Source organism: Cupressus sempervirens, chromosome 10 (genome assembly GCF_028749045.1).
Source record: "Cupressus sempervirens isolate cs-2001-9-10 chromosome 10, ASM2874904v1, whole genome shotgun sequence".
NCBI lineage: Eukaryota > Viridiplantae > Streptophyta > Pinopsida > Cupressales > Cupressaceae > Cupressus > Cupressus sempervirens.
The window spans coordinates 395,272,727-395,561,084 of NC_143127.1; the positions used below are offsets into that span (position 1 = coordinate 395,272,727).

General features: G+C 35.6%; 2 protein-coding genes across 2 annotated transcripts; one reads left to right on the forward strand and one right to left on the reverse strand.

Annotated features, from left to right (window-relative positions):
• Positions 1 to 31,839: 31,839 nt before the first annotated feature.
• On the reverse strand, positions 31,840 to 149,218 carry SAR3 (SUPPRESSOR OF AUXIN RESISTANCE 3). The gene is made up of 6 exons (XM_089803035.1): positions 148,931 to 149,218; positions 145,386 to 148,182; positions 145,013 to 145,136; positions 70,173 to 70,318; positions 32,637 to 32,734; positions 31,840 to 32,502 (listed from the first exon to the last, which is right to left on the reverse strand). Exons 2-6 carry the CDS (start codon positions 148,074 to 148,076, stop codon positions 32,304 to 32,306), a joined length of 3,258 nt encoding a protein of 1,085 aa, XP_089659161.1. The 5' UTR covers positions 148,077 to 148,182; positions 148,931 to 149,218; the 3' UTR covers positions 31,840 to 32,303.
• Positions 72,557 to 74,183, forward strand: LOC149534340 (uncharacterized). The gene is made up of 2 exons (XM_089804084.1): positions 72,557 to 73,943; positions 74,055 to 74,183. The coding sequence occupies exon 1, from the start codon at positions 72,595 to 72,597 to the stop codon at positions 73,534 to 73,536; it is 942 nt and encodes a 313-aa protein (XP_089660210.1). The 5' UTR covers positions 72,557 to 72,594; the 3' UTR covers positions 73,537 to 73,943; positions 74,055 to 74,183.
• Positions 149,219 to 288,358: the final 139,140 nt, after the last annotated feature.

The window sequence follows — 288,358 nt, forward strand, 5'->3', positions numbered from 1 at the left end:
TGACTAAGGTTAAATGTAGACCTTGTACTAGTACAATAGGAAACAACACATAGTAGTGGTGCAGTAAAGAAACACAACATATAATCACATGATATTGTATTTTGATTAAAACATTTAAGTAATCATTTCTAGCAACATGTACCTATATGCATTTAAATCTTTTTTAAATATCTAACGAAATATAAGGCACACCATCTAGGAATCAATGACAAACTTGCTAATATATTAATCCAATATTTTGAATGTAAACATCATATATATTTAATTAATGAAGCACTGTCATGAATCTACTACAAAAAGGTAAATTAAAACATGATATAACATCATAGTATTACATCTATTACAACCTATATTTTTAGTTAGATCAAATAGTATATAACATCAAGTATACTTACCTCATTGCACTTGCATTCCATGGTTTGAGGTTCTATTACCTCCAACAAATGATAGGGTTAGAAAGGCACTACAATCCATCAATGAAGAATATGTGGGAGTGGCTTTATTCAAAAAATGAGAAAAAAAAAACATGTGAAATGGAAAACACATATAATATCCCTTGTGAGCATGGTCCAAGTGGTTCAAAAAGTTATGTCTTCCCATAAAATGCACTACTGTTCTTCTTGGTTGTGTGCCAAATATCAATCCAATCAATTGGAAAACTATTGAGAGAATTTTTTTGGTTAGATGGGATGGGTACAAAAAATACATTGTGTAAAATAAGATATGTGTTGTGGGCATAGGACCATACAAGGTTTGGGTCTTAGGGACCTTAGAGCTCATGGCTTTGCTCTTGAGACTAAGTGGATATTTAATTTCAACCAAGGTGATGAGCCTTGGAAGGTATTGGCGAGAAATATTTCTATAAATTTTTTATTAAGAAAACTAAGGTGTCACATAATGTTCGATTTCTTGAAATTTGTTTTGGTGATTTTGAGGTAAAAAAAATTGGCTCTGCAGTGTTTTTCTTCACTCTATAGTGCATGGTGTTAGGTGAGAGATATGTTTTGTTCCAAAGGTGTTGTTGATGGTCCTCCTACATTCTTTATTATTGGAATATCTATTTGGTGGGGAATTACTCTTAATAATAAACCTTTAGCTCTTACTCATAGTTGTTCTACTAAAATTTGGAAAGAAAGGGGAGTTTCATACATTAGGGATATTTTGGTTTAAAATCACTTAGGGTCTTGGGAGTTACTTAGATACAAGCATAACATATATCAAATTCTCAAAAAAATACTTACTCTTTGATTGTTAATATTTTTGGGCCCTTTTTCCTAGCACAATTCTCAATAACAATAAATTCCTTTCATAGGTTAAATCTTCTTATGGTGCTAATCTTATGAATGTTTATTTTAACAAAATTTACAATGTGTTGAAGGAAGATGATAGTATTTTTAAATGGATCAATAATTATTAGGGCCTTATACGATCAATTCCTAAATGGTACTTTATTTTTAACTTGATATGGAACTCACCTGTTGAACCTAAAAATTATTGGAAATTTGGCTAAGTTAGCTTGTATAAGGTTTTCATTTATGGAAACATATATTCAGCCTTAAGTGATTATATTATGAAGATGAAGTTTTGGTAAGAAGACTTAGAAATTTATCTTAGTACCATGAAGTTTATCTATTAGTATAGACACAATTTTGATTGGTGAGCTTCATAGAGAAATTATTGGCACATGTGTAGTCAATAGATGATAGAATGGACATCACACTGCATGCAAGTAAATGTGTGAGTCATTTGGATGAGTAAAGACAGAGTTCTTATGGATTTACTAGTTGCAATGTTGAATAGATAGAACAAGACATAGTTAAAGGAATTATGTTAAGTACTAAGTTTTCTGGATTCGATTATGTGTGTTTATTTCATCAACGTTTCGGATCACACTACATGATCCATCATCAGGATAAGAAAGTGTAGGATAAGATATCTTGCACTTTCTTATCCTGATGATGGAACATGTAGTGTGATCCGAAATGTTGATGAAATAAACACACACAATCGAATCCAAAAAACTTAGTACTTTACAAATGGATTGTGGAAATCTGTTACTGTTAAAGGAATTATGTTGTTTACCAAAATAATTACTTGACTAATTAGGGATGACATTCTAGATGTTAACCCTAATTGATTTAAAGGTATTTTTGCATTTTGGGACAAGTGTGAAGGTATGAAGATTGACATTATAGAGAAATATGGTACAAAGAATAGTTTTGGAGATGTGAAGTTATGTGTGGTTAGGGTGATAACTATGTTATCATTTGTGATGCAAATTTTTTGATCAAAGTAGTAAGAGGTAGAATATGCAAAGATTGTGTAAAGAGCTATAAAGATCATATTCTAGATATTGAAGATATCATCATTAAGAGAGATTTTTGTATCTATTCCTTTTGTATACAGAATATCATTGTATATTGCATGTTTGGGCAATGGGCTTAATTTGCATAAATTTTATAATTATAATAACAACTCATAACAAGGCCTAGTCCTCTTGTTGGGTGATGCGACGCGCTCCCCTGCCCACAGGTGGTTAATTATGTGGTGTTCCATGTTCACTAACATTCATGGTTTTTGGTGCAACGGCAAATGGGTCCTAACAAGTGGTATCAGAGCAAGGTTGTCTTTCAGTTATCCTCTGCAAGAAAGTCTCACGGTTAAGTGGGAGTCTCACAGTTGAGTGGGAGCGATGGCAGATGAGGGTAAGTTGAGGGTTGACAGGTTTAATGGGCAGAACTTCCAGTTATGGAAGATGCAAATGGAAGACTATTTATATCAAAAGGATTTATGGAAGCCGTTGGAAGGAAAAGCCAAGAATCAGGGAACTATGTCAGAGGCTAAATGGGATCTTTTGGATAGAAAGGCACTCGAAAGCATTCGGTTATGCTTGGCACCATCGGTGGCATTTAATATTACAAAAGCAAAGATGACAGAAGATTTGATGAAAACCCTAGCGACACTGTATGAAAAGCCCTCCGCTTCAAATAAGGTATTTCTCATGAAGCATTTATTTAATATGAAAAAGGCAGAAGGTGGATCTTTTGCAGATCATTTAAATGAGTTTAATACTATTACTAGTCAATTATCTTCTGTGGGTATCAATTTTGATGAAGAAATTAGGGCTCTCTTGATTTTGTGTTCTTTGCCTAAAAGCTAGAATGGCTTGGTAATGGTGGTGAGTAATTCTGTTCCTGGATCTAGTACCCTAAAATATGATGATGTGATCAGTGTTATTTTAAGTGAGGAAACTCGTAGAAAATCCTCAGGTGGATCTACATCAGGAAGTGCTTTAAATGCACAAAGCAGGGGCAGAACGACTGAAAGAGGAAGTAACTCTGGAAATCGTGGGAAATCAAGAGGAAAGTCAAAGGGGAGGAGGTCTCAATCGAGAGGACCAAATGATTGCTAGTACTGTGGGAAACCAGGGCACAAAAAGAAAGATTGCTGGAATCGAAAGAAAAATGAAGGAGATAAATCAGATGGAAACAAGGAGGCAAATGTGGTAAGTAACAAATCCGAAGAGGATTCTTTGCTTCTGTCTTTAGAGAGTGTTGATGATTCATGGGTTTTAGATTCTGGTGCTTCATTTCATGCTACACCTCATAGAGGTTATTTCATTGATTATGTCCAAGGGGATTTTGGGCTTGTTTATTTGGGGGATAATGAACCCTGTCAGATTGTTGGAAAGGGAAAAATTAAGATTAAGTTGCAGAATGGGAATCATTGGCTACTACATGAGGTAAGACATGTTCCAAAACTAAGTAGAAATTTAATTTCAGCAGGGCAACTCGGTGATGAGGGTTGTGTAGTTACTTTTAATGATAAAAATTGGAAGGTTTCAAAAGGTTCTCTTGTAGTAGCAAAAGGTGTGAAAGTAGGCACCTTATATCTTTGTACAGGTCATATTGTTCCTTCTACTTTGATTGTTTTAGTGAAAAATGAATATTCAGAAACAATTACTGCAGTTGAGCAGGGAGAACAAATAGTTGTTGTAGATTCTAATACAGCGCTGTGGCACAATAGACTTGGGCACATGAGTGAGAAAGGTATGAAAGTACTTCATTCAAGGAAAGTTTTACCAGGTCTAAAATGTGTGAATATGGATTTCTGTGAAAGTTGTGTGTATGGAAAACAAAAGAGAGTGAGTTTTGTAAAGACAGGGAAGGAAAACAAAAAGGAGAAATTAGAGCTTGTGCATACAGATGTATGGGGACCGGCTCAGGTATCTTCCCTTGGTGGCTCTCATTATTATGTTACATTTATTGATGATGCAACTAGAAAAGTATGTGTTTATTTCCTTAGACAGAAATCTGATGTATTTCAAACTTTTAAGAAATGGAAATGCTTGGTAGAAAATGAGACTGGTAAGAAATTAAAATGTCTCAGATCTAATAATGGTGGTGAGTATTGCAGTCATGAATTTGAAAATTATTGCTCCACTAATGGTATTCATAGACAGAAAACTGTTCCAAGGACTCCACAGGAAAATGGAGTGGTTGAACGCATGAACAGGACTATAATGGAGTGCGCAAGGAGCATGAGGTTGCATGCTGGGTTGCCCTTACACATGTGGGCGGAGGTTGTCAATACTGTAGTATATTTGATTAATAGAGGTCCCTCTACTCCTTTGGGTTGTGGTATTCCAGAGGAAGCATGGACTGGTAAGAAGGTGAGTTATTCTTTTCTCAAGACCTTCGGTTGTGAAGCTTTTGCTCATATAGACTCTGAAAATAGAACCAAGCTAGAAGCTAAATCAAAGAAATGTGTATTTGTTGGATATGGCATTAATGAATTTGGTTATAGGCTTTGGGATTTTGAAAATCTTAAAATTATTAGAAGTCGGGATGTCATATTCAATGAGAAAGTGTTGTACAAAGATCTGTTGCAGCAACATGAGAAGAAAGAAGATGATTATGTAGTGCTGGATGATACTCCAAAAGCTGATGTTCCAGCCATTCCTCATGATGTGCAACAACCGCAACAACAAATACCACACACACCAGTGAATGTTAGACGGTCAACAAGGCAAATTAGACCTACACAAAGGTTTTCTCCCTCTTTGTATTCTATTTTACTTACTGATGCTGGTGAACCTGAAAGTTATGATGAAGCTGTGCAGGTGGATACTAAGATTCAGTGGGAGTCTGCAATGAAAGATGAAATGGACTCTTTGCTGAAAAATAAGACATGGGATTTGTGCAAGTTGCCTGCAGGTAAAAAGGCTTTACAGAATAAATGGGTTTACAGGTTGAAAGAAGAGGATGGAGGTAAGAAAAGATTTAAGGCCAGGTTAGTTGTAAAAGGATTTGCACAGAAAAAGGGAATTGATTTGGATGAGATATTTTCTCCTATTGTTAAAATGACTTCTATTCGTATTGTTTTAAGTCTTGTGGCTACTGAAGATTTACATTTAGAGCAGATGGATGTTAAAATAGCCTTTCTTCATGGTGATTTGGATGAAGAAATATATATGGCTCAGCCACAGGGTTTTGAGGTCAAAGGTAAGGAGAACTTAGTGTGCAAATTAAAGAAAAGTTTATATGGCTTGAAGCAAGCACCTCGGCAATGGTATCTGAAATTTGACAGTTTTAAGCATGAGCATGGATATAATAGGTGTCATTCAGATTACTGTGTTTATTTTAAGAGGTTGGATGATGATAGCTACATTATTTTTTGTTTATATGTTGATGATATGCTTGTAGTTGGGTCTAACATGGATCATATTAAGGGGCTAAAATGCCAATTAGCACATGCATTTGCTATGAAGGATTTGGGGGCAGCAAAACAAATCCTTGGTATGAAGATTTGCAGAGATAGGAAGAACAAAACATTGACGCTATCTCAAGCTGATTATGTTGAGAAGGTGTTGCAACGTTTCTCCATGGAGAATGCTAAAGCTGTCAGCACACCTTTACCTGGTCATTTGAAATTGACTAAGGAGATGTGTTCCAAGACACAAGAAGAGGAGGATAAGATGTCCAAGGTACCCTATGCTTCAGTTGTAGGAAGTTTGATGTATGCTATGGTATTCCCTAGGCCAGATATTGCACATGCAGTGGGAGTCGTTAGCAGGTATATGAGTCATCCAGGATTTGAGCATTGGAATGCTGTCAAGTGGATTCTCAGATATTTGAGAGGAACATCCAATAAGTGTTTACACTTTGGGGGCTCTACTACTAATTTACAGGGCTATGTTGACTCAGATTTGGCTGGGGATATTGATACCAGGAGGAGTACTACAGGTTATGTCTTTACTGTTGGTGGGGCAGCCGTGAGCTGGGTTTCTAGGTTACAGAAGATTAATGCTCTCTCCACTACAAAGGCAAAGTATGTTGCTGCTACAGAGGCAGCCAAAGAGATGATATGGCTTCAGTTCTTCTTGGAAGAATTGGGACATCCTCAGAAGGATAATTATTTGTTCACAGATAGTCAGAGTGCCATTCATCTTGCTAAGAATTCAGCTCTGCATTCTAAGACCAAACACATACAGTTGCGGTACCATTTCATTCGGTCAGTTTTGGAGGATGGACAGTTAAAGCTGGAGAAGATACATACCAATGACAATCCAGTAGATATGTTGACAAAGGTTGTAACAAGGGAGAAGTTGAACTCCTCTTCAGCTTCGGTTGGTCTTTTAGACTGAACATGAATAAAAGAACAGTAGAGTCCAGGATGGTTTGATCCAGTGGGAGCCCCATGTGGTAGTGGTATTGCTACAGGATCAGTCTCCAAGTGGGAGATTTTTGTTTAGTGTGGAGCCTGATCAGTCCCCAAGTGGGAGATTGTTAGATTGTGGTGACATATTATGGCCGACATATGGCCGACATGTTATAACCCTAAAGCGGTTTAATACTTGTATAAAAAGGGGCTTAGGGTTGGGTATTTGATATATGTTGTGATACGAAATTGGTTCTTGCGACGATATTGAGCTGTAAGGGATTACAGATTGTAATTAGGTTGTAATCACTGGATTGTAATAAGATCGGACTTGTTGTTTGGTGGACGTAGCCCAGGGATTGGGTGAACCACGTTAAATCTTGGTGCCTTGTGTTCATTTTTGTGTGTTCTATTATTTTCTGTTATTGGTTATATTTGCATGTAGTTTTTTTATTTCTGTCTGTGGTTTATCCTAACACCTCTAACAAGGACCAAGACACTATATGGATGTAATAGACTCCTAACAAGGACAGTATCTTTCACAAGATACTTTTGATTAGTGGGTCATTTTGTGGGTACCATACCCACTGGGGTTTTCCATTGGCTAGGGTTTCCCTGGTAAACAAATAATGGTGTTATGTGTTACATTTTTTTATGGTTGTATTTACTATTTAGCTAAATCATTGTAATTGTTAATGCAAATTATGAGATTATTAATGATATCCATAGTTGGGCAAAAGTTTGTGAAATACTGATTCACCCTACCCCACCCTCTCAGTATTTCCTATTTATAACAATTGGTATCAGAGCATAGTTACTTAGAGAAGGCCTAATAGCTTGAGTAAGATCTCTATGGATATGCTTCAATTACCAAAGAACCTAGATGAAGCTCTTGAGCAACTTGATGTACTCACGAAAGAAAGAGATATTATGAAGGACTAGTATAAAAATGTGATGGACTACATTGAGAAGCTAAAAGATGAGATAGAATCTATCAGATCCAAGAAAGAGTGTAAAGATCATAACAAGGATAGAAATGAAGTTTCAAGGCTTAAGAAAGAGAATGAGATCCTAAAACATGAGCTAGAGATTACAAATCTAAAATTGAGCTTGAAGGATGATAACAAAGAAATTGAATTAGATTTGAGGTTTGAGAATGCAAATTGGAGATCAAAACTTACAAATTTGACATCTAAACTTGAATCTTTGAAGTTCCAATATACAAAACTTGAGAAGTACAATGTGATTGTAAAAGGAGAGCTTATACAATCTAAGTAGCATCTTGAAAAGATGTATTCAAGTAGTGAAAATCTTGATGAACATATTTTGGCATAAACACCTTCTTATGATAAGACCGGTCTTGGATACTTTGGAGGACAGTGATCTAAGAGAACTAAAGTCACTAAGGAATTATATCTTGTGATCCAACAACCTAAATCATAGCAAGAGGACCTGAACAAGGTTGTTTCAAATTAATTTGAAGATGTAGTTGAACTACCTAAAGAAGTAAGGAAGAAATTTAGTGGAAGATGATATGCATGCAATGAAGTTAGTCACAGAAAGAAGGATTGTAATAATAACCCTAATTTTTGTTATTGTTATAATTATTATGCTTTTGGACATAAAGATAGTGAGTGTATAAAACCTAGATTTAATACTATGCATCAAGGTACTAACCTTATAGCTAGTATACCTATTGGGAGAACCAATGTTGTAAGAAATGGTATCATGTATTATAAGTGCAAAAACTTTGAACGTATTGCTAGAGATTTCGGATTATAGATAAATTAGTCATAACCTAGATATGGAAACCTTGTGATAACATGTCATATTAGCAACAATATAGGACATACAAAAATATTTTATAGGATGAACAATGTAAAAATGCCAAATAACATGAGGAACAACATGAGAAGCCCAAATTTCATAAGGAATGTAAACAATATCAGAAGGAATGAGAATAGCAACAACAATCAGAAAGAAAATGTGAAGGAACATGTAGAAAATTTGAATGAAACATTTGTTAAGGCTAAGACTTCAACAAGTTCACAATATTGTGTAGAAATGAAGTCAAGTGAATCACCTGAAAGCAAGATGAATTCGGTAATTATTGCTAACCAACCCTTATCTATTTGAGCAACTTATTTCATAACAAATAAAGGGCAATTAATATCAAAAAATTATTTGAACTTTTAGAGAAATAATTAAGGTGTGCACAATTAATAGGAGGTAGATATTGATGTAAGGAACCTATAGTTAAGTGTGAATGAGATTTTGAGTTCATATGTTAGTGTGTGAAGAGAAAGAAGTTTCCTAGTTATAGAAATGGCCCTTTGATGCCTGCATACTTGCACAATCAATACAAAAGTTAATTTGAAATGATTTAAGGGATGAAATCAGATTTATGTGTACCATTTTAGCGTGCAAGAAGTTAAGGAGCAACCGAAATGAGAATTTGAGAGAAAATTGAAGTAAGTTGAAGTGAATTTGAAAGTGAAGTCAGCAAGCCCTAATTTTGCAATATCAAAGGTATTTACGATATTGAGAAGTTAATTTGTGAAGAAGTATTAAGTATTTTATCAGTTAAAATGGAAGTCCAATGATGATTCACAATTTTGAGGACAACCCTAGACCTAAGATCAAGTTAAACCCTATTCCACCATTAGAGAATGACCCTGCAACTTCTTTTTCACAAACCCCAGATGGAGTAATGTACTTGGAGGATATTGGTAGTTACACACGAAGCAAATTTGAAATAGTAGCAGAAGGAAATATTTCTAATGAGTTTGATAAATTTATAATCAAGATATGTCATTCAAGTATGGTTATGAAAACCTAGGTCAAAATAATTTTGTGAAGTATATGCTTTACTATGAATTCAACAAAGAAGATTGGACAAAGATAACTCTTAGCACGATTCATGATGGGAAATTTGGATGGAAAACAATGTAGTTGAGATTTCAGCGAATCTAATTCACGAAGTCAATGGTTTGAAAAATGAAGGATATATTCCTCTAAATGAGAAAAATGTTAAGAAAATTGTAATTGAAAACACACAATCAACCTCTAATGGCAGAAGTGTAGTCTTAAGAAAAATCAACCAAAATGATGCGAGGTTTTTAAGCAATATTATGGCAACCAAGTTATGTTCAAGTTCTAGAGAGGATGGTATAGAAACAAGATTTCTACATGCTACATACAAGATGTGTGTTGAAAGAACCAAAGTCATTTTGTGTGAGATTTTGACAATTCAGTTGGTAGAGAACTTAGAGAGAATCAAGAAAGTGAGGAATGGATAGTTTAGGTTTCAATATTAGATTATGCACATGTTTTTCCACCCATTGAGAAGATTTCCTTTCATGCCCCTTTCTAATTTGACCAACAATGATAAGTGCACTATGGAAAAGATCACAGACCTACATAGAAGACATCCAATTGACAAAATTAAAAGCAATGCAGAAGTTGTTATGAAGACATTTCACATTGAAATGAAGTAAAGATTTAGAATTCCACCCACGGTCATAAGTATAAGGAAGAAATATGTTTCATGCTTGATATAGATTTAACCTACATTTTAAGGTAGTCAAATCTAGAATGTTATATGTTGATCCACTTGGTTATGAGACATCTAAAGAGGAAATTGAAGGATATGTTCAAGCTATATTTAAGTCACAATTAGACATTGAGTTTGATATATTTGGAGCTTATGAGGAGAAATGCAATTGACTTATCAAGCTAAGTTTGAGAAGTCTCCTAAAAGGAAAGAAGAGAGTACAATAAAAAAGATCATGAAAGACACTAACATGACCCCACAAGAGTTTTTAGTAGTAAAATACACTATATCTGGAATGAAGAAGATTGGACTGGAAAACATCTTATTTGTGCCACCATTAGCAGTAGCAGGCCCCACACCACTAGGGTCAACAGCATCACCTATGGGAGTCGCAGTTGCAGAACCATCAGCAAACACATCTTCCACCCCATATGCAGGAATTGCACCAGTACAATCACAATTTGTTCCACCTCCATCAATTCAGCCTTGCAGAGAAGAAGAAGAACAAGAAGAAGATGTCAGTATTATGAAAGTTCAATCTATTGAAAATTAATAGAGTAACTGAGAGGGAATGGGTGAATCAATTACCACAAAAACAATTCCATGTCCTTAGATGTCAAATCAAACTTTTCACTAATAATGCAATTCTTTACCCAACTCGGTTAAAACTAAGTTCTTATTGTAACTTGATTAAAAAAGTAGTCTTATGAATTTTAATCTTTTCTAACCTTTAGTAACTTAGTTTCCAAAACATAAAGCATACATAAAATAGCATGAATACAGATGACACCAAGATTTAATGTGGAAACCCAAAAGGGAAAACCACCATGTAACTAGTTACAATATTTTTACTCTTCTGAAGTGAGCCCTGTTAGGAGCCAACCCTTTATAAGGTTACAATACATACTGTTAAGTATTACTTTAGAGTATTTAGTTCACCCTGTCAAGATTGACTTGGTTAGAGGTCTTCACTTCAATCTTGAAATGTCACCTTGTTAGAGGATTTACAATCTAACTGTTAAGTCAACTCTGTTAGGAGATTTCTTCACTGCTACAATGGTTAAAGGTAACAATAAATTGACCCAATTTATGAAGTAATTTCTTTTGAAGATTCAAATTTCTATTTGGCTTGACCTATGGATCCTTGATGATCATAATATTCTTTGTTGCTTATCTTCCACACTTGTCTGCTCTTCCTTTTTCTTCAATCACATATCCATCTTGTTTCACTTACATGCTTCATTACACTTCTTGACCTTTCTTATATATCACAAGCTTTGCCAAGTTGTCTTGAATACCTTTTCAAATAATCATTAAACATCCAACTAGTCTACCTTAATTAGTCAATTAATTAAGAAGTATAATATGTTGATACTCAATTAATACTGGGATTAACCACTCGATTAACACTATGATTCCTTTGATTCCTGACCACTTGGTTAACACTATGATTCCTTTGATGCCTGACCACTCGATTAACATTGTGATTCCTTGTGTGCTCGACCACTCGATTAATATTGGCATGCATGGTTAATACTAACATTGCTCGCTTAATATTGATATTTGCTAGGTTTATACTAGATTTTTGTAACATCAATGACAAAATACAATTTGAAGAATTGTTTCCAACAATCTCCCTCTTTGGCATTGATGGAAACACAACATGTCAACATACAATGATAAAAGTATGAGAAATTGGATAATATCCTTTGTTTGATTATGATTCTCATCCATACCAACTCCCTCTTTAATTCTTCCTAGATTTGTCTCAGCAGCTTCAAATGAATTCTACCTCTTACATTTGTCATCACTTTGCCTTGTACGTTTGTCATTATTCCCCCTCTTTGTTGTATAATCCCATTAACTGTATACTTTCCCTCTTGAGATACTAAACTCTCCCTCTTTGACATGAAATGCCAAAGGAGACATACTTGAATTTACTATGTAACCTTTGTAATTCTTGAAGTCTTTCTTTCCTTTGAACCTGTTATTTCTTATCTCATTTTGTCTTCTTTGTTTGGATATCTTGCAACAATATGACCAACCTCTTCACATGAGAAACAAATCAATGAAACTTTTCCTTTAAATTTACCTTTCCCTTTTGGTAATATTTTTGCAAGTAGGAGTTCAATGACTAAGTTCATCATCAGTATCATCTTATTCTTCACTATCAACCTATTCGTCTTTTTAGTTTCCTCATTTTCTACCAACTATTAGTTTGGATTTCGATGCAAATTCAATGTTGCTAGGATTAGGAGCATAGTTATCAAAGTTGTCCAATTCGAAAGCAGTCAATCTTCCACAAGTGCATCCAAGGTTATGTCATTTTTTGGATTGCATCTCATCTCTTGAATTTTTGAAACTCTAATTGCATAAATAGGAAGAAGAGTTCTTACTACCTTTCTCACCATTGTTTCATTAGTTATTTTTCCTCTTGCTTCTTTGATTGCACTCACACTTATTTTGATTCTTTTAGTGTATTAGACAATGTTTTCACCTTCTTTCATTTTCATTTGATATAACTTGCCTCTTAAACTTTCTACCTTGGTTCTTTGCACATTTTTATCACCTACGTAGTCTTTCTTCCATTTTTCTCACATTTCAAATGTAGCTCACATTTCAAATGTAGTTGGACAATGTTTAACTTCATCAAATTCAGAATAGTTGAGAGAGGAAGCTATATCAATCATCATTATATTGTGATATTTTGCCTCATTCATCTGTTCCAAGGTCATAGGTTTAAATGGTGGTACATATCTATTTTCCAAGTAGAATAGACCAGTATCTCCAATACTTGATAGGTGTAGCTTCATCAATTCCTACCATGCTGAAATTTTGTTAAGCTTGGGAGTCTCCCTTTTGTATGACATCTTGATCTTTAACTTAGGTCCTTGAAACCTTTCCTGCAAGCACCAAATGCTATGATACCAATTGTTGGAAATGAATAGAGTAACTAAGAGGGGAGGGCTAAATCAATTACCACAAAAATAATTGCATGACCCTAGATGTCAAATCTAACTTTTCACTAATAATGCAATTCTTTACCTAGCTTGGTTAAAACTAAGTCCTTGTTGTAACTTAGTGAACAAAGCAATCTTATGAATATTAATATGGTTTAACCTTTAGTAACTTAGTTGTAGAAATATAAAGCATAAAGAAAATGATATGAACACATATGACACTAAGATCTATCATGGAAACCCAATTTGGGAAAACCACCATGCAACTAGTTACAATATTTTCACTCTTCTGAAGTGAGCCATGTTAGGAGCCAACCCTGTTAAATGTTACAATATATACTATTAAGTATGAACGTGTTAGAGGATTTAGTTCACCCTATTAGGACTGGCCTAGTTAGAAGTCTTCAAACACTTCAATCTTGAAATATCACCTTGTTAGAGGATTTACAATCCGGTTGTGAAGACAACTCTATTAGGAGATTTCTTCACTACTACAATGGTTAGAAGGTAATAGTAATTTGGCTTGATTTATGAAGCAAATTATTTTGCAGATTCATATCTCTGTTTGGCTTGACCTTTGGATCCTTAATGATCATAATATTCTTGTTTTCTTATCTTCCACACTCACTCGCTCTTCCTTTTTCATTAATCACATATCCATCTTATTTTACTTGCATGCTTCATTACAATTCTTGACCTTTGTTATATATCATAAGCTTTGCAAAGCCAACTTGAATACCTTTTCAAATAATCATTAAGCATCCAACTAATTTTTCTTAATTAGTCAATTAATTAACAAGCGCAATTTGATGATACACAATTAGTACAGGGATTAGCCACTCGGTTATTACTGGGATTAACCACTCAGTTAATATTGTGATTCCTTTGATGCCTGACCACTCAGTTAACACTATGATTCCTTTAATGCTCAACCACTCGACTAATACTATAATTCCTTTTATGCCTGACCACTCAGTTAACACTATCATGCTCGGTTAATACTAACATTGTTCAGTTAATACTGATATTTGCTAGGTTAAAACTAACATTTGTGTAACATCAATGACAACATACAATTTGAAGAATTGTTTCCAACATAGTCATCCACATCTAAAGGCACAAGGAGATATGTGAAGTTAGTAGAAGTAAACTAAGAGCCAGTAGAGGCTCCCAAATCCAAAAGGATGAAGGAAATGGCCATTGGACCTAGCAAAAGATAGAAAGTACTAGTTTCATATGAAGACAAGAAAAAAATGAGAGGACAAGTTGTCACTCATGAGGCCACTTAGAAAAGGCAAGACAAAAAAAAGATAGAAAAACTTGAAGGAAGAAAGAAATGGAAACCTAATATTAAAAAGTTAAATTATGTGATTATTAATAATGGGAATTTTACACAAACAAAAATTATTATTTGTATGAAAACTTTGAGAAATTTCAGTTAGAAAATTCACTTATAAATCATATGATCTTGTCTAATAAGTTCTTAGACATTCAAGGACATATACCTAAAGATCTGTATGACAGACTAGTAAACCGAAAGAAGAGGGTAGCAGAAGAAGATAACACAATAAGAGAAAGATTGATCAGAAAGCTTTGTGAAGTAGGAAATAAAGAGCACCTTCAAAGAATAATGAAGAGTATTCAATCATTGCTAAGGAACAAGAAAAGAGATATTCTGATAATGGAAGGTAATTATGAAGAAGTGAATAAGGAGACAGAGAAAGTTGTTGTTAAATTCATTACAGAGCTTAAGGACACTAAAGTACAAAAGACTTCAAAAGGAAAAAATAATGTCTTCTACTAAGCCTAGAAAAGGAGAAGAAACCATAGTGATAGGGGGAGCAATCCCTACTCAAACCATAGCATTTATACCAATGGAGAAAAAGGATGAAGCAGTTCCTACACCAGTAACAACGAAAACAAAAAACATGGAGATGAAAGAGGCAGAAGGCAACAACAATGACATCATCAGAGTAACCTCATATTAGAATTAGCACAGATACCACAAACATTGATAGTACAAATATAACTATTGATACAATAGAAGGTCTTTGTAAGGATTATGGCCTTAGTGTTGACAAGTTGGTAGGGTACGCTAGTTTTGAAAATGAAGAGGAAGATGAAGAAGAATGGAAGGATGAGGAAGGAGAAAAGAAAGATGAAGTAAACGAAAAGAAGAAAGAAGAGGAAGAAGAAAATAAGGAGAACAAGGAAGACCAGATAGTAGCAATTGAAGAAAAGCATAGCAAGGAACAAAAAGACAATCAGAACTTGCAGCTACAAGTAGTCACATCTATTAAGGATATAAGCAAAGAATCATCCAATTCTTCAAAATCACCATGGGAGACCTTGATTACCGGTATGATGAGCTCTACAGCACAAACACTTGCATAAAATTCTTGAAATGGAAATTCTTAGTAAAATATCATCTTTGGCCACTAGTAGGATGGTAAAGAAAGGAAAAGGGATTAAAAGCACCTTGGAAATCCTTTAGAAGATGACAGGGAAGATGGAGGGTTTCATGAGTATCCATATCAATGAGGAAAATCCACAAAAGAAAGAAGTAAGAGTCTTAGAAGAATTTGATAGTCACTTCAAGACTATGGTAGAAGTAGCTATAGTCAAGGCCCAAGCAAAGCATGATGCAAACATGTTCAGAAAGATATGCCTAAACATGAAGGATGACTTAGCTAACTTAGACATATGTACTAAGGAATCAAGGAGATGTATTCATGAAGGCAAAGATATTTATGAGAAATGTGCACTAGCACATGAACACATGAGTACTTTCACATTTCAGATCAAGGCAAAAGAGGATGAGTTGAGAAATGTGATCGGTGAAATCAACAATGTAGATGCTCAAGTGATTCACTTAAAGAAAAGATCAGTAAGATTCCAAATGAAAGAAGAATTTTGGAGAGTAGCAGAGACCAGCTATTGTAGAGGTTATCTTTATTGAGAGAACATCTCTCTTTGAAGATTGAATAATCCAGAGACATCTTGAAGATTGTTTGAAAGAAAAGACATCATACGAACACTTCAGCTATCCATACTTTCAAGCCACTAAATTAGCATCCTATGGATTGTGTGTGCTTCTTACAATGTCAGATTTAGTAAAACAAGCATGGAATGGTGGACTAACCAACTTGAAGAATAACGTTTTTGAATATATTGCATTGTTAAATAATTCATCAGCATGAAGGAGAGCCAGGTAGACCTAAAATTCTGATTTGTATATAGTTTTTGACTCACTTTTTTCATTGATGTCAAAGGGGGAGTATATTATGGAAAATTGTATATGTAATTTGTTAAGAGAGATATAAGATAGATTATAATCAAAGGGGGACTACTATGTTTACTATAATTAGGAGATATAAGGATGTAAGATGGTATAAATAGAAAATGATTCACATTTTGAAATTTTGTAAAAGACAATGTGAAGATTCACAAATTTTGAGAATTTGATTTTTGTGACTTCGTCAAATGTCCCATATGTTGCCATCAATGCCAACGGAGGAAGTTATTCGAAATTTGGATAGGGTAGATGGTATGAGGTTTTCATTTATGGAAACATATATTCAACATGAAGTGAGCATATTATGAAGATCAAGTTTTGGTAAGAAGACGTAGAAAATTGTTGAAGTATCATGAAGCTAATCTGTCAGCATGGACACTATTTTGATTGGCAAGCTTCACAGAGACATTATTGGCACGTGTGCAGTCAATAAATTATAGAATGGACATGACACTACATGCAAGTAAGTGTGTAAGTCATTTTGATTAGTACGGACAGAGTTATTAGGGATTTACCAATTGCAATAATGAATAGGACAGAGTTAAGGAATTGGATATTTTAAATTAAGGAATTATTTTTTTTACGAACATAATTACTTAAATAATTAGGGATGACATCCTAGATGTTAACCCTAAGTGAGAAAAGGGTAGTTTTTCATTTTAAGGCACATGTTGAAGGTATGAAGGCTGATAGTACAAAAAAATATGGTATAAAGAATATAGTTTGGAAATGCAAAGTTATGTGTGGTTGGTGTGATAACTATGCTATCATTTTGTGATGTGAATTGTGTAAGAAGAGTAGTAAGAGGTAGTATATGTAAAGATTGTACAGAGAGCCATAAAGATCATAGCAGATATTGAAGATATCATCATTGAGAAAGAGGTTTTTGTATCTATTCCTTTTTTATACAGAATATCATTGTATATTGTATGTTTGGGCAATGGGATCATCTTCCAGACATTTTGTAATTATAATAACAACTCCTAACAGTGTTGAGGCTTTTAACAAGGACCAAGACAGTATATAAATATAATAGACTCCTACCAAGGTCAATATCTTTCAGAAGATACCTTTGATTAGTGGATCATTTTGTGGGTACTGTCCCCATCAAGGTTTTCCCTTGGCCATGGTTTCCCTAGTTAACAAATAGTGGTGTTGTGTTGTATTTGTTTATGGTTGTATTTATTATTCAGCTTAATCAGTTTAATTTGTTATGCAAGTAATAAGATTGTTAATGATATCCATAGTTCGGCAAAAGTTTGTGATAGTTTAGTGTTTGTCATGGTTGAATCTTGATTGTATATTAAAATTTACTAGTACAGGTGCTCGTGAAAGTGCAACATGTTCATTTGGAGCATATGATTTTCATTTGGGAAAACATTGAATAGATGGGCCATTTGCTTGGGAGCTTCATGATAGTGAAGTGTTGCATTAAGAGCTTAGCATGGATTGATCAATTAGAGGTGATCATGGGCACTTGAGGCTTTGTTGAGGCTTAAAATTCTCTTGTTAGAGATTCTTGAGATTTCAACAAGAAGTCTAAGGAGCCTACGCCTTGGTTGGGCATGAAGACATATTAGGTAACATGTTCTCAGTTAAAGCAAAAAGAGGTTTTGAAGTTGTTGGTTCCCAAAACCACAGATTGGAAATCCAAGATCTTGCCACTTCTCTAATAGGATTCTATAACCGATTATGGCCAACGAAAGAGAATCACCTTGATTTCCTTGCACTTTAGACTCTGCTACACCCAGGCAAGTAGACCTTCACCTCAAATGTTGACTGCTTGGCTCAAGGCTTTTCTATAACAAATTTAAGCTTTGGTGAGTTCTTCGGTTGGCAAAGTCCTCAAACTCGATCAAAATGAAACTAAATGTTGAGCGTTTGAATTGAATGTTTTGTATAAGGTTTTTAACAATGAATTTGAGGTTTGTAAAAATGAAGTTATAGATTTTCCAACTTCAAATATAAATCCAATACTTCAATGAAAAGACGAGCGCTTTACCTTATTCGGGCAATAGAGACAACTACAATGAAGATTATAACATACAACTTTATCATGTTATATTCACATAAACTATAAACAGTTTAGTAATCAAGATGTGGCAGATCAAATATATATACAAATTTGAAAACAATTATATATTTCACAATATATGTGATGGTCAAGTTTAAAATGTTATAGATGACCTCGTCCACTTATCTAACATAAATTGCTTACAAAATTATTTTTTAATGATTAGAAAGGACCAATCAACTACAATTTAATTCTCCATGCCATTTAAATAATCAAAAAGAAACAAGCTTTTATAAATCATTGAAATATAATATTAGAATATATTACAAAGTCATAATCGAGACAAGCTAATCTCCAAACAAAATGTACTAAAGACGAAACAAAGTCAAATTATTATTTTTTCCAAATTCATAAAAACGTAATTTTTTTTCCAAATTTTTTGTTGTTTTTTACTACAAACTATGCACATCATGAAGATCAAATGCTAAAATTTTCGAAAAAAAAAAATCATGATGTTTTTATATTTTTAAAATTGGTCAACTGTACAATTTGTAGGGAGGATAGCCACACAAATAAATATATACTATAGAATGTTTTTATTCAAATGTCGTCTTGTTATTATATTTGCAAATGACATATTTTTCCTCTTTTTATCTCAAACAAATAGAAAGGATGCAACTCTTCAATTATGAATGGATGTGCCTTCTATTTTAAAATAATATTTGATCTTTAGTTAATCGCACCTCTAATTATAATTGCATCTTCTTTCAGTGAACTTCCAATGGTGTGAATATACTTCCAGTTCTGACATGGATTGTCAAAGTTGTATATCTACTGCACCCCTGGACACATGTCGCGATGTGTGAATGTGTTAAAACCGCATCTTTCAAACATATTCCTCCTTCCTTTGAAGTCTGCCTAAATATAATCGCACTCGAACATTTTCTGAAGATTCATTATTATTATTTCATTTGATTGTCATGTTGTTTCCTTTATTGTTGATGCCATACACGACAAAATAATTTTGTTTTGTCTCTACATTCCATTGATGTAAGTAGCTTGTCTACAGTTTCTGCAACTTCATTCATATCGGGATTCTTATACTTTCCATTTATTATTGATTACGGGTACTCCTCAAGCCTCTACAGTCGACAATTGTTTGGGGCTTTATCACCTTCTCGAAACAATTCAAAAGAAGCACCTACATCCTCCTTTGTTGTCGTTTTGTGATTTATCTGCAACTTCAAACATCATTTGGTTCGATTTTGATTTTGACGGCTCTTCATACAATAGCATCTTCTTTTTCAGTGGGCTTTGTCTTCCAGGAAGACATGGACCAAACTCCTGTCATTGTGGACCATCATTTTTCATATGCTATATCACTCAAATGAGTTCGTTTGCAGATGCGGATGAGTTTTGGAAGGAAGAACCTGGTATTCATGAAGTCATTGATCAAAAATTTGCAAAGCTACAACCACGGGTCCCACTTGTAATTTATGCCTGCAATCTTGCCCAACTTCTCAAACACAGTTTGCTCCCACTTTGGGCATGTATCCCATCTCATTAATCCAACTGGTAGCATGAAGCCCACAACCTATTTCTTGTTTGGAAATGAATATGATGTCTTTGTCTCAAAACACATCACAGACTACTCACAATCTTGACACTTCTACAACAATGCAAAGGATATAATATATTCATGGAGAAGTTTCTTTTGTACAACACAGATGATGATTTATAAATATCCAACTCTCATATTCACACAATGGTCCACTATGCATTGTTCAGCTACATTGTCCCATTCTAAAGCATTGTTTCTCAATATGCCCCTAACCAACAACCTGTACCAATGTAAGTGGAATGTATGTGAAAAATTTAACTATTGCAATCACTGATTATTAATCTCCTATCATAGATGATTATTAAACTACTGAAAATAAATTCCCAACTAATATCGAAAAATAACACAACTGCAACTTCACTTATAAAATACGGAAAAAAATGTGCAACACAATGAACATAATATTTTTGAACAAATTGTCCCTGGAAAAACCCCTAAGGGAAAACCAGTTCTATAGATGAGAAATTATATTAAACTTCAACAAATCAAGAGATACAAAATTCCTTGCCTCTTACTGGCAAAATTCCGACAACCTCCTAATTTATCCCGCTGATATTCCCCAGTGCGATTCCCACGCTAACACTACGCCCTTGCTAACACTGCAAGACTATTTGCTAATACTGCAAATTTACAAACTCATTTGGTAGCACTGCAAATGTTTCTTCAAACTTCATGTTCTCCAAATGCCCCCATGACCTCCTTTTATACTACTCATGTTGGTAAACCAATGGCCGAGATTGATTTACAATCGACGGTTGAGATTAAAACAACTTAACAACCCTAACCAAGTCGGTTTCTAGTTGTTTCCAAAAGTGGTCAATTAATTAACAAATATTTGTTTCTAATCTAACCAATTAGTTAGCAAAACAATTACTTGCTAAATAATAGCAAATGGACGAACAGCTGTCCAAAGCTAACAAAACTATCACTCCCTCTTAGCGAGCAAGTTGTTCTGCAGGACACCTAACTTATCTCTGAAGAAGATAAATTTTGCCTTCCCCAATGTCTTAGTCAGAATGTCTGCTACCTGCTCCTCTGTAGGTATGTACTGTAGCTGAACAACTCCCCTTTGTACACAATCTCTGATGAAGTGATATCTGATATCTATATGTTTAGACCTATCATGAAACACTGGATTCTCAGACAACTTATGCAACTCTGATTATCACAATGTATCACAGTAGTCTCAACCTTCTAACCAAACAAAGCTACTAACAACTTCTGAAGCCATATAGCTTCACATGTCGTCATGCTAGCTGCTATGTATTCTACTTCTGTTGAACTCAGAGCCATAGGCATTTGCTTCCTGTTGAACCAAGAAACAACTCCTGATCCCAAGCTGAAACAACACCCTAAAGTGCTCCTTTTGTCTGTTGTATTTCCTGCCCAATCTGCATCAGTATAGCCTATCAACCTGATACCTTCACCTCGAACATATTTGATCCCATACTTGACTGTACCATGCAAGTAACGTAGCACATGCTTAGCCGCTATCCAATGCATTCTCTTTGGTTCAACCATGAACTGACTAAGAGAGTTAACTGCAAATGCTATATCTGGCCTAGTGTTGACCAAATACATAAGCGAACCAATCAACTGTCTATATAAAGTGGGATCTACATCCTTCTCCTTAGATGTATCTACCTTCCTCCAATTCGTAATCATGTGTGTAGACATGGCTTTGCAATCGTCCATCCTGAATTTCTTCAAGATTTCAATGCAATATTTCCCTTGACCAAGGAAAATCTCCCCATCTGTCTACTACACTTCCATGCCTAGAAAGTAGTGCATAAGTCCTAAATTCTTCATCTCAAACTCTTCTGCAAGGTTCCTCTTGCAATCCACTATGAGCCCTAGTGAACCTGTAAGAAACAGGTCATCCACATAAAGAACAAGAATGAGAATCTCACCCCCAACCACCAAGTAGTAGAGGTTAGCATCTGCTTCACTCTTCACAAAGCCCATTTTCTGCAAGTATGTATCAATGCGCTCATACCACGCTCTAAGAGCCCGCTTGAGTCCGTACAATGCTTTCTTCAATCTGCACACGTGGGTCTCTTTGTTGTGTGCTACAAAGCCTTCTGGTTGTTCTATGAATACCTCCTCCTTCAACTCACCATTAAGGAAAGTTGTCTTCACATCCATTTGATGGATTTGCCATCCCATCTGTGTTGCAAGTGAGATTACAGCTCGTATAGAAGTATACCTGGCAACTGGAGCAAATGTCTCCTCATAGTCTATTCCCTCTTTCTAAGAGAACCCCTTTGCCACAAACCTCGCCTTGTATTTTTCGATGCTACCATCTGCACCGTGCTTTATCTTATAGATCCAGCGTGATCCAACTACAGCCCTATCTGTTGGTCTAGGTACTACCTCCCACACATCATTCTGCATTATTGAAGAATATTCCTCAACCATAGCATCTCGCCATACCTGATGTTCTGCAACTTCTTGATAGCTAGAAGGCTCACTATCTACCAACTAACTAACTAATGCCACATAGTCATTGAACATGGCTGGTTGTCTTCGTTGTCTAGTACTCTTCCTAGGAGCTCCCACAAACTCATGAGTATCCCTTTGTGTATTTGAAACCTCATGGTTCCCGCTGCCAACTATAGAGGATGAAATGTCAACCTCTAAGTCTTCTAGATGCATTTCCTGTTGCACCTGTTGCTCCATACTCTATGAATCTTCACTAACTGAGTCTACACTCGTACTGGTAACTGTACTTGAGCTTTGTTGCCCTTAACTTGGTCTTGGAGCTTCTGTTGGCTGCTCAATCTGATCATCTACTGGCAAATCTCTCGATCTCCTAAATGCCTTGTCCTCCATGAACTTGACATCACGTCTGACAATTATTCTTTTAGTCCCCAAAATGAAAATCCTATATGCCTTTGAGGTCTCAATGTACCCAACAAAGTACCCCTTCTCTGCAGTCTGATCTAACATTGTACGTGTATCTCCAGGAATATGACAATATGCCAAACTCCCAAATATCCTAAAGTGACTAACATCTGGCTTCTTCCCTATGAAAGCCTCCTCTGGTGTCATCTTCCCTAGCACCTTGTGTGAAACTCTATTCTGGATGTAGACTGCTATATAACACACCTCTGCCCATAAGTAACGGGGCATGTCCTGGTCATGTAGCATAGCTCTTGCTGCCTCCGTTATAGAATGGTTCTTCCTCTCAGTGACTCCATTCTGTTGTGGATTGTATGGAATAGTCTATTCTCTCTTGATTCCTTCTCTGGTACAGAACTCCTGGAAGACATTTCCTTTGTACTCGCCTCTATTGTCTGACCGAAGAACCTTTATCTTCTTTCTTGTCAAATTCTCCACAAGAGCATTGAACTCTTGGAATCCACTGAAAACCTCATCCTTAGTCTTCAAGAAGTATATCCAGGTCTTTCTAGAGAAATCATCAATAAAAGTAACATAGTACTCATATCCTCTGAGAGATTTCGTCGACATCCACAAACATATGAATGTACTAGATCAAGAACACCCTTAGATCTGGTGTCACTCCTTGGAAAAGATGCTTTCGCAAACTTCCCCAACACACATCCCTTACATACATCTTCATGCTCTGTGCTCACCTCTGGAACACCTGTCACCGTCTCACGAAGCAATCTAAGTGCTCCATGATGAATATGGCCCATCCTCCTATGCCATAGCTCTCCAAGATCTCTAGGATTACTATTGCTCATGAGTGCCTTAGGAGTATCAAACTGCAATCTATAAAGGCGACCACTCCTAACTCTAATAGTTATGGATGATTTCCAATCCTTGTGCTTAATCAACACATTTGTCCCTCTAAAGAGTACATTATACCCCCTATCCTGAAGAACAAATACAGAAATCAAATTCATACCTAAGCCTGGCACATATAACACATCATGAAGTGGAATTATCTTTCCATTCTCCCTCTGAAACTAAATAGTCCCTTTCCCAACAAGGTTGAGTTTGGACAAGTTTCCCATAGAAATCTAGATGTTGGTGTCCTCCTCCTTGTAACTGGAGAAGTACTCTATAACTCCTGTCATATGAAATGATGCCCCACTATCTATATACCAAACACACTGTGAGGTTGAGCTAACCATACAAGCTATGAGTGCAAACTCATCTTCCATTCTACTGGAGAGTTCTTCCGCACTTGTTGAAGTTGCCACCTGCTTCTTACCCTTCTTCTTCTTTGGGCAATCACTGACATAGTGGCCAAACTCGTGACATCCAAAGCACTTGACCTTAGAAAGGTCCTTCTTCTTTTTGTTTTGTGAATTTAATCCTTGCTAGATCCCTTCTTTGCTTTCCCTTTACCCGCTAGGGCAACGTTCTCTTGTTCCACCTCATTTTTCTGACTCTTGTTGGCCCCATTGACAAGACTTAGTCTAAACTCCTCTTAAGTGAAATCAGTCCATAGTCGATCCCAACTCGATAAAGTATCTCGTCCACTAACAACTTGAACAAAGACACTCCATTGTTTAGTAAACCCATTTAGGGCTATTCTCACTAGCTCGTCATCACTAGGGCTATCTCCGACAGCAGCTAACTCGTCCTTGACAAGTCTGAGCCTGGTGAGGTAACTCGTGACGTCTTCTCCCTGATTCATTCAAGTATTCTTTAGCTTCTCTCTGAGAATCAACTTCCTGTTGGTGGTAGCATTTTGGTATAGATTCAGAATGACATCCCACATCTTCTTCGTCGTATCTAGCTTTGCGATATGTGGAACAATATGATCCTTGACACCATCAAGGATAATCCTCCTCGCTTTGGTATCATCCTTCCTATATGCTGCAAGCTATGTTGCATCCGTTGGTACAGGTACAACACTGGTAGCATAATCCTTAATACCATTCTCTTCCAACAATAAAGAAATTCTGGCCTTCCAAACACCAAAATTTGAGGCACCATCCAATCTATCCTGATCTCTCAAACCAGTTGAAGCCATCTCAAGGGTTTAAAGCAATAATAAATATAAAGAGATCAAAATTTCTTTCCTAGGGCAAAACTCTTCTACCCTTAACAATGCTCTGATACCATGTGAAAAATTTAACTATTGCAATCACTGATTATTAATCTCCTATCATAAACGATTATTAAACTGCTGAAAATAAATTCTCAGCTAATATCGAAAAATAACACAACTGCAACTTCACTTATAAAATACGGAAAGAAATGTGCAACACAATGAACACAATATTTTCGAACAAATTGTCCCTGGATAAACCCCTAAGAGAAAACCAATTCTACAAATGAGAAATTATATTAAACTTCAACAAATCAAGAGATACAAAATTCCTTGCCTCTTACTAGTAGAATTCCGACAACCTCCTAATTTATCTCGTTGATATTCCCCACTGCTACTCCCACGCTAACACTACGCCCTTGCTAACACTGCAAGACTGTTTGCTAACACTACAAACTTACAAACTCATTTGCTAGCACTGCAAATGTTTCTCCAAATTTCATGTTCTCCAAATGCCCCCCTGACCTCCTTTTATACTACTCCTGTTGGTAAACCAACGGCCGAGATTGATTTACAATCGACGATTGAGATTAAAACAACTTAACAACCCTAACCAAGTCGATTTCTAGTTGTTTCCAAAAGTGGTCAATTAATTAACAAATATTTGTTTCTAATCTAACCAATTAGTTAGCAAAACAATTACTTGCTAAATAATAGCAAATGGACGAACAGTTGTCCAAAGCTAACAAAACTAACAACGTACGGCTCACAAAAATGCTTTAAACAAAAACCACACAACCATAAGTACAGAAAAATCTCCAGTTGTGAAATAGGTTGTACGTCCAACACAATGAGCATAAGATGGTACAACTCCTGTGCAATTCACCTGAACAATCCAATAAATAGATGAAAAGTCCAAGCTTCTTGAAACAATACCAGTTGCAGAAAGAACAGAATGTTGTTCCTCTGTATATTTGTAGAGTACCAATAATATTTGAGTTTGTTTCATGCACCCATGAAGGCATCTTATTTGAACACCACAATATAACTTCTTAAAAGCTTCCTGAACAAACTTCACCTGCTTGCAATTGAATGGAATGTCATAATCTTTGAATTTGAGATGGCTCTTAATGAAACTCCATAGCATAGCAAGTTTTTGTGGGAGAGGAACAATAATTGGAGTTTGTTGTAGGTGTGTTGGAGTAGCTACTGTAGACTCAGCATGGACAGCTATATGCTCAAGACCTTTTAACTTGCACTGATTGTGTCTAAGTTACAGAAAATAGCAAAGTTCGAAATTTCTTCTTGGAAGTTGTGATAGGATTGCATTCAATGATTTTGAGACTCCCATATCAAAATGTGATATGCCTCATCAAGTACCAGCACCTGGAGTTGTGAATAGTTAAAGAGGGGAGTCTCATCCACATGTTGAAGCAACCATCTTGGTGTGTAGGCCAATATGTTGAGGGCATTCACCCTTTCCTTTTCTATGTCTACATCCTTACTTTCTCAATCTCAAAAAGGCTAGTCACTATCTTATGTTCAACCTTCATGCATAAAGGCAGGTGCTTATGGAATAGTTACAATACCATGTCCTAAAGTGAACGAATATTTGAAGTTTGTATAACATGTGTGTTTAAGATATAGAGCTATGCTCCAAATCCTTATCATGAAATGGTTACAATAGGGAGTGTGTACATTGAGGCCCTAGTTTCCAACAATTAAGGCTCCATCAGAAGGGACCCCAAAACCCTTTACAACTTCATGACAAGAATATTTTCAATTAGGCATAAGCAATCAAAACAACTGTAAAGAGAGATGCAGCAACCTAATCGAATGACCAAAAAAGAACCCCACAAGATAGGACTGGAAGGGACTGGCAAATAAAAAGAAGGAAAGGGAGAAGGACCAATCTGCCCCGAGGGAAAGAAAACCCTTAAACAACTTAAAACAAGGAAAATGCTAGGATTTCGATTCACCTCCCTTCTACTGGGAGCATAAGTTCATGTCGAAATGAGGAGAGAACTTACGGTGTTTTCCAGTAATTGTGTTCCTCAACCAATGATATTGCCTCCTACAATTCTAGAATAAGCAAATCTGTCGCAATAATTCCGGCAATCTGGATAGAACCAGCAACAAGTCCTTCAAATTGGACAAAACTAGTAGTAGCAGATCCAACAACAAAGGTATCAACAGCAATAGAACCAGCACTGGTAAAAAACCCAACACAACCTACAGAATCAAAACCAGCGCCAATGCCAACAACACCACCAACATCCTTACTAGTCACTTAGCTACCCACTGCAACTCTAGTAGCATCAATCAAATCACCAAGAGTAGAAGAACCAAAAGGATTGAACCTACACCAGGCACAACTTGCAGGAGTAGAACAAACACCAGCCACAACATATCCAACAATTTGGATACAACCAGTAACAACAAATACATCAGCCAGGACAGAACCAACAGCAAACAGATCCAACAATAGAGGTATCAACAACAATAGAACCAGCACTGGTAGAAAATCCAACACAGCCTGCAGAATCAAAACAAACGCCAATGCCAACAGCAACAGCAACATCCTTACTAGCCACTTCACTACCCATTGCAACTCTAGTAGCATCAATCAAATCAGCAGGAGTTGAAGAACCAAATGGCTTGAACCAACACCAACCACAACTTGTAGGAGCAAAACCAACACCAGCCACAACAGATCCAACAATCTAGATAGAACCAGCAACAACAAATCCACCAAATTGGACAAAACCAGCAGCAAATCCAACAACAGAGGTATCGACAGCAATAGAACCAACACTAGTAGAAAACCCAACACAACTTGCAGGATCGAAACCAGTGCCAATACCAACAGAAGCAGCAGCATCCTTACCACCACTTTGCTACCCACTACAACTCTAGTAGCATCAATCAAATCAACATGAGTTGAAGAACCAAAAGGCTTGTACCAACACCAGCCACAACTTGCAAGAGCATAACCAACACCAGCCACAATAGATCCAACAATCTGGATAGAACCAGCAACAACAAATCCATTAGACTAGACAAAACCAACAGCAACAAATCCAACAACAGAGGTTATCAACAGCAATAGAACTAGCACTGTTAGAAAACCCCACACAACCTGCAAGGTTGAAACCAGCACCAATTGCCAACAACAACAGCAGCATCCTTACCAACCACTTCGCTACCCACTGCAACTTTAGTACCATCAATCAAATCAATAGGAGTTGAAGAACCAAAAGGCTTGACAGAGTCCTATGCACCAGTCTGGGTAACAATCTTCTCAACAATAGTGTAATGTTCAGAAGAAGCTCCCTTCCACCAAGAAGAGGGCTTTTTATCCTTACAGAGAACCAAAAGGCTTGACAGAGTCCTATGCAACAGTTCGAGTGAAAATCTTATTACCAACAGTGTAATGTTCAGAAGAAGCTCCCTTCCACCAAGAAGAGGGTTTTTTATCCTTAACCCTTTGAATACCGCATTGAGCCACCAAGTGCCTAGTGTTATAACATCTTCTGAATATGAAGGGAATCCCTTCATAATTCAATGTATGAATCAAACTACCATAAGGAAGCTCCAATTTGAGCTTCTCAGGTAATCCCTTAGAAATGTCCACCTCCACCGGAATTCTCGCATTAGTAGAATGCATAACATTTGATGACTCTTCATCAACCATCAAGAAGTCATCAAGAGCATTTCCCACAACTTCCAAGAGGGAATCAACCCAAAGATGAAGGGGGAAATAAGGAAGCCTCACCCAAATTGGGAACTTAGCAAAATATTTCTAAGGCAGGTGAAAAATTAGGGTGCCACGGTTTCACCATCAACAGATGATGTTGAATCGGTCAAGTGAAGGAAGAACCACAAAGGATCTTCTTTCTATCCTCAACATTATAAAACTTAACAATAAAAAAACCCCTTCGCCATGGGATATATGTGAACAGTACCTGTTAAACTAGGATCCCACTATGAAGAAATCCGCACATGCAAATTAAGAAGACTCAGTCATTAGCCTTGAAATTGGCTAATTACAATATGATCAAACAACATGGATGAAGCACCCCTCGATGTCCTTCACCACATCCCCCACCAATGGGATCCGAATAGGGTTAAGAACAAGTATGGGATACTTCGCCTTAAGACCCAACCCACCATGAGGAAGAGAACCCTAAGACCCTGCCGCAACCTTGGCAACATACGACAAAGATCCAACAGATGCATTAGCACCAGCATTCGCACCAACACCAACACCTGCACCCACGCCAGCACCAGTACCAGCAACTGTAGCATCGCCACCGCCAGCACCAACCCAGCCGCACCATTAACATCAACAACACTAGCCAAAGGAAGAACCCTAGCTCCTGCATTTGCAACATCACCCAAACCAAATGCTCCAATGCCAGCAGCAGCCCCAGCAGAAGCCCTCACACCAAAACTTGTGCTAGGCCCCAAACCATCAGCACAAAAGCCAACAACAAAACCAACAGACCTCTCGCCAGCATCCATGTCAACGCCAGGACCAATGCCAACACCAGCACCATCTCCAGCAACAGCTGCCATAACTATGTGGATTGTGACAATAATTGAATTTGTTGTCAAAGCGGAAATTGTTAGATTGTGACAATAATATAGCAATAAAACTACAAAACAATAAAAGAAATCATATCTTTTCAAAAGAAAAAAAATAACTATCATATAAGAAGAAATCGTTAATCCTTTAATGGAATAAAGAAAGTTTTTCTTATTTTCAGTGGTTATGATCCAAAAGATGTTTAACATATCTTTGTTCCCTTGAAGGTAAGAGAGGGTTGAAAATTGTAGATTGGAAGAACAATTGTAACTTGTAGATTGCAGGAACAATGGTCAATTGTAGATTGCAATAAAATTGAGAAGAGCTGACAATTGTAAACTGCAAGAACAATTGTAAATGATAGATTGCAATAGCAATTGAAAAGATTTATAAACTGAAAATTACAAGTGTGCATAAACTGTAGATTGTAAGAGCAAGTATGATAGTGGCCACTGTGAAGAGTAATTATTTTTCTTGACCAGCAAGCATACCGATACCCCACCCCGTAAAGGTTTCCCAAATATTTTGTCAAAATTGTATCACATAAATCAACATATTATGTGTTATTGTGTTATTTCATTGTATTCCGTGTTATTTATCTGCAATTAACTTGCACTGCAATATTTTCTAATCTGAATTTATGTTTCTGTGTCCACGACACAGGACAAGATACAGCACATGAATTATATCTTATTTACTGAGAAAGATACAGCATATGAATAATATTTTGGGGGAGCAGAATAAAACAAATTACTTTATACCTGCTTGTTACACTTTCAAAAACATCAAATTGCAGTTGCTACTGCCTCTTATAGACTTTGTTAACATACAAAATTATATGGCTTCCACCCTACCCGAGTTTAGATTCAAACCAAGTTGATGGGAGCTGCTACAAAGATGCAGAAGCATCAGATTGCTAAAATTAAACAAATAAAGTGTGTTCTCTTTTCCAACTTCCACCTATTTGTAAGTTTCAAGCCACATGTTAAAAATCAGCTACAATGGGGTCAATGTGCTATCTTCTTTAGATTTTTTTGTCCGTACACCATACTTAGATAGTTACAAAGGATAATGGTGATATCATTTATCCTGTTCACTTTTGTCCTAAAAAAAAAAATCATTGTTTGTTATAGGTTTCTTATTACACTGGAATGCATTGTTTGCATGCTCAACATAGTTGAAAATTAGTTGCAAGTTAGTATATTTTAGTTTATCAAACGAATTTCCTAGCACATATTACGTGCATGGTTTTATTACCCATTTCTAATACCATCACTAATATCGTTGAAAATAATTAAGTAAAATCAACAATAAAGTTTTCACACAGGACCAATTTTGTGTTAATATTTTTAAACCTGGAGTCCAATCTTATTTTCTTTGGGAAAAAACTAATGCTCATAGTAAATGAATATGCATATTCAATAACCTACAACGACATTGGAAGCAGGATAATAACATGAAGTATGAAACATGGAAATTAGAACTTTGAAATTATATTAACATACATCATACTTCTGTTCATAAATATCATGAAAAATATTTTATGATATTATCAAATTTATATGTACGTTACTCTTAATAAGATTTTCAACACTGTATTGCAATTACTGATCCTATTTATAACAACAATTCTTTACATCAAAAATATATAGCCAAAAAGCACTTATGCAATTATGAGGATAAGATAGATGTTGCTAAACAAAATAAAACTCTATTAGATATTCAGAAAAATCCAATATAGTTTAATCCTTTTGAGCCCGTGTTAAAAAACAGAGCCCAGAGCATATACAGCATCTCTATAGGTCAATATACAAGAAAGATTCCAGTTATCCTTCGTCTTAGGCAAACACTAAATACCATTGAACCCTTGAGCCCTACTCAACACATACCCAAACATAATCCATTGAACTCACAATTGAATGCAACTTGTAACACTCTCTAGATACTTCAAAATCACTGACGTTGAAATAAATGTTTAAACTCTAAGATTTTCAGTCCAGAGTGTTTATTGTATATAATATCTAGATTCAGATTTGTAAAATTATGTTGCATTAACGTTTTGAACCACACTCTGTGATCCATCATCAGGATGATAGAGAGCAACTGTAGGAGAAAAAGTCACACTCCATTTTAGTGTGCTTTAATAGTATTATCATTTATGCCATCTATGTAAGAAGAAAACTTAGAAAAGAACTAACATGTTCTCTGAATTGAATTTGAAGTTTTGCTCCAACATGATCTGAGAAAGGAGAATTTGAATCTTCAGTGTTCACTCAATTTGTTGCTCACACATAAGTTATCATGTAATAAATTATTGTCTAACCTATTCTGGTCGAGACGGGATTTTCCCCACAGCACCTTGCCAGAATCAAATTTGTTATAGAAATGAATATTATTTTTCAATCAGAGCAGAGCAACAAATATAAAAAAATAATCATGAAATCTTGAATTTCCAAACCCATCCTGAGGTGTGCAAAGTTGAGTAGAATATGTATTAAGTTTTGCCCCTTCATAACCATACTGTACAAAATGAGTTCATCAAATATCTTGTAAAATGAAGGGTTATAGAAGTGGAACAAATAAGGAGTTTAAAAAGCTTTCCTCCACACTTCTAATGGCATTACAGTTACTAACCAATGAAAACCTTTATGATGACACTTCTGAAAGCCATGAAGTGAAAACTGAAACAGCATCTTGGAGACGGCAGAGGCGAAGGTCCTCTGGTACTGGAGCATCAATTATTGTGTCAAAACAACTTATTTGCAAGGACTGAGCCTGTGTGTTGCCTCTATTCTCTGACATAAGTAATATGGCTACCTCATCTGCCATTTTTGAGAATGCAACCCTGCAACACCAGATATGAAAACAGTATTGTTGTTGCATAAGATATTAGAAAAGACTACTAAAAAAGGAAATCAGAAGATTTGAAGTCACAAGCAAATGCTTCTTATGAGAACCAAGTACAAAACTAGAATTTACCTCCCATTTAATGGAAATTTGTTTCGCCACAAGCACAATGACTCCTTCAAACGAATATGTAAGTCCCGGCATGAAATATTTTTCTTTTCTAGAGAGGCCTGCAACATAAAATTCACTTATATAAAAGAAATACTAAAAACAGTCACGTGCATCAAAAGTAAACCATTCGACCTTGTCAGAATATTTGCATGGCAGCAACTCCGAAGATGTCATGAGCTTATTATAGTACTCATGTTATTCTAGTAGCATATGAGAGAATGGTTTTAAAACATCTTTGCAAATCTATTATTTATAGGCAAGATGTAATACTAATCATTAATGTAAAGACAGAATCAGATTTTGTTTTAAGCAACTATTATGCCACCCTTTAAAGATTGGATGCAAAATATTTGAACTCAACACAATAATTAGTTGGGATTGAATGGTGCACACTCCGATAAAATGACTATCTGCAACAAATGCAACTTGAATGAAATGATAACAAATACAGCATCTGATAAAAAATAAAGAATGTCAGTCACAGTTCATAGGCGCAATTAGAAATGCATCTGTCATTGATAAAAAGTTTGGAAGGAACCCACAGATAGAGAAAGGAAAAGTAGACTACAAAAACATTTATGGAAGAACGAGAAACAAGAATAAAAGAGAGAATCTAGACAATCTTTAACTTGTGGACTACATGACCTGGGGATGATAAAGCTTAGGTTGTAAAAGCTTTTGCTACTCTGTGGTAGCTTGTTTTATATGGCAGTGAATTGATATTGTATGGTACAGTATGTTGTGCAAGGTATTGATTTCCCATTTGCTGAATATATGCAAATAACACCGCCCAGCGGAGATCATATGGAAATCATTCTGCACCTTGTGATGTTTGTATTAATTCTTCTTAAACCAAAATATAACAGTGTTTCACAGTAGAGAGGGAAACCTTGAGCTGAATCACTACTTAATACCTTTTAGCCTAATCATGTAACTCTGCTTAGGCACTAATTAATACCTTATGTCTAAACATGATCAGTGATACAGCAATGGAAAACCCAACTAAACAGTCCAAAAACATCAACTTTGTCAACATTTGGACAACTTATGCCAAAACCTTGAACCTTTTTCACAACCTCTGACTAGTGTTTTGGAAAGCACTGTTTGAAATGTAAGTTCAGCCAACCCCTATTCAAAACTGAAAATAATCCCTTATCCTCCAAAGAACTTCTTCACTATAAGACTATACAATGGAACCACCTTTTAGAGTAAAATGTAGATTAGTTAACAAATAAATAGAAAAAATGTGCAATTATAGAAAGAGAATGGAAGGAAAACAATGGAAAATGATGAACTAAACCCTGAAAATCTGAAAATCAAAATGCGTTTCACCTTTAATGTAGACTACGACATAAGTACCCTGAGTCTTACTCTAGTACATCTCGATTTCAATTTATAGAATATCTAGAGAATCTAAAATGCATTTGAGTGTGCCTAGAACAATGGTAGTCCCAAAATCATAACAATACAAGGAACTCTAGGGAATTCTAAGACAGACAAATGCCATATATATCGCAAGTACAATGTTGTCCAATGGAGATAATCGTTAGGTTATTGATTCTGCAACCAAGTGAGTTATTAAGGTATGTGTATAGACCATAGTAACGAGAATCGCCCCATAAATCGAGTGAATCACCGGTTTGGCGATTTGATTTGGGCTTCCCGATATTGTTTGAATCGTTGAACCAGTTTGGCAATTTCATCGCCATGAATTGTCGATCCGGCGATTCATCCAAAAAATTGTCTGCATGAATCACAAAAAATCGGCCCACGCGGCTTTATAAAAATTCAAGTCAATTTTTTTTAAAAACACATTTTTTTAATGTTTCTTTTTTGGATTACCTCTTTCTTTTAACAATAAAGGGCCTTCTAGTTGTTTAGCATGAGTAGAAGAGAGGAAAAGTGAGAGAAAAGAAGAGAAGAAAAACCATAGGTTTACAACCAGCAAGAAGGAAGAGCACCAAGAGATCAAAAATCCATTTGGGAAAGCCATAAGATTGCATTGGGAGCATTAAGGAGTTAATAGCAACACTCAACTCATTTGTAAGAGGTAAGTGTTGATTTTTTTTTATATGTTAGTGTCTTATTTAATTTTTGTTAAAAAAAATTTTGTTTTCATTTGCAAATCTTGAATTTTTTTAGTTTTACTAAATTTCAAAGTAGGCTTTATTGTTTTGTTTATTAGTTTGAAACTTTGAGGTTTTACTTGAATTTTCTTATTGCAGCAGCTTTAACTTTCATTTTCCACAATGGGTAAAAAAAATAATTGTTGGAAATATACCGAAGACTTTCTTGGAAGAACAAAATTTCAAACAAAATGTATATTTTGTAAAGATATAAATTCTGGTGGCATTTATAGATTCAAATATCACATTGCTGCCATACATAGACATGATATTACAAGTTGTCCTCAATAGACTGCTGAGGCAAAACACACTTGTTTAGTGGCATTAGAAAAATATGAACTAGAGAAATTAAATAAGAAAAGGCAACTTGAAGGGTTAAGGGCTATGGGCTCCCATACTCCTGCAGCCGCATCCACATCCACATCCATAGGTTGTGTTAGAGAGGGTTCTTCCAAGCCTCCTTTTTGTCCTAGTGCTAGTGCCCGTGCTAGTGCTGATGCTAGTGCCCGTGCTAGTCATTCTTATATTGAGATTGAGTCCAGCTTATTGCAGCGTAGAGTGCAGAAGAATAGATTGGATAGTTACTTTGTGCTCCGCACTACTCCTAGCTCACAACCCACGCTTGAGAGCATGGGTTTGAACAAGGAGATTCATGATGCTGCCAGAAAAGAAATTTGCAAAGTTTGGTACTTTTGCAACATTCCATTTATTACAGCCAAGTAAATTTTTATTTTTTATTTTTTTCTTTAAGTTTAAAGTTAAATTTTAATTATATCTACTTGTTTAATCATAGATTCACTTTACATAATGATTTGTCATCTAAATTTCTAATCATAATCTATTTGTGATAGGGCTCCTTATTGACAAAACATGATAGATGTAGTTGTCATTTGTGGTCCGGGGTTTAAAGCCCCAACTAAGGCTGAGTTCAGTGGATACTTCTTAAGCTGAAATGGTTGCCCCATCATGACTGATGGTTGGATGGATAGGAGGAATAGAACATTCCTCAATTTTCTTGTTTCCTGTAGAGGTGATTGATCATTCTGCTTTCCTATATACATTGTAAATTGTGAATCGTGATTGAATAATTTAAATTTTGATTTGTTGATTGCTAATTTGTCGATGATCCATGATAATTCATTGTTTTGTAGGATATACCATGTTCCTCAAATCTATTGATGCTTTCGCTCATATCAAAAACACCACATACTTATGTGAGGTTATTGAGGAAGTCATAGCAGAGGTGAGGGAAGAAAATGTGGTGTAGGTGGTGACGAATAATGCAGCAAGTTATGTTGTTCCAGGTAAACTTTTAACTTTTCAAGTTTTGAAAATAAATTTATTAGAACTTTTCTAATTCTAAGTTTCCTAACATGTTTAAACTTCTAATTAATTTAAAAATTGTTGTAGGTAAACTTTTAATGGAGGGGCACCCCACCATATCTTGGTCTCCTTGTGTGGCACATTGCCTTGACCTCATGTTGGAGGAAATTGGCAAGGTTGAGTGGATCAAATCATGTGTAGAAAGGGCCAAAAATATATGCAAGTTTATTTACAATTATGCGTTTGTCCTGAGCACAATGAGGGACTACACAGGAGGCAGGGAGTTAACTCGTCCATGTTAAATCTGTAACTTGTTAAGCATACTGATCTGATAATAGATCGATTAGCTCTGATATAACATTATAAGTAAAGAACTAACTCTTTGCATTGTTCCCTTTATAAGATCAGCGTCTATCCTTAGGATTTTGGTTTAATACTAATCTAACAACATTGTTTATGTTTGTGATTAATATTTAATTATTCTTAGAAAGTCGCCAACTTCTAGAGGTTAGGCAAATGACTTTGGAAGAAACATGTCCTTTCTAAGGACATGTCCCTTGATTCCTATACTTATAGAGGGTAAGGATGAAGTCTAAGAGCACACAAGAACAAAGACAAGTCTACTCCCTAGTCATTACTACCCACATTCGAATTGCAGAAGTAAAAGACAGAATTCTGAATTACATTTCTAATTCAATTGAAAGCAATACTTTGAAGTTATTCTCAGCAAATCAAAGGAAAGAATGAGATTGAATCTAGTCTATATTCAATCATAGGAATTGAAGAAACTTTACAGTCCAGGCATCACGAGGTTTGCATCGAATTTCATAACACTACAATCCTTGTTGACATCAAGCAGAATTGAGGAGCATGTTTGTTGGGCAGGAGTAGATTACATCTTCCTATCTTACGACCACTGCAGGGGTAGATGTGGCGAATTGCTTCTTTGATGAGGATGGTTTTTGGGAACCTGCTAAAGAAATCCTTGAGGTAAATTTCTTACAATTTAACATTTAGTATTTGTTATTTAATTGTTTAATGATTTAGTTTTAGTTTTAGTTTTGTATTTAAGTTTTGACTCAAATGTTTTTTTTACATTATATGCAGGTCATTGAGCACTTCGTATCTCTCCTACGAACTGCTGATGGGGAGAAGCCCTCTATGGGCTACATATATGATGGCATGAATAGGGCCAAAGAGGCCATTAGAGCCTAGTATGCAAGAGTGCAGGAGTGCAGGAGAAGTATGCCCCTATTGAGATGGCAGAATCAGCTCCACTGCCACATCCATACAGCAGCTTTTTATCTAAATCCAGCATTTTGCTTTCGTTTTGACTTCAAGGCGGATGAGGAGGTTCTCACTGGACTATATACAATATTCCAAAGGTTGAGTAGTGATGAGGATAGCGCAATTGCAACCATTGAGCTAGACAAATTCAAAATAAGGGTCAATTTTCTCTAGCGAGATGGCCAGAGATGCTCGGACAACAATACAGTCCGGTAAAAATAATATATTCTTCAATCTTAAGTTTATGGCTTATAAGTTGTGGATTGTAAATTCTGATTTTGTAATTTTAAAGTTGTAAATGAGACTAATTATTTTTGTTTTCCCTTATTTCAAATAGATAGTATCAAATATCTGGGCCCACAATCCCAAAACTTCAGAAAATTGCCATCTATATTCTAAGTTAGTCAAGCAGCGCTTCTAGATGTGAGCACAATTGGTCCATGTTTGAGCATATCCACTCGAACGGGAGAAATAGGTTGTCCATGCAAAGGTTGAATGATCTTGTCTTTGTTCATTAGAACATCCATCTTAGGAATAGACAGATTTTGGGCGCTGACTCCTCTCCACTCATTCTGGACAAGATTGATCCATACTCAAAGCGGCTCACTGAGGCTGTGGATTCGATCTTCACTGAGGCAAACCATGAGTGGGTTGACCAGGTAGATAGAGAGGCCAAGGTTGTGGCCATGGCAAAGGAGGTGGCTAGAGCACGTTTAGGCACTGGCAGACACACACGTGTACACACAGACACAGGCCCTAGTGATGTTGTTCGTGAGCCCATCTTACATGCGGGGGCTATGGCTCAACAGTCCTCTACGACCTACCTTAGACGCCTTTGTAGAAGGCAGACAAGATACTCAAAAGCTGAGGCTGAGTATACGACCGAGCTTGAGGATGATGATAAGGTTTGAGCCAGAGCCTTGTTTTTTCATGTTGTTTACAGATACTAATAGACATATGTTTCATGGATCTTCATCTTACATGCATTCATGATTTAATGTCTTATGGATCTTCATTTTAAAAACATTCTATGATTTGACTCATTATGATCCTATGATTTCTATTTACTTCAGCTACAATTTACATTTTACGTGTAACGTATGTGATGGATTTATCATTTATATTCCTTGTTTATGTATGTTAGCTTCTATTTGATGATGTTATAGCGTGTTTAAGTTATATTCAATAAAAGGTGCATGAAATAAGTTTCAAATTGTTAAAATCTCTAAATTTCAAGGGTTTTTTAATTTGTCAATTCATAGCCAATTTGTGTTTCAATTCAGCCTTGCCGATTCCTATTCTCATTACTTTGGTATAGACCAAACTTGTAATTATTTTCAAGGTGATAACTTGTATATGTTCAATGAGGCCAGCCCATGAATAAATGGATAGGCATTGTGAATGTCCATTACATATTCTAGGTATGTTTACTTCATTGCTTGTTCAGTTCAAATCAATTTATGCTCTCTTAGTATGTATATTTGTAATGTACCCTGCTAGGTTAGTCCTATTATAACCAGAATTATCCCGTATTTAGTATTCTTATGGCCTTAAACTGAATGGATAAATTTGCATTGAATCAAATGTATGTTATTCCATTATTCAAACAAAGCAAAGTTATACATTCATCAAACATATTAAGAAATCATACTACTAATGATTCTTAATGTTCATACTACCTTTATTACAATCCCAGTTCAAGAAGAAGAAGATTAGGACGTAACCAAATTGTTTAGATAGCAATCACAATAGGTTCCCTTAAGGTTTTACAGATCCATGCTCTTCTCCTGTCTTCGGAAAATGCCCTCAAAGTTTTAAAGATGCACTCATCCCTACCCTAGCTTGGGAATCAACCTACTGACTGGATTCAGACAGGCCTCTCCTTGGAAACACTTCAGTCCCTTCCTCTTCGGGTACTAAATAGTAATGAATTTGAACATGGACATATATGATTAACTCTATTATTACTAATGAGTATGTATATTATAAATGTAGATATCAGAGATATGTTAGAGAACATTAAGATATATACATTATATATAGATAATAATGATTTCATGCTTAAAACTTGTAATATGTAATTGACTATATAAAGACTTGAATATATATAGTTCTGATCATTATTATATATATACTGATTAATTAACATGAACTGATACTATGCATATCTCGTATGACTTTAACCATATATTGGCCCTTAGCCCTATTAGCTGTGAACATATATAGAGAATAATATTCAATCTGTTCTAGCTGTTTTTGAATAAAGCAGTAGCCAAATAAGGGGGCTGGCCTTTTTACAAATAGAAGGCCCATCGAGAGCACAAAGATAGCACAAAGTCAGCACGAAAACATAACTTAAAGAATAAGGCACTAACGCCTTTCCCAAACAGAGCGGGCCAAAACTCACACCGCAAGAGAGGGTGCGCGAGAACTCTTCCTATGCATTAGGACATCTGTCAAAACACAAAGAAGGGCCAAACTCACACCTTAATAGGAGGGCAAGAGTTCCTTCTACTCCTTCAAACAACCATCCAGGCAATACAGCCTTTAGGTTCCCCATCAAAGGAGACACCGCTAGGGCAGCTGACAGGATAGCGGGCAGAGCACTGAAGAAGCTGAGCATCATCAACAGATCCATAGTGCAAGGCTTTAGTAGGAGCTGAAGTGCCCTCCTAGCTTGAGGGAAAAGCTCTAGCAAAGTTGGGGCCTACAACAAGGGATACAATAGGAGGAAGACTCGGAACAGTAGCAGAGGCTTGTCCACGATCAACAACAGAGGCCTAGACATGATCAGCAACAGGTGCCTCAACAAGATTTTCCACAGGGCTAACATCATCAGCAGTCGAGGAGGCTTCAGAGGACTCCAAGAGGGAATCATCAACTCAAACAGTCAAATGGTCATAACTAACAGCCTTCCACCAAGAAGTGGTACCTTTGCGGTGAAGAAGAGCACAACCAAAGCCATATGACCAATAGCGAAGTAATGCCAACGACGGAAGGAGAGGCCCTCATAATCCAGAATCGATTCCCACAGCCACTTCCCAACTATGAGCACCACGTCACCTAGGAGTGGCTGGGACATATTCAAGTCAACCAAAATATGGGCAAAAGCAAAGTAACGAGAATCGGCCGAATCAAATTGCGAATCTGCCATGAAGCGGAATCAAATCGGCAAATTTTAAAAACCCTTGAAATTTAGAGATTTTAACAATTTAAAACATATTTCATGCACCCTTTATTGAATATAACTTTAACACACTATAACATCATCAAATAAAAGCTAACATACATAAACATGGAGCATAAATGATAAATCCATCACATACCTAACTACATTACATGTAAAATGTAAATTGTAGCTGAAGCAAATAGAAATAATAGGATCATAATGAGTCAAATCATAGAATGTATGTAAAATGAAGATCCCTAAGACATCAAATCATAAATGTATGTAAGATGAAGATCCATGAAATGTATGACTATCAGTATCTGTAAACAAAAAAAAACATTAAAAAAAGATGTGTTTTTATTAAAATTTCACTTGACTTTTTACCTACCTGCACAGCCGATTTTTTGCGATTCACAAAGGTGATTTTGGCATTTTTTTTCCATGAAATCGCTGATCTAGTTCACCAGTTCAAAAAATTTTGGGAACCATGTAATAATCCAAACCCGGAAAGCAACAGCATGAACTAATCAAACATTAATATATGGTGAGGAGTGGTGACTATGATTCTATCCCAGCATTTTAACTCTTCCATAATATGGCAAAGACAACAATATGATAATGTGAATACTCAAAAAGAAATTCAAAAATTACAGTATACTCCAAAGTGCATTCAACCAAATATTCGATTCCTTTGAGTTTTCATTCCATAATGGCTTGTGATAACAAATATTCGGAACTGTCATACACATTCATGGTATGAACAATAGTCTTGACGTTTTATATAAACAAAATGCAAAGTAAAATAGCAATGGCACCTGATGCAGCCGTGAATGGGATGACTATTTACACAACCATGGCTTGGATAGCGTTCCTATTTGCCAACAATGATCAGTCAAGACTCCTGACGACTTGTGGCTAAGACCACCAATGCTCCTGTGGCTGCTACTGTTGCCAATCAAACCCGCAACACCTGGAATGCACCCGTAGTATTTCAGAGTTTTCCCACGCGATAGACTAGCATCTTTACCTCTCTCTACGGTGAGGATATGGAATGCCTAACACCTACAACCTCCATGCTATTGACCGGAACTGCCGTATCTGATGCCTGCATTGACAGTTTAACCTTCCTGCTATGTCGTTATTTGTAGTGACTTCTACCCCACGCCCTGCAGATTGGTCTTGTGGCCTCTAGATAATATTAGAAAACTTCCCCCTGTGTATGCTCCTTAGACCACTTACTTTTGGGTGCAGATCCACAGCCATGATGAATCATCATACAAAGTCCACGCTTGGTTATGAATATAGTCTCCAATGAGATGTTGGGGCTACGTCCAACTTCTCAAACTGCCTCAAGGGGTTTCGTCCTCGAGAGCAACCAGACACATTTAAGCAACCAATGTCATTTTGGGTAATATTATTTTTCATGGTGCAAATCCCAATAAGGCCTATTGCTTTTATAACCCCAATAAGAGGGAGAACACAAACAACTAGGCAATGTGGGATAAAAACCATTTTTGTCATTTAGTCACTTGAGTTACTTTTGTTATAAAATGACTAAGTCATAAAGAAACTTTATAAAACCACTTTATAAAATAAAGTAACTTAACTATAGAGAAGCCCCTCAAACTTTAATATTTCCCCAAACAAAACCAAATAAATTCCTCTGATTGGCTGGCATCCTCTAGATTAATGTCGTTAGCCTATCCGAATGTAAAGATAGACCAACAAGGTGCCAAAAAGGTCTAGCGCGGAGAAGGGGACATTACAAACCATGAACCAAATCGTCAAATCAGCGATTCAAGCGATTTCATGGCAATTCTTGTTACTATAGGCAAAACTAGTATGGCCCAAGGTTGTCGTAGCTTCATCTTCCTTCAAGAACTGCCCAAGGGAGTTCCCAACAGTCTCATAGCAAGACACCTCCCAAATATGAAGTGGGAGATTAGGAAGGTGAACCCATATTGAATGCACATTAAGTGGTTCAATAAGAGGGTTGAAAGAAACTGTCCAAGGTTTGGCAAAAAGGGAATGACTCCCTCAAACCCACATCTTGCTCAGGATTAGATCTCAATCTTCAAGAGAGGAGATAGAAACAATAAAGAAGCCCTTAGCACAAGGGTCAAGCTCAAACTCACCAAAGACGAGGGGTTTCCAACAATTACCCAACAGTGTAGATCCGGGAGGGATGATTAAAGACCTACAAATCTACCCACCAGCCTATGCTACTGGTAGAAGTTAACATTCTCCACCACTTCAAGGCCACAAGCCACCACAGGTAAGGCCTTGCACAAGAAATGGGACGAACTTTCTCAGTTGGAGAGATAGTAAAAGTAGTCTTAGCAACATGAGCATAACTCTTGTTACCAGTGGCAGCAAATTTTGGGAGGGGAGGCCTCCTTTCACTGCTTTAGGCCCAAGGCCACCAGCACCAGCCACAATAAGGGGGGCAAAAGGAATACTCCCAACACTCACCGAAACCCCCAAAATATTCAAGTCAGCAACAGATGATACACCAGTAGCAGCAAACTCAACTGGATGAGCACCCTAAGAACCCATTGAAGGAACAATAGCAAATTCCCCTAAAGCAGGGGCCAAAGGGGTTGTCAACACAGAAACCCTCATCGGGCCATTTGCAACAGCCAAACACGCATCCAAATATTCCTCTTGTGTGGTCGGAGAACAAACTGTAGACAATGCAGGAGAGGAGCCCGCAAGCAGCAATGCAAACCCCAACAATAAGCTTAGTGCCACGAACACCAACCACTGTCAGCAAGCAGGGGGAAACCCTAGCCACGGGGAAAACAATAAAGGAAGACATCATTTCCAATTTCCTGCAAATTTGTTCTAGGTTTTAGACTTGTCAGATGGTGAATACAGGCTATTAATTTGTCAATATGCTTGCATTTCCCACTATGTAATGTCCCCTATTAGTCTTAGATTTTGTCATTACCAATTTAACACAAGTTTAATATTTTTGTCATAAGATAAAGGGAAAAAAATATAATGATTCAGTCTTACACATTCAAAGTGTCATGAGCCATGATTAGCATAAGAACACACATATAGATCATTTTTGTAATAAAGTTTTTACGTAGTTCTTGATATGAATTAATATAATTATTATTACATAAATTACTTAAATAAATAATATTATATCACTATGTTAATAATCAACAATAATGATATATGATTAGGTAATTAATAAGAATTTAGTAATACCATAAAAATAAATAATGCTATATTACAATAATTTATAATGTATTAATAATAAGTGATTATATTAATAAAAATATATAACATTAATGAATAATATTAATATTATTAATCAAATGAATAATATTCTGTAACAAATCAAATATAACCTTACAACAATCACCTGAAATAGCACCGAGTCTAAATGGCAATATCAAGTGACTATAGACAGCAACTAATATGCTCTACATATAATGATAATAATGTATTTCCCTGCCAACTCCCTAGGATGGACTTGGGCAAGACATGCCACTCCATGTAAGCACAAGATAGTCACTGACAGAAATATAAGGCCTTGATCTGAAAATGCTTTCTCCACCTCAGTGGCTATGATGACTTGACACCTTCAACTAAAGGCATGCGGCGATAAGCATGTGGTTCCCCTCCACTCATGCACAACATATAAATACAAAAGAAAATAAAGGGTATTCAGGGGGTAGATCATCAAAAGTATATAGGAGTCAAAGATAGAAGTGGATCAAAAGAGTTGCAAGATAGCATTGAAAAAAGAAATCAAAAAGTCGAAACACGGTTAGCAAAGTAATTAATAATTGATAGACAGAGAAACAATAAACAATATCAAAGGATGAATATTACCATGTTGATTTATGATAGGATCATCAGCAGCAGCAGTGAATTACATTAGCAAAGGAAGACGTAAGACTCAGGTTGTCAGTCTTCAATCAATACCATCAAAATCTACATCTATGTTGAGCAGAAAGCATTCTCAGCTATAAGAATAGATCTCAGGATATAACATCTACCAAATTATACAAGTCTTCTCCAGGTATGAATATTAGCAAGTCGATTTATGATAGAATCATCATCGGCAGTAGTGAATTACATTAGCAGAGGAAGACTCAAAGGAAGACGTAAGACTCAGGTTGTCAGTATATATATATATATATATATATATATATATATATATATATCAGAAAGCATTCTCAGCTATAAGAATAGATCTCAAGATAGTACAACTGCAAATTTATTATTAGATCTCAAGAGACTATTATTTAATGGTTAACACTAATTAATGGATACATTAGGATAAGAATGCTCAAGACTTATTATCATTTTATTTAAGGAGGGTAGTCAAGGATGCCTTCAAGGAGAAGCTAGTGTAAATTCCAACCAATCGGTTATTCCCAATGTAGGGTGGTGATCTGTAAAGTTTGAGGGAAAGCCTATTGAGAATTGGTGTCTAAGCAACCTAATTACATCCAAAGCGTCCTTAAACCAAAATAATAGTAACGTTAGCACAAACTTAGTAATCATGGTTGATAAGATCTCTATTATGTTAATAAACGTGTATAAAGTTTACTTACTCGCATTTATTAAAATGCAGCCTATTCAAAATTGGAAGAATCTATGATTAACTGGTTTACCAGGGCACGTTACACAAAGTAAAGGGGATTATTCATTCATCTTATTAGATTAAGTTATCTATAGATATTATTAACAATCCATACTGACCTTATTACTACTTCAACTCAATGAAGGAAGGATTAGGCATGCAACCAAGGTGCCTAGAAACCAATTACAATAGGCTACCTCAAAGTTTACAGGTCCACACCTGTATCCTGTCTTGGACGCTCAAGGCTTCTCGGACGCTCACCCCTACCCGATCTTGGGAGTAATAATATTGATTGGATTTAGAAAGGCGCCTCCTTGAAACAGTTAGCCCCTTTCATGATACCCTTTTATATCTTCATTTCCTTGACGCAACCATTCTTTAAGAGATACTTCTTCTTAATCGAATCTCTTGGAGAATAGCCAATCTTCAATAATTAAAAATCTGGAGATTAATTAGCATGTTTGCTAATTCTCTCTCTTTAATCATTTATTCTGTTATTTAATTATATATAGGCAAATTCCATTTCTAAAGGATAACATCACAGTCCTTCCCTCCCCAAAATTGCTTGTCCTCAAGCAATTACAAGTCTTTCTTTTAATAATTTGATAGTAACATTTAGTGACTTTAGTTTTTCTCATTTTCAAGAGGGATGAACTTAGAACATATTGTAAAACCAAGTTCTCGAATTCAGCTCTCTAGCTATTCTATTATACTCAATAAACCGGAGTTGAACCACACATGGGATATGCGCTTGAAAATACCATACGAATGAAAACACAAAGCATATACATTAATGCATGAAGACAAAAAGTACACATAATAAACATTGTTAGGTTCATTCCTACTAATCAGAAAACAAAGAATGCTAAATGTGTCTTTCATAATCAACCATGATTTAGCTTGCTAGGAAAACCTCGATAAGGCGCCTATAAACTGCTCAGCCCAACTAAGCTCAAGTGTGCACAGTGTCCCATTACAACAACTAGCCTCTTGGCCCACAAAAGGCAGGAACGTCCCACTATGACAACTGCATCCCTTGGGTTGGCCTACTTAGCTTAGAGGAACAAGTAAATTGTCATTCCCAACTTGTTTCCTCCATTTGATCCAATTGATTATGAACGTAGTCTATTCATAATATAATTTGTTTCTAATAATATATGCATATATTTAGATTCAATTCCATTCAGTACAATGTTTATGTGTTTGTCATTTACCCTGCAGAATGGTAGGATCATGCTCTGATACCATTTGTAATGTCTCCCATTAGGCTTAGGCTTAGTATCAAACAATTTGACCCAAGTTTATTAATTTTGTCATAAGATAAATGGATAAAGATATAATGATTCAGTCTAATACATTCAAAGTTAAATAGGATTATTCATTGATCTTATTAGATTAAGTTATATATATATATATCCATACTAACCTTATTACTACTTCAGCTCAATGAAGGATTAAGCATGTAACCAAGGTGCCTAGTGACCAATTACAATAGGCTCCCTCAAAGTTCATAGGTTCAAGCCAATATCCTATCTTAGGATTTGCCCTCAAGGCTTCTACGAAGTTGACCCCTACCCAGTCTTAGTAATAATATTATTGATTGGATCTAGACAAGCCCCTCTTTCGAACAGATTAGCCACTTTCTTCTGAGGCAAAAATAGTAATAATATTGAATATAGTTTTAAGCATATTTACAAATATATATATATATAGATCCCATGTGTTATGCTTCTTAGACTTGTTGTCAGACAATGCAGATTTATTGATCTGTCAATACACTTATATTTTCCTCTATATAGCGTTTTCTTCCATGATATTATGTTCTCCTCAAAACAATTCCTATGTCCCTTTTATATCTTCATTTCCTTGAAATAGCTCTCCCAAAAGACACAACCATTCATTACAACTATTTAGTTGCAAATAATGGAAGGAATGAATTTAACAATGTCAACTAGATGGGATAAATTCATTAACAAGACACTTTCACACAAAGCCATCAATACAAGAGAAAGAGGGTCTTCCAAACATAACTCTCAATATAACTCAAGTTAGATTAGCAAAACCCAAATAGGATGAAGGGATGCCAATACTAAACCCAAATGATAGTAAGAAAATATGCAAGCAAGTCCTCTTTCATGTAATGTTAATCAACCTTAAATGTGCAATGTGAATGTAAATTAAATCAATTGATTAAATGAGAAGAGTAAAATAAATCTAGTAACTATAGGTGTGCATTTCAATCCAAATCAAATATGTAAACAGGTCTATGCTAAGAGATAAAAGGAAGGGTGGAAAATTGATCTTGAAATATGTGAAAAAATATATCTTTTTGCTTTGAAAAATGTGGATCTAAAACTATGGCCAAGAATCAAACTATGGATCTGTGATCAGAACAAAAAACCTAAAAATCTTAAATCTCCAAGAATAGGTCGATTTGGGTGACATCTACTGGTAGGTTTATGAGATGAACATGTTCCTGAGGCATTGTAACAAAGTCGACCCAGATTTTTCCAAAAGCTTGCAATTGATACTTTCCAAATCTAAAACCACAATTTCAATACCCTACTCCTACACACAAGAAAAATTGTTTTGGTTAGGGGTAAAGGGCTTGCCTTGGTCAAGCCCCCGTTTAGGAATTAACCTTGAACGAAATGAAATGTAAAGCATGTAAGGAAGCAAGACAAATGTAAATATTCACCTTGCTTGATTGAAACCCTTGTCAATAAAGAATTTTGTAATGCTTGAATGTTGTTGATGTTGAATCTTCAATGAAGGATGTAGGAAACCTCCACAAATACAATGGATCTCACCAATACCAAATAATGGAGCCATGGATGTAAATGTGCACAATGATAGAGGAAGAACATGAATGTTACAATGTAGATCTCCTCCCTTAATGGCCAACGAAACGATAGATCTTGAAGAGGAAATGCTCACAAATGATCCTAGAAAGCTTTGCAAACACTTTGAATGCTTGATGAATGTTTGAAAACTCCTTGAAATCTGCTAGCTTGAGTGCCCTTGTGCATGCAATAGATGTCTTGTGGTTGCTAATGGATGGGAAAATTAGGGGCCTAGGCTTCCTTTTAAACTAGTTATTGGACGCAAAAACATAGCAAGGTGATGGGATCAACCAGTTTTCCAATTTTAATCTCCGAGACAAAATTGGCCCCGAGACCAAAAATGCCTGGGGTACTAGTCGACCCAGTCGACCTATACCTGTACAAGTCAACCAAATCGACCTATACTAGAGTTATCTCGAGGAACAACCCCGAGGTCTCAGGAACTGCACAAATGAAACCAAAAAAAAAGAGCTAAGCACAAGAAAGAGCTCATTAAGCACAAATGCATCCATGGTCTATAAAATCACTAAAGGGCGAGAGCTAAAAGGTCTTAAATGATGGGTGCTTGCATTTTAAGACAGTACAAAGACATACTTCTTCCTAATCGCATCTCTTGGAGAATAACCAATCCTTAATAATCAAAACTATGGAGATTAATTAGCATGTTTGCTAATTTTGTCTTTTATTATTTTTTCTATTATTTAATTATATATTATCAAATTCCATTTCTGAAGGGAGGCATAACAATATCCGCACAATAGCACACTACAAACCACGAGGGTGTGAGGGCCTATGTTCCACCCTCACCCCCTCATGAATATCACTTCATGCATGGTAATTATGATCATAGTTCAACCACAAGGAGTTAAGTTTTACCATCACCCTTCTCACAAAAGTGTTAAGGGTCACTTTTTGCACTTAATGAGATTTTCCAGTTGTCAGCCGACTGGATTGTCGTCAGTGTTTCCGTAGCCGACTCGTCGGTGTTTCTATAGCCGACTCGTCGGTGTTTCTGTATTCTGTAGTCAAAGGGTAAATAGTTTGTAGCGGACATAATGTTTGTGGCCGACGGACTCCTTCGGGAAGGTTCGGCAGATAGCATTTATATCCCGTCTGGGATCATTGTAAATCATCATCTATAATTAATCATTCATCTTATGAAGCATAATGTAATGTTCTGGCATATGCGAATAATAATAAAAAAAGTTCTGTTGTTTGTGTTCCATTGTTTGTATGCGTTCATTTATTTTACCCGTACAGTAAACATTTGGTGTCGTTGCCCTATGAACCTGGAAGGTGGAAGGAATGAAGATTAATGCCAAATCAGCGTAACAAGGATCGAAATAAGGCCAAGGGAAAAGATGGAATCCGTACTGCACTGGCACAGCAGGCAGAGCGCCGAAGGAGATTCCAGACAATTGCCGACGGAAACAGAAGCGCAGAAGAATTGTTGGAGACTCGATAGCGAGTGGAGTTGGTGGAAGAATCACGGGAATTCTTGAATTTGTGTTCGCCGAGGGAAGAGAATTCAAACGGAAGAGCATTGACTCACACGGCTCGGAGTGCCGAAGGAGCACGAGCGTGGAGTGACCTCTTCGTCTGGGATACACTTCTGCGGGACACAAATTCAGAAGATCCTTTTTCTTCACCAAGGTTCGCAGTTGTTGAGTCCGCCAATGTGGGAGAGCAGTCCGCCGGTGTGGGAAAGCAGACCGTCGATGTGGGAGTGCAGTCCGCCGGTGTGGGAGTGCAGTTCGCCGGTGTGGGAGAACAGTCTGCCGGTGTGGGAGTGTAGGCCGTCGGTGAGGGAGACCAATCCGCCGGTGCGGGAGTGCAGATCACCGGTGCGGGAGTGCAAAGCCACAGTGTGGGAGTGAACAGCGCCAGTGTTGCAGGACTGAGCAACGCCTGTTTACAAAAACCAATTGTGATGGCGAGACCAAAAGAGAAACTGTCGAAGTTCAATGGCGATGGTACGGTCGATCCCATTCGACATTGCAAAACATGTGAAACGATCTAGAAGGCAAATGGGATAACTGATGAAGACGACTAGATGAGGCAATTTTCAGCCACCCTACGGGGCATAGCAATTGATTGGTTTACTGATACAGATCCACAAAAGCTAAACAGTTGGGATAACATTAAAAAGGAGTTTCTGGCATAATTTAAACTATTGCGGGATGATAATGAAATTGTAGCAGAGATCTTCAATACTAAGCAGGGGAAGAACGAAACCGTTCGCGTTTACGCAAGGAAATTAAAAGATTTGATAAATAAAATGGAAAGTAAGCCAGCAAACGGACTTCAGAAAGATGGTTCGTGGAAGGCCTATGCTCGAAGTTGTGGAGGAAAATGAAAATTGTGCCACCATCGTCATATACGGAAGCTTATAACAGGGCATTGGACCTCGAAAGTGAGCTGAAAACAAAGAAGAAAACGAAGACTAGCTCATCTGATTCGGATGACGACAAGCCTGCCGGAGATGATAGCAGCGACGATGAAAGCAACAATAAGAAGGTTCGTGCCCTACAGAAAGACATGATCCGCGTGATGAAGGAGTTTAAAAACACGCAGAAGGAGCCAAAAGGATAGTAAAGGATCGTGTCCAAAGAACCAATTCTGTGACATTTGTCAGATCATGGGCCATTCGACAAAACAGTGCCCCTTTAACATGAAGACAAGAGGATATCCGCAGGTGCTTCTCACACAAGAGGCTTCCCCGTCAAGCAGTAGCGAAAATACGAATAGCGCAGGTGCCACATCTGGAGGGTACAGGAATAATAACAGAGGGCAAAATAACAACAATGCGAACAATAACTATAATAATGGGAGCCGAAGTCGAACCCAGTATGATGCAAACGGACGACCGATCGTTCAATGCCGAGCATGTAATTTGTGGGGTCATTTTGCGCAGGATTGTACAGCGGCAAACACACCGAAATTATTATGCAGATGGTGCGGACCCGACGTCCATGAAGATGCCAAGTGCACAAAGTCTGGAGTAAACTTGATCACTGTCGGCACGGATGAAGAGGAGGTTCTGGCAATTACACGAAGGCAAGTGAAGGTGTACCCGGACCTAGTGGAAGAAAAAAGAAAATTGAGGGAAGCACAAGCGGAAATTGGAAAGGCATCGTCGGCAAGGACATCTCAGTTGAAGGACATCACCGGCACCTTGGCAAGGAGCTTTGCAGAACAAAACATTGTACGACAAATCTTACAAACAGAGATACCGGTCAAGATAAGTGACTTTCTCACAATGCCCCAGTTACGGACGACCAGTCTGAATCATACACCGTTTTCAAAAGCAACGGAGGACACAGGAAGGGACAGTAGGGAAGTGACGAAAACAGACCCAATGCTGCTAGCAGTCACATCCGGACGGCATCCGGCGGTCGTTGAGATGGGGATTTTGGGAAATGTTCTGACAGGCACAATTGTCAACGGAGGGTCCGGCGTGAATGTGTTGCCGGAGGATACTTGGAAGAAGTTGGGAAACTCGACGCTATGGCCACCTACATTTCAGTTGCTCACTGCAGACCAGCACGGGATCAAACCGTTGGGAACCTTAAGGGTGCAACCGCTAACTATTGGAACACAGCCATTTTTATTGGATTTCGTAGTCATTCCATTGAAAAGAAAAGGATATGATGCTATTCTGGGACGGACTTGGTTGGTGCAAGCAAAAGTAAAACATGATTGGAAACAAAATACCCTATCAATGGAGTGCGGAGGCAAAAGATTCATAATTGACCTGCACACACAAATGGTAGGTGAGGAGGCAGCAACGTTAGACTCAGAAGGTGAAGGCGACAATAACGACGAAAGAAATAACGATGAAGGAAAGAGGAGAATGGAACCGGATGAAGTATTGACACTAGGAGGATTGAATGACGACGACCTGGACTCGGTGAATGGCCTTTACCATTGGCAAATAGAAGACTACGAACTCTTTTCGAGTTGTAATATGCTAAGGGTCGACGAAGGTGAGAAAAAAGAGAAAAATGAGTGTCCGAAGGAATACAGAGAAGCAGATGACACAAAGGAGGTTACGGTTAGAGAAGAGGACATACAATACAAACCCAGAAAAAAGAAAAATTCCACCGTCCGGTACACGGTGAACGAACCGCACAGGAAGAAAAGAATGCATCACACTATAAAATTACTTGAAGGGTACCGACAGCAAGGAAATAAGTTAGATGCGCGACGACCGCAGGCACAGTGGGCGACAGAGGTGACACAGAATAGACATAAGGTGTGGCATGACAAACTCAACAGGTTTCAGTTAGGGCAGTTGGTACTCAAGTATGACAGGCGAAATGAAATCAAGCCGGGGAAGTTCAAAGTTAGATGGGTCAGACCATACCAGATCCGAGAAGTCGGCGACAATGGAGCAATTAAATTGTCAACCTTGGACGGGAAAGAGATCCCTCAGGCAATCAACGGGTCCAAATTGAAAACATACCGCGCCAGAAGATTTCATCACCGTCGCTGTCGCCGTCGAAGAAATCGTTGCAAAATGATCCGACGCTGTCGCTGAAGAAGTCGTCGCCGAATGCTCTGAGGGCTCCTTCGTTGTCGTCGTTGCAGAATGGTGACACCTGGAGGCAAAATTGAGGTACCTCTATATTTTTATTTTTGAAAAATAATTAATTAATTAATTTTTTTTAAAAAAAGAAAAAGGTGGAAGCGAGCGGAGGTGTGCCCGCGAGCACACCCACGGACTGTTGCTCCGCGGACACCTGTCCCATGGGCAACTTTCCGCAAGAGGTCCATTGGTGTCTTTCTCCTACGAACTGTTGCTCCACAGACACCTGTCCCACGGGAAACTTTCCGCGGGTGTTTCTCCCATGAGCAATTTTCCACGAGGTGCCCCATGGACACCCTTTCCCGCGGGTGGCTCTAGCCCCCGGGCATCATTTTCTACAGAGAACCTTCACTTTTCTGCTGAGTTTTTGTTCTTCCGCGGACTCTATTTTCTTTGCGTTGCTCCCTCCACGAACTATGTCTTCTCAGCGTGGCTTCCTCCGCAATCGTCTCTATTCTTTCCTGTCATTTCTGTAGGTTTAATCCTCTTCGCGGGTATCTCTTCTCCGTGGCGTAATAACTTCTCCCAAGGCGGTGACAGCATCTTCCGCGGGCAGCTCGTGGACTTTTTGGCGGATTCTTTTGTTCCGCGGATGTAGTATTATGCAGAATTTTTTTCCTTGTGTCCCCCGCGGCCTTCTCTTCGCGGGCGCTATTTTCTTCTTCCATTCCACGGCTAGCTTTCTCTCCCCCGCGGGTGATGTTATGCGGATTTTTATTGAGCTCGCACTTCATTCTTTCAGCCGTGCCTTCCTTCAGTTCCTCTTCCGTAGAGGTGTTTGTGAGTTCGGCACTTTCAGCTGAAGGAGTATTTTTCTTGCACACAATTGGAGTCATCGTTGTAAATTCAACATCATGAGATCACGGAGGAGTTAATATCATTTTAATTGTTGAAAGGGAACCGTCGGGAAAAAAGCAAGCAACGGAGAAATATATATTGGGGCATATTCTCTACGGGAAGGCAAAAGCAATAAAGCAGTCAGGTAGGAGCCAACCACAAAAAAAAAAAAAACATGACGACAGATTGAAACTGTTCATAATGAGTAGCAGATGATGCCAAAGGGAAGGGGAAGCATCAGTGGTTGCCAAAAAGAGTGTGGAATCGGCAGAAAATGGCAGAAACAGTGTATTCCATGCAGTTTTGTGTGGGTTTTGGAGTGTTAATTTGGTCTTGGCGGCAAGGGGCGCTGCCCCTCGACCCCGCCCTGACCTAGGGCGCTATCCCAGGACCCCGCCGGGGGCGTTGCTCCCTGGACCCCCAATCGTTGCGGATATCATTCGTGGGAGTCTGACCAAGTTGAGAAGACTTGAAGCTGTTGCAGGCATGGAGTGTCTGTGAACCAGAGGCACTAGGAGTAGGTGTTGGCCGAGAGGCTGTCTTGGTGGATGCATAGAGAGCTCGAGAGGAGTGGGTCATCCAGAAGGCAGTACAGTGACACATAGCTCAGTAGACCCAGTGTTGGAAGCAAAGAAAGCAGCACGGGTGGCTATCAAAGTCAGCTTGAGGAGACAGTATTGTGTTAGCAGAGGCTACAAATGTAACGGGATGAATGTGGAAGTGATGTGACAGAAGCAGATTTTTCTTGTTGTAGTCACTCTGTTAATGTATTTTGTTTGTTAATTTGTCTCAGATATTTTGTTAGTCGTCAAGAGACGACTTTTCTTTTTGGGGGGATGGTGTCAGCCGACTGGATTGTCGTTGGTGTTTCCATAGCCGACGGAGTGATTGTCGTCAGTGTTTCTGTAGCCGACTTGTCGGTGTTTCTGTATTCTATAGCCGACGGGTAAATAGTTTGTAGCGGACATAATGTTTGTGGCCAACGGACTCCTTCCGGAAGGTTCAGCGGATAGTATTTATATCCCGTCTGGGATCATTGTAAATCATCATCTATCATTAATCATTCATCTTATGAAGCATAATGTAATGTTCTGGCATATGTGAATAATAATAAAAGAAGTTCTGCTGCTTGTGTTCCATTGTCTGTATGCGTTCATTTATTTTACCCGTATGGTAAACACCAGTTTTGGTCACAAACTTGAAATACAAAGGTTTAGCCACTAGAGTTGACCATGTTAACTCAGCGGATCTAGCGAGTTGCTTGGCAGGTCATTATGCAACACAAGAAGAGGAAAGGTGGTAAAAGAAAATCCTAGTGGAGAAACTTTTAGCAAAACAATTGGGTGATGAGATTGCTCAATGTGGTGAAGTGGGCTTTGAGCATTGAGATCGAAATAATAAAGCATTGCTTTTAATGCAATAAGGAACAAGTAGTGACCACAACACTTAGATAAGATTTTGAACCCTCTTTATAGGTATACCCAACAATAGCACACTTGGGGCAACACCTACACCATGAGAGTGGCAACTCAAAGCTTCCACCTTTACTCTCAAGAACCTAACTTTGGTTGAATGGTGACAAATATAATTGGGTCAAAAAAATACTTAGGGTAGTTAATTACTTCCACAATCCACGAGTACTTACAAGTCAGTTAAGGGAAGTGAGTCACACAATAACTCACAAGTCCAATTGCACAACATAGCAACTAGAAATAAGATGGTCCACTTCAAAAAAAGTCATAATACTTTTCACATCAACTTTTTTGAGCATATATCGTCAAGGTTCATGTAGTCTCAAATTCTTTAATTGGGGCTTAGGAATGGGGGCTTCACCCCTTGACCCTACAAAGGGCTCTATGCAATGGCCCCTTTTTGAAAAAAGATTTAATACAAATGATAATAGAGTTAAAATATTAAAGAATAATAAAAAATTCAATTTAAATTAAAAATATAAAATAACAAAATTAAAAACTAGCATTATTAAATTTAGTTAAGTTAATGGGTCAAAAGGTATGAATTGAAAATTTGTAATCCCCTAAAGATGAGACGTAAAAAGGGAGTCGTGAACTTCATTTAAAAGGGTGAGAGAATAAGGTAGAGAAAAGGGAAAGTGTGAATCAAGGAAGAATTAACCGAAGAGAAAAAAGAAATGAGAAATTAAGTGGATACTTCAAAGGACAAAAGTTATTAAGGGTTATGACTCTTTGAAAAGTAGGTAATTATGAAGGTTTGCAATTCTTTTAAAGCGCATAGATGATGAAGGTGTATGAAGATTGTTGGGATTGTTGTAGGAGATTGCATTCTATGTTTTAGCATTAATGTTTTGTCATTGATGTCAACATATTTATTTTCCTAATAGTGTTGACAATTTATTCTATGGAGATATTGGATCATTATGATTTATGTATTATCAATCAAATGGTGTGCAGTTCCAAATGGGTTCATGAATATTTGTATATGATCATTGATGGATCAGAGTTGTTGATGTTGTGATTTGAGTGAGGTACAGTGAGTAAACCAATTCTTGGTTATTAGCCTTTTCTAATTATTCTAATGATGAAAGTGTTGTCGTATTTGGATTGTTGTGCATCGGCTATGTAATATTTGATGTTATTACCTTGGTGGTATGCTTAGGACTTGGATGTGTCCTCAGCTGAAGTAATTCATGACTTTGACACAGGCAAGTTAATTTTCTTTTATGACAGAGATGCCTAGTGATGTTGTGACAAACAGTGCAGATTTGCTCGTGAATTTGAAATCAGAGATGTTGTTGTTGTGGTATTTTATTATGTTTATTATTGTTTCTTAATGGCGTCCTACTACTGTTGTTGGATCCCAACGTTTTTATTTGATCGGATCCTGAAGTGTTCATAAAGTGTGTTGATGCTTTCTTGGCCAACATGGTCAACAGGCGTGTTGCATTGGATTGTAATTGTGATTTACGGATCATGGTGTGTTGCAGATTATTTGTTTATGTCCTAGCTATGTCCTAATCAACATATCTTGGATAGCATAGATTATTGTAACATATTATTCTGGTAACGGTCTAAATCTTGGTCGATTTAGCTCTTTATGTTGATAAATTATAAAAAAGGGATGAAATCATTTTGTATTTGGAAGCGATGGATGATGTGATGAGTGTATGAGATGCGAAGGTGTGCGAGAATGTTATATTTGTGATTGAACGTAGAGGTATGAGTGGAATATGTTGAGACAATAAGTTGATGTACTTGACTAGAGTTGTATTGGCATATCAGAGATTCTATCACTCACTTCATAGTTTAGTAGATTGTTGTCCATTCCAGGGTTGTTGCCCTTGTAATTTCGGGGTTGTTGCCCTCTTTTGTATCTTTGAGCAGTGAGCTCTTGAACCTGAATGCATGTGCATTCCCATTGTACTTTTAATGGGGTTTATGTGCTAGTCCAATATCTAGTGGGTTTGATCCCCATTGTAGTTTTTCCCCTACCAAGGTTTCCACACTAGAAAATGTGGTGTTATGTGTTATGGTGTTGTTGCTTTCTTTGCCTTAGTGCTTCTGTTTCAGATCTAAGATGTTTTGGTGGTCAATGGTTTTAAGGATCAAGTTTTACTGTACAACTGATTCACCCCCTCCCCCCACAAGTTGTGAGTGTTGCCTCGGTTTTCCTAACAAAAGGGTTATAATTGTGAGAAGGTGTGACTCCCAACATTGGAAGATATATAAAGGGAAGAACATTTTATTTGAGGAGGCGATCCAAGGGAGAGCAATTTGGGGAATAATATGTTATTCGCAAACGCAACAACTAAAAGTGGTGACTCAATTCTAATGAAAGGTGATGACCTTTTCACCAATAAGTGTAAAGGGGATTCCATTCCAAACAAAAACGAGCAGCGACAATAAATGAGAATTATTCAAGCAAACTCAACAGAAGAATTCTATTTGATCAAGGAGGCTGATCTAAGCGATCAACCTGATATGAGAAATTAAACTTCAGATATTTATACAACTTGTCTTATTCCAGTAAGAGTTACATCTCTAAACATATTTTAGCTCCTGTTTCATTTTGGACAATGCTAAGGTAATTCCAGAACAGGGCATTACAGTGGTATCAAAGCAACGTTACTGCCATCCTGAAAGGCATTAAAAGTAGTATTTATGGGGTATATTTTAAGAAGTTATTGGAAACCATTTTGTCATGGATTCAATTAATTATCAGTACAATTAAAAAGCGGATCTAAGCAGACCTTCTGAGTCAACTTTTTAAGATTTAATAGTCAAATTATTTCAGACTTTCTGAGCAATTTAACAGACCTCATGAGTATTAAACAACAAAGCTTATAAGTAGATCCTAAAGCTGTTTATTGCAGACATTTTCAAGATCTATTGGAAGCAGAGTAACGAGAATCGCGCTAAAATCGCGTGAATCGCCGATTCAGCGATCAGATTCATGCACCCCGATTTTTTTGGAGTCGGAAATCGTGATCGGCGATTTCATCGGGTGAATCGCCTGAATCGCATGTATCGGCGATTCACTCAAAAAATCGCCTGAATCGCCATTAGAAATCGCCAAAAATCGGCTGGCAACAGCATGCATGTTTAGTTGGAAATAATAAAAAAATCGCTTATGTTTTTTGCTTTCTTTTTTACCTTTCCTCTTTGTTATAACCCTAAAGGGCCTTCTAATTGTTAAGCATGACTAGAAGAGAGAAGAGAAAAGAACCATAGGTTATAAAAAAAAAAAAAAAAAAAAACGACAACAAATAAAAAATGTTTAGAATGCATAACGGATGATGCCCAAGGGAAGGGAAAGACATAATCAGGTAGTAAAACATCAGCGGTTCCCAGAAAGAGTGTGGGATCAGAAGAAAATCACAAAAACACTGTGTTCCATATAGTTTTGTGTGGGTTTCAGAGTGCAAATTTGGTTTTGGCGACGGGGGCGCTGCCCCTCGACCCCGCCCTGTATCGCGACAGGGAGCGCGCCCGGGGCGCTGCCCCAGGACCCCGCGAGGGCGCTGCCCCTCGACCCCGCTGGGGGCGTTGCCCCCTAGACCCCCAGTCGCTGCGGTTATCAGTCGTGGGAAGTCTCACCAGTTGATGAGACCTGAAGCTGTTGCAAGCATGGAGTGTCTGTGGTGGAGAGAACAATAGAGCAAGCCTTTCGAGAGGGGTGATATGCTTTGAAGCACTTGGAGTAGGTGTTGGATGTGAAGCTGTCTTATAAAAACTCTTTACCCCATGTGGTAAACACAAACTTCCATGTTTATATATGTTAAGTTTCAACTTCTATTTGATGATGTTATAGTGTGTTTAAGTTATATTCAATAAAGGGTGCATGAAATAAGGCTTAAATTGTTAAAATCTCTACATTTAAAGGGTTTTTTCAAATTTGCCGATTCATCGCCGATTCACCGGCGATTCACCCCCGATTCACGATTCGATTCGGCCGTGCCGATTCCGATACGATTCCGATTCTCGTTACTTTGATTGGAAGACATACCCAAACTTGTGGACAAATTCAAGCAGATTTTTTCAGACCCTCTTGAGGAGAAATTGTACAGGAACATTAAGCAGATTTCGAAGGTAAAAACTTGCAGATCTTAAGCATGAGTAGTTTACAGAACTTGAGTAGATTTAAGAAGTAATTCTTTAGGCAATTTGATAAGGAGTTTTTAAATTAATCAAAGGAGATCAATTTATTTCTTTGGACGAAACATCAACTATTAGAGTAAAGACAATTACACTCTAAAATGTAATGTCCCTTCTCCGCACTAGGCCTACTAGCACCTTGTTGGTCTATCTTTCCATCCGGATAGGCTAATGGCATTAATCTTGAGGATGCCAGCCAGTCATGGGATTCTATTTGGTTTCATTGGGGAGATATTTAAGTTGTGGAACTTTCTATAGTTAAGTCAATTTATTTTATATAGTTGATTTATAAAGTTACTTTATGACTTAAAGTCATTTTATAACAAAAGTAACTTAAGTGACTAAAAGATGAAAATGGCTTTTATCCCACATTGCCTAGTTGTTTGTATTTCCCCTCATATCGAGGTTATAAAAGCAAGGAGCTTCACTGGGACTGGCACCATGAAAATATGATATTGTTCAAAATACAAAAGGTTGCTTTAATGTGACTGGTTGTTCTTGAGGACGAAACCCCTCAAGATATTAGAGAAGTTGGATGTAGCCCCAGCATCTTGTTGAAGTTTTCATCCATAACTCAACGTGAAGTTTGAGTAGTGATATTTGCAGCTGTTGAAAGTTATTCATCAGTCGGTGGCATATTGAGCTTATACAGGTAGTGGTAACTTAGAACATCTATGGGAAGCTGCAGGGCAACTTAGCAGGATCGAGCTTATACAGTGAGTGATTACTCTGAATATTAGTGAGAAGCCGCAAGGTAACTCATCAAGACTAAGTGGAGGATGTGATGGTACCTGTACAGCAGAGAAGACTGCATCGAGCATGTCGCTATACTGCTACAATAGTTGGGTTAAAGTGTGGAGGTTGGCAGAACAAGTACCTCACATTACCACCGCAAGGAAGTGAAGCTGAGGCACGTCGTCCTTCACATGGGAAGGCTTGGATGGTCTGCAAGAGGCATTCTAGAAAGGCAGACCCGAGTTGCGCTAGCTACTACCGCAAAGGCAGTTAGTAGTCCCCATTCACAGGCCGGTAGGAGCACGAGTTAGCCGGATAGGATTCACGTGTAGAGGTAGGCCAATTTTGGCAACACAAATGTATATTTGTATGGGTCATACCTTGTTCATGTAAAACGTTGTGCATATGATATCAGAACTGCATTAGTCATTATCAAATATTGTTGCTAGTTATACATTGTGTTATACAACTCGAGAAACTGACTATAGAGATTTAATGCGTTTGTTAGCACATTACAATCTTTAGTTCTCCTTTGTGTAAACACATTACTATATTGTTGTTCTGTTGTATTGTGGGGAAGTTCAAAGGTAAAAAGGCAAATCTGAGCGTCATCATTTCCACTAATAAATTAAGTTAGATCAATATTTGTTATTTGTTGTACGGGTTTGGATCATTATAGTGGTATCAGAGCCACAAGACTTGCCAACTTGTGGGTAAATTATTGAACTTGCAGGCTAGTTAAAACAGGAAAAATGTCAGATAGGCATGAATAGGAAACCTTATAATTTTAGTCATATCCAACCTAAACAGGCAAGATCCTCAGACTAGATTGATATTGAGTACAGTTATACAGTTGATGAGGAGCTAACCCTTGGGACAAGCAAAAAAGGTTGAACAGGTTGAACAGGTACAAATCATTCAAATGGCACACAATGGGAATGAACAGGGACGAGAAGTGAGGGAAACTTTGTGGGCTATTAGAGATGGACAGAATAATATCGCTACTGCACTTTAGTAGCTTACAGGTGCTATGCAGCAATTAGCTCCAACTCGCAAGAGAGCAGTGAGTCATCAGAGTGGGGGTGGTACTGTGGTAGGATCACCCCGAGTTGCTAGGGCCCCCACACAGAACACTGATTGGCCACTGATGCCCTTTTTTGCTAAGAATAATGTCGAGGAAGAGGTAGCACAACTCGAGGCACCAGGCTTACTTCTGGATAATGTAATGGCTATGTACGATGAATGGGATCTGTTCCCTGATCAGATTAAACAGAATATGACCTTTATTCAATACATGAATCAAAAAAGGGAGTCAGAAAGGACACAACAGGACAGGAGGCCTAGGGCACCGAATAGAGACTTGAAGCATACCATGAACAAGTTATCTCTCTCCCAATTTTGATGGCAGCAACAAGACGTCTGCTAGGGCTTGTATCCACAAGTTAGACACGATCCTAAATCTCAAACCCATGTCGGAAACAGAAGCCATTAGATTTGCCACGATGCATTTAGAAGGAGCAGCATACGATTGGTGGCACCATGGACTCATCACCCAGGATCATGGTCTCGTTACATCTTACGCGACTTTCAGCTCTAAGTTGATCATTCATTTTGACAAGGACATTGAGGTCTACTATAGAGATTTGGTGCAGTTGCGATAGGGTGGATCTTTAGATGACTTCATTGATGAGTTTCAGTAGATCTTGGTTATGGTTTCGGATATGACGCACCAGCACAAGGTAATGCTATTCATAGAAGGTTTATAGGACATATTTAGAGGTTTGGTTAAGGTTCTTAAACCAAGCAGTTTGGATGATGCTATTAAGATCACTCATGCTCTGAATTCACCTGCTTCGATACTACAACCTCCTAAGAAACCTTATAAGGGATCTACTTCATTCCAAAAGAACAAGAATCAGCATAAGACTTCCCCTCCCAGATTGGACTTTGAGATGCGGAATGAACTTAGGAGGAAGAAGCTATGCTTTACTTGTAGGGAGCCATGGACACCGGATCACAAATGCCTTGGCAAAGGTAAAATACATTATGTCGAGGTTCTCTCGAAAGAGGAGGATAATAAAAAGGGGGCAGCGATGTTAACGGCAACGAGGAGGAAGACAGCGAGGTGCAGCCTCCTAAAAAAAGGAAGGATTCCACTCCAGGACAGTCTCCTATCATAGCTTCCCTTTCTAGCAATCTCACAGGTCACCCCTTTCGCTTGTAGGGTGCAATTAGAGGGCAGCGTATTGTATGCCTTTTGGATACAGGTGCATCCCATAATTTCATAAGCACACACCAAGTATCAAAGAGAAGGTTACAGGTTGATGATATACCCGAGTTCAAAGTTAGGGTAGCAAAAGGTGATAGATTAAGTGCATAGGAAAAGTGCCAAGGCTCTCGATTCACTTTGATGACTATCTCTTAGAGGCAGATTTTTATGTAGTTGACTTGGATGGGTTAGACGCCATGTTGGGTAGGTAGTGGTTACAGACAGTCGATAGGCACACAATTGATCATGATAAGATGTAGCTAGAATTCTTACAGGATGGCCGATAGGTGATTCTCAAGGCCATGCCAAAGGGTGAACCCATATTGATTTCAGCTCACAAGATGGAGGTATTATGAGGGACGATGACATGGAGTGGGCAGCGCATTGTTTCATTTCCTCTAAGGCTTCATTAGATTCAGGACAGCAACTTCATGTTGACATTCAACCAATGCTTGATAAGCACAAGAGGGTTTTTGAAGACATACCACCGAGTAATCCCCCAGATAGAGGGTTTGAGCATATCATTGAGTTAGAGGAGGGCGCCAAACCCATCATTACCACTCATTATCGTCACCCCAGGCACTATAAAGAGGAAATAGAAAGGATGATTAAGGAACTCTTAGACATGGGACACATCAGACCCAATTCCAGTCCTTTTGCTTCTTCGGTAGTTTTGGTGAAGAAGGATGGTACTCTTCGCATGTGTATTGATTACAAGAGGACCATTAAGAATAGGTACCCTATTCCTCACATTGATGAGTTATTAGACGAACTACATGGGGCGGTCTACTTTTCGAAGATAGATCTTAGATCTAGATACCATCAAATACGGGTTCGTGAGGAGGATGTGCATAAGACAGTTTTCCAATGCAACTATGGACATTATGAATTCTTAGTTATGCTATTTGGGCTCACTAATGCACCTGCCACATTTCAATCATGTATAAAACATATTTTTAGAAAACAGTTGCACAAGAGCGTGTTGGTATTCTTTGATGATATCCTGGTTTTCAATAGAACTTGGGAGGAGAATTTGCAGCACCTAGATGAGGTACTTAGCATTATGGAGGAGCATTCATTGTTTGCAAAGAAATGGAAGTGTGAGTTCGGATTGACTGAGATTCTTTACCTTGGCGCATGTAATTTTTGGGGAAGGTATCTTAGTTGATCACATAGTTGGCATAATCGCCGAAAAATCAGCGAGTTTCTACTAATCACCAAGTTTTTGGGACTGGCGAGCTTTTCCCAGACTTAATCGCAACTCCGCTAGAGAAAAAATTGCCGAGTTTTTGTGAAAAATCACTAATTAATCGCCGAGTTTTTGCAAAAAATTGGTGAGTTTTTCAGAAAAACTCCTTTTTTTTTTAAATATATTAATTTTTTTTTGTTGTTTTTTTGTTTTTTTGTTTCTTTTTGTGAAAAACAAAAGGCAAAAAGCTTATATTTATTATGTAAAATAGAGAATTACAGTATGCTAGTAGAGCTAGGAAGAGCAAGATGTGATTGTAATGATGTTTTTATTTCTAGTTTGACACAAACTATTTACTATTCTGCTTCCTACCATCAACATTCCGCATGAGAATGCGATTTCGTACCCACTATGCATTTATATATATCTAAACTCTTGCTTTTTTCTTTTGTGTTCTCTTTAATTAACTCATTAGATGCATCTTCTCATTGAAATTTGCAAAAAAAAAAATTTGAATTAAATTTTAGCATTTTTTTTAGGTTCCCGAGTTTTTTTTAAAAATGGCCGAGTTTTTCCAAATTAAACTTTGTGGGGCTTGGCGAGTTTTCCAACTATGGTTGATCCCACGAAGATACAGATGACAGTAGACTGGCCAACCCTACTAACGTCTCAGAAGTAAGGAGCTTTACGGTTTTTGTTGGATATTACCAAAGATTTGTGACGGGGTTTTCTAAAATTGCTCATCCAATTACCTCCCTCCAAAGGAAAGAGAAACAGTTTATTTGGTCAAAGAAGTGTGGAGCAGCATTCCAATGCCTTGAACAAAAATTGTGTAGTGCCCCAATTCTTGCAGTGCCTGATCCAAAAGGAAACTTTGTAGTATGTACATATGCATTCTTAGAAGGCATAGGGGCAGTTCTCGTGCAAGAAGGAAGAGTGATTGCTTATGAGTCTAGGAAATTGAAAGATCATGAACTCAACTACCCCACCCATGACTTAGAGCTAGCAACAGTTGTACATGCCTTGGTTAGATGGAGACATTTTCTCCTTGGACATTAGTATGAATTACATACAGATCACAAGAGCCTGCAATACATTTTCACTCAACCAAACCTCAACAAAAGGCAGCAAAGGTGGATGGAATTCCTACGTGAATATGACTTCAATGTAAAGTACATCCAAGGAAAAGAAAATGTTGTAGCAGATGCCCTTAGTAGGCGAAGGCATGAAGTCTCCTCCCTTCACCTCAATATTGATTTACACAACCAGATATTGCAAGGACTACCCTCTCAAAGGTGGTATCAAGAAGTCAAGATAGCAATAGATTCTGAAACAGATCTAGAAGGAAGGTCCATTGGTTATCACTTGGAAAAAGATGGGCTTTTGAGACACTAGGGAAGAATTTACGTACTTGAGAGGCTTGGCGGGTTCATCCTATCAAAAACACAAAATGCACCTACTAAGCACACCCAAGAGTTAAGAAGACGCACGCAAATTTGCGATGGTTGTACTTCTAGGTAGGCCTCAAAAGAGATATAGTTGATTTTGTAGCCATATGCCTAGAATGCCAAAGGGTGAAGGCAGAACATCAATACCCGACAGGTCTCTTATAGCCCCACTTTATACCCAAATGGAAATGGAATGTTATCTCTATGGACTTACCTTTGACACCTTGAAGACACGATGATATCATTGTAGTAGTAGATAAACTCTCAAAGGTAGCACATTTTGTTCCCATTCAGTCGTCTTATAAAACTAGCACAATTGCCAGGGTTTTCAGTAAGGATGTGATTCAACTTCATGGCATACCTAAAAAGATTATTTTTGATAGAAATCTTGCATTCACCTCTGAGCTCTGGACATCACTACAAAAGGTTCCAGGTACTCAACTAAACTTCAATTCAGCCTATCAACCAGAGACAGATGGACAAACATAAAGAGTAAATCAGGGCTTCAAGGATATGCTTCGGATGTATGTGATGGATCGACAGAGTCATTGAAAGAATTACCTATATCTAGTGGAGTTTTCTTACAACAATGGATATCATAGCTCCATTGGCATGACACCATTTGAGGCCTTGTATGCGCGACCATGCCACACTCCCTTGAGTTGGGATCACCTCGAGGACAGAGTGAGTTTGGGGCCAGAGATGCTTCAGGATAGGGAAAGGCAGGTACAAACGATCGAGGAACATTTGGTGACAGCACAGGACAAGCAAAAGAAATATGCAAATCCCCACGGGACCGATAAGCAATTTGCAGTAGGCAGCAAAGTCTTCCTAAGAGTGAGGCCACAAAAGAGTCCAATCAAATATGGAAAGGGATCTAATGTTAGCACCATGGTTTGTTGGACCATTTGAGATCTTAGAGGGGATTCGACCTGTTGCCTAACGGCTTGCCTTGCCACCTAGCCTCGCTCATATACATGATGTTTTTCATATATTTGTGCTTAGAGAGTAAATTCCTAATATTTCTCATGTTTTGGATTGGCATTCCTTACAGGTCGCGGATGGGCAGTTGGCTTTGGAGCCAGTGCGCATACTCCAGCAGAGAACCCTACACCTCAAGGGTCGTAATGTGGAGCAGGCCACGGTCTATTGGGACCCCAATGATGAGACCTCAACCACCTTGGAGGATTCGGAGAGATAAAAGGCATCCTATCCATATTTATTTGCAAGCTTTCAGGAGAAAGCCTTAGTCCTAGGGGAGGAGGATGTAGTACCACCCTAGCGACTTGACTTGAGAATTATTTTGTACCAGATTTATATTTTCATGTTAGTGATAGTAGATGTGATGTTACTTTACATGAGATTATTAGAGATACATTTCTTTTATACATATATATATATATACACACACACACGCATATACTTTACATGTTTTAATGAGGATTTTTGGTTTGGTTGAATCCTAGCCCCGCTGACCCACTTGATGCTTATAGTATTGTATGATATATCTTGAGATTGTATAGATATGCATGTGCATTGATTGGTGATGCAGGTGTGTGTAGGAAAGGTACTAAGCCTCTATAACATAAATGATTCGAAGATGGAACCATGATCCATTTAGGCACAATGAGCATAGCAAGTCCTCATAGGAGAGTCAATAACCCAAATGGGAATCATGGGATGTTCATATTTTGTTGGCTTGATGATTAATTTTATCTTGATTGAATGTCAATTGTGCCTTTAAATATATATGTTTCCTTGAGTATATATGGGTGCACACATATATGCCCAAGTAAATATATATGCAACTCTGTTGTGAATTATGGCTGTTTTAAATGTGAATTATTGCATAAATAGATTGCAAAACTGATCAATGAAATAAATTAAAAACAAATAAAGAAGTAAAAGTATGATAAGGGATTTGAACATTGAACCTACCACTATCACAAGTTCACCTCAACTGACTCACCTACACGACTCTTCAAACATTTATACCTTGAGCTTGAAACATAACAAGAAACTAGATTAAACTAATGTGATAAAAGGCCCAAGGATTCAACCCTTGACCCTGAAGGAGATGACAAGAACTTAACCATTACGCTATTAGGCACCTTTGGGAATAAAACTCAAGATCATCTTGACAACTTTCAACTAATGAGAATATTGAACATTTTTCAAAAACACATAATAAAGTTGATTTAATTAATAGGAACCCTAGCCAAGGGCACCATTGCAACCAGCACAACCAATGCAATCATTTCAACACACTATAAATTAGGAGACTCCCAGCAATTTAATATAAGGAAGAAGGAGGACAAAACTATAGTCAAAAACATTATTATAAGATATTTACATTTTACACCTGCAACTGGAGAGCCTGGGAGAATCAGGAGGAAAGAAGAAAGGATTAGACTTGCTGGAAAATTGAAAGATTCAGGAAACTTGAGGATCCTATCAGTAAACAACCCCACTTACAACTCAGAAAACAAGTAGGCCAATCGTTTCTCCCATGTTAATAGATGTATAGTAATCTTTGCAATAGGAATGGAATTGTTTATTATGTGTGTTGAATCTGCTTGTAATCTCTGCATTTTTATCCTAGTGATTGTGCAAGTCTCTGGGGAATTGTTAGTTTTGTTTTATGTATATTTTCTTTGATCATGGGGGGAGAGGCTTTCAGTCTGAAATAGTTTGCTAGGAATAGAATTCCCTGAATGAAGAGTACATTGGGGTCCTGGTTTGGGGTTTCAACCCAGATGAACCCTCACATGCTCAAAAATTCTAGAATTCCATCCATAGCATTCTTCTTTATATTTTTTTGTGAATTCTGGAACAAATGCACAGTTATACTGAACCAATACGCAGCACTGCATAAATTCCTATTATTTGCTGTGTGCTAGCCTGTTTAAACACGTGTCGATCTGTTGAATAAATGAGCTGAAAAACAAACATATTGCTCTGCAAAGCATATGCACAGTTAAACATAACATAAGTGCCGCCAATACATATGCGAGCCACTGCTAAATTTATGCAATGTTCTGCAAAATAAATTCGCCGTTATAATACTTGCACAGCTATACTAAACATATGTGCCTTTCTACTTAATAGATGTGCAGTTTCTGTAAAAGCGCGGCTTCAGTAATCATATTTACAATTTTATGAATTCTGGTTAGTTTCCTGAATGTTTTCTAAAACATTTATTCATGGATGTTGTTAAGTATGCCTTGCACTTTTTGTGTTTGGATTTTAGGGACACTGTATTTGAAAATGCAACCTGTCTCAGGTCAATAAGGCATGTTATGATCTGCTTGAGTAGGATAGAATACCCAAGGTGAGTGGTGATCCCAACACCTTAGGAAGGTACGATGACACTCACCTAGATGTTGTCACAACCCTCACTCTTGCCCTAATGCCTTGGTTCCTTATGGTTAGTTTATTTTTTCTGTTGAATCCCTTGGGATAAGCCCTAGATTGTGTTCTGCCTTGTTGGATCATGGTTTGTCTCCTAGCATGGGGGGTGGTTCCTTAGGTTCCACATGGTAGGGTGGCAAAACACATGGTAGGGCGGCAAAACTAGAGGCTTGTTCAAGGTCTGGCATTGAAAGTTCTCTTTGAAGATGCTCGGTAGATATTTATGAAGGCATTTTGAAGATGTTCTTGATCATATTGTAAATGATGTGAACTGTAATTTGATATTTTGTATTATGGGTTCATCTGGATGTAATTTAAAGAAAGCAATGTTGAGGGATGGGTAGATAGAAAAGAGAAATAAATAATGAGATTGTTTTATCTTCTCTCTCTTGGAAGTTCAATTTGGTGAATTTCATTGTGAGGATCCCCTAAAAGATATGGTTTAAAATATGTGATTAGTTAGTTATGCAATAAAAATCATGTTTTCCTTTGCAATTATGATCTTTGCTAATTTTGGAATCGTGTTATTGTTTTGAGCACTTACACAATATAGACTACGTATTTATAAATGATTGGACACAATGGTTTTAATTGTTTAATGGTTTAGGGAACCTGTTTTAAAATATATATATATATATAATGCACTTCTTAGGTAATTTAGACATAGTCCTGCCAGGAAATAGTTGATCAATAATCATTCCTCTTCTCTATGTGATACGTTTTAATAGATCCCAATGCCTCAAAAAGAATACTTTTGCTTTCTTCCCCTTTAAGAAGCCAATCACTGGCAAGCTACTAAAATACTCAAACATGCCAGAGTCACTCGACTCGGAATGTACCAAGACTCAGAGAGTCCTGGAGAATCCAATAACTCTGTCTAGATCAGCCAAAACCCACTGGTGAAACACTGAGTGTTCGACAAATTCAACATGATTCTACTTGACAAACCTTGAGTTCCATATTGCCTTGAGATACGTTGTGCTGAACCCCACAAGGCATGAAAAGATTCCACAAACCTTACTGATAAACTAAGTGCTGCTGCTCTGAGCTGTGATCTTCTGACTGGAATAGCATTCTGCAATCTACTCCATAACTTCTGAAATTTGGATATATTGTTTATGAGCTATCATAAACAATGTGTCTCTGCTGCAAGCAAATGTTGTTGTGCAGTGAAATGTGATAAGCTACAATGGGATGCTCCTGCAACAAGATAACAGACATACAAAACCACATGTCAAGTGATGTAATGTCCTATGTTAATCCTTTTAGAGCCACCTCAAACCTGCATAGAAATTTGCACTTCAATTTCTGTCACAGATAACATCTTGTGCCGTAGGCCCTACATTATATGTTTAGTGAACCTATATTCTATGTTAATTCTTGTAGGGCTACCTCAGACCTAACTACAAATTTGTACTTCAATTTCTGCCACAGATAGCATCTTATGTTTAGTGAAGCGCACTAAAAAAGGATGACTCGCGTTTTGGCAATGATATGCATTAGTTTGTTCCACTTATTTCACCACAAGCACGTGAAGCTTTTTTGTTGCAGTGATGTATTTCTACTAGCTCTATGTTCTCGACGTATTATGGTACATTTATAGTTCATTCAGATTATATTTAGGTACTCGAAGAAATGCTTTAAAGTTCTTAAATAGTCAGTCACCCATTTGGATGTGCTTTTCAGTGGCATTGACTGCATTAGAATAAAGTTATTTTATTTTATTTTTAATTTGAACCTCAATTTGCAACAATTTAAAAGTTACAATTAATAATACAAGCCATTGAATTATAAATAGCAAACTAATATTTCAATTTTTATAGAGAAGGAAATCTATATCCCTTTCTCACTTGTCTACAGATTTTAAATGAAAAAAAAGGTACTTTGAGAAATCCTTGCTATCAACAAAGACTGAAAGCAATATCATATGATCAGTCCCACACAAGATAAGTCTTTAGATAAAAATTATTGGACAAGATACTTAGCAACAACAGAATAAAATATCAGATTGCATGTAAACATATATCTCAACCTACCAGTTCCTCTGTCAAATGGTTCTCTTGGAAGGATTGTCTTAAGGTATAAAAGTCCATGTAAATGCCTGCACCTAAATCCCAATCAGCAATCTCTGACTTGTTCCCTTCCATAAAACTTGCAATCTTCCAGATCTCTGAATGTTGAGCTGCATTGAAGAGCAAGTGTTAGTAAAATATAAACAAGGTAAACACAAAAGACCCTCTTGCATGAACTAAAAGAGCAGAACTGCAACAGCCATAGGCAAACCAAGCTTCGTGAAGCCCAATGTCTTTTATTAAAGAAAAAAGAAAAGACATTCTAAACCTTCTAGCATCCTAGAACTTATTTCTCATCATCCACTGGGATTTACTGCCAATTCAAGCTAATACTGTTAGAAACTTAGAGTAATCGTGGTTGTATTTATAACTGCTTTACTTGCTTATTGCATCTGAACTCTAGAAACTAACAAAACTTGGGAGATCCATCTTTAAAGCTTTAAAAACTTTCCAAACATCTCAAGGCACTTGGCTTGGTTTTCACCTGCTAGACCAATCAAAAAGGGCATTTTTTCCCATGTATGCTAATACATTTCACAAACCAGACAAGGATGGTTTACGTAAAAAAAGGTTACTGATAAAGAAATTTCACAGTGGTATGAATTTATAAATTGGATTCCCAAACTTGTCAAACCTGATCACTTTTCACTATCAGTCAACAAAAAGAATTTTATGCATTAGTAAAAAATTGAGTGTCCTACGATGCTATCTATTAATGTAGCTTTTGTGCTCGCATTTTGCTTTTTGCTTGTAAGGTATACAGGTGTGAGGTGCAAGCCAATCTCTGTTCATTGTCCTACGCTAAAATCAGAAACCTGTAACTGGTAAGGCAGACACCTGTCCCTGATTTATCTATTTGAAAAAGCAAAGAAAATGGAGCAGGGGATGAAGGAATTCCCACCATCAAGTACAAGGTGAGAAACCTCCAAATAGTATATACTCTCAAGATGTACCTTAAATCAAACTTGATTATGATCACAGTATTGAGCAATATACGTGCCTTACTCTGGTGCTCAACCTGTGTTCTTACACTGATGCCATTTCAAAATTTCCATTTATCTTCTTCTATGTTCCTTTGTATATCACAACCTATTTACACACTACAACAGAAACATATTCTTAAAAGTATCTTCCCACCAATTTGTCTCGATGCCTCATCAAATATGCAACCACAAAAACTGAAAAACAATAAAATGTAAAACTTCAGTGAGGCATTTATAAGAGTGGTTCTTCAGCTGATAGTGTGGGGTAAAATCAAATGACAGACATGGTCAAAGACAATAGAAATGTTAATCAGCACAAAACCCAAGGCTATCAGATATGAAGAAACCAAAAAGTGGCACCTTGAACAACCAAGTGCGGTAAGTACAATGATACATACAGTTAACCACCAAAGTAAGATATTAAGCCTAACATTATCATTATAATTAAGTTGTGATTAGAAATTTACAGCTTTTGCTTGTTACCCATTTAAACTGCCAACCAGCAATTCCTAATAACAATACATGTGTTTGATTTCTGGTGACAATTCCAATCATACAAGAAGATAAAAAATTGCATATTTTGTATATGAAATTTCAATAGAAAGACCATTTATTTATTTATTTATAGAAGAATACGTAATTTGCATATCAATATTTACTTCAAAAAGGAATAAAACTATGTTACCGGATTCGCCTGGAAAAGGCCGGATCCAGGCTCGGGTCCGATTCGGATCCGGATCCACGTATGGATCCGTGAGGATCCGGGCAGGATTACGAATCCTGCCCAGATCCACGCGCGGATCCGCGTGAATCCGCGGCAATGACAGGAGGAACATGCAAAAACGTGGGCCCATTATCATTTTTTAATGTTTTTTTTTTTGCCCTAAAGGCCCTAAACCCTAAAAACGACCCTCTAAATCACAATGCAAGTTCATTTGCTCTCTATTTTGCTCTCTCATTTTGCTCTCTCATACTTGCTAGTTTGAAGTCAAGTGCTTGGATTCGAAGGAGATCGGTTGTGGAGCTTCAAATACCTTGCAAGAAGTGTTTAAGGTATGCATTTCAACCATATTCTTGAATTCTTTCAGAGATTATTGATTTATTTTTAGTTTTCCAAATTTTCAAGTTTTTGTGCAAGTGTGAAGCATGGTTTTCTTTCACTTTTTCTAGATTGCAAGAATAGAACAATGAGTAGTCAAGGCTCAGTGGGTGGGGGTGGGGCTGCATCACCAAGCTTCAAAATTGATAAGGGGTCTCCTTTATGGAGACACACAACAAGAGTTGCACAATGTCCTGGGGGTGGGGCATACATATGGAAATGTAATTTTTGCAACATACAACATAGAAGCTCCTATTCCCGAGTAAAACTACATTTTTTGGGCCCTGCGGGTGAAGGAATTCACATGTGTCAAGGTAGTGATAAGAAGGGATTACCAGCTGCACAAATAGCAGCATTAGCAAAAGAGCAAGATGATGCTGATAGAGCAATTGCAAAAGCAAAACGTGGTGCTTCCCAAAAAACAAATATACCAACACCATCATCTGATCAAACAAACACAAGAACACATCCTTTTTTGCCTATGCCAACTACAAATGATGAAGATGAAGACCCATCTCCACTCACCCGCAAGAGAGGCCCACTAGATAGGGCATTCCAAATTGAAAAGAGAGACATTGCTGATCACAAAATTGGACGTTGTTTAATTGCAAATGGTGTTTCATTTAATTTTGCTAGATCACCTTATTTTAGGGAGACGGTGGAAGCAATAAATGATGCACCCCATGGTTACAAACCGCCTGGTTATGAGAAGTTGCGCACTACCATATTACATGATGAGAGGAAAAATGTAGAGGCTCAACTTCAACCAATAAGAGATTTTTGGGTTCAATCGGGTGTGTCTATTATTTCGGATGGTTGGAAAGATTGTAGAAACCGTCCATTGATCAATGTTATTGCTGTATGCCCTAAGGGGGCAATGTTCTTGAAGGCAGTTGATTGTGAAGGGCAAGTGAAAGATGCAGAATTTATTTCACGCATTCTCATTGATGCCATAGAGTCAGTGGGTCCTGATAATGTTGTTCAAGTGGTCACGGACAATGCAAAAGTTTGCAGGGCTGCAGGGATAATTGTAGAGTCTAGATATGATCATATCTTTTGGACACCATGCACCGTCCACTCTCTCAATTTAGTGATGAAAGCAATTGGCACCGAAATAGATTGGGTGAAAAGGATATATGAGGAAGCTGAAGAGATTCAAATGTTTGTGACAAATCACCACATGTCACAAGCAATTTTTAGGAGTTTCTCGGACTTGGAGTCATTGAAGGTAAATTTTTATATTTAATATATAATTGAATATTATTGGATTCCACAATTATTAATTTTTGTTGTTGTTTACATTAACATGTTTTAATTTTTAAATGTTTTACTAACTTGAGTTTAACATGTTCTTAGGTTGCTGAAACCCGCTTTGCCTCTCACACAATCGTCTTGAGACGACTTGTGAAGGTAAAAGAAGCATTGAAGCATATGGTCATTAGCCCCCAATGGGGCATTTGGAAGAATTCCAATACAGCAAGGGCTTTAAATGTGAGAAGAATGATACTAGATGAGGATTGGTGGGGTCTTGTGAGTTATGTGTTGGAAATCACCGATCCAATAATGGCAATGCTTCGCTTCGCAGATAGTGATGAGCCATGCCTTGGGGATATTTATGATTCCATGGATAGTATGCTGGAAAAAATTAAAATGGTAAGTTTTACGCTCTTTTACAACAATTTTTTATTTGAGAGATATCTAGATTCTAAAGTTTAAATTGACATATTCACTAATTATAATTATTATTCATATTTCATATCTTAGGTCATACAGAGGAGGGAGAATGATCCTGAGGACACCCTTTACAAGAAGGTGGAAAAAATTGTTCATCATCGATGGAACAAGATGACCACACCTTTGCACCTCCTTGCATATGCTCTATCCCCGAGGTACTGGAGTTCCTATCAAATGTTTGTGCTTATTTTATCCAATGTTTGTGCTATTGATATTTGATAGTGTTCAATTGTCTTTTGTTATCCCCAGGTACTATTGTGCAGATGTACTTCGCCTTCCAAGTAGAGTGCCACCATTTAGAGATGCAGAGGTTGCAAATGGGTATAAGAGGGCACTAGCTAAGATATTCCAAGATCCAGAGATTGGGGCAATTGTGAGGAGTGAATTTGCTGCTTTCAACTCAGGTGAGGATTTCGACCCTATTGCCATAGCAGACCAAAGCAGGATGGGTGCCATCAAATGGTGGTACCTTCATGGGCAAGCCTTCATGTACCTCCAACCTCTTGCCATAAAGGTCCTATCCCAAGTAAGTTTGTAAAATTAAGCTTAAGGTTAACATTCTCAATTCCTTGAATTTATTATTTAATTTATTTATCTTGATTGTTGTATTGATAATTTTAAATTTCTCTTTAGGTTGCCAGCTCTTCTGTCACTGAGCGGAATTGGAGTACTTACTCCTTTATCCACTCAATCAAACGCAACCGGTTGGCTCCAAAAAAATCAGAAGACCTTGTGTTCATTCACAACAATTTGCGCTTGTTTTCACGGAAGGATCCTAAGTACAAGAAGGGGCCCGAAAAGCTTTGGGATGTAGCACCCGAGACTCCTGATTTAGATATGACCATCCGAGATCTTGCTAGATCCACTTTGATTGATGTGGATGATGAGGAGGAGGATTATGAGTTAACAATCCCCTCTACTACTAGTGGTTTGGGTTCCTCTACTGATACAGATGCAGCACTTACAGCTCACGAGTACCCCTCTGATGCGGATTTTCTTGAAAATCCATTTGATGATTAAATTAAAAACTTTAGTGTTGACTCTTGACTCTTTTATGAGTAAATCATGTTATAAACTTTAAGTTTAATGATCTATATTTTGAATGTTACAAGCTTTCACTTTCAGTAATTCAATGTGAATGTGTTGATTTTCTTTATAATCGTGAAAATAGATTAATTATCAATGTCATTGATCAAGTATACTAGATTCATACTATGAAATGATTTAGTTTTAGAATTATGTATATTTCTCTTATTTTTTAGTATATATATATGCACGAATCCTCCACGAATCATAATTGGGAAAAAAAAAAATCCTGAATCCACGGATCCGATTCACGTGCCCGAATCGGATTCATGTCACGAATCAGCAACTAAGGAATAAAATGAATAAAGCATATGCCCAATCTGCAAAATAGTCTAGGTACCTGAAAAAAGACTGTCTCACTCCGCTTACCCACGTAATTTAATTTATATGTAATATAGTGACATTTACTTACGTATGTGATTTTAATTGGATCCTTATAACAGCATGATCATCCATACACATCTCCAGGTAGGCTTTGATTGAATAAACCAATGAGTTTTTTTTTGGTGTTCACCTACAGTGTAAGAAAATACCCAAGGACTTCTTGTATATAAGCATGAGCCTATGACAAACTTATTGTAACAAGAAGATTGTTGTACGCAAAAAAAGGGTGCAATCCAGCTACACCTGAGAGCCTATTTGGAGAATGTGACTGAGTTTTTATTGTGATAATTTTCCTAGAATTTTCATTCTAAAATTATTTTCCCAAACATTCAGTACACAGAGAAGTGTAAACAGAATTATATTGATTTTATAGTGATGAAACGTCATTATCTTGTAAGGTTATTCAGTTATCATCTTTTTTCCATTCCAACATAATGTCATTAAACAAGATATGAAAGGGGTAAAAGAAATATGGTGTAGGATTATAGTAACAATCTGACAAAAGTATTCAATAACATCTTCTACCTCTTTTATTCTTATACACCAAAATCAAGACACGTATCCTAGGGTCCTTTGCTGGCACTAGAGACACAGAAGTGCTTTAAGCAACATAGGTGGTTGATGTGCTCTTCCTTAATCACCAACTTCTAAGCTTCTTCATAGATAAATATGTTGTCCTATGTCTCTTACTCCCTTTACCAATTTTATTCTTACTCAATCCCCCATTAACTCCTCCAAAACCCTTATCTCTTTCCCTTTCATCTAATCCTCCCTAAAATTACGTTTCTTGAAAGTTGTGGCAGCAAGAATAAATTTGAAGCAACACGTGGCATTTGTAACAGGTTCAATTGCTTCGACAGAGAGCGCAACAAAGATGATGTCAGTGACAGATTGTAGCATATACAAGCATGGGGTTAATGACAAATTCATAAACACCAATAGTGTTCAAAAAGATAATATTAATAGCAATAGAGACAATGTTAACGGCATTTTCAGAGATTTTGAAAGGTACACTATAGAGAAAAAAAATTAATCAGTACAGTACGCATGGGTATGATGACAGACACAAAAATAAAGTCAGTCCTCAATCTTGGAAAATCCTCCTCATTATCTGAGAACACTTGCTGCATATAACAGTGATCACTATGTTTTTGTGAGCTTGCATCATTCTCATAGCCATCCTCAGGTAAGTCATAGTCATCTGCTCCACCAAAAGAATGAACTGGTAAAGTGTTTACTGATTGATCAGGATCATATTCACCATAAGCTACCTCTTGATCCTGCAAGCTTTGAGCTATAGCATATTGCAATGGTGAGTGGCGTGCATTACACACATCACAGCATAGACTATCCTCTACCATGTGATTACTTTTACTGAGTGGGTCAGGTGTATCTCTATTTGAATTTTGTTTTAGGACTTCTGGCTTTCCATCTTTCAAATTTGTGTATGGCATGTCATGCAACCTAGTTCTGTGATTTCTTTGAAACTGAGGTCTAACCCCCCTGTTGACTTTCATTGACAGATCTTTCAAGATGCTCATAACTTTGTCATACTTATCATCCTCTTTCTTTTGCTTTGGTGCTTTGGGATCATGTAACCTAACATCATCTATTTTTCCAATCCTACCTGTGGTATTTCTGTTGTTTTCACTTGTGATTGCTATTTTGCATTCTTTGTATGAAGTAGTTGACCTTTGAGACCTGATTACATAGTTTTTCTATCATATGCATCCATATAGAATCCCCTACAAAATGAATCCATAGGACTCATATTTTTAGGGATCCTGTTTCAAAACTATGAAATCATTTATTGAACTCGGCAACTGATTCATTGTACCCTTTCTTCACACTTGTGAATTCATGTGATGCAGATGTAGAGTCATTATGATCACCAAATTCTTCTAAAAAATGTTCCACAAAATCTGCCATCCAGCAATTGAGGTGTCTGGAGTCCTCTGTACCATTCACTTGCATCATCAATCAAGGACTACAAAAATTTCCATGTACACATATTCATGTCTTACTTCATGATGATCCATTGTATCCTCAAAATTCTTGACATGAGCTTTGCCTGTTTCAGCACCACTGCCACTGAATTTTGGAACAGCACTCCACTCAGATTTCTTTTGGGCAACCTATTATTCCAGTGAGGTCCGATTGTTTATATCTTTCATTGTTGATCGGTCCTCTAATGAATGCATTCTGGGTACCTTGATTGATGTGATTATATTGCTTTTTGTCTTGGCCATCAATTTGCTGATTGAACGAGCCTTGTTGATTGTGATACCCTATATTGTTTTGTTCTGCTCTCTGACGATATCCCTGCTGGGAATTATTTTGATTCTTATTTCCTCTAGTGTCTCTGTTATTTTGCTCATATAAAAGATTACTATGATTTCTATTGAAATTCTGACTACCCTCCTTTCTGTGAGGCAGATTATACTTTGGAGGTCTCCTTGAGTCCTCTACATGTATTTCCTTATTCTGCCAGATCCTTGTGAGTTGTGACCTATTTGAACATCTTTCCCACCATCTTCCTTTCTTGTTAGATCTACTCGTGGAAATGCATTTGCGACAACCTCCAAAGTTGTTTCTACTATCTGGTTGTTTTTCTCTGAATTGGCCTTTTTTGATGATTCTATAAGATAATTTATGTGATCCTACATTTGCCTAGTATATTCATCTTGTTCATCCAATTCAGGCTCATTAGCGTGAGCTACTCCTAGATTTGATGGAGATCTACATTTTCTATTTTCACCCCAGGGATTCCTTTCATCTTCATACATGTGAGTTCTGTTAGCATAAGTGAAGTTCATATCATCATCACGTGTCCTGTTTGAATTTGGTCCACTTATCATAGGGATACCACCATCATCAAAAACAAATCAAGAAGTGTCTATTTCCCTATCAGGGAATCTCCTGGATCCACCACTGAGTTGTTTTTAAGGATGATGTCCTTCTTTAGTTTGTTTATTTCTTTCCTTAGATTGTAATTCCGTGTGGCTAGTAGGTGTTCCTTGTGATAGTGACCTTCTACCCCACATACAAGGTTGAGCCTTAGAAAACTTAAGAACTAAGTGTCGAGTCTTTTCTTGTTCTTTCACAAGCTACTTCTTCATTCATATGATTATAATTTTACTATTATTAGAGTCACCACCTCATTTTAGAGGAATATATTTTCTCTTCTGGTCTGCTGGGTTCTTACCTCCAGCAGAGTATACTTATGTCACCAAAGATTTTGAGTGTGTTTGTAGAAAATTTCCCCAGCAAAGTCGCCAATTTTTTGTGCGACTTAGATGGGGTAAACTAAACTATCCATATTCAGCAAATTAACATCAAAGGTTCTCGGTCAAATTTATCAATATTTTTAATATGCAATTGCCAAATAGAGTCACCAATCTATTGGTTCCCAAATCAACAAATTGAGAAATTCTAGGACAATGCCAAGTTCCCTCTACAAGCTTCTCACTTGATTTGGCCAACTAAAAGGATCCATCAAATATGATTGAGCTCCTCTACACTCTGCAAAACCTAGGCAGGGAGGTCTATTCTTCAAATATTTCTCCCAATAGAATTTTTTTATAGCAGATTAAGTTTTACTTATATCTAATATTTACGTAATCTATAAATATGGCATCAATGTCTTAAAATTAGATTCAATTGTGTATCTCTTCATAACTTTCACTTACTATCTCTATTTAACTGATTGTACTTACTTCAAACTATTTGATTGCTTTTGTATACTATTTAATTTGCTTCTTCTACTTCTACTGAAATTTGATGTATAGATAAATGTATATCAGACCAGTGCCTTATTGTTGAAGTTGATGAACGATCAACCCCACAACTCCCAAGAATCACCTGCATGCAAACACCTTTCACAGAAGAGAGAAGCAAAAGGCTATAGAGGCTGAAATTGCTAGATCCATAGATGAGACATTCTTGATGAGCAAAAAGAGAGAGTGTTATAATTAAAAGTGAATTGTCTCAATGAATGTTTACAATGAGAGATCGTCCTTATAAAGGAGATTGAAACCCTAAAAAGGTCCAACTTAGGTTGCATCAAAATAATTAATAAAAGAATTAATTATTACATGCCTAAAGTTTGCCAATAGTGGCATGTTGTGATGGTTAAGTTGTTGTGTTGTTATCCTTGCCATCAAGGTTCAAATCTCATGGGGATGAGGTCCCTCATTTGTGGCCTCACTGATTCATAGCTCCAGGTCAAAGCATTTACCCCTCTTTTAAAAAAAAATTACATGCCTAAAGTTTAACTTAAGAAACTAGAGTTAATTAGAAAATATCTAATTACTCTAACACCCCCTCCCCTCTTAAGATAAACTTAGGGAGTAGCTAAAAACTTAGAAACTACTATTGAAAGTAGAATTGGGTCCTAGCAAACAAGGCCCAATGAGGTACCCAAGCACAACCAAATCTCTTAAAAGTAGAGAAATAGAGAAAACCACATGGGAAAAACCCTACTCCAAAAAGAGATGGAAATAATGCTAAAAGAAATTGGTGAAGGACTGAAGAAGCCTCCAAACTAGGGAATGTCCCAAAAAATAGGAACAAAAGATGATCATGAAGAACATCATTAAAGCATGTAGAAGCTGCAAAGCTCTGTCAAAAGTAACTGCTGATTTGAAAAACCTCCACTAAAATAGACCCTGACCAGGTAGAGAAGATTGTAATCTTCATCAAATCAGGCGACACACAGAGGCAAACAACTGAACTCGAAGATACAGATGGCATGAAACACCAAATCTTGAATAGTTGATCAATCGAACCAAGGAAGCATGAGAAACAACAAAAAACCCCCCCAATGCAGACAAGGGTGGGGTGACAAGCAATTGGAGAAGTGGGCCAAAAGAACTACAAGTCAAGGAACCACAATCAAGATGCACACATGTGTGTGCTACGGTGACCAATCTCAAACACGTCATGTGGCTAATGTCACGGAAGGGACACTCATTGGACAAAGGATGATGGCAAATAAAGGCAAAACATCAACCCCCCATGGCACTTTAATCATCAATAGTGCATGTACAATAAGACACACGATATGGTGAATCCTACGAATACAATAATATGCACGAGTGTCCTCATATGACACTGCTCAAATCAGAAGGCAAAACAACTAAAACGAACATATAGATACAATATGGCACTTTATCACAGTGCGTTTGAAGAATGCATACAAATGATATCTAAATAGACTAGAAGAGACATAAGACTAATAGAATAGATAGTACAAATCATGACGAATCATCTAAAGCAAGAAAATCGATCCTCGGACCTAAAACAACCAAGATATCCACCAGAATGCAAAAATGCAAAAGACTAAATAGAATGTGCCTAGAGCAGAATTTGGGAAAACAACCAGCATCACTGAAAAGATCTCGGAAAGACCTTTCCAACAATATAAAGAATTCCCAAATTAGAGATCGAATGCTCAAGATATCTCCAAGAGTGCAAAACTATACCCCTAGCTTTGACAGTAGAAAAAGTCATCAAAAAGGCATCAAATCTGAAAACTAACTGTACCACTGTGACGGCCTCGGAACCAACTTTCCAACGATATCTTGTTTGCGGAAAACAAAGTCTGTATGCCCAGGATATGAGCAAAAAAGAGAAGATAGGTCCAAATAAAGAACAAGAAGGTGACAGGAACGTTGATCCAATGCTGATGTGGCGCTGATGTCAGCAAGTCACGAGCCAAAATTTGACGGGCAAATGACCGTCGAGGCAAAAAAAGCCAAAAAAATACCCCTGCTAGAGAAAAAGTCCAACCGCCAGAAACAAAAGCTGGATCAAAGGGTCGGTGCCGGATAAAATCCGGTGACTAAAAATAAATCTCACATGTAAATAAAACACCATGCAAAACTTAAAATAAACACAACTTTCAAAAAAGGCTGAACCGCCAACGAGAGAAAAAATGCTTGTTGGAAAAGCATAATGGTCGATGCCAGATGAAAAATCTGGTGGCTAAAATTGCACAGTCGTTGTCCACCAATAATCAACATGTTGTCCACCAATCAAAATGTTGTCTGTTCACCAATCACAATTGGCAGTGATCAACATAGGACCACCAAATGTGTCAAGAAGGCCGACTGATACATGGAAACACTCCAACAAAACACCAAAAATCACGCCTTGGATTCATGCATATGCCAAGAAACAAGGTTGGCACGCAAATGCCATAATCAAAGGACTCAAGAGTGTACTTGCTGATGTGGGCTACTGACTGAACATAGGACCCAAGATCAACGCACTCTCACGCCTATCATTGAATATAGAGCTCAAGGAAGACGTGGGATCTGCCAACGGAAAGAAGACCAAGAAGTTTGCATATCAACCCATCAAACTACCATGCACATCAGAAACTGCCAAATCAGCACAACCCACACACAAAAAAAACTTTCCCCCCACCTTTGAACGCAACGTGGTATCAAATTTCATGTGAGTTGTGGCTCACGGCACATGCTCCCTCGGCACTGATTGCCAACCCAAGACGGGGCCTAAAATCATGGAAAAACAAACTACCAAAGTAATAGTCACCATCAATCGGACCACTAACCACAACCCAATTGAATCTCAGACACATGGGATTGCGGTTGATGTCGGTTCTAGTTTCAAAGAACCAATGTCAGATACATCAAAAGCCACAGATGGTCTCTAAAAACTGCCTAGCATGCCAAAAGCAATCCCTTTTTGGGTTTGAATCATGCCAGAAACAATCCCAGTGAGTCCAAATCGCAGACCATCACGATGAAGGGCAAAACAGCCAAAAAAATGCAAAAAATGCAAAACACCAAAGGTAATAAATGGCGCTATCAGCAGGTACAAGAAGGGGTGTCCAAGAAAAACTCCAAGAGGAAATGTGCTCCAAAAATAACTCTCCACCACAGCAAATCCCCGCCGTGATGCCCTTCAAGTGCGGATTTGAATATCCGGTCAAGTGAGTGTCGAACCCAAACAATGTGCGAAAACTCATGCACTATCTACTGAATGTGTGCCACAAAATCAGGTACAAAAGACTGTAGGCCCACGTGCAAATTTAAAGCCAAAGCGGCCAGCTTGGAGATGGAGGACCCAAGTAATTCAGTCAATCAAGGTGCGACTTCAAAAATACCCTGCACAAGATGAAGACTCCAATTGCAGGCGCCACATGGTGCACAAACCTCCAATTCACATGTAACAAATTCACCAAATAGGCTCGAAATGACCCATCAAATTGCAGGCTAAGCTTGGGTGCTGAAATTGGCATTGTTTCCAAAGTGGGGCATGGTCTCCAACGCAAGGTCTGACCTGCTCCAAAGTACACTCATGCATCCTACAAAAAAGAACTGCCTTCTCCGCTAAGAGCCCATTATCAAAAGTTACAAAAATAACTTGTGATACATGATAAAGTCGCCTCCTCTTAATTTTTTGATAAAAAATAAAAAAATACATTGTATTGATTTGCATGTACAGGTCAAACAGCCTCAGTACATAAAACATTTCCCTCAAATTTCAACAAAGTCCAAACTGTACGTATTTTATCTGGATATGGGAGTTTTCGAGCGCTCTAAGCTCAATGGTGATGTCCATTTGGGCTCAAAGTGCTCCAAAAAATAGGTCCCCCTCAAATCCAATACAAAATCCTCTGAAAGCCACAGATATGAAAACCGATACCAAATCTCTCAAGAACAGAATAGGGGCATGAAGATTTGGAGCTCTGAAACCATGTTGAAGTTGATGAACGATCAACCCCATAGCTCCCAAGAATCACCTGCATACAAATACCTATCACAGAAGAGAGAAGCAAAAGGCTATGGAGGCTGAAATTGCCAGATCCATAGATGAGACATTCTTGATGAACAAAAAGAGAGATTGCTATAATCAAAAGTGAATTGTCTCAATGAATGTTTACAATGAGAGATCGTCCTTATAAAGGAGATCAAACCCTAAAAAGGTCTAACCTAGGTTGCATCAAAATAATTAATAAAAGAATTAATTATTAGATGCCTAAAGTTTAGCTTAAGCAAGTAGAATTTATTAGGAAATATCTAATTAACACTTATTTCATCTAGGCAATAGATTCATCCACTAGGAAATCGTTTGTATAACTCTAAAAGACAATTTTTAAACCCTCCCTTAGATGGATTTGTCAACTAGCCAACCTCCAAAGCTATATAACTGTATGATACTCTTCGAAGTTAGTTTAATTGAAATTAACTTTCCTATGAAAGCCTGGTTAGACAAGACACAACAGGCAAAACGAATCTGAAATGCATCATGATGCTCCAACAATGCAATATCACACAATCTATTCATACGGTAACCAAGAGTAATAATTATCAACCACAAACAATCATAAAAGAGAACTGATTTACGAAAAAAAGACTCCACAGCACATTGCAAATACAAAAAATAGAATCCACAACACATTTGCAAATAAAGAAACTAGCTTTTTTATTGCTTAAGAATATAAAGTCTTACAACTAATTCTAGTATTGGCGTTGATATCTTTTACAAAATGATCTCTGATATATAGGACACACAAGTCTCATGGTGAAAAGGTACATTCTTTAACATGAACGGTTACAAACTTAACAACTAATAATATTAAGAGTAAACATTATTTATAAACTTTAATTAACTATTCCTAGAAAAAAACAAGTTCAATTTCCCAATATGCTCCACATATTCTTGATCCCAGTATGTTTAGCATTCAGATGCTTCATCACATACTTGTGTTTGTATATGAATCTATAATCTTTGTTATGAGGCGCTAAGTTGTCACCTTCCTTCATCTTCTTGAATACCCTTGTCATATTCTTCAAAAATTCATCTTTCCATTACTCTAGTGATAGAACCTCTCCATCAAACATAAGGGATGAGAATATATATATGTCCCTTTTCCTTCCAACCTGTTTGTATCATTCCTTAACTCCTTCAGAAACTCTTTATGTTTCTTGAGCAAATCCTTTCCCTTGGCAAGACTGACCGATTCAAGAACATCTTGTGATTCCAACCTTTTAGCTAGTTGTTGCAACCTATCATGATCTTCAAGGGCATTCAAAGTCCCTTTGTATGTGTTCCAAAATAATGGAGTATGAACCATCATTGTATCAAAGCAATGCTTGACCAAATCAATTGCCAGTCTATGAATCTATGACTCACCAATTTCTATCACATCCTTAAATTACTTTTCCAGTTTCTCCATTTTGTATTTTCAATATATAGTGTCATGCAGGGCCAAGGCTAACCTTTGTTATTGCTCATAATCCACCAATGTCTCCCTACCTCGATGATTTGGGTTGATTTCTCCCTTTGAGCGGCTATCTCTTTCCATTTTTGCTTCTCTTCCTCGGATGTTTCCTATAAGGGTTTGTAATTGTTCCTTTGTCTAACAGGCAATCCCACTTATTCAGTTGGGCTACATTTAAGTTCAACACGGCAGTTTCCCAAAGATTGGTCTTGCCAACCTATTGTATTATCAAATGACCAAAGGCCTCCTCTTTATTGACAAGAATGGGTCTCCTATCCCTTCGGTGAATAGCTTCTTTTGACTTGGATCATAGTAGGTTGGTGTATGTACTGTCAATATCAAATAGGCAACATTATCTTTTCAAGGTCCACTAACTTTGCAAAGCCATCAAAAATTATAGCAGCCTTCATGTCCCACCTCTGGTATATAATCATTCTTGCTTCTTGTAGTAGATGCCTCCCTCTCTATGGGGTTATTTCCTTCATTCCAATAGGGGTTATTTCCTTCATTCCAATATCAATTTCAGTTTGAAGTTCTTGAAGTAAATATTCCTCATTTGAAGTGTCACCAAACCTTTCTTTTATTAGCTTCCCTTTATATTGGTATAGGAAGGTTTTGAATTCTAAAGTATCAATAAATTCTTGGTCAAATATTAAATTCTCAAATTCATCCAACCTTTCATCTACAATCTCATGTGTGGAAGCCTACAACATCATCTCATCAAAGAATCCTTCGTCTATCTCCAAAGGTGAAATATCATCATCTCATAAATTTGTAGTTAATGTAGGAGAGGGATGGGCTAGAGCCTAGAGGGGTCACTACCTTGTTGTCCTTTGGCCTCCCTTCTGCCACATATTGAGTAGCTCCATCAAAAATTCCTTCACTGTGCTCTAGCATCTTCTCTGCTCTGGCTACAAGATCCTAAATACCTTCTAATACTCGCAAGTTGATTCTATTTCTGAAAACTTTCCATTGGTAAGCTTCAAAAACTCTATCATACATATTTTTCTTTTTTATTCATGCATCCCTCTCTAAATTTCTGATCAGATCACCAACAAGCATTGGAATATGCTCATATCCTTTCAACTTTTATGACGCCTTAGCCCATTGAATGTAACCTTCAGGATCAAAGTTGGTTCCGGAGTTGTCAAGTGACATATTGTAGTAATTGAGCTTTGCACTAAGTCATAACTCTCTGTACTCTTCACCATGAACTCTCTGAATGCTAAACATCCAGGCATGAGAAACTACTTATTGTATGATCTCAAATGCATTGTGCTGGAAGCAAATAACTGTCTAATGGTATTCATATAGGCAACCTATTGGGAACTATTTTGGGTAGAACATAACATCTCTCAAACCCAAAAACCCTTATTTGAGTCTAATTCCTAAAACAGTACCAGTCTCCCCAATTATGAACAACAAGACATTGTTCATCAAAATCTTTTGGTCTAAGAAAATTCATTTTTGCAAGTGAACGTGAGAAATCATGTGAGTGTCCTAGTAAGCTATATAGTGGCTTCACAAAATAATCCTCAAAACAAACATAATGACAATTTGTATATTTTTGGTCCCAAATAGACAACCATAACTAAACCAGTTTGTGAATACCCCTTTTGTCATATACATTTCCTGGTAATTCATCGACCCATAGCACAATGTCTTGACCAACATAAAGCAGTATGCGCATAAGAAACAAGACGTGCTTCAAGTAAAACTGGCTAGGGTAACCCTTTATTTGCTCAAGGCTATGATTCATTTGGTTAGCAAGATATGAAGCACAATCAAATTCACGAGGGTCTTTAGATTGCAAATCAATAACTAGTACCATAGCCACTATATCCATCAGTGGGGAAGCGTCAATTCCTAACACTTGCCATGTTGCATAGTATGTGTATTTGATATGTGGACAAAAAGATTTACATCATATGGAGGCTTATCTTTGTCTCTGAGCACGTCTAGGACTTCTTCCTTTCTTTGTATGTGAAAAGTGCCTCCACCTATTGTATGTGATCTCCAAAGCAAAATACTCTTCTTTCAGTTTATGTATATCTATGTGACCCTCATAGCCCCATTCTAAATCAAATGCTCAATATATTCTTTTCTTATTGACAAAAGAGGTCTCCTTGTGTAATTGTAAATGGTCCTAGTGTTTGGGTCATATTTATTAACCAAAGTCGTTATAAGTTGCACATTTAGAAACGCATTTGAGACAACCAGCCTTCCCAAATTTAACTGCCATGAATTACTAACAGGTTCTGGTTTATCCTTCATTTCATAATGAAACATGAATAAATCATAACCTTGTAATTCAATCCAGGTATCTCCCAAGTGCTCAAAGTTATCCTCCAAGCCCTCATCATTATCCTCCAAACCCTCATCACCTTCTTTCACCATTTCAGATTTCAAATCAAAAGCAGGAAATTGGTCTTATAGATCTTGACTTAATGGTCTACCCTCTTTCTTTTGTCATTTCCGTTTTGATTCTTCCCCAACATCCATCTTGGGAGTGCCCTTTTGTTGTCTAGCTCTAGGTTTTTTGGAAGAAGAAGATTCCATGACAGACAGAGGAATGCAACAAACAAGGAATGAAAAAACCTACTTGCTTTTTGCAAATCACTTGCTAAATGTCAATTTTAGATCTTCTCAATCTACATTGAACTACGTCTTTGATCTCCAATGCAAATGAATTTATATTTGCAGGATTCTGACATTAAACTGGTTTCTGCAATGAACATGAATGCAAATACTTTCAAATTCCCATGTTGATGTGACCTCATTGAACAGTAGTCTGCAGCAATTAATTGTTTTCCCAGTCTTCAACCAAATGCTTCTGAGTCATTGTCAATACTTTTTAATCGATGAGTCAGCAAAGAGATTTCCTCGAAAATAAGAAAAAAAAAGTTTTCGATGGAAATAGATGGTTTCGAAAAATTGTTTTGACATGTCATCGAAGTTCACATTTCATCAAAATTCATTTTGGTAAAACCATATTATACTTCCTTGATAGAATATTTCCTAGTTGTACCTGAGCTTTATTCCTCACATTTGATCTAATTTCGAGGAAACAATAAGCACCTAAGCTACAGATTTGAGGACAGTTGTAGGTACAAGAACCCAATACATGGGTACGCAAAATGTCTTTACGGATTTGTGTATGCTTGGGTACGTGTGTCTATTTATAATATATAAATCCATGTTACCAAGTTCAGACCCTACTGCCCGGATTAGGGTTTGGGTCTATGTGGGTCCAGATTCGCTGCGGGTCCAAGCAGGCTTCGGATTTTGGATTGTGGGTTTGCCCGAGTCCACACTAGAGCGAAACTGGAATAACCCACGCCAAACCCAAGAGGATCCAAGACAGTAGGGTCCAAAATGTGAAATAGAACAACTTTAAAGAGTGTTTCTTTAATATTTTTTTTATGTAACCCTAAAAGGAACCTAATAAAAAACATTTCACTCATCTAATCTCTCATGCTCAGGAAGAGGATGATATAGCAGCATCTAGGACTAGTGTAACCGGTTTGGGTTTCAATAATGAGGCTCTAGATATGGTTATAGTTGGGGATGAAGCCATTGATCCCTCATTTTTGGATGACCCATTTGAGCCTTGAAGTGCATTTGATACTATGATCATTGATAAACTACTAAACACTTTTCATTTATCATTATGCTTCAAACTTAATTATTTGATAAACTAGTCTATTTTTGCAATTTAGTAATTCAATGTATGATTTTCTTTACAATCATGATAATAGATTAATGAGAAATTTAATATTTATCTTTGACATTTGTCATTGATCAATGATCAAGCAACATATATTCATACTATAAAATGACTTAGTTTTGCACTTATGCACGTTTCTCTTTTTTATTTTGTATATATAATGCACATATATAATATATACACTCACAAAACCAAATGGGAATTTTTTTGGCCCGAACTCAAACTTGAACCCGAATTCGTCCCCGAACCTGAATTGGCAACTTAGATATAAATATATATTGATTATATATATAAAAAATAAGATAAACATACAATATTCTAAAACTAAATCATTTCATAGTATGATACTTGATTATTGATCAATGCCAAATGTCAATTGATAGTGGAGAAATATTCGAATATGCGAATATGTAACCAACAGGGACCCTGTCTAAACCCAACAGGTACCTATAAAAGTACTCGTACCCAGTACAGAGTCGTAATCAATAGACACCCTATTTGAACCCAATAGGTACCTATAGAAGTACTTGTTGTTAAGTAACATGGATCTTTTCTGCAAATGTAATAATATGACCATTGTGATTGATATGTTCCAAATGCAGATTTGGATCTCATATAAATATGAGAGGAGACATGTCTCCAAGGTTTAATCATCATTTAATTAATATATATATTTCATAATAATGATTAGTATATATATATATATATATATATATATATATATATATATATATATATATATATATATATATATATATATATATATATATATATATATATATATATATATAATTTATAATATAATATATACATTACATACTATGATATATATACTAATATTATTATTACATGAATATGTATATATAGAAAATGATAATTTACCAATAGCAACAATGAATCTCGGATCAAATTTATCCGACTTAAGCTACAACTTTAACACTCCCTCTTAGCTAGGGAGGATTTGTAGAACACCTTGTGCTCTCAAGTATATGAAGAGATATCGACTCAGTATGATATTCCTAGAATGGCATATATAAGGATATCAACATAAATCCATCAACACACACACACACATATATATTATATATATTACATATAGAATTTGCTTCAATTCACTATGAGGCCAAATTTCTCAACACTCCCTCTTTAGCAAGGAGAGAATTTCAGCAATTATAATACAACATTTGACTACCACCTTAAGTGTGGTCTATGATAGATTTAAGTTATGTTGTCCGGCAAGATCCGGCCCAAAGAACCATAACAAATTGATTTTCATGGTGTCCAACAAAATTCGGCACGAAGAACCATGATGAGTTTATTATCAAGGTGTCCGGCAAAATCTGACTTGAAGAACCATGATAAGTTGGTTATCAAGGTGTCCAGCAAAATTCAGCCCAAAGAACCATGATAACACTTGCTCCAACACATTTTGGTGTTAGTAGATAGGTCAACTATTGATAAGGTTGTCACCTTATAATGGTTACCTTTTGGTTGATAGGTTCATTATCATGACTTCCAACACTCTGAACAACAACTTAATCAAGTCTGTCATGATAACAGATCTACCATTTATAAGATCATCACCTTACAATGGTTACCTTTTGCTTATATAGATCAATGAAAGATCGTCACCTTTCATTACATATCATATGTGAAATAGTAACCACCATCAACCTAGTCAGAGGGTGGTGCAAGGGCTTAAACCTGAATTCTTTCTCGTAGAGAAGAATGCGAAGGAATTTCACTTAGAACTTTCTCCTCAAAGAGAAAATATCATTTACAAAGGATTGCACCTCAAAATTCTCCCTCTTAACATTGATCCTGGGAAGTCAGGTCCTCTGGTTACTTCCTCAGAAGCTCTCTTCGCCCAAGGATGCCTTTCAAGCTCCCTCTAAATCTAATATCAATCTTTCAACTTTCTAGTAATAAGTCATTACTTCCTCATGATATACATAGGAGTAGGCCCATTAAAATCATGCAGTTACACCATGTATTTTTAGACTCCCTCTGAGTATTAATCTTCTAAGCTCCTTCATTGCTTTAGAAGAAGTGTCATACTCCCTCTTAATGTAGAAAAATCTCATAATCTCGATCATCAAAGATCTTTGATTCAAGAGCCTCATGTTATCCATCTTGATCATCAGAGTCTTTGGAGCTACTATCATTAGATTGAGTCTGCACAATATTAGGTAGTGTTATGTAAAGTACCAACCTTCTTTTCTTGTAAGAATATCCTCAAACATAAAGGAAAAATCAAGGCAAATAACCCTTGTAGTATGTATAGAATTACAATTAAGAGAGAGACTACAAGGAGTAGATAAATATAAACGATAAGAATACTTATCTACACATGAAGATTCAGAAATTGTCTTTTTAGTTATTTGAGAATGGAACATCTCACTTCTAAATAAGGTTCAAGTGGGAATGGAACATTGACTATTATTCCCCCCACAATGTAATATTTTCACTCATTCTTATATTGTTGTAAAAAATTTGTATCAATTATGACAACTTCTTTCTAAGTTCCACCTTGCTCTTTTCACCCATTGAAAGTCCAAACATTCATTTAGCTTAACAATAGAAGTGAACATGTCCTTCCATTTTCTCAAACTTGTCCACAATACGCTAATATCTTGATAGAGTATGATTGTGCCACATGTATGAATCTACAACTCATACATCGAGTTTCATTCATCAAAGAGAGACTCGTAGATGGTTCAAATTAATTCTTAAAAACTTTATTAACATCTCACAACAACTCAAATTTCCTTTGTTCATGCAAAGGTATTTGTTTGATCTTTTTATTAAACCTATATTACGCACATCTTGCAATCTGTGTATTCCAAATTTATATCATTAGTGAATCTATCACAACGTGGTTTACTCCCTCTGAATTAATATGATCAATGTCACCAAAGGTTGACTGGATGATATCCTCTATATGCTTCCTCTCTTTCAACGTTGCTTGAAATGTCAGTCTCCCTCTTTTCCCACAAGAACATTCTCGGAGGAAAAGATCAAGGCACATAGCTCTTATAAAAATAAGAGAGAGAGACTACAATAATAAATAGCTTGCATAATAATATAAGATCATTTCAATAACATAGATAAATATATACGTTCAATATTTAATCTGTCTCCTATTTATTATTTTCTTATTTATAAATATGTCTTTGATGCTTTTTCAATATACAAATACTCATTAATTAAAGATATATTCATAATGAGTTAGGTAAGTACTTACCTTAATGTTACCTGATATATTTTCTATAGTAAGGGTAAACATCTCGTTGTGGTTCTCCTTACCCTGTAGTGTAGGAAAACCTTTCAACCTACTTCTTGCCTTTATCTTGAAAAGAATGTCTCTCTTTATAAGAGACATACCCTTTAATATGATTTTTGCTTTAATAAACAAATTCAATTTCCTTATTGTTAGTACTAAGTTATACTATTATTTAGATTGAAGTTATCTCATTCCAATCAAGTATGAAGGTTGACTCAACCAGCTGGCTCACGAAGACTCTTCCTCTATCTTATGCTTGTCATAGCATCCCATTTTCAAACTTGTGCTCTCATTTGTAATTACAAACACTTAAAATCCTTCATTTGTTTGAAAGCTAAAACTTTATTGCTGCACAAGTGGGTAGATCAAGTCCTCTCAAGTATATGACTACGTCATGCCATCTTATTTTGATAGTGAATATAGTATAACTAAGAATTTCTATTAAGATTCAATCAATCTCTTTGAACTTTTGTAATCATGTTGGTCACAACTATCTTCAATCTCAACATCATTCAATGAAGTGTTTCTAGTTTATATTGATTGTGAAGTCATGCATGCCATCTTGGCGAACTCAAGATCAATCATCAAGTTAGGTAGTTGTTAATTATGCTTATAAACCTTGGAAGAAGAACATTTTCAGCATGATGAATTAACCAACATCAGTACCATTGATACCCTATCATTAAGTTTTTTACTAAAAGATATAAATGATCTTCTAGTGGATGCATATACTTCTCCGAGTGCTATTTGATCCTTATATTGGTACTAAGGGTAGATTCTAAGGGTAGATTATAATCTCTTCCTCCATTATGTATTCTCTTATGTTTAGTACTTGAGAATGATAGGTTATATTCTGCAAATGTAACATAAGCAATATGATTGACTATAAGAGAAGAAGCTCACTGACATTTAATGCCACTGCCTGTAATTTCTTTATTAATATAAGATTGAAAGATGTCTCTTCAGAGATGCTTATCTTAGTCCTTCTAAGTTCTCAAATCACTGCTCTTTTCAGTTAACACTCCTATATATATTGTGGTATCCTCAGGCTGACAAATATAGATCATTCACAAAGTAATAAACTCTAATAATTTAATTCATAACTTAATCACCATTAGCATGTTGATGTCCCCCTTTGGGACTGACAAATTTGAATCTCCATATTAATGTTCACTCTATCATATATAAAAATGCTGACTATATGTTGAGTGTTGATATGTTCATCCCTTGCCATTTTTCCTTCATTGTTCTGCGCTAAAGAAGACCTTAATTATAGATTACTAACTCCAGGTATTACAATAATTGCATTTGAAGTGCATCTATTGCCTCTGATGAAATATCAGTTGCTCAAATATTAAATTACTTCCATTGAAATATTTAATTCGGTTTTCATAACTCCTTTGTCCAGATGATATATTCTGCCATTTTATAGATATATAATGTCAAGAGGAAAGCATACATCCAGTATTATTTCCACACGCAGCCTGTATACTATCCACGCCCAAAGAGTTTCTTGATAAAATAGGACTCCTCATCAGATGTTGCAATGATAGATATTTCCAACCAGTCTGCACTAGTATTTATGGCACCATTCATGCATTAAGAATATTCAATAATATTGTAGACACCATATCTAGATCACCTATCATGGTACGAAGTTCCAACTTACAATAGACATTGGGCATTCATTTATTGCAGCTTGACTCTCAAAGAACGTTCCAGATCCATCGAGGAATACGATCATTCATTGTACTGCGTGTTGAGAATGCGGTCTAGGATTACATACGATCAGAGGTTCACATTTGCTTCGTTGAGGCCATCCCACGCACATGGCTAACATCTTTAATGCAGTCTTTTACTATAAAAAAGAAAAATTATTTCTCCATAGCTAATAACAAGTTGTCTTCGTGTGTGAGCATGCTTTGTTGCTGCTTGTATTGGAGTTTGGATTTCCTTCTTGATATGAATATTTCTTACATTTGCAGTCTTGCTCTAATATCATGTTAAGTAACATGGATCTTTTCTGCAAATGTAATAATATGACCATAGTGATTGATATGTTCCAAATGCAGATTTGGATCTCATATAAATATGAGGAGACACGTCTCATGAAGAGACATGTCTCCAAGGTTTATACATCATTTAATTAATATATATTTCATAATAATAATTAGTATAATATATATATATATATGAACTATCCCCGATAGATATTTACCCGATTTCTTCTTCAATATAATATTCAGAACTAAAACATATGAAAATGCATTACAAACCAACAGTATAAAATCAGTAAATTCTAATAAAAGTCCTTAAAGCATGTTATTGCATTATACAACAACAATACAATAACCGATATTCAAAGTTCAATCTTAAACACAGCTTTACAATCAAATTAGCACACTAAGAAAAGAACCTGTAAGCACACGCGAGACACCTAAGTGACATCTCCACAGACAATGGGTTTGCGTCCACTGCCTATTGGCACGAGGGGCTACGTCCTCACACTGGCTGAAAGTTAAAGTTTTCTAAATAACTCTCATAAGAGAGAAACTAAAATCTGAATCATAAACCAAGCATCCCTAACTGAATGAGCCTCTCTCCTTTTAATCCACAAAGTTGTGACTCTTTGGCTCCCCTCCTAGCTTTTCGTCTTATCCCTCCTTGTCACCTTTAACCCACCTTATAATATTAAATTGCCCCTTTTTCACGCTCTCATTGACAATTTTAATATCATATGAATACGTCTTTAAATTTTCTAATGTCCGAAAAGAGGACATTACAAATCTCCGCTCCAAATTGCTTGTCCTCAAGCAATCAGTATCAGGATCCCATATGAATCTGCAAGAAGCTCTGTAGCCCAATCTACAAACTAATCCTACCACACTGCGAAGCAAGGTATCAAACTGCAACCCATCCATCAACCAGATCCCTGGATCCCATGTTAGTCTATGAAATATCGTTGCATTTATAGGCTATACAACTCTGATTATCATTGCATCCAGTCTCCAACAAAGTAGAACTACAACAAAATCCTCAACAAGCCATAGAAACATACGGTTCAACCCCTGGATCCCAAACCCTCTTGTCATGACCAGCTGATATGATGAGGTAGAAATGTATCAAGGAGCTATGTATAACCCAATAGATGGTGACGACTTGACCTAAATAGATGATGTAAGAAACAAGTTGCTTAGAAGCTGAAAACAACGCCAAGGACACATCAAATATCATACTGTCATTGTCATTTCGGAGAACCCCCGAGTACATAGGTGTTATGAATAAGAATGAAGCTGAAAAACCATTCCTTGTGATTGAAACATAACTCTCATATTAATTCTCCACCAAGATCTATTCAATGGCTGACGTATGAAATCCATCCAACTCCTATATGGGTTGAAATTGGGAACCATATTTGAACTAATCAAAGGGTGAGCAAACGTAGTTAATTCACTATACCAAACCTGTGACCAAGATTCACCGCTAGGAATTGTTTCTGGATCCAATATTCTTAAGTCAAGATCATCATCTTCATGACAATCGAAAAGAGTTCCCTAGTTTATCTCAAAAAGGGGATTATAAGAAGCCCAATCAGCATCTACTTCAAACAAAGGGTTGTCTACAAGTTGAATGTGATCTGAAGTGTTGGTACTTGGTCATTTAGGGCAACTATCCAAGTCATACGTTTGTTGAATGCTATCAAGTTCATCAATTACTTCTTGGAAAAACTCTTGCCTCTCTTTACCTTTGTGTTCTCAAAAATAATTTGTGATCCTAATCTGATTTTCTACTTCCAGAAGAGAAAACTGAGCATCATCCAATGCCTCACAAGCATACTTAAGCTCCCTATTGAGCTCCTCCTTAATCTCATTCCTTTCTTTATTCAACTAATCAACATAAATTCCAACAACTTTAAGAGTATAATCCCTATCAAAAAGCAAACATAAGTAATCTGATTTCATAAATTCAAGGGCTGTTTTGAGCATCTGCAAAGCAACAACAGGCCAATCTCCTTCCGCTTCCCTTTGATTCTTCCTATAGAGATCCTCAATCATCTTGTGAGTACTATCATAACGTACAAAAGATGCCACAACCATATCTTCACTAACCTTCAGCTGGTTCTTTAAGGTATGCATTTCATTGTTGTCATGTTGAAGCAGTTCATCGTCTTGCAATGTCATCTTGGATTGTTCTTCTAAATTTATGTCATGGGCATAAGAAACATATGGTTCGTCACACCTCTCAAAAGCATAGGCCTCCTTTCCACCATTCTTTTCATTTGTATGCAAAGGCAAAAGTGTTGTCATGTTATCATTTGTATATAAAGGTTCATCATGCAAAGACTCTAATCTGCTATTACCTTGTGTACAACCGACCTCATCAACCTGTTTGTCAAAGCTAACCTCCAAATCGCTAACATAGAAACTTGCACCCTGTGTAACATCTACATGATCACAAGAAGGCTACAAATCAATGGTGGTTGACTGCTCTTTTTTTTCAAGACCTCTATTAGATGATTTTGGTCTGCTAGAAATTCATCATACACATTTTTGCACTGGTCTTTTGCAAGGAGATCCCGAACCACTTCAAAATACTTCATTTTTGCCATATCAGTCTTATTTTGCTGCTCTGGATGAAAATCCATGTAATCACTGAACGATAAGTCATTCTAAACTCGGGTAGGAAGTTTTTTGTACTCTCTATAAATGTCGAGTATTTTTGCTCTTATATCGGATTCTAAATTTTGGGCTAACTGCTCTTGTAGCTTCATAGTACCTTTCCTAATTTTATCCAAGCCCTATATTTTCCCAAATTATCAAGATGGATGCTCTTTCAAAAAGTAGAAAACCAACGTGTAGAGATCTTTAACGTTGCTATAGCATTTTTTTTTTAGAATGTTTTATCAAAGGAATGTCCTGAGTGTTTGAGCTAGGTTACTCTGATTAAAAGTGAATGCAATTCTCTAATACTCTACAACTCCTAGCTCTTAGAAAACGTGACCCAGATGTAAGCACCTATTCTGTGATAGAAATCTAGCCAAGACAGTGACCACTAAAAGAGTCCCTTAACAAATTCCATTACCACTAGAGACTCTGTAGCTCTTGTAAAATCTATCAAATCATTGGCATACTCAAAGAATGTTTCCAATTCAATGTTCAAATCTCTTTACAAGTCGTTAATTTCATTTGGAATTCTGCCAAGGTAGCCACATCCTTGTGATGATTTGCAACGATTAATGGATAACTCTATTAATCTTCTTCGCACTTGTATAGCCTTTCAAATAAAGGTTGAGACATGCCAAGAAATGGTTTGGAAATCTGTTCACATCACAAGTTATATTCACGACAATAATCAAGCAATCTGAGTTTTACCCAACAGAATTTAAATGAGAGCACTGTGATATTTGAATGAATCTCAATTTAATTCTGAGAAAGATGCAGGCCAAGAGCAGTTACAAAACTGAACAATTTGTTTTGTATAGAATCCATGAATGGAATTATTGGCATGAAATAAGAAGATGAACAACTTGTTTAAGTCACTGCACCTGGTAGCTAATCGACATCATACAAGGATAAAATTGAGCTCAAGTAGTTCAGATTGGCATAGAAGATGATCCCTATTACTACCAAACTTCAAAGCTGAAGTCCTTGTAAGTTTTTCTGCTAAAGTCCTTGTAAGTTTTTTTGCTTATATATTTCTTTGCAATTTACTATGTATGTAATACGCCTTTGTCTTTTATAACGTCGAATGATACACAAGGAAATCCTCTCGACTGCAGTAGGTGCACACCTCCAAAAGTCTACTCCTTGCAATCATAACTGTCGCGTATGCTCCCAATAAGTTTTGCAAGCTATCATATTTGATTTGAATGAAAAATATTGAACAATCCTTCTTCTAAATTGGTGCCTACTACAGCAACAGAGTCATACATATATGTGGTCTGTTCCAACATGCGATGAATCCTCAACTCATATGTAACTAAGCCTTAAAATTGTCCAAATATGTTGTTCTGATTCTTAGCATTCAATAGCAATAAATAAGTTGTGGCCAATCTCTTTTATTCTCCAACGGCTACATATTATGAAATACAACTCGGTAACACCTTGCTTCAATATTGTTGCCCATGCACAAAATAACTCCTGTCCTTTTCACTTCTATCATGAGAAAGAAACTTTTGTTCCCCTTTGTAACTGTCGAACAAAACTCCTAACAGTATCCAGCGTAGTCAATGACTTAGGCCAAACACCCGTCTATTTGGTTCGAATTGATAAATGAACCTGGTGAATAACATTTTTTGCCAAGAACGAAGACATCACCTTGAATGCATATCCACTTCCGTTCCAAGAATAACAATGATTTCAAAGGATACGTTACTATTGTGGGTGTGGTAGCTTTGCCAGAATTTGCAGATGGTTGTCGAGTTGCTCCAATAGTGATCATGAGACTGTTTCCCCAACGTAATCAGACTTCACACGAAATGGCAGAAATTGTTATTTTTTGTCTCTCAATGGTTGGAAGATAATTCGATGCACAACACAGTCGATTCAATAGGCTAGTCCTAATTTTGCTTAAAACGCAGCTGGAAGATGAGTTCACTACCAAATATCTAGCTAACACTACTCGTGACTAATACAATCAACAGAGGCTTTCGTTTCTTCATTGGGTTTATTGCTCCCAAGGTGCTACAACTCCGGTAGGCATTTCCATTCACGACAATTTGCAGCAATCTAGCACTCATAATCACTACTAATCAGTTGGGAATTTGGAACAGATACCACAAAGTCCTTATCTATATGCAGCACCCATAATTTTCGGTGGTTCAAAGCCATCTTAGGCCAACTCAAAATAAGACTCCCAACATCCCCTTACTTTACCACACCTGTTGATGTCTAGCATCTGGATTGAACAACATCCTTGAGCTAATATTGAAATACCGCCATCACTAATATCGGTATACCCCTGCAACTCAAGCTTCTCCAATTTTCCACAACACCTAGAAAGTGTTTGACGAGATCGATCTGTTATAAGTTTGCAACCATTAAAACATAAGGTTACCAAATGTGGGCACCCTTCATCAAGCATCGGTATTCCCTTATCAAATATCTTTTTGCATTGTGAAGCATCCAATGAATGCAACTTAGTTTAGACCTGTCCCAAGCGCTGGAAGCTTAGTATCAGTAATACCTATAATAAGAGTGTCCGCAGTGCCTAATATTTCGACAACTCTACAACTTGCCTCCCGTAAAATGCTTGTATATCGACTATAATCCTTTGCATTCTATTCAAAGCCTGCAATGAATATATTATTCAAGTCATCTATGGTTGCACAGATGAAAATGTTAGAGTCACAAATGTTCTCCGCACAAAAGCACTTAATCAACCTTGATGCGTGTGGCAAACAAACACGACATACTACCAGGGGATTCTTTCAAACACAATTTAGTCAAATGAAACTAGAAGTTGAGTTCTCCAATGCCTAACTATGTCCTTCGATAGCCCAATTTTAGAACCCACACATTAAGCCAACGTTAAGTTCATATACAAGGGCTCCTGACAAAACTAGTGTGTCCATTCCTTCACTTTGCAGACCATTTACAAAATCTCCATTTGCACCATTCGTAATAGTTTTCTAGTATTCTAAGTAGGTGGACACCAACCAATTATGCCCAGAATTCAATCTCATAAACTCCAAATATTTCCTCTCAAATTCAAATGTTCCTAATAAATATAAAATTTGTCTCTGTTATCACTTCACAAACTAGCGTTGATGTCAGTTTTATAACACTACATAACATATAGCAATCGAATACTTGATATAGAATACCAAACACTCAACCCTCTCTTGAAAAGTAAATACTCATGAAGAACATGAGAAAAATCCAAGGTTCCTTACACTTGTGGATACTAACTTAGTTATATTAATGTGATTTGTTGGTCAATCACATAGGCAGACTTATGTTGTTCTTTTCAAGGATGTCGAACTTTTGTTGTGATGGTGATGAAATCTAGCTTTGCAACGTATACTGACTTTGACTTTCTCAATTTACTTTTCCAATTTATCTCACTTCCAATTTAGTTCTTCGAAACTCCAACTACTAAACTACTTGTTGCTTTACTTCTACTCCTATGAATGGAAAGATTAGCAGATGAACGAGGATCAAATCTGATGAAAACTTGCTAGCGGCGCTACCTCCATAGATGCAATGATTCAAGGGGAAAAAGACTAGATTACCACGCAAGGCTTCCTAACAAGCTGCTAGGATGCTAGTGGCCTAGTTTATGGATCCCTATCAAACATCCACTAATATCACCATACAACTATCCATCTATTCCTACTCCTACTATTACATCCCAATTTTTGACCTAATTTAAAATATAACCGTTGAGGTTCACATGAAGTTAGTTGACAATTAAATTTGTTATAACCCTATGAAATGGTAAGATGGTTAGTCGTTATAATTTCATGTGAAGATAACATGCTAGTTGATCATTTATCACGAATTCATGAAATTGAAAAGGCAGCTAGCCGTTATGATTATTTATAACTTGTTATGATAATATGATTTAATTGCGGAGAATTTCCTTACAGGAAACATGTCAAAGGGGTGGAAGCATTGTCAGAAGAGAATTAAGCACAGGAGCATCACCATCACTGGGCAAATGGGTTGAGGACCTAGCGACTTGAACATCAAGATACAATCAACAAAACTGCATGAGCTATTTAAATAAACAATTTGAGAGACATAAAATAATTGAGTTAAAATATAAAATGTACCTCAAAGGATTTTACACGATCTTTCACCATATTATTATAAAATATATGTATATATGTTCATATAAATATAAAAATGAAATTGTGCCATTATATTATAATAATTTAATAAAGTGATGTCACCCCATTAATATATTTACATGTACTTATATAAATATAAAATTATAATAATATTCAAAATAATAATAACATTTGAATTATAATAATATTCAAATTATAACCTTCCAACTCTTTTTCCATCTTTTATTCTTTTCCTTGTTTGCAACTAATTAAACACTTGGCATATTAAATTGACAAGTAATCTTTTATGTTACGAAAGCCAAGAAGTCTTGACTTGTCTTTGATATGGAAGCCGTAAGAGAGTCGGAGATAACATTCATACACCCGACTTCCTTTTATTTGCACGACTTCCTTGTTCATTCTGGCTACCATTTAAACAAGATACGTTGCATAAACATCCGAATTTCTATATATTCCATTGGAAATCTCTGCAATTTGTAACAGATTTTTTCTTGATACAAGTCTGTCGTACATTGTTTATCCTTGCTGAAGCCGTATATGGAAGATGGACATCTTTTAATCACGCCCGACTGCCTTGTTGGGAGAAGATACATTCAATATAAGTATTGACGTTTTGTGCATGCTGCCGCACATATTCTTTCTTCTGAAAGTGAAGCTGCCATTATACTCTGAGAGATCGATTAAAGAAGGGCAGATATCTAGTATCCAGCAAAACCCAGGCAATTTCAGATAATATACCAAGCCATGTGAATGATCAGTCTTTCCATGCTACTAAATTTATTTCCTTCAAAATTATTCAATTTCCATAACAATAGATTGGAAGCTATATTCGATCTTGACTAATCATAGGAAAATGGTTCATAGTAAAGTACCAAGTCATGGAATCATTAAGCATTAAACTAATGGAAGCTAAAATACAGAGTGTTTTTGTAAGTTTTTAATCACAGAAATGTAAAATGCTAGAAGCAATCCATTTGCCAATTAATTTTTAAGTCGGTTGAAACATATTTATGCAAGTGTCTTTCTTTAAAAGAAGATTGTGAAATGATGGATGAATGCAATATTCTTGAATCAATAAGAGCCGGATGCTATGAAAATCTAAACACCTGGGATTCGCCGGCAATGTAGCCATGAAATGGTGAAGAGGTGTAAAAAGGCAAAATGCTCATAAACTTCTAAAAACACCTAGGATTCACCAGCACTATAGCCATGCAATGGTGAAGAGGTGGAATAAATCTGCAAGAAAGCAAAAGAGAAATCAGACATGAATAACATGAAATAGTATCAGTTATGACTTAACAATGCTTATCATTTTTAAAAGGAAACATTTAATAGCTCATGCATGATCCTTTTTATTGTATTCTCCTATTGTCCAATTGAGTGGTATGTTTAAATATCAGGATGCTCAGTGCATGACAAGATGTTTCCTGTCTATTCCCGGTAGGGAGTCTTTCTCGATAGAGATTGTGTAGGGATAATTTATGGTCTGAGGTTGGATGGTTAAGCCCCTGACAATGCTTCACCTCTCCCCAAGTTGTCGAACATACAACAGACAAAGATAAGCTATGCAATCAATTGTTGTCGGAAACAATTATTTTTACTTTTATGAAATATATGCAAGAAGGTAAGATTAATTGAGTTATATCATCATTGCAGTTATTTTACACTAAGTTGCGAGAGATAGATTATCTGATGGATATTTCAGTCTTTCATTTATATGAATATTGAATATGAGCATATCTTCTAATCTTATGTTATTGCCACAGTTAAGCAATCGAAAGGATAGGAATGATACAGTGGTATCTGGAGCCCTAAATGATACAGTGGTATCTGAAGCCCTAATTGATTACAGTGGTATCTGAAGCCCTAATAGATCCAATGGTAATCGAAGCCCTAATTGACACAGTGGTTTGTGATGCCCTAATTGATATAGTGGTATTTAATGGTAATCGTCATTTGATTTTGTTATAGCGGTATTGAATGGTAGTCATCATTTGATATTGTTATAATAGTATTTGTGGACTAACATCCCTAGGTGGTTGCAGAAGCATCCCTAGTTTGATTTCGATCTCGAATTCCATGGTATGTAGATTTTAATTTCTATGTTAAATTCATTTATGGTGTTTCAATTCTTAGTTAAGAAATTTTGTTTAATTGATTTTAACTGTATATCTCATTCATATTAATGAAACTAATTTAATTGTATTCCTATAAAAATGAAGTAATAATTGTATTTCTTTAAGTATGTTAGCTGTTAATTATGACCCAGAAAAACTGGTTGTTACACCTACTTAACAACTTTCTTGAAATAAAACCTACTTTAACAACTTCAATGGAATTTAACTGTAACTATTGGAAGTAGAAACCATGTACACCAAGTGTTCTTAATCACCTTGCAAGACACAACAATGATAAGAGAAGCAATTTTGGTATTATATAAGAAACAATTTTCTTCAACCATTGGAAGTAGAAACCATGCAATAACACCAAGTGTTCTTAATCACCATGCAAGACACAACAATGATAAAATAAGCAAATTTTGGTATTCTATAAGCAACAATTTTCTTCAACCATTCGAAGTAGAAACCATGCAATAACACCAAGTGTTTTTAATCACCATGCAAGACACAACAATGATAAGAGAAGCAATTTTGGTATTATATATGCAACAATTTTCTTCAATCCTTTACAAATGAGGGCAAATAGCCTTTATAGGGGCCATAATTACAACCAACAGTAGAGATTAAGAGGCAAAATCAATGATCCAGATCAAATCCCAAAAACCCTAACTAGGGTTGCCACCCCATCGGCTAATGAGAAGATGCCACCTCATCAATGGACCAATGAAAAAAAGGAAAAATGGCAACCAATGAGAAGGCACCAAAATGGTAGCCAATCAAAACCAGACACTATTCCTACCCAAGAAGGAAGGAGAATTTGCCACTTGTGCTTACATCAAATGATCCTCTAATATAATTCTACCATTTTCTTTCATTTTCTTAGCCAAGGCAATGAACTTGGCTAGCCTATGGTTGACTTCCTTCATGGGAGGGCAAGGCACGTGCTTCATCTTGAGCTCAACTGAATTCATTATGTTGCTCGTTGTTTGCAGTGTCTTCTCATGATCCTTCTCATATTCTTTTGCATATCCTATAAAGGCATTGAGGGAGGCAAGGGTGCCCAAATGCTTCTTCCTAATGGCAACCCTCCCCAACTCATCCAAACTATGTCTCATTGGTGTTCTCCTCTTTGATATCTTCAAAATCAAGTGCAACCCCAACATCACCCAACATGGTTGAAATGGAAGTGTCAACGCCTAGGCTGTGTTGTGCAATCTCATTCCGTATCTCTTCAAGTATCCTCAATCTAATGGTCAAGGCGACATACCAAGACTCTACTGTACTCCTTCCTCCTCCATCCACCAACTTGGTTCTCTCTAAATATCTCTCTGGTAGTCCAATAACTACCCATAGCCTGAGAATGGCTAAGTCCTTAACTAGAAGGAAATCCTTCCACTCCCCTTCAAATGTTCTAAATTTGTCTCAAATAGCCACCAATGACCTGAATTTTGAGATAAAGGAAGGCAAGAAATTTTGCCCATCTTGAATTATACCACTGATCCAATCTTTGATTTCGTGCAGTTGAGCCAATATCTTTTCTATGTTGCTCTTGTTGTCTTGCAAAAGGGCCGCCCGATGCAACTGTTGGATAGGCTAGCAATCTCTCCAATACTTGTTTTCGGCCTCCAACTTTACAATCCTCTCGTTTGCTTTCCTTAACCTTTCTCTAATTGAAACCATGCCTTTCTGGATCTCCTCACACTCCATGTCATCGATGATTCTTCCCAAGTCATGCTCTACTATCTCATACTCCTGGGCTACAATCTCACCCACTGCCTTGCTAACCTTTGGTGTAGCAATCTAAACTTTTTGGTGACCCTCATCGTCGCTCTGGATTACCTTTGCCACCGTTTCTGCAATTTGTTTTTGTTTTGCACTATCTTCCCTTTCCACTAACCCTTGAATATCTTCAATTGTTCGAACAGTTACCACCTTGCCTCTTGGCATAAGCATTTTCCTTAACAATAGTGGTGCAGTGCCTCTTCCCAAATCTGGATTCGGTTCGACTAGTAAAGCATCACCATCAGCCTTAGGCGCCTGGCTTACTTCCTCAATATCAATTGGCCTATCCTCTTGTTCACTAGTGACTGTCATATCATCTCCATGTTGGTTCTCTGAAAGAGGAGAGTATTTGGTACTGTCACTGTAACCACTTGATTCCAAATCAAAGATCACCTCTACCGAGACCCTTTGTCCACTTCTATTAACCTCTTGGCTCCTAGCCTCAATTATGCTCTCCCTTGACAGTGTTGCATTCTGTCTCTTTATTGGAGGCTCCTGATGTTCTTTACTTTTCTCAACCTCCAAGTTTCTCTTCTTGCTCTTAACTACTCTTTGTTGCTGGCTACTGCCCCCACCTTCTGGTCCAACTAACTCCGCTGTACCTTCTTCCTTCGATTTCATCTTCTCATAAGTAAGGCATACCTTCCAACTTTGTAATTGCCTTAACTTCTCATTGTATCATGACTCAGTGTGTAGATCAATTGTCCTTGTAACTGCCTCTAAGGAAGGATCTTGATGAGCATCCCAATCCACTGGACCCAATTCTGTTCCATCCACTGTATCATAATCTTCCCTTAGCACATTTTCATCATCTTCCAATTGATCAGGAATATCAAAGCCTCTCCATCTGATTGCCCTCATCATGCCCACTGACAATCTTGAGAAAGCTAGCTTCCTCACATTAAAGTCATCTTATGCATTGGCCCAAAAATCTTCTATAGTAAGAATATGTTTGAATGTGTTCTCCTGAGATGCCTTGATAAGACCATTAGGATCGAATCCCTATCTTGCTCTATACCATCCTAGATGATACCGTTCTAACTCCTCCGCAGCTGCAACGGCAACAGGATTGGGGCAAGTATCATTACCTATTCCAAATGAGAAGGTAATCCCTGTCTCATCTTTAAGTTTCATCATCTTGTCATAATGCTCAAGTTCCTTGGCCAACTCCATCAAAACTATTATGTCGAGTGGGTACCTTGGAAGTCTCTTAGGACAAACTGTACTTCCTACCACTCTAATGTATGTGAATTGTGAAAATTGGATGAACTAACTCCCATACTTCTTAACTTTTGCTTCCGCTTCTGATGAGAACCTCCTAGCAGGTGTCCCTTGTAATATCATTACCGTCTTCATGGCAAAGGCGTCATAAAACATCTTATAATCTTTGGTGTTTTGTAAATGAAGCTGGAGATAACACTAATTCAAAAAACATTGCCCCTGCCCATTGCCAATCACTCCTAAGGCCTTGAGTCCAGGATGTTCATATAGTCTCACAATCAAATAGAAAAGATAGGACCCCGTGTAGAATTGCTTTTGAATTTGTATTGTCCTTAGTTGCAACTCTAAATTTTCACTTATAATTCTAGCCCAATCAAATTTTCTCTTTCCATTTTCAATTTCATCAATAAAATAGTACATCAAGTTCTCAAATTGCATACCTTGAGCCACACCCATGATTCGGCTGAAAAGCACAATAAGGTCATCATACGCTAATTTGAAATCTGACCTAGTGAGCTTTGACGACTTGTTAACTCCCTTCTTGCCTTCATGTAACCAATTTTGCTTTAGATGAATGAAGTAGGCATCTTGATTATCCTGAAAGAACTTGGTTGTTTGATCCATCATTACCACTGTCATGCCCTTATGCTGAGGAATATTGAATACTTCTTCGACCACTTGTCTGCTGATGTTAACCAACACTCTCTTCCTTTCATCAAAAACGATAGACTTGGTCACAATATCAAACTGGGATGCACACTCCATTACCAATTCCGGCAAGGTAGGAGGTAAAGTCGCCGCATGTACAATTCCGCTCTTGTAGATCTTTTTCGCCGTGGGGGATTGTCCTTCAATCTATCCTTCAACTGTACCATGTTCACCGTGCCGATATTGGTGTCACTTATTCGCTTCACTTTCGAGGTGGTCTTAGGCATCATGTCTTCCTTGTCTTTTTTGGTATTCATTCCCTTCGGGTTCTTGCTTATACTAACATCCACCATCCTAAACACTTATTTCTACCTCTTCGTTCTAAATGATATGGACTACACTTATAAATCTCCCCACTTTTTTCTATCAATGGAATCTAGCTTATTTTTGCCTCTCTAAATCCTATCTCTACACTTATAATCACCTCTCCAGCCTAAGGGTGGGACTACCACTTATTTCTACCTCTTCGTTACTTTAGGATGGACTACACTTATATCTCCCAACTTCAATTCTAGGGTGGTCTAACTTATTTTTGCCTCTCCAAATGTCCTATCATGAAATCTACACTTATATCTCTCAACTTCAGCCTATCAATGGAGATGATGAAGTGGTGGATGGATAGTGTAAGAAAAAGATAAGGGAAACGAACCAAGCAAGAACAAGGAATAAAATCCACCTTTAAAACCAATCTTCACCTCTAAAGATGAACAAAAATCTTAACTTAAATTTGCCTTCTAACAACAATCGGGCCTCTTCAAATTCATATCTGATCTTAGAAATTTCAATCCTCTAAAATGTGCTGCCCTAGCAAATGGATTACTTGCAATTATTTGCTCCTTTCACCAAATTTCAACCTCCTTGCCAAAATCACCCAACTAGAAGGAAAATCGCTGCCCTAAGGCAGAAAAGTCTGCTCCAAATAAGAATTTTGCCTATCTAAATTTGCCCACACTTGCAAGAATCAGACCTCAAAACACCTTGTCTCTCCACCAAACAAAATCACCACAGCTGAAGAAAAAAATCGCCACCGTAGGAGGAAAATCAGACCTCAAAAATCATCCAATCTTCACCCACAAATTTGGCTTAGGGTAGAAATCACCCAGCCTCTAGGAAGAAATTCGCTGCCCAAAAATGGAAATCTTCAAGCCAAAATCGCTGCCAAAGGAGAAATTTGCCCAGCTAGAAGATATCGCCCAACACCAAGCAAGTGGAGTGGAAATGGAATGAGGAAATAAGAGGGGGGAAGCCCCTTCTTATATCCTCCTGTTGACCTCCACAGTGGGTCGACTTGCTTGGAGGGAAACAAAAACTTAAGTTAAACCCCCCAAAATGGCCCAGTTTTAGATAAAACATTAAAATAACTAAGCCCCATAGCGAAATTGACACTTTTAATTGTCAATTTGACCCAGAATTGCAAAATAGAAATAAAGCAAGTCTAAGAGAAGTCAAAATTTTAATTTAACAACATTTTGGCAATTCAAATATCATTAAAATCGAATCTAGCAAGCCAAAAATCAATTTTCAATTCCAAATTACCAATTTCTTTTAACATTTCTAAAATCCTCTAGGCAAAATTTCAACCAAGTTAATGAGATTTTGCAATTTAATCCAATTTCAATTTTGCAATACAATTTCAATTTGTTAACAAAATAAATTTTTTTCCTGGCAATCGAAATTCAGACTCTAAATTCAGTTTCACTATCAAAAATTTCAAGATTTTCCAAAACGACTAAATCTAAAATTCATTTTTGAGATTGTTCAAGCTTGTTCAATTAAATAAAATTTTCAAAATCCGTCTTAAGTCCAAAATTTGCAATTTTATCCTGTCAAATATCATTTTAGCCATCAAAAAAAGTTTGTTGTTGAAACCTGTTAGGCCTAAGGACGAAATTACATGTTCCGAAAAATCTAATTTCGCACCATCTAAAAACAAACCAAATCCCTTCTTGGTCTGAAGGCGTCCATGGTGTAAAATTGTCAATTATGAACAACTCCAAATTTTGCTAAGGCAACCAAAAAATTCCCTACACCCGCGAAAATTGCCAAGGCTTGCCCGAAAAAGGGGGTCCCCAAAAAATTTTGGGGTGATGGTGTGAAAACCTCACAAGAAGTGGCAAGCTGACTAGCTCTGATACCACTGAACTATTCCCAATAGATATTTACACGGTTTCTTCTTCAATATAATATTTAGAACTCAAACATATGAAAATGCGTTACGAACCAATAGTATAAAACCGGTAAATTCTCATAAAAGTCCTTAAAGCATGTTATTGCATTATACAACAACAATACAATAACCAGTATTCAAAGTCCAATCTTAAACACTATTTTATAGTCAGATTGGCACACTAAGAAAAGAGATTGCAAGCACATGCGAGACACCTAACGTGACGTCTCCACGGACAATGGGTTTGCGTCCACTACCTGTTGGCACGAGGGGCTACATCCTCACACTGGCTAAAAGCTAAAGCTTTCTTAATAACTCTCGCAAGAGAGAAACTGAAATCTGAATCATAAACCAAGCATCCCTGACTAAATGAGCCTCTCCTTTTAATCCACAAAGTTGTGACTCTTCGGCTCCCCTCTTGGCTTTTCGTCTTATCCCTCCTTGTCACCTTTAACGCACCTTATAATATTAAATTGCCCCTTTTTCACGCTCTCGTAGACAATTTTAATATCATATGAATGTCTTTAAATTTTCTAATGTCCCAAAAGGGGGCATTACAGTATATGTATAATGTATTATATATTATATACTATAATATAATATATATATATATATATATATATTATAGTAATATATATACTAATATATTATTATTACAAGATTACGTATATATAGAAAATAATGATTTACCAATAACAACAATGAATCTCAGATCGAATTTATCCGATTGAAGCTACAACTTTAACACTCATACCCACTACAGATCCTGTGGGTACAAGCCCGATAACTAAGATAAGAACCATTCATCGATATAAATTCTTTTCGATGAGACCTTTTACCTTGATGAAGCATTCCTTTGTCTTATCAATACCTATTCTCATCGATGCAAGGTTTAGTGGGGTCAATGATACGTCAGATGCCACCTGTTTGATTCTGACCTTTGGTGGGACCCTTAATATAGTTGTGACTTTTCGATGAGACTTTCTTACCGTGCATCCTTCCTTATGGTTTGTCAATACTCAAATCTCATCAATAAACATTTTTTATGGAAATTAAATCAATTTACATTGATATTTACTCATCAATGAAACTATCCCCTTCCTTATGTCTATAATATGCTTTATTGACACTCTTCTTTGTTTGGTGTCTCTTTTTTATAAGATGTGAGCACAATCTCCTGGACATAAACCTACCAAACTTCTCCAAACACATTTCCCTTTCCAATTGAACAGTGAACACACTTCATCAATATTCCCTCTTTTTGATGATTCTTCACTTTTTGGTGATGCTATTGTTCGATTTTCAAATTTCGTTGAAATCTTTCTTTGACTTATATGGGGTTCGCTTAAAACGGACTCATTAATGATGAAAACTCTTATTCTATGTAACTTTTCACGATTAGTTCAATGTTTTTATTTAATTGAAAGCTTATTTTGGTGAGCCAATTAATCACTTTCATCGATATTGCTAAGTGCCTTTTCTTTAGTTAAAAAAGAGGGTTTCTTTCTGTATTTCCTTACAAGGTGATTTTGTGTACCTTGCAACTTGATATTTGGAATATGAACTCATTAGAATAAATATGCTTCACAACATTCACATTCTAATATAGGCGAACCACTCAAGCGGAGGTAGGCATTTTATTAAAGCTATTGTTATGATGCAACTTTTATAAGAATACTTTTGTAGCTTCAACTTGGTGATGACTAACAAGGTTCACTAGGGAGGGTCTCATAATTCTTATACTTGATTAGAATCGTATCAACATTTTGAGGTTTCAACACCTCCTAGGACTCCTAATCCTGAAAGACCTTTGTTTTCTGTCCCCTAGACGTAGGCACTTTGAGACGAGGTTTAAAATAACCATATCAATCAAACTCAATTAAAGCTGAAGATGAAAATAAGGTAAAGAGATGGTCAATTGAAGATGAAGTAATGAATGGTCCAATTTGAGATCAATGATGGTGTTCAAGAAAATCCTCTGGGCAGCAGGATTTCTGCCCTCAAGAATGTGCAATTCAACAATTTGATTGGGGATCGAATTCGGTCCTACGGTAGAGCAGATCCACCAATGGAAATGTGATGAAAGTTCAGAGGCAAAAGAGGTGTGAAAAGATGGAGTTTGAAATGAGAAAATTCCTTAGGAGGTGGCGGATTCTGCCACTTTCCACAATTCATAATCCTTTCTTAGCTTCGATTTCCGTCTTAGACTCATGATAATTGAAACACAAACAAACTTCCCCCTTCAACTTGCACAATGAAGATAACAGTGAAAATAAAGACGAGAGGAGGTGATGATTGAGTTTGAAGGAAAGATTGAAAGGAAAAATCTTTTCGAGGTGGCAAATTCCACCACCCTCTAAAGATTATTAGTTCTCTAGACTCTTTGATTTCTGCCGTAAATCTATGACAATGCATATATAGACCAAGTAACCCCAGATTTGCATTAACAATGAAAGTGAAAGGATGGAGAATCTTGTAATTGAATTAAACTTATATCAGACTGTATGTAGAAGCAAGATCCGCTGAGAATATAAACTTCAAATCTTTAATCTCAATCTGCAGTGATGAATCTGATCAGATATAATGTCAATCTCTGATGATGAATCTCGGCCTATATGAATGCACAGAACTTCGACCTGCTATTGCAAATATAACTTGAATAACAACTTGTGAGAATAAGTGACAATGTTGAATATCGATCTGTTGTAGGTAATGAACATATATTGATTTCGATGTCAATACCAAAACAAATGATGCACATATATATTGTCTTTAATAGATGCCTCTCAAGATCGGTAATGATCTTTCCATTCAAGAGTCACGATTTGTTTCGAGAATTAGTTAGTATTGACTAACTAATTCGATCTCATACAAGATCTGATTAGTTAGTTAATACTAACTAATTGTGACTGCTTTATATATATATATTCAAAGTGATCGATCTGCGATACATAAGTGTATCGAATTTCATCTTAGATGTGTTTGGTTGGTATCTGATTATATATATTATAATCTGCAGTCTCAAGAGATCTGCTTGACGCTAAACATTAACACTCCCCCTTAGCTAGTGACGATAAGTAAGATGAATTTTTTAGATATCACCTTACTCGTGACATCAAGGAGTATATTTAGAATATCACATCTCATGACATTCATATACCCTAGTTATGATATATGTACTGACATCACGTCACATGATGTTTATCATAACTCACCATGGCATCTCACCATGATTATGTCATAAAGAACATGATGATGTATAAAGGTATCACATTTCATGATATCCATCAAAATGTTCTAGAGATACTACTATCATGATCTACATAAAGATATCATGTCGCATAATATCCATCATGATAGGAAACATTGTAAAGTCGTCAACTCACAATGTTTAATTATTAATACAAGTGTACATTATCAAAAAGATCGTCACCTTAATGTAATGTACACAGGAAGAGTGCCCATAAGTCATAGAGTCACACATATGACAAAAAGAGTTTACACATTAAACATCTTTAGTATATAATTTTACAAATGAAATAAATTTAGAGACTGAATCTCAATTACATTTCAATCATACCAAGTTTCTTCTTGAAGTGTTCCACTTTAACTCTGGAAAGAGGCCTAGTGAGAATGTTTGCAGTTTGATCACTACTATCAATATACTCTAACTGAATTGCTTGCCTCTCTACCATATCTTTGACATGGTGAAAAGGAATTTAAATATGCTTGGATCGATCATGGAACATTGGATTTTCTGACAGCTTGATAAAACTTCTTAAGCCATATAGCTTCTCTGGTTCCCATAGTTGCTGCAATATATTCTACTATAATAGAGCTTTGTGCAACGGAGGATTGTTTTCTGCTTGTCCAAGAGATCATAGTGGTTCCTAAACTGAAACAATACCCAAATGTGCTCTTCCGATCTGCCACACTGCCAGCCCAATATGAATCTGTGAATCCATGTAAATCAAGATCAATCTTCTTGTATTTAAGGCTATATCCAATAGTATTTTGTAGGTATCTCAAAATATGTTTAGCAGCAACAAGATGAATTTCAAGAGGCTCGCACATGAACTGACTTAAGGCATTCACAACATAGCATATATCAGGTCTAGTGTTAACCAAATACATGAGTGACCCAATAATTTGTCTATAAGTGTAGGATCTAGAAATCTGGATTTTGATGTAGATTTTTTTAATTTGTGCAAGTTTGTCTCCATGAGAATGGACATTGGTCTATAGTTTAACATTCCAAATCTCTTAAGTATATCAATAGTGTATTTTTCCTGATTTAGAAAAATACCATCAGGTTTTTACCATACTTCCAATCCTAGAAAGTAGTGTAGAATACCCAAATTTTTCATTTCAAATTCTAAAGTTAAATCTCTTGTGCATTGAGCAATAAGATGAACTTCTCCTGTGAGTAATAGGTCATCAACATAAAGAATTAAAATTAGCATATCACCATTAACATATTTAAGATAGAGATTTGGATCAGCAACATTCTTGGAGAATTTTAATCTCATGAAGTATTTGTCAATTCTTTCATACCAGGGTCGGGGAGCTTGTTTAAGTCCATATAGAGTCTTCTTTAAACTGCATACATGAGATTCTGTATTGTGAACTATAAATCCTTCAGGGTGTTCAAGATAGACGACAACTTCTATTGTTCCATTTAGAAATGTAGTCTTAACATCCATCTAATGAACCTTCCGACCTTTCATTGCTGCAATGGCTAACACAGCTCGAACAGAGGTATATCGAGCTACAGGTGCAAAAGTTTCCTTGTAGTCAATGCCTTCCTTCTGAGAGAATCCCTGGGCAACAAAACGTGCTTTGTACTTTTCTATGCTACCATCTACAGCATATTTAATTTTGAACAACCATTTGAAAGAAACAACTGATTTTCCCTTTGGTCCAGGAAATATATCCCAAACATCATTCTTTAGAATGGAGTGATATTCTTCTGTCATAGCATCTTTCCAGACTACTTGTTTGAGGACTTCATCAACATTGACTAGTTCAGAGTCGAGAATTTCACTCATTAATGCATTATATGTTAGTTTGTGAGGTCTTTTCCTTTCTCTGAATGTACCATCAAGCCCTACAAAGTTTTTAGCTTCCTTAACAATTTTCCTACCCCAAAGTGGTTGTTTTCTTTTGTTGGAATTTTGATTTTCATCAAGATACTTGCTCTGAATCTCAAATTCAAGTGGATTTTCATATAAGGTGTCTTCAGGACGTTCTGCCTGAATTTCAGGAGTAGAACACATATTCTTGTTTATGATAGAATTTTGATTTTCTAACTCATCATAATTCTTTGCCCTTTTAAAGGCAATATCTTCCTCAAATATTACATCTCAACTAAGTTCTATTTGCCTTTGTCCAAGAATGAATATTCTATATCCCTTTGAAGTTTCACTATATCCCACAAAGATTCCTTTTCTTTTGGAGGGTTCTGGTTTTGTTCTCTTCTCTTTGGGTACATGAATGTACATTGGGCAGCCAAAGATCCTTAAAAGGCTTATGTCAGGTTTTTGTCCGGTAAATGTCTCCTCAGGTGTTTTGTTATCAAGATGAGAATGAGGACATCTATTTTGAATATAAAAAATTGCTCTAGATGCTTCTACCCAGAAGGAGGAATCTAGATTTTGATCAAACATCATGGATTTTGCTGCCTCCACAATAGTTCTAGTTTTCCTTTCAGCTACCCCATTTTGTTGAGGATTGTAGGGTACAATGAACTCCCTCTTAATCCCTGAACTAGCACAATATTCTTGAACAATTCTGAAGTGTATTATGTCTCACTGTTAGTTCTCAAGGTCTTGATTTTCTTTCCAAAGAAATTTTTAGTTAGAGCTTTTAACTATTTGAATCTATTTAGGATTTCCTCAAAGTCTTTACATTTTAGGAAATATATATATATATAAATATTACTTTGAAAATCATCTATGTAGATTACATAGTATAGAGCCCTCCCTTGGAGGGTGTTGACCTAGGTCCACAAAGGTCAGAGTGGATTAGTTCCAATATATTTTTGGTTTTGCTTGAACTGGTGTGAAATGATCCTTAGGAGTTTTTCCCTAGAGCATATCCTTTGCATGTTCCACAATGTGAGGAGTTTATTTTGGGTAGTCCGGTTACCAATTTATCCATTGAGTTTAAGGCTCGAAAAGTGTATATGCCCTAATCTTTTGTGCCAGATTTCATTTGTCAAGAGATTCAAGAATGAGAGCTTGTTTAGGTTCGATACGCAGTTTATAAAGATAACCTTGCCTTATTACTATAGGTTTGGCTTTCTTAAATGTGTTGGATTTGTGCCAAGCCAAAACTCTCTCATTCATGAATGTGATTCTATATCCATTATCTTCAAGAGCCGATATAGATATTAAGTTTCTTTTGATTTCAGGTACATATAGTACATCTTTTAGTTGAATTTTCATGCCTAATTCTAGTTTGATGGTACAGGTCCCTACATCTTTTACAGGATGTACAGAATCATCTCCGATGGTCACTTCTTCATCAATTTCTTCTACCATAGTTTCCATATTTTTTCGGAATCCCATAATATGTCTCAATGATCCGCTATTAATTACCCAAGTCCTTGATTTGTTAGATACTTAATTTAGTATTGCTGAATAAAATAAGAACTTCTCGGATTCTTCTTGTGAGTTTATATTTCCAATGTGGGCATAAGATGCTTGTTTCTTTGTTCTTTCAGGACAGTTTACAGCATAGTGCCCATATTGGTCACATCTAAAACATTCGACTTGTGAAGTATCTTTTCTATATTTTCCTTTCCCATGAAAATTCTTCTTTCTTCTGAACTTCTTCTTCTTTCCTTTCTTCTTCGTATTTGTCATAAGAACTTGTATGTCTTCATCTAAGGATTTTTGTTTGATTCCTTTTGGTAACAGCTTGGCTTCTTCTTGTAGACAGTCAGATCTTAGTCGGTCTAGTTTTGGTAGTTTTGATCTTGCACTAATGCCTTGTTTGAATGGTTCCCATGAACTTGGGAAGCCACTTAGTGCTGTTAGGGATAATTCCTTACTGTCTATTTCATACCCAGCGTTAGACAATTGATCCCTTAATTCTATAATTCTCATAAAGTAGGCATTTACGGATTCACCTTTGTTCATGCTTATGTGATTCAGTTGTGTTTTTAGTGCAAAATTTCTTTCGGTATTGCTTATCTCAAATGTGTTTTCTAAGGATTTGAGCATGAGGTATGCAGTTGTTTGTTTTGCTAGAATAGGCACAATGTGATTCCTTACAGAATCCACTATTAATTTTATAGCTTTTTTATTGTTTTCAATCCATTGTGATTTTTTTGGCTCATTCTTAGGCTCAATACTTTTTATTTTAACAAATGAGTCGCCTTTGTTTTCATCTAATACCATCATGATTCGTAGCTTCCATGCTGTGAAGTTATTGGCTCCTTCAAGACGATCCTCGAGTCTTATTGCACTAGTCATTTTGAAGGATGAATTTTATAAGTTAAAGGTATGCAATCTGAATTCTCAAGTTTAACTTTGGGTTTATTCTAACCGTAGCTCTAATACCATGTAATTGAATTAAACTTATATCAGACTGTATGTAGAAGCACGATCTGCTGAGAATATAAAATTTGAATCTTTAATCTCGATCTGCAGTGATGAATCTGATCACAGATAATGTCAATCTCTGATGATGAATCTTGGCCTGTATGGACACACAGAACTTTGACCTACTATTGCAAATATAACTTGAATAACAACTTGTGAGAATAAGTGACAATGTTGGATATCAATCTGCTGTAGGTAATGAACATATATTGATTTCGATGTCAATACCACAACAAATGATCCACATATATATTGTCTTCAATAGATGCCTCTCAAGATCGGTCATGATCTTTCCATTCGAGAGTCACAATTTGTTTAGAGAATTAGTTAGTATTGACTAACTAATTTGATCTCATACAAGATCTGATTAGTTAGTTAATACTAACTAAGTCTTATATATATATATATATATATACAATACATAAAGTGCATCGAATTTCATCTTAGATGTGTTTGGTTGGTATATGATTATATATATTATTATCTGCAGTCTCAAGAGATCTGCCTGACGCTAAACATTAACAAATAGAAAGGTTAAAACTGAATTTGAGGAAGTCAAACAGAGGATTCACAATCCTTGAACACCCTTGAATTCTGCCTTATCTACATCAAGATGGAAACTTACAAGATGAAGATCTAAGGCATGAGGTGACATGATTAACTAATTAATTGTGATTGCTTTATGTATATATATATATATATATATTCAAAGTGATCGATCTGCAATACATAAAGTGCATCAAATTTCATCTTAGATGTGTTTGGTTGGTATATGATTATATATATTATAATCTGCAGTCTCAGGAGATCTGCTCGACGCTAAACATTAACAAATAAAAAGGTTAAAACTGAATTTGAGGAAGTGAAACAGAGGATTCACAATCCTTGAACACCCTTGAATTCTGCCTTATCTACATCAAGATGGAAACTTACAAGATGAAGATCTAAGGCATGAGGTGACATGATTAACATGAGGATTGAGAGAAATTTGGATCAAGTAATTGAGGAAAATCCAAGGAATCATTATTCTGTAAGACATGAATTACGCCTTGAATTATGGCTGCTAGAAATTTGTCCTTAATTTTTAAGTTGCATGATAAGGATATGGGATGAAATGGAATCACAAAATGTTGAGAAAAGGAAAAATATGAAACCAATCAAGCTAGGGATGAGTGAGAGGGATAAAAAATTAGTCTGAATAATCAAATCCTTAAAAGATGGTGGATTTCACCATCCTCCAAGGATACTTTGTCCTCTAACATGCCTAAACTCCACTTAGAGCTAAAGGCATTGAATTTAGAACAATCAAAATCAAAAATCAAAACACATATCAAGCCTCCAAGTACGCATAGAAAGAAAAGAAATGAAGGGTGAGGGGCTCGTAAAAATGAGGATGAAAAGGAAGATAAATTAAATGAAGAAAGGAAAATCCTTGAAGGGTGGTGGATTCTGCCACCCTCCAAGGAATTATTATCCTCCACCATGCTTGAAATCTGCCTGGAGATGAAGATGAACAATGGGAGAAAAATGAGGGTGCAAGTTGATAAATGAGAATCAGAAACATGTCTTTGATCCACCAAACTAAGTTGACGTACATTAAGGAAAGGGACGTTAAATGAAAAGTTTTAATTGTCCTAAAAGAGAGTGAACCCCCCGAGTTTAGGATTAGAACGCTGAGAGTAAGGAAGTCCATAATATGTAGTGCCCTTCACATAACAAAGCACACACTTTAGTGTCATCCAATGAGCAGCCTTGGGAGCTGTTGAAAAGCGCGAGATGTAGCTGACTGCAAAGCTAATATCAGGTCTAGTAGTAGAAAGGTAAATGAGGCTGCCTACTAATTGCCTATATGTAGTATCATCAACTGGAGTAGAATCAGAATTGGCTGATAACTTCAGACCTTTCTCCATGGGTGTAGAAGCAGGATTGCAATCCTACATACAGAATTTATCTAATAGAGCCCAAGCATATTTGGACTAAGAAATGAATATACCAGTAGACTATTGCCAAACCTCAGCACTTAGGCAATAATGCAAGAGCCCAAGGTTAGTCATATCAAAAAACTGGCATAAACCCTATTTGATTCCTTGAATCAAAGATGCCAAACTTCCAGCAATAATCAAATCATCCACATAAATGACCAAAAGGATAATGTCATCGTCGGTAGTTTTGATGTAGAAACTTGAGTCTAAAGAACTTTAGAAGCCTTCATCACTAAAGTACTTATCAATTTTCATGTACCATGCCCTAGGGGCCTGCTTCAAACCATAGAGAGATTTCACCAGTCTAATAACCTGGTGTTCTTTCTAGCAACTTTGAAACCAAGAGATTGCATCATGTAGACCTCTTCTTGTAGGTCACCATTCAGGAAAGCACTCTTGACATCCATCTGATGGACCTTCTAGCCAAACTGTGATGTCATGGCTAGGACTAATCTGATTGTGCTCATCTTTGCAGTAGGACCAAAGGTATCCTCACAATCAATGCCTCGATGAAGAGAAAATCCATTTGCAACTCTAGGATGTAACATCCTATTTTCTTGGGTCTAAATTAACAACTAACATATTAGAGAAAATACAATTATTACTTCAATGTCATAGGAAGATAGTTAAATTAGTTTCGTTCATATGAAAGAGATTGACGGTTAAAATCAGTTAAACAAAATTTCTTAACTAAGAACTTAAAACACCATCAATGAATTACTATAGAAATTAAAATCCACATACCATGGAATTCGAAATCAAAAATCATTGTAGGGATGCTTTTGCAATCACTCAGATTAGTCCACAAATACCACTATAACAAAATCATATATTGACAATCATTCAATACCGCTATATCAAAAAGAAATGACGATTACTATTTATTACCACTATATAAAATTAGGGCATCACAAACCATTGTATCAATTAGGGAAGCGATTACCATTGGATCATTTAGGGCTTTAGATACCACTGTATCACTTAGGGCTTCAATTACCACAAGATTCAATTAGGGCTTCAAATAACACTGTATCATTTAGGGCTCCAGATACCATTGTATCATTCCTTTTCTTTCGATTTCTTTACTGTGGCAATAACTCAAGATTAGAAGCTATGCTCATATTCGATATTCATATGAATGAAAAAAAATCCATAAATCTGTCTCTCGCATCTAGGTGTAAAATAACTATAACGATGAAATAACTCAATTAATCTTACCTTCTTGCATATACATCATAAAAGTAACAATACCTGTTTCTGACAACAATTGAATGTATAACTTATCTTTGTCTGTTGTACGTCCGACAACTTGGGGAGAGGTGAAGCATTGTTAGTGGCTTTACCACCCAACCTCGGACCTTAACTTTTTCCCCACACAATCTCTAAGGAGAAAGGCCCTCCCTACCCGGAATTGGACTTGGATCATCTGTCATCTATTGAGCATCCTGGTATCTAACCACATCACTAGACTCGACAGCAAGAGTTACATTTAATAGGATCATGCATGTGCTATTAAATGATATTATTCTAAATTTAATGTATCATATCTGACTTTTATTTTCTAAGTCATTGCAGACCCCATCTCACCTCTTCACCCTTTCCATCGCTATACAGTCGATGAATCTTAGGTGTTCGAATCTCAGAGCAATCAGCTTTGTCTATTGATTTCCAACAAATTCATGAATAACATATATGTTCTAGCTTATCACAATTTATGATTTGAAAAGGATATTCTTAAGGATTGCAAAATTTATTGTTTAAATAATTAACTTAACCATATCTAATTTCTCTTCTGAATTCTTGTCGGTGAATTCCTCGGTGTCTGTAAGATTATGAGCATTCTAATATTATTTACACCTCTTCACCTTTATATGGCATCTTGCCGGTGAATTCCTCGGTGTTTGTGAGATTATGAGCATTCTGATATTATTTACACCTCTTTACCTTGCTATGGCATCTTACCGATGAGTTCCTCGGTGTTTATAAGTATTCTGATTATGTTTGGAAAAATTATGATAGCACGGGCATTGATGTCGATTCACACAACCAATCAGGGTTTCTACAGCTACCTTTTGAATTCATATATGATGTAAATCACAAGGATACTCGATGAAAATCTTCAATGATCTTTATTTAATGCAGGGGACCAATAGCAAAGTATTATAATTTGATCTCAATCTATCAATGCATAGACAGCTATGGACGGATATTCAATTCACTTTAGAAAAAAGTTTGAAAACATATTTTGTTCTATTCACAGTCCTATCATTATGTACCGACTGCAATCAGACATTATACTAAGTGAAAAATCAAACTATGAATTACAAATGCTTTTACTGTATTTCATTCAACCTTGGAATGAAAAACCGACTATAGTCGGGTTTAAAACTTAGAAAAGAAAAAGGTAAAGTATGACATGCGATTGTTTAAAATTCGTGACCTGTGATTAAGATGTGGCTCCTCTTGTCTTGGTCAAAACTCCTGCTGGCTACTAGCTCATCCACTAATTGATACTAGATCTCAAACTTTAGTCGTCGGTAAAATAAAGAGGAAATAAGGAAATCGGGATTGAGAAAACAAAAACTAGGGAATATTCGACTGAGAACGTCTAAGCTTGGCTTAATATGAAATGGATCAGATACTAGAAAAGTGAGGAAAGAATGATCTGCCTTAGTCGGTTCATGGCTTCATTAAAAGGTTAGTCATGACTCCTCAGCTTCCATCGGTTTCTCAAGATGTCCATTCGAATTTCTAAAACATAAATTCGATTTAACATGCCAAATGTTAATCGATTAAAAGCAAGAATATTAAAATGAAAAGAATAGAGTTGGAAGATTATAATTCGAATATTATTATAATTCAAATCTTATTATATTTGAAAATTATTATAATTTTATATTATATATGTACATGTAAATATCAATGGGGTGACATCACTTTGTTAAATTATTATAATATAATGGTGCCATCTAATTTTTATATCTATATGTACGTTTATAGATATATCTATTATAATAATAAGGTGAAAGATCATATTAAATCCTTAGAGATACGTTTTATATTTTAACTCAATTATTTTATGTTTCTCAATTTATTTATTTAAATAGTTCATGCAAGTCCCATAGATGTATCCTATTTCAAGTCACTAAATTCTCAACCCATTTGCCCAGTGATGGTGATGCTCCCATGCCTAATTCTTTTCTGACAATACTTCCAACCCTTCGACATGTTTCCTGCAAGGAAATTCTTCGTAATTAAATTATATTATCATAATAAATTATTTAATTATAAATAATCATAACGGTTAACCATCTTCTCAATTCCATGAATTTGTGATAAATGATCAACTAACTTGTTATCCTCACTTAAAATTATAATGACTAACCATCTTACCATTTCACAAGATTATAAAAAATTAAACTGTCAACTGACTTCATGTGAACCTCAACGGCTATATTTTAAATCGGGTCAAAAATTGGAATGTAACATAGGAGCTTTGTACTTATCCAAAGTACCATCAGACTTGTTTTTTATTTTGTAAACCCATTTGCAACCAATGGATTTCTTCCCTAGTGGAAGATCATAAAGGACCCAAGTGTTATTCTTCAAAAGGCTACAGTGTTCAAATGTCATGGCTTATTCCCAATCTGGAATTCCTTTAGCCTCGAAATATGTTTGAGGTTCAAACATACTGTGAATGAATGTTGGCCATGAGAGCAAATTTAATTGACTCTACATGTTTGTTGTTTTTCCGAGTAGTTCTCCCATCAATGAGCTCATCATCTCAAAGATTAGCAAGTGTCTTAGCCCAGCACTTAGGCTACAGAGGAGAATGACCAACAATCGTATCAGGTAATGCTCTATGATCAAGTTCCTCATCAAAGAATCAAGATCAAACTCAGGTGAAGCATCTGCATATCCTGTAGAAGAAGCCGAAGGTGTCTATACAGGAATCACTGGTACAACTAGAGCTGCAGGAGCCCTCCAATCAGGTGAACCTAATGGAAGTCGAACTCTGAAATCAAGAGCCTTCATAGGTTGGTCTGTTGGATCAAGAACAGAAGAAACAAGCATGATTGGTCATCGTTGCTCATCAAAGACTACATCATGATTGTACAAGAGACAAGATGTCTCAAAGTCGATCAAGCGGTAAGCTTTGTGAAAACTACTATATCAAGCAAGTATGAGTTTCTAACTCTTGGCAACCAAATCGGTGCGTGACACATCAAGGATCCAAACAAAAGCAAGAATGCCAAAAACCTTCAGGTGACTAATTCTGGGCTTATAACCTGATCAAGCCTCTTCTGGAGTCTTACCTTTGACTGCCATTGTGGGTGACCGTTTCAAAAGATAAACTGCAATATTAACTACTTCTCCCCAAAACTTCTTCAAAACATGTTTGTGCTTGAGCATGGATCGAGCCATCTCAATGATTGTTTTGATCCAACGTTCAACTACATTGTTTTGTTGTGGTGTGTGGGGTGCAATTAACTAGGGCTTGATGCCATGAGTATCACAGAAGCTAGAGAATTCATTAGAACAAAATTCCCCCAATTGTTCGACCTAAGAGCAATAATAAATTTCCCAGACTCTTTAAACTAAAGGTTTAAACTTTTGAAATATAGTAAATGCTTCTAATTTTATTTTTTTTAAATATACGAACATTTTTCTACTAAAATCATCAACAAACAACAAAAAATACCTAGACCCAAGAACAGGAGTGGCCATAGGGCTGCAGATATCGACATGAACAAGCTGAAGTACTTGAGAAGCTGGCCATGAATCACCACTGGTGAAAGGTGTGTGATGTTGCTTACCAACCTGGCATGCATCAGAAACTCTAAGCTGCTGAGTCTAAATCTCTGACAATCTAACAACAAGCTCTTCCCGAGCAAGCTGAGAGAGATAGTGCACATTTAAGTGCCCATATTGTTGATACCAAAGAGTACTAACAGAAGACTGTTGAGCAGCTATAGCTAAGTCCCAAGAATCACCTAAATCAGTAAGTCTGAAAAAACCATGATACTCAAGACCCACTACAACAATAGACTAAGTTGCCATATCAATGATGGTGAACTGAAGGTCACATCCAACTGTGGAGAGTGTTGCAACAACTAACTAATTGAGAGTAGATTTAGTTTCATCCCTGGAACATTGTACACATCGAATTAATGTACCAAGCAGACGACTTCACATGATTTGTAGGTCTTTTAACCATGAAGGCGTAAAAGGCAAATTCTATCTGCTCAATGTGCTCTGCATTGTTCGCTTTGGGCTACGAATTAGATTGCTTAGATTGGGCATCTAAGCATTTCTGACATTCAACCTTCATATGACCATACTTGTGGCAACAGTTGCATTGAATGTTCTTTTTCCTGGAGCCTTCTAAAGTTCGAGCAGAGGACTTCTACCAAGAAGACTTCTGTGAATGAGACTTGTCTTTATCTTTCTGAAAGGATTTAGCAGCAAAAGCTTGCTTTGTGGAGGGGGAGCTAGAACTGCTACCGAATTATTGTTTCCACTGATTTTGTTGAAGCAACAGTGTGCAAATTTCTATGAGCTTCAAATCAACACCAGTAGAACTAATGTTGAGAGTCTCGAAAAATGCTCGTAGGAGTTGGGTAGCTTTTGAGGGTTATGAACACAATGTCCTCTTCCTCCATCTTGCGTCCAATGGCAAGAAACGGATCAAAAAATTTCCAGAATCCTATTCAGGGGATCCTGGAGCGAGGTACACTCGTCCATGACAATAAAAAACAGAGTGTTCTTGAGAAAGAAGGCTCTACTTTTGTCTGAAGTCTCATGAAGTGTCTTGAGATGCTCCCATATCTCAGCAGTTGTCTTGCCAAATGGAATCTGAGGGAGTTGATCAGTTGTGGATAATTTGGGAAGCATCATCGCCTCCCGATTATGTTGATCATATGTAATCTAATCAGGACCAGCTTGAGTAGGTCAAGTTGTAGTACCCAAAACCACCTGATAGCTATCCCGATATTTGAAGATGATTAGCATCCACTGTTTCCACATGCCATAATTGTGACCATTGAACTTTTGATTTCCCTCGAGGAAAATATTAGTCAGAAGTGCCATCGCACATTTTTTAGTGAAAAGGCGTGAAAATATGTGAAGGCAAGTACTTCAAGGCAAAAAAGTGGAAGACCCAGAAAAAATGAAGAGGTACCCAAAAGAGAGCTCGTAAAACCCAGAAAGAATATGATATCAAATTCTGGATCTGTTGGCTCGAAAATTGAGGCACATGGAAAAATAGACAACCCAATAGAGCTCTCAAAAAACCCACCAAAAATCAAAAAGAAAAATTTGGATTCGGTACAAAAGTTAGGGTTTTGACAAAAAAAGACCCTAGCTACAAAAAAAAACCCCAAAATAATGGCGGATTTACAAAAAAAATGTTGATTTTGGGCGCCAATATGGTGTTGAGGGTTTAAGAAACCGTAGACATCACCTAAGGAGCTTAAATTGCCACAACAAAAATTGGAAATCCTGTCCAAAACCACGAGCATAAACTAGGGGCAGCAACTAGCAGAAAACACGAGAAAAACGTCAATACAGATGCAATTTGTAGTCAAAAGACACGAGAAACGCTTGCAAAAACCAACGAATTTGAAACCCCACAAAGGCAAAAAAATGGCAATTTCGAAAAAACGCGATTTGTAACACAAAAACCTAGCACACAAGGGTAGATTGGATGATAATTATTTTCAAGAAAAATTGGCACTGATAATTTCAAAACGAAATGATTGATTTTTATTCGAAAAAAATTACAAGTATTTGCTCTGGTACCATAGTACAATACTTGTTTGATATTAACAGTGATCAATAGATCATTTTATACACATGAATAAACGATGTTTCCTTAGGAAACGATCGTAAAGAATAGAAACATTATATTCCAACTAACAATTAACTAACAACTAACTAAATATTAGAAACATTTTAATATTTACAATAGATTACAAATAGATAACCATTAAATAATAATAGATAATAATAGAAGCTATCTATTATCATAATATTCAAAACCTACACACTTTCTCATATTATGATATTAAAGACTGTGACTTATAAAAACATGATTCATCATAAGAATAAATGTAACTTTACCATTCCATCAAGATCAATTAAATAATTGAGTACAAATTTTGAATAGAAAGAAGTATCTTATAGTGGATTTTAAAGTTAGTATAAAAACTCAACAGTCAGAGATGGGGACATTACAGTGGTATCAGAGCATGATGTTGCCATCCTGTAGGGTATACAACGTGACGAGGAGTTATCGAGATTTCCTATTACAACATGACACAGTTTTAAAGTTTTCTTGAGACTAAAGACATGACAGTAATGGACAAGTCCAAGATAGTGATACCTTTCATGGAATTGAAAAAGGAATGGAGTTGTAAAGATTCACCGTAGCCATGTCAACAAATTCAGTAACATATAGATGTATAGACTTTTTTAACTTATTTTCCTTATTATATAGACATTTAAGATATAAAAAAATAAGGAAAAGAGTGGCAATTTAGGGAGAACCACCAAGGGTACCCTATTGTTAGCACCTTCCGAAGAGTACAATTAAGGGAGAATAGCTAGGGCACCCTATTATAGTAGCATGTTAGGAAGAACCGCTGCAAGGGCACCCCACTACTCTATGATTAAGGGAGAACTGCTAGGGTACCCTATTGCAAGACGAGACCCAAGCTACAATAAAGGGAGAATCGTTAGGGGCACCCCATTTTAGCAATAGTTAAGGGAGAATTGTGGTAAGGGCACCCTATTATGTTGAAAGTGAGGGAGAACTGCTAAGGACACCCTATTGCAGAAGTAGTTGAAGAACTGTTGAGGACACCTATCATAATAATAGTCAAGGGAGAACCGCTAGTAAGGCACCCTACTATATTGTGATTATGGGAGAATCACTAAGGCACCTCACTACAAAGTAGAGATTATATTTTCAGAGACCTTAGAATGAGATAATGTCTCTTCTAAGGATTATAGAGATAGATGCGTCCTAAAGGGGTATCCACAAGGACCAAGGAAGAGATAAAGTCTCTCCTATGGAAGAGATGTAAATGTCCTAAATTAGCATCCATAAAGTCTGCAAAGAGATAGAGACTCTCTCATAGATTATAAGGATTGCCCATCTAGGGTCATTGTGGAACAAGGCGATGCATAGCAAGGAGCATGAAAGTGCTACAATATATCAAGATAAGTTCCTTCTTTAAAGTCATTCATAGCAATTTAATTTGAATCTTGTGATCTTTACCTTTATATTTATAACCATCTGATCCAAAAAATTTAAATACTTGTTGCAGAAGCAAAATGTGGCACATCCATTAAGGAGAAAATGTGGAATTGCTTGAGGACAAGCAATTTTGGAAAGGGCGGATTATAATGTCCCCACTCTGAGAATAAAGTTTTATAGTAATTAATAAATTAATATAATAAAATAATAATAAATATAGATTGTTATTATAATTTATGATAATATTAATATAATAATATAATAATGAAGAAAATAATAAAATATAATAATATCAAGTTATAAATAAATGAAATAATATCATTAGTAAATAATAAAATAATATTGATAAATGAATACAATTTTATATTAATCAAATAGAATATGAATAGATAAGATAATAAAGATGATAAATAAGAACAAAAACTAATAAATAAATTTAATGAAATATACTGTAATATAGTATTATATAATATTATAACTAATATTTATTCCTTAAGCCGACTGAAGCCAAAGGATATGACTTTTGAATTGATCATCATTATATATATAAAATATCATGATCGGTCAATCAGTCCCAGCATTGAGAAACTTTAGCGACAACAAGAAATTCAGAATTTAGAGTTCATTATGCAAAGACTACAATAGACACTCAATGCTCACTGATTCATACAAAACAAAATAGAAGGGAAGTACGCTGGAAGCAATCGCATAGAGGAGTTGCATCAGCATCCAACATAACAAAAGATAGAAAGAGTAAAGGAAATGATAAAACAAGATTAATCAAATATATTTACATGAATCTCCTCTGGCCATAATTGGGGGCAATTAGAATGAAGGAGAATTTGAATACAATAGTGCTAACAGTTGTCATCAACCGGGAAGGAATACAAATCAGTTTGGTAAGCGGAAGGCAATGACTTGGCTTATAAGAAGACGTACAATTAATATTCTAAGTGTTGGTTTTTCGGATCGGTTGCAAACGTACTAAAAATGCCTTATTAGGGATGTGCATTCCAAATGCAAAATCCTCTTAGATATATATATAGAGAGGATAGGTCATGAATAGACATGTCCCTTCAAGGGACATCTCTATTCATTAATCAGATAATTAATAATAATAACAAATTTAATCTCATACATATATATATATAATATTAGTTTTTTTCATATAACAATGGCCTCATATCTCAATATAAAGAACACATATATATATATAAATTATATCTAATATATAATTATATATAGGTCTATCCAACTAAAGCTATCAAACATCAACACTCCCTCTTAGCATAGAAGGATAAACACATAAGAATAAATATTACTTCAACATAATATTACAAATAACAATTATAAGGATATCTCAAAAGATTTCCACCATTTGATATCGCATTCAATATCATGAGTATTGGTCTTCCAGAATATCAACATATGATATTCACCAAGTACCCAAATAAGGTTTGATATCACATTTGATATTAAGAATATTGGCCTCCCAGAATATCAATGATATTCACCAAGTACTCAAAAGGTTTTGATATCATATCTGATATCAAGAGTATTGGCCTCCCAGAATATCAATGATATTCACCAAGTACTTATAAGGTTTTGATATCACATCTAATATCAAGAGTATTGGCCTTCCAGAATATCAATGATATTCACCAAGTGCTCTTTGAATAATGGCCTTCCAAAATGTTGATATGCAAGACATTCACCATATACTCAATTTGTTTGATCTCATAATACAAGTTATTGTAAAATTGTCACCTTACATTAACTTCTGCAAATACAAGTGACATCATTTGGAAGTCGTCACTTCTTCATGTTGTACACAAGGGATAGGCCCATTAAAATCACATAGCCACGAGGTATATTCATGAATCACAGTCCTCTTGATTGCTACAATTTATTGATCACTGGAGAAGCCGTCTCAACATGGTTTACTCCCTCTAAATCAATAAGACCAAGATCACCGAAGGTTAACTGAATCACATCCTCTATCGGCTCCCTCTCTTTCAAGGTTGCCTCTAATGAAATGTCAAGCTCCCTCTGAATCTCATTCTCCCTCTTCCTGCGATAACATTCTCAGAGGAAAAGATCATCATTTCTATGACTGGAAGTTCATTTTGTTCTTCCATTCCTCCCATTCTATTTGCTCAATATATAATTCCCTTCATTGTTTGCATGTGTGCTTACATATTGTTCCAAATCTGTCACCATCCTCCTCTCTGATTTGACCTAATTTCACACCATGTTTGCAATCTTCCATTTTTCAAATACTTGTTTACATTTGTAGTTTGGGTCTAATACCATGTTAGTTTTTTGGATCTGCTGCAAATGTATTAAGCACTACCTTATTAGGTATGTGTGTTCCAAATGCAACATCTTCTTAGATTTATATATAGAGAGAATAGGCCATGAATAGACATGTCCCTTTAAGGGACATGTCTATTCATTAATCAGATAATTAATAATAATAACAAATTTAATCTCATATATATATATATATATATCAATGACCTCATATCTCAATATAAAGAACACACACACACCAACACGCACATATAAATTATATCTCATATATAATATATATAGATTTATCCAACTAAAGCTATCAAACATCTACACTAAGAATAGTGGCAATATCATTCGACGAATATGCAATGGAGAGAGAAAATGTGTAAGCCAAAGAAATACACATTTGTATCAAGTGATTGTGGAACTTGTGCGGACAAACTACAAAATGTACAGAATTGGGTGGATAAGGAGGAGTGTGAGTCCATATATGATGACTCAAGGATCTGCAATGAAGACTAGCAGATAGTAGATATTATATTGCAAAGAATTAGACTGATCCATGCAGATTTCTGTGAAATCTTTATGAGGAGCTTTAATCAGACAAGTATATCAGATTTATATTAGTTGTACAACACCAATCTTATGTTGAGGTTGGAAATGAAGGAACTAGGCAAGTAATAGCTGTTTGAATATAGTTACCTAGCAGCTAATTAATCATAGGGTAAAGATGAGATACACCCATTCAATCTATAGACCAATATATGTGATATCAATTTTATTTTGAGGGGAATACACAGTATAACTCACGTCTGCAGATGAGGAATTAAAAGACAGAATGGAATTTTAAAATTGATTTAAAATAAGTAAAACAACAAAATATATAGAGTGCTTTACGTCTATAAGAAGTTCATAGCCATGGAAGACAACTATGCAAAAATTCATGTTGAGATAAAGGAAAATGTCTTGCAATTATAAGGAGGAACCCAATAGATATAGCAAAGATCTATGTCAATGTAATTGAGAGAAAACCATATAGAGATAAAGCATAGGATTGGATACTTATTACCAGTCAAAGCAATAAGTGTTCGACACTTAGATCCATATGTTCAAGACCTACACACTTTCTCATATTATGATATTAAAGACCATTACTTATAAAAACGTGATTCATCATAAGAATAAACGTAACTATACCATTCCATCAAGATCAATTAAATAATTGAGTACAAAATTTGAATAAAAAGAAGTATCTTACAGTGGATTTTATAGTGAGTAGTATAAAAACTCAACAGTCAGAGATGGGGATAACAGACCACTCCAATATGAAACTGACAATGACAACCTGCTATCATTGCCATATATGATCAAACTGAGCCAAGTCAACACTAACAAGATGCCGATTGTGAAGCTCCTTAAGAGAGAGAGAGCTCAAAGACGGCAACAAGTAAGAATAATTTCTCTCACAACTACTAAATAGTAAATACATTAACACTTTGGAGTATTACATGGTTTCTTCAATTCCTCATTTAGGATTTTATTTCATGTTAAGTAGAAACAGAAGTAGATGAATGGAAGTTATTGTTAAATGGTGATTAATGGTGAAGCTAGTGTCCAAACCTTTTGGCACTTGTCAACCGAAAGTAATAGTGCAAGGTTAATCTAGACCTAAATTGCAAGTGTTTCACTTCTATTGGAGATGTTCATTTATATTGCACCTTCATAGGGTATTTGAATGAATATTGACAAAGTGAAAATTATTCATTAGAAGCTAGCACCCTCCTATGCCTAGTTGATACAGAAAAGCAAGCATTGGGTAGAGGCTCACCTCATCATCATCATTGTCTTACATCTTCAGAGTTAAATAGAATTCTTAAACCCTTATCCTTGTAGTTTATTTGGTTGAAGTGATTAAGAAGTTGAAGTAGTTAATACTGATTGAATGAACGGTGTAAGTCCCTTTGTGATAAATAAAATATCACATCATAAAACTAAGTGAAAATCCACAGTAAGAAGGAACCTTGAGGTTGTGTCATTTGATCCCACAATACATCTACATTGTATAGCATATGAGCATCCTTATTTAAACGAGAGTTGAAGAATTGGTATTTCATCTTGGGATATTAAGTATTTGATTCTGCATATTGTAGTGGAACAAAACTCACATAAACAAGTCCCTGTTGTGTGAACTGTAGAAATAGATCACGTTATCACCATAAAGTAACCATCCATGTATAGAAAGCATCCAAAATATGTGAGAATGAATGCCCCAGTGCCGAGAAATTCACACAAGCGGCCATCTTGTCTTACTACCATAACTCAGACCAGCAACCAACATGATAACAAATGTGTCATCCAACCAGTGTAAATCCAAGGAAAATACCCATACCCTGTCTCTATCCAAAAGATATACCTTGCAATGCTCCCATACTACTATATCACAAAAGTAGTCACTGCCAACTTAGGGAGTGCTATAAGATTCCAACTAGGGCAGCCACTAATCCATAAGGAGTCATAGAAAACAAAGTCACCAACCAACGAAGACAGTGCTGTCCTATCAAGGGACATAGGTGATACAGCCAAAGATGCTTTATGAATATCTCCTACACCCATCATAGACAACCCTTGAGTGGCCGGCCCACCAGGATTGGTGCCAATAAAATCACTATTATCATCAAAAAAGTGATCAGCAACTAAAATTTCTGAATTGGCCATTCTTTGCTTGGCATCATGTAACAAGTGGTGGTTGTCACAGAAATGTTGAAGACAGAGTTTGGCTTAATGGGTCAATAACTTGGCTTGTCTTGCCTTTTCTAACCAATCCTCATTAAGTTTTTGAGACTGCTCTATCTCAGCTGCTTCAAAGTATTTATAATCAGTCCTAAAATGAGATGCATCATATACTTTACCATGCTTGATGCTTACATCTTGTGTCCCAATAACAGTAAAGTCTATATTACTCACTTACATATGATTAGAGGTAGCAATGTCATGAAAATTAAGGATTTATTACAGCTGTTAGAAATCAGAATATTAGGACTGATTTCTTCACCTTTATCCCTGTCTTCCAAAGCTGCAAGGTCAAGACAAGATATCATACTCTTAGCTTCCCCGCTCTTAATTTCATTTGTTAGTGCCTTAAGCACGATATGTTTATCGGTATTCATGTGAGTAAACTCCAACTCCATCTTGTTGCAATCTTGGACATACCTCCCAAGAGACTTCAGCCATTGCACACCAAGTATCACATCCGTACCTCCACTGATACTAACAACAAAATGATCATTTGTGAAAGAATAAATATCTGATGCAATAGATAATTGTGATATCCACTTGTGCAGCCCATTTTGTAAGCATCTGCTAGCATGACAAGGAATCCATCAAATTTCTCCGCTTCCAGCCCCATAACAACAACAAAAGTTTCAGTGATGAAATTATGACTACTGCCACCATCTACCATGCATAACACCCATTGTTCCTTGACAATTCCTTCCAACACAAAGGGCTAATATGTGGGAACATCAAAAAATAGTAGCAATGGTACCACATGCAACATCAAGTGTCTCAGCAACCTCATCATTATTGCTCTCAAAAACTGTATCCTGCATACTATACATATAGAACTTGAAATGACAATTATGAAATGATGTTTCAATATAACATACCGAATTGATTCTTGAAATACTTTAACATACAAATTTACAACACTAACAAAAACCATTGAACATTCAAAGTAGTAACATAGTACAGAATAACACATCCAAAACTATAGTAACATTCAAAAATCAAAATTCAAATAGAAATTCAAATCATCAGCAAATAGGATTTTCATTTATATTAGTTCTATGAAAGATTCAAATATCAGAAAGATGATTATAATGAGTAGCACGATATGAAAACCAACATCTGGGACTCAAGGGGGCATCTCGGAGTCCCCAACAACCCAACTCGTGCAGCAGGGGTGTGGCTGAGGAACAACGGAGCTCAAGTGTCGGCGGGATTACTTGGGTACTCCAAGTACACATCTCGGGGGCATCTTTCCAAGTACTCCAAGGTATTGAGTAAGGTGCATGTCCCCAAATTTCATAGTTTTTATAATCTTAACTTAGGAAATACTTAACAATTCATTTATAAAATGCTAATCTGGACTCGTATGTGAAATTTCACCAAAGTCACTTAATCACTAATGATGCCTGAGTCTGCAAACAAACAAATCGTTCCCCCTCAAAAATACGGATCCTCCCTAAAAAGTAGGAAACATTTCCAATCAACTGAAACTGCTCAAAAGGGATCCTGTTCTTCTATGTGGTTAAAGAGACAAATAAGAAACCTCACTAAAAAAAAGATCCCTCCCTGAAATTCAGGAAATGGTCTCAAAACATCTTGATCCCTAGCCACCCTAGAACCAACTCCTAGTCATTCTCTGGAAAATAGGGATCCCTCCTAAAAAGTAAGAACTACCATCTAAGTATCTAAAACGGCTCATAGTATTACAATAATAGATAGTTTCTATTTATATTTAATGGTTATCTATTGTAATCTATTGTAAATATTAGAATCTTTCTAATATTTAGTTAGCTTTTAGTTAGTTGTTAGTTATTTGTTAGCTAGAACAGAATGTTTCTATTCTTGACAATTGTTTCCTAAGGTAACATCGTTTATTCATTTGTATATATCAATCTATTGATCTCTGTTAATATCAAGCAAATATTTTACAATTACTTCCCATAATATAGTATCAAAGCAAATACTTAAAAAAAATTGAATAATAATTAATAATTTCGTTTAAAAATTATCAGTGCCATTTTTTTCAAAAATAATTTTCAGTTAAGACTTCCTGATCAATTCCCGCGAGTTAGGGCTGAAAATCGAGTGGCTTTTTCGAAAAATTGCATGTGTACTTTCCTCCTGAAAGATCATGTCTCTATTGGGGAGTCAATGATAGGGCTTTACCAGTCTCTAACCAGCATCTGTTTTGACGCAATTTGTGGCTCCATTTCCAGTGATTTTTCCAGTCTTTTTTTATTAACACCACACCTAGTTTTTTACTTGTGGTTTTGGATGGGATTTGCAGACATTCATGGCTATTTTGGGGAATCTTTGGACTTGTTTCATGGTCATTTTCTGCTCGTTTTGCAGCATCTAGGGTTTCCTCAAAACCTCTGTATCTAATTCGCTACCAAATCTGCCATTTTTCTCAGATTTTCCTTCTTTCTAGAGCTGCCTAGTTTTTTTCGAAACCCTAAAGTTTTGTACCAAATCCAAATAAATTATAAATTCTTGGTGGGTTTTTTGAGAGCTCAACCAAGTTGTCATTTGTTAAATTATGGGTGCCTCGATTTTTGTGTCTCTATTTTTAGCTAGTGGTTCCAAAATCCAACAACATATTCCTTCTGAGTTTTTTGAGCTCTCTTCTAGGTACTTCATTTTTTTGGGTCTCCCGATGTTTTGCCTTGAAGAACGTGCCTTCACAAATTTTCGCGCTTTTTTAATTGAAAAACGTACTATGGCATCTCTGACAAGTATTTTGCTCAAGGGAAATTAGAAGTTCAATGGTCACAATTATGGCACGTGGAAGCAATGGATGCTAACCAATCTTTGAATATCGGAATATTGATCAGATTGTTCTAGGTGTTACACAGCGTCTAACTACAGCTAGTATTGATCAGGATACATATGATCAAAATAATTGAGAGGTGTTGATGCTTCTCAAATTATCCATAGCTAATGATTAGCTCCCCAGATTCCATTCAGCAAGACAGTTGTTGAAATATGGGAGCATCTCAAGAAACTTCATGACACTTCAAAGTTCAAACAAAAGCAGGGCCTTCTTTCTCAAGAACACTTTGTTTTCCATTGTCGTGGATGAGTGGAAATTGCTCCAGGAACACCTAAATAGGATTCAGGAAACCGGTGATTAGTTACTGCCATTGGGCACAAGATGAAAGAAGAGGAGATTGTGGTAATAACCCTCAAAAGTTTACCCAAGTTCTACAAGAATTTTGTCGAGACTCTCAACATTACTTCTACTGGTGTTGATCTGAAGTTCACAGGTCTCTACAAACTTCTGCTTCAACAAGATCAGTGAAAATAGCAATTCGGTAGCAGTTCCAGCTCCACCTTCACAGAGCAAGCCTTTGTTGCTAAATCCAAAAGGATAAGGTCAAGTCTCATTCACAGAAGTCCTCTTAGCAAAAGTCCTCTGCTCCAGCATTAGAAGGCTTCAAGAAAAAGAACATTAAGTGCAACTACTGCCACATGTATGATCACATGAAAGTTGAATGTCATAAACACTTAGCTGCCCTATCTAAGCAATTTGGTTTGTAGCCAAAAGCAAACAGTGCAGAGCACACTAAGCAGACTGAATTTGCCTTTTATGGGTCCATGGCTAAAAGACCCACAAATCATGTGAAGTTGTCTGCCCAGTACACTGATTCAAGTGCCTCTCGTCATTTCATCCACCACAGAGACTGGTTCATTGACTACCAGCCTTTTTCAGATTCAATTTTTTTGGTGGAGGGGAAGAGTACACTATTGTTGGCAAAAGCAACATTCAAATCCAGTGTGTTCGGAGGAATCTCATTTTCCTCGATGTATACTACATAGGATGGAACTAAATCTACTCTCAGTCAATCAGTTGTTGCGACACTCTCCACAATTGGATGTCACCTTCAGTTCACATCAATGCACCATAACTGATAGGGAGACTCGGTCTATTGTTGCAGTTGGCTTTGGGGATCATGGTTTTTTCAGATTTGTTGATTCTGGTGATTCTCGGGACTTAGCTACGGGTGCTCGGCAATCCTATGTCATTTCACTTTGACATCAACGATATGGCACTTAAATGTGCATTATCTCTCTCAACTTCCTCGGGAAGAGCTTGTCCTCAAATTGCCAGAGATTCAAACTCAGCAGCTTGGAGTTTGTGATGCATGCCAAGCTGCGAAACAACATCGCACAACTTTCAAAAGTGACGATTCATGGCGAGCTTCTCAGGTACTTCAGCATGTTCATGCCAATATTTGCAGTTCTATGGCCACTCCTATTCTTGGGTCCATGTATTTTCTGTTGTTTGTTGATGATTTCAATAGAAAAATGTAGGTCTATTTTCTTAAAAAGAAATCAGAAGTGTTTCCTGTATTTCAGAAGTTCAAACCTCTAGTTTAAAAAGAGTCTAGGAAATCTATTATTGCTCTTAGGTTAGATAATGGAGGAAAATTTTGTTCTGGTGAATTCTCTAGCTTTTGTTATATTCATGGCATGAAGCGCCAGTTAACCACACCCCACACACCACAGCAAAACAATGTAGTTGAACATCGAAACAAAATAATCACTAAGATGGCTAGATCCATGCTCGGCCATATGTTCTGAAGAAGTTTGGGGCCGAAGCAGCTAACACTGTCATTCACCTTTTGAAACGGTCACCCACTATGGCGGTCAAAGGTAGGACTCTGAAAGAGGCCTGATCAGGTCGCAACCCCAAAATTAGTCACAAAAGGTTTTTGGCTCTCTTGCTCATGTTTGGATTCCTAATGCGTCACACACCAAGTTGGATGCCAAGAGTTAAAAACTCATGCTTACTGGATACAGTAGTCTTCACAAAGCCTACCGCTTGATCGATGATGAGACATCTTGTCTCCTTACAGTCATGGTGTAGTCTTTGATGAGCAACGAGGATCATTCATGCATGTTTCTGTCGTTCCTAATCCAGGAGATCAGCCTACGAAGGCTCATGATTAAGGAGTTCGGCTTCCATTAAGTCCATTGAATGGGAGGGCTCTAGCAACTCCAACAACTCCAGTTATACCAGTGATTCTTATATAGACACCTCCATCTTCTCCTACAAGATCACCTAGATATGCAGATGCTTCACTAGATTTTGATCCACATTCTTCTGATAAGGAACCTGATCATAGAGCATCTCCTCATGCTAATGTTGGTCATTTTCCACTCCAAACTAAGTGATTGGCTAAGACACTCATTGATCTTCAAGATGATGAGCTCATTGACAAGATAATTGCTCAGATAAAGAGCAAACCTACAGAGACAGTTAGTTTTGCTCTCACAACCAACATTCACAGTGTCTTTGAACCTCAAACATACTTAGAGGCTAGAGGAATTGTAGAGTGGGAATAGGCCATGAAATCCAAACACCAAAGCCTACTGAAGAAACACACCTAGGTCCTTTCTGATCTTCCACCGAGAAAGAAACCCATTGGCTACAAATGGTTCTACAAAATCAAATAGAAATATGATGGTACTTTGGATAAGTACAAAGCTCAGTTAGTTGTGAAGGGTTTTATCAATGTCAAGGCATTGATTATGAGGAGACATTTGCTCCTACAGCAAAGATGAGCACAATCAAATTAGTTCTAGCGATGGCAGCACAATTTGACTAGAAGGTCCATCAGATTGACGCCAAGAGTGCTTTCTTGAATGGTGACCTATAAGAAGTCTATATGACGCAGCCTCTTGGTTTCGAGTTTGTTGGTAAAGAACACCAAGTTCCTAGACTAGGGAAAGCTCTCTATGGTTTGAAGTAGGCCTCTAGGGCACGGTACATGAAAATTTATAAGTACCTCAATGATCAAGGCTTCTAGAGGGGTTCTTCAAACTCAAAATTGTACACCAAGACTACTGACGTGACATCATCCTTTTGGTCATTTATGTGGATGATTTGATCATGACTAGCAATTCGGCATCTTTGATTTAGGGAATCGAACGGAATTTATGTCAGTCTTTTGATATGACTGATATCATGCTCATGCATTATTGCCTAGGTGTTGAGGTTTGGTAACAGTCTTCTAGCATATTCATTTCTCAATCCAAATATGTCAAGGCTCTATTAGACAAGTTTCATATGCAGGATTGCAAACCGGCATCTACACCCATGGAGAAAAGTCTCGAGTTATTAGCCAAGTTTAATTCTCTTCAATTTGATGACACTACACACAGGCAACCAATAGGCAGCCTCATCTACCTCTCTGCTACTAGACCTGATATCAACTACATCTCACACTTAACGACAACTCCCAAGGCTGCTCATTGGATGGCAGCAAAGTGTGTGCTTCGTTATGTGAAGGGCGCTACAGATTATGGAATTCTTTACTCTTGGAGTTCTAATTCTAAACTTAGGGGGTTCGCCAATTCAAATTGGACAGGTTTTGTTGATGATAAAAAGTCAACTTTTGGATATGTGTTCAATTTGGGATCCGGTGTCGTCACATGGACCACTAAAAAGCAGTAGGCAATTTCTCTCTCCTCTACAGATGTTGAATACAGAGGGACAATTAAGGCAGGTTGTGAAGTTGTTTGGCTTTGTTGGATGCTTGGGGATATCCAGATGTCACCAACAAGATCGACAACTTTGTTTGTTGATAATGAAGGCACTATCAAGTTAGCACAGAATCTAGTCTTCCATGAACAAACCAAGCATGTGGATGTTCATTGTCACTACATATGACAGCTAGTTGAAGACGAGGCAATAGATTTGCAGTATGTTCCTACAACGTATCAGACTGCAGACATTCTCACCATGTCTCTTGGTCTAGAGAAGTTTGTCAAATTCAAAGGACAGCTTGGCGTAGTGGATAGATTAACCATTAAGGGAGGGTATTACAATATTAGATAGCTTTTGTTTATATTTAATGGTTATCTGTTGTAATCTATTGTAAATATTAGAATCTTTCTGATATTTAGTTAGTTTTTAATTATTTGTTAGCTAGAATAGAATGTTTCTATTCTTGACAATCGTTTCCTAAGGAAACATCTTTTATTCATTTGTATATATTGATCTATTGATCTCTATTAATATCAAGCAAGTATTTTACCATTTACTTCACGTAATACATAGAGCCCCCTACAAAGCTCCATGACCCTCTAACTGAATCCCCTACCCATATTATTGATCTACAAGAACTCAAGTGATATGTCAAACTCTGCTCATCTGCCTATCGCCTAGAAAGTGGACATTACAAAACAATCCCTGTTTTCTATACTAGAGTTTTGAAATTTTCCATAAAACAATTTCTTCTCAGTGATATGGTTTATTTTAGCTGTGCTCTAGTATTTGGATATAGTATTCCGAGCTGATTGCATATATTATTTCTTTATACATCATGCCTCTAATGTATTTCTCTTTTCTATTAAAAGTAAGGGTTGTCCTATTTCATTGGAGATCCTATTTTCTTGGACAAACCTTTAATCTTGGCAGGCTACATTATGTCAATAGACTTCAGAAGAAGGGTTCCATTACATTAAAGTCTAACTGTTAAAACAGCAGACCAGTTGATCCATATTTCTAAGACATTAAAAAGTTAGCTCTGTTGGGCTACCCTTTTAGTTTTTACTGAGGGATGCTTCATTCTATTGGAGATGTCACAGACTCTTTGTAGCGTGGAGTCCCTTTTGAAGTCATGTATTCTGTTTGCACTTCAAGTTCCCATGAAAGAAGTCCCATGCATAATTGAGTTTGAACATTCTATGCAATGTTTTGAGTTTATTGTAGTTGTATCTAAATTTTCAGCAAATCTGAAAGAGTTACCTACTTTATTATTGTATTAGACTGGACGCTATTTATTATCAAAATTAGGTCCTAGAGTACCATTCAGCTTATTAGAGCAACATGAAAGGAGTACTGGTTTTGCAAAATGCACTTGGGCTTCACAACCAGCCTTAGCCAGGTAGCTCACATATGCACAGCTGCACTATTACAGCTAACTGACACAGTTTCCATCCAGCTCACAATCATGGCAATCACCCTGCTTTACCAGTAGAAGGTGATCTGTTGGACCAAAAAAGTCATTTTTTATCGCTTAAGGATTTTGAAATGTGATTCAAAGTAAAGATAAAGTTTACAAATTACAACTAAGGTTTACAAATTAAGACTAAATTACTTATTTGTTGTGATCTATTTGGAATTGTGATTTTGATTCAAAATATTTCACAAAAAAACTTCTCCTCCAACCTTATTAATTTGTTGCAACTTTGAGTGGAGCATAAAATGGAGGTTTGATCTCTAAAGACCCTGGATGGATGTTTCTATGTACCTGGTAGATGTTTAACGAAAGCATAGATAACACTGGATCCTTTCAGTCCTCATGAACCCAACCCAATAATTAAAATATTTGGATCCATGAACCAAAACAAGGATCCATACCAAAAAACATCTACTTACCAATATAACAATAATATTTTACCTAAAGTCGGTGGTAATGTATGTATTTTTTAAAGAATTGTTGTTTAAAAAAGTTGCAAAACTATTTTCAAGTTTTTGACAAGTCCCAAAAACTAGGGTCAGCCAAGTAATTGCCAACTCTGAATTTTCAAACTATGATTATATGCTATGTCACTGGGTTCAGTGAATTTGATCCATTAATATTGAATTCCAGCGAAACATTTTAAAAGCCCAAAAAAATAATCAGTTCACCTTAAAATTTGTATGGTAAAATGGTTGAGACTTTAAGCGTTTTTTAATTTCACTGGACTCTCCTTTTCCCCAATGGTGACATTTGTGTAGCTATCGAAGTCATCAAACAGGTAGGGTGGGAAGCACTACGCACTAGTTGAACTCCTAAGGGCATGTCCAAGGCACTTCCTCCATGGCCACCATCAAAACCTGAGACAACACATCTCATACCAAAATAGCACCCAACCCCTACTATAGGGCATTTGTTCAACCTCACCATTTATCGGGCCCCTCCCGCAAGAGCTGAACAGATCAAGGCACCTTCTTCCCATTCTCTCCTATACGATCAGCGGCGCAGGTCTCAATTCCAACTCTTCCAAACTAAAAGTACATTAAAAATGAATCAACAATTTTTAAATTTTTAGAATATTAAAACTCAACTTCTCTAAGTATTTTATTGAGATTATTAATTATTAATATAATAAATTGAATATATTAAGACTTATAGTATTTAAATAAATTGCTATTATTAATTGTTACATCCCAAAATTTTGATATTTTAAAATTATCTTAAAGCCGTTGTAATGGTTAGTTAAAAACTCTCAGACGTCATGATTTTGAAATGGATGTTATGGTTAACCGTTTTGATTCATGTGAAAATGACTTGTTACTTGTTTATTGTTATTTCAACTAAAAATGAATCTTTATATTTTAAGATAAACGTTAGTGGTGAGTAGCCGTTGTCAATTATTGTGTTTTCTTGATATTTTGATTTAAAATGGAGGAACATGTTATTATTGTGGAAATATGCATTTTTTATTGCAGAAGCAGACGAAGGGGGTAAAGTGTTGCTAAACGGGATTTAAGGAATGGGGTACCAATTTAGTCCATTGTCAGACCATCAAGTATGGGTTCTAACTATCTTGGTGAAGGATTTAACGGCTAGGCAAAAGAGTATACCTTGGACAGTCATGAGCTACTAGGTCGGTTCTTAAAACAAGAGAAACATTAAACATTTAATAACATAAGAGAAAATATTACCTTCCTTTTATTTTTGAGACCATGGAGTGGTCAACAAATGTAACTATATATATATATATATATATATATATATATATATATATATATATATATAATGACACCATGTTTTTTTGCTAACATCTATAATTTGCACCTACATGTGTGTGTGTGTGTATATATATATATATATATATACGCGTGTGTGCACGATCAATATAATGATAAAAGGAATTGTACATGCTCTCAAAATTACACACGCATATGTGTGTGTGTACGTACAATTATAGGTAAAATCAAATAGCATGATGACAATATATATATTTTATATAAACCATGAGAAATTAAAATCTTTATGTCTTAATTTTGGCTACATATCGATGAGCGGTTGCCACCTTCATATCGGCATTATTCCTTTTAAATTTTAAAAGATATGAGAAGTTTCTTGTGGCCGATGTTTGGCCTTAATCAAGACTTCCTTCTTGTAAACAATGAAGTTGCGGGAGGCATTATTTTTACATTCCTCATGGCTAAAGACAAGCGGATGGTAAATCAATTCTTTCTCATACGATTGCTCTGAGCAAAAGTTCTTTCATTTCTATAACTCTTTTCGGAGACAAGTATTATTCCTGGTTCATATCACGATACCACAACTACAGTATTAGTCACGCATTGCCAGTAGCATAAGAGGCATTCCCATGTTGAAGTTGTGTTGTCAGACCACAACAACATATTCTAAATCTTCATTTCAGGTCATGAAATCATTTCACAAGTCTTATTTCATATTACATATGCTATGTCTTTTACGATGCATTTCTTTTTAGATGATTTCCACTACGGAATGAATGAATACTATGGTAATGTGTATCCATGATCATGGATAAGCATCTTAACCGTAACCAAGGCTCAAGAGTATATAGAATTCTGAAAAATATCAGAATTGTTTCCCATTATATTATAGTTCTCTTATCCATGCATATCGGGTGCTGGTATAGACCCGCACAATCAGGCCGAAGTGACACCATTATGATTGTTGAGCAAACACTTGTAAAATGCATAATCATAAACGTTTTGCATAGAGATGGTTCCTTCATATTTCACAAGGTATATATCTGACTTATACAGTGGTATTATCCATACACCAGTTGAGATAAGAATCAGATTAGTATGAATAAATTCTGATTGATAAATGAGTACATAGATACCAAAGAATCTCCCAAGAAGCACCCAAGACCAGTAGAGTCAAGCATAAATGGGTGAAGAGGAGAGGTATCCTTGCAAGAACAAATTGAGAATCAGTAACTAAAGTACATGAACATTTAAAACTGCTTAGTCCAAGTCAGCTCATGGTTGTCCAAAGTATATTCAGTTGTCAAGTTGAGTGGTGGTGATCGGGTTGTTCATTTGCCCATCTAAATCCTTCGCCACGGTAGATTAGAGGCATGCTTGGCGCAATTGATCACTAGAGGTCAAAGTGCTAGCAAACAAAGGGGAGGTTAATGGAGGAATTCCTCAACCTTGTTTGTTGCTTAGCCGACTCTCTAACACCAGAATGCTCAGATGGTAGGACTATGGTGCCCAAAGCCTAAACCTTGGGTAGGGAGGGCCTTTGTCGTAAGAGATTGTGTGGGGATATGTTAAGGTCCGTGGTTGGGAGGTTAGGCCTAAGCCAATGCTTCTCCTCTTCACCAGATGTAGAGGCTTGCACAACTAGTTGAGAATTGTTTTGATACATGTATGATTCTTAACCTTTTGCTCGTACATACTTTACATGTTACTTTTGAAATGCTTGATCGAATATATATGGTTTAAGATTAAGTTACTATCAAGTGTAATTATAGAAGTTACTTAAGGAAGTTATATTAGTTTCTTTCATATGAAATTGAAATAGTCATTACTATAATTTTGTTTACTTATTCCTATACAATGAATTCAGTTGATAGTTTTCTTTCTAAATCAAGTAACAGATATAAGTAACTTATGTCATCCTGTTATGAAAGCCAGTTATAATCTCTGAATATGTTCTCTATTTTCTGCCTAGAAAATGGTATGTTACATTAATAGTAGGTGTTGAGCTTGATTGTAACATCATTGTTGAAATTGATATATAATATAATTTTGTATGTCTCAGCGATGTAGGTCCTGATTCCAACCCTTCCAAACTAAGAGTATATTAAAAATGAATCAACAATTTTTTAATTTTTAGAACATTAAAACTTAATTTCTCAAAGTATTTTATTGAGATTATTAATTATTAATATAATAAATTGAATATATTTAGACTTGTAGTATTTAAATAAATTGCTATTATTAATAATATAGTATTGAGTTTGATTGTAACATCATTGTTAAGATTGATATACGATATAATTTTGTATGTTCACATAAAATTAATAATAGTTCTTATTATATTGTGATCATTGTGTTAATTATTTTTAATTATTTAATACTTAAAAATATGTAATTTAGATAATGAATTATTAATCTACTAGATTGAATATGTTTACTATTTATAATATTTAAATTTAAAAAAATTAACATATTTATATTTCATATTTTAAAGCTCATATAAAGCAAACTTGATACTGATTTGCTTTCAAAAAAAAATTCTCAAGTCAAATTTCATCTTAATTTCATTGTTGTTGAACACAAACACGAACTTGTACCTTGGGACATAGGTTATAAACGAAGTGTTAGAAGTAGTGGTTGTCATTGCACAATCACTCTATGAATGCTCAATCCAACCACTAGACTTATAGAAGGCTCAAGAGGTTACTAAACAATGGCGTGAATCCTTGTGAGGGACGTTGGCAAACTGCCAACAACCCCCCTTTGAGCATTATGACCGCAGCCTACATAGATTTGAACCTATGACCAAGCTCTAACACCACTTTTTAGAATCTAGGGTTGTTGTTACACCAAAAGATTGACCTATTAATGCTTGATAGAACTACTAGACTTATAGAAGACAAAGGAGGCTGTTGAACCTTGGTGCACTACCAACACAAAGGCTTGTACCTCCAACAATGGGTTTACTAGGAAGAACTTAGAATAATTGACTCCTAATAATAAGCCAACAGAGGAGCACATTAACTACCCTGAAAAATCACTATGGCTAGCATCTCTCTATGAAGTACAGAATTCCATAAATCATTGAACTTACTAAACTTCCAAAATGTAGACAAGAATTAAATCGCTAAATGCTAAATTTGTTCTTTCTCTAGAAGAAAAGAGCAAACAAATTCCACAAGATATGCAGTATTTTTACATGTTGAAATGTGTTAGATAAATGCATTTGGCAATTTGATTATATTTAAAGAACCTTAAAATACTATTAAATCATCAATAAAATCTTTTGAATGTCAATCAAAGCTTTTAAAAAAATGCCTTGATATCAATTAATTCCAATGTACATAGAACTTGTCCCCAGGATGTGATTTAACCAGGAAATTATCCACAGAATCTTATAATGTGACATTTTTCCATGCCATCATATATCTGCTTGTATGGTGAAAAGGGCCAATAATCGCTATAAATTATTGCTTGTCTGATCAACATATACACATTGTTACTGCTCCAAGAAAGCAACTCTACTTGGCAATCACATAAAGGTTTGATAAGCAGATCACAAGTAAGAAAAAAAAAATGAAACAAATAGACAACCCTCACAGGAAAATGGCTCCCCAAATAGTCTTATTCCTATTCCAGAAGAAACAAAAATACAAGTTGCCAAGCCTAAGCAGTAACAACAATGCACCTTTACAGGAACATTATCTTGGAAAATTTTTTGAAATACTTATTTTGGTGTAGTTGAAAACATTCTACCTTTTTCGATAAACCACAAATTTTTAGAGTAATTAAAAAAAAACTTGAATAGAAAGGATAGAATACTCACATGAACAAAACAGAGCAGGTGCAACTAATGTCATGAAAATTGAATGAGCCCTTTGCCAATGTAGGCTCTTAAGAAAATGCTCAAGTGCTTTCATTGAGTCCCCATAGTATTGGCAGTGCACAGCCTGTAATTGATACACAGGGAGACCAGTTCTGTGTTAAAACAAAATGAAATTTGATAGAATTAACATCACTAAGCAGGCATTACAAACTGAACTTTCCAGAAAGACAAGGTTGTATCCAATAAGGTATGAATGCAGCAGAATAAATTCAAACTTCTTGTGCTTTTCTCAATCCCGTTTACTTTTTTGGAATTTGATGAAGTAAACTCAAAAACATAAAGAGGCTGAACAATTTTGGCAAAGAGAAGTTACCAAAGCCTCATGCATCCATTCAGATGGTATGCCCAGTTCCTCCTCAATAAATTTCTTTTGAGTTTCCACTGAGTTCCATATCTCACAGTATTGAAATAAAATTTCTTTGATAACTTTCTCATGAAGCATTGGATAATCTGGATTAGGTGGCATGTGAAGAATGGCATAAATTGCCCAATGACACTCTCCCACACAAAGGAGCTGTGAAACAAAGCTCATGGTCAATAAATGCAGCTCTTTATACTCTATTACACCAATTGCTTGCAGGATAGCATGTTGATGCCAAGTCATATGGTAGTCAAGGGCATCATATGTGGATGTAAATGAAGTAAACATTTTCTTCAAATTTACATAATTGCACCCATCACTAGCATGCAATAGCATCAGATAATAGGTCAAATCATAGTAGCCCTTGACCTCCGGATTCAATGCCTCTTCTAGAGGTCCTTCGTCAATGTAGATGGGAACTGGAGATGGAGCTACTGCATGATCCACAAGCTCTTGGTAAAATTTGATAATATTTGAAAGAGAAGTATCTGGAGGTAAGTCATACCACATTAACAGGCCTAGATATCTTTTCCAGTCTACTGTGTTGCCTTCAAAAGCACCCTGAATGTCACCTGCCAGCAATTTATAAAGCTTCAACCTATTCTTCTCCATGAAAGAATAATCCAGACCTTCAGTCTCCCACATTTCAATCTGAGAGGCCATATCCTTCCTATTAATCATGGATCCACCAGCTTGACTAAGTAGGCAAGCCAATCTCACATCCCCTCTATAAGCAGCCAGTTGAACAGCTTCATCAAGTTGCCTGCCACTCAAATAGGAAAATATTTGTTCCAATTCACTCCCCTCCTTCCGATGGCTAATTTCTTCCTGAACACGATGACAAACACTCTCTTGCAACCAGCCACTAAAATGAGCCCTACGGATCAAAGGTTCTGCCTCAGGGTCAATTTTAACGGAGTCATTCTTGATATCTTGCATACCATCTAACTCTTCATTATTGTCTTCAGAAATGGAATTTGTCTCTCTTTCTTGAAATAAAACACTCAAAAGATGCCAGACCATGCTTTGATGTATTAGTAGTATTTGTTTAGATCTTGATAACCCTGGAACATTGACTTGTTTTCCAATAAGCTCTTGATATCCCTCACAAACATCTGGAAGTTCAGAACGGCTGCAAACAAGACCCCTGAGTTTCAAGTCACAATGACTATTTTCTAAGCCATTAAGTACTTTGCTCATTCGCATATGAAGATTTAGAGGGGATATAAATTTCAAATCAACAAGATCATCAATTATCATTGCCTGTTCATCTCTCACTATTTTGTCAATTGCAACTTGTTCTATTTTAATCAAAGATGATAAACCTTCAACATGGCCCATCTGTCCAACAGGCGTACCACTGTGCACAAGTAACCCGTTTGGTCCCCATCCAACTCGAAAAGATTTTCCCATAAACAATGCAGCATCAACAACATTACGAGAATGCATAGATATAGGACTTTCACTTTTTGCATCTGAATGGAAACCCACTACCTTTGCCCTCTTTGTTGCAGCATATTCTCCCTTATTTTGATTTGTCATAAGAATGGATGGTGAAGCATCTTTATTATACTCTAGCATACATTGATTACTAATTGCACCACGACCCGAATATGGTGAATTTTGCCATGTAGTATTAGGGCTTGCCTTCTTCTTTGCAGAAACTATATGAGGAGACTGTTGTGATTCAGTCAAGTAAACAACTCCCTTGGCAGAGCTTCTCTCTGAGGTCTTTCTAGATCCTGGAGTTTTAAATGAATGTCTATAGCCCCAAGATGACTCAGCTCGATTTCCTGGCATTGAAATGTCTTCAGCTTCTTCTTCTGCTGACAAAAATAATATCTTCATTTGCTGCATTTTTTCAGGATCAAGTCCAAGATGCTCAGGAAGAGAATGCGATAATACACGTTGCCGAGAAGTGGCTTGAATTTCATTCAATACCATCTGATCCTGGCGATTCTGGTCTTCAGGAACTTCATTCATCTCTGCATTTGGGTACTGAAAGTTAGAAGGTTCTTCTGCGAATACCACTCCGATGGCTTCTTCATCTGCCTCTTCCAGCACTTCCAAATGTTGGGGACTTTCCTGCATAGCAGTATCTGAATTTCGCCCATCATCATCCTCATCCACATCCAGTCCAAACCTGCTAAAATGTTGAACAAGGAATTTCCATTCACCATTGGAAGCATTAAATGAAATAAACTGAGCACCTTGCAACTCAGTTTTCGTCTTTAATCTGTCTGTGTACTTATCTAGTTCTATGCCTTTGTGACCAACTGCTCCTTTAATGAATAGGGTAACTTCTGCAGCCTTGTTCAATCCCTTACCTATGGAAGGCTTATTACTTTCATCTCTGTATACCCACACTTCACAGCTATTAAATTCAACAGTATTTTCAATGTTCAACCATCTTACATCTGTTTCCCCAAAAAACTTGACATGTCCATACCCTATTCTTCCTATAGTAAAATCCGAAACCCTGCAACAATATCCTGGCTCGAGACACTCTCTGGTAATTAGTTCTGCCACTGAAGGTTCTATAAAATAATCTGCGGTGCAAACTTTTGGAATAAATTCCATATTATCAGCACCATAAAAAGCCCAAATTGCTAAGCCACTCTGAATTCTATCTAATATGACCATTTGAGGTGATAAAAACTCCAATATGACCGGGTACCAGTAATGGAGTAAAGCTATATGGTTGGTTGAGCATTCAGTACCAGCAATAACTTTGCTTTCTCAACAATCCCTGACACAGAAAAATACAAGCAGTTGAATTCAAGATAATAACCAGACTTATCATATTCAAGACAATAAACTACATCATATATAGGGTTTTAGCGTTTTACATAGCACATGACGTTGAAGAAAAAATATTTGCAGGTTACAGAATAATGAAGTCCCTAAATATGAAAATAAATATTTTAGCTTCATGCCCTGTCCAATAGAGAAGCCAAAATATTCCATTCGTGTATTAAATGTCCCTAGGATGTAAGGGGTTGCAAGGTAAAAGGAGCACTCCCAAGAGTGTGACCACGCTCAAATCACTATTGCAGCAGAAAAGTGACCTAGACATCTGTAGGTTGTGATGAGATTTTAATTAACAAACGATGGAGAAAAAACAAACCACTTTCGAAAACCTTTAGAATGTACTCCAAAGCTTACCCTGCGGGACATTAAAGTGGTATATAACTCACCCCACACAGACGGGAAAAAACAAAGGAAAATAAACCAAAAAAAATAAAAAATCATCTTAGCTTTTCTTTACATATCGATCCCCACAGCATCCCCGAAACCGAAACACCTAAATGTCCTTCCTTCAATTTTTATTGCATATACCGTGATACGCGTGAGCCAAAATTTTAGAAAATTATAATTGCTACATCTGGTCTGTATATTTAATAGCAGGCATCAAATTACCGAGTAGCTCACTAAAGAGGTATAACTAAAAGGAAAATGAAATGAAACAAAAACTTGTTCGAAGTGCAATAATTGACCTGGTTCCTCTGCGAAGGTTTCGATTCTGGCGGGCTTTAGCATTATCAATTCAAGAGTGTTTTCGTTCATCTAACTTGTATATTTGATTGATTCATAAAAGAATTTTTAGCGTAGGGTTTAACTGGTTCGGACATAGAAGTTTCACTAGAACGAGTACGAGAGTTTTCAGAGGCGGATGTAACAGTCAATTTACGCCTCGACGAAATTCAAATTTTCTAGTGAAAGTTTTATATTTTCTCAATGGGAGACAATCTCGTTGATCAGAAGAAAAAAAAAAAAATTAATTTGGCACAATGACCCAAATTGTAAAACTATATTAAATTTAGGTTAAAAATGGTCATCTTAAAGTGACGCTAAAAAGATTGTTTCGGGACATTGTATGTTCTAACATTAATGATTTGTCATTGATGTAACATGTTTCTTTGCTTATAGGCTTGAGAAATTAGATTAGTATGTTTTCTACATTGATAATCAAATGGTGGACAAATGGAGATGGATTTGTGAATGTTTGTAGATGATTCTTAATGTTATGATTTAAATGAGCTAGAGTGAATTGATCAGAAATTAGTTATTAGCCTTTTTTGATTATTTTGGTAATGTTAGTGTTGCAATGTTTGGATCGATGTAGATAAGGTATGCAATATTTCTTGTTGTAAACCTCGTGGCATACTTAGGACTCGGGTATGTGTCTTGGTTGAAATGATTCATGATTTAGAAAGAGCAAGTTATTTTTCTCTTATAACAAAGATTCTAAGTGATATTCATGATGAACAGTGTGTAGTTGTCGTTGGATTCTAAGGCAGAGATGTTGTTGTTGTTGTGGCAATTCATGATGCTTATTTGTAATGCCCTCCCTTATAATTGTGTTCCAATTCTTGGTGATCTTGTGTATGTTGGTTTGATTGTCATATCTCATTGTTGTCTTAGAGTTATGTGGTCTATTGTTATTAAATTTAAATAATGTCATGAATTTACCTTATGTAACAAAGATAGCAATTCTATTTATGTTGTGTTGTGGTAGCTAGTTGGTATTTTGGTGATGTTGTGGTCATTTACATATGGATGCCTCTTTTATGTTGAGATGTTTTATTATGAAGGTTGAATTGATTCCTAGAGTATTCTCATGTTATTAATATTGAGTTACATTATATTTGATGATTTTACCGTCTTAAAATGAAGCACCCATCATTTAAGACCTTTTACTGCTTGTCCTTCAATGACTTTATGGACCATAGATGGCTTTGTGTTCAATCATCTCTTTCTCCTATTCTACCTCGTATGTTTCACTTCCATCAATATACTTTCTAAGACCTCAATGTTGGCTCTCTATGAGCTAACCTTGGAATAGGTTGACCCGTTCCTCGAGGATTTTAACTTCCAGTGACATTTTTGTCTTGGGGTTGTAAATTGTAAAATTGGGTGACCCCATCAACTTGCATTATTTTCATGCCTAGAAATTAGTACAAAAAGAAGCCTAGGCATCTCATTTTGACATCCATCATCACATTTAACAAGATATCCACAATCATCATAGCAATCACACATGCGAGCTCATGGCATTCAAGCATCAAGCATTTAAGGCATTGAAAGATTCAAGGATCCTTTGTGAGAATTTCCACTTCAAGATCTAGTGTTTTGTTGGTTATCAAAGGAGGAGATCTACATTGAGACATTCATCATCTTCTTCATTGATGCACATTTACATCCATGGCTCCATGATGTGGTTTTGGTAGATCATTATATATTTGTGGAGATTTTCTACATTGTAAATTCAACATCTTCAACATACAAGCATTGCAAATCCTTATTGACAAGGATTTCTACAATCAAGGTGAATACTTACATTTGTCTTGCTTTCCTTTACATATTTACATTTTAATTTCAAGGTTGATTCCTTAATCTAGGGCTTAACCAAGGCAAGCCCTCACCCACCCAAAATAAAAAATAAGTTTTATTATATTCAAGAGCAGGATAACTAAATTGTGACCACAAATCTAAAAAACAATTGCCAAATTATTTCAAAGAAGCTGGGCTAACTTTGCTACAATGTCCCAAGAATACAATGACTTCATCTAAATGTCCAAATAGAATATTGTTGGAAGCATGAATGTTGATGATGCTTCTATGGTGGAGTATTGTAAAAACATGATTAGATCATTATCGTGATTATACGGTACATTCATAATTGTGTTTGTCATTGATGTCAACATATCAGTTTTATGTGGTATTTGACAGAAGACCAACAGTAAAGATCAAGTTGGTATGAACAAATAGTTGAGCATTTTCACTAAGCAAGATTAAAGGGAGATAATACTAAGTGTCTAGTATACAGCTAACCTCGGAAACATAAGATTTTAAGTCTAGAAGAAGTTATGCAAGTTTTGGTGAAGATTGTTCTGAGATAGAGTTTACAAAAGCATGTTCTCGTAAACTTGTTATATCTCTTAGCAGAGTTGTTATTCTAAGAAGCCAAAGTTAAAGATGTGAAGAAGACATTTTGGAGATGACTTAGCTAAGCTCGCTCATCATAATGTTACACGTATGGAAAGTTATTCAAGTTACAAGGCGAAAGATTAATGTTATCGCTAAGTGTAATATGTTCTTAATGAGGTCCTATAATAATTAATTGAGAAGGTGTAATAGCCAACTCAGATAATTGTTTTATGGATTCAGTATAAAGGAAGGACATTTTCCTTTATCATGTAAGGAAGTAAGTGAATGATTATAAGCAACATGAAGAGCGGAATGTGAATATAAGCCAAGTAGAGCGAAGTTAGAGAAAACTTCATTGCTGAAGTTTTATTGTGAGATTCGAAGTTTGATATGTGGATCCAAGGTTTGTGACCTAGTCTACAAGATCTGATAGTGATTGGTCTGGTTGACAGGACAGAGGAAAGAAGTTAAAGTATAATATAGACAATTATTCTGTAAGGAATAGTTGAAAGATTAGTTGGATAATGAGTTCAGTGGTCTTGCCCCAGAAGCTGTTTAGATAGTGGATCCTTCTGCCTTCCACGACTCCTAACAGGGTTGCCACGACTCCTAACAGGGTTGGAATCTTCTAATAGGGATTCAAAGTCTCCTAATAGAGACTCATATGTACTAAATGTTGTAATAGACTCTTAACAAGGTCCATCCTCTAACAAGGAATATTTATATTAGTACATCATCTTGTGGGCATCATTCCCACCGGGTTTTCCCTCTTATCAAGGGTTTCCCTAGTTAACATATCTGGTGTAATTGTGTATGTGCATCTTAGTATGGTTGTTTTTTACTTTGATTGAATGGTTAAGATTATTCAAGGTTGATAAATGTTTTAATTATTGGATAATTGATTCACCCACCCCCCCAGTTATCTTGGTCAACTATTGTTTCTAACAAATACCACTAGGTCAATGTCTTCCTGAGACCCAAAGAAAAATAACATTTTTATGGGGTTTTTGATGTGATTGTGAATTCACGGTTTGAAACTCTATTATAGGTTCGGATTTGCAATTATTCAGAGCAAAAAGGCATATTCTTGTTACGGGAATTTTTCCCATGGAAATATTTTTGATTAAAGTTAAAACTAAATATTTAATTTAAAATTGATTTTCATCTTATGAAAGGGTATAACCCTTGTGACTACCTATGAACGATTATTTATATGTGTGAAATTAATAGAAGAAAGCATGAAAAGGAAAAAGAAAAAAAAAAAAGGAAGGAAATATTTGATACATTGGGTACATAGAGTTCCTAGTTAAGGTCTTTGCTAGGCTTTGGGCACTGGAGAAGAGGTACATAAGAAATGACCAACTCAAGGTATGACGCACACCTAGGAGTGTCCAGGCTAGGGTTGTGTTATTTCATGTTGTAGGGCATGTGTTTCATATCGTGAAGGTATGTAGGGTTCTAAGTAAGAACCATGTCCTCATGTGAATGCTTACTAGCTTGAAGAACCAAAACATGTACTAGTTACTAGTCCTCTTGTGTGCACGTCTATAAGAACATCTGGATTCTCTTAATTTCTCACAGATATATATTAAATTTATATAATTTGAGCAATGAATCTTCTTTTAGAGTTCACGGAACTTAATTTATAATTGTACATTAAAATGCAAAAATCAATTCATGTATTTTTATTAACTTTAAGTTTGTTATTTATGTATAAATAATTGACTTGCTTTAATCCTTTATCTGAAAGAATAAAAAATAAATTATATTTACCAGGAAATTAAGTGACTTACATTTGGTATCAGAGCTTGGTAATAGCCCAACCACTTAAGCTTATTATATACAAGTATTATAAAATTTAGGGTTGATGCATTTATAATGGAGGTGTCTATTAATCAAAGTAGTACTCTAATGCATTATGGCATGAACATATTTAATTTGGTTTTAATATTACATTATTACAATTACATTGTATTAGTTACTCTTGTTGAACCTATGTGCACTCTTGGCATGAAGAATGAAAGAAACATTACGTGTTGTTATTGAATATGGCCAAAAGTATATGATTGGAAAAATGGAAAAATGCATGACAATCAATCAGAGGAAGAAGAAGGAGAAGGAAGATTTACTAATCACGAGACTCGTCGACATACACTTTGGCACACCCACCTTGGCACAAGAAGTCGGATATGGACAACAATTGATCCAAGTCATCAACGTGATTAAGTCACCACTGATGTGACAAAAGGTAAAAGAAAAATGATGCCAGTAGGAAAGGAAGATAGACCATCATTAGTTTACAAAAAGACTGACAAGGCTACAAGTCTAGACCCTAAGTGTAGGGTTCATGGATCTTCTGTGAATGAAGCAAGCATGGAATTTGAAAATTGAATTCAAGAATGAGCGACACAATTCAGCCATGGGTTACTGTGCCTTGAATCAGTAGAAGAAGAAGAGAAAGTTGCTACTGTAGAAGAAGGAGAGAATATAGAGCTAAATAAAGAGGAATATAACAGAAGCAAGTGTAGTAGAGTAAAGAGATAATAGCTACAAGTTGTTATAGGAAACTAATGGAAAAGGTGAGAACTGAACACTCACCAAGTGAGCTGGAATATCAACGCATCTTTAAGGAAATAGAATAGAGATCTACATGGCAAGACAATGATATTCTTAAAGGTCAGAACACTTAGAATGCTTTCTTATCATTGCATCTATTTGTAAGCTCCTAACATGGCCAACTTCATTAGCAAGCTTATTGTACAGATCCTTTAATAAGGTGTCTCTTAGAAGGAGACTTGTAAATCATCTAACCAGGTAGCTTCACAGGCTTTTATAACCCTAACAAGTTGCAAGCATTCCTAGCAAGATAGGCTTTTGTAATAAGCAGTTATAGCTCCTAGCAAGCCACTCATTTACATGCATTATAAGTGCTAGTGGGTATATTATTTGCACCGTGGTTTTTATCCTCACATCTAAGGTTTCCACATATAAAATACTTGTGTTATGTGGATGAATGTTTTTCTGTATAAGTATACTTATTTTTAAGTTACTATGTTTATCATGACATTAGTTGCAAAGTGTGTAGTGGCAAGGTTAGTTGAAAAGGCTAGAAGCTTAACTCATTTTGTTGGTGGTATTGATTCACCTCCCCCCCCTTAATACCTAGTGGGACCAAAAATTGGTATCAGAATGTAGATCCATGTTGCAACAAGTCTAACAACTTGAAGGTAGATCAAATGGTGTCACTACGAAGATAGCTAGAGGAAGCCTTGGACATCATTAAGGACTTGAAAAAAAAAAGCTATGAAGAATCCTTAGCTTAGAGGAATAAGCTGATGTTGAAGCTCAAGAAAAGTCAAGAAGTCATTGAACAACAATAAAGTGGCTTTGAAGAGTCAGAGGAAGCCATCTCTTATTTAATGGTGGAAATTAAATAGCAACCACCACTCAACTAAGCAAGGAGAAAGATGAAATAACAAGAGAAGTTGCTAGAGCTCAAGATGAATGAGATGATGTCATCCTAACAAGAGATGAAGCCATTGTAGGAGCAAGAAGAGTGGATGAGTTAAAGATTGAGGAGAGCAATCACCCCAATATGGACCAATTCGTGGAATTGACTGAGCAAGTGCTCAAGCTTATTGAAGTGTTGAGAAGGAAAAATGAACAAAATGAAAATGTTGAGGAGGCTCAATGAGAGCTCTATGAATATTGATGAGTAACTAAAGTCCCAAAGAAGGAACAAAAGTGCATCCGGTCTTAGTTACCAAGGTGATAGCAAGATTAAGGTGGGAGAGACTTCTAGAGTGAAGAACCCGAGCAATGGAAGATCAAGAAATATGTCTCCAAAAGGTAAGGCTACTTCTTAACCCACCTATAGTTTTTATGGTAAGAAAGGACACACATCTGGTGTGTGTTGGTTTAGCAAATCACACATGTTTAGCAATGTACCCATAAAGGGTACTACGACAATTGCCATCTCTAGGACCATACAAAACAAAAGTGTATTCCTCATTTTAATGAGAAAAGAATAGATGGATGTTGCTAGCATTGTAAAAAGTATGGGCATAGAGCATAGGACTGTAGAAAAAGAGCCTGATAAAATCAGAAGTCTCTAGAGGCAATGAGCCCCATTGGAAGGGACAAGTTTCCCACATTGGTCTATATGACCTATGGAAATGAAGGTCATCCTACAACTCAATGCAAAATAAGGATGAACCAAAGGAATAATGTTAGACTATGCAAAGGTATCAAGATGACTTGTTGTATTTGCCACGAAATAGGTCATCTCGCAAAAGACTAAAAATGTAATAAAAGACAAGGGAGTAAGTCTCATGTCATAAAGGAGAAGATCATGACCATAGAACAATGAGAAAATGACTTTGCCACCAAGTGGATGAAGAACAACAAAGTAGGTGAAACAAAGCCAGAAGAGGATGCAAACTCATTGATTAGTGGTGAGGCCTCACAAAATGACTAAGCTTACAAAGCTTAGAGGGGTTAGAAGACAAAGGAAAATCATGAGAAACGGGTCCCCTAATTTAAAACCAGTAGTCATACACATGAAGAGAAGGAGTGGTGACACTAAAAAAAAAGTGTAACCTATTGATGAAAGAGAAAGATAGTGAAAAGTAACTATTGCATAATGACTTGAAGCATTAATGCCATATGTCACTAGGTAGGTGAAAACCTTTTGGTGACCATTATAACTCTAATGTTACAATCTTGTGACATAAATACAAGGATCGAGAATCATTAAACTCTTTGCTTTATGAATCACTTGTGCCCACATATTACAAAACCCTGAGAGCTCACAAGTGAAGATTACAAGAATATCATCTGCGAGAAGAATCCCTCACAATGATCGACAAAGAATCTTGAATCAAGAAAAATAATGGCAGAAGAGATCAACAAGGTGAAGCTGATAAACATTAGGTAGAGTAGTTGTCTGGAATATCAAGGAATCATAGAAAAAGGGAAGAATGTTGAAGACAATATGACAATATCATATTTGCATAATGATGTCCTACTTATAGAAGATGTGAGTGCATACCTAGAGGTCAAGATACAAGATATCAATGACAAAGAGATAAGAGAGTTGTATGATACAATATGCTTAGAAGGAGCCCTAAAAGAGGAGCACAAAGGTCTAGTGGACTCTACATTATACAGAATGATGGAGATATCCAATTTCTTCCATGAATAATGGGTAAGGTTTGTTCTTTTCATAATTCAGTGACAATATGTATGGTTGGAAAAATCATACAAGATCACAAAATCCCTAATTGAGAAGGTAATTGGGTTCAACACATGTGACGTTGATCTATTAATGAATCTTGTCTTGGCGAGGCAAGAAACTTCGTTGATTAGAGGGAAGACAACACAAGATGGAATGGGTTGCACTATAAATAACATTTCAAGCCATAAATTGAGGTTTTCAACCATGGTGTTGGGTTATAAGATGTGTGACACTAGTAAGAAGAACTATGCTCTAGGAAACATTGCTTATGGAGTACTTTAGGTCATCCACAACAAATAAAGGGTTTATCTTTACTGATATCTACATAGGAAGATACTAGAAAATATTGGGAAGACAATAATTGGTAATCAGAATTAGACTCTAAGGTTTGGATCCATACTTGTATGTATCATTTTCTATTGAAGGGGAGAATTCCCTGGATCACCAAGCATCATGTGGAGCGAAGACCAGCTGGTCATAACTTAGATAAGAGAATTATACAGTAGATTGGAAAGATAATGAAATGTTATGTTGTGGGAATATTTTAAAAGTTTCCAATAGGAAATAAACCACAGAGAAAGGATACCCACAAGTCTAGTGGAAAGCTACAAGGACAAAGTCTGCTTTTTGGCAAGCACAGAAAGTGCATTGTGTTCTCAACTCAACCAAGAGCTTTGTGGTTGACACCTTTTGGATATGAGATAAGAGATAATTAAATCAGGCCCTATATAGAAAATCTATTAGCCTTAGAGTAAATCTGTATCATGCTCAGGTTTGGTACTTGCGCAAAAAATAAGAAATAGGTTAATTTTGGAATGGAAAGCACAACAGAAGCCCATTTCACAAAGAGTAACACACCCAAGCCATTCAAATCACTACCATCAAAGATAATGAGTATCAAGGAGATGGAAGAAGAACTGGCAACAAGTACCTCTAACACAACGCAAGCATCAAATACAAGATAATCATCCTTAGATCAACCTAAGACTAAGGAAAAAAATTATGAAGATGATGTCTTTAGAGCAACTATGATCATGAAAGCCACTAAGGAAGGAGTAGAACCATCACTGACATCTAAAAGAGGTAAGAAGAAGTCTAAACCAATTACCATAAGTGAGATTTTGAATACCATTATAAAGAATATTTATTATACTATTCTTGATAATAGATTTACAACATTCAAAAAGGAAAACAAGATAAAGGCAACAAAAGTTGTGTTAACTAGTTTAAGGATAATAGAAAGACAACTATATGAATGATGTTGGATTATGATTAACTAAATATTTGAGAAAGATATTGAATGATAAATGGAGTACTGGAGTAAAAGACTATGAGAAAATTATGGAAGATCTCTTAATCAAGATGAGACCAAAGATGAATGAGTTTGAGAAGAAAGAACTTGCAGAGGTTTATAAAGGAAGATACAACAACACAAGAGGTATAATAGACCTCATAACTAGTCAAATGTACCAGGCAAGAGAAAAAATTAGTATCTAAGAGAGTTGACTTTATACATTGATGCCTACTTGAAGAGAGATCAACTACCAGGAAGCAGAATGAAACCACTTAGTCTGAAGAATATAGGAAAAGAAAAATCTAAGCTAGTAGAGGTAGAAGCCAACACAAGACCTAAATCAAAAAGAAGAAAAGAAGAAGGGATGCAGAAAACTCCAAGTCCTAAAAGGGAGGAAGATGTATTGGAAGGAGAGGGACCAAAAATAATCAAAGTGACTCAAGAGAAGTTGAATGCACCCAAGAGAACTAACATAGAAAAGACTAAAGAAAAGAAAGATGATCAACCAGTAATTGTCCCATTGATTTCATATGTTGATGAGTAAATAACAATGGAGTGAGGTTAGTTTCCACAAGATTTGACTCAATAGTATATAGATGAGACACTCATGACTGCAACCATATCTATTGACTTGTCGCTAAAGGAGGAGGACAATAATAAAAGTGAATCACCTGTTGTAATACAAATACCAGATGATGAATATTTGGAAGAGAAGTCCCCATAAATGGAAGAGGATTTGGAATCACCATCTAAGATAGGCAAAGAAGAAGCAAAACCATATAAAGAAGGACAAAAAACTACAATTAGACATGTGTCATCAAGATGAAGAGTATATGAGAGCAGGATACATGAGTAGAAGAGTAGAAAGAGAGCACTGAGTATATCCAAAACAACAAGAGGAAACAAGAGAGAAAGAGAAGAAGGCTAGCTAGGTGCATGATGACATCATCATCCTAATTGTCATCATCATCTTCTAGCTCAGAAGATGAAGGATAATTTTATGAGAAGGATGTTGGAGAAGTGAAAGGCAATAAAGAACTTGATGCGTTCATAGCTACAAAGAAAGAAATGATAAAAGACATGGATCTAGAAGATATCAATGCATTTAAGTTACACTTGAAGAAGCAACAAGAGCTGAAGAATCAACAATGAGCTAGTACACTAGTAATCGCTAGAAACATAATTGTAGAACTAGCCTCAGATGTCAAATATGACCCTAATACAAATCTCATCAAACAACTCTCCACATTGGTTGACAAGGTGAAAAATTACCAAGGAAGTATAGAAGCATTAGTTGAGAAGAAGCTTGAGGCCAAGAAAGTAAACACCTTGCAAAATCTAATTAGACAACATCGAGACACACTACATGAAGCCAAAGAAAAATTGAAAGAGACTTTGCAAGCTTCAACATCAATCATGAAGAAGCCATCGAGTCCACATGCACTCACACCCAATATGGACCAAAAACTCTAGCAAGCTCAATAGGAACTACAAAATCTGAAAGATAGTTACAATATAGTCACAAACTCTGTAGTTGACCATTTGTCCAAAACTTAAGGAACACTAAATCTCATACATCAAATCAAGGATGAACATGAAACTATTAGATTGATAGTAGTACACTGCAAACTATCCCCAATGACAGGCATCATCCAAACACGCATTGGAAATGCTGACATGGTGCTCAACAAACTCCCAATCAACACCATAAGCAAATCATAAACACTTCTAGGTGAACTAAAGAGTGAGATCATTTCTCTCACACATTTGAAGGTACCTTGGGGTACTCAGTTTGCTATAATACAAAGTTAATACCAAGACATATTCAACAACCTATAAACAACCCACTGCACCCTTTGTCATTCATGACAGAAAGGGAGAGAATATCATTGTCAAGGGAGAATATATTTGACACAAAGGGGGCAAATATCAAAGGGGAGAACATCAAAGGAAGAGCTCTATAAAAAAAGGGAGAATACCCACACAAGAGGACATGAACAAAAGGAAACACATGATGAACGACATGAAGGAATGAAAATAAGAGTAACAAGAGTGACATGAAAAAAGATAAACACACTTTTAGGGGAGCATCCAACATATTTTTCCCAAGTCCATCTATTGGCACCATCCACTAGTCTAGACAAAGTATGGTAAATGAACTTTGCAAAGCATAGCAGGAAGCATATTGTAAACAATATTTTCCATCAATGCCAAGGGGGGAGATTGTTGAATCCACATGCACCCTTGGCATGAATATGTGTTGTCATCAATGGCCAAATTTTTTTGATTGGAAAAATGCATGACAACCTATCATAGGAAGAACAAGGAAAAGGAATCTTTTAGTTACCAGTCATGAGACTCACTAACATACAATATGGCACACCCATGTTGGCATAGGAAGTCAAATATGAATAATACTTGATCTATGTAGTCAACGTGATAAGTCACCACCGATGTCACAGAAGGTAAAATAAAAACAACACAAGCAGACAAGGATGACAAACCACCATTGGTTCACAAAAAGGTTGACAAAGCTTCAAATCTAGACCTTGGGTGTAGGGTTCACAGGTCTTCTATGAATGAAGCAAGCATGGAATTTGAAATTTGAATTCAAGAATGAGTAGGACAATTTGGTCATGGGTATTTTTCCTTGACATCGGTAGAAGAAGAGAGAGTTTCCAAGAGAGTTGCTACTACAGAAGGAGAGAACAAAGAGAAAAAGAAAGAGGAATATAGCAAAAGAAATTGCAGTAGAGTGGAGATTGAATGTCATTTTGCACGATGCTTAACGACAGAAATCCTTTTGAACTCCTTTCTTGAAAAGCTAATCTGAGGATCGACTCCAAGGTTCTGGGTGATCTTGTGACTTACTGGGATCCACTCAGTTGAAGATAAATGTGAATGTTCACAAGGAGGCCTTTGTTGGTTCTAAACAATTTGGATGAGATTTTGAATTTGCTTGCTGTCTCAAAAGAATAACCACAAAAGAAAGAAATATATTTTTGTATTTATCTGTTTTATGTTGAATGCAATCTAACAATGCAACTATATGAATTCCTAATTTAACCAAGGGGTTAGTAAAGCAAATAACAAAGATAGGGTGATAAGAAATTTAAGAAAATAACATGAAAAGGAAAAACATAATGGACATAAACTATGGAAACAACATGCCTGCAAGTTAAGCTTTTGAAAAGATTAGTAGCAATGAAAGTAGAAGCATCACTTCCTTAATTCCATTGATACAATTGTCAATGAGGAATTCAATAATCATAAGATGTTTCACTTTTCATCAGATCACAAGGCCATGGAAAGTGTGCTCACGGGAGATAAAAAGCTATGCAGAAACAATATGATTATCTCTTCTCAAACTAAGTACGTCAGCAAAATTTGTAGACTCCTAGCAAACACCAGAATTAAAAGATCGAACAATTAGAAATAACACAATAAAACTATTGGCTCAATTACATTCCATGAACATACATCCACAAAATATAACACAATTAGGCAAGAATCACTATACTCCAAATGCGAGCACCAATAGCATATATTTTTGCACCAAAATAATGGCAGCCTTGAATACATATTACATTCTTAATTTATAAGAAATCTTCTCCTCAATTTGTGTTGAGAGTGAGAGATATCTTTATGCAATCATATGCTTCTAAAATAATAAAACAAATCTATTTATGTACAAACTGACTCTCAAATTGGTGCTTAGTAGGACTCCATCCATATTTATATCATTAATTGGATGCATGAGCCTTTACATGTCTTAAAACAAAGAAATCATGAAAAAATAAGAATAAAGTCATGAGATGATGTAGAAGAGTCTGGAAGTGCTAAAAATAGGAGCTCCATCTTCACTAGGCGTCTGTAGGAGCTAAACTGTTGTCAGAATGTGTTCTGATGCATGGAAAGCTCTAAATTTAGAACTGGTAGTTAACTATCAGCACACCTCTGAATTATCAAAACTTCTAGCAAACCTCTGAAAATGTGCACCTAGTGCACCTACGCACATGGCACACCTACGCACCTTAGAAGTAGGTTCCAAAAAGTGCAAAATTTCATTAAGTGTCAAAATTAAAATTCTAGCTTCTGGGTTTTCTTCCCCTTTATACCAGAGCTATGTCTAGGTATGTGTCCTTGAATTTCTTGATGATTTTAGTGACTTGATCTGCATATGGAAAATCTAAGGCTTCATATTTTTCTTTCACTTTATGCTTGAAGTTGCCCACCTCACTTTAAGTCTCTACAAAATCTTTGAGTTTTACATCCAACTCTAACAATGTTTCTTTCATTCTAAATGCTTGCCTGCTATCATCATCATTAGCAAGTTCCTCAAAAGTTTTCCATAATTTATCAACTACTACCTCTACCTTTATTAATTTACCCCTTGTATCATCCTAGATAATTTCTAAACAAGCATCACTATAATGTTTCTTTGCCTCCAAAATGTGCTCTTGGGTTTCATCCTTGAGCTTGTGAATCTTCACATGTAATGTTTCCATTACTTTATTGCCATCCACAATATTCTCTATCCAGTCATCAATTTTATCTAACTCCTCAGCTGTATACATCTCCATCAACATTCGATACCTTTTTCCTTTGATTGATTGTAATGCTTGCAAACCTTTGCCCCAAGTATGTATTTCATCCATCAGACCAAAATCTTGATTCAAATGGCAACTAGCCTATCCACATTATATTGCATATTGTGTAATAGCTTTAGGTTTCCTTGTATAATCTATACATCCTTTTCCTCAAAGCTCTCTCCCCACTATTGACAAGCTCTCAAAAATGGGTCTAATTGGCTTGTACCTCTATCTCTTCTTTCCAATGCTGCGTTCAAAGTCTCTTCAGGATTTGCTAGATCTAAGGGACCAAAAACTTCGCTTAGATATCCTTTTAGGATCTCATTTTGTCTCTAAAGTGTTATTAATTCTACCCCATCTTGTTCTAAGCTCCTGAATACTTCTTTAATTCCTATTGTAACCCTCAATTTAGCAGTATCCAAGGTAGGTTTCCCAAGCATGATCTCCCTAATCTAATAATCCCTTGGAGTCAATTCTTGAACATCTATCTATGGTGGAGGGATAGCCATGTGAACAAATAAGTCTTGTTTCTGATCACTCATGATGAAGGCTAATGCCCATGCATCCTTTGGCAGTGACTCAGGTTTCCTTAGAACTTCAATCAATTCCATCCTATCCTCCTCTTCTGTAGTGAATTTTTACCTCTTATTTCTTATCACTTCCTTTCTCAGCCATCTTGGAATATGCTTTATTAAGGATTTTCCTTTTGAGGATGAAGGAGTTTTCTCGGCTGTACTCTTCCCCTTATCACTCCTTTCTGGAGTCTTCTCTTTTTGTGAGAGATCCATACTAGGAGTCTCTATATCTATGGAATCTACAATCCTCACCTCTATGTCTAGGGAAGCTTGTTGAGGATACTCACTTATTTGTCTTTCTTTTAACACTTCATTGGTGTACACTTGTTGTGGCTATTCCTCTTGCTCTATTTGGATTTGTCCTTCTTTGGTGTTTGGAGGAAGAGGGATAGCCGATCCCTTATCTACACAAAATGTGACTTGTATTGGGGATGATGGAGTTATCTTGGGTCCTTGTGACTCAGGTGGTAACTGACTCCAATCCTCCTATTGAGGTTGATTAGTTGGAGTGTTTCTTATCTTGTCTCCCACTAATTTAGTACCTAGTGACATAAAATCAAAATCTGACATCTTAAAGACATTAGTCCCCTCAACATCCTACTCATCTATCCATTGTTGCATTTCATCCTTGGAGGTTGTAGATTGAAGAGCCTACTCAGGAATAGATGGCAGTGTGATTATGGAGCTTCTTCTCCATTATGATTCCATGTCTCTCGCAAGGTGAGTCCTTTGATTCAAAGGAAGGTTATCCTCTTTGTCCTCATCAGCCTCTTCTTCCTCTCCTTCTTCTAGGATAACTTTTGGGATTGATGGAAAGGGAATAACGCTCTTGATAACCTTTTGTCTTCTCTTGACTAGATTCTTAATCTTCCTTCTCTTAGGAGCAGAAGGGGAGGCTTATACTTCTTGTGTAGGTAGAGACACCTCTTGCATTTTAGTTTGAGCTTCTCCTTGGCCTTGTTCAACTGGCAGTACCTGAGGATTGTCTTGGGCTTGTGTGGCTTCCACATTCTTGGACCCTTGTACACTTTCTTCTTCTATCTGTAGAGGTGCTTGAGTTAATCCCTCTTCTAACTTAGCTCATGGAGGAGAAGTCCCCTTCCTCTTTCCTTTACCTTTACCTTTACCTTTTTTAGCCCTATAATATCCAACTTGTCTGTCAAGTTGGTGCACTACCTATGGCCTCATTGGGGATTGAGCTGTGAATGTAGGTACTATGACCTTAGCTTCTTAGCCTCTCATTGGGTTGGCTTGAGCAGTAAAGACTATTGCTTGAGGGATTAGATCAAGTTTGAAAGGTCTCTTGATCCAATCCTTTGTCAATTTGATGACATGCCTTGCCCTCAATTAATGTTTGAGTTTTCTTCCTTATCGACCTCAACATTCATGATAGGTCAGTCACTAATATTGTCCCTATTGAATAGTGGATCAAGGACATCTTCAGTATCTTGTTGCATGATTTTCAAAGGAACCTTTATCTTCAAAGCTTTCTCTACCAGATAAAGAGTCATCCTACAATAATCCCTTATTCAGATATCATAATCGTCTACCACATTCATCCAGTTATCTTTAACTGCATCTTCATGCTAGAATGTCTTACTAGCCAAATATTGAACCCTTCCAATATTATCAAAATAGGGCCATGGAGAATTATATTCATGCAAAGGATATTATTTCCACTCAAACTCCCAAGATGGAATATCCTGTCTCCAACCCATACTGAATGGTCCTATAGCAATAGGCCATATCCAAGTTACTTTGTGCTACTTTTGTACTCTGTGGTATGCAGACAAGAGTTGTCGAGCAATCTCCAACAATATTAGTCTATCACTTGGGTATCCAGGGAGCTTCTTAGGATTGATCGCCATACCCGCTACCCTCCAATATGTGAATGTTTGGTACTAGATGTAATAGGCTCCAAGTTATGATATCTTTGCAGCTGCCTCTTCTAACATCCTCTTTGCATAATTCTCTTCAATGAATTAGATTATTGTAATATAAAAGCATCATTTACGATCCTATATTCCTTGCTATGCTCTTGAAGCTTCTTCTTAACCAGCTCAGGATATACTATATATGGCCATGTGTTCGCATCATGCATGCCACCCCTTTTGTAGAGTCCCAGATAATCCATCACTCTTGTAGCTAATAAGTATACTAAATATGATGTCATATAGAACTTTTGGTTATTCTTAACCATGACCAGCTGCTCACCCAAATTCTCACTAAGAATGGAAGACTGATCAAGTGCCATCTCCGTTGTTTTGATATTCTCAATAAGATGTACCATCCAAATTTTCAAGTGTTCAGAAGTGGGCAAACCTATGACTTTGCTTGAGAGTGTGATTGAATATCCAATATCTTCCTTCATATATCCCCTTGTCATGTCTACTTTACCTATTTTTCATCCTAGAGGAGTCTTTTCGATAAGGTATGAAGACTAGATAATCTCTAAAGCTTTATCTTCATGTTCCCTATACCATCCCTCAACTTGGTGATAAGTCAATCTAATGAATTGATCCATCGTTGGAAGATGGAATACCTTCTCTATGTTATTAGGTTGGAGATCCAAGATGATATCTCCAATTATGCTCTTCACAACCCTTTCCTCTGGAACATAGTTTTCTGCAAGTGTCATAATTAGCTCTGAAGATTGCATCGATACTGGGTGTGATGTTGCACTCACAAGTCCTAAATGGATCAATGTGAATATCATTGGGTACCTTTTTGTGGGTTTATTGCATAGTGCTAAGAATGTGCTCAAATTTGTGTGACCTAATTTAGGGTCTCAGATCTCTAAGTAATCATCTTGAAATCATGACTTGGTCGAAACACCTTAAAACTTGAATAACATGAGCTTTGGAACCATCTTTGCTACAAGGGAGGATGATGAAGAAGCCATTGAATTTGCATAAAAACAACATCTATTAGTCCAAAGTTCAAGAAAAATCAATAAACTCAAACCCTAACACAAACATGAACAAGACCCAAAAACCCTACCGAGGACAAAACACCTAGAAACCTAATTCTACCCTAGATTGCAAAAAAAATGCACACCTGGTGCACCTTTTATCATTTGTAAACTTTACAATATGTTGCACACCTCATGAGGTGCACTGATGTGCACTCTATATGGACTTAGGCACAAAAAGGGTGTTTATCACTTATGGGTGCACAACAACACACGTAATTAGGTGCACTACTGCACACCTTTAAATGATGTTTAGTTTTTTTTTTTTTTTTGTTTAAGGTTTGGAATGTTTTGTATTGAGAGGAAAAAAGGTATGCAATTGCACACCTTTATTGGTGTGTTTAACATTGTTTGGGCTTTGTAGAGGTGGAGAGGTGCACCTTAGGAGGTGCGGTGGTGTGCAAAGAGGAGTTGAAAGGAGAAAATAATAACAAGTGAGAAGAATCGGGGGTGGGGGGTCCTAGGTTTTATAGACCCGAGGACCCAACACACCCTTGGTGTTGTGCAGTTGCGTTGCTGCGCATCACCAAGGGTGATGCTTTTTCCATATGCTTTTGGTACACTAGCACATCTGGGGAGGTGCACTGGTGCACCCTTTTTCTTTGCAAAATAGACTTATCCTTCTCATAATGATGATTTTCAAAATCTAATTTTTGAACCGAGTCCCAAATTGGGTCAAAAAACACTAAATAAAACCCTAAAACAACTTGGACCCCGGTATAAAGTAGGGGGTCCCCATTTCTAGGTGAAATGGGGCATGCATTATGAAAACCACAACAAATAGCTACAATATATTATAGGAAACCAAGTGAAAAGGCGAGAACTGATCACTCACCAAGTAAGTGGAAAGAACAGTGCATCTTCAAGGAAACAAAACGAAGATCTACAGGTCAAAGCACTTAGAATGATTTATTATCATTGCATCTATTTCTAAGCTTCTAAGAGGGACAACTTCATTAGCAAGCTTATTGTACAAATGCTTTAACAATGTGTCTCTCAGAAGGGGACTTGTAAATCCTCTAACTAGGTAGCTTTCACAGGATTTTGTAACCCTAATAGATTGTTGGCATTCCTAAGAAAATGCACTTTCAAAAAAAGTATTTGTAGCTCCTAACAAGGCACCCCTTTACATGCATTATAAGGGCTAGTGGGTATATTATCCCCACTGTGGTTTTCATCCTCACATTGAGGGTTTCCACATATAAAATACTTGTGTTATGTGGATGAATGCTTTTGTGTGTGAGTTTACTTATTTTTATGTTACTCCCTTTATCATGATATTAGTTGCAAAATGTGTAGTAGCAAGGTTAGTTGAAAAGGTTAGAAGCTTAACTAGTTTTGTGGGCAGTACCAATTCACCCTCCTCTCAATACCTATTGGGACCAACAAATATTAAGTTGTTTTGAATTGTAGAGAAATTTTCTCTTTATTAGTATAGATTCATTTTTTATTTTCCATATTTGACAACGTAATTTTAGCATTTGTAATGGTAGAATAAATTGGTCAAATTATTGTTCTTTTAATAGGAATAGCGTAAATTGCACAATTTGTTCCAATTCATTAGTGAGTAAATTTTTTTTTAAAAAAAATATAGAGTAAAATGAAATTACAAGAAAAATCCATTAACTTCAAAAAGTTTGACATCCATTACCAAGATTATTATAAATACTAGTTCTTTCATCTTTGAAAGGTGCAAGGATTGAGTCGATAGTTTTGTATACCTAATTTGATGATGTTTTTGAATAGTTATTAGTATATTTCTAGTTATAATTATGTTTTGTAGTTGTAGTAAAATATTGTATGGAACATTTTCACTTGTATTGCTTTATACAGTCATAATAATGATATTTTGTTTGAAGTGCAATATGATTTAGGCAAGGTTTCTCTTCTTTCTATTTAATTATATGTGAATTACTTCACATTTTGGAGTATCTGTGAAAGGTGAAAGTAGGTCAAATGTGGAGCTATTCTATTGATTTCACTCTAGATAAGTTGTAAAAGTCAAACTATGTCTTCCAACTCCACCAATGCCCATCATTATTTTTGTAGTGTAAGTCCTTGGAATATATGTATAGTGATAGCACATGACATGATGATAGGATGAAATAAATGTTTATATGTGATTTTCCTATCCGCCTTACTATCATTTGAAATCAACAATTCAAAATTAGATTTATCTCATCATCTTTATCTCACCCTCTATATCTAACTCGATATCTAATCCTTCCCATCTCTCCTTTTCAATCTCCATAGATTTATATCTTTACCTATCCTTTACCTATGTTCATTTATTGTTCTCTCTCTCTGATTAAGTTTCAATAGTATCTCTATTTATCTATATTTTCTCTTCCATATATCTATATCTACTTCCCTTTCTATTTTTATATCTATACATCTCTCACTAAGTCACACACTCTCCCTATCTATGAGCTTCTTTTTATATGTATCTCGTTTCTCCCCTCTTCCTATTTCTCTCCTTTTAACTCCCTTTTTCTTTGTCTCCCCCTTCATATCTATCTCACTTATCCCCAACCCCATCCCCTACTCTCTCTCTCTCTCTCTCTCTCTCTATATATATATATATATATATATATATACTATATATATATATATATATATATATATATATATATATATATATATATATATATATATATATATATATATATATATATATATATATATATATATATATATATATATATATATATATATATATATATATATATATATATATATATATATATATATATATATATATTTATATATTTTTAAATTTTTATTTTTCACCTATTTCAAAATTATGTTTTGGAATTCAATCTACATTTCATCAAAATAATTTCTATTCATAACTTGTTTTTGTGTTTTATTACTGTGCGATTTCTTCTTCCTCCTAAAGATGATGAATATGTCATAAATTTCTTTGAATTTTCTTCCACAACTTTTTAAACAATTAAATTTTTTATATAAGCATTTTTTATTTTACAATAAGACTATATTTATAAATAATCATTCTAAAAATTAATAGAGAAATATATTATCTCTCCGTTTACCCCTCTTTATTTATTTATATATAATTTATCCCAAAAGTCACATATTCTTCAAATGATTTCTCTTCATAACTTATTTGCCCATGATTCCTCTTTATTTTGCAATCATGCATAATTAGTAGAATATTGGAGATAGAAACTTCTTCCCGTCAATAAAATATATTAGCAGAAACATGTGTCTAGCACATTTTCATATTACTCTCAGGCGCCTTAGTCAAAAGATCTGCCATTAGCCCTTGGGCAACATCATTAAAACATGCATCATTCTCACTGTTAACATTCTCAAGACCATAACAGTAATTCCCATCTATCTTGGACAAAAAACTATAGTTGTCACAATGAAAAAAACAAAACTCTAGCTGAACACAAGCTCCAATGGCATTGGGGAAGTCATGGCAGATGGATTCAATAGCTTACTCTGAGAAAGCATAAAAAAACTGCTTTCACTTTTTTTGACACCACCATCCTTTCTGACAAGGAAACTCTCGACGTTGTTTCCTTTACTGATCCCATTTTTGTCTCTTTAGGCATCCGACACCGCCAGGTTATCATCTAGTGGTAAATCTCGCAGGAATGAGCCTATCAACTAAAAAATAAAAGAGAGAGAGTTGCAGAATGAAAATGCATTTAGTTGTTGCATTTACTTGCAAACCTTTTGAAAAATAATTTAACTTCAACTTCTTTAGCCATTTTGCAAACTATGTCAGATATTTTGTTGCGATCCATTGGTTCTATTGCTGAACATAAAAAATGTATTATCATTCACTTACCACTAGGCTATGTTTTCTTTTCATTGCTCTCCCTACTTCCTCCTCTCTGACTGTTTTTTTAAATGGATAAAATTCAACGTGCATTGTAATAAAACAAAAATTTCAGTTTCACAATCTTTTATAGTGGGAAAAACTTGTGTCTTATATATGAAACCTTGTCTTGCCACATTTTTTGTGGCTAAAATCCACTCCATTATTTGGTAGGAAAGGTGTTAATTATAAATATATTAATTCAATATGTAAATATTCTTATTTAGAATCTTTGAGTACTCATAAATATTAAATTATATATTTTCAAAAATTAATTGAATCTAAAATAGAATTAATTAATATTGATCAAACTATAGATTTGTAACAAGAGATGATAGAAAAACTTCTCCAAAATACGTTATTGATTTCAAACAATCAAGGTCATGAATTCTAAAGAAAGCTCTGACAATTTGTACCAACAAGAGACCAAACAGGGATAATCCTTAAAATATGTTTAACGAATGTTTCTAGAGTAACAAATTCTTCTTTACCAATTGAAATAATTTATGATATTTTTTATTTATTTAAAATATTTAGATTCAAATATAATCAAAAGAAAATTAGTTCAAAGTAAAGTATTCTTTTACTAATTACTAGTATTTTATATATTTAAATGTCTACACCCCACATTTAGATGGAACAATTCAAAATCTAACTTCTAGATTTAAATGTTTTAAATAATATTTAAAACATATTAACATTAATATTTTCTTTAATATGCTTGATTTAAAGGCAACCCATCTGACTAAAGCATGCACATGCTAAAATTATAAGTTTGTGCCAACCTAGAACAAAAGACCTATTCGAGGCTCCCCATGCTCCTAAGGACAACAACTAGATTAAATGAGGGGGAATTATTTGAGACTTCTTCCGATGGAAATATTTATGATTAAAGCTAAAACTACATGTTTAATTTAAAATTGATTGTTCTTGTTATGAAAGAGTATAACCCTTGTAACTACTTATGAACATTTATTTATATGTGTGAAATTAATATAAAAAAGCATGAAAGGGAAAAAGACAAAAAACAAGGAAGGAAATATTTGATATAGTGGGTACACAGAGTGCCTAGTTAAGGTCTTTGTTGGGCTTTGGACATTGAAGAAGGCCCACACAAGGAGTGTCCAACTCAGGGTATAATGTACACCTGGAAGTGTCCTAGCCAAGGATCTGTTATTTCATGTTGTAGGGCATGTGTTTCATATCGTGAAAGTATGTTGGGTTTTAAGTGAGAAATATGTCATGTGAATGCTTACTTGCCTAGAGAATGAAGACCTGTAGTAGTCCTCTTGTGTGCATGTCTGTAAGAACATCTAACTTCTCTTATCTTCTCACATATATGTATTGAATTTATATAATTTAAGCAATAAATTTTCTTTTAAAGTTTCTAGAAGTTAATTTATAATAGCTCATTAAAAATGCACAAATGAAATCATGCACTTTTATTAACTTTAGGTTTGGTATTTATGTATAAATAATTAACTTACTTTAAACTTATATTAAAAAATCCTTTACTTGGAATAATAAAAAATAAATTCTATTGAACATGAAATTAAGCGACTTACAATTCCTCTACACATTTATGTTGGAATTACAAATGGGAAACATATACTTCTGAGAGGGGGGGGAGGAGGGTTGAATCAGAAGTATTAATCTTTAACCAATAAAACTTTTAATTTAAAACAATGTATACAGATCAACATATTCAAAATAATATGTAAAGTAAATGCATCCACATAAACACTTGACACCAGATATGATTACCGAGAAACCTTCCAAATGAGAAGGTAAAACTGGGGTGGGGATGACACCCACAATTCTTCACTACTACAGTAATAAAGTTTTACCTGTTGGAGTTGCATAGTTTGACCATTTTCATGATTTGCCTTGTGAAAGGCCTGCCCTTTTAGAGGCTTATAAAGGATTGTTGGATCCTACCCTGTTAAAGGATTTTGAACACCCTATTAGAAGTGTGCTTGGTTAAAGGACTTTTGAAACATTCACTTGGAATGTCACCTATTAAAGGATATTACAATGACTATTAAGTCAACCTTAGTCCAAAGGATTTCACCCTACTAATACAATTTTTAGAAAGTAATAGTAGAATGTTTGATATGATAACTTACAACTTTGCCTTTCTGATTTCAAATCACAGTTATGTCCATCTTGATCCTCATGATCTGTTATAACAATGTTGTATCACTTCTTCTCTGTTCTGCAAACTGATTTCACACTTCTAAGCCACCTTGAACATTTTCAAATAAATTCACCCCTTCTCTTCCTTCTATTCTTCACTTGCATCACTTCTTCATGCATACTAAATTATGGGGCTTCCTCTTCCTTAAAAAGACTCTGGTGGCTTAGGGTTAGGTATGAATCTACAACTAAGATTCATTCATTTTGACACTTAATCCCTTCCAATTTTCTAATTGGTTGCATGTTGATTGCATAGGAAAACCAAATAGATTTGATCTTATCTTCAAAGCTTTGAGATCTATCCATAAGTTGGCATAAAAATAGTTTACGTAGTTGTTTGTGCCATCACAAACAACTAGGTCCATTTTGTGTTACTCGGCACTTGATAATACTGATGCTCGACACTTATTATAATTTTGTTTGGCTCAACACCTAAACTTGCTTGGCATCAACTATATGGTTGACACTTGAATCACTTGGCACATGAGTGATTCGACACTCATTGCAATTCAACATCTATACATATTATACTTGGCATGTATTACTAGCTCGACATGAACTTAGTAAATATCTTAAGTGTGTTGACGCTCAATTGTTAAAACCAAACTAAGATCAACAATCTCCCCCTTTGACATGAGTGTCAAAAACACTTAACTATATATAACGAAGCTAATCTCCTTGAGTATAATATACACACAATTCAACATATATACAAAACTTCAAAATTTTCAAAATTCTGTAATAGACTTATATACCTCAAAAATTTTGTAACTCCCTCTGAGTTAATGTGCTTGTTCTGTATCCAAAATCTCTTCTCTTCTCTGAGTAGATTTGCTTCATGCTAATACTCTTTGTCTTCATAAATATTGACACTTTATTTTTGTCTGATATACTCTATTTCTACTCTTTTTTTGTTTGCTCCCCCTTATATTTTGTTTCTGCTCTTTTGTTGTTTGCTCCCCCTTTGTTTGTTCTTCCCCCTTTTAGTTTATCTCCCACTTTCTCTTGGTTTCCCCCTTTCATATGTAACTCCCTTTGTATACTAATACTCTTTATCTCTCCCCTTGCATACTTATCTCCCCCTTTATTCTTTATTATCTCCCCCTTTTTTGACACTGATGTCAAAGGGTCTATACATTGATTGTGTATTTGTCCAAAAATTTCTTGTGAACTTCCATTATAATCTATAGAGCAGCATCCCAGTTGTCTAATGCAACATCTAAGGACTTTATTTGGATAACTGTCTCTGCTGCAAGGTGAACTAGTCCGTCCAAAGTTGAAAGATTAGGATCTTTCTTTAACATTGTTTCTACGTAAGCTAGTTCCTTTTGGAGTATTCCCATATGAGGGTTAAGGGAGGCTTGTATATTAATCAACTTGGCTCTTATGTTAGCCTTTTCTGCTGTTAACAGCTAATTGATTTTGTGTTTGAAGCACCGAATGAAAATGCTTCTCACTCTAAGTTGGGTTCTGAGGTAATTGCATACCTAAGAGTTTACAATTGGTCTCCAGACTTAGAATCTTATGGCTCATTTCTTGTGTGAAGAGTGTGGGATCACATAATTTTGTGTACACTGACAATATGTTCTCAAGTACCTTCTTCACTTTCTCAATTTTGGTAGCCAATTCAACTTGTGATAGTGCTGATTCACTAGATATTTTCTCATTAACTTTCCTTTGAAATTTCCTCTTAGACCATTCCATAAGTTTAGTATTAGTATCCTAGTCTTCATTAGTCACCTGTTCCACAATTTTTTATAATTGTTCTAATATGGGCTTGGATTCTTTAGGTGTTTGCAAGCTAAAGGCATCCAAAAAGTTGTCCTTATTTTGTAATGCTTGCCTTTTTTTATACTCTTTTCTAAGTATTTCTTGAGTTTTCTTTCTCTCTAAGGCTTCTTGCATTATACTTATATGTTCTAATGTCATGGTTGCATAGTCATACTTAGGTATCACTATCTCTTCATCTAAAATTGTATCACCATGGTGAAATACCTTGGCAACCTTGGATGAGTTGGAGCCCAGTGTTGAAATCTGCAATGGTATTGGATCAGTGCTCGACCTTTGAAGGAATTTTGTAGGAGAGCTAGATGTTGGTAAATTTACTAGTATTTGTGTGGCTTCTTGCTCCTTATCCTTTGGTGTGTCCTTTTCTTCATTCTTTTCTTGATCAATTATTAATATCTAACTTGCTCCTTGTGTTTGTGTATCAGGTACAGATACCTTTACAGTCTGTCTTGTTTGTGCTTTTGAAGTTTTCTCCTCTTGAGCAGTTCGTGTTTATTGTCTGACCATGACAAATTTTACAGTAGTATCAACTTTGTAGATGTATCATCTTATGTTTGCACTAAAGGTTGACCACTAGTAGCTGAAGGGATGACAAAAGGTGGTTCTTGTGTATTCACCTTGTCCCTTGTTATATTAGCTACTGCTTTTTGAAGTTCATCCACACTGAGCAACACAGGATTCTCACATAATCTAGCTTGTAGTGTGGTTTGGTCAAGGATCTTCTTTAGATCCTCTGCAGTTAATGGATTGATGTTCTGAGGTGAACTATCAGGAACATTGATGACATGAAGAAATACATGTCTTTTTTATCCTTTTTATGAACATTTGTTTATAACATGCTAGACTTTGCCATCCTTTTAGTATAACATTTTGTACTTTTTGATGTATAAGTTATGAACATATGGTATAAAAGTGATAATCAAAATTATGTCTTAAAAGGTTCATTCTGTTGATAAAAATATTCTTTCATGAATGTTTGGCATGGGTAGATCTTCCTGCAGTTGAAAAGATTGCAAAGACTGTTAATTGAATACTAATGCTTTTTCTTTATAAATTAATAAATATAAAAAAATGTTTGTAGGAAGTCTTGTGTGCATTGAATGATGACCACAGGTATCCAAGCCAAGTCAGAATCGATTAAAATAGCTCAAGCGAAGGTCTAGCATTGTGGAATTGCAAGTACTAAAGGAGGTGTGTTATGGCACCATTACAACCATAAACTTAGTGGCATAGAAAGGGGACCTATTCCAACAGAACAATAAGGGACCTGATGAGGCGACTATACAAGAGAGCAAGTCAATAGGGCAATCAATTAGTCAACATGCATTCTCAATAAGGAACTGTTGCACAGTTCCTGAATTCCTAGAATCATTCAAGTCATGCAGCAAAGAAGATCTAACATCCACCACACTCTGTATTTATAGGAACTTAAGGAGATACCCAATGTTTCTTATCATGTTTCATGTTTGCATGAGTTTGGAGCTGTAACAAACTATCCTTTACGAGGAATTTATAATTGTAGGAATCTGTTATTTCCTTTCTTTTAAATAAGACCTTGTCTATAACTAAAAGGTCAAGTAGTGAATGAGTGAATAGAGTTAGGCAAGAGTTATCAGATATTCTGTTGTTTTTCAAGCAAGTGTATCATTGCCTATTGAATGAATACATGAGTTTACTGAGTTTCTACACTTCAGTCTGAGTTAATCTTTTCTTCACTCTTCCATGGGGGCCCACAAGGGAAGTGGAGTTTCCTTTAAGAATTAGGAGTTAGACTTAGTCTTCTAAGTTAAGTTTAAAATTATTGTTCCTACAACCAGTAGAAATAGAATCGGTCACTATTCCTATAGCAATAGGTGCATAGATGTATGGTTAAGTAGTTATCCGAGTTTCCTTCCAATCATAAGCTAGTTGTCTTTCTCTTTGATAAAATAGATTTCCTCAATGGTTATTTTATTCAAGGTAGTAGTGACTTTTAGTAGAGGCTAGAGCATATCCTTTGTAGACATCATCTCAAATTCATGCTCCCAGATTGATATTTAATGAAGACTACCATAGTACTTTGGTAGTAAAGGATGTCCAGTCCTTCAACTAAAAAGGTGTTATATTGGCCCAACATTTTTGGTGACGTTGTCAGGGATGGTGTCAATCTAGTGTTCACTATAGAGTCACCTAATTAGTTTCATTCTTTAGTATTTTGCATGCATAGGAGAAAAGACCACCTTGGAAGATTTCTTCCCAACTTCAATCAAGAAGATCCCTTTCATCTTGATCCTGAAGTAGAAGAAAGAGAAGAAGAAGAAGAACTGTTTGAGAACATGTTTGCAAAAGCACTTGATCAAGTACAATCACTGGCCACATCTGAAGAATCCTTTCATTTAAATGATCTTTTTGCCGAGCCAAAATATCAAGATAATCCATTAGCTTTAGTTATTTACCAACCACCCCGACTAGGAAATCCATAAATGGCAGCTGCTCAGCCTACCTTTCCCTTTCCAATTCCCACTCATTAGGGTAATCAAAATCTTAAAAATATACCCTCGGCTGCCCTTCCAAAGTTTTATGGCCTCATTACCAAAGACCCATAAACCTTTCTCTTTGAGTTTGACATTCTTTGTTGAAGTTATGATTACACCACAGATGCTCATAAATTGAAGTTGTTTCCATCAACTCTAAAAGAAGCTGCCTCGAGATGGTTTATGAGTCTAGGAGCTAATGTTGTGGTAGATTGGCCAACTATGAGTAACTTGTTCCTTACTAAATATAAGGAATATTGTATGGTCCATGACTTAAAAGGGGATGACATTTTCAAAATGTCATAGAAGGAGGATGAAACTTTGGAGGACTATGTTGCATGATTCATGTTCAACTTGTAGTGTAATACATAGCATCAACTGAATGAGGAGTCCCAAAAGCATCTCTTTTTAAAAGGAGTGCATGAAAGGAGTATGGAATCCTTAGACCTAATGGTTGGAGGTGACATTACATAGAAGACATGGGCTGAAATCTAGAACAATTGCTTGAACTATTCCAGAGCAACAATAAAAAAGGGATGAGGCTTAAGGGACTTACTCCAAAATCTCCTGGTGCCGGAGTATCCAAGATAGAGCTGTCAAACCTCTTATTAGATTTCAAGCAAGACATCATTAATGATGTCACTACACAACTAAACACCATGCAAGCATGGAGGAAGAAGGATGATGTTGACACCATGTTAGTCGAATATTGCCCTCACTGTAGAGAAAAGAAACATAGCTACCAGTGCAAGCCTATTACCAGTCTAGAGTCACACCACATGCCTACTAAATTCAAGGCAATTGATGAAGATGGAGAAATCCTCTATGTTGCTCAACAAAGGCCTTGGCCTCCAAGATCAAGTATTCCCTAGGACCCATTTCATAATTATAGTGGTAATAGTCAATGACAACAACAACAACATGGTGGTTATAATAATTATAATAATTGGCAACAATCTCAGCAAGGTTGGTAGCAACCAAACCAGGGTTGGCACCAGCTTAACTAGGGTTGGCAACAACCTCAGCAAGCTTGGTAGTAGCCTAACCAAAGTTGTCACCAACCCCAAAACTAGCAACAACAAGAGCATCAACAAGCTTTGATTCAACCTCCTCAACAACAAGCCTTAATGCCTCCTGCAACCAATACAACCCCTCCAAAATAGCCACAGTTGCCTGCATAACCTATGCCTAATCCCAAAAATGTAAAGCCTTCAACTCAGCAACAAAGATATTCCATCACCTTAAATGACATTCATTTACGGTCTGGGATGACACTCACATCACCCTAGTAGCCCATTATAATAGAAGTTGATGATACCTCTGCTAAGTTAGTTCAAGAGCCTGCAACCACTGTCTCTTCTGCAGCAAAGAAACCACCATTTCTTGGTAGGTTAATTGTAATATCCTCCCCTAATTTGAACTTTGACTTGTAGAAATTTAACTTAAGGAATATTGTCAAACACTTTGTATGCAAACTCATAAAGCTGATTTCCTCAATAAATTGCTTTCCAATGAGTAGATTTATGAACAACTATGAAGTGACATTAAAATGCATAATCCATATCATAACATTTTCACAAACACTTGACACACATTCAACAATATATGAAAAATCTGGAAACTCTTTCAATCTGCTGATAAAGGGTGATTTTTTAAATTTAGATGTGCACTTACAGCGGCCTTAAAGGCTGCAACAACTATTCAGACTTGTATTCAACAATTATTATGCAAAGTATCAAAATTTGACAGAAGAAACCTGGAATTAGTTGCCGTAGCATTTTGCAGATGTAGTCGGCAGCCTTCCAAACTTCTAATCAGCCAGAAAAACAAGTAAACTTGATACCAACACTGTTCACGCCGTACTGTAGCAAAATACTGTTCATGCCGACTGTAGCAAAATACTGTTCATGCGGCACTATAGCAATAACTAACTTCAGATCTGCACCTCAAACCCTTGTAAATTTCTTTATGCGAACACCCCAAATGAAACCCAGTGTGTTTCCTGAAGTGAAAACACCATTGATCCTCCTGACTGTATCTTCCAACAACGAAGAGAATGCTAGCAAAGAGGGATTCCGTCCTCCAAGCCCGATAATCAGATATCTAGCAACATAACATTAATCTTCATCCAAGCATACATAAAAAAAAACTCTTCCATTTCTTTTATAGTGTTCTCACAAGAGCTCAATCCTTCGTTTTCTCAATGTGGGATAAAACATAACTCCCTTTATGTACCTTATGTCTCCAATGTGTTATAAAAAATAAAGGGAACTCTTTTAATTTAAATATTTCCCACAAACTATAGTCTATGCATTAATAAAGTTAAATATTTAAATTTAACTTTATAAAATGGCTTTATTAATGCATAACAAATCATATCAATGATAAATAAGTCTTCCTGTCAATTTTAAACAATTACCATCGACATACCATTGTGACTGAATGTCCGGCCATGTCCAAGATGACTTACTATAAATAGTAAGTATGCCCAAAGTTGCCTCAGAACCCCTTAGAAAGACCTGCAACTGAAACTGTCTAGGCCAAATGGTCTCTAAGCCCCTTTAATGTCCTAGTTAGCCTACGGGACTGTGGGGAAATAGGCTAACGAAAACATCATGCTATGAATGTTAGAAAGGGGACATTACAGTCCGCCCTTCCCAAAATTGCTCTTCCTCAAGCAATTTCAGCTCTGGATGTTGCAATATCTGCTCATTTTCCCAAGTAGCATCCTTGATAGGTAGGTTCCTCCACTTCACTAGATACTCCCTGATAGTCCTCCTGCGAAGCACCCTCTCCTTGGAGTCAAGTATGGCCTCGGGAACCAAGATAAGCTTTCCCTCATCATCAAGAGGTGGCAATACTACTGAAGGCACCACATTGTGACCCAATGCCTTCTTAAGGCGTGACACATGGAACACATTATGCACTTTATTGTCTGCAGGCAACTCCAACTCATAAGCTACTTCGCCCACTCTCCTGATTACTTTGAACGGTCCATAGTAGCGTGGTTTCAATTTCTCTACTCCACTCTTCTTGAGAGAGGACTGTCTATATGGCTGTAACATGAGGTACACCATATCTCCCACCTCAAAAGACCTCTCAACCCTGTGCTGATTAGCATATTGCTTCTGTTGATTTTGTGCCTTTTGCAAATTTTCCTTCAAGGATCGCATAATGTCCTGACACTCCTGCAAAGTAGCCTTGGCCTTAGGCACCCTGCTGTCCCCAAATAACAAATCCAAAAAATAGGAGCATCATACCCGTACAGTGCCATAAAAGGGGACATTTGAATAGACATATGGAAAGAGGTATTATAGCAGTACTCCCCTAGATGTAGCCACTTCACCCAAGCCTTCTGCTCTCCTGCAATGTAGTTTCGAAAGTACCCCTCAACCCATTTGTTCACTATCTCTGTCTGCCCATCAGTTTGGGGGTGGTAGCTGGTACTCGGAGTGAGCTTTGTTCCACATAACCTGAACAACTCTTGCCAAAAGTGGCTCATAAATTTGTTGTCTCTGTCACTGACTATGCTTCGTGGTATCCCATGTAGTCTGAATACCTCTCAAAAAAATAGTTCTGCTGTTTGTGCTACTGAATATGTAGATGAAATTGCAAAGAAATGTGCAAATTTTGTCAATCTGTCTACCACAACAAAAATACAATCCCGACCCTGTGCCTTGGGGAGGCCTATGATAAAATCCATGGAAATGCTATCCCACTTCTTCTCTAGTATGGGTAGGGGCTGTAGTAAACCACCTGGAAAAGAATGTTCCTGTTTGTTCTGCTGACACATAGGGCATTCCCTAACAAACTGAAGCACCTCTGATTTGAGTCCTTTCCAAGTGAAGCGCTCTCTCACCTGCCGATATGTCTTAAAGAATTTGGGATGTCCTGCCATTGGTGAATCATGAAATGACCTCAAAATCTTCTGCTTCATAGCAGACCCGAGTACTAAATAAATCCTTTCCTTGTAGATGATTAGATCATTTACGACAGTGTATCGACTATCTTGAATAGCTCCCTCAATAATGCTAGATGCCCAACTATCCTTAGCATATGCTGCCAAGATCATCTCTCTCCAATCATCCATGACTATCCCAACAACAAGCAAATGAGGCCTTCTAGATAAAGCATCTGCAACAATATTTTTCTTCCCTTTGACATAGGCTATGTTGAAATCATAGGCCTGTAATTTACTCACCCATTTCTGTTGCCTGTCATTAAGGTCCTTCTGTCCAAGGAAATGTTTCAAGCTATTATGATCTGTTTTTACTGTGAATCGGCTTCCCACTAAGTACTGCCTGAACTTAGCTAGCGTGTGCATGATTGCTAGCATCTCTTTGTCGTAGATGTTGTAGGTTCTCTCCACACCTCATAATTTTCTACTCTCATATGCGATGGGATGTTTGTCTTGCATGAGAACAGCTCCTATGCCCTCTCCTGAGGCATCACACTGCAGCTCAAAAGGCCCGGTGAAATCTGGAATGGCTAAAATAGGACATGTACTCATCAGCTCCTTAAACCTATCAAAACAATCTTGAGCCCTCTCTGACCACTTGAAACTATCTTTCTGTGTCAAATCTCTAAGTGGTGCTGCTATCTGTGAAAATCCCTTCACAAATCTATGGTAGAACCCACAAAGCTCGAGAAATCCCTTGAGTTGTGAAGTGTTCCTTGGTGGTGGCCAATCCAGAATGGCCCTGATCTTGTCTGGGTCAACCCGAACACTTCCTGCACTAATAATATGCCCTAGATAGAGCAACTCTGTCATCCCAAACTCACATTTACTCATCTTGGCATATAATGACTCCCTCTCTAGAATACTGAGCACTGTATCAATATGCTTCAAATGTTCCTCCCAAGTACGACTGTATATCAGTATATCATCAAAAAATATCAACACAAACTTCCTCAACTGATCTCTGAACACTCTATTCATACAGGACTGGAAAGTGGTAGGGGCATTTGTCAACCCAAAGGGCATGACTAAGAACTCAAAATGTCCATAGTGGCATCTAAAAGCTATCTTCTCCACATCCACCTCTCTAACCCATATCTGATGGTAGTCGGATCTCAAATCAATCTTGGAGAAGTAGCATGCACCATGCAATTCATCAATAAGCTCATCGATGCGTGGGATAGGGTATTGGTTCTTGATTGTCTTCTTGTTTAGCTCCCTATAATCAATGCACATCCTCATTGTACCATCCTTCTTCTTCACCAATACTACTAAAGAAGTGAAAGGACTTTTGCTTGGCCATATGTGCCCCATGTCAATAAACTCCTTGATTGCCTTTTCTATTTCATCCTTACATCTCTTCGGATGGCGGTAAGGTGTGATGATAACTGGCTTAGCCCCTTCCTCTAATTTAATAACATGCTCAATTCCCCTATCCGGGGGTCTCCCTGGAGGTATCTCACCAAACACCTTAGTATGTTTGGTTATTATTTTTTGTACATCAGGTGGATACTCTTGTTTATGCTGCTCTGTCATCTCAGGCATTACTCTAAACTCCGCTGCCCACTACACCTGATCATGTCTAAAGAAACTCTGCATCCGCTTGAGTGACACCACTCGAAGTCTCCCATCTGACAAACCTCTAAGCACTATCTTCTTACCATTTGCCTCAAACCTCATTTCCATTTTCTCAAGGTTAAATGTAAACTCTACCAGAGACTTCATCCAGTTCATCCCAAGCACCATATCCTGATCACCAATGTTGACCACAAAGAAATCTCCTGTCATGTCATAATCTCCCAAATGAAGCTGCAAGTTGGAGATTTTCTTAGTACATTCAATTTTGAAGCCATCGACAACCATCACCTTAAATCCCCTATGCTCCTTTGTATGTAGCCCTCTGCATGTCATAAACTTCTCATCAATGAAGTTATGTGTTGCCTCTGTATCAATGAGTGCCACAACTCTCTGTCCATCCAAGGTTCCCCTAACTCTGAAAGTGACGGCCTCCTATATACTTGACAATTGAGCTATCGTGCTATCACCGCGTGCTTCCTCCTGTGAAGAACTATCATCATCTTCATCTGATTCAGATGACTGCTCTGAATCTCCATCTACTGACTCTTCGGCTGAAAAGTACTCCATCTACTTAGCTTTTGCTTTCAATGGACACTTATGTGACAAATCCCAAGGCTCCCTACAATGAAAACAAAGCTTCTTCTTCCTGAGATCATTAAGTGTCTCATTGTCCAACCTCTTACTTTCCTCCTTAGCTGGCTGAACCTCTTTATGAAAAGGTTTCCTGTCCTTATCTTTCCTTGAAGGGAAACTCTTTGCCTGGAATTTATTTTTTGAAGATGAAGAGGAATCCATGTCACGAGTTTTCTTAATGGCTTCCTGCAAAGTGGGAGGGTTGAGAGCTTTAATCCACCCTCTCAACGGATCAGCTAACCCATCCATAAATAGAACTAGTATCCTCCGTTCAGATACATCTGTTACTAACACTGCAAGTTTCTGAAACTCTGAAATGTATGTTTCCAATGATCCCCACTGTTTAAGCTAAGCTAACTCCTTGAAATGGAGTTTTGGATCCTTCCTATCAAAACATTCAATTAGCCTCTCTGTAAACTCCACATATGAGGTAATGTGTGCATGTCCCATAGTGACCATACCATGATGCCACCACTCGTGTGCTAACCCATCCAGATGAATTGTTGCGTACTTAATAGCTTCTTCCTCGGGCATAGGGTTCAATTGAAAGTATGTGTCAAGCTTTTGAACCCAAGCTCTTGCTGTAGACTTTCCTGAGCCATCATAATATGGTAACTCAAGTCTCCCTACTTTCTTCCGTAGCTCATAGCTCTAGTTCCTGTCATGTCCACATGGCATATGTTTCATCTACACATCCATATACTCCCTAAAGGTAATTGCAGTAGTAAAATCTGGCCCTCCGACTTCCCAATCTCTCCTCAACTGGTCCTATATATCAGTAATCTGGGGCTCTGGTACGAGCTGCTCTGGAGCTCTAGGAGGAAATGTAGGAATCATGGGCCTTGAACTCACTGTCCTAGCTCGCTGGGGTGCATGACCGAAATTGTTCCCAACTTGTTCATCTCCATTATGTGTCCCATCCTGATCATTTCCATTCTGATTGTTACCATTTTGATTATTTCCTCCACCCATGTTAGCATTCAACCCCATTTGATGAGCCATCATCTGCATCATAAGATCCAATCTCTGATTCTGTTCCTGTGCCCTTTGTTCTGCTACTCGCTGTCCCTGTACCAAGGTCTCTAATAATTGTAGGAATCTTTCCTCTCCAGGCTCTGGACTGGCATTCCCGCCTCCACCTAATCTTGTATTCCTGTCATTTTGGTCCCCATATTGCTATCTTGATCAAAGAATACCTCCGCTGTGTCTGTATGACTGGATTCTATACCCCCCTGTACGGAGGAACTAGACTATTTGCTTTGCAAGTCTGAACTCCTATTTTGTCTTGCTCTGGTATTGCGGAAATTATAAGGCCCCTATCGCATGCTCAAACATAAATGCTCTGATTTTAGTGTTTTGACATTTCATCAAACACTTTCCCCTCTATCCGCCAGTTCCAAATTTCCTATAAGACCTCCACAGGATGGCAGGACTTATAGCTCTGATACCACTGTAATATCCTCCCCTAATTTGAACTTTGACTTGTAGAAATTTAACTTAAGGAATATTGTCAAACACTTTGTATGCAAACTCATAAAGCTGATTTCCTCAATAAATTGCTTTCCAATAAGTAGATTTACGAACAACTATGAAGTGACATTAAAATGCATAATCCACATCATAACATTTTCACAAACACTTGACACACATTCAACAATATATGAAAAATCTGGAAACTCTTTCAATCTGCTGATAAAGGGTGATTTTTTAAATGTAGATGTGCACTTACAGCGGCCTTAAAGGCTGCAACAACTATTTAGACTTGTATTCAACAATTATTATGCAAAGTATCAAAATTTGACAGAAGAAACCTGGAATTAGTTGCCGTAGTATTTTGCAGATGTAGTCGGCAGCCTTCCAAACTTCTAATCAGCCGAAAAAACAAGTAAACTTGATATCAACACTGTTCATGTCGTACTGTAGCAAAATACTGTTCATGCCGACTGTAGCAAAATACTGTTCATGCGGCACTATAGCAATAACTAACTTTAGATCTGCACCTCAAACCCTTGTAAATTTCTTTATGCGAACGCCCCAAATGAAACCCAGTGTGTTTCCTGAAGTGAAAACACCATTGATCCTCCTGACTGTGTCTTCCAACAGCGAAGAGAATGCTAGCAAAGTGGGATTCCGTCCTCCAAGCCTGATAATCAGATATCCAACAACATAACATTAATCTTCATCCAAGCATACATAAAAAAAAACTCTTCCATTTCTTTTATAGTGTTCTCATAAGAGCTCAATCCTTCGTTTTCTCAATGTGGGATAAAACATAACTCCCTTTATGTACCTTATGTCTCCAATGTGTTATAAAAAATAAAGGGAACTCTTTTAATTTAAATATTTCCCACAAACTATAGTGTATGCATTAATAAAGTTAAATATTTAAATTTAACTTTATAAAATGGCTTTATCAATGCATAACAAATCTTATCAATGATAAATAAGTCTTCCTGTCAATTTTAAACAATTACCATCGACATACCACTGTGACTGAATGTCCGGCCATGTCCAAGATGACTTACTATAAATAGTAAGTATGCCCAAAGTTGCCTCAGAACCCCTCACAAAGACCTGCAACTGAAACTGTCTAGGCCAAATGGTCTGTAAGACCCTTTAATGTCCTAGTTAGCCTACAGGACTATGGGGAAATAGGCTAACGACAACATCATGCTATGAATGCTAGAAAGGGGACATTACATTAATAGAGCAAGCTCCATTGGTTGAAAATCAAGCCGTACTAGATTTGCTTGAACAACTCAAGCAAATGACAATACAAAATTCTATTGCTAGATGCAATAAAGGAAGTACCCATATATACAAAAGCTATTAAAGAAGCCTGTACTAAAAATCCAGGTAGGAAAAAGAAGGACCCAAAGACTATCCATGTCCTTGGCCAGCTTTATGATCTTATACTTGATAACCTTAAGATACCCAAGTATGTAGACCTTGGAAGTCTAGTAGTAACACTTTCCATTCAAGGGATACACGTGCATAATGTCCTAATAGACTTTGGAGCATCCATCAATGTAATGACCAAGGGAGTCATGTCCAAATTACATATCATTGGTCTTAGAGAAACGCCAACAATTTTGCAATTAGCAGACAGTTTGACCATTATTCCTGATGGTATGTTAGAAGATGTCATTGTTACACTACATTCATGGGATTACCTAGTTGATTTTATGGTACTCTCTCCAAAAACAAGTACTAGAGGATATCCTATCATTCTAGGGTGACCATGGTTAGCCACAATAGATTCTTATATTGCATGCCGATCAAGGAAAATGACCATTTCAAATGGTATGAACATTAAAAAATTAACCTTATATTCTCTTGCTCATCCTTTGTTGTAGGATGATCAAGTTGTCTAGCCAAATTTAGGTGATTCTGATATGGACATAAATCCTATTAAACAATTGATGATGATTTGAAGGGACTCATTCATAAGCACTAAAGAGGAGGATGATGTTATTTCTTCTATCATATTGAATGAGTACGGAATGCAACAAGAGATATCTTCCAAAAAGGATTGTGTTTTAGAAAATATTTTGCCATTACCATGTGAACTTCACTATTCTGAGTTTGCATAGCTTCTACACTCACTCCTGCCACATGAAATAGACTCACCACCAATTACTCAGATTTCAATGGCCAAAAAAGTAGTTAAAACAACAATTGCCCTAGGGAGAGAACTAAACTTAAGCAAATCCTTATCTTAGGGACAACATCATGATATCCTGTAGCTATTACAAAAACACCAAGGTGCTTTTACTAGGGATTATACAGATATGAAAGGTTTGGACCCAACACTCTGTACTCATAGGATCTATATAAGTCTTGATTGCAAACCTGTAAGACAACCTCAATGTAGGATAAACCCAACATTATGAGATATTGTCAAAAATGAACTCCAAAAGTTGCTAAATGCTGGCATTATATATCCTATTTTAGATAGTCAATGGGTTTCACCATTGGTTATCATTTCGAAAAAGGGGGGAAATGGTGAGTTTGTATAGATTATAGAGAACTCAACTCAGCCACTGAGAAGGACCATTTCTCACTACCATTTGTAGACCAGGTTCTAGATAATCTTGCAGGAAAGAAGTAATTTTCCTTCTTGGATGGTTTCAACAGTTACAATCAAATACAGATAGCACTAGAGGATCAAGACAAGATCACATTCACATGTCCATGGGGAACATTTGCTTATTTTGTCCTACCATTTGGTTTGTGCAATGTACCTGCAACTTTCTAAAGAGTTGTTATTAGTATTTTTCTGACATATCTGCAAACTGTTTAGAGGTATATATGGGCGAATTCACTACATATGGGTAGACTTTGAAGAAGCTAAAGAAAACCTAGAAAAGGTCTTGCACAGATGTAAAGACTACAACATGTCCTTAAATAGTGAAAAGTGTTTCATGACGATGCAAGAAAATGTGGTGTTGGGACACTTTATTTCCCCCAAAGGAATTGAAGTAGATCTAGTGAAGATAGAGGTCATACACACATTGTCCAATACTAGCTAAATTGAAAGATGTCAGGAGTTTTCTAGGACATGCAGGGTACTATCAACATCTTATCAAGGATTTCAATCAAATTGCAGCCCCTTTATATAATTTTCTTTGAAAAGATACAGAGTTCATATGGAATTTTGATTGCACAAAAGCCTTCCTGTAGCTTAAGGAAGTCCTCTCAACAACACCAGTTCTTCAAGGACCAAATTGGGAGCTACCTTTTCACATACATACCGATGCCTCATATCATGCCACTAGAGCAGTTCTTGGCTAAAAGATAGATTTAGTGAAACATGCAATTTACTATATCAGTACAAATCTTCAAGGAGGAAAGTATAATTACACTGTAATTGAGAAAGAATTGCTTGCTGTAATTTATGATCTGAATAAATTCAAACATTATGTTACAGGCTACAAGATATTTGTACATACAGATCACTCTGCCATCAAATATCTAATGAATAAACCAACAATCTCTAGACGTTTGGCTCGGTGGCTACTATTAATGCAAGAATTTGACATTACCATTATTGACAAACTAGGTAAGATGAATGTTGTAGCTAATTTCTTATCTTGTCTTCAAACACTTGATGATCCTACAACAATAGAAGATAGCTTTCTTGATGAGCATCTCTTTCTTTTGTAAACACAAAACCCTTGGTATGCTAACATTGCCAACTACCTAACAACTGGTAAGACACCTTCACATTTCTCTGCAAAGGAAAGATGGTTGTTGGCAGAGAAGAGTTTCAACTTTCCATGGATCTTTGGGTTCATGTTTTATACTGGACTAGATTAGGTGACATGAACATGTCTTAGAGAGGATGAGACTTATGATGTTCTTTGAGCTTGTCATGATGAGTCTTGTGGTAGCCACTTTGCTTCCAAGAGAACTGCATTGAAGATTTTAAATACAAGCTACTACTGGCCCATGCTACATAAGGATGCAGCTCAAAATACTAAAAGATGTGACAAATGCTAGAGAATGTGTTGACTAACGAAAACAAATGAAATGCCCCTATAGCCACAGATGGTGGTAGCACCATTTGATAAATGGGGGATCGATTTTGTTGGCCCTATTGAGCCTGCACCTTTAGAAGGGAAGAGTTACATTCTTGTATGCACTAATTATGTCACCAAATGGGCAGAAGTGAAACCAATGAAGCACCCTCGTGATAATAATATTGAAAAATTCTTGTACGAATGTATCTTTACAAGGTTTGGCATTTTAAGAGAATAAAAATTAGACCAAGGCCCTTAGTTTACATCTAATTTGATAGCTGCTCTCATGGAGGAATACAAAATTTGGCATGGCAAATCCTCCCTGTATCATCCATAGGCCAATGGACAAGTTGAAGTGATAAATAAAGAGCTAGAAAACATACTCACTAAAATAGTGTCCTTGCATAGGAAAGATTGGGTGGCTCGACTTCCTGAAGCCTTATGGGCATACATAACAGCATGGAAATCTACTACTGGGTTTACACCTTTTGAACTCCTATATGGAAAGACAACTATCATGGCCATTGAATTTGAGCATAAGAGTCTTCGTACAGCTTTGGAACTTGATATTACTCTTCCTGCAGCACAACATGATCACATTTTGTATCTCAATGAGTTAGATGAATGGTAGAAGTCAGCCCTTCACAATATAGAACTAATTTAGAGTTAGCAGAAGTAGTGACATGATAGATTTATCAAAGATAGAGAGTTCTTTGTTGGTGATTGGGCACTCCTGTATGACTCCAGATATCAGCATCACCAAGGGAAATTTTAGACTAGATGGCTTGGTCCATATGAAATTGTAGCAATCTTTAACAATGGAGTAGTTCAACTATCAACAATTGATCTGGTCAAGTTCAAACTTTTGGTTAATGGGCATTGCCTGAAGATATATCACAAACCAGTAACGAAGGAAGAATTTCTTCAATAGTTCAACACAACAAAAACATTCCTTCCTGCAGCCACTCTTTCTGAGTCTTCCACTCAGACATCTGCAACACCTTGAATTTATTTCAAGGCATTCATAATACAAATTTTGCACTTTATGTGAAATCCATTTCCTTTTTCTACTTCACCCTATCTCATCTTCTTGTCTTTTCATTACCACTCCACTTTATTAATTTCTCTACTATGATACTAATTGGAGCACCCTTCCTATCGCATATCAGGTCAGTTACGCTTGACCTCTCTACATTTATTTAATTTATTATTTATTTAGAAAATTGTGTTATTTCAATTTTCAGAATTTACAATCTCTAAGGTTTGGTGGGACCCAGTCTTTGATTAGTTGGGGGGAGGGAAAATCAAAATCATTAGTTGATCTTAATTTGGCATGTATGATGTATGAGGGAAAGGTTACCTCGATGATGAGCTAGCAGTCCTTTGTACTTCCATGGCGTGTGAGAAATAATTAAAAAATAACCATTAAATTATGATTTAACACAAAGTACATAACCCCTCATTAATATGGCGTATATTTTGAGCACGATCTTCATCTTCATTATGTTTTGGTGCTTAAAATGCTGGCATATAGTACTAAAGGATATGATTCTTAGAAGTGCTTAAAATTATTTTTCTTTCTCAATATGCCATTGTTTAAATTAAAACCCATGTAGCCATTTCTACTCAAAATTTTCAATCACCCACAATTGAACTCATTAGCTATAGCATTCTTCAAAGGATAACATGGGTGGAGAACCTCAATGGAATGAACCAGTGGATCACAGAGTCTTGTTGGCAAACCCAACAACATGCAATTTGTTTCAACAGCGGGGTTAGTTAGCTTATTGCCTCAGCCTCAAGCAATTTGATGAAGAAATTGTGTTGCAATTTCATAATACACTACATGATGGGTATGCAAATGTCAAGGGTATCAGGATAGAATTTACAGAACAGGTGGTGGTAGAGGTTACTAGTCTACCTATAGATGGGGAATGATGGATAGAAGACATGGATGCATGAGCCACAAAGGCACAATTCATAGTGCACAGAGACCCTCTGTTGGAGGAGAACAAGAAGCAAGGTACATTACAGTTATCTCTTCCCCTTCAATTCATTCAACTTGTTGAGTTTATCATAAGGTATTTTACCTATCAAGGGCCGTATACCTATTTATGTGTTGTTCATTTTAAGATTTTGAGTGGTCTGTGACATGATAACTGTCTTGTAAATCTACCTAGTTTCCTTTACAATATTGTTAAAAAGGCAAGCTACCTATGTACAACAAGGTAAGACCCAGTCGGTGTCCCACCACTACTTAATAAGAGCCATAATTGAAAGGGAACTAACTAGGCAACATCTAGGGACATGTGATGATTTTGTAAAAATCAAAACAATGGGACCCCAAAGAGGTGGACCTAGAGGGCAAGGAATTGGGATGAGGGAGAAAATTGTCGTAGGAGTTAAAAAGGTAGAACATAAAATAGTTCAAGAAGCTTCAACTTCTGTGTCTACTCCCAAGACTATGAAAAAGAGAACTCCACCTCTAGAGGCTTCAACCTCTAAGAGGAGAAAATCACAAACAGATACCACAGGGAAATATTTAGAGGAAGCACCTCCAGTGCCACGGGAAACCATACTTGACCTTAATAGAGGAAAACATGTTGATAATAAGGGTAAACAAACAACCTCTACCCCCACAGTACGACGAGGTGCCAGACTGTCAGGAGTAAGCCTAGATACTGAATTTTCTATTCCACATGTTGATTTAGAATCTCAAATGCATACACCTGCGTGATCCCCAAAGCATGCAATCCATACTCCCAAACATAAAAATATTCTTGAGAAAGCTTCTCCAAAGCCAAATAGCCCTAATTTTAGCTTTATTAATATTGATAGTGACATAGACTCTTCAGAGAAAATGATGTCTAGTTTTGAATAGCAAGCACAAGAGGCTGAAGATTTGCCACTAGAAGAGTACCCATCATTTGCACAAGAAACAATTCAAGAAATTTTTGAGACATTTCAAACCAATAAGGCTATGGTGCTATATAATGCAGCCGTTGTGCCTTTAGAAAAAGATGACAGCTCTGTTGCTTGTCATCACTCTAAAGATGACAGCCTTGTTGCTCATCACAACACACCATCAAACATTTTTACTCCATTAATAGCCAATCTTAGTTTGTACCAACAGTTGCAATGGGAAAAGTCAAACATGGACCTAGAGAGAAAACAATTGCTTAGAACTATAAAAGAATAGGCAGAACAAATTGAAGAAAAAGATAATGAAATCACAGTCTTGTAACAACGTGTCACAAAGGTGACAGAACTCATTCTAGAGCTTATGAACTGTAAATCACCATCCCCAATTTACACACTATTTTTAAAGGAATAAATGATTAATTTTCAATTGTCCCAAATTGTCTAGGGGTTAAATCCTTCTTTGCACACTCCCCGTGATTTTTATGCAGCATTCAAATTAGTTCCAATGGCTCTGTAGAATCTCCTCTGTGAGCTATATGTCTATAACCTTTCTATTCCAGATAATAGGGATTGGAATTCATTGTTGTATATGGGGGATGTACAATTCAAAGTGATCATGTAATGGATGTAGAATGAGATCAGTCGAGAGGATCAAGCCACCCCTTATAGGGAAAAATAAATTTTGGAACCAATATACATTTAGCCTGAGACACAAAATACTTGCAGGATGTTCTTTGATTGGCTCTCTGTTACTAATAATGCAAGTGGTGCTGCTAAGATTTAGCCTATCCGAGAATAGGCATTTCTAGATTGGGAACAATATTGTTCCAAAATTGCTCCTGACGCCATAAGGGCTTCTACTCAAAGAGGGGCCTGATTGTCACAAGATCTAAAAACAAGGGAATTACACTCTCCACAAAATTTGGAGATGGCTATTAGCAGGATGCCCAGGTATATGATGCTAGGTAAAAGTCAAAAGAATTATTGGGTTCCTCTTTGTTTCCAACCACCAATACTCTTGGATCCTATGCTTGGAAAGCATGATTCTTTTGCTGATTATAATATGGCCATTGAAGATTAGAAATGGGAAAGGTTAAAACAAAATTATGGATACTTTAACTACAGGGCTAATGAATCAGGTGAAACGATCGCCAATGATCTTAGACTATGGATGAGAATTAGGAATTTATAAATGTTGAAGGGACCAACATTAGGTTGGTTGGGGGGGAAAATGATGACATGAAGAAATAGATGTCTTTTTGATCGTTTTTATTAACATTTGTTTATAACATGTTGAACTTTGCCATCCTTTAAGTATAATATTTTGTACTTTTTGATGTATAAGTTATGAACATATGGTATAAAAGTGATAATCAAAATTATGTCTTAAAAGTTTCATTCTATTGATAAAAATATTTCTTCATGAATGTTTGGCATGGGTAGATCTTCTTGCAACTGAAGAGATTGCAAAGACTATTAATTTAATACTAATGCTTTTTCTTTATAAATTAATAAATATAAATAAATGTTTATAGGACGTCTTGTGTTCATTGAATGATGACCGTAGGTATCCAAGCCAACTCAAAATCAATTAAACTAGCTCAAGTGAAGGTCTACCATTGTGGAATCATAACTACTAAAGGAGGTGCATTATGACACCATTATAGTCAAAAACTTAGTGGCATAGAAAGGGGACCTGTTCCACAAAATAATAAGGGACCTGATGAGGCGGCTATACAAGAGAGCAAGTCAATAGGGTGATCAATTAGTCAACATGCATTCTTAATAAGGAACTGTTGCACGATACTTGAATTCCTAGAATCATTAAAGTCATGTAGCAGAGCAGATCTAGCATCCACTACACTCTATATTTACAAGAATTGAAGGAGATACCCGATGTTTCTTATCATGTTTTATGTTTGCATGAGTCTGGAGATATAATGAACTATCCTTTATGAGGAAGTCATAATTGTAGGAATCTATTATTTCCTTTCTTTTAAATAAGACCTTGTTTGTAACTAAAAGGTCAAGCAGTGAATGAGTGAATAGAGTCAAGCAAGAGTTATCGGATATTCTATTATTTTTCAAGCAAGTGTAACATTGCCTATTGAATGAATGCATGAGTTTACTGAGTTTCTACACTTCAGTCTGAGTTAATCTTTTCTTCACTCTTCCGTGGGGGCCCATGCAGGAGGTGGAGTTTCCTTTAGCAATTAGGAGTTAGATTCAATTTTCTAAGTTAAGTTTAAAATTGTTGTTCTTGTAGCCACTAGAAATAGAACCAGTCACTATTCCTGCAACAATAGGTGCATAGATGTATGTTTAAGTAGTTATCTGAGTTTCCTTCCAATCATAAGATAGTTGTCTTTCTCTTTGATAAAATAGATTTCCTTAATGGTTATTTTATTCAAGGTAGTAGAGGCTAGAGCATATACTTTGCAGACATCATCTCAAGTTCATGCTCCCAGATTGATATTTAATGAAGACCAACATAGTACTTTGGTAGTAAAGGATGTCCAATCCTTCAACTAAAAAGGTGTTGTATTGGCCTAACAAACATCCTTTACTTTTATTGTTTCTGTAGGTGTGTTTGTGTCATGTGGAGGGCTCATAGCTGGCATTTGTGTGTCTTGCACACTCTATTCTATTTTCTACTTTTCAACTATTGCCATTTCATTAGACTTCTTTAGTGTCTCCTCCACAATGGTGTTTTCCTTTTCTTTTTCTATTTCTTCTTCCTTGTCCTTATCTTCATCATTATTTCTACCCTCAAAAGTATCTTCTTCTCTTGCTTTAATTGTAGTCAAACCATATATCAATTTCCACATTTGTGTGGATTTCTTAACAACATCCTCAATTTTGTTTTGTAGAATGCTAAAAGCTCTATAATTGGGTGCAAATTGATTTCCATACTTTTTGTTTGCCTTAGTAATTTGTCCCCTTGATAAGTCTAGCATCACTTGTGCTAATGTTGATTCCCTTATTTCTTTCTCCATGTTCATGTAGTAATGCCACTTATTCTCTACAATTGTATACAATTCCTTTGACATTATATTATCCAATTCAAGAGGAGTGTTCTTGAATTTTTCCATCATGGCATACACTGACTCTTCTATCATATTTTGGTCTTCTCTACCAAGTTTTTCAAAATAAATGCCTTTCCTGTTAAGTCTACATTATCTCTAATATTATCACAAATATTTTCAAGATTAGATTTAGGTGTATGACTTAACACTCTAAACTAACTTTGGTCTTCAGACTTTGTCTTCTCATCATTTGTCTCTGGTTGTGCTATGTATTTTCTTCTTGGTTTCTTGTGCACTAGACCTTCCTATTCAGTAGCCTTTGTTTTCTCTTTTGCTTGCTCCTTGGCTTTTTGAGCAGTTGCCCTTGTATTGGCTCTTGTTGTTAGAGCTGTAGGCTTTGTTGCACTTGGTTTGGAAGCCCTTTTTTCTTTTGGTTTGGATACAGGCTGTGCCTTAGCTTTCCTCTTCTTTGGTTTAGGCTTTGTTGGTGCTTCCTCGACTTCTTCTCCCTCCACACCTTGTTCTTCCTGATCTTCACCCATGCCTTGGGTTAAAGCAAGAGGTTCTTGACCTTGCACCTCTTCTTCCTCTTCATCTTCTTCATCATCTTCTTCATCATTATCTCTTGTACCTTCTCCAAACTTAGCTTTTAATTTCCTCACCATTTTGTCCTTCTTTTTCAAAGTTGAGTCTATCTTCAATTCCATATCAACCTTGGACTTCACAACATCATAATTACGATTTTTTTTGGAACTTTTATCAATTTATTCTATAAGGAGTGCAGTGATAGTAGCTGAGGCTTCATCAAAATTAATTTCATATCCTAGAGGCCTTAGCCATCTAACTCTAGGTACATCAACTTGGATGAAAGTGTAGTCAATGTCTACAAGGAAACAAATATCATTGTAGTGTTTCTCAACTAAGGAAATAGGAATCCTTAACCTCTGTTTCATAGACTTCTTAAATTCTTTAAAATAACTTGTCATTACTAATTCAAAATTTTCTCCCATTTGTTCAATATACTCATTAATTTGAACTGCAACTGACCTATTGGTCTTCCATCCTATTTTGCCAAAAGATAGGAGCTCATTTTGTATATAGAAAGATATACATACCAATATTGAACCAAATTTACATTGAGCACTTTTTGAATTTCTTATTGCTCCTAGATTCTCCATTATTTTCTACATTTGGAGTTCTACAAGATCATAGGTATGATCTTTCTTGACAATCTTATAGCCTGCATCAATAGCTATATAGGAACACTATTTAGTCTGCTTGACTGATAGAATTTATGTGAAATTACCCTAATGGAAAATTCAAGAATTAGATCTATAATAGTGTTAATAGTCATTCCATGCTTGTTCCACTTAGCCCCTATGTTTCTCTCAATTACCTCTTTGGAGTCGCTCCTCAATGTCTTGGGCCGATTTGTCATGCCCAAACTACGAGGGCAAAAACACACAAGTTTTTTTGATAATTAAAATGCACTAAGATGATAAGGTTATGTTCATAGTTTAGGTAGAGGTTTTCTACATTGTTAAATTAATACTCTCATTATTAAGTTGGTATCGATCATAATTTACGTTCTTACATTAACTTATAACAATATGAAACAATTATTTAAATGAAAATGTAAATGTATTCGAGTTTAAATTAATTTGAAGATATCTAATCATATAAAATCTACATTTAAACTTACTTTTAAATAGCCAATTAACCTTTAAAATTAAAACTACTTAATACTCAAAAATTAAATTAACGTTAATGTTAAAACTAACTAAATTACATTTACAAAATTAAACAAACTATATTCAAATAACAACTAACTAAAATTATTAACAAATAACAAAACATATACTAAAACTTTCTTACGCTAACATATCTTTAACACTTAATTGAATTAAAAGCTTTAACCAATCTATTCTTATTAAGATTACTAATTAAGGTCTAAGCTAAATAAATTTGCTACAAACATAAAGTAACTAGCTTTGATATAAACTTTTTAACTAAAACTTAAACTAACCTTCTAACTAATCTAATCTATAATAAAAAAAAGTTTAACTAACAACAAAATGAACTAAGACAATACTAACAATTTAATTTACATTAAAATACTAACCAAATATAAGTATTAGCAAATAACAAAAATAACTACACAAATAATATTAACTAACTTAAGACTAACCTACCCATACTAACCTATACTAACTTTCCCTAACACCAGTAAAATTAAACACTTTAAAAGACACAAACTGACACTAAAAATAAATTAATTAATTAACTAACCTAAGCTACTTACTAACAACTACTAACAACATAACCTACTAACCACTAATCTAACCCCAAAACCCCTAACCAATATGACCCATGTCACATCTCCCATCCCTAAACTCCCCTACATCCACCCTACAACCATGGGCAGCGCTTCCCAAGGAGCGCTTCCCAAGTGCTGTCCTTGGGACAACACTCTGCCCAATCAACACTGAGCGCAGACCAAGAGTTATATCATGCGCAGGCCAACCATATTAAAAGAAAGGTAACCAAATAAATGGCAAGACAAAAAAAACAAAGACTTTAATCAAGCCAAACTCAAAGCAACCTAGCTAGGACAAAACAAGGCTAGCGCAAACCAAGGAGACTTAACCACTGCACAAGGTCAGAATAAGGGGACAAGGTGACATCACTCTCATTAGTATTTTGTTGATGTGTTTATATTTTAAAACATAAGTCTTTTCAAACCTCAAGGGAAAAAGGAAAGCATTGAAGACAAAAAGTAATATAGGTAAGAATACATATTGTTTCATTATATATATATATATATATATATATATCTTTTGTCTCTTATTCTTTTGAATTAAAATAGAACATATTTAAGATATTAAAGATATTTTAAGGAATCTTTTAAAGATTCTCTGTGACAAGGGAAGGATTTAAATTTGCTCCCCATACAAAAACCAGAGAGTTTTTACTCTCTTAAAACACTTTTTTTTTGAAAATTTTCTAAGTATAGATATACAAGGCAAAGTATATATATATTTTTTAAAGTGAATTTTTTTTGAATAGATTTAAACATTGATAGAATAGTTTGTTTCACATGAACATCAAATTTATTTAATCTCCTATACAACTTGAATTGAAACATATCAACCTTAGCCATTATTTTCTTTCCTTAACATAATTTTCATTTTGAACATATAAGAAAACTAGAAAATTTTGCTCAATTAAACCATCATCAAAACATCTTATTTTGATGTGCATCCATCCAATTTAAAATTACAATTAAATCACATGATAAACAAACATACTCAATCTCCTTTTTTTAAAATTTGCAAACCTGATTCAAAGGCTCAGCCGGGAAAGAACTAGGAAGAAAACCCAGCTTTGTTGCCATTATAGCACAGTTTGAAAAAAAATTTACATAGGATATCAATCCCAAATTACAACAATTTAATTGAATTTTCTTCATGACCCTCTTCGAGGGATTCATAACAATTTCTGCAACACATTACTAGAAACCATGGAGGGAACAAAATCTGATTAGGTGACCACAAGCATGACCAAGAAACAAATCAAACATGGATATTCATACAAGGCTTTCACAATAGGATTCACAATGAATCAAAACTAGGGAAAGGTGGATTCTTCCAACTAGGAGAAGTCAAGCACAACACCAAACAGATGCCCAATCGAGGCTATAAACCAAGAACTTCTGTTCTTCCATTTCAACATACCATAATCATACAAAGTTTGTGATGATAGGTAGGGGCCCATAACACCCTACCCTTTCTCCCTCTTCTCATCCTAAGAAGAGACTTTACACTGGTTGGAGTCCAACTAAACAGACCTTTCCCAAAATTGGTCACTTTTGCCCTATCCAAGGGTGAGTAATACCAAAACACCCATGCAAGAAAATCTCAAAATTTCAAACATAAACATGAAAAGAAATCATCCAAAATAACATGGTTTTCAAATCTTCCCAACATACCCACAAACATACAAACATTCAAACAACAACAAGGTAGCATAAGCATGAAACAAGAATGAAATCTGAACAAGGGAGATGACAATTCCTACCTTCTCAAAGAGGTCATGGCAATGGACAAGTTTGAGTAGAGCTTTCCCCTTCCTTGCTCCAATCTTCCAAGACTCCTCTCTAAATGTAGAGATTGGGTAACAACCTCCACTAGTCCAAGAAGGGCCTCTAAATAAGCCTCAAGCTCAACTACTAAAGGGATCAATAACTTCTCCCACCCACTACAATTCTAGAAACTCCTAACTCAACCCACACTATGGTTAAACACTAAGTGGAGGTAGGGTGAAGCAACTCATGGTAGCCATAGTCAATTTTCGCACAAAAGCAAAAAGAGACTTTTTGAGTGGCCTCAAAAGTCAAAAAAAGGGGCTTAGGGGTTGGAAAAGACCCCCAACCCATACCCATACCCCTTGGGTATAAATATTCCAAGTTTTAAAGCCTTAGGAATAGGTTTAGAGCCAAACAAAAGCTAGGAATAAAATAGGACCATCTAACAACTCTAACAATGCAGATTAAGCACTAATCTAGATTAGGGGTGACTAAACTCAATTAAGAACCAAATAGCAAACTGACACTAACTTAAACCAACTTAGGTCCAAAGGTTACACAACTAACCCTAATCAGCACACTGAAGAACATAAACAATTTACGAGTGTCAAGCGACACTAAAAGAACATAGTTACGAACACTAACATTCACTGAACACATAAAGATACATACATACATCTCATAATACAATACTTGAATTATGAACAACAAGGTTTCCAAAATTAGTACATAGAGATCAGTTCTGTTCCTCCGTCGATTTTCTTGGCTAAAATATCTGCACACTCATTGCACACATCAGTAGTCCCAAAAATCACATGTATATATATATATATATATATATATATATATATAAAATTCACATAAATTGAAACGTACATCAATCAGGGTTTCTTTCATCCTACTTAATTCTTAACCATTTAAAATCTCTTAAATCAAAGTATTAATCCTACATTTACTAATTTCATTGACGTACATATACATAAAACATTAAATGACAAACATCAAATATCTGAAAGTAACATCACACAACATGAAATAATATAATATTTTCTAAGCATCAGATAATGTCTCGACATCTCGAGTTGTGAGTATCAAAATGATAATGCAACAACTAAGGCTACGAAGGGTTGGGGCGAGGCCTCACACGATCTAGGGTTGGGTATCCAGTAACCCAATGTACAATTCTCTTCATGATTTTAATAGGTCCACCCTCTAACCATAGATGTCCATCATGTGTTCTACTTAGAATGATTTTGATCCACTCAGTTTTGAAAACTATTGGGAAATCTAGGCCACGGGTTAAGCCCTTTCTCTCTACAATCTTGAATTCCTCCTTCAATACACTGTTTTCACACAATTTTTCGTAAGCTTGTGTAATTTAAATGTCTCCAATGCCTCCTACCTTGCAATTATATTACTTTCTTACATCTTGTACCATTACAACTTTAGGCAAAATCATAAATAATGCTCCTACTAGGTCATTTTTATAGGTGACTTCTGGTATAGCCTTAAAATCTGGTTGTTTAACATCGTTGCTGACTAATTGAACTTCAAAAGTCTCTTTCTCCTTTACAGTCTTTGAACTTGAGGCCATTATGAAAGCTAGGGTTTAACAAATATGAAAGTACATAGCTCAACAAATGAAGAATACCTTTAAAATCAATGAATTGATGGCTGATCTTCACTATGATCCGTGCAAATGCTTCGATCTCACTTGTGAATTGCTTGTTCACTCTACTTTTTTTTTTTTCTGAGTTCATAATGATGAAAAATATGTGAAATTTGACCTTATACCTTTCAAAATATAACATTTATTGCATGGTGTGTGTACAGTTGTAAACTTGACTTTAATACGATTTCTTTTCACTCGACATTCATTGATTTTACGATCACTCGACAAATATTATTGACTTGGCTCCAACTAAATTTGGCTGACAACTCGACACACACTAGTATTTTACTTGGCATTTGAAGAGGATTTTTCACACTTGGCAGTAATGTGAAAACTTGAAAATTTGACCTTGGAATTTCCTCATTATCTTGCATCTTTTTTTTATGCTAATATATCTTTTTTAGTACTAACTTCTTTTGGAACTGATGTATGATAAAACATTTTAAATATCAGTCCCACATACCTCCTTTTAGCTTAATTTGATGAGGTGTGACCACTTGACCTATTAGGTGAAGTGATCCCTTCATTTGATGTGTTGCATCCATCTTTCTTCTTCCACATTTTGTTCATCTCTCCTTTGGTGTGTTCAACATCTACCTTGCCTTTTATTTTGTTGAACTCTGAATTAGGTGCCTTTCACCTTGTTGGGCAATGCTTGCTGATATGACTAGTCTTCAAACAACTAAAGCATGTAGTTTGACTCAACCATCTGTTGTAGTTACCACTGAAGTGTGTTCTTATGCAATTCTCAGGAATGTGTCTATAATCTTGACAATAATGACAGCTATGTCTTGTATTGTAATCCTAGTTATAGGAGTTTTCACAGCTTCTTACCTTTTTTCACTTGCTTGATGACCATGTGGACTTGGATCTGCATTCAAAGGCTCTATGACCAAACTTTTGACAATTGTAGTAGTGTCCTTCAAATTTTGGTGCATGAATGGTTCTAGTTCTGCATTCATGTGCTTGATGACCTTGTTTGTTGCAATTGTGACAATGAGTCATGTTCTTTGGCTTAACATTCTGACTAGCATTCTTACTCCTGCAAACATTAGCTATATGTCCTTTCTTACCACAATGATGAAAAGTATGTTTAGAGTTCTTACCTTTATTATTCCTTTCCTTAGTAGCTTTGGACGATTCTCCTTCTTTAGTGCTTATGTAGCCCAATCCTAATGTATCTTAACTAGATCTAGGGGATTTCAGTAGTTGATCAAAGCACTTGATGGCTTCAATTTGCTTGTTGAAACTTTTAGCAAATTCCTTTTCTCTTTTCAGGTCATTCTATAATTTTTCATTCTACAACTTTAATGTAGCTATCTCAATGTCCTTGACATTCAACACATGATGAGCATTCATCATTTGGATTAAGGTGTCCAATTGCATGTTTGAGATTCTAGATAGCTTTGTTGACTTTTCCTCCAATCTTTTTGCCAAAATTCTTTTGTCTTCTTCAATCATGGCTTTGTCTTCTATAACTTTCTTCTTTTGTTCAGTCACCTCACATAGCAGTATAGCTTGCGATTCTTGTTCCAATTTGAGATTTCTAATCTCTTCAGCTTGTGCTCTATTCTTTTCCTTTAGATCTGCAATTGCTACATCGAATTCATTGTAGTTACCATCTACAAATAACTTTGTGGTGTCAATCTCTTTGTATTGTGTGTCATTTTCTGCTACAACAATCTCTTTCCTTCTCTTCAGCGAACTCTTCAAAGCATCTCTGGCTTTAATCAGTTGTTGTAGTATGAGATGTATCTCAATCTCCTAGTTTTCAATGGTCTTTCCCAACTTGTAAACTTCCATTTCAAGATATTTTCTCCAAGCTATAAAGCTTCTCCTCCTGAGAACTCAGCTTTGATATCAATTGTTGGAATTACAAATGGGAAAAATATACTTCTAAGGGGGTGGGGGGTGAATCAAAAGTATTAATCTTTAACCAATAAAAATTTTAATTTAAAACAATGTATGCATCAACATATTGAAAATAACATGTAAAGTAAATGCATCCACATAAACACTTGATACCAGGTATGATTACCCATAAACCCTCTAAATGAGAAGGTAAAACTGGGGTGGGGATGACACCCACAATTCTTCACTATTGCAGCAATAAAGTGTCACCTGTTAGGGTTACATAGTTTGACCATTTTCATGACCTGCCCTATGAAAGGCCTACCTTGTTAAAGGCTTACAAAGGATTGTTGGATCCTACCCTATTAAAGGATTTTGAACACCCTGTTAGAAGTGTGCCTAGTTAAAGGAATTTCAAAACATTCACTTGGAATGTCACCCTGTTAAAGGATTTTACAATGACTATTAAGTCAAACTTAGTCCAAAGGATTTCACCCTACTAATACAATTGTTAGAAAGTAATAATAGAATGTTTGATTTGATAACTTACAACTTTGTCTTGCTGATTTCAGATCACAGTTCTATCTATCTTAATCCTCTTGATCTGTTATAACAATGTTGTATCACTTCTTCTCTATTTTACAATTCTCTCACACTTCTAAGTCACCTTGAATGTTTTCAAATCAATTCACCCCTTCTCTTCCTTCTATTCTTCACTCACATCACTTCTCCATACATACTAAATTATGGGGCTTCATCTTCCTTAAAAAGACTTTGGTGGCTTAGGATTAGGTATGAATCTACAATTGAGATTCATTCATTTTTTGCTTAATCCTTTCCAATTTTCTGATTGGTCGCATGTTGATTACATAGGAAAACCAAATAGATTCGATCTTATCTTCAAAGCTTCGAGATCTATCCATAAGTTGGCATAAAAATAGTTTACATAGTTATTTATGCCATCACAAACAACTAGGTTCATTCTATGTTACTCGACACTTGATAATACTGATGCTCGACACTTATTATAATTCTGTCTAGCTCGACACCTGAACTTGCTCGACATCAACTGTATGCTCAACACTTGAATCACTTGGCACATGAGTGACTCAACACTCATTGCAACTCGACATCTATACATATTATACTCAACATGTATTACTAGCTTGACATGAACTTATTAAATATCTTAAGTGTGTTGACACTCAATTGTCAAAACCAAACTAAGATCAACAATTTCAAGGTGAGTACTTTATTATTCATTTCAGTTTTTAGTCTAGACATATTTTCATATCTTAATTAGGTTGATTGTACTTAGATCTATCTTACTCTTCTCATTAAATCAATTATCTCAACTATATAATTATATTTACACATCTTATATCAAACCCTATATTACATGAAAGAGGACTTACTTGCATACTTCCTTGATATAATTTGGGTTTAGCATTGGCATCCCTTTGGGTTTAGCTAATCTAACTTGAGTTATATTAAGAGATGTTTATAGAAGCCTCTCTTTTTCTTATATTGAATGTTAGTGTGCAAGTGGTTAATTAATTAATTCACCTCACATAGTTTATATTGTTCAATTCATTAACCTATTCCATTTTTTTACTAAATATTTTGGTGAACTTGGTGCATGTCCACTTTTTGATTTTGGAGTTAGATCATGTGATCTCCCTTATTTTGTATTGGCCTCACCTAAACATTTTGGTGAACCTGGCTTGTGACCCTTTCTTATTGAAGTTAGATTGTTCATTTGCATTGGTTGTTTACCTCCTTTTGGTGAAGCTGACACATCTCCTCTTTCACACTTTGGAGTTAGACCTAGTTATATTTGTTTGGTTAGATATCTCTTTCCATGCTCTATTTTTTACATTAATATTTGTATGGCTAGATGTGATTAGAGTTTCCTTTTGTGATCTCCTCTTTTATGAGATTCATTTAATTAATTTCAACCTCTACCATTGCTAAGAGGAGAGGTTGTAGACTCATGGGATCTTTAGACCATGATTCCTCTTTTCTTCTTAGGACCCATGATGATACTAACATTTTTTCTCAAGATCTCAATCCTATAATGGATGATAACTCTTCTCACTCTTCCCAAGATGAAGATGAAACCTTAAGAGTTTCTCCTTCTGAAGTTGATAAGATACGTCATGTGTTGAATAAATTGGAAAAAGAAGCTTGTTCAAGAGCATCAAAAACTTGATAGTATTACTGATATTAAGGCTATTAAGAAACTTATCACTCATGATGATAATAACATCTCTATCTTGCATGGTATATCTTACCTTATTAACACTCGTGCTAAGCCTTTGACAAAATGTTATCAAGACTTAGGATACACTCCTCCTTCCACAATCATTGAACCTTCCATTCCTATTTCCACTACTCTTTTTAGCATTCCTACTTATGTACTACCTCTCATGATGACTTCTTCACATGTCTCTAATCCTTAACTGTTGGTCTTCCTAATCCTTCACTTCCCTCAATTTTTCTTCCTACTTCCATACCTTCTTTGTTGCCTTTATATAATGTCATTCCTTTCACATAGTCCAATCCACTTCTTGTTTCTTCCAATCCTCCACCATCATATTTGTTAGCCTCAACTAATATTGTAATTGATGGTGTTATAAATATATTTAAAAGAGTCATATCAGTTGTTATATTGTGATTGATGTCAAAGTTTTTACTAGTTAGACATTATGCTAACTAAGGAAAGTACCATACCATTTAATTGATGAAGTTGATTTTACTGACCAAGAGGATTTGAAGAAAGTATGATGAAGATGGAGTTTATATGTAAGGTGTTCAATGGGTACTTGAATGAGTTGGACAATGATTATTTAATGTTGGTTTGATTGTTTTAAAATCACATACTATTTTAATATGTTGAAGTTCACAAGCTTAACCAAGTCACAAGGTTAATGAAGGGAGACTATATTCATCGAGTGACTATAGTATTGCTTGAGTGATGCAAAGAGGAATGAAGAACACAATGTTTCCTGAGCCAATCAATATCAACCAAGTTATATGTTGCCTAAGTAAATGTGATATTTACCAAGTGATATACAGATGAAAAAGATTGAGAAATTGGAATTTGGGGCCGACCTTTGATGAAAAATTGGAAAGTTTGAGAAGGTCTATTGTGAGAGTTAAAGTTTGTTGCAAGATCAACTATGGAGAAAAATCAAGAAGGATCTAACAAAGGAAATTGAAGAAGGATAAAGATTGACACAAATTTCTATGAAAAATTATATTTCCTATGCATCTAAATTCATTGTATGAAGGAATTCTATTGCAAACCTTAGATCGATGATTCTAATTAAGATGCAAAATATAGAAGGATCTAGAAGCTTTGAGAAATCTATTTAAGGAGGAGAAAATGAAAAATTAGGTTGTTGATCTGTGTTGATTTTCTAAGATGGTTTGAAGTGAGTTGATGAAGCTAAAAGAGATATGATGTTATTGTGAAGGTGATGTTTTAATTGAATAAGTGTTGAGCCAAGTGAGTCGAACAGAGAAGAGAGAAGAAAATGAGTTTTTGGAAGATAAAATCAACCAAGTGAGTAAAAGACAAAGAAAAAGAAAGAATTGATATCTGATCAAACAAAGATGATTGCTATTCTTAGTAGATCACTTTACACTGTCACTATTTAACCATTGTAGCAGAAAATCTCAGAAAAACTGAGTGGACCTAACAAGTCTGTGAAATCCTATATGGAAACATCAATTGGTGGTGTTTGTAAGTCCTTTAAATTAGGCCACTCTTTTTAGTCCTAGACAAGGAGTGATAAGGCCTAGATGATCTTTTGGTGAAATCCTCTAATATGGTCACTTTAACAAAGTGTATTGAACCTTTAACAAGGTAGTATCCTAACATAGATCACTTCATAAGAGTTAAATTTTTGGGTTTCTAGTCCCAAGTGGTTTTTTCCCTTAACAAGGTTTCCATGTCAAATATTGATGGAAAAATTGTGTGAATGTTATTTGTATTGCAAGTTGATTTAGATGTTTTTATAGTTTACTGCAGCACGGTAATAGTAAAGATATTACTAGGTAATTACTATAAATTTAGTGACGGTAATGCAAGGAACAATTTGATAACAATTTGAGAAGAAGTTTATGCATGAGTTAAGTTTTATGTTGGATATGTCTACTAAGTGATTGGATGTATTGAAGTTATTATTGTTAATGTTTATGTTTCTTTGATAGTGTCAAAATATTTGAAGGGACTGTGAGATAACTGGACATAACTTATTCACTCCCCTTTTCCCCCCTTTAGTTATCTAAGAATTTGGTATTAGAGAAAGAGTGCTTAAAGAAAGAAGTTTAAAGGAAGTTAGGCAAAAGATCAAGATGCATAAGAGAGAGCCACCAAAGATGAACAAGGAGAAATTTTCTTCATGATAAGACTGAATGAAGCTACATATTTTTGGTATTGGAGATAATGTCACACATTGGTTATAAAATGAATATGTCACACTTGTTGGTTCCCACACTCTATATCAAATGAATGAGAAGAGGAATCCTAATAGTATGATGATTGATATTTCATATGCTTTCATTGATGTTGAATTTGATGATGTTAAGAACTATATCAATACAAAGAAAATGTGGGATAAATTGACGCTAGTCTATGGAGGAGATGATAATGTAAGAAGAGCTAAAGTAGAAAGCTAGAGAGCTAAGTATGATGACATGAGAATGGAATAAGGTGAAAATTTTGCACAATATTTCAACCAAATCAAGGATGTTGTAAGTGCAATAAGATTTATTGGAGGAAAAATCTTGGATTCTAAAATTGTAAGTAAAATAATGAGAACTGTTTTGCCTATTTATGCAATCAAACTTTCTTCTATTCAAGAAGTAAGAGCTATACCTAGTAATGGTTAGACACTTGATGGTCTAGTTGGTTTGTTGACTACATTTGAGCTGAGAAATTGTGATAAGAGTATGGTTACGATTGGAAATGTTTTTAAGTCTTCACTAACCATCAACAATTCAATGAAAGAGAAGAAAGATAAAGAAGAAAGTGAGTCTAAAATTGAAGATGATTTGGCTGAGATTGAAGCATTACTTACAAGAAGGTTATTAAGAGGTAAAGGTAAATACAAAGGTAAACCACCCTTGATCTGTTTCAAATGTAATGAAGTTGGTCAATTTGTTGCTAAATATCCCAACTGAGGAAAATTTGATAGAAATGATAAGAAAGACTACAAGTATAGGAAGAACATAGATTACAAAGGAAAAGGCAAGAAGTCATGTTACATTGCTGAAGAAAAGCATACTGAGACAAGTTATGATGATGACAAGGAAATATTTGAAATGGTCTATGTTGAAATCAAGGAAGAGCTAAATGATGAAAGGTATGAGAATGAAACTACCCTTATTTCACATGTTAGAAATAATGATTCATGGATTATTGATAGTGGTTATTCACGTCATATGACTAATGATCTAAGTAAGTTTTTAAAAATTTGAAGAAATTGATGGTGGTGGAACCATTAAGTTTGGTAGTGATGTTCCATACTCAGTAAAAGGTAAAGGATAATTAATGTTGGTGATCATGCATATTGGGTTCAAAAACTCAAATATAATCCATTGAGTGTTTCTCAATTAAATAACTCAGGTCACAAGATAGAATTTGAGACAAGGAAGGTCAAAATCTTTGATGATGAAGGTAACTTGATTGGAACAGGAGTGAAAACCAAAGATAACTTATTCTACCTTGATCCTATGGTTGATACATGTTTATTTTCTAGAATTGAAAATGTGTTGTTATGGCATAAATAGTTGTGTTATGTAAACATTGAAAATATGGGGAAAATAAGAAGAAAAGAGTAAGAGGCTTACTGAATCTATAAAAACTTGATAATGCTATGTGCAAAGAATGTTAGCTTGATAAGATGAAAAATTCTAGTTTTTCTAGAAAGTCACACACTTCCAATGATATTTTGGAATTAGTTCATACTAATTTTTTCGGTCCAATTAGAGTTGATAGTTATTATAGTGATAAATACTTTATATTGTTTGTGGATGATTATTCAAGGATGATGACTGCAATGTCCATGAAAGTAAAATCACATGCTTTTGATATATTTAAATGGTACAAAGAAAGAGTTGAAAAGGAAACTAGTAAACTTTTGAAATGTTTGAGATTTGGTAGAGGTGGTGAATTTATGACTACTAAATTCACTAACTTTTGTGCTGAGAATGGTGTCAAAAGACAATTATCTGCACCAAGGACTCTACAATAGAATGTTATTGCTAAAAAGATAAATAGATATATCATGGACTATGCAAGGACACTATTGATTGAGAAGGAGGTCTCTCAAATATTTTGGAGAGAAGAAATTAGTACTACTATTTACACACTCAACTAAGTACAATTGAAGAAAGGAACACACAAGACACCTTATGAGCTATAGTATGGTCATATATTGAATATGAGTTATATTCACAAGGATGTTAGGAATTGTAAACTTGATGTTAAAGGAGATGAAGGTATATTCCTAAGATATTCATTTAAGAGCAAGGCTTAAAAATGTTTGAACAAGGCTACTAACAAGATGATTGAAAGTGAAAATGTAAGATTTGATGAGTTTGTAGAGAAGAATGATTTGGAAACAAAGAATGAACCCAAGGATTACAACAAGTTTGTTTATGTCTATGATGATACTCTAGTCATAGATAGTTTTGAACAAACATTAGAAAGTTGCACCTAAGCATCATATAGTGGTATACCTAAGCACGATATAATACAACTCAAGTAGGAAGATGAACTCCCACCAAGAGAAGGAAATTTTGAGGATAAGAGAACTAAACTTGTATTAGCCAAGTATGTGAGAAAGAACCATTCACCTAAAAAAATAATTGGAGATAAAAGTACTAGAGTACAAACATGAAGAAAAAGAAGAGAAGGTACATGTTTAATATTTGATTTTGAGCCTAGATCAATTAACGCTACATTGAATGATGAATGTTGGATTAATGCTATGAATGAGGATATTGATAAAATTGAGAAGGACAAAACATGGACACTTGTACCCAAACCTTCTCATAAAAATGTGATTGAAACAAAGTGGATTTTTTAGAAACAAATTGAATGAAGTTGGGGAAGTGGTAAGAAATAAGGCTAGATTGGTCTACAAAGGTTATGCCCAAGAAGAAGGATTTGACTATGGTAAGACTTTCGTACCTTTTGTGAGAATGGAAGGAGTAAGAACTCTATTGGATAATGACACATATAATAAATTTAAGGTATATCAAATGGATGTTAAAACCACATTTCTAAATGGAATACTTTAAGAGGAAGTCTATATTGAACAACCATAAGGACCTGGAAAGAAGAAAATGGTCTGCAAGTTAAACAAAACACTGTATGGATTAAGACAAGCCCCAAGAGCATGGTATGAAAGGTTATACTCTTATTTGATTAAGATAGGATTTGATAGAAAAAGTGAAAGCAATGATCTGTATATGAAGATTGAAGCACAAGATATGGTGTTGATTTCTGAAATATTTGTTGATGACATAATATTTGGAGGAAATGAAATGTTGAGTAAGTCATTTGCAGATCAAATGAGCAATGAATTTTAAATGTCAATGTTTGGAGAGATAAAAAATTATATTGGTTTACAAGTCTATCAAAAACCAACATGTATCTATGTTACTCAGTCCAAGCATGTTAAGGATTAAATCTTGAATTTTTTTGGGATGTATGAGTCTAAACCAATTGGTACACTTATGGTGACTGGAGTGAAATTGTCAAAGGAAGAGACTACTGGTGAGGCTGATTAAAAACAAATTAGATCTATGATTGGAAAGCTATAATATGTTGCACATAGTAGACCAGATATTGCCCTAGTTGTTAGAATAGTTACAAGGTTTTCATCTAATCTAAGGGAAACATATTTGACTATTGTAAAAAGGATATTCATATATCTCAAAGGAACTAAAGATTATGGCCTATGGTATAAACAAGAAGATGACTTTAAGCTTAAAGTTTACACAGATGTTGATTGGGATGGAAATGTTGATGCCAAAAAAATTAATTGTTCAAATATTGTATGGATCAAATAATTATTGGAAGGAATGCAAGAGGAAGTAACTAATCCTATCACTATTTACTATGATAACACAAGTGCTATAAACAAATAAATAAATAAATAAATAAATAACTAAATAAATAAATAAATAAATAAATAAATAAATAAATAAATTTAAAAAAAAATTTAAAAAAAAAAAAAAAAAAAAAAAAAAAAAAATATATATATATATATATATATATATATATATAAACTGTCTGATGCATGCAACGACAAAGTGCATATCAATCAAGTATCATTACTTGAGGGAAGAAGTACAAGAAAAGTAAGTGAGGCTTGAGTGTGTAAAGTATAAGGAGAAAAATTGCTGATATATTTACCAAGTCATTGCCTAAGGATGCTGTCGAGTATCTAAGAGGTAAATTGGGGTTCTTGCCCCTATCCAAAATTCACTAGGAGAAGGTGCATGCTACATCTATTTATGGATGAATTAAAATATCTTATGGAGTTGGTGCAAAAGTGTTCACACTTTAGTAATATTTCTAAAGTTGTGAAGTTAACTATGATGAACTAATATAAATTGTACATGTAAGGTACAAAGGTAATTACAAGGTTTTATAAGTTTCACATTAAAATTTATAATGAACTTTGGCATTGTTGTCAAAGGAGGAGAAGAATAATGAAAGGGGAGAAGTGTAACTATAAACAAGATATCATAATCAAAGGCAGAGTAATGTTGAAGAAGTTGAAGTTTTGTTGGTGTTGAAGATACAATCTGAGCATCAGTTTGAAGAACCTTAATTGTAAAGTTGTGTTGCTAACAATACATACATTTAATTATCTTATGTAATGTTTTGTAATGTAAAATATTATGTTATGTGTTGCCATCAATTCCAAAGGGGGGGTTGTTAGTCCCAACTAGTATTGTAATTGATGATGCTATGAATGTATGTAAAAGAGTAATATTAGTTATTATATTGTCATTGATGTTAAAGTCTTAATTGGTTAGACATTATGCTAACTCAGGAAAGTACCATATTATTTGATTGATCAAGAGGATTTGAAGAGAGTATGATGAAGACCAAGTTAATATGCAAGGTATTCAATATGTACTGGAATGAGTTGGACAATGATTATATAATATTTTTTTGATTATTTTACAATCATGTGCTGTTGCAATATGGTGAAGTTCACAAGCTTAAGTGAGTCACAAGGTTAATGAAGGGAGATTGTACTCACTGAGTGACTAGAATATTGCTCAAGCAATTGCAAAGAGGAATGAAGAACATAGTGTTGCCCGAGCGAGTCAGTATTAACCGAGTTATATATTGCTTGATTAAATGTAATATTTATCAAGTGACAGCTAGATGAAAAAGATTGAGAAATCAGAATCTAAGGTCAACTTTTGATGGAAACTTGGAAAGTTCAAGTAGGTTTATTCCAACAGTCAAATTCTATTGCAAGATCAATGATGAAGCAAAATCAAGAAGGATCCAACAAATGAAATTGAAGAAGGTTAAGGATTGACAAAAAGTTCTATGAAAAGTTATATTTTATAACATGTGTCTAAATTAATTGTATGAAGTAATTATGTTGTAAACCTAAGATTGATGATTATAATTAAGAGACCAAATATGAAAGTATTTAGAAGCTTTGAGAAATATATTTAAGGAGGACAAAATGAAAGTTTAGGGTGTTGAACTATCCAGAACTGCCAAGATGGTTTGAAGTGAGTTGATGAAGCTGAAAGAAATATGATTTTTCTATGAAGAGCAAAGTTGTTGAAGAAATGTCAAGCCAAGTGAGTGAAGAAGAGAAGAGGGAAGATAAGGAGTTTATGGAAGACATAATTAGCCGAGTGAGTAAAAGAAAGAGAAAGAACAAGAATTGAGATCTGATCAAGTAAAGGTAGTTTGTGTTCTTAATAGATCACTTTACACTGTTACTATTTAACCATTGTGGAAAAAAATCTTAGAAGCACCAAGTGGACCTAACAAGTCTGTGAAATCCTATATGGTAACATCAATTAGTGGTGTTTGTAAGTCCTTTAAATCAGACCACTATTTTTAGTCCTAAATAGGGAGGGATAAGGTCTAGATGATCTTTTGGTGAAATCCTCTAACAAGGTCACTTTAACAAAGTGTATGTAGCCTTTAACAAGGAAGTCTCCTGATAGAGATCATTTTAGAAGAGTAATTTTTGTTGGGTTACCACTCTCAGGTGGTTTTTTCCTTAACAAGTTTTCCATGTCAAATATTGATGTCAAAATTGTGTGAATGTTATTTGTGTTGCAAGTTGATTTATATGTTGTATGCAAGAAAACCTAACCTGTCAGGAGCACACGTAAACAAGAAAAGTTAGTTGCACATGTAGATCAAAGATTTAAATGAGATTAAAATACAAATATCTATACTTGAGTTTTATAACTTAATGCAACTGAAATGAAAAGTTTTTATGCAACCTCAAAGTAGCTCAACAAGGGTGCCCATAAGAGGCCTGGTTGGTGTGCTCAAGTGTGAGGGATCTGAATGTGCTCTCCTAGACACAACTATGAATGAATCCTTTCAATGATTAAAGTATGAAAATGGGATGAATCTAAGCTATATGAGTGATGAATGTTTCAAGAGGAGGCTATGGAAGAAGCCATTCTCAAAACATCCAAAGAGGTGGACGTGAATGCAAGAAATCAAACTAAACTATCAATGCAAGAATGAAATCTAACATCTACCAAAGGGTTAGTAGCAATGCATAAAAATCTCTAAATTCACTAGAAAACTCTAACTCTAAACTAACATGATAACAATGCAAATGAGGAAGATGAAAAATGCTTGAGACAAGGGCTCTATTTATAGGTTTGAGAGAGGCCTTGGGGAGGTGACATCTATGTGGCATCAACATAGGTGCCACAAGGGAGACACATGGGCTAAGGAGACAAGTCATGCAAAGGTCAACATAAGCATTTTTAGTGAAAGTGATGGCTCAAGGTTTGCTCACACATGTGTGAGAAACCTTGGAGAAAGGAAAGGGGGACAAATGTGTAAGAGGCATAAGAGGTGTGATTAAAATAATAAAATGGAAGCTTTATTGGATCTTGAGTTTCTCACACGTGTGAGCAAACACTTAGGAGCTAAAAGGTGTTTAGAAAGGTGTTTAGGATAATTATGTGGGATTAATTAATGGGTAGGCTTAGAAGGAGGAGAGTGATGTGTGTAGACTAGGTTTTTAGGATGGGATTAGGATTAAATTAAATAAGATTTAACTTAATCATAGGATTACAAAATTTAATAAAGTGGAGAGAATTATATAAATTGAGATTTATTTAAAAGGGGATTTATGGAGCACTATGCATTAAATAAATTTAACACATTAGAAGGGACACATTTAAATTAAATTTAAATACATTAGGGAAGTGAACCTATTTAATTAAATAAGTTTAATTACACAAGTAGAGGAACATGATGAATATAATTAATTAATAAATAATTAATTATAGTGTCAAGGGGGATATTAAATCAATTAATATAGTGTTTAGGACAATTTTAGGTGTCTACACATGTTTTTATAGGTTGTTGAAACTTGGTAATAACAAAGATATCACTAGGTAATTACTAGAAATTTAGTGCCAATCAGTAATGCAAGGAACAATTTGATACCAATTTGAGAAGAAGTTTATGTATGAGTAAAATTTTATGTTGGATATGTCTACCAAGTGATTGGATGTAGTGGAGTTATTATTGTTAATGTTTATGTTGCTTTGATGGTGATGAAATATTTGAAGGTATTGTGAGATAACTAGACATAACTGATTCACCCCCCTCTGAGTTATTTATTGTGGTTTGACAATGCATGCCCCATTTTTCCTAGAAATGGGGACCACCTATTCTATTTTTTTGGCTTTTCAAAACCCTAGTCTAGGGTTTGAGTCTTTTTTTGAGTTTTATCTAGTGTTTTCTAGTCAAGACTAGGTCCCGATTGGAAAATTTAGACTCTAAGAATCAAATTTTTGAGCGTAGAAGTCATTTTTTTTGCAAAAAAGAGGTGCACCAATGCACCTCTCTAGGTGTGCTAGTGTGCCAAGACCCCTATAGCAGCACTTACAAAAGGTAAGTGTGTAACAACGCGCCAGCGTAGTTGCACACCCCCATGAAAATTCTGCTGGGGCCCGGGTCTATAAAACCCGAGCACCCCTTCCTTCCTTCCATCTTAGTTTTTTCTCTTCTCCAAATTTCATCACAACATTGCACCTCCATAGGTGCACCTTCTTCGCTCCCCTACCTACACAAACACAAGCAAAACAAGGTTAAAAACACAAAAATAAGGTGCGTTGCTATGCACCTTAGTTTTTGCTTTGCAAAACTAAAAAACCTTGAAAACATAAAAGAAAAAACACAACACCAAATTAAGGTGTGTAGTAGAGCACCTAATTAGGTGCACTACTGCACACCCTTAAAAATATATATATTTTGGCCTAAGTTCATATAGGGCGCACGTCAACGCACTCCATGAGGTGCATTGGTGTGCACTCCACATTTGTAAATGGCACAATGTGCACTAGGCGCACCCACTAAGTGTGCTAGGTGAGCATTATTTTTGCATATAAGAGTCATAAAATCAAATTTTTGGTGTTTTTGGGTAGATTGGGTTTTCTAGTTTGATCATGTCCATGATAGGGTTTAAGTTAATCAATATTTTTTGACTTCAGATTAATATGCATTCCTTTTGTGCATATTCAATGACATTTTCATAATCCTCCCTTGTAGCAAAGATGGTACCAAAGCCTGTAGTATTCAAGTTTCAAGGTGTTTTGACCAAGTCATGATTTCAAGATGACTATTTAGAGATCCAGGATACCAAGCTGGGTCACACAGATTTGGGTGCATTCCTAGCATTGTGCAATAAACCCACAAAAAGAGCACTGATGATATCCACTCCGATTCGCTCTGGACTAGTTAATGTAGCATCACATCCAATTTAAGTGCAGTCTTCAGAATTGGTCATGACACTAGCAGAGAAATATGTTCTTGAAGAAAGGGTCGTGAAGAGCATAACTGGAGAGATTGTCCTAGATCTCTGACCCAATAATATAGAGAAGGTGTTCCATCTTCCAAGGGCAGATCAATTTATTAGATTAACTTATCATGAAGCCAAGAGATGGTACTGGAAACATATTGATGAAGCTTCTAAAATCATACAGTCATCACACCTCATCAAGAAGACTCCTCTAAGGTGGAAAGTAGGTAGAGTTGACATGACAAGAGGATATATGAAGGAAGAAATTGGATATTTGATCATACTCTTGAGCAAAGTCATGGGTTTGCCCACTTTTAGACATTTGAACATATGGACTATCCATTTTATTGAGACTATTATGATGGCAAAGATGTCAATTAATAGGGCTTCCATTCTTAGTGAGAACTTGGGAGAGCAACTAGTGGCAGTGAAGAATAATAGAAAAATTTACATGACATCATACTTGGTGCACTTGTTAGCTACAAGGGTGACAGATTATCTTGGGCTTTATAAGAAGGGTAGTATGCAAAATGCCAATGCATAGCCATACATAGTATATCCTTAGCTAGTAAAAAAGAAGCTTCTAGATCATAGCAAGGAGTACAGGATAGTAAATGATGCTTCCATATTCACAATTATCTGGTTCATCGAAGGAGATTATGTGAAAAGTATGTCAGAAGAGGTAGTAGCTAAGATTTTAGAAGTTGGAGCCTACTACATCCAATACTGAACATTTACATTTGAGGGTAGTAGGTACAACTGTCAATCCTATGAATCTCCCTAGGTATCCTAGTGATAAGCTTATACTATTGGAGATTGCTCAACAACTCTTGTTTGCATACAAAAAAGTACGAAGACAACATAAAATAACTTGGGTTTGGCCTATTGCTATAGGACTGTTTAGTGTGGATCAGAGACAAGATAGTCCATCTTTTGAGTGTGAATGGGATCAATATCCCTTAGAAGAATATAATTCTCCATGGCCCTATTTTAATAACATTGAAAGAGTGCAACATCTAGTTGGTAAGACATTTCAACATAAGGATGCGATTGAGGATCACTAGATGAACGCAGTGGACGACTATGATATCCCCATAAGGGATTATTGTAGGATGAATCTATATCTAGTAGAAAGTGCTTTAAAGGTGAAGATTTGATTGAAGATTGTGCAACAAGATATGGAGGATCTACTAGATCCATTGTTCAATAGGGACAAGATTGGTGATAGACCTATTATGAATGCCGAGATTAACAAAGAAGAGAACTCAAACATTAATCATAGGGCAAGGCACACCATCAAATTGACAAAGGATTGGGTCAAGAGACCTTTCAAACTTTATCCAATTCTTCAAATAGTGGTCTTTCATGCTCAAGCTCGCCCAGCTAAAGGTCAAGGAGCTAAGGTCATGATGCCTACATTTGCAGCCTAGTCACTAGTGAGACTTGAGACAATACACCAACTTGATAGACCAGCTAGGTATTATAGGGCTAAGAAAGGTAAAGGTAAAGGAAAGAGGAAGAGGACTTCTCCTCAACAAACTAAGCCAAAAGAGCAAGCAACCCAGGAACCTCCACAAACAAGAGAAGAAATGTGCAAGGATCAAAGAATGTGGAAGTCACACAAGCTCAAGATAATCCTCAAGTGCCACCATCTAAACAAGGCCAAGGAGAAGCTAAGATTGAAATACAAGAAGTGCCTTCACAAGAAGTAAAAGCCTCCCCCTCTACACCTAAGAAGAGAAAAATCAAGACTTTGGTAAAGAGGAGGCAAAAGGTCACTAGGAAAGTGATTCCTTTCCCATTAGTCCCCGAACCTATTCTGGAAGAAGTAGAAGAAGAATATGATGAGGACAAAGAGGAAAATCTACCTTTGAACCAAAGGACTTTGCTCACAAGAGCTGCAAAGTCAGAAAGGAGAAGAAGCTCCACCATTACGCCTCCATCTATTCTTGAGCAACCCATTTAGACTACAACATCAGAAGATGAAATGCAACAATGGATGGATGAGTAGGATATGGAGGGCACTAATGTCTTTGAGATGTTAGATTTCGATTTCATGCCCATGGGTACTAAATTGGTTAGGGATAAGATAAGAGACACTTCAACCAATCAATCTCAATAGGAGGATTGTAGTCATCTGCCACCCAAACCACAAGGACCTGAGGTAGTTCCATCATCCCCAGTACAAGTCACATTCTGTGTAGACAAGGGATCGACTACCTCTCTACCTCCAAGCATCGAAGGAGAATAGGTTTAGGTAGAGCAAGAGGAAGAGCCATGACAAGCATCCATCGAGGAAGTGCTAGAGGAAGGGCAGATAAGTGAACAACCTCAACAAACTTTTGAATACACTAAGGTAAGGACTGTCGACTCTATGAACACAAAGAATCCTGGTATAGATCTCATACAAAAGGAGAGGACTCCAAAAAGGGGAGATAAGGGAAAAAACATTGCTGAGCAAACTCCTTCATCCTCAAAAGGAAAATCTTTGTTAGAGCATATCCCAAGGTGGCTGAGGAAGGAAGTAATAAGAAATAAAAAAGAAACAATTCACCATAGAGGAAGAAGATAGGATTGAATTGATTGAAGTCTTAAGGAGGCCTAAATCACCCCCAAAAGATGCATGAGCATTAGCCTTCATCATGAGTGATTAGAGCCAAGACTTGTTTGCTGATATGGCTATCCCTCCTTTGCATTCAAACATTGAAGAATCAACTCCATGGGATTATCAGATTAGGGAGATTATGCTTGGGAAACCTACCTTGGATACTACTAAGTTGATGGTTATGACAGGGATTAAAAAAGTATTAAGGAGCTTGGAACAGGATGGGGTAGAATTAATAACACTTTGACGAAAAAATGAAATCCTAAAAGGATATCTAAGAAAAGTTGTTGATCACATAGATCCCACAAACCCCAAGGAGACCTTGAACACAACATTGGAGAGAAGGGATAAGGGTATGATACAGTTGGACCCATTTTTGAGAGCTTACCAGTAATGGAGAGAAAGTTTTGAGGAAAAGGGTGTACAAATTATACAAGGGAATTTGAAGATGTTACATGTTATGCAAGAGAATGCAGATAGGCTAGTCACCATTTTGAATCAAGATTTTGGTTTAATGGATGAAGTACATACCTGGGGCAAAGATTTACAAGCATTAAAGTCTACCAAAGGACAAAGGTATTAGATGTTGATGGAGGTATATATAGGTAAGGAATTAGACAAGATTGATGATTGGATTGAAAAGACTATAGATGGTAATAAAGTAATGGAGATATTACATGTGGAGATTCACAAGCTCAAGGATCAAACCCAAGAGAAAATTTTGGAAGATGATAAGCATTATAGTGATGCATGTTTAGACATTTTTGAGGATGATGCACGAGAGAAATTAATAAAGGTAGAAGTAGTAGTAGAACAGTTCTAGAAAACTTTTGAGGTAGCTACTAATGATGATGATATCAAGAAAGCATAATCTAGAATAGAAGAAGCCTTATTAGAGTTGGATGTAATATTAAGAGATTTTGCAAAGACTTGTATTGAGGTTGGCAACTACAGGTAGAAGGTGAAAGACAAATATGAAGCCTTAGATTTTCCAGATGTAGCTCAAGTCACTAAGATCATCAAAAGATTCAAGGGTAAATACCTAAAGATAGCTCTGGCATAAAGAGGAACAAAACTCAGAAGCCAGAATTTCAATTTTGACACTTTGTGAAATTTTGCATTTTTTGGAACCTACTTTCGAGGTGCACTGGTGCACTTTTTGAAAGGTTTGCCACAAGTTTTGAAGAATTCAAAGGTGCATTGACAGTTCTAAATTTAGAGCTTTCCATGCATTGGAAATGCATTCTAAAAATAGTTTAACTTTGACAGATGCCTAGGGAAGATGGAGCTTCTATTTTTGGCACTTCTAGACACTCCTACATCAATTAAAGACTTTCTCTTTCTTATTTTCTCATGCTTTCTTTGTTTTATGACATGTAAAGGCTCAATAAATAAAGTTGATGATCAAGTGACTACTGCATCTAAAGGCTTGCTCTTTTTCCTATGTGTATCATCCTAATTGTAAATACACTCCTTTATCTAAACATTTACCTATGGTGATGACAAATTTAATTAACACTAACATTCTTAAACTTCCTCCTATTCATCCTATTGAAACTAGAAAATCAATGCCTAAGTCAATTGATCAAAATATTTTTTTGTCAATACCATCATCAACCTAGTCATGATACTTAAAAGTGTTATGTTTAAAAAAATGTTATTCAATATATTATATATTATAATGCTATATCTATTGATGGTGAGGTTAATAGTGTGAATAAATATATCTCACCTCCTAATCAAAATTTGTAAATATACAACAATCCTTTACCTTCACAATCAACAAATTTCATTAATCAATCTTCTTCCCCTATTACTAATATTAGCTATGATGATAATCTAGAAGAAGTTAACAATGTTTAGTCTCAGTGTCAACCTTTTATTTTACCGTATTCCAAACCTTAACGTTCACTCCCTATTACCTTTGATCATTCAAATATGTTTAAAGCACCTAATGATCCTATTTACATTATTACTAAGGTTGCTTATATCCCTTCTCGTGTTATTTTGATTAATTCCTCTATGAATGTTACCACTAAAGAGCATCTTTTTAATGAAAGAATGTATAAGTCCCTAATACCTAGGACACATCTAGTGTTTGGATTCAAACTTGTAATGGTTTTCTTTATCATCCTCAAGTTTCTACCAATTTTCACATGACTCTTTCCAATAAGGATGTTCATGCTACCTTTATTGTCATTCCTAATCCTAATCAATTTCAAGTTAAGCTTGGTATTTTGTGGTTGTCTTTTATGTGAGTTGTAGCCTCTCTTATTCATAAGTGCACCAAATTTCCCCATAAAGGATAAATTTTCACCATTGGTCATTATCTTCATAAATCCTCACATCTTCGAGATAGTGTTGAGATAGATATCTATTGGCCATCTCTCTCCTAGAAACCACCTGATTGTCATGATCATCTTTATTGATCATATCATAAATATAAGGTAGCAAATGTTCTTAAGCTTATCCTTCCTAAGGTTGATCCTCCTACAATTATCTTACCTACACCACATATTCCTCCACCTATCATTCCTCAAATTGTAGTTGTTCCCTCTTTGAAACCTGTGACTATTGATCCTAATCCTTCAACTTTATCTTATAAAATTATTTACAATCAACATGCTTCTAAGTGTTGCAAAAGCTATCGAACTAAGTCCAAGGCTCACACTCTTTCTTCTCAAACATTGTCTTCATCTCAAACTTTTACATTCATTTGATCAACCCACGCTTAAGCCTTTCAAGGATGTTAATAGTAGTAACAATATGCAAATGGATAAACATGAAGACTCTGTTCATATTCTAGACTTTATTAATTTTGATATGAAAGATACTCTTGATGATGATGCAATTGATTCTAATGATAATGAGCATGTTACTGATTATGAATATCAAAATATTGATATAGATTATTATTTTTCTAACATGTTTTCTATGCAGTTAATGCTACCTACTAGTGATGAGCACAATGACTCCCACTAGAGTCATTGCTTGGATCTAGTTCTGGTTCTTGTTCCTCTTGTAAGTTGTCCACCTTTCCATATTGTTATAGGTTGAGATGTGGGGGGGCGCATGCAACACACTAGAAGTGGATTTCTCTAGCATGATAGTCTTTGTGTGTTCATGTTGTGTTTCCCCCATGCTTTTTTTTTTTTGTTCTATATTATATCTATATTTCTTTAGACGATTCTTGTTTGCTTTGTTGGTGCAAGATGATAATGTACTAAAACTTGTCATACATCTTCTTGTATTTATATCTCTCCTCTTTTATATGTCATTACATGTTTTGTTGTATATGTGCTATTATTTATACTTGTGCCGTTGTGTAGTCTACCGAGCTGTTTACAAAATGGCAACACTAATTATTTTTGGTCTCCATGTTGTCGGCCCAAAAAGAGTCTTCTTCATATGTCTTATGTACCTTTCCCCCATTGTGTTGTAATTCTACTTCCTTTGGAGAATGGTCAAATTTGATACCTGATATAATATTAAATATTATCATATGAATATATTGATCCCAAAGTTAGTAGATCCCTTCGTACTCTCTCTTTTTGTTATATATTGTTTCCCTTGAAATGTTTTATCTTAGAGGCATTTCATAGTGGAAACATTTCTAGTGGATGAATGTATACATATGTTAAATCTATTGCTCCTATTAAGGCATTTGCAACCGCTTTAACATGGGGGAATATACACTGATCACTTATGCACACATGTACTTTGACAGTTTGGTTTCCTCTATTGAACTATTAATAGATCATGGGGGCTTGATATTTATTCTTTTGGATATCTCTTTAGACTACTGATAGTTTGGGAGGCCTGATCCTTGTTTTTGATCCCTCTTTGGATTACAAACATTTTGGGAGGCATGATTATTGTTTGATCCTTCTTTGGACTATTGGAAGTCTGTGAAGCCTGATATTATTTATAATCCCTTGAGGACACATATATACTTATGCTTGGGTTGTCTTTTTTATTCATCATTTTGGGACATTGACTTCCCTTGAGGATGAATCCTTTTGATGAATTTATTAGCATACCACACACACTTGCTATACCATTCAACTCATATTTGATGGGTTGACTAATATCCCACACACACTTGCTAGTCTGTTCAATGTCATATTTTATTGCAACACACTTTCCTTATTGTGTAGTCCACAGTGAGGAACACAAACCTTATTGGTTGAGTTTTCTACACTTTTTATTATCATAGACATCTCTCTTGTTATGATTATAGATATGAAGAAGACTCAAGATTATTAGGGTTGGATGGCTTCTTTGTCTCCTTACTCATGATAAGATCAACTTTATTGTGAGTTTGAGGAAACTCATACTTTTGCTAAAGTAGGGGATAAAATTACCATATTAAAATTGAAGCACCCATCATTTAAGACCTTTTAGCACCCATCCTTTAGTCACCTTATGGACCATGGATGGATTCATGCTCAATTATTCTTTCTCCTATTATGCCCCATATTTCTCGCTTTCGTCAATGCAATTTATAAGACCTCATATTTGGCTTCTTATGGGCCATCCCTAGAATAGGTTAACCTAGATCAACTTATTACCTAGGGATTTTAAATCTCAAGGCTAGTTTTGTCTCAAAGTCATAAATTATAAAATTGGGTGATGTCATCAACTTGCTTTATTTTTGCAACAAAAAACTAAATTAAAAGGAAGCCTAGGAACCTCATTTTGACATCCACCATCACATAACAAGCTATCCACAATCATCATATAAATTATGCATGAAAGTTCAAGGAATTTGAGCATTCAAAAAGGAGAGTTTTATCAAGCATTCAAGGCATTCAAAGATTCAAGGATCATTTGTGAGCATTTCCTCTTCAAGATGTAACATGTTTTGGGAATTTAAGTGATGCAGAAGCATCATGGGGTAGTCAAAAATCTTGTATGCAAGAGCAATGAGCTTGGATTTTTGGACTTATGGTTTGTGTAGTTGGGGACATGTTAGGGAAATATTGGGGAACCTTTTCCTAAGTTCACATAATGATCGGAGTAATTGTCTTGGAGTTAGAGCCTTTTTTGGTGGTTGTTGGTAGTGTGTTCATGATTTATTGAACATACGTTGGAAATTGTTTTCACAAGATTTGATTCATGGGAATTGTCTCATGTGCTCTTGGATTTGGATAGTTGGATGGTACACAAACATACCTAAGGGTGCATATTTTGATGTTTTCATATGAGTTAGTTATTCATTGTAAACTTGGGGCTTGTCCTAAGTATTTAGTTATTTCATGTATTTAATGTTTGTTGCCAAACTCACTTGTGGTTTGATGGTTTATTTAATATTTGAGTGTTTATTTAATTTAGCTTGATAGGTCAACCTGTGGCTTGGTTTAGGATAATTAGAGGGTCTTGTGAAGTCTAAAATCATTCATTTAGCATGGAGGAAACATGGAGTAGTTGAATGGAGAAAAGTTTAGCAGAGCTAGTAGCTAAGTGTGGCCTTGGGAAATAAGAAAGTTGCTTGGTGGCTTGTAAGAACAATTTTAGATTATTCTTGGGGTCCTTTACTAGATTATGGATCTGTGCTAGCTAGAGTTTGGATCTTGTGATGTCTTGCAAAACTCTTATTGCAGCTGCTGATGCATTTGGCCGTAACCTAGAAGGCCTTACAATCGGGCATGTTGGATAAAAATCTTATGATGGTGAGAATTGGCATTGTTATGGATCAAAATCTTTTTGTTATTATTATATTTCATGTGTGGTGATTCATGGGGGCTAGGATATCTCATTTGGGGATTCTCTTACCTTACACTACATCAAGTGGTATAAGAGCCTAGTTGATCTTGTGTGGTTGTTTGATCTTGTGGATTTTTATATTTGGGTTTACAAAGATCTTGGAGGATACCTCTTAGAATATTGGACCCTAGGGAAATTTTAGATCTCTATGCCATTGTGGAGACTAAGATTATAGAGAAGGTTAAAGAAGATTTCAAATCTAAGATAGAGCTAATGAAGAATGACATGTTTGTTGAGATCATGAGAGCTATAGCTAGTATACTGAGGAATGTAGGTATTGAAGATGGTTATGAGGAAACTTATAAAGCCTTTGAAGCTACTGGATCTAGTGGTGAAGACATAATTGGTCGCATGGAGAGACCTATAGAAGATAGGGTTGGTCAATTGAATAAATTTGGAGCTCATTTGAAGCTAAAGCATAAGATGGATGTTTCTAATTTCTTAGGTACTTTTGATCCTTAAAATCCAATTGAATGGATTAGTGAGCTAGAAGACTACTTTGAGTTAGATGACATTGGAGATCTTCTCAAAGTGAGGTTAGTACAAACTAGTTGAAAGGACATGCTTCTTTATGGTGGAAATAATTGCAAAGAGATAGAGAAGAAGAAGGTGGTATAAAGATCACTATATGGAGATTGATGGTAACAAAATTGAAGGCTAAGTTCATTCCTATTGATTATGAACTTGAGTTGTTTAAGAGGTTGCAAAATCTGAAATAGAAGGACTTGTCTATAAAATATTATACCGAGGAGTTTTACAAGTTAACTATTCAATGTGGACATAGAGAAATTTTGGAGGAAAAGGTGGCTAGATATGTTAATGGCCTAAAATTCAATATTCACGATGAGATTGGTATGTTGAATATTGCTTCAGTTGAGGATTCTTATCCAGTATGCTCTGAGGGTAGAAAAAAAAGTTGAAGAGAAGTCATTAAGGTAGTTCTCAAGGTAAGGAGAAAAATGATCACTTGGTGAAAGATAAAAAGATTGCTGAAGATGAACCAAAACCTATTGAGAAGAAGCAAAGAATGGGTAAGGTTGCATTTAAAGGTATGTTCTATAGATGTGGTGAAGAAGGTCATAGATCTTTTGAATGTCCCAACACTAATAGGAAGGCTGGTGATAAAATATTTTTTTGTTGTGAATGAGAATGTGGACTCAATGAATGAACCTAAGTAAGAAAGGGATAATTTATTGATTTGGTGAGTGTTACTTGCTAAAAAGGTGTCAAAGGAGGAATTTGTTAAAGACTCATTGCAAGTTTGAAGGAAAATGTTGGAATGTGATTGTAGATGGTGGTAGTACTAATAACCTAGTTGTGGAGGATAAGATTTGTAAACTTGGTTTGAAGAGGATAAGACATCCTTGTCCTTATAGGACTAGTTGGTTGCAAGATGAACATGACTCGGAGGTGAGGGAGCAACATCTTGTTAATTTTTAGATCAGACAATATGTGGATCAATTTTGTGTGATATTATGGAAATGAGTTCTTGTCACATATTACTTGGTAGACCTTGGAAGTATGATTGTAGGACAGTGCATGATTGTATCAAGAATGTGTTTATTATTGAGAAGGGTGACAAGAAGCATTTCATGATTCCTTTATAGAATGCAAAACTTGGTAGGAGGAACTTGAGTTTTGGTAGCCGAGTTAAGTTGAAGGATTCTAAAAGGATTAGAGATTAGTGTGGGAAATAGACCTGTGGTAACCTAAGGAAGGATGTGAAAAAGAAGAGTAAACAATTGTTTGAGTCACATAAATGGAACAAAGGCAAGAGTGTACAAGTTGATGAGGTGGAGAATATGTATGTGAAGAACTAGTTCAGGGTTTATGTGTTGAATCCTGAAAGATGTTCTTCTAGTTGTTAAGAACATCTTTTCTTTACACATGGGGTGTATAATTCAGGAACATCCTAGGGTAGTCAGAAATCATATATGTAGGAGCAATAAGCTTAGATTTGTGGACTTATGGTTTGTCCAATTGGGGATATGTTTAGGACATATTAAGGAACCTTTTCCTAAGTGTGCATAATGATTGGGGTAATAATCTTGGAGTTAGAGCCTTTTTTGGCAGCTGTTGGTAGTGTCTTCATGATTTACTAGATAGAGTTTTAAGATTTTTTTCATGAGCTTTGATTCGTGGGAGTTGGATGATGTGCTCTTTGATTTGGATAGTTGAATGGCACATGGACCCATGCCTAAGGATGTATACTCTAATGTTGTCATATGAGTTAGTCATGCATTGTAAACTTGGGACTTGTCCTAAGTATTTAATTATTTTGGGTATTTAATATATGTTGCCAAGCTAACTTTTTGATTGAGGGTTTATCTAATATTTGAATATTGATTGACTGTAGCTTGCTAGGCCATCCTATGGCTTGGTTTAGTATAAGTAGAGGGTCTTGTGAAGTCTAAAGTCATTCATTCAACATAGAGTAGCTGAGTGGAGCAAAGTTTAGCAAAGCTAGCAGCAGAAGGTTTCTTGGTGGATTGCAAGCACAAGTTTAGATTCTTCTTGGGGTTCTCTACCACATTGTAGATTTGTGCTAGCTAGAGTTGGGATCTTGCAAGGTCTTGCATAAGTGTTATTGTAATTAATGATGTGTTTGACCATAACTTGAAAGGCCTTACAGCCAAGTATGTTGGATGAAAATCTTATGATTCTATTGTGAGAATTGGCATTGTTGTGGATCTAAAGCTTCGTGTTATTTTTATATTCCAATGTGTGGTGATTTTCTGGGGGCTAGGTTATCTTCTTTGGAGATTCTTCTGCCTTGCAATGCATCATCAAGGGATGAGATCTACATTGAGAGATTCACCATCTTTTTTATTGATGCACATTTATATTCATGGCTCCATGATGTGGTTTTGGTATTCCTATACCCTTAATTACAAATTTAACATCTTCAACATATAAGCATTGCAAATCCTTATTAACAAGGGTTTCTACAAGTAAGGTGCATAATTACATTTGTCTTGCTTTCCTTTACATATTTACATTTTAATTTTAAGGTTGATTCCTTAATCTAGAGCTTAACCAAGGTAAGCCCTCACCCACCCAAAATAAAAACATGTTTTATTTTGGGTAGGAACAAGATAGCTGAATTGCGACCAAAGATTTGAAAAAAATAAATTGCCAAAACATTTTCAAATAAGTTGGCTCTACTTCTATAATGTGTCCCAGGAATACAGTTACTTTGTTGTAAAGCATCCAGACATATTACCATGGGGTTGACATCTTTTTGAGGCTTTGAGAAAAACTGCATTTTTTGGATATTCTATTGTGACCATGAATCCACCGTCAAAATTTCTATTACATTAATTAATCCACAATGTTTGGAGCAAAAATACATATTTCTCTACATATTTAAAGGTGAGTATTTTATTATTCATTGCACTTTTTAGTCTAGACCTATTTTCATATCTTAATGGGGTTGATTGCACTTATATCTATCTTACTCTTCTCATTAAATCAATTAGCTCAATTGCACATTTGCTACACATATTTAATAAAAACCTACATGAAAGAGGACTTTCTTGCATACTTCTTTGATCTGATTTGGGTTTAGCATTGACATCCCTTTATCCCTTTGGGTTTTGTCAATCTAACTTGATTTATATTGAGAGTTATGTTTGGAAGCCCCTCTTTATCTTATATTGAATGTTATTGTGGAAATGATTAGTTAGTGAATTTATCTCACATAGTTTATATTATTCAATTCATTAACCACTTCCACTTGTTCACTAAATAGATGACAACATTGGATATTGATCAATCGCTACTATCAATAAATTATTGTAGTTTTTCATGTTTGTTCAATTAAAATATTGTGTAAATGATATAAATAATATTATAGTTGACATTAATGTTAATGAGTTAGTAAGGCTTCTTTCAAAATTATTTATCAACTTTATCCCAATGTTGTGTTAATTGTTGATGCATATATACATACATATGTATCTTTGTGTGTAATCCAAATATTATAAAGAGGATTAAATAATATTCTAGTTAATATAAATATATAATGTTAGAAAATTATTGTTATTAATTGTGGGAACTACAATTGTGGAACAATATTTATGTTGTCATTGATATCAAATCTTATTGGTAAGACATTTACTAATAGTGCAGAGTGACATATCATTTGATTGATGAAGAGGATTTGAAAAGAAGAGATCACGAGATGACCTAGTCAAATGTTGAGTTGAGATATGATAATATGATGAAATTAAAATGGAAACTTGATTAGTTAGTACTTGACAACATAATGTGTTGTTTATTCATTACAAAAGCAAGGAAGAAAGACCAGTCGAGAAGTAAAAGAGTTGTGAAGCAACCAAGTATTTGAAGTAGAAGATTAAGGAGCTTAAGCATTTATGGGTAGAACAATGTTGGCCGAGTATTAGTATTGGATGAGTGATAGAGAATGCCAAGTGACAGTAATGATTGAGTTGCACAGTAAAAAATGAGCAAGATAGTTTAGTGATGGCTGAGCAACATAATGTAGTTATGACGAAGTGTCAGAAAACTAATTGTTTGAGGAAGAATCAAGATTTGTAGCTAATAGAATTGAATTCTTGAAATAATCAAAACATATAGATGATACAAATTGATGTGATGAATTATTTAATGCATGAAAAAGATTAGGGGAGTGATCAAAGGCTAAGATTCGAGGGAAATCTCTAGAACTTTCAAGAACGAAAAGAAGAAGAATAGAAGATGACTAGATTCATTGAATCTATTGAAACTAAACGTAACCCTAAGATCTATAGTTATGTTTAAGAAGAAAAAGATCAAAGCTACCTATTTAAGGAGGCTTTTGAGATATTTTTGGGGTTGTTGGACTGGAATTTGTGAAGATAAGTGGAGAACATACTTGCAGAGGAGAAGTGTAAAGTTTGTGATGTGGGAGATAGCTTGAAGAGTTGCCAAGTAGATTTGTTTTGTTAAGAGAGATGTAGTCCAGTCAATGAACCAATGTTGAGATGAATGAAGAGTTGAATTCACAAAGTGAGTTGTATGTTATCATATCAAACCTACATGTTACTTTCTAATCATTATGGCAGTAATAAAATCCTTTTGACTGAGGTTGACCTAATAGTCATTTATAAATCCTTGAACAAGGTGACATTCTAAGGGAATGTTCTAAAGACCTCTAATAAGGCCACTCCTAATAGAGTGATTAAATTCTTTAATAGGGTCACACCTAATAGTGTGTTTTGTAACCTTTAATAGGGTTGGCTCCTAATATAGCTCACTTTAGAAGAGTAAAAAGTGGTAGCATGTTACTTGGTGGTTTTTCCCAAATTGGGTTTCCTTGTTAAATACTAGTGTCAAACATTTGTGTGGATGTTTGTTATGTGTTTATGCTACTTATAGTTTTAAGTTTTAAGTTTATTGTTAACCATGATATTGTTTTGTTAGTTGACACATATATTGAACATAAAACTAAAATAAAATGAATAATTTGAATGGGGTCAAATAATTTTATTTGATGTGTTATTGATGAGTTTGATTAAGTTTACCAGAGTTATTAAAAGTTGATTTTATACATCTAGACCTAAGGATAATTGATTCACCCCACTCTTAGTTGTTCTAAATATTCTAACAATAAATATCAATCATGTATATAATTTAATTATATTTTGGTTACAATATAAAACAAAGTCAATAATAGAATACATTAATGAGTAATAACTACTCTACTTACTATAGAAATTGTTGAATTAACTAGGATATAATATGATGTCTTACTACATTATTTGGGCAATCATATTATTTATTCTTGAAAGTTAGCAGGGCTTAATAATATTGTCAATATTTCTTTATAATAGATCCATGGACTTAGACTAGATGGTTGCTACTTATAATGGTTTTGGGGGTTATTAAGTTAGAGTTTATGAGGAATTATTCGAGCATTATTTTTATCTCCTTAACTATTTCATACATTATCCTATGGAGACAATTTTAGTGTAGGTTATCTATAGACATTTTTTTTCTCATCTTAATGAAAATGGAAAATAAAGCTCCAGTTGGAAAAATTAGTGACCGAAAGTGCAACCATCTCAAGTCAACCTTGCCTATGTATTTTTGAGCAACAAGTAAATCATAAATTATCATATTAATCACAATAAAAGATCTAATAGCCAGGAGGTTCCTTCTTGCTAAAACTAATCTAGAGATTATGATATTGCAAGGTATGCAACCTTTACAGGCATGCATCAAAGCCGAATTGAATTCTTGTTTTTAATACTTTTATAGCAAGAAATTCCCTCTTGCTGACTTAATTGACTATATATTTTAAATCCTTTGTTATATTTGAAATTGGATATAAGGTTTATAATTTATAATATACTTGAACACATGAAGCAATCCATACATATTGATTTATAGTTACATGTTGAACTTTTTTTTTTGAATATTACCTAGATTTCTTTTCCCCCCATATTGTATCAACATTGCCCAAGCTATAAATCTTGTGTTGTGTGTCTTTTCATGGGATCCTTTGGCATATGATTGAGAATATCATCTTAATCTTCTGGCATCTATCCTTTTATATATAACATATGCAACCATGCATTATGGGTCTTTGTTAATGATATCTATGTTTTACCTTTACTTTGACATTTTAGCTTGCATGACCACCATAATCTAAACAAGAAAATTTCTATCATGACCCCTCGTTGAATGAGACCCAGTGAATATAAATAATTAAACACATTAATATTAAGTAAATATATTATAATAATTTAATGTAATATAATATATTATTAATATGATAATATATTATCTCATATAGATATATAAGATAATATTAATATGATTAAGAGTAAATGTACATACCTTTATGAAATTAAAGTGAGGAACATTGATAATAAATGGAATAGATGAATAATCCTCATGATCTTGATAACAAGGTTGCTACAAGAACCATTACAAGTCATCCTTGATAGTTAGAGACATCGAGTGATCACAATAAATATCATCAAAATATATATGAATATTTAATTAATTTTAAATAAAGTCATCATTTATTAAAAATACTAATAGTATTTAATAATTTTAATATATATCATTATTTAATAAAAATTTCAATAAATAATTCATAATATAAAACCTTTCCTAATATAAAAAACTCATATTATATTCAAATCACCTTATATTCTAATATAATCAAATTCATGATCAGTTAGATGCCACTCTTTGGGTTAGAGGCCCATGTGCAAGAGAGAGTTGTCGACATTTGGAAGAATACATGTAACCAATCACCATTTAGAAGAGAACATGGCAAGGCAATCTTAATAAATAAAGGAGAAAATAAGAGGTGAATAAGGGAGGACACAAATAAGGAAAAAAGGAAGGAACACAATAAAGATATTGATAAGGAAATGATTGGGGTAAATAAAGAGCAACCAACATATATAAGGATTAATGAAGTGGCCCCCCATCCATACACACACACACACATACACACATATACATACATACATACATACATACATATATATACATGTATATATATATGTATATGTACACCCACACACACATATATATCTATACACACACACATATACATGTGTACACATGTGTATATGTGTGTGTGTGTGTGTGTGTATACCATCAAGGACTTATAGAAGAAGAATTTCTAATTATATTTATAAATTACCCACACACTAAGTTGGAAACGAGAAGCAAATTAAGGGTGAGTTCCAAGAGGGGATATTACAAGTAGTATTAGAGCATAATCCTTCCATCTTGTGAGGATGTGTAGGAAAACTTATTAGAGAAAATAAAATAGAAACAAAATGAATGTCCAATTCACCAATAATATGAGGATATCGTGGAACAAGCAAATCAAACAAACCAAACACTTCTCAAAGCATTACAAAACAAGGGGGAACTCCATCTATATCCTTAAAAAAATCTACTATTGGAAGGGATGTAAGTTCTAATCACTCACAAAATAATAATGGATCCTCCTCCTCTATGATGCCTAAGCCCAACTTTTTGCCTAGAAAATAGACATTGTGGGAAGAAGGAATTGAATAACCTATGAATAATATTGTGAAAAATGCTAGAGCCTATGATAGTTTAGAAGCTGAAATCAAAGATCTTATAACATTTAGAAAATTTTGTGGAGGCCAAAAAAATATGAATCACAAAAAGAGTGAGGTTAAACCCATAAAAGGATCTTAAGCACAAAGTAAACAAAATAAAGCACCCAAATTTTGATGGGTACAAAAAAGTCACAACATATGATTGGTTACAAATGTTAAACTTTTACCTCACCCTTAGTCCAATGACAGAATAAGATGTGATCAAATTTACTATTATCCACTTAGAAGGCATAATAGCACATGAATGGTGGGACCACAAAATCCACACTCAAGGCCATGAAAATATTACTTTTTATGAAGAATTTTCACAGAGGCTTGTTAAAGATTTAATAGAAGACACCCTAGAGGATTTTAAAAAGTTGACCCAAATTAAGAAACAAGGAATAATAGATAATAATATTGCTGAATTCTAGAGAATCTTGGTATGAGTAAAAAAGATAGAGGATGACCAACTTACTTATCTATTTATAGAGGGACTAAAGTATCGACTAAAAGGATTGATAAGTGTTCTAAACCAAACATATATCAAGGATACATTTGAAATAACCTTAAATTTAGAAACCTCATCAATGAATAATAGAACCTCAAGAAACCATACCAATTTTTTTTATGATATGGATGAAAAACATTAGTGAGAATTCCAGAGAAGAAAACATTCACACTACAATGAAGAGTTTGAAAATTGCCACATATGCTAAATGAGAAAGCTCAAAAATGATATGAATAATTAAAAAGGAATAAGTTGTGTTTGAGATGTAAGGAATCATGGTAACAAGGGCATACGTGTGGTAAAAGAAGTCAAGCTCATAGAATAGGATTAATACTCAACCCAAAAATGAGGGGACATCACCTAGGACTATGCAAAATGATTAGGGGAACCTCGATTGAATTTAATCAATTAATAGAGGAGAAAGCCGATACAGTTTTGAGGAAGTTCATCCCTAGTGATAACAAATAATTGGTACAAGTTGGTATTAATCTACAAATGTAATAATTAATAGTGTAATTCTAATATTCACAACAAATTTATTTAAAGAGAAAAAGGGCACTCTACTACAAATTACTTTCTTATGGAGTCTACAACAAAGGGAGAATTTTTAGAGCACCCTATTGCATTACTAGTTAAGGGAAACATTGTAAGAGCACCCAAACTATAAATAGATTTTCTATCAAGTTTGTAGTCAAGGGAGAATTGCTAGAGCATCCTACTGTAATAGTAGTTAAGGGAAAGACAATATGGAAACACTTTAGAAAATGGCTTTCCACTGGAGCCTACAATCTAGAGAAAATTGCTATAGCACCCTAATGTAGTACTAGTTAAGGGAAAAATGGTAAGGGAACCCTAATAAAAATGTCTTTCTTATGGAGTTTTCAATTAAGGGAGAAGTACTAGGGCACCATATTATAGCACTAGTTAAGGGAAAGATAACTTAAGGGCACCATAATGTAATGAGATTTCCTACAAAGTATGCAAAAAGGGAGAATTTCTAGGAAACCATATTGCAATACTAGTTAAAGGAAAGATGTTAAAGGAACCCTATTATAAGAACCCCTCTAACAAAGGACATGCCATGTAAATAGAGAAGTTACATAAGTATACCTCCAATTAGACTACCTCATTTGGATGTCTAACACCCATTACCAAGGCAAAGGGAAAAATGTTAGATAAATTTTAATTTCTTGTTAATATTCTATCTAAGAAAAAAATTGATGAGGTGAATTCGTAGTTTTCTTGTGTTGCTAGGTAGATTCTTATCTTTTTTAATTATTTGGAATTCATTTCTTTTGTTTATATCTTGAGGGAATGGATTATTTTGCATATTATTTGTCCAAATAAATATCATAACACCTAGGTGCCTAGAGTGTTGCTTACTAAGAGTATCTCCCTCTATAACTCTTTCAAACACTTGAAAGGTCAATTCTTGATGAAATGCAAATATATTGTGGAATATACTAGGCCATCTATTATATTTTGGATCTTTCTTCTATTTTTGGTGTTCTTTTCCATCTAGTGTTTGCCTTCCTAACTATTCTTTTGGGTTCTCAATTGGTTGGTGGTTATTATTCTTTTGTATTGATGGTTTACATTGATCGATAACACTTTACCCCATTTATTTAAAAAAAGTGCATATAATATAAAATTAAAAATTGTAAAAAATCCCAAGGGAAACAAGTTTTAACTATAAAATGAAAAAGTCACAAAAATATAGCGAAGAAAGTATGAGGTTTCCTTTGATTAGCATCAAACTAATATTGCATCAACATTATTGTCACTTTGAGTCATTATCATTGATGGACTCTTTTATACAAAAAAATTCTAAAATATCTCTCATCTCCTCATCAGTTTAGATGGTGTCTTAAAGATTAGCATCCCACCATAAAGACAAAACTTCTCAATACAAGTTTGATGATCTTGCGATCATAAAACACTATGCATAGTAACCAACTTCTTTGCCAATATATAAGTCCATTCCATTTGATAAAATGAATGAAATGTATGTAGATCAATGAGTCTTTATAGTGTAAAAAAATTAAAACCTTTAAAAGGAGATTAATAATAAGAATCCTCATCTTTGGTGTATCATAGTTGTGCCATGTTCCCCATCCAACAAAGAAAACCAGAGCCAATGTACCTCCATCTCTCTCCACCTTGATCCATTGAATGATATACCACAAAGATTAGTGAAGGTAAGTCATTATTTGTGATACATAGCGGATTAATAAATTGAATACATCTTTCAAATTATTACACTAGATTATAGAAAAAAATTAGTATATAGTTTGGTTGTGTCATATTTATATACATATTTTAAAGGGAGATACACTAAAAAATATTCATGTTTCTTAGCTACGCCAGAGTATATTCTTGTCTTTCAATCCTTACAAGACATTGAGTCCAGTTTTGTGTAGAAATGAAAGAGGACGAGAAGTATAGGTTCAAAAATTGAAAATCCTAACAAAAGAAAAATTTAAGGATGTGTTAATATGATGTTAGTTTTAAGTAGAAATTATATCCTCATTATTGGTGTTTCTTAAAGGCTAGAATAAAAGATGACTGAAAGGCCCCATATAGACCTACACCATAACCAACTTGAGGTTTTATTTTGGGTGGATGATTCATCCATATTTTATTAGAAGAATTATAATTTTGAGATTGATTTCAATACAAATAATCATACCTAGAGCTCAGGGTTGGGTGTTGTTGGTTCCCAAAAACAAATATTTCTTAAACCCTAAATAAATACCAATTCTAATGGAAAGGTCAAGCAAGGGATCTCACCATTGAACATGAAAGATCAATGTGATCAAATTCCTCTGCACTTCTAGCTCTACCATACCAAGGTGGGTGTATCTCTTTGTTGGAATTCTTTAGTGTAATTGAGAGGGGGGTGAATTAGTTATCCAAGGTCTAGATGTAAAAATAAAAATTTTCATAGCTTAGTGAACCCCTATCCATAAAATGTATTCATCATGCATGTATCTGTTAGATCATACAATCACTTAAACTTGTAGGTTACTATCAAATCAACTTTGCAGAAATGTAAGCATGAAACATAATAGATTCAATAACACATTTGACACAACGATTTAACATGGAAACCCAATTTGGAAAAAACCACCAATAACATGCCACTCATTCTCACTCTTATGTAGTGATGCCCTGTAAAAGGCCAACCTTATTAAATGTTACAATACAAAGTGTTAAATGTGACCTGGTTAGAGGATTTCAATCACCCTATTAGGAGTAAGCCTTGTTAGAGGACTTCAAATCATTCACTAGGAATATCACCTGGTTAAAGGATTTACAAATGACTGTTAGGTCAACCTTAATCTAAAGGATTTACCCTAGACTAGTACAGTGATTAGAAAGTAATAGTAAGGCTTGATCTGATAATAACTTATAACTCACTTGTAGATTACAAATCTCTATTTTAGTCCTCCATTCTGCTTGGCTTTCACACACTTCAACTTTGATAGCTTGTCCTTCAAGCATTCATACCCTTAAGCCTTCTTTCTTTTCTTGCCAATAGCAGTCTATTCTGTTTGGTCTCTAAATGAAGCAATACCTTAGACCTCTTGTCTAACTTAAGTTCTCAAACATTGACCAACCTTACTTCTGACCAACCATCTCTATAAATAGTAAATTAAGATATTTTTTCATTAATTCTCTATTGTCCATTTTAGGGTTAGGTAGAAATAGGTAGGATTCAATGAATCTACCCATCTTTCATTTTAGTCCCTTTTAGGAACTTCTCCTTCAATTCTCTTTGAATTTTCCTCAAAATGGTTTACCATGAATTCTGTGGCACCAACTCATCATAGTTATCTTCCACATGCTTCACAAAATTCAAGAAAAAAAATAGTTAGCTTAGATTTGTCAAATCCATGATTTAACATGAAAACTAACACTCGACATCAATATGTTGTCACTTAGCTTCCATATTGTTCTTCCACTTGTTGTTAACTAGATCACTCGACAAACACTAAAATTTGACTTTACTAAGATCCAACTAATTTTTTTTGACTTGTACTAACTTTTCTCAACTCCTACTACCCACTTCGTTAATCTTAACAGACTCAATTCTTCTCACTTGTTCTTCTGGACTTAATCAATGTATCCAACCTTTGCAACCTTAAGTAGATAATCAATGCACTTTATCATCACTATCTTAATTGATCTTTGTATTCCTTTTATATACCATAAGTCAACCTTTTCTATAGGTGCTCTTGTTATCTCTTTTGATCAAATCCTCTTCATTAATCAAACAAATGATAGTACTCAAATCAACTAAACAATTGTCTTACCAGCAAGTAGCAAGTTTGACATCAATGATAAAATAATGATTGAAACACATTGTCATACTTGTATCAATTTGTTTTCATTAATCTCCCTCTTTAGCATTGATTGCAAACTAGTACAACTAGTACAACCAATAATAATACCAAAAAGAAAATAATTCCTTGTATTGAAATCTTTCCCTCTATCAACAACTTTCATCTTCTATACTAGTTACAAAATTATGTTATGATCAATAGACAATCAACTCATCCTTATGAATCCCTCTCGATCACTCCTTTTCAGATATCTATCTTTGTCCTTATATTGCCCTTAGTACTATCTCCCTCTGAGTAGATATTTCATGTTTCTTCCTTTTTTCCTTTCTCCCTTTCTGTATAATATCTCCCTCTTTGACAAAAATTCCAAAGAATTGTCATCTTAATATGAAAATATGAACATTTTTAGTTTCTCCCTTTGTCATCCAGCTTGTGACTGATCTATAACTCCAGCTCCTTGATTACTTTAAGGTAGCTCCTAAAATAAAATCCACTGCATCAATGTTTAACATATGAGAATCATCTCAGTTGATGTAGGGCACTTCTCATGCTTCTTAAATAACCTTTGATAGGGGTATCACCCCTAGTTTACCTCTTAAATACTCACGAGCATCCTTAGGTAATGTTTTTGTGAAGATATTAGCTATTTTCTCTTTTGTATTCACATATTCGATCTTCACCTCTTTGTCTTGAACTAACTCTCTCAAGTAATGATACCTGATTGCAATGTGCTTAGTCTTTGTATGCATCATAGGGTTCTTTGATATATTTATAGCACTTGTATTATCACAATAAAATATCACCAATTCAATTATTTCCTCCTTCATACCTTTGAGTAGCTGTTTAATCCATGCAATGTTTGTACAATTTACTGTAGCCATAACATATTCAGCTTCAACAGTAGATTGAGATATGTAATTTTTTTTCTTGCTAGTCCATGTAACTAGCCTGTTTCCTAAGAAAAATTCACCTTCACTAGTGCTTTTTCTATCATCAATATTTTGAGCCCAATTAGCATTAGTGTAGGCTCTCAACTCAAATTTCTCATTTTTTTTGTAGTATAGACCATAGTCTTATGTACCTTTTAGATATCTCATTATTCTCTTAACAACCATCAAATAATTCTCCCTAAGATTAGCAAAGAATCTTGCAACTATCCCAACATATAATGCAATATCAGGTTTGCTATGTACTACATATTGCAATTTTTCAATCATAGACCAGTACAATGTTTGATTCACCTTAGCTGAATCATCATTCTTTGACAATTTGTGTCCTGTCACCATAGGTGTGCTTACTAGCTTGGAATCATCCAATCCAAAAAAATTTAGTATCTCCTTTACATATTTTGATTGAGTGATGTATGTACCATATTTCATTTGATGTACTTGCAAACCCCCAAAGAACTTGATCTCTCCCAACATAGACATCTCAAATTCTTTCTTCATTTTATTTGCAAAAGCTTTACATAATATATCTTGACCTCCAAATATGATATAATAAAAAAAAATTTAGATAATAAAATACCTTTTCCTTTCTTTGTCTTCAAGCACATATTGCTATTATCATCAGTCCTCTCAAATCCAATTTTCACAAGATAATTGTGAAGCCTTTTGTACCATTCTCTTGGTGCTTGCTTCAAACCATATAAAACTTTGTAAAGTCTGCATACCATATTTTTGTTGTTAGCATCAAAAAATCCTTTTGGCTATTCTATACAAACCTCTTCTTCCAATATGTCATTCAAAAATATCTATTTAACATCCATTTGATAAACTTTGAAACCTTTGTATGCAGAGTAAGCAAGCAGAGTTCTTACTCCTTCCAATCTTGCAACATGAGCAAATGTTTCTCAATAGTCTATCTCTTCTTCTTGTGCATATCCCTTGCAAACTAATCTTTCCTTATTCCTTGTGACTTCACCATTTTCATCTAACTTGTTTCTGTATGCCCACTTGGTGCCAATCACATTTTTATCTTCTAGTCTAGGAACTAAAGTCCATGTCTTATTATTTTAAATTTTTTCAATCTCTTCTTTCATGGCACTGCTCTAGTCCACATCTTATAACACATATTTCACTAACTTAGGTTCACACATGCTAAGAAAACATATATCATTTCTCAACTTGTTCCTTGTCATTGGTCTTGCATTTTTATCTCCAATAATTTGTGCAACAGGGTGATGTCTTTTGACATACTTTGACAATCTTGGTTCTGCTATGTTTTTCTCACTTGGTCTATCAACTTATGAATCACTATGTACTTCTCTATTAGGTAATTCAACATCTCTATCATGTACACTAATCTCAGAATCAGAATGCACCTCAACTTCATTCTATAACTCGACACTTGATTGTAGCTTGGTTCCTAAATGCAACTCGACATTCATAGTGTGTGACTTAGTAGTCATTGAAACTTACTGTTGATTTACAACTTCTTCATCAGCAAGTATACCTTCATAAAAGTATACAAATGATTTTTATTCCTTTAGTTCATTCATAAGTTTAGCCTCATGTACTTTTGTATATTCATCAAATTTCACATTTGCACTTTCCACAACTTTGTTAGTGTTAGTATTTAAACACTTATAAGCTTTAATTCTTATGGAATAGCCAAGGAATATACCTTCTTCACTTTTAGCATCTAATTTTCCATTTCTAAAATCTTTGAGAATATAACACTTGCTTCCAAATACCTTAAAATATTTTACATTGGGTGAGTATCCATACCACAATTCAAAAGGTGTTGAATGAGTATCTTTCTTGACTTGCACACGGTTCAAGGTATAGACAATTGTACTTACAATCTCTCTCTAGTATTTCAAAGCAACATTTTTCTCCATCATGAGTGTCCTATCACAATCCATTACAGATCTATTCCTGCTTTCAATAGTTCCATTTTGTGGAGGGGTTCTAGGAGAAGATGTCTATCTTTTGATTCCTTTATCATTAAAAAACATCTCAAATTAATTTGATGTAAATTCTCCTCCTCTTTCAGATCTCAAACATTTTAGATTTTTACCTATTTCCTTCTCAACTCTTGCTAAGTACCACTTAAAAATTTGGAAAGCATCAGATTTCTATTTTAGAAACATAAATGTCATCATCTTAGAATAATCATCAACAAATAGCATAATGTACTTATCACCTTTGTATCTTTTCACAGTGATTGGTCTACACAAATCAATATGAACAATCTCCAAAATTCCTTTAGAGCTATGAGTCTTACTCTTAAAATTAGACTTTGTCATTTTGCCTAACTGACATTGTTTGCAAATTATATTGTTAGGTTTCTTCAACTTAGGTAAACCTCTTACTCTTCTCATGCTACTGATACTAATCAAGTTATCAAAATTAACATGACATAACCTCTTGTGCCATAACTACACATCATCAAATTCTACAACTAGACAAGTAGCATCATCAATATCAAGATAGAATAGATAACCTCTAGTTTGATCACCTTTTCCCATTTTTTTTCCATTGGTATTATATATCTTAGAAATATTGTTCTCAAACTCAACCTTACAACCTGAACTATTCAATTGTGACACACTCAAAAAATTATAGTTATGTCCTTCAACATAATAAGCATTGTCGTGCATAAAATCTTTTCTGTGAGTTTGATAGAACCTTTTCCTTTTACCAAATAGGGTGCATCATTAGCAAAACTTACACTATTTCCATCATAATAATTCAAGGTAATGAACTTACTTTTATCTCTAGTCATGTGATGTGAACACCCACTATCAATGATCCATTTGTCATTCTAGTTCACACAAGACACTAGTGCAGTTGCCTCATCCTCATTAGAATCATCCTTCATTGCAACATACACCATTTCATCATCATGATTGTCAGATCCATCTTTGATTTCATCTTCTACAATATAGCAAGACTTCTTGCCTTTGTCTTTGTAATATGAGTTGTCTTCATCTCTTTTACTCTTGCATTTGTCTCCACCTTTGTAGTTCTTCTTCTTTGGACATTTAGCAGCAATATGACCAACCTCATTGCATTTAAAACACATGATAGGTAACTTACCTTTGAATTTTCCTCTACCTCTATGAAATCTATTGGAAGTATGAATGTTGATGATATTCCTATGGGGGAGTATGGTAGAAACATGATTAGATCATTATCATGATGATATGTTACATTCATGACTGTGTTTATCGTTGATGACAACATAGCAATTTTTTGTGGTATTTGATAGAAGAATAGCAGTAGAGATAAAATTGGTAGACATATTGTTGAGTAATTTTAGTAGCAAGGCTAAATGGAGAGTATACTATGTGTCTAATATACGTAGCTAACCTCAAAAGCATTAGATATTAAGTCTGGAAGAAGTTATGCAAGTTTTGGTGAAGACTATTCTGAAATAGAGTTTACAGAGGCATCTTCTAATAAAATTGTTATATCTCTTAGCAAAGTTATTATTCTGATAAGCCTAAGTTAAATATATAAAGAAGACATATTGGTGATGATGTGGACAAGCTCACTCATCATAATGTTACATATACGAAAAGTCATTCAAGTTGCAAGGTAAAAGATTAATGTTATCGCTAAGTGTAATGTGTTCTTAATGTGGTCCTATAGTAATTAATTGAGAAGGTGTAACAGTTGAATCATGAATTATTTTATGGATTTGGTATGAAGGAAGGACATTTTCCTTTATCATGAGAGAAGGGAGATGGATGAATGCAAATGATTGAAGAGTAGAATGCGAGATAAGTAGAGCAGAGAGGAAGTGAAGGAAACTTCATTGCCAATGTTTTATTGTGTGATTCAAATTTTGATACTTGGATCCAAGGTTTGCAACCTAGTCTACAAGGTCTGACAATGATTGGTCTAGTTGAATGACAGAGGAAAGAAGTTAAAGTTTAGTACACACAATTATTCTACAAGGAATAGTTGAGAGATTAGTTGGATAGTGAGTTCGGTGATCTTGCTCTAGAAGTTGTTTGGATAGTGGGTCCTTCTATCTTCTACAACTCCTAATAGGATTGACACAACTCCTAGCAGGGTTGACAAAAATCCTAACAGGGTTGGAATCTTCTAACAAGGATTCAAAGTCTTCTAATAGGGACTCATATGTACTAAATGTTGTAATAGACTCCTAACAAGGTCCATTATCTCTCAAGGAATATTTATATTAGAACATCATCTTGTGGGCATCATTCCCATCGGGGTTTTCCCTAGTTAACATATTTGGTGTAATTGTCTATGTGCATATTGTTATGGCTACTATTTATTTTGGTTGAATGGATAAGATTGTTTTAGGTTGATAAATGTTTTAATTATTGGATAATTGATTCGCTCCTCCCCCCTCCTCAGTTATCTTGGCGGACCATTGTTTCTAACAATTGGTATTAAAGCATCAGGTCCTTGAAGATATAGTTTAACAACTTTGGGAGATCCATGGAAAACATATTCAGGAAAGATAGTCCTAAGTCTGATGGAGGGAATTTTGACACACAAATGATGGAGCTTCTTGGTAAGAGATCAGAATTGTGTATTGAATTAAGAACTAATTTTTTGGATAAAAGCACAAGTAAAGATAGATCCAGATCTTAAGAAGACATGAATATCAAGGAAAGTATTGATCTAGTTATGAAAAGAGAAAAAAGAAGATATGAATTTTTTTTCTTGTTGGACATGTAATGAGTTTTTTCATTATGCATCTACATGCCCTAAGCGAGTAAGAAAAACTAGAAATAGTTTGTTTTCTAATGAAGATGAAGAATTTAAAGAAAGTATGGAAAGATTCTTGAATGATTGTGATAATGAACCTGAATTAGTTAAGAAAGAGGAAGTATTAGAAGAGACAACTTTGGTAACTATTGTTGATCCAAATTCTAACCATGAAAATGTGGAAGTTATCATTAGCAATGATTTGCAGAATGGGAATTAGATTGAAGAGAGAAGATTCAGTCCTAGAGCAGAAGAAAGAGTTGTGTTGAAGACTCCTAAACAAAATGGAATTGCAGAGAGAAGAAATAGGTCAGTAATAGAAGCAACGGGAGCTATGTTAGCTAAGAATGATATATCCAAGATGTTTTGTAGAGGAGTTGTGAATACAATAGTATACACTATGAACAGAGTGTAGGTTAGGAAATACACAAACAACACCCCTTATGAACTATGGTTTGGTCACTCACCTACAATTAAGTATTTCAAAGTTTTTGGTAGTAAGTGCTATATCAAAAGAGATGATGATATTGGAAAGTTTGATGCTTGAAGTAATGAAGGTATGTTTCTTGGTTATTTATTGAAAAGAAAGGATTATAGATGTTATAATCTGAGAACTAAGACTATTATGGAAAGTGAAAATGTGAGAGTTGATGAGAAATTCAGGATACAAGAAAGAATAATTGATTACAATTTAGATGATGATGTTATTACTAAACCAAGAAATGATGAAGTATTCCTTGAGACTAACAATGCTTTGTAGAGTGAAGGAGAGCTAAGGTAGGAACAAAGCTTGAAACCTTCAATAGAACCAAGAGTTGAGATAACAACTCCTACTTTTGGTAAGAATATGACAAAGAATCATCCACCCAAGTAGATCATTGGAAGCAGAGATAAAGGCATAATAACAAGAAGTAGAATCAATGAAGAACTCTATTTGATATCTCAAGTTGAACGTAAGAATGCAGAGGAAGCGTGTAAAGACGACTATTAAAAGCAAGCTATGAAAGAGGAATTGGATTAGATAGCAAAAAATAAGACATGGTAATTGGTCCCTAGACCTATAGATAAGAATGTGATAGGAACTAAATGGGTATTTAGGAACAAGATGAATGAACAAGAAAAGTTTTAAGGAATAAGGCAAGACTGGTATGTAAAGGTTACTCACAATAAGAAGGAATAGACTATGATGAAACCTATGCTCCTATGGTGAGAATAGAAGCAATAAGGTTATTCTTAGCATATGAAACATATAAGAAATTCAAAGTATATCAGATGGATGTCAAGTCAACATTTCTGAATGGAGAACTTGAAGAAGAGGTATACAATGAACAACTTGAAGGTTGTCCTTTAATAGATGACAAGGACATAGTATGCAAATTGAAGAAAGCATTGTATGGCTTGAAGAAAGTACCCAAAACTTGGTATGCAAGGTTAGATAAGCATTTGGCAAAGCTTGGATATAGAAAAAGGTATGACAGATAGTAATCTCTATTGGAAAGAAATTGATGATGGATTAATTTTATTGGTAATATTTGTTGATGATATCATATTTGGAGGAAATGATGATGAAAGTGACAAGTTTGTAGAATAAATGAAGAAGGAATTTGAAATGAGTATGATAGGAGAAATGAAATATTTTCTAAGATTACAAATTGTGCAAGATAAAAAAAGAATCTTTATTTCTTAGACTGAATATTTGAAAGATTTACTGAAAAGGTTTGCTTTGGAAACATGTAAACCCGTTGGAACACCTATGGTAACTGGACACAAGTTATCTACAATGGATGAGACACCTACTATTGAGTAGAAGAAGTACAAATCTATGATTAGAGTTTGCAATATTTGACTCACATAAGGCTAGATATAGAAAATTCAATTGGAATTGTTGCAAGATTCTAAGTTGATCCCAAAGAAGCACATTATGTAGCAGTCAAAAGGATATTTAGATACCTAAAAGGAACACCTAAGCGCAGATTGTGGTATGAAAAATCTAATGATTTCCTTCTATATGCTTATATTGATGTTGATTGGGCAGGTAGTATGGATGATATAAAGAGCACCAATGGTGGAGCGTTCTTGTTAGCATGAATGCTAATGCTATGGGGGAGCATTGTAGAACATTGATGTGACATTTTCATGACTGTGTTTATCATTGATGACAACATAGTAATAAGCTTGTAAAAGATTGATAGAGTAGCAGAATGTGATTTTTGTATTGAGAACATTATATTACTTATCTGATGATGTGCAATTACCAACACATACTACAGGGTGTATTTATAACAAGGGCAAGCACATAGAACCTAATGTAACAATGTATGAAAGATATGGTTGATCTACAGAGAATCGTATGGAAAAAAAGTATTAGGAAAGTAGTTCCTATTGTATGGTTGCTACAGTTCATTACAATTTAGTGAAGAGTTGTACAATCAACTAGAGATAGTGTATTGACTGTTGATGACGTTAGAGAGTATGCATGTACGAAAGTTGCACATGTGAATTTTTTTGTATAACTATGAGCCAACACCATTAATTAAATGTGTATTTCATTTAATTAACATGTGGAAAGTTGACTCAAGGATTTATTATTGAGCATGGTATAAAGGAAAAATGTTTTCTGTGTTTTATAAATAGAGAGTAGAGAAGACTTGAAAATTATTGAGCAACAATGCAATAAAAAAGAAGAGTAACCTACCTATGCGTGTAAGTGACCCTAAGTATTATTATTACTGAGTTTAGAGTTCTAGATTTGATTGCATGATCTGAAGGTGAAGGAGTCCAACGTACTAGACAAAGGAAGAAGTAAAATCTTGTTACACATCTATTATTCTAAAAGGAATAGTATCGAGGTTAATTGGACAATGGGTTTGTTGATTTGCTCCTAAAGCTATTTGGATAGTGGGTTCAACTACCTTCCACAACTCCTGATAGGGTTGGAATCTCCTAATAGGGATTCAAAATCTCTTAATAGGGGCTCTTTGTACTAAATAATGTAATAAAATCCTTACATGGCCCATCCTCTAATAAGGAATATTCATATTAGTACATCATTTCGTGGGCATCACTCTCACTGGGGTTTTCCCTCTGATCAAGGGTTTCCTTAATCAACATATCTGGTGTAATTGTTTATGTGCATCTCTTTTTGATTGTTGTTTACTTTGGTTGAATGGTCAAGATTATTTAAGAGGAAAACTATTTTAAATTGTTATATAACTGATTTACCCCCCCCCCCCCCCCCCCCCCTCCCCTCTTAGTTATATTAGTGGACTATTGTTTCTAACAATTGGTATCAAAGCATTAGGTCCTTGAAGAAAAAGTTTAACAACTTTGGGAGATCCATGGTGAACATGTTTAGAAAGGAAAGTCCTAGATTTGATGGCACAAATTACAATAGCTAGAAGGATAAAATGAAGACTTATCTTTTGTGCATGGGTCTAGGATATTGGCTTGTAATCAAGGCACCTAAAAACTTTGAGGAAGAAGACAATCCTAAAAGCTGTACTGAGGAACAAAGAGAAGTATTTATGTGCAAAATAAGGGCAAGAGAAGTAATATTGTTAGCTCTACCTGAAAGTGAGTATAGCCAGTAAAACAACTCAAAATATATCATAAAATTTGGAAAACCTTAGAAGCTAATTATGAGGGTGATACACATACAAAAAGAGTTAGATTACAAAATCTACATTTTGCATTCCAAGATGCTAGAATGATGGAAGATGAATTTGTAAGAAGCTATATTGGTAGAATATCTAAGATTGTTGCAAGAATCACATCTCTTGTTGGAAAGAAATATGATGATGAAGTAATATGGAAGATCTTGAAAAGTCTAACACCACCTTTCAAGACAATAACATAGATGATTCGGGTGATGATACCCTATACTACTAATTTCACCAAAGAAACATTGCTTGGTAGATTGGAAGTTGAAGAATTTGATCTAAAACAATTTGGAGAATTAGCAAAAGTTAAGACAAAATTTAGTGCATTAAACATCAAACCTGGTCTAGCAAGGAACACAAAAGCACAAGGAGACATTGCTAGTAGCAACAAGTCTATTGAGAAAAAGATCCAGGAAGGAGTGGCTCTTCTTATGGAAAGAGAAAAAGATGGTAAGAATATCTTTAAATGTTGGACATGTAATGAATATGGTCATTATGCATCTAAGTGTCCTAAAAGAGAAAGGAAGTATAAGGGAAGATTCAAATCTAGAAGACCTAGAAATTGTTTATATGCTAATGAAGAAGAAGAGGAAGAAGAATCTGATTAAAACAAAAGTGAAGATGAATTAGGATTCGTAGCTATAAAGGAGGATGATTTTGATAGAGAGATCAAAGAAGAAAGCGCACTAATTTCACAAGTTGAAAGGAAAGATTAGATCATTGATAGTGGTTTTTCACATCACATGACTAGTGATATGAGCAAATTTGTCAAATTCAGAAGCCATGATGGAGGAATTGTTAGAGTAGGGAACAATGTAGCCTATCACATTATAGTAATTGGATCTATCTCACTTGTGGTAAAACAAATATTGATGATGTTTATTTTGTTGATGGACTAAAACATAACTTGTTAAGTGTTGGACAACTTATGGACAAAGGTTACCAATTACAGTTTGGTAATGACACATGCATCATCAAGGACAAGAAATGAAAATTGCTTGGTATTGGCACAAGAACTAGAAGAACTATATTTCAGTTAAACACCATTAAAATAATATGTTTAGTAGCTAAAGTTGATAGTAGTTGATTATGGCATAGAAGATTTTGTCACATAAACTTTGATAACATTGTGAAAGCTAGTAATACACTTGTTGTGAGAGATTTACCTAAGATCACTAAGCCCATTGACATTATTTGTAAGGAATGTATCTTGGTGAAGTGGAAGAAAGTTTCATTTCCTAGCAAGTAGTTTGGTACTACACAAAAGCTAGAATTGGTTAATATAGATTTGAGTGGTCCTGCAAGAACAAGAGAATTCTATGGAGAGAGGTATTTTATGATTTTTGTTGATGATTTTACCAGGATGATGTGGGTAGCTTTTCTTAAAGAAAAATTAGAGGAATTTGAGAAATTTAGGATATTCAAGAATAAAGTAGAGAATGAATCTGGAGTTAAAATCAAGAGCTTAAGATCTGATAGAGGAGGAGAATTCACTTCTAAAGAATTTAATATCTACTATGAAGAACATGGAATCAGGAGATAGATATCTTCATCTCATTCACTTAAATAGAATGGGATTGCTAAAAGAAGAAATAGATTAATTGTTAAAGTAGCAAGAGCTGTGTTATTCAAGAATGATGTACCAAATACTTTTTGGAGGGAAGAAATCAACACAATAGTATACACACTTAACAGAGTATAGATTAGAAAAGGTATGGAGAAAACACCTTATGAGTTATGGTTTGGTTGCTCACTATTAGTCAAATATTTTAGAATATTTGGAAGAAAATGCTACATCAAAAGAGATGATGATATTGGTAAATTTGATCCAAGGAGCGATGAAGGTATGTTTCTTGGCTATTCATTAAAAAGTAAAGCTTACAAATGTTTCAACTATAGAGCAAAAACTATAGTAGAGTGCACAAATATGAGAATAGATGAAAAGTTTGGCACTAAAGAGAAGATGATGGATTATAACTCTAATGAAGATAATTATTTTGGGATGACCAACAGATGTAATGAATCATTTTTCAAGACTAACAATGACTTTTAGAATAGTGTGCAAACTAAAGAAGTAAGAGAAGAATAGATCGCAATACCTAAAACAATAGTTGAAGCAATGACTCCTACCCCAAATAAGAATGTGATAAGAAATCATCTTACTAATAAGATAATAGGAAGTAAAGAAAAAGGAGCAATGAAAAGAAGCAAAATTAATGAAGAACTATGCCTAATATCTCAAGTAGAACCAAAAAGCACAGATGAAGCAACCAAGGATGATCATTAGATAAAAGAAATGGAGGAAGAACTTCAACAGATAATAAAAAATGACACATGGGAATTAGTTCCTAGACCCAAGGACAAAAATGTGATTGGCAAAAAATGGGTATTTAGAAAAAAAAAGAATGAATAAGGAGAAGTAATAAGAAACAAAGCAAGACTAGTATGCAAAGGCTATTCTTAGCAAGAATGGAAGCAATCAAAATGTTCTTGGCATATGCAACAAATAAAAATTTCAAGGTATATCACATGGATGTTAAGTTAGCATTCTTGAATGGAGAACTTGAAGAAGTTTACATTGAGCAACCAAAAGGTTTTCCTTTGACAAAAGAGAATGATACAGTTTGTAGATTAAAAAAAGCCTTGTATGGATTAAAGCAAGCACCTAGAACTTGGTATGCAAGGTTGGATAAATACCTAGAAAAACTTGGATTTGCTAAAGGAATAATAGATATAAACTTATACTTGAAAGAAATAAAAAAAGGTTTGTTGAGAATCATTGTATTTATTGATGATATCATTTTTGCAATAAATGATGAAGCCAGTAACAAATTCTCAGAAGATATGAAGAATGAATTTGAGATGAGCATGATAGGAGAAATGAATTTTTTCTTAGGATTGCAAATTGTTCAAAACAAAGAAGGAATCTTTATTTCTTAGACCAAGTATTTGAAAGATTTGCTGAAAAGATTTGGATTAGAAAATTGTAAACCTATTGCAACTCTTATGGTAATTGGTCACAAGTTATCAAGCAAGGATGAGATACCTATTGTTAAACAAAAGAAGTACAGATCTATGATTTGAGGATTGCAGTATCTAACTCATAGTATACCAGATATAGCTAATGTGATTGGAATTGTGGCAAGGTTTTAGGCTGATCCTAAAGAATATCACTACACTGCTGTAAAAAGGATATTTAGATATCTGAACGGGACATCTGATTATGGCATTTGGTATGAAAGAAGTAATGATTTTAACCTTTTGCACTTATACTGATGCTGATTGGGTTGGAGATATGGATGATAGAAAAAGCACCAGTGGACGAGCATTCTTTCTTGGTGGAAGGCTAGTTTCCTTGCTTAGTAAGAAACAAGATTGTAGTTCATAAAGTACTATAGAGCCAGAATATGTTGCGACAAAAAACAACTATAATTAAGTTATATGGATGAAGCAGATGATGAAGGATATTAGAATTACATTCAAAGAAGTTTTTGTTATTCATTGTGATAACACAAGTACAATAAGAATGTTTAAGAATCCTATTTTGCATTCTAAGACTAAGCACATCTCTATAAAGTATCATGTGTTGAAAGAAAGTTTCAGAGAAAGAAATCAGATTGGAATATATTAATACTAAGGAACAGATTGTAGACATTTTCACAAAGGCCTTACCAAAGGACACATTTGATTACCTAAGAGGTATGCTTGGGGTCATGGCCTTGCCTGCTTTTGAATAGAAGGTGCAAAAGTGCATTAGTCTAGGGTACATAGTACCATTGTTAGACTGGACTAAATGCTGATGCTTCCTCAATGGGGGAGTATTTGTGATGAATAGAGTCAATAAAGGACTCTTGATAATTGGTAATTGGTATGCAACAGTGTCTTTAGATACTTGAGTTAATTATGGATCTATATACAAATATTGTAAATCAATAGACTAGCTTGTGGTTGTGTTGATAAATTATTGTAGGTTCAAGTAATTGAACCATTTGTGTATTATCTTTGGCATTGATGTCAATGTGAGAGATAGTGAGATGAAAAATGTTCAATTGAGAATAAAGCAGAACATGATGGTATTTTTGGAACTTAGATGTTTTTCATCTATGTTACCATCAATACGAAAGGGGGAGATTATTAGCATGAATGCTGATGCTACGAGGGAGCATTGTAGAACATTGATGTGATGTTTTCATGACTATGTTTGTCATTGATGAAAACATAGTGATAAGCTTGTAAAAGATTGGCAAAGCAGCAGACTGTGATTTTTGTATTGAGAATATTATATTACTTATCTGATGATGTGCAGTTACTAGTGCATACTACAATGTGTATTTTTGACAAGGGCAAGTGCACAAAACCTAATGTTATAATGTACGAAAGATATTATTGATCGACAGAGAACAATATTATTGATCGACAGAGAACAATATAGAAATAGAGTATTAAGAAAGCAATTCCTATTGTATGATTTCTATAGTTCATTACAATTGTAGTGAAGGGTTGCACAGTCAACTAGAGATAGTTTACTAATCGCTGATGATGTCAGAGAGTTCAAATGTACAAAATTCACACGTGTGAAAGTTTGTGTATAACTGCGAGTCGAAAGCATTATTTAAATTTGTATTTCATATAATTAATGTGTGGAAAGCTGACTCAAGGATTTATAATTGAGCATGGTATAAAGGAAAGATGTTTTTTATGTTTTATAGATAGAGAGCAGAGAAGACTTGTGAATTACTGAGTAGGAAAGCAATTCAAAAGCAGAGTATATGCATGTAAGTGACCTTAAGGGTTATTGTTATTGAGTTCAAAGTTCTAAATCTAATTACATGATCTAAAGGTGAAGGAGTGTGATGTATTGGACAAAGGAAGAAGTAAAAGCTTGTTACACATCTATTATTCTGATAGGAATAGTACCAAGGTCAATTGGATAGTGGGTTCATTGATTTGATCCTGAAGCTGTTTGGACAATGTATTTAGTTGCCTTCCACAACTCCTAACAGGGTTGGAATCTCCTAATAGTGATTCAAAGTCTCCTAATAGGGACTCTTTGTACTAAATGTTGTAATAGACTTGTAATAGGGTCCACCCTCTAACAAGGAATATTCATATTAGTACATCATTTTGTGGGCATCACTCCAATGGGGGTTTTCCCTTTGATCAAGGGTTTCCCTATTCAACATATCTAGTGTAATTGTTTATGTACATCTCTTGATGATTGTTGTTTACTTTGGTTGAATGGTTAAGATTGTTTAAGAGGAAAAATATTTTAAATTGTTATATAACTGATTCACCCCCCCCTCTCAGTTATATTGGTGGCTATTATTTCTAACACTTCTTTCTTGGAGGAAGATTAGTTTGTTGGCTAAGAAAGAAGAAAGATTGTACCTCACAAAGTACAATAGAAGCAGAATATGTTGTAGCAACAAACTATTGTAATCAAGTTGTTTGGATGAAGTAGATGTTGAAGGATATAAGGATAGAATTTAGTGAACTTTTTGTCATATATTGTGACAATGCAAGCACAATAAATATGTCCAAGAATCTAAAGTTGCATTCTAAGACCAAGCACATTTCTATCAAGTATCACATGTTGAGAGAGAAAGTTGCAAAAAAGGAAATTAGATTGGAGTATGTGAGCACTAAAGAGTAGATTGTAGATATTTTCACTAAGCCTTTTACCAAAGAGACTTTTGAGTATTTTCAAGGTATACTAGGGGTTATGCTCCTTCTTACATTAGAGTAGAAGATACAAGAATGCATCAATCCGGTGTAACAGAGCACTATTGTTTGTCTAGAATGAATGCTGATGCTTCCTATAGGGGGAGTATCTGTGATGGATAGAGTCATCTAAGACTCTTGTTTGATGTTTTTTTTTGACAGTGTCTTTGAATACTTAAGCTAAGTAAGAAATAATTTTTGTAGAGTTTGATGGTTTTTGAAACCTTTGACATTGATGTCAATGGGGGAGAAGTACAACATGAAAAAAAAAGTACAACATGTTTGAAAGAAGTACAAAAAGAGAAAGTACAACATGGAAAGATATTTTGATGTAAAGCACATTGAGGTATATCTATGGGGGAGAATGACTGATGAAGAGGATTTGAAAAGAAAGGTTAACAATCTTTTACAATTGGTATTCTTGGAACTAGATGTTTTTCTTCTATGTTGTCATCAATGCCAATGGGGGAGATTGTTGGAAGCATGAATATTGATGATATTCCTATGGGGGAGTATGATAGAAACATGATTAGGTCATTATCATGATGATATGTTACATTCATGACTATGTTTGTCATTGATGACAACATAGCAATTTTTTGTGGTATCTGACAGAAGAACAACGGTAAAGATCAAGTTGGTACAAACAAATCATTGAGTACTTTTAGTAGAAATCTTAAAGGGATATTATACTATGTGTCTAGTATACATAGAAGCATAAGATATTAACTTTGGAAGAAGTTATGCAAGTTTCAGTGAAGACTGTTCTAAGATAGAATTTATAGACACATGTTCTGGTGAACTTGTTATATCTCTTAGCAAAATTATTATTTTGATAAGCTGAAGTTAAAGATGTAAAGAAGACATGTTTGTGATGATATGGACAAGATCATTCATCATAATGTTACGTGTATGAAAACTTATTCAAATTGCAAGGTGAAAGATTAATGTTATCGCTAAGTGTAACATGTTCTTAATTTGGTCCTATAATAATTAATTGAGAAGGTGTAACAACCGACTCGAGAATTGTTTTATGGATTTAGTATAAAGGAAGCAAATTTTCTTTTATCATGAGAGAAAGGATATGGATGAATGTGAATGATTGAAGAGCAGAATGAAAAGATAAGCAGAGTAGAGTGGAAGTGAAGGAAACTTCATTGCCAATGTTTTATTGTGTGATCCAAAGTCTGATACTTGGATATGAGGTTTGTGACCTAGGCTACAAGATCTAACAATGACTAGTCTAATTGATGGGATAGAGGAAAGAAGTTAAAGTTCAATACACACAATTATTTTACAAGGAATATTTGAGAGATTAGTTGGATAGTGAGTCCAGTGATCTTGCTTCAGAAGCTGTTTGGATAGTGGGTCCTTCTGTTTTCTATAACTCCTAACTCCTAACAAGGTTGGAATCTTCTAACAAGGGTTCAAAGTCTCCTAACAAGGACTCATATTTGCTAAATATTGTAATAGAATCCTAATAGGGTCCATCCTCTAACAAGGAATATTTATATTAGTACATCATCTTGTTAGCATCATTCCCATTGAGGTTTTCCCTCTGACCAAGGGTTTCCCTAGTTAACATATTTGGTGTAATTGTCTATGTGCATCTTGTTATGGTTACTATTTACTTTGGTTGAATGGATAAGATTGTTTAGTTGATAAATGTTTTAATTATTATATAACTGATTCACCCCCCCCCCCCCCCCCTCTCAGTTATCTTGGTGGACTATTGTTTCTAACAAAATCTCCTTGCTAGTAGTGTTTCAAGTTGTTCTATATCCTCCTCATCTGTATTACTGTCACTGAAAACATATTTTTCCTTTTCCTTCTTCTTCTCATTAGGTTCCTTTAATGACAACTTAGCTTTGAGAGAAGATTCGACAATGCCAGATTTGAAGTTGTCAAAATTAGATACCTCAAAAGCAATGAGCCTACCTACCAGACCTTCAAGAGTCAGATTAGAACATGGTATACATCTTAGTTCTTGTATTACAAAAAATCTAATAGCATAGATGGGCAATAGTGTTCTCAAAACTTTTCTTAATATAGTCTCATCATCTATCTTACCAGTAGATCCTCTCATAACATTAACGACATTTTTTATCCTAGAGAAGTATTGAGCAACATTCTCACCTTCTTGCATTCTCATATCATCAAACTTACCTCTAATACTTTTACATTTATCTCTCAAAACATTTGCATCACCTTCATAGATTGTGTGAAGAGCATCCCACATTTTATTTGCACTATCACAACCCTTGATGTCATCAAACTTGGCATAACTCAGGGTAGAGGCAATCTCCAACATTGCTTGATTGTGTTTTTCCTTCTTTTTCAGATCTTCAATAGTTAGGGCTCCAATAGGATCAACATGTTTAGTAGTGATAATAGATTGTGCATGGTCTCCAAGACCTCCTAGGTGTAGCTTCATAGACTTTTCCATGCAAGAAAGTTATCTCTATTAAGCTTGGGTACCTCTCTTTTAGACATTTTGATCTTTTTCTTCTAGTATCTTCAAACTAGTCCTCTTAAGTAGATGACTCTGATACTAATTGTTAGAATTCTTTAGAATAACTAAGAGGAGTGAATTAGTTATCTAAGGCCTAGATGTATAAATAAAACTTTTCACAGCTTAGTGAACCCATATCCATAAAATATAGTCATCATGCATGCATCCATTAGATCATACAATCACTTAAACTTGTAGGTTACCATCAAATTAACTTTGCAAAAATGTAAGCATGAAACATAATAGATTCAATAACACATTTGAAATAATGATTTAATGTGGAAACCTAATTTGGGAAAAATCACCAGTAAGATGCTACTCATTCTCACTCTTTTGAAGTGATGCTCTATGAAAGGTCAACCTTGTTAAAGGTTACAATACACATTGTTAATGTGAACTGGTTAGAGGATTTCAATCACCCTGTTAAGAATGAGCCTTGTTAGAGGACTTTAGATCATTCACTTGGAATGTCACCCAATTAAAGGATTTACAAATGATTGTTAGGTCAACCTTAATCCAAATAATTTACTCTAGAATGATATAATGATTAGAAAGTAATAGTAAGGCTTGATCTGATAACAACTTACAACTCACTTGTAGATTGCAGATTACAGATCTATGTTTCGTTCCTCCATTTTTCTTGGCTTTCACACAATTTAGCTCTGATAGCTTGTTCACCCTTCAAGCATCCATACCCTAAGCCTTCTTTCTTTGCTTGCCAATAGTAGTCTCTTCTATTTGGTCTCTAAATGAAGCAATACCTTAGATCTCTTGTCTAACTTATGTTCTCAAACATTGACTGATCTTGCTTCTAACCAACCATCTCTATAAATAGAAAATTAAGATATTTTGTTGTTCATCCTCTATCATCCATTTTAGGGTTAGATAGAATTAGGTAGGATTCAATGAATCTACCCATCTTTTCATTTTAGTCCCTTCTAGAAACTTCTCCTTCAATCCTCTTTGAATTCGCCTCAAAATGGTTTACCATGAATTTTGTGCCACTAACTCATCATAGTTATCTTCCAAATGCTTCACAAAATTTAAGAAAACAAAATAGTTGGCTCAAATTTATTAAATCCACGATTTAACATGGATACTAGCACTCATCATCAATATGCTGTCACTCAGATTCCATACTATTCTTCCACTTGTCATTAACTAGATCACTCGACAAACACTAAAGTTTACTAGTTCTCGGCATCAACTAAACTTTAATTGGCTTACACTGTATCACTTGAAATATACTAAAATTTTACTTTTCTTGGCTCCAACTAATTTTCTACTCACCTTGCACTAACTTTGCTTAGCACCTACTATCCACTTAGTCAAGCTTGATAGACTCAATTCTTCCTACTTGTTCTTCTAGACTTAATTAGTGTATCCAACCTTTGCAACCTTAAGTAGATAATCAATGCACTATATCATCACTGTCTTAACTGATCTTTGTACTCCTTTTATATACCATAACTCAACCTTTTCTCTAGGTGCTCTTGTTATCTCATTTGATCAAATTCTCTTCATCAATCAAACAAATGATAATACTCAAATCAACTAAATAATTATATTACCAGCAAGTAGTAGGCTTGACATCACTGACAAAACAACGATTGAATCACATTGTCATACTTGTATCAATCTATTTTCAATACTTTTCTTCTAACTTCCCTTTCAAATAAATAATTCAACATCCTTGGGTAGATTTAATGACCAAAATCAAAAGATATTAAAAACTTGGCATATAAATTGGAAATGATCAAACTACTACTCTTCTTTTTTCTTTTACCCTAAAAGATAACAACTCCTACTTTCTTGAAAAAATAAAAAACAAACTTGGATAGTGTATGATAATATTCCCACTGAAGGAGATAATGCAAGGCTAGTCCCTTATCTCAATTGTGCTATGGAGTTATCCTTCACCAAATCCTCATGTGCAACCCTAAGAGATGATTTGTTTCTCTCCCAAATGATCAACTATTTAATCCTATCAATGCATAAATGTTAAGTACACCACATATATAACTAATTTAATTAAATTCAATTCTTATTCAGGAAACCAATTAAATAGAAACAAATAAGACAACAACTTCATTATAGTCTCTTGATAATCAAGTGTACATGTAGGAAAATTAACATCTCAATACATGTTTTGGAAACAATAATTGAATTTAAAAATTCAATAATCCCATAGGACTTAATTTGGTAAAAGATAACATTTGTAACACCATCTTGAAGGAAAAGGGTATGCTCATTCACTATTGAGTTTATGTTTTCAGTTTTTGAAAATCTATCTATATACATGTACGCTTATTATTATATGACCTTGATATCCCATCTATAGAAAATGAAGGGAAGTGAGAAGCCTTAGATTGTTGTGTCTCTTCCTAACTAAAACCCAAACCTAAATCAACAACTAAAACAATTTTATTACAATATGATAAAAAAAGTATTTTCAAAAATAGTTTATTTAATAAATGAGTTCAAATCTTATATGGTCTTCCACCAATCTTTTTTCTTGAGTATCTATTTCATTATCAAATATCTCCTACACTCATCTTTTCTTTTGTAAGTAATATTTTTATGCAAAAAACATTTCAACATAATGTAAATTGTAATTAAAAATATTATATAAGAGTGATTAGGGTGAGAAAGACTTCCTGTTATAAAGATGATTTTTCATAAATCATCATTTATTCTTGCTCTTTCTTACTTTGCTTCATCTTGATGATGGATCACATAGTGCAATTAAAAACATTCATACAAAAATCTAAACACAATCAAACCCAAAAATTCTTAAAGATAATAACTCATCACTTTATGGCTTCCACTTAAACATCTCCATCTTGTTTATAATGTATTGTATAAATACATCATATCACCTTATTTTATATTTTCATGATATTATATTACAATTCCTCCATACTAATAGGGAACAATGCTTACTTGTAATTGATCTCCTCATAAATGTTTTTTTCTTCTATGTAATTTTTTTACTTCACTCGATTTTCTACATTTATTGACATTTCCTTTTATTTTGAATAAAAAATTCCTCCATATTGATAAACTCTCTCCTAGTACTATGTAAAACTCTTACTTTTAAGTGAAAACATTCATCTTTGTTCTGGAGAAAAAATATTTATCCAGTCTCTTGATTTTCCTTTTTGTAAAATTAATCCAAATATTCACCATTCTTGTGAGAATAATCAATTGACATATTATTACACCTCCCATTTTACATCTCATCTTTATGAAAAATATTTTGTCCAAGATAACAATATTTTACACCTTATATTTATTTTTCAAGTGGAGTTTTCCCTATAAAATACCTTTATTTTTAGATATCATTTAGTGCTGCTCATTTATGAACTCTACTTTTTGGCATAAAATAATATTTCTTCATATCCAATAAGAAAATTATTTATGACTCTATGCTATGTTTTCATTTTGAAGTGAGATTATATTCTTACTAATGGTATTTTCCTTTAAACATTCTCAAAAGAATGATATTTCTTAGTGTATATAATTGTCACATGTGATAAAGTATTTACCACAATGTGTATTAAAATAAATGTCCACTCCTTGTGTGTTTTTTTCTTGTATAAACATTAATAAAATTTCCTTCTTATTTCTCCCTTTTATGAACACTCCTAAAAAATAGATCTTTTTAATGCAGTCTCTAATATCTTCATAAATATTTTAACCTTAAATAATAAACTTCTCTCCCAACCTTATGTGGACACTTTTAATTCTTTGGTAAAATTACAATGAAATTTTACCCATGGAAAACATATTTCCTTTTATACTTTAGACACTACGTTCACTTTGAGATCCTTTGAAAATTATTAATCTTTTCCATTTATCTATTAATCGAATCCACTTTGAGAATATTTTCTAAGTTATCATGTCTCAAGAATTTTAATTAGATATTTACTCCATATTTACTCTTTGGTGAAGAAATCTTGATAAAGTATTTGGCTCAAAAGTTTAATACATTTATTTTCGCATGTTCTAGTTGGTGCTAAAATATTAGACAAATTTTATGAGAGTGTTTTTTAATTTCTTAAACAACGTAGACCATTATTTTATAGTCATCAAAATACCAACTTTTCAAAATAGCGACATTATTCCTATTTTGTAAAATTCCAAATTTTAATTCAATGAAAAATGCAATAGCTATTTCTATATGGTAGGGCATAAATTTTCCTCACTATAATACAACAATATTGCTTTGCTAATGTCAATTTTTTTAGTTCCTTTTATCAATACCAACTTAATTTTTATATCTCTTATTTCTTATGCTCAACTTTTATCCTTTTCTTATTACTCAATACTTGTTTCAACATATTTATTATTAAACTTTGGATTCATGGATGTTGCAACCTTGGAACTCATCCAACTCTTTAGCACTTCTTATAATGAGAAAACATGCTCCAATCCAATTCACCAAGAAGAGTCCAAAAGAAAATGCCTCCATTGTTTCACTCAAGAGAGTTCAAATCACCAGAATGTAACTATTGCAATATAAACACAACATTGATTTTGCATGGAAGATTTTCAAATATTGGAATCAAATAGAAAACATTGTAAAATCTGCCCATGTTCTTGGATGCCAACATTGGATATGTCTTGTTTATTAGATCCTCCTTGTATTTTATTTACTTCTTAGCATGATAAACCTCTTTTTAGTATTTATATAATGTGCATGGATTGTGTCCTATATAAAATCTGCATAATCATTTATTTTTTGATTGTAAAACCAAACTTTATATTAATATTGAAAAAGGTTACATACATGAGAAAGCCACCCAGTGACATCTAAAAAAATCGTATGGACACTACCCAACTAGCCAATACAGAAATCCAAGTACATTGACAACAAAACCCATCACTAAAACCCATCAACAAAAAGAAACATGATAGCCATCCAAAGTCATTTGAATCAAGCACATGACTCTTCACGAAGAAGTTGGAAAATCTTTAGGACCACAACTACCAAAAGACTGAGATCCACCATAGCTAACCACATTCTAAGAAGCACTACCACGATTAGTCAATAGGGACGCATCCACCCCCAACACAACACCACACAAATCCACACTAGCTGCACGACCCACACATGCAACCTCCTTTTTTCATTTCACTAGAAGTTGTTTTGGGACTAATAGACAACCCCCATCATTCATAGGCACCAAGAACTTGTGTAAATTTTTATTTTCTACGGTGACCACCAAACCCCAAAGCCTTCACTTGATCATATGAAAACATATAAAAATTCATCTTGCACCAACCCATGTGCACAATCGGTAAATGCACCTCCCTTGGATCTACATACGACCAAATAAGCAAGGGTTGTAGCTCATCTAGAATGCCTCCAATTAGCCTCCAAGGATGGTTCCCCATATGCAGCCCAACCCCAAGCCCAACCTTGCTCACTACATCCTCCACACTAACACCCCACTTAAGCTACAAATATTTTCTTGACATGCTCAATGCTTGATGTTTTGAATCCACCACCATTAATGCCAGAACAAAAAATAAGGATGAAATATCAAAATTTGACCGAGGCCTCCAATCCTTCTCCAAATATTCTAGTCCAAACATCAACTTCATCACATCTTAGAATGCCTCATCATCTAATATTGAGATATTCCATTATCATTTTATTGTAATCAATCATTCGAAGGAAGTGATTTATCTCGTTGTCTTTAGTGAAAAGTTAGCCTCCCTCCTCTCAACACAACTCTCTACTCATTACCAAAAATTTTAAACACTTCCAATGTAGAAAAATAAATGTCATGAATCCGTTAAAGAAAAAAAATTGAACTCTCTAGAATGAAACCAATGAAATTACACACCATTATTACTTGAACTTCATCGACAAATTCACACATGCTAAATGTTCATTACAATATGCTACTCCACTCAATATCACCTCTATTTCATTATGAATCACAACCTCATAATCTACCAATGATTTGATAGCTCAAGATTTGATGGGGTGATATCCCTATAATCTTAACAAATTTCAAATTTTTCACTTAGTGAGCCTTTAACCCCCACATTTGATAGTGTTTGCTAGATCATTAGCCTCCCTAGGTACACATGTAATTATGAACTACTCTACATTTTCCAATAAATTTTGGTTTTGTCTGATGTACTTGTCGAAGTACCATGTGTCCATCATCCCCTTGGATATCCCATTCAACAGCACTTGGGAGTCTTCTTCAAGGTGCATCTTGTGAGCCCCCAAATTGAGCTCGAGCAATGTTGGTTCAATGACAACCAAAATTTTTACCTAATTATTGGTCCCATATGAAATTTTCTTTGCCACTAGTGCAATGATGCCACAATACTCACTTCTAGCAAAAAATCCAATCCCAAATGGGTTTGAATTCCCTTTTGATGCCCTGCTAAATTGATCTTAATCCATCCCAGATCTAGTGGGACTCAAGTTTCCTTCTTTTCCCTCACACGAAGATGATGATCCCTTAAACACCCATTAATAGGCCAAATTTGCATAGCCATTTGATTTGATAAAAGTATCCACTTTATATGGGAAATTTAGATGTTGGATATCATCTGTATCTCAGATGGAGAGTATCCAATAATCATTTGTGATATTTATTGTCTCAAATGCCCTTTTCAACAAATCTATTTTGCATCTAGTCTAGACCCTGAATGCTAGCTTTCAAATTTTTATATTGAGTAGTCTTCTTGCACATTCATTATTATCTTTTCTTGGGGATTTTTTTTTAACTTAGTAGTAAGTGAAGAAAAACCATGAGTCTTTCTTGTATAATTTTGATTACCTACTATTTCATTTAGGCACTCTAATCACTGCCAAACAGAATTGCATGAATTTTTTTTGTTAATGTGGTTTTATTCCATGTGAAATGATGGTCTAGGGTTTGCACTATATTGAAACCCATATTACCTTTCTTCGCAATAGTTTTCTTTGATTCAAAGTTAATCTCAACAACTATGCATTCACTATTTTTCTAACTCAAAATTTTTCTATTTATGAAATAGTGAATGCCTCAACTATTCAAATTTGTATTCTAACAATTTTACTCCCTCAAAATATTTCCTAAATGTTTTAAAATGTTGAGAATGTTTATTTTAAATAGTGTGCATTTTAATCTTTGAAACATATCCAAAATTTTTATTTCTCCTAAGGTAATTTTGGAGTAATTTTGTTCCCAACTAGCCAGACATCATAAAATCATGAAATATATTGTAAAGTTTTGACAGTTTAAATAAAATATGGGTTTTTCTTTGGATTTTGAACAATCCACTAAATTAAGGTACCTCCTTTGTAAACTAGCTTGAGCTTGCTGCAAGAAAATGTGAACTTTAAAATAACATACCAAATAGGCTTGGATCTTGGAAAAATTGGAATTGGAGGCTCATATGACCATCCAAAACTCAAGAAATTTTGAAATTTGAAAATTTTGCACATTTTTGAAATGCCAATTTTTCCTCAGGAGCCTTGAGTAAACAATTGAAAACTTTAACAAAACTTTTGCAATCTTTGTGAAATCGCACAAGAGCATAATCTCATATACCAAGAAATTTTTGACCAAATATTTTTTCAGAATCATTTATGAGCACCAAGATCTTAATTGTCTAAGTTGGCTATTTTTCATTTCCAATTTTTTATTGACAAACTATTGAAAATTGTGTTTGCTTTTGGGTTAAAAAATCTACCAAATAACCTAATGAAAAATTGTGACTTGAAACACATGTTAAATTTCATATAGAGAATTATATTGACAAATTCATCTGATGAACTATATGTCTAATTGAAAAATATAAATATTCAAAATAGGCTTCTAATTATTCTTCTTCAACTTGTATACAACTACATGGTTGGAAAATGGAAGTAGACCAATCACACATAAATGAGAGGGCGAAGACCAAGATCCACTCCTTTTGATTAGATTTTATTGATACAAGAGAAAGTATCAAGGCAAACCTAATGGACAAAAGAATCAATAACTTAGATTTATTTCCTTCTCACCCCCATCTTAAGAGGATTTAAATGAAAGGATAAATAAGGTAATGCATAAATGGAAATGGAAAGGAGAAAATGAAGCGAATTTTAAAATACAAACATAAAAGTGTGTTGTTGGATGATGTCAGAAACTGTTGTAACCAAAGACCTAGGCTGAAATCTATGAGGAAGACAAAACCCATAAATCGTTTGGAGATCTTGTTAGGGGCGAACCAAAAATTTAGGGAAAAATGGATTCATTGCAATCCTAATTGACTATGTGCAATATTGATTCTAATTTCATAATTCTAGACCCATAATTGTTTGTCAATCCAAGATCCAAAGCCTGCAAAACAAAGAGGTTGTTTGTTTTTTGTTGTTGGTGGGGGGGGGGGGGGGGGGTGTGTGTGGTTTCCTTGGTCAAACTCTAGTTTAGGAATTAATCTTGAATTGAGATAAAGATAGAATGCTAAAAAGTAATAATTATAGAAATAACACCAAGCAATGCAAATCTATGAATATGCTCTTGAATTTGAAATGTAATCAAGTTTGTAGATGCAATATCTTTAACTCAACTTCAAAACCCTAGAAATGAAATCAAAGTGAAACCAAAACCTGTATGAACGTATGTACTCGAAATCCATCTTGTGAATTTATGTAGATGAATGTATATCTTGAAAGGGTAGATGTAGAAGATGCAACAAATAATCTTGAATGTATGAAGGGAGATCTTGAATGTTGAAAATGCAATAAAAGATCTAGCATAAAATTCTTCAATAGTTTGAATGAATGAATCCTTGATCTTCAATGGAGGAATATCTTGAATGCCTTGAATGCTTGAAGAGATTCTTGAGAACTTGAAAGATTAAATGCATGAATGTTAGAACACTTGATGATGAAATGCTTGGATGTAAACTTGATGGATGAGAAATGGAGCAAATAGAAGGGTTTATACATAGATTAGAGTTAACTAACTCTCCTAGGCTGATCCACCTATGAATTAACACCACAAACATACTTGGACACAAGACCCAAGAGGAGACCCAAAAATAGGCCCCATTTAGAGGTGCACTGTGCCAATGAAAACAATTCCTAGAACCTCTAAGATCCCTTCAAGATCCCAAAATAGGTCCCAAGTCTCCAAAATCAAGTGCAAAATTTGAGATATAGTTTTTACGGTGCAAGGAGAAGATTCCAAGTGGACAGGTGAACAAAAGAAAGGACCTAGGGGAACATATTTTACCTTAAGCTTAATGCTATGAAAATAGGAGCTTTAAAGAAGATTTATTAGGCTTTATCCTAATTCCACCTAGGAGAAAGGACAAAAAGGGAAGAAGTAATGAAAGGTGCAATGAGATTGATGATCTCACGTTAAATAGGTGCTAAAACTTCATTAAATCATAGTGCATCCAATTTAAGATGATACATTTAGCCCCCAGTTTAGTGAAAGTGTAGATCAACCCATGCTTGTGATAAAGTAGAGAGAAGAAGAAGAGAATAAGAATTTGGTGAATTGTAATGAGATATGACATCACTTAGTTAAAGAGAATGAGCCTCCAAGATCATATTAGGATTTAAGCTTAGACAAAAATGAAAAATTACGCAAATATAACCAATAATAGAAAAATAATAGATCACACAGAAGAGAACACAAGACACCAAGATTTAATGTGGTTCTCCCAATCCTTGGGTTACGTCCACCAAACAACAAGTCTAATATTATTATGATCTAGTAATTACAACCTGATCACAATCTGTAATCCCTTATAGCTCAATACTACTGTAAGAAGCAATTTTTACATCACACCTTATTAAACAATCCCTAACCCTAAGCCCTTTTATACAAGAATTTTTGCCACTTTAGGGTTAAAATTAGTTACAACATGTTAGCTATAAATTGGCGAATAATAGCCAATTAGCAAATAATAGCCAATTTCTTTTTTAAAAATAAATATGTACAATAATTCCCTGATTAGTCACCACAAATCAACAATCTCCCACTTGGGGATTGATTAGACTCCACACTAGAAAACAATCTCCCACTTCGAGATTGATCTTGTAGCAATGCTACTACTCCATGAGGCTCCCACTAGATCAAACCACACTGGACCATGCTGTTCTTTTATTCTATTTAGTCTAGAAGACCAACTGAAAGCTAAAGAGGAATTCAACTTCTCCCTTGTCTCTACCTTTGTAAACATATCCTCTAGATTGTCATCTATATGTATCTAGCTTTAATTGTCCATCATCTAAAAGTAACTAAATGAAATGGTACCATAACTGAATGTGTTCTATATTTGAATGCAAAGTAGAATTCTTTGCAAGATGAATGACACTCTTACTATCTGTAAACAAATCATTATCCTTTTGTGGATGTCCTAATTCTTCTAGGAAGAACTAAATCCATATAATCTCCTTGGCTACCTCAGTAGTAGTAACATACTTTGCCTTTGTAGTGGATAAAGTGTTCACCTTTTGTAACCTAAAAACCCAACTCACTATTGCCCCACCAATAGTAAATACATAACCTATAGTACTCTAAATGGTATTGATATCCCTTGCCAAATATGAGTCAACATAGCTTTGTAATTTAGTAGTAGAGCCTCCAAAGTGTAAACACTTACTGATTATTCCTCTCAAATATTTGAGAATCCATTTGACTGCATTCCAATGCTCAATTCCTAGATGACCCATATACTTGCTAATGACTCCTACTACATGTGCAATATCTAACCTTGTACATACCATAACATACATCAAGCTTCCTACAGCTGAAGCATAGGGTATCTTGGATATCTTATCCTCCTCTTCTTGTGTCTTTGGACACATCTCCTTAGTCAACTTCAAATGACCAGGTAAAGGTGTGTTGACATCTTTAGCATTCTCTATAAAGAAATGTTGCAACACCTTCTCAATATAATCAGCTTGAGATAAAGTCAATTTCCTGCTCTTCCTATCTTTGCAAATCTTCATACCAAGGATTTTTTTTCCTACCCCCAAATCCTTCATAGCAATTGCATGTGCTAACTAGAATTTTAGCACCTTAATGTGATCCATGTTAGACCCAACTACAAGCATATCATCAACATATAAACATAAAATATTGTAGTTGTCATCATCCAACCCATTAAAATAAAAAATGATCTAAATAACACCTACTATATCCATGCTCATGCATAAAACTATCAAATTTTAGGTACCATTGCCAAGGTGCCTGCTTCAAGCCATATAAACTTTTCTTCAATCTATAGAATAAGTTATCCTTACTGTTGACCTCAAATCCCTGTGGCTATGACATATATATCTCTTCATCCAAATTACCATGAAGAAAGGTTTTTTTAACATCAAGTTGCTCCAAATGCAAATATTTAGTAGCCACAATACTTAAAACAATATGGATACCAGTCATTTTAACAACAGGAGAGAATATCTCATCAAAATCAATGCCTTTTTTCTGTGCAAATCCTTTTACAACTAACTTGGCTGTAAATATTTTCTAACCTCCATCCTCTTCTTTCAACTTGTAAACCCATTTATTTTGTAAAACCCTTTTACCTACTGGCAACTTGAATAAATCCTAAGTCTTATTTTTCAGCAAGGAGTCCATTTCATCTTTCATTGTAGACTCCCATTCAATCTTAGTATCCACTTGCACAACTTCATCATAACATTTAGGTTCACCAAAATTGGTTAGTAAAATAGAATACAAAGAGGGAGAAAATATTTTTGGAGGTCTACTTAGCCTTGTTGACTATCTAACATTCACTAGTGTGTGTGGTATTTATTTTTGTGGTTGTTGAACATCATGAGGAATTGCCAAAAAATCATCTTTTGAAGTATCATCCAAAACTACATAATCATCTTCTTCCTTCTCATTTTGTTGGAATAGATCTTTGTACAACACTTTCTCATGGAATATGACATCCCTGCTTCTTACAATTTTATGATTTTCAAAATCCCAAAGCCTATAACCAAATTAATCAATGCCATATCCAACAAATACACATTTCTTTGACTTAGCTTTCAGCTTGGTTCTATTTTCAGAATCTATATGAGAAAATGCTTCACAATCGAAGGTTTTGAGAAAAGAATAACTCACCTTCTTACCAGTCCATGCTTCCTCTGGAATACCACAACCCAAAGTAGTAGAGGGACCTCTATTAATCAAATATACAATAGTATTAAAAGCCTCTATCCACATATTTAAGGGCAACCTAACATGCAACCTCATGTTCCTTGCACACTCCATTATAGTCCTGTTCACATGTTCAACCACTCCATTTTCCTATGGATTCCTTGGAAGAATTTTCTATCCATAAATAGTATTAGTGGAGCAATAATCTTCAAATTCATGATTGTAATACTCACCACCATTATCAAATCTAAGACATTTTAATTTTGTACCAGTCTCATTTTCAACCAAGCATTTTTGTTTCTTAAATGTTTGAAATGCATCAGATTTCTGTCTAAGGAAATAAACCCATACTTTTCTAGTTGTATCATCAATAAATGTAACATAATAATGAGAGCCATTTAGGGAAGATACTTGAGCTAGTCCCCATACATCTGTATACACAAGCTCTAATTTCTCCCTTTTATTTTCCTTCCTAGCCTTCACAAAACTCACTCTTTTTTTTTTTTTTCCATACACACAAATTTCATAGAAATCCATATTAACACATTTTAGACCTGGTAAAACTTGCTTTGACTAAAGTACTTTCATACCTTTCTCACTCATGTGCCCAAGTTTTTTGTGCCACAACACTGTATCAAAATCTACAACAACTATTTGTTCTCCCTGCTCAACTGTAGCAACTGTTCCTAAACATTCATTTTTCTTTGAAACAATTAAAATAGAAGGAATAATATGACCTGTATAAAGATATAAGGTGCCTACTTTCACACCTTTTGCTACTATAAGGGAACTTTTTTAAACCTTCCAATTTTTATTATTAAAAGTAACTACACAACCCTCATCACTGAGTTGCCCTACTGAAATTAAATTCCTACTTAGCCTAGGAACATTTCTTACCTCATGTAGTAGCCAATGATTCCCATTCGACAACTTAATCTTACCTTTTACCTTTCCAACAATTTGACAGGGTTCATTATCCCTGAAATAAACAAGCCCAAAATCCCCTTGGACATAATCAATAAGATAACCTCTATGAGGTGTAGCATGAAATGAAGTAATAGAATCTAAAATCCATGAATCATCAACACTTTCTAAATATAGAAGCAAAGCATCCTCTTTAGATTTTTTACTTACCACATTTTCCTCCTTGTCTCCATCTTGCTTTTCCCCTTCATTTTTCTTTTGAGTCCAACAATCTTTCCTCTTATGCCCTAGTTTTTCACAATGCCTGTAGTAATTTGGTCCTCTCGATTGGAAGCTCTTCCCTTTTGACTTTCCTCTTGATTTCCCACGATTTCTAGAATTACTTCCTCTCTCATTCATTCTACCTCAACTCTATGCATTCAAAGAACTTCTAGATGTAGATCCACTTGAGGTTTTCCTATGAGTTTCCTCACTCAAAATAACATCGATCACATCTTCATATTTTAGAGTATTAGATCTAGAAATAGAATTACTCACAATTTTTACCAAGCCATTCCAACTTTCAAGCAAAGAACACAAAATCAAGAGAGCCCTAATTTCTTCATCAAAATTAATATTCATAGAAGATATCTAATTAGTAATAGTATTAAACTCATTTAAATTATTTTCAATAGATCCACTTTCTACAATCTTCATATTAGATAAACACTTTATGAGAAATACCTTATTCTAAGTGGAGGGCTTTTCATAAAATGTTGCTAGGGTTTTCATCAACTCTTTCGTAGTCTTCACTTTTGTAATGTTAAATGTCATCAGTGGTGCCAAGCATAATCAAATGCTTCCAAGTGCCTTTCTATCTAGAAGATTCTAGTCCTCTTTTATCATAGTTCCCTAGTTCTTAGTTTTTCCTTCCAATGACTTCAATAAATCCTTCTGATAAAGATAGTCCTCCATTTGCATCTTCCATAACTTAAAGTTCTACCTATTGAACTTGTCAGCCCTTAGCTTATCCTCATCTGCCATTGCTCCCACTCAACTGTGAGACTTTCCTACAGAGGATAACTAAAAAAAAAAAAACTAGGCTTTGATACCACTCGTTAGGATTTAACCTAAGACAAAATAAAAACTACATTCAAATATAACCAATAATACAAAAATAATAGATCTCATAGAAGAGAACACAAGACACCAAGATTTAATGTGGTTCACACAATCCCTAGGCTACATCTACCAAAAAACAAGTCCAATATTATTAAATCTAGTAATTACAACCTAATTACAATCTGTAATCCCTTATAGCTCAATACCACCACAAGAAGCAATTTTCACATCACATCTTATTAACCAATCCCTAATAGATAAAGGGTCCTAACTCTAGATCTATGCACGACAGTGGAAAAAAAAAAAGGGAAATAAGAAAAAGAGGCAAAGACATGACAAATGTGTTAGTAGTAAAAAAAAAACCCAAATCAACCAATGAGAGAAACCTCAGCTGAAGAAACATCTCACTCATAAATATTATATTTAGAAAGCCATTACAAGAGAACAAGTGATGATATAAGAAATACAAGAACAACATCATTTATCAATATTTTTTTGGATCTATCTCTACTAGTATGAAAGAAAATGACAGAAAAGGGAGAGAAAATGTGATTATCTTGCCTAGTAGAGTGTCCACCTCACTGTGAATCACCAAGAGTGCTACTGCAAAAGATGGTGTTGAATGGTCTAACAAGGTGGTAACCCACTAAAGTTCCATCCATATATCAACATCCTTTTGTATCACCATGGCACGTTCCTATAAAAATACACTACCATGTATGGAGCTTAGCATGATTTATTTGAATGCGTTACCTATTTTGGGACTTAGAAATTTGTTATAAGTTACCAAAATATAAGATTTAGAATATATGTGTCTAGATATGTTACCCATGAATGAGATTCAACAAGTTTATCTATGTTACTCATTATGAGATTTAGCATATGTGTTTGTGTGTGCAAAAGAGAGATGGATTAACAATGCATAGATTTGAGAATGACTTAGAAGCATATCTAGCATCTAGGGCTAAAGTACTCTAATCTATTCTCAAAATCCATATTTTCTAACCCATGAGAGAAAGACTATGTACAAAGAGAGCATTGTATGACCCCTCCTTATCATGTCTAGATACTGGACATTAGAAGGAAGAGAAAGAGGATACCAACTTTACACAACAGGGAGATATCCTTAAAGAAAAATGCTACATTCATAGTGAAGAAGCTTAAATCTTACAATCTAAGAACATAGAAAAATTGAGAAAATAATATATCACTTATAGAAAGAGGATCCTCAAAAAGATAAATATTAATAACAAGACATCCACCTAAGAGGAGTTCTTGATTGAGATAAAATCTCATAGAAGAAGGGAAGAAGATCAAGAATACACCTATTCAACCTTCTATGTATAGGTTAAATAGGGATCCTTGGATGAAGGATAACAATCTTCAAGAAAGGGAAAGTGTGCATAATGGACATAACTTTAGTTGATAAAGAAGATGCGATGACCTAGGACATGCACCTCTTGCAAACAAGAGAATCCATAGTCAAGACACAATTATTCATAAAGAAATAACAATAAATAAGTTCCACGTAACCTTGAAGAAAGTAGACTTGCAGAAAAAGAGATAAAGAATATACAAAGATTCTTTCCCCCCATGCATGAGACAAGAAAGTTGGTGCAGGAGCACCTATTCCTCCACTCTCTAACACATCTACTACAAAAAATTATTCATGATTTACACTCAAGGTTATTCATGCCTAAGAGTCATTTGTAATAAGTAGAAGTAGTTTTCTAGTTTCAAATAAGCCTACTTGTAAGGCCTAGTCACCATTGGTATTTTATAAACCATGGATTTTGACTATGGTCAGTGGGCACATCTAAGTCCTAGGATAGTTTAGGTGTTCTTCTAGGCTTCCTAATATTTTTAGTCCCCTAGGAAGCTAGAGGAAGGTCCTAGTGTGGTCATAGTGCACATTTTGCAAAAAATGCAAAAAGTTTCGCTTTACAACAAAAGTTGCTTGACAACTTTTGCATAATTGCTCCCCAATTGTCACAACATTTAAAAATTGTTTGGATTGGTTGGGGTAATTCTTAAAATATCCCTTTTAGGTGGGTGGAATATAGAACATGTATTTTTACAATTTGAAATCAATAAAATCTCCTAGTTTTCCTTATAATTTTCTATAACATGTGAGTGTACGGACTGGTATGGATTGGCAGAGGAAAAAAATTGTTTTAATTTGAATTTAGGATGTCTTAGAAGAAGAATTAAAGTGGTTTGAAGGATTTAAGTGATCAACATCAAAAGTATTCAACATTCTTCCTCAGGTGCACCAAAACCCTTATTTCATTGACAAGTTTTGGCAAACATGCCCTAACTTGCATTTCCACTATGGGAATCTCATGCCATTCAAGAAAATGAAAGTTAGGAGGATGTACTATAGGAATTTAGAAGGATCAAAGATGAGGAACAAGTTATCTAATTTTGTAATCCATCCCTAGGCCAAACATCTCTATGTGTTTGGTTCAAGACAATGGGTATTGAAGTGTCAGAGACACTTAGGTGATGGATAAAACCTTTCTAATGGTAGAATATGATCTCTAATAGATCCCTCAAAGTTTCTCAATTGGTGGCTAAGACTAGTCAATAGCCTAATAAGTACTTCCTTCACAAACCCAATCAATTAGGCCTAATAGGACTAATTGCTGCATTTTTGGTTTGGTGGTCATCTGATCAGTTGGGAGTCTAAAACCTTGGAGTCTAAAGCCTCTTCCAAAAGGATGTTGAAATATCAACTTTTTTTTCTAGGTCTTTTGGGACAATTTCAAACCAAGTTTTCATTTCCTCTTTGGTAGTGCTAATTGGGGCTCCTAGGCCTAAAAGTCAATTTTCTTATTTGAGGCTATTGGGCATAAGTTAGGATATTCTAACCCATCAAGCTGAGTTTTTTAGATGCTCAGGAACCTTTCCATTCCCCTATGAACATATAGGTTCCCATTTCAAGAAAGTCCCTAGTGTTTAGTGGTATTGTTCTTAGAGACCTAGTTGTGCTCTTTTGAGTACCTAGTTCATGTTTTTGAGTAAACTTCATACAAAGGTGTAGATCCATCTCTTGAATCCACCTTGGGGTATTTGAAGAAGCCATAAGACCACACCACAATCTAGTTTCCTATATAAGGGAGATCTTTGCATCAAATGGTATCAGAGCAACCTAAGATCCCTTTGGGTAAAAAAAATCTATTAACACCATGAAAGGAGAAGATGAAGTTTTTGAATTATAGATGGAGTAACTGAGAGGGGGGGTGAGTCTGTTACCACAAAAGAAAATCCATAGATCCCTTAGATGTCTTAAATATCTATTTTACTATTGCTGCAACATATTCAGCCTCTACTGTGGACTGGGATATACAGTTATGCTTTTTACTTGTCCAAGAAACCAACCTCTTTCCAAGAAAGAAAGCTCCTCCACTTGTACTCTTTCTGTCATCAACATTCCCTGCCCAATCTGCATCGGTGAACACTTTTAAATCTAGATTTTCTCCAAGTTTATACCATAATCCATAATTTTTAGTTCCTTTTAGATATCTCATGATCCTTTTGATTTATATCATGTGATTTTCTTTTGGTTTTGTTGAGAATCTTGCCACAATTCCTACTGCAAGGGCAATATCTGGTCTTGTATGCACTACATACTGCAACTTTTCAATCATAGATCTATACAATGTCTGATCCACTTTCTTTAATTCATCATCTTTGGTAAGTTTCAATCTAGTACACATAGGAGTCCCAACTAGTTTGTAGTCTTCCATACCAAACTTTTTTAGTATATCCTTGATGTATTTAGATTGAGTGATGTAGATGCCATTCTTACTCTATTTTTGATAAGGTAAACAGGTTTTAAGGGGTCCTGAAACCCATAAGTTTAACAACAAGAAAGGCTGAAAAAAAGCGAAAAAATGCCCAGCCAAAACATAAGCCTTACGGCTGAAAATAAGCCCAAAGGCCCAGCCCGAAACAACTACCCACTAAAAAGGCCAAAGAACCAACCAGAAAAATAGAGACCAGACAAAAAGCCAAAGCCAGGAGAAACAAAAACCAAAGGATAGAGACCCAACCTAGCAAACTACTTCTCCATCTCGAGCATGGTCTGGGCAGCTTCGGTGCACTCTTGTTGCTCTTTTGCCTTATGATCCTGGGCGTTCATCAAATCCTGCTCCATAGTGCTATCCTTGGCTTTATCCACATCTAGCCTATCTTTGTCTCTATTTTGTTTATCATCTTCCTCCATCTGGTTCCTATCTTTGAGAATTTCCAAGAGAGAGAGGATGTTGTCGTTGATCAAAGCGAGGAGGGAGATCATTTGACTTGCCAGGTTGTGATTGTAGTTCTCAATATTTTTTACTCTCCTCTCCATCAGAGTCTCCCAGCTGTTCCGGTCGCCTTGGCTTTCTGCCCTGTCTTGCTCTTGATTTTTTCCATTTTATCCATAATTGCATTGGATTTGAGCCGTCCTTCCCAAGATTTTATCTTGGTCGATAAGCAACTTTGCCTCCGTCAAAAAATCTTTTTCGGCATGCCAGGTCAGATTATTGGTGGCGTTAACCCCTTTATTAGCAAACCAATCAGCGACTGGGTTTGCCTCTCTGTAAACATGAGTGACGTGGACCTTATCGAACTTTGTGAGAGTGGCGCAAGTCTCAGCAATTATGTTCGCAATCATCCATGAGGGAGGGGAAATACCATTAATGGTATTAATAATGTTTTTGGAGTCCCCCTCAAGCCAGAGTTTAGTAATCCCGGCTTCAAAAGACAACTTGACCACCTTACTCGCAGCTCTTGCTTCAGCCAGATGAATAGTCTGGATTCCCAGCGGGGAAGCAAAGGCAGCTATTCCCTCCCCATAGCTATTTCTTATGATTCCACCGCAGCCTGAAGGGCCTGGGTTACCCTTAGAAGCCCCATCAAAGTTGGCTTTTGACCAACCATCTGGGGGGAGAAGCCAGCTAGCATCCTGCCTTTTGAGGTTCCTATCTTTTTCTTTAGCTATCTTTCTGTCCCCTTCTTCTTCTTCTTCCTCCTTCAGCACTTGGAGATTTTCCTTTATATTCTTCGAGACCTTCCTACCAAGGATTATAGCCGGCTCCTCTCTGTCTCTAAATATTCTATTATTCCTTTCCTTCCAAATTCCCCAACAAAAATGGGGTAAAATCTAGTCCGAGTGATCCTGCCGACCAGCAATCTTACAAAGACCTTTCCACTGATGGAAAAAATCCATGAGATTATTCGGATTACACCAGAGGGTTTCATTATCATGTGTGATGACATTCCACACCTCCCTGGCATAGTCACATAAGATGGAAATGTGATTTCCGGTCTCAGCCTGATTCTTACACAAGGGACATCTACTGGGCATAACATGTCCTCGCTTCATGAGATTGTCATTAGTAAAGATTTTGTTCTGAAGAGCCAGCCAGTAAAAAATGTTGATCTTTGGAGTGAGACCCAGAATCCAAGCCTCCACCCAAGGGGCCTTCTCTTTTAAGCTCCAAAGGGAATTATAGCTTGAGGCAACAGAGTATCTTCCATTGGGATTATCCCTCCAGACCAGCTCATCCCCCAAATTGATAGGAATCATGGAATTGAGCATAAGCATTATAGGAGTCAAGTCCTCAGAGATGAGGGATAGGTCACTCCATTCCTGGCCATTCCAATAATCACAAACTTTGGACCCAATTTGATCAGTACAAGCTTGCATCCATCTCTCAAAAATAGGGTTATTGATAAGTGGGTCTTGGGAAAGCCATCTATCCGACCAGAACTGGATGTCCTTCCCATTTCCCAATTTCCATGATATCCTGGCCTTAGCTAGGTCCCTGGCTTTCATGATCCCATTCCAAATGTTTGATCCTTTTGGGATATCTTCATTAAAAAGGGTGAAAATAAGAGTGGGTCTTCTAAGGTACTTGTTTACCAGGGTGTCCCTCCATTCACCGGTGCTACTGAAGATCCGCCATATTTGTTTAGCTAGGAGAGCCTTATTGAGGTGGGTGATCTTTCTAATGCCCAGACCTCCGTACCTCTTAGGGAGGCAAACCTTCTCCCAAGAAACAAGAGGGTATCTTTTCTTCCCTTCATTACCATTCCAAAGGAAGTCTCTCTGGATTTTCTCCATTCTTTCAGCTATTTTCCCCGAAATTCCAAAGAGGCTCAGGGCGTAGATTGGCAGATTTTGAAGAGAAGATTTGACTAAGAGGCATTTCCTCGCTTGACTAAGAGAGACCCCTTTCCAACCAGCCATCTTACTGTTGAATCTGTCCAAAATACCATTCCAAAAAGACTCCGGGGGTGAGGATCCCAAAGGGAGACCAAGATAGGTAGAGGGGAGAGAGCCTACCCCACAACCCAGAATCTTGGCGATTTTTCTTTGTCTAACCTCAAAGGTGTTGATGAAAAAGAGCGAGCTTTTGTTCCAATTAATCAGCTGACCCATCCCACTGGAGTAAGTATCAAGAATCTTCTTCAGGGCTCTGGCCTCTTTGACAGAAGCTTCCCCCCCCAAGATAGTATCGTCAACAAATTGCTGATGAGTGAAGGGAACACAATTAGAGGAGGGAAGGATCCCTTTGATACAAGCCTCACACTTTCTACAGTCTATAATCCTTCCTAAGCATTCAGCTAAAATGATGAACAAAATGGGCGAAAGGGGGTCTCCTTGTCTGAGGCCTCTGGAAGGTTTGAAAAAATTAGAAGGGACTCCATTAACCAGAAAAGCCAAGGAGGAGGTGGACACCAATTGAGAGATAATTTTGCAAACTTTACTGTCAAAGCCAAAAGTCGAGAGGACCTTCCCAAGGAGAGACCAGTCCACCCTGTCATAAGCTTTAGAAAGATCCAGTTTGAGAAACATACCTTCCTGTTTGGATGCCTCAAGAGAGTGGATGACTTCGTGCACCATCTGGACAGAATCCAAAATTTGTCTCCCTGGAACAAAACCTGATTGATGCTGCGAGATTATCATGGGCAAGATCTTGAGCATTCTTAAAGTGAGAACTTTAGAGATGATCTTGTAGAGTGAGTTGCACAGACTAATAGGTCTAAAGTTGTCCAACGAGTCCGCCCCAGGGGATTTAGGAATGAGAACCACAAAAGTTGAGTTTAGCTCCTTGAGAATAGATTTGGCTCCAAAGAATTCCTGGATAGCCTGAACAACCTCTCCCATGATCACCGGCCAGAACCTTTGGAAGAAAAAAGTGGGAAAACCATCCGGGCCTGGAGCCTTGTCAGCAGGCAGAGAAAAGAGAGCCTCTCTAACTTCCGAAGCATTAGGAATAGCACAGAGCTATTTATTATGGATAGGTTGAATGAGCTGAGGGATATAATGTAACAAATCCTCCTGGTCCAAATTGGAAAGCATTGGGTCCACAGAGAGAAGGCTAGAGAAAAAGGAAACAACTTCTTCTGAGATGGCAGATTCTTCAGTTAACAGCTCCTGCCCCTTTCTGATACCATAGATCCTGTTACTAGCACGGTGCTTGAGGGTGGTTAGGTGAAAAAACTTAGTGTTCCGATCTCCTTCCTTTAGCCAGGTGATCCTCGATCTTTGCCTCCAAAATTTTTCTTCCTTATTAATAATGTTATGAATTTCAGATAGGGTCTTGAGCTCCAAAACCCTGTTGGTCTCAGTGTAACCTTCCTTCTGAATGCAATCTTGGATAATTGTTAGATTATCAAATAACTCTTTCTTTTCATGGAAGATATGACCAAAATCAGACTTGTTCCAAATTTTAATCATCCTCTTCACATTGCTAAGTTTTCTGGTGACTCTGAACATGGCTGAGCCCTCCACCTCTATCCCCCACCATTTCTTGATATTATCCAGGAGGTCTGGGTGAGAGGTCCACATTTTCTCAAACCTGAAAGGATGGTATCTCCTATGTACCAGAGGGGAGACTAAAAGAGAAATGGAAGAGTGGTCCGAACCAATTCTGGGAAGCAGAGATAGTCTGCAGCTGAAGGATTGAATCCAGTCCGAAGATATAAGAGCTCTATCCAGCCTAACCTGAATGCAATCATGGCCTTTTCTCTTGTTTGACCAGGTAAAGGATCCGCCCTTAAGCTCTACGTCCATAAGGGCCAGATTATTTATGAAGTTAGAAAGATCCTGTTTACTTTCCCAATCCAGGGGCATACCTCCCTTTTTCTCTTTATCTTCTAGCGGTGTGTTAAAGTCTCCCATGATTATACCTTTCTTAATGTCACAATCTTGCACCATATTACCAACTTTGGTCCAGAAGTTTTTTCTATCTCTCTTATTATTGGGGGCATAAATATTCACTAAAAACCAGGAATCATTGGTGTGCAAATGTTGAACTCTGTAGAAAAGAATGTTATCTTCATCATACTCAGCTACTATATTGAAATACTTATCATTGAAAAGTAACATCAGTCCTCCAGACGCTCCTTCAGAATTAGAGGCTATGCCCTTCATGCTATTGTTGAACTTAATATTTTCCATCCTTTCCTTCTTCATTTTAGTTTCCTGGATTAGAAACACATCAGGCCTTTGGTCCCTTATCATATTTCTAATAACTTCTTGCTTGTGGATTCCATTGAGTGCACGAATATTCCAAGATAAGATCTTCATGATTTAACTACTGAACATGCTTCCTGGATGGTGCGCTGCATACCATCCTTAATGTTTCTTCTGGCTTCCTCTTTCCTGATTTCATTCTTGTTTTTCCTTCCCACTAGGTTAGGTTTGTGGCCGAGATCAGCCTTGGCCATGCTTCTAGTAGAAGGGGGAGATACCAGAGAAGGGTCCCTACTATTCTTCTTCTTTCTACTCCTGACTTGTGTCCAGGGATTCTCTTCTCCCTCTAGTCCTTTGTCCAACCAAGCATCAATTCTCGCCAAATCTTCCATTGTCGATGCAGACAGCCTCTCTATGATTCTATTTACTGTTGAAGGGGGGGGACAACACACCGGGTTAGGGTCCTAGGACATGGGTTCCCCCTCCTTTATTTTTTCCATGGAGTTCGGGACAAAGGATAGTTTCAAGTCATCCTCCTGAGAATCCAGAGGGGGAAGAGCCATATTTTCACCTATCTCCTCAGGTTTCTTCTCAGATTCCTTCGCATTGGGGAGAGGTGTTGAATTATCTTTCACTCCTTTCTCTTCTCCCCCTCCTACATTTCCAGTCACTCGAGGAGGCCCTGATTACTCTTGGGGCGCATTAGGAGCAGTATTTGTTTTTCCTTCTGCCTCTCCATTTTCCTTGACTTGCGATGCTTTTTTCCTCCATTCTTTTTTGGGATCTAGAGAATCTTTTATCCCCCCTTGTGGACGAGCCTTTCCCACCGTACTCTTCCCTTTGAAAAGTGGGCATGATCCAACCTTGTGGCCAGCCTTCTTACAATGGAAACAAGCAAAAGGCACACTTTCATAGTCAATCTTTTGAGATCTGTTTCCCAAACGAGATTGTAGTTCTAAAACTTGAGGCATGTCCTGGCCTTCGATGACTCCTACACAGATTCTTGCGTAGTTCAATCTTTTCTTAGCTGCTGTGACAGGGTCAATGGAGAGGAGCTCTCCAAAGGTCCTGGCTATGCCATCAAAGACATCCTCATGCCAATATTCCAAAGGAAGTTCTGGAAGTCTTAACCAAACTGGAACTTGAGATTGGAAATCATTGTTCAAATCTAAGTTGGATGTCCATTTTTGCAATATTAGGTTGGATCTGCCCAAAGACTAGTTCCCAGCACATAGTATACGGGAAAAATCTTCTGAGCAAGAGAACTCGAAAGACATGAAGCCTTTGGCCATAGCAGTCACTTCTACATGCCCTTTAAGGTCCCATTTTCTCCTGGTAAAAGTCCTCACTACATCAATATTAGGTCTTGGCCCTACAAATTTTCCTACCAGAGTGTTCGCCATGCTTAAGATATTGTGGTCAATAATTTCCCTAGGGATTTCCAGAGCAAAAATACCTTTCTCCTTATCAGATTTGTCAATGACTTTTGGGAAAGACGATTTACCTGATGGTTTTATCCTGAATAGATTCGACCAGCGTCCCCATGTCCTAGACGACCCACTGCCCACATGGGGGGGAGGGGGAATCTTCTCACCTAGATGGGGCATCATAACCCGTGGGTCCCCATCCTTTGAGGCATCCTCATCTTTCCCCTCTGTTTCCTGCCCTGCGCTTGCTGCATGCCTTGCTGCATGCCCTCCTGCAGACATGCTCTCCTGTCTCCCGCCTTTCTCCAGATTCGAAACAACGTGATTCGAATTGCAGTTCCCGCCCGCTCCATCCCTCTCTCTCACCGTTCCCAGCCCTCTCTCTCCGTTATCATGATTCATGCCATTCTTACTCTGTTGAATTTGAAGACCAACAAAGAATTTGATTTCACCAAACATTGACATTTCAAATTCCTTGTTCATTTGTTCTAAAAATTCTTAGCAAAGATTATCATTTCATGTGAAAAAAGTATCATCTACAAATATCTCTGCTAAAACAATCTTATTATCTGATCCTTCCTTTATGTACAAACTACTATTATCATTAGTTCTTTGAAAATTAATCTGAATAAGATAGTTATGCAATCTTTCATACCATGCTCTAGGGGCTTGTTTTAGACCATATAATGCTTTGTGCAGTTTGCAGACCATGTCCTTCTTGTTTGGATTGACAAAACCTTTAGGCTGTTCAATGTAAACTTTATTATCCAATATGCCATTGAGAAATGTAGACTTGACATCCATCTGATAAACTTTGAATCCTTTGTATGTAACATATGCAAGTAAGGTTCTAACACCTTTCAATCTTGTGACAGGAGCAAAAGTCTCACCATAGTCTACACCTTCTTCTTAAGAGTATCCTTTGCATACTAGTCTAGCTTTGTTCCTTGACACCTTACCATCTTTATTTAACTTGTTTCTGAATACCCACTTAGTTCCAATTACATTTTTTTCTTGAGGTCTAGGTACAAGAGTCCATGTTTTGTTTTTCTCTATTTGTTCTATCTCTTCATTCATAGCTTCAAAATCAACAAGTAAACAAGTGCCTTTAAACTTACTTCTTATCATTATTCCTTTTGATTTATCTCCAATGATCTAATTTGGTGCATGATGTTTCCTGACATACTTGGCTAACATAGGCTCCTTGCCTTTTGAATGACTTGCATTATTATCCTTTTGTGTCTCAACTTATGGTTCTGGATCTGGTTGCTCGGGCTCGGTAGATGTTGATTCTGTAGCTTCTATTTATAACTCGAGTTCTTGCAACTCTATAGGCATTAGCTCAGTTTGAACTTCTTGCGACTTAGTTATTGAAGACTCTGGAGTTGAAGATTCTTGATTAATAGGTATATTTGGCATTGTATCAGGTTCAATGTAAACAAATCTCCTATAGTCTTCAGGTTCCCTCTTGCTTTTTTCTTCAGTTCTTTCTGTAAACTCATCAACTTTCACATGTACACTTTCTATGACTTTGTGAGTTGATAGATTCAAACATCTATATGCTTTACTTTTGCAAGAATATCCCAAAAATATTCCTTCATCACCCTTTACATCAAATTTACCCTTTCTAGATTCTTTCAAAATGTAACATTTGCTTCCAAATATCTTTAGGTAAGTTACATTAGGTTTGTAGCCATACCACAACTAGTAGGGGGTCTTGAATGAGTCCTTTTTCAGTTGTACTTAGTTCAAGGTATGAACTGCAGTGCTAATAGCTTCCTTATAGTATTTGATAGCAATGCTTTTCTCAATCATTAAGGTTCTTGAACAGTCCATGATAGATCTATTCCTTCTTTCAACTATTCCATTTTGTTCAGCAGCTCCTGGTGTTGAAACCTATCTTTTGATTCCCCTTTCAATGCAAAAGTTATTGAATTCATGTGAAATAAATTCACCACATTTGTTAAACCTTAAACATTTTAGTCTTTTTCTTGTTTCCTTTTCTACTCTGGCCAAATACCATTTGAACTTTTCAAATGCTTCTAATTTCTCTCTGAGGTATATGACAATCATCATTCTTGAATAATCATCAACAAAAAGAATGAAGAATTTTTCATTGTATAACTTTCAATGCCAATAGGTCCACATAAATCAGTATGCACAATTTCTAAAATTTCTTCAGACTGATAGTTCTTGCTTTTAAAACTAATTTTTCCCATTTTGCCAATTTGACAATTCTTGCATAGACCAACCTCAAGTTTCTTTATGTTAGGGATGCCTCTTACTTTCTTGAATTTACTTATTTTTACCAAGTTGTCAAAGTTTACATGACATAACCTCCTATGCCATAACCAACTTTCTTCAACTTGAGCAATAAAATATGAACATTCACCAAGTTCAAGATAAAACAAGTTACAATTTTGTTTGAGTGCTTGATCTAATCAGCTTTCCTTTGTCATCCAACAGTTTGGCTTTTCCATGCATAAATTCCACTTTGAATCCATTATTGAGTGGCTATACCACACTCAAAAAATTGTGCTTTAGTCCTTCTACCTAATATGCATTATCACATACAAGTTCCTTGGTCAGTGAGATTCTTCCTTTTCCTTTTATACAACAAGGTTCATTATTACCAAATCTTACACTGCCACCATCATAGTCTTCAAAGTGTTCAAACTTAGTTTTATCACTAGTCATGTGATGAGAACAACCACTATCTATAATCCATGTATCATTTTTTCTCACATGAGAAATGAGTGTCATTTCTTCATCATTATCAAATTTATCCTTTACAGCTATGTAAACAATTTCATCTTCTTCTTCTTCATCAGAATTATTAGAATCTTTAGCCATGAAACATGTTTTCTTACCTTTATCCTTGAATGATTTGAAGTCTTTCTTGCCATTGCACTCGTGACCTTTCTTCTCATCCTTGTTTTTCTTATTTGGGCACCTAGTAGCAATATGTCCAATTTCTTCACAAGAAAAATAGATTAGAGGAACCTTATCTTTGTATTTTCCTTTGCCTCTTGAATATTTCCTTTCTAGCAGAGCTTTAACCACCTCAAGATCACTATCTGAACTTTGTTCTAATTCTTCATCACTATCTGATTGAGGATCCTTTAACTTTTTTCCTTTTTCTTTGAGTGAAAGCTTGGCTTCAAATGCTGATTCAATGTTCTTGGCAATTGGAACATAATTATCATAGTTGTCTAGCTCAAATGCAGTCAATCTTCCAACTATGGCCTCTAAATTTATCTTATGATTTTCTTCACATCTTCTTTCTTGAATTGTAGAGACTCTGATTGCATAAATGAGAATTAGAGTTCTGAGAACTTTACTTATAACTATCTCCTCCAAATGCTTTGATTACACTAACACATGCTTTAACTCTTTCAACATATTTTGCAATGTTTTCATCCTCTCTCATCCTCATTTGATCAAATTTTCCTCTTAAAATTTTTTCTTTGGCTCTTCTCACATTATCATCTCCTCCATAGATCTCTTTCAACTTGTTCCACATTTCAAAGGCGGTTTTGCAATCCTTGATGTCATCAAATTCTTCATAACTCAGAGCAGATGCTATTTCTATCATCATGTTGTTGTGAGTCTTCTTTTCAGCAATATCATTGATAGATAATGTACCAAAAGGTTTTGCATATTTTTTATCAAGGTACTTTAGTCCTGTATCACCAATAGAAGCTATATGAAGTCTCATCAACCCCTGCCATGCTGAGAAGTTGTCCCTATTAAGTCTTGGAATTTCCCTCTTCTAAGATATCCTTACCTTTGGCTTAGATCCTTGAAATCTTTTCTTGCAAGTACCAAAAGCTCTAATACCAATTTTTGGAATTATAGATGGAGTAACTGAGAGGGGCGGTGAATCAGTTACCACAAAAACAAATCCATTGATCCCGTAGATGTCTTAAATATCTATTTACTGTTGATACTTGGTAAACACTGTAAGAATGCTGTAACTTGGTACATTATTTGGTTACTAATCATCTAGCATTCATAATTATTAATATGCATGCAAAAGTTAAATAAAATGAACACAAGAGACACCAGATTTAATGTGGAAACCCAATATGGAAAAAACCACCAAGTAACAAGCTATCAATTTTTCACTCTTCTAAAGTGAGCCTTGTTAGGAACCAAACCTGTTAAAGGTTAAAATACACATTGTTAGATGTAACCCTGTTAGAGAATTTAATCACCCTATTAGGAGTGGCCTTGCTAGAGGTCTTTAGAACAATTCAACTAAACTGTCACCTTGTTAGAGGATTTACAAAATGGCTATTAAACCAACTCTGTTAAGAGATTTGAAATCACTGCTACAATGGTTAGAAAGTAACAATGAATTGACCTGAATAAGATGCAACTAAATTTTCTAATAACAGATCTCCATTCCGCACTATTAGATCCTTCTTGATCAAATATAGCTTTGCTTCTCCTCAATGATCTCTGATCATCCTTCAAAATTCACTCTTAATCCTTCTTTCTCATTCACATCCATCACACACTTAGAATTCACAGCTTGACCTCTTGTATATACCATTCAAATTATCAAGTTAGCTTATTCACAAGTTACATTTACCAATAAACCATATATTAGTTAGTTACAAATATTACATTAAACAAATAAACTTTATTTCAAAAAATAACGGAATCCTTTACTGGCCGACCTTGCTCAATAAATATTGCTTTCAAAAATAATTTCCTGAGTTAATCATCTTAACTCGATTAACACATCAAAAGCTACAGAATCCTTTGGCTACTGAGTTAACTTGGTAAGAACTAGATTTCCTTCATTGTTCATGAAAGCTCGGTTAGAACTGTTTCCTACACTATTTTCTCTTGATGATCGAGTGAGCTTGGTGACAATTGAATTTCCTTTGGTAAACCTTGAAAGCTTGGTAGCAATTGCCTGTGCAAGGTAAAGCCTGAGAATGCTTAGTAGACACTATAAACCTTCTTTTCTAACCTTTTGAGCTTAGTAACCATTGTCTTTTGCCTTGCTAACCATCTGAGCTCTTTAGACTCTAACTGATAACTGATATGACATTTGTGTAACATCAAAGACAACACACAATTGAACAGTTGTATCCAACATGAAGGAGGGTCATCTACAAGGATGATGAATGAAAAGATAGTGAAATACCTTAGAGACCAAAAACTGAGGTAATATGAGCAAAGGAACAAGGAGATGTAGTTGATAAGGCAAGAGATGGAAAAGCTTAAGAAAGAGCTTCAAAATAGAAGTGGTGAAAACTCTAAAGATGTTAGGTAAGGGAGTGATGAAGAACCCTTTGAGAAAGAGGAAGAAGAATGTCCTATTGACTAGAGGCTGCTTGTGAGGACTCTAAAATCTATGGAGAGGAGAACCATGGATGCTAATCTTGATTTTCCTACATACAATGGGAAGATGGACCCATAAGATACAATGGATTGGGTAAATTCCCTAACCAGTTTCTTTGACTACAAAGACATCCCTAAAAACCAAAGGGTGAAGATTTGCAAGTCAAGGCTCAAAGGCTCTACACTCACATGGTGAACTTCACTCAAGATGACAGGGTGAAGAGTAACAAGAATCTAGTCACCACATGGAAGAAGATGCTGACCCTACTCAGAGAGACATATGTCCCTAAGGAATATGAAGTTCAACTTCATAAGAAGAGGATGAGTTTGAGATAGAAATATATGGACATCTCTACCTATATTAACAAATTTCAAAAGTTAGTAATGAAGTCTAAACTTGTTGAACCTGAAAGTGTGAAACTTGCTAGACATATGCAAGGACTAAGGCTTTCCTTTCAAGATGAATTGAGTTTGTCAAGGCCTACAAAAATAAACTAGTGCTACTAATTGGCACTTAAGGTTGAAGACAAGTTCAAAAGGAGGAATGAAAAAAGTGGTAGAAACAAAGGAAAGAATGACAAAGGGAGAGGAACACAAAATAATATACCTCAAGGAGATTCCAATAAAGAGAATACCCAAGGAGAAAGTAGTTCAAGAGGTGGATATAGAGGAATGAGAGATAATGATAGAGGTAGAAATGGTGGAAGAAACAATGGGCAAATTAAGTGCCACAATTGTAACTAGATGGGCCACTATACAAATAAGTGTCCTAAGAAGCAAAATAACCAAGGAGAGAGAAGAACAAATCTTGTCCAAGAAGATGAAGATGATGACGATGAAAGTGTTAGAGACTATGTTGGTGAAGAAGGGGCTACTCTCATGATGAAGAGGATGTTGATTCAAGAACCCATGCCAATGGAGCCTCCTCAAAGAAAGACTCTTTTTAGGATCAACTACAAAAGCCATAGAAAGGTATGTAAGGTAGTTATTGATTCTGGTTCTACTAAAAATCTTGTAACTAAAGAAATGGTGGACAAACTAAATCTAGAGAAAATACCCCTCCCATGTATCTTGCTTGACAATAGGACAAAAACCCTTATAAATGAATAGGCTTGGGTAGATTTTTAAATAAAAGACTACAAGGATAGAGTCCTTTGTGACATTGTAGACATGGACATTTGTCACCTTTTGCTAGGGTTTCCATGGAAATATGACCTTAAGGCCAAACATGATGGTGTCACCAACAAGTACCAAGAGAAACCTAAAGAGAAGTTAGTCATTATGGAAGGAGAACAATAAACAATGAATACCATCCAAGACTCTAATATAGGATATTCTCTAGTCCTCAAACCTAAGATGAAAGTAGTCTCTAAAGAAATGCCTAAGGAAGTAGATGGTCTACTAAAAAAGTACAAAGGAATACTTGTAGGGGGCACACTAGATGAACTCCCACCATTGAGGTAAATCTCACATTAGATAGACTTCATCCCAGGTGCTTCTCTCCCCAAAAAGGCTACATATAAACTCACCCCTAATCAAAATGTAGAGGTGTCTAGACTAATCAGGGATTTTTTCGCTAAAGGACTCATACAAAAGAGTCTCAACCCTTGTGTAGTCCCTAGTGTATTGGACCCTAAAAAGGATGGAAAATGGAGACTTCGCATTGACTCTAGGGTAACAAATAAAATAACTATAAGGTATAGGTTCCCTATAGCCAGGATTAAAGATCTACTAGAAAAACTTAGAGGAGCATGCTAATTTTCTAATATAGAACTTAAATCATGCTATTATTAGATAAGGATTAGTCTTGGAGATGAGTGGAAAACAACATTTAAAATGACATAAGGATTATATGCATGGCTTGTCATGCAATTTGGTATAAGCAATGCTCCTAGTACCTTCATGAGGTTGATGAATGAAGTGCTTCATGACTTCATAGGTAAGTTTGTAGTGGTCTATCTAGATGACATACTGATCTTTAGCAGAACCAAGGAAGATATATAAAGCATTTGGAAAAATTCCTTCAAAGGTTACATGAAAAGAAGTTAGCAATCAACCTTGAAAAATGTGCATTTATGTAGACATAATTGGTTTTCTTGGGCTTTGTCATCTCAAAGAGAACTTTGAAAATGAATCCTAAAAAGGTAGAGGCTATCATCAATTGGACAACACCTAAGACAATAGGGGAAGTTAGGAGATTTGATGGATTGACAACATTTTATAGATTTTTTTCAAAAATTTCAGTCATATATGTGCACCTTTATTGGATTCCATCAAAGGAGGTAAGAAGACAAAGTTTCAATGGACTACACAAGTAGATAAAGCTTTTGAGTATTTGGAGGGAAGAATAGCACAATAGCCAATATTTGAACTACCTACCTTCAACAAGTTGTTCACAATGGAGATTGATGCTAGCAACCTTGCCATAGGAAAAGTCCTTAGTGAAGAGGGAAGACCAATGGCCTTCTTCTCTAAAAAAATCAATGATGACAAGAAGGAGTACAATACCTATGACCTAGAACTATATGCTATGGTTCAGGCTCTCAAGAAATGAAGGCACTACTTAATTCTTAAGGAATTTATTGTCTATACAAACAATCATGCACTAAGCTTCATAAACAGCCAAGACAAGTTGAGTTGTAGACACATGAAATGGGTTAAGCAACTCCAAACCTTCACATTCTCTATTAAGCACAAGAAAAGCACTGCAAACAAGGTAGTAGATGAACTCAATATGAGAGTAAATTTAGTTGAAGAAGTACAAGTGTAAAGCATGGGAATTGATGCCCTTAAACACCTATACAAAGATGATCTAGATTTTGGTGACATGTATAAGGTTTGCTCTACTTTATCTAATGCCTATAACACTACATATTCTAAATATTTATTGCAGAATGGTCTCTTATTCAAAGGAGGACAACTTTTCATTCCAAGGTGCACCACGAGGGAAAATATAATCAAAGAGAAGCATTCTAGGACATTAGGAGGTCAGTTTGGGATTGACAAGACTCTAGAACTCTTAAGGAGAAACTACCATTGGCCAAAGTTACCTACTAATGTTAGAAAGTTTGTTGAAACTTGCACAGTTTGCAAAAGAGCCAAGGGAGTTAGAAAAAACCAAGGACTTTAGTAGCCATTACCAATCCCAACAAAGCAATGGGATAGTGTGAGTATGGATTTTGTCTTGGGTCTCCCAAGTACTAGATAAGGTTTTGATAGCATTTTTGTTATTGTGGATGGATTTAGTAAAAATGGCTCGTTTTGTTCCTTGCAAAAGCTCTAATGATGCCTCACATATTGCTAACCTATTTTTTAAGGAAGTGGTCAAGATTCATGGATTGCTAACATCCCTTATCTTAGTCAGAGATATAAAATTCCAAGGTCATTTCTGGAGGACCCTATGGAAAAAGTTGGGCACAAACCTATCTTTCAGTTCTGCCTACCATCCACAAACATATGGGTAGACTGAAGTAGTGAACAAATCTTTAGGAAACCTTTTAAGGTCTCTAACAAAATAACATGGAAAGATAAGGGATGCTATCCTCCCTCAAGAATAATTTTCCTTCAATGACTCAGTAAATAGCTCAACAGGGAAGACATCATTCCAAGTAAACTATGGAATTCATCCTAGAGGAGTCATGGAACTAAGAGATTTACCAAATGAATTCAAAGTCAGTGCACAAGGTGAAGAATTCTCAACATGGATCAATCAAATTCATGATCAAGTTAAAGACACTTTAAATTAGGATATTGCAAGGCATAAAGGACAAGTAGACAAGAAGGAAAGACATGTTTCTTTCAAAGAAGGAGATCAAGTGTGGGCATATCTAAACAAAGCAAGACTACCTAGGGGAAATACCAAGTTGCAGATGAGGAAGATTGGACCTTGTCAGATATTGCATAAATTTGGGGTAAATGCATATGAAATCTCATTACCCTCAACCATCTCACTCTCTCCTATTTTTAATGTTTGTGATCTCACCCCTTTCAATGGTGATATAGGGACTAATGATATAATGTAGGATGCCAATGATGTATAGGCAAAATGGATCAAAGGCTTTCCACCTAGCCAACCACTATAGTTGGAGAAGATTTTGGATTCTAAGGTGGTCAAGAAGATAAGAAAGAAGACCTACATAGAATATTTGGTCAAATGGAAGGGTCTTCTTGATATAGATGCTACATGGATGAGTGAGTAATGCATTATCAAGCATGGCACTTCTGTTCAACAACTATCCTCAACTAGGACTTGAGTTTTTAAAACAAAGAAGTATGGCATAGGAGCACCTATTCCTCCACTCTCTAGAGCATATACTACACAAAATTCTCATGAGTTCCACTTAAGGGAATTCATTCCTAAGAGTCATTTGTAATAAGTAGCAGTTTTTTAGTTTCAAATAAGCCTACTTGTAAGGCCTAATCACCATTGGTGTTCTATAAACCATGGATTTTGACTATGGTCAATGGGAAAATCTGAGTCTTAGGATATATTACATGTGATTCTAGGCTTCTTAACATGTTTTAATCCTCTAGGGAACTAGAGGAAGGTCCTAGTATGGTCATAGTGCACATTTTGCAAAAATTGCAAAAAGTTGCACTTTACAACAAAAGTTGCTTGATAACTTTTGCACAATTGCTTTCCAATGATCACAACCTTTGAAAATTGGTTGGATTGGTTGGTGGAATTCTTCAAATAGCCCTTTCAAGATAGTGGAAGAAAAAACATGTTCTTTTGCAATTTGAAATCAATAAAATCTCCCATTTTCCCTTATAATTTGCTATAACATGTGAGTGTGTGGACTGGTATAGATTGGCAAAGACAAATGATTATTTAAATCTGAATCTTGGATGTCTTAGGGGAAGAATACAAGTCATTTGAAGGATTGAAGTGATTAGCATCAAAAGATAATCAACATTCTTCCTCGGCTATACGAAAACCCTTGTTTCATCGACAAGTTTTGGAAAACATGCCCTAACTTGCATTTCCATTGTGGGAATCTCATGCCACTTAGGAAAATGAAGTTTAGGAGGGTGTACTATAGGAACTCATAAATATGGGAGATGGGGAACACGTTATCTAATTTTGCAATCTAGCTCTAGGCAAAACATCTCTATGTGTTTGGTTCAAGAGAACAAGTATTGAAGTGTTAGAGACAATTAGGGGAAGAATAAAACGTTCCTAATGGTGGAATATGATCTTTAATAGATCCTTCCTAGTTTCTCAATGTTAGAAACTCTTTAGAATAACTAAGATGGGGGTGAATCAGTTATTCAAGGTCCAAATGTCCTATTAAAACTTTTTCACTAAGTATAGTGAGCCTATTAAACCAACCATGCATCCAAGCTAAACAT

What these genes read in the sequence shown, in the direction of transcription:
- SAR3 (XM_089803035.1), bottom strand. Translation starts at nt 148,076, where the DNA reads ATGGTCATATTAGATAGAATTCAGAGTGGCTTAGCAATTTGGGCTTTT. An exon ending in ACCATTTGACAGAGGAACTG is followed by an intron (nt 32,735 to 70,172) that starts GTAGGTTGAGAT and finishes TTTATGTTGCAG; the next exon opens with GCCTCTCTAGAAAAGAAAAA. An exon ending in AAATTTCCATTAAATGGGAG is followed by an intron (nt 32,503 to 32,636) that starts GTAAATTCTAGT and finishes CTGGTGTTGCAG; the next exon opens with GGTTGCATTCTCAAAAATGG.
- LOC149534340 (XM_089804084.1), top strand. Translation starts at nt 72,595, where the DNA reads ATGTGTCAAGGTAGTGATAAGAAGGGATTACCAGCTGCACAAATAGCA.